This window comes from Pogona vitticeps, chromosome 4 (assembly GCF_051106095.1).
Source record: "Pogona vitticeps strain Pit_001003342236 chromosome 4, PviZW2.1, whole genome shotgun sequence".
NCBI lineage: Eukaryota > Metazoa > Chordata > Lepidosauria > Squamata > Agamidae > Pogona > Pogona vitticeps.
The window spans coordinates 28,883,176-29,171,533 of NC_135786.1; the positions used below are offsets into that span (position 1 = coordinate 28,883,176).

A 288,358-nucleotide genomic window follows, 5' to 3' on the forward strand; every position below is an offset into this window, starting at 1 on the left:
GCTGCTTAACATAAGCAAGAGCAAGTGAACAAGGAGTTCGTTCTCTTGCACATGCCGGGGGTCACTAAGCATTGAAGGTGGTTCAATTGGTAATCTAACACTATTGTAGGATGCCCTAAAATGAACCAAAGATTCTTTCCTCTCTTAGCTGCCACTTGCCTTAGCTTTCTACATTTTATGAATGTTTCATAAAGTCTGGTCATAGCAGAGACTTCCAGCTCTGACAGACATCTGTGTTAGAACAGAACTTGTGTAATTATAGATTGGATGGCGTCCCTTGGTGCCAAACAGGGAAAAGGTCTTCAATGAGTTATAAAAGAAAATTAGATAATAAGTTCTTAAGAGCAGAAATCTACCAATGCAAATACTCAACTAATAATAGTTTTCATTTTCCTTGGGGCAAAGGCGCCACCTTCTGGACTAACTGCTGCTGCAGTATTTGATGAAGTGGGTGTTGTCTACTAAAGCTTACACCACAACACACTTTCTCTAGACATTAGTGCTCTGATATGTTACGTAAAAATGTTTGACACTAGAAAGCATTAAAAAAACCTGAATTTATTTACATGGCTAGAAGATCTTGCCAGATTTTCTATTATAAAAACAACCTCAATGAGGCCAGTAAACATTTTCTCTGAAATATTCAATTTGCTGTTTTTTTTAAAACACCAAAAACAGAAGCAGAATCTATAATAAGTTCATGGCAACCATGAACATAGTACTCAAGACTTATCAATGTTCACTGCTCTTTGATAGGTTTACACACCTTGAGAAACCAAGTATGTCAAGGCTAAAAGGAAATGCTGAATTCCTTAAATTCACATCATGTTCTTTGAGTAGTAAATGTCTGTCATTTTGGAAAGCAATATTCTTCACACAGACTCTTCTCAACTTTCAATTACATATCCTTGCAGGCTGTATGTTACCCCTGTTCAGAGGCCTGGTTTGTGGCCGTTCCTGGTGCTTTAATGGATGCTGCTGCTTCAGTTGTCCGTGGAACCTGCTTTGGGAGGCGGATAGGTACATAGACATTGGACGTGCAGTGCTCTTTAAGGTACTCCCCACCTTTTTCTTCATAATCTTTCCTAGTTATCCAGCCTTCTTCACGGTTCATGTACTCTAGGGCCCATTCTCGAGCTCCATACCACGCATCTAAAACAGGATTGGAAGCAAGATGCACCTGCATGGCAGCAAGACAATAGCAGGGTCTGATTAGTGAAAGTACAAATCACAAAATAACAACAACACATGGAGAAAGTTGTATGCTACAGCTATTTGCTCCTGTGTGAAACAGTTTCTTGATATTGTATGATCAGGCCTTGCTTTCTGAGGGCAGGAAGAATGACAACTCCGTGGCACAGCCTCTGCTCACAACCTGACTTTGATCCCAATGTTTCAGGTAGCTGGCTCAAGGTTGACTCCATCTTCCATCCTTCCCAGGACAGTAAAATGTGTACCCAGCTCGCGGGGGAGGGGGGAAGCACTGACTGCATAATTATGTTGCAAACTGTGGGGTAGTATACAACCTAAAACAACAACCAGGAATAAGGAGTCTATTCTGATGCCTTATGGGTTGAAAGGTCTTCTTGACATATTTGCCTGGTACCAGTCCTAATCTTTTAGATGTCAAATGAAAATGGCTTGATTTTTCTATGCACTTAATGGATAATTGCTTTTATTGCTGCTTCTATCCATCACACCCCACTGGCTCTCATTCTACATGTCCTGGACTTTCTTTTTCTTTTTGTTCACATGCTTTTTGTTCATACTTGTTAGTGTTTTGGAGATGGGATGCCCAGTATTCTGTTGGATAGTTCCACCTGTGCAACAGGAATGACATCATTATCAGCAACAGACTGCTGATTACGGACTTCCTTTATTCTTTCCATTTCAAGGTGCACATAATTTCATCTCACACTATTTTAATTATGCAAACTGCAAATCAGAAAAAAGAAGTCTCCAATCAGCGGCGACCTGTGACCATGATAATGTCATTCACATCATGCAAGGGGAGCTATGCAATATTATGATGGCTGATATATTTAAAATAAATATATCTTCCATCCTACTGGTGCTCGGAATAGGAATCAAAAGAGAAAGGAAGATTCTCTGGGTAAATGACTGGCTACGAAGGTGGTGTCGACAAGAGGGATTTGGTTTTTGGGACCATGGGCTAAGCTTCCTAGAAGGACTGCTAGCATGAGATGGCTTGCATCTAACAAGGACTGGGAAAAATGTGTTTGCCCACAGCATGATGAACTTCATCAGGAGGGCTTTTAACTGAATTGGAAGGGGGAGAGAGATGCAAGCACAGTTAAGGGGAGATGAAGCCTTACACACAATAAGAATGGACCAAACTGATCAAAAGGGCAACAATAATAACATGAACAATAATAATCGCAGTAATAATCATAACAATAAACATAATAATAATCATCATAATATTAATAAAAATGTACAAAGACAAACAGGTTGCAGAACGCCATTAGTATACAAGTAAAAGACTCTAGATTCCTTCTCATGACTATGACAGGATATGGTGATGTGAACAAGCCTAAACAAATGTTAGGCTCATTCCCATAAACACTTGCAATGTGGCTTGCTATTACATCTGAATCACCTCAGTATCTGGCAGCACAAAGTCTAATTCAGTAATATTTCAGCCTAATTCAAATGCCTCATAACAGCTTTCCACCTCTTGATGTAAGCATGCAGAGTATTTAGGCCAGAATTCTGTTGGGAAAAGCAATAGATGCAAAAGAAATTACCCAAGCAGTTCCCCTGCTGTGACAGGGTATCTGCCACACATCCTGTGTGGCTGGTTGCATGACAGACAACTGAGTAAATGGGGGGAAACCACTTGCATCTTGGTAATTGTGCAAGTGGTTTTCCCCCATTTAGGTATCAGGTATCACAAGTGGCCAAAGTACTCCCAAAGCCAATACTATACCTGAAACGATGACTGAAATGGCCTCATTTCCAGAAGTTCCTTGTGGATTCTGGCTTTTATTCCAGGATACATCACATTCCCACCTGTAAGGAAGACATTCTGGACCAGCTTTTCTTGCTGCTCTTTAGGGTACCTAAATAAATAAAACTGTTGTGAGCTCCATCTGTTTATAGCAGATGAGAAAGGTGGGGTAAAAATATTCTAAATAAATAAGTAAATTAAAATAAGCAAAAGTTTAGCACACGCTCCTAAGAGCAAAATCCCGATATTAATAGGAGAAAGCTTTAACAATTTAAAGGGTTAAAAGAAGTAATTCTAATGTTACATTGTTGTTGTTTTGGATTATACAATCTTTCTAGAAGCAAAGAAGCTCCTCTTTTAGATGATCTTTAGACGGTTTGTTGGCTCCACTGACATAACATTAGATCTTGGCCTAGCAGCACGTATGAATGATCCACATAGACTCAGACTTACATATACACACCTTCCTCCTTTGCTGGAGACAAGCGGTGAAAAGAAAAGGCATAAGCTTGGGGTTCGATGCACTTTATTAACCTAGCTCTAAACCACTGTTTATATCTGGACATGGCCACTATGTGACATACAATTTAACATATGGTTTTGTATAGAGCCATGAGTAAGTGGTGTTGCTACTATTCTTTACATTCTTCTTGAACCTGATATGGAGAGACAGTTATTTTTCAGACTAAAACTCCAGGAATACCCCAGTCAGAATGGCCACTGGCACTGGCCATACTGGTTATATAGTACTGGGAATCCTAATCCAAACTAAGTAACTTTTCCCATATGTGCCCTATGGACCTGTTTCTTACCTTAGACACTACACCCAAGTAGATAATCACACAGTGATTTACTTATGAGTACCCCAGAATCTGTTTATAGCAGATGATAAAGGTGGGGTAGACGTGGTCTAGAGGGGCGGGGTATAAATTTGATAAATAAATAAATAAATAAATAAATAAATAAATAAATAAATAAAATCTTGAGCCCTTTTTTTTCCTTTTTTTCAAAGGAAAGGAAGACCAGTCCTTGGGGTTTTGCAGAAGAAAAAGGACATATAAAACTCAATGTCCTCCAAAAACTGACAGTCTGTTCCTAAACATATTAAATGAATTGGAAGTTAAACACTAACCTGTCGAGAACAAACTGCATGCATTCTGCTATGCCAGCCTGCTCTTCACCTATCAAGGATGGCTGGAACAGAATTTCAGGAACTCGGATTCTTTCTGTACCAATAAAAAGCTGGTGATACTCGGCCAGGTTAAATACAGGCTGTAAAAATAAGATACAGAACAGCATGATGTGAGGGCACAACTACACTTCCAAACATTTGCTCCACTTTTGATTTCATTGACAACATGTAAATGCAGATCAAAGTAGTCTACAACTACAGTGATGCCTCAACTTACAACCATAACCCATTCCGGAATGATGGTTGTAACTCGAAATGATCGTAGGTCGAAGCACCATTCCCCATAGGAATGCATTGAAATGCAATTAATCCGTTCTGGCCAAAGGAAAAAATCACACACACACAAAACATCACTGCAAAATTCATTGGAAAATGAGATTAATCCCTTCCGGCCGAAGGGGGGGGGGAAGCAAGGGAAGCATGCAGAACCCACTGCAAAAGCACAGAAAACAAACGGAGCAGATTGGAAATGCAGAAAGAACAAAGGGACCAGGTCGGAAATGCATAGAAATCAAAGGGAGCAGATCAGAAATGCAAACAGAACAAAGCAAAAAGCAATGGAAGCATGCAAGACACATTGAAAATGGGGAACCCCGCTCACAAAAGCAACCAAACCCCCCAAGACCATCGGAAATGGGGGAAACACTCTAAAAAGCAATAAAAAAACCCAAGACCCATCGGAAATGGGGGAAAAAAAGCAAACAAACCCCTCAAGACTCATCACAGCACAGAAACATAAACCACCCAGCCAAAAAGTACGCTGCAAAAATACCAAGAACAGTTTTTAAAAAGCATAAAGCAGCACCATACCTTAGCAGGCAGCCTCCTCGGATCGCATTCTCTCTAACTGCCGGAGTGAAAGAGCTACAAAGAAGCAGTCTCTTTCCCCACCTATTTAGCAATTTGAATTTCCTGCCTTTTCTGTTCATAAGTGGAAGCTCTGGTCGCAAGTAGAAGCAAAATTTTGTGACCGAAGCTGTTTGTAAGTCGAATTGGTCGTAAGTAGGGACAGTCGTATGTCAAGGCACCACTGTACAACCTTCATTCTGTGCCCTCTTATAAGGAGACACTTTGGCCCTGGTCACATGAGGGGAGTGTCCTTTATATAAACACCAAGGGGCTGAATTACCTCTTGAAGCAAAAGAAAAAATAAACTGATAGTGTACTGTACCCAGCCATAATGATTGGAATAGGAGGAAATAAATTGGTACTGCTAAAAATTCTTGGGATGTTTATCCAGAGATATAAAGCATGTGGCCATGATTCAGTATAACAAAGATATAGAAAATATCATAAGGACTATAAAACATTTCCCTCATGTGACCCGGGCCTTTGTCTTTTCAGCATGTGTCACTGGCAGCCATTTTGCACAGTTGCAACAGAGAGAGAAGTGAGACTGGAGACATCACACTTCATTGGTTCAACTCAGAGTAAATATCCCAAGATCTTTTCTATCCCTTTACTGTTTCTTTGAGGAGCCATTGCACCTGGCCATTATATATTTGTCTAACTTTATGAAACAACAGTGTGTGAACTTGCTACTTTTCCCAACCCCACTTCCTTCTGGATAACATTTCTTACTTACACTTAGCCAAAGGACAGGAAGTTTAAAAAAACAAAACCTTTTGTCCAGAACCTAGGACACTTTAATGTCCTATACACCATTCATTCATTCATTCATGTTAAGTCTACTACACAAAATTTAATTTGGACTATGCATCTTGAAGATGACACAGATATCTCTGGGAACATCTATCTCTTCCACTCTGAATTCCTGTCAGAACCAGCCCTTGACAGTTTGCTCTATTTCAATGGGTAAAAAGAAACACTAAGTACACAGAAGGAAATTTCTGACAAGGAACAGACAAGACTGAGTCAGCCCCTTCCCAAATTTATGCACAGCATAATTGACTGGAAGCAATGGCTGTCAGAAAGTCACTACATAGACATTTTTGGTGAACTGAAAGCATAGTGCATATAAGGACAAACCTGTACTGTAGTGACTGGCTTTTCCACTTCAGATTGCTCCTCAGGAAATAAAGACTCAAATTCATTCACACTTTCTAAATCTTCCATGGATTGCTCACTGCCCAATGGATCCAAGTCTGGAATCTTAGAAAAAAAACAGACCACAGATTATTATGGTAAACGGGGGGAAAACACTCAAGCTGGCATGAATATGCTGAGGTGTAAAAGCAACTGTGTCGAAGATGATTGATTCTTTCCTGCCAGCAGGATTCCATCCATATGGTATTGTGTTCTGAAAAGTGGCAATGTTCTTATAATCCCACAGAGTTTAATGAGATTTATGCCCTACTACATAGGCTTAGAGACGCAACCCCAACAAACATATTTTTACATATTTCCAGCAGCAAGAAAATAAATGACAATGTCAAAAAAGACAATAAACTACCAAAAATATATATTTTAAAATAAGTTTATGGGGGAAAAACACAAGATTGGAGCTATTTTCACAACCGATAAAAGTTTTCAAAAGAGCACAACAGCCCAGGTCTACCGTATTAGTTATACTCTGGCTTGTCAGATGGTTTGCTCTTGTTTGACTAGACTGTTATCTAGCCATGCTACACCATTAGACTATTCATTTATTTTCCAATTGGGGCCCCTTTGATTGCTTACTGGTAGTTTATATGGTTAAAGAGGATGTAAGGACAATCTGGATGTAATATCTACCACTCCACAGATTGCCAGGGTTGATTTGGCTGACTAAACAGGTGCCCCTTCCTCCCTTCAGCTCTCCGTTCCTCTCAAAGCTGCATGCTCAGTGGAAGACGACTGCCATCTCAGTTATATAGTTAAATATTTATGTTGCTACCTTTATGTTCTTGTAATCCCCAGTATCTAAACAGTCTTCTTTGCAGTTGCAATAATGGCTTTGCTTTTATCCTTTTATTACACATTTCCAGTAACTCTAACAACTGCTTAACGTCCTTGCTCGAAAAGTTCCTTCTTTGCTCAGAAAGTATGATCATTCCATATTTAAAAATGTGTTCAAAGTTAACACGGATTTTTCAAGATGTCTCAGACTTGGTAAATTTTCAGAATCAATAGCAGCTATGCAATATTTTATTCTGTACCCGGCTGATGTGAGCCTGGAAAATAAATATTTGCTGGCTAAATAAAAGGTATGTGAATTATGGAAAATTGCTACTTTCGGGCTGCAATATTTATGCAAGTAGCTGTTAAGTGCCAAAAGGGCTGCAGAAAACAGGTCACTAAAACAACGGACTAGGTATGACTAGAGAGCTCACTGTTAGCTAAAGGTATCATCATGTCCAAATATTATTTACTGAGTGAGGTTTCATACCTAACTTAGCCTGTTTTGCTTAGCGCCACAAGGCCAGGTAATGGGGGTTTGGGAACTTCATGCCAAGAATTTGATTTTGCCAACTGCAAACCAAATGTGCTATTTTTATATTTGACAAATATTTTTTTAAAAATTAGGCAACTTCAAAATAAAGGCTTATATAAGAATAAAGCTTAAACATTCATTTCCATGTAATTAAAAAAAAATGTCCTCAAAAAGCTCTTGCTTATGAAAAGGAACTACATTCCTATGTTGGAGAATCCACCACCCTTCAAAGCAGTCCATTCCACAGTCAAACAGTTCTCACTGAGAAGATGTCCTTCCTAAAGTTCAGCTAAAAACCTCCTTTTCTGTAATGGAAAGCCATTTCTTTGGGCCCTACTCTCTGAAGCTGTAGAAAAGAAGCTCAGCTCTTCCAACATCTGAGGATACCTATCATACGATGTCTAAATCTCTTTTCTAGACTAAACACGCTCGGCTCCCTCAACTGCTCCCCACAGGGCTCAGTTTCTAAACCTTTAGCATCCTGGTCATTCTCCTCAGGACACATTCCATCTTCTTTATATCCTTTTTAAACTATGGTGCCAGAAGTGGACACAGCATTTGAAGTGAGTTCTGACCAATGCACAGCAGAGACGCTCTGCTTCATTGTTTTGGATCCTCTCCTGCTGATGCAGCCAAATATTATGGCAGGTTTTCTTACTGTTAACCGTTTAGCTTGTGGTTACTAAGACTTCTAGAACCTTGTCACATATTCTACTGTCAAGCTGGTTGTCCTCTATCCTATATTTGTGCATCTGACATTTCCTATCTTTACATTCAGCGACTTCTGAATCCATCTCTCGAAGCATGAGCCAACCCTCCCAGTTTAATGAGTATCTGCAAGTTTAATGAGTTCATTCAAGACATTTATGAAAATGTTGAAGAGCCTTGGGCCTAGGATGGAACCCTGCGGCACTCATCTCATCATAGGTAAGGATGGGACTCCCCAGTCCCGTAATTTAGCAGGACCACACACACACCCCAAGCTGCATTATGGGACTGGGATCAGTCAAATGATATGGAGATAAGAGCAGCTCTTTTACCTCCATGCCATTCCCAGGCTGCTTCTTCACACCTTCTGAAAAGCACTGAGATGCACCTTTGTGAACTGTACACTTTTCAGAAGGGGCAAAAAAGCAATGCAGGAACAGCATGGAGGTAAGAAATCCACTCTACCTCCTGCTATTTGACAGCTGTCAGTCCCACATCTATGACTCTGCTACTAGGCAGAGACAAAAATAGACCAGACATGACCTCTTTTTGAAAAACCCATACTTGTAAATCACAGTGTTTCTTTCTTTTTTTTAAGTACTCAAAGTAACAATTATTCTAGGACTTTTCCTGGTATGAATATCAAACTGACTAGCTGATAGCTTCCTAGATTTTCCCGCTTTCTGAAGATTGGAATGACACTTGTTCTCTTCTAGTTTTGTGTGTCAAAGTTTATAGGCAAAGACTCCACCATCACATCCACCTTGGGTACCCTTGGATGCAGTTCATCTGGCCCTTGAGATCTGAACCTATTAAAGCAACTAGATGTTCCCAGACCACCTCTGCGCCTATTGTTGGCAGCAGCAGGCCTGCTTCCTGTTTTATTCTGCTTACTCCACCTTGGGCACTATCTTCCTTTTGGAAGAAGACAGAAGCAAACGAGGCATTCAACAGTTCTGCAGTCTCTCTGTCACCTGTCAGTATTTCCCCATCCTCTCCATGCAAAAGTCCTACTGTTTCCTTGTTGCTTCTTTTGCTTCGAGCATACACATGTGCACCATGCACATAGCTCTATTTTTGGCATCTCCAACAACTACCTCAAATTTTAGTCTGATGTGATGGTTCCTCCCCCCCCCCCACAATCCCACTTTTCTCAACCTTTTCTAAAACAGAAATTTGTGGTAAAGAGCAGTAACTGAAGCATGCCCGTGTTAGCTTCAACTCAGAAAGCTTCCTTTTTCCAATCCCTTACCTGAAATAAGATACATCTGAACTCCAAAGAGACTATCATTCCCATTCCACACCTGAAAACTACTTTTCTGCAAGGAAGTGTATTTCCTATATTTTTCTTACCCCTACTCAATATTTTGTGGTTCCCAAAAACTACCAAACATGCTCAGTTCTGATGGGGCTTTTTAAAGGGAAGTTCCCTCTTAGGACTTTTCTTAAAGTCCCTATTCCCCCACCCCCACATACTTCTTTTACTTCTGCAAACCATGGGATTTGCACGGACATGCTAATACTGCCCTTCTAGTTTTCCAATGGTCCCATTTTAGCTACAGGTTCTGTTGGTGCTCATCAGCTCTGTTTACAACTACAGGGAACAAGGATGAAGGACAGCAAAACAAACAGGAGGCATTCACAGGAGATACCTGCAGGGTATATAGTTGAAAGCTGTCAATGCAAGTAATTCTTGAAGTACAGTAGTTTGATGCACATTGGTCAATTTTAGAATGAACAGTGGGACATCAGCCTTTTTTTTCCTAACTAGTCGCCTCAAAGGGGGTTCCTATACATGAGGCTGTTGTTTTGTTGTTTGAATATTTTTTTTAATATTGAAAGACACCTTGGCTCCTCTAGGGAAAAAAGGTGAGGTATAAATATTTTAAATAAATAAAAACCACTATGATACCTCTGGCTTGCTATCCACAACATCCACTTCCACGCTAATTTCTGCCTGTAGGATCTTCTGCTTGGTTTGCTCAATAGCTAAGTTCAGCTTGTGAATATAAGACTGCAGTTCCTCAGCAGAGTCCATGTTCAGCTCAACCAACGCTTTGTGGAACTGATCCATTTGGCCATCTTCCAGCAATTCCTGCATTTTAAAAAAAGAAAATATCTTGTTGTTCTTACTATACTGGAATGAGTAATTTATAAGAGTCAGTTACAATTGGGTAACTATCCTTCTCTCCCTAAAGGGGTGTGTGTGTAATAAAATAAATAATAATAATAATAATAAAAAAAAGAAAATAAGCAGTAATCATCAGCATCTTAGAACTGCAGAGCTGGTAGGAACCCTATAGATCATTGAGTCTAGCTCCTATTAAGCAGACGCAATGGGGAATCAAACTCCCAGCCTCTGCCTCTGCAGCCAGACACCTAAATCACTGAGCTATCCAGCAGTTCTAAGCTTAATACACTGTCTATCCTATCACAATCAAGGGGAATACTACCAGAAATTCTATCTGTTGTACAATCAAGAGAATCAACAGATTTTCAAGTAGGTAAGAATGCTACCATAATTTTCTTGCATGCATGTGATTATCTGTCATTTCTTCAGATATCTGAGAGCTCCTATGACACTGGACATTTCCCTGAGAATGATATTTGCCCTTTGCACATGACTTTTGCCCTCTCAGCTTCTCCTTTTCAGCTTCCCCTGTATCAACACACCAGCTCACTGACTGTGCAGTTACCTGAACATAAAGCAGTCTGTCCAACCTCTCTTGATCAAGCTGCAACTTTTCCTCTCGCTGGCGAGCATTGAGCTCTTGGAGACGCCGAAGTTGCTGCTGTCTTCTCTCCTGCTTTTCTTCAGAGGTGAGGGTGCTCCCCAAAAGCTTATTTGAAAAAGGCAGCTGCATCTTGTGCACGTTGTTCTCATAATATTCAGGCGATCTCCACTTTTGCATCTCTGTTCATATGGGTGTGAAAGCACAATGAGATCTCTTCTTTCCTAAGTGTATTAAACACATTCCAGCACAGATCTCTTGGGAAAGTTTGTACTTCTGGAAATTAAGGGGAAGGAACCTTGGTGGAGATGCACCTAACACCCCTGGCCTGCTAACCAGCTATTGTAGAAAGGAGCATTTAACAGATAGATCCAGTTCAAGAAATGGGAAAAGTTTCCTGGCAATGGTAGCCAGAATATTTCAGGAGATTTTCTGATCTTTGACCAAGTTATAGGAGAGATGAAGGACAAGGAAAGGCACAGGGTGTTTATATCTATGATGTTTGTTCCAAGAAGAGTAACTATGCTATGAAGTGAGAAATAGCAAATGGAAACTCCAAAGTCCAATTTTGCTCCCTTAAAAAAATGCAACCCCAATGCAAAACTGTAAGCAAGCAAGGATGCAAGGGGACCCTTTAGATCAGTGGTTCATCACCTTTGGATCCCCAGGTGTTCTTGAACTAAAATTCCCAGAAGCCTTTCACCACTAGCTGTGCTGGCTGGGATTTCAGAGAATTGTAGTCTAAGAACACCTTGGGACCAGAGGTTAGGAACCGCTGCTTTAGATGGAACTTGTCGGTAGTGCAGAGTAGAATGAAGAACCTTCCAAAACATTTTTAATACTATAAGCTGCCTTGGATCCTTAGAAGAAAGGTGGCATATAAATATTTTAGACAGAGAGACAGAGAGCTAGATAAAACTGGATATGACTACTAGATCCCATGGTTCATTCAGTTCCTCCAACTGAACATAGGCCCCATGAAATCAATAGGAAAGAAATATGTTGTTTAATTTTCTTCCATTGTTTTCAGCAGACAACAAATTCAACCAACTTAGTTTGGAGTCAATCCATTGTGTTTTACTAATTTACATTTCTAAAGTACACCTGATGATTAAATGCATTTACTCATACTCATCACTGGATATTAGTTGCATTGACTTTGGAAGCATGATGGGGTGGTTCAGATGAATGTTCCAACATTTATGCAGAGTCTAAATGGATTGCTGCAGGAAATTTTATTTCTTAAGATACGTTGTTATAGTAAAATACAAAATTTTGCAATTAGAGGGATGCACTCACATACACGTATGTGCAATATTATGTATATATGTATGTTTTATAAAACGTAACAGGAAAAACAAGAAACAAAAGCTAGGATGATGTAGTGGACAGTGTTAGACTAAAACTCTGGAAACCTGTGTTTATATCCCCAGTCTGCCCTGGAAGACATGGCACTGGGACATGGCACTGAAAAATTGCTTCTTATCACATACTTCAAAAAGGCTGCTATAACACAAAAGGGATGTGGCAGCACATACCAACCACAAACAGAAAAAAAGACCCACTGAGCATTGCTTTGTCTGATTAGGACACACACACCCCTTTGGCCATGCAGGCCACGAGCTGTTGGTTAACTGGAAAAATTGCTCCAAGTTCACAAAAGCTGTCCTCTCCAGTTTATGCTCATGGTTATTTGTTTTTTTAAAATCTAATTTTAAAAATTGCTACTGTAGCTATTGTACATAGTGACAAATCAGTATCATGAATAAATAAGATAAGAACCATGAAATTTGAATTAAAACTGCATGGCAGCTTTTGATACCAATCCTCACCTTCTTTGTAATCCTCAGCAACATAGCTGTGTTCGTGGAGTATTTCCTCCACACGGCTAAGAGTGATGGCAGCAAAATGCCCAGGATATTTTAGCTGGAGAAGACGCTGGAGATACATGGCTGCCTGGCATCCTCCAAGATTTATGCGCTTACAGTTCCTAGCATCCAACCTAGAAAGAAAAGCAAGTCTGAATATGACTCAGGAAAAAGGCATTTGTTAAATTCATCCTATCACAGATCTCAGTAAGATCATCTTGACTTTTCTAATCCAAATTCTAAAGGCCTTTAAAAGAACTTCCTAGACTTTGTACACAGCCAATGTTGCTGTGTTATATACAGTACTGTACATATATAGACAACGTTTAAAGATAATCAGTCAGTATACTGTAGGGGGGAAATTATTTTAAAAAGACTAGACTATGTCAAGGATTTTCAGTGACCAATAGTTTCTTTGAACAAATCCCACAGAACAAATATATCGTCAAAATGATATTATTCAGAACAGGATATCTAGATTATTTTTATATCTGCAATGTTTTCACAAGTATGCATGCAGCCTGTAAAATACAAGATATATTACTGAACCATATCTTATTTGGAGCAGAAGTGCAATTGTGTTAACGTTCACCTGCTCCGGCAACCTCTCCTCCCCAGTCAATGTCACCAGTCACACAACTATCTTGCAACTAGTGAAAAACCAGCTGTGCAAGGAGGAGCCTACGGGAACAGGAGGAAACCCCATGTAATTGCCTTTCCACTATGTGCCATGAAGAGGATGCTGACCTCAATGTTTCCTTTTATCTGCGTGTTCAAATGAAATTGAACAAGTGTCTGCATCATATGGTGAGCATCTTTAATTAGCTTTCAGGAACTGGGAATCCATAAAGCAGAAATAAAAACTGCTATGCATGTCCATACGTAAAAGTTCTCCCCTCACTCTAGAAGACAGTCATAAACTGCTGAGGTGGAATGGAAAAAAAACAACAGCAAAGATTACAAAGGCAAGCTTTCCCTTAGTGACTGGCTGTTCAAGACAGGTTTTTAAATGGACTGATGTGCCTTGTTGCTTTAAATGTGCTTTTGATGTTGATTTTGTTTACTGTTTTAGGATGGTATTTGTTTCTTTTTAAAAAATATTTGCACACTTCTTTTTTTTTTGCTTTTAAATATTGTCTTTTACTGATATAAGCCACCTTGAATCCTTTTTAAGGAGGATGGCGAGGTAAAAATATTTTAAATAAAAATAGATAAAAAATAAAATTACTGCAAATTACTGGTCTTCCCAACATGTTTCAAAAAACACCATTTTTATCAAGGAAGAATAAGCATTCCCTTGATGAAGACATACTTCATTGTCTTTATCTGATCCTCAAAATTAGCCCTATGAAGTTCATTAATTCAGTAGCTTTTTAAGTGGGCACCTATTCTCCCAAAAGAGTTTCCAATATAATTGCACAACAAATTCAAATTATTATTATTATTAGAAGAACTGACAGTAAAAGGATGACAGTAACCACACAGGAGAGATACTGTAAAACAAAATAATTGACAGTCAGTGCAGTAGCTGGTCACAAGCAACGAAGAGGAATCAGCAAACAGAACTCTGATTAGCCAAGTGCTAATAGGATTTCTCCTGAGTTTCCAGAGAACCTTGAACTAGGCCATCCATGTGAATGCACATAGCCAATGAATTATCTTCCCTCAGGAGAAGATGGCTATCAGAGGCCACCTACCCTGCTAAGGTTGGATTCCCTTCCTCAATACTGACAATGGGGAAAAACATGTTGCATAAATTTATACCAGAATAAACCTGATCCAGCACTGGAAACAGTTTAAACAAATTAAATACTTCCTATCTCCCACGCCCTTAAGGGTCCGAGGCTCCCTAGGGCTCCCTTTTGCTCCAGGGAAGCCTTTGGAAGCCTCACAACACGAGGGAGGGGTTAGGAGTTAACAGTAAACAAAATTGCCTCCATCAAGACTACCTGCAGAGATTTGGTGGCAAATGCTGACTACTAAAGGCTTCCCCATAGTCCTGTGGCTCCCAAAGGCTTCCCAGGGAGGCCTAAGGAGCCTTGGAACCTGAAGGAATGGACAGGAAGCTTTTGATTTACAGTACTTAAATTAATTATTTCTGGCAACAAGTCTAGTTTATGCCAGTGTAACTTTACACCAACAGGATTTTGAAAGTCACTTTGAACTGCAGAAAGACTTTTCCCCCAAGACTTTAATGGACTATTCTCCTAAAGCCCAGGTTCTGGCAGTGTTGAGCTCAAAATTTTAATAACATCTCCCCTTCTTGCAGAACTAATTGGGAGTTTTTACATTCCCTGGATGCTCCTCATGAAGGAGCTAAAAGGGATAAGGAAATATATCCTTGAATGTCCTGATTTTTCTCCTGAAGATCCTTTCCCCACAAACTGTAGACTCTTCCTCTGATACCTGTTATTTTAACACTGTGAGATGCTTTGAGCCTTTTCAAGAAAAAAGGTCTAATAAACTGGAACAAAAAACAACACATGTTCTCTTCTACTGTGTGTGCTTATGTTTAGGGAAATATGGGTTCTATTTTTAAACAAGCTTATACTCAGAAACCCAACTAGTTAGAACAGCTTCTATCCTGCTATTCCAGCAAAACATAGTCAAACATGCACTGACATTTTTCCAATCTTCTGCTCTAATTCTGTTTTCTGCCCTGGACATTATGACAAGTTTGTGAAAGTCTGACACCAAACTAAGCACAAAACAACTTATTTAGAAGAGGACGAGAAACTTGGGTAAACTGCACCCAGCCTTGAAATTAGAATTAGCATTGGAATTCATTCCGATTTTCCTTTTGCCACTATGACTCTGCAGGGAGCTTAGCCTCCATGCTCCCTTCTGTTCTCCGATGACAGGAATCTTTTCTTTCTCTCTTTCTCTTTTTCCCCTACCTTACATCTTCCTTGCTCTCACATCCTGCCCCAAACCTCGGAAGGCTTGTTTTTAATAACTTCGTTCAGCGATACTGATTCCTTTAGAGTTGTGACCCTAGATATTGTCCCTCTGCATCCTTGTCTATATAATGCCAAGCCATGTCTTTTTCTCTGAAACAGAACACTTTCAGATCCTGGATTCTACTCTCGAAACAGGATGAAAGTAACTGAACATGGAATCATTCCATGCAAGGAAATTGTTAAACACGTGTATTAATGTTAAAGGAAGCTGGAGTGCACTTTGGGGGGAGGGGGAGAGGAAATAAATTATTAAACATAATCCCTTTTGAGTAGTGCTTTAAGCCACAAATCAATTTACTTTAAATAAAATCCATTCTGTTAGGGAAAAAAACCTAATTTGCTTATAATCTCCTATATTTATGCATTCCAGAATATGTGAGAATTCATTTGAATCTCGAGAACACACTCATTGACAGGAATTGTGATAAAAAAACAGGCCCTAACCCTAGTACTCCTTAACTTAAACTGGACCCAGAAACAGGCAGCCAGTACACATGGCACAGGTAGGTTAAATATGACCCAAACACTTAGCTCCAGTAATTGTTCTACCTGCCGTATTCCAGCAGCCATTTCAAGGGACAGTCTTAAAAATCTAGGCTGGATGTAATCAACATAGGCTATTGAAGCAAGGTATGACTTTCTTATGTAAGACTACAGTTAGCAAAATACACTTCTAGCCACCAACACCACCTGTGTCTCCACAGAGAGCATTGAGGTCAAGAAAACCCGAAACTGTATGTGTGCCTCTTCGGCAGATCAGCCCTATTGAGAAACAGTTGCACATCTCCATACAATTGGATTTTCCGACTCACAACACTTGTCTTGTCTGGATTTCAACTGGTCTGCTATTAATAAACCACAAACTATCCTCAAATATATATTCTATGCTTCCTCTTACTTAGTGGGATAACAAGATGGAAAAAAGATCAAGCTGATGTTTACATATAGGTAACATTTCAGGCAAAGCCTTTGAATGAATACACTCAGCGGTTTCACACAGGTATTGCTGAAATCCTGTTGTGCAGCTCCATCTATGTAACAGGGATGACATCACCACCAGTAGCAAACTGCTGCTGATTAAAGGCTTCATTTGTCCATTTCCATGTGCATGCCACTTCATCTAATTGTATACAAGTTGCTTGCAGTTCAAAACTACCTTTAATATGCAGAACTGATTAACAGAATTTCAGTTATTAGACACAAATGGAGAAGATGAAACTTTGATGAACTCCAAGTCACAAGAAATGTAAAAGTTCTCTAGCACTACTTTCTGGATTTTATTCTCAAAACAGGAACAGAACCAAAACCCTCCACGTAAAAACTGTTTGGAAGAATGCCAGAAGGATGCACTCAATCTATGTCCAAAAGCCAGCCTAAGCGCCTACAACAAAAAAGAAACCTGTTCACTAATACGTAAAATAGTGCATTCAGTTTCACAGCTTACACTTACCTGCCATCTAACACTGGCAATATGTGTGTACACTGATATCCAGAAGAAACAATGAGACCACTGCAAGGCCAGCCTTGCTTTTTGTTGTGATAGAAACTGTACAAACTGTCCACACCATAAGAAACCTTGGGTACTTGATAACATTCAAATAAGAGCTCTGACATCATTTGTCTTGAATAGAGAGGGTTGCAGACAGCTTCTGTGACCACAACTGGATGATCAACACAGCCCTATAAGGAAGGTGAGATAGGAGAAAAACGTCAGAGAAATTCCAGCACCTAGTAAAAAAGAAATCTACATTTTGATACAGATATGGACATGGTAGAGCCCTACAAAAACATGGAACCAAGACACAAAGTTCTAAAACTCTTGTCTTCGTACACAGAAATATAAAATACTTTTGCAACTTTGATACCTGCCATTTAACAATTTAACAATTCTCTGTTGCTATATGATATCAAGTTGCTTTTCTATGGCACCCAGTCTGCTTTCAAATAAGAGATTAAGAATAAGAACATATACAGTAAGACTGCCTATACCTGTGGGATTGGTATCCATAGTTTTAGTTATCCATTGTTTACTACAGGCCTATATACAGCATACAAAGAGCAGGCCTTTGAGCCTTTGTCCCACCTCCTTGTATGTTGTATATATAGGGTTCATCCATGGTTTCAGGCATCTGCAGTAGATCATGGAATGGATTCTCTGCAGATATGGGAGTCCTACTGTATAGCATAGGACAAGGGGGCTCCATTTATCCAGAAATATGCTTATATGCAATTGTAGGTATGTAGGAGCACTCTACAAGTCAGGTGTATATGCACATATGTGTGTGTGTGTGTGTGTGTGTGAATGAAAAAAGGGGTGAAGTTTATTGCCATCATAGTCCTGCTCTCCTCTCATATATCATCTAAAAATCGAAGTCCCTGCCCACTCCGAGCTAATTCACTGGTTCTACATTTTAATCCTGAAATTCTAATACAATTAGCAAAAAATAAACCCAATGAACGCTGTGAGACTTGGTACACATATATATTGTGTTTTGGTACACATATAGATTGCATCATGTCAGGTGGCCATTAAAAAACTGAGCTATGTCAGAAAACCTCATCTGTGCAATCCCCTATACTTAACTGGGCTTCAGGCAAATGATAAGTCATTTTGTAAGGTTGTTCTGAGCTCTGCATGAACTGCATTCTGCACCCCACAAAACTTCATAAACGCAAATAAAATAAAATAGACCTAAACACCAAATATTATACCCCCACCCAAAAAAGGATTAATCTTTTGCTCAGATCTCCCCGCTCCACCCCAACTGGAAGGGCAAGCATTATCAGGCAGGCTTTTAAGCAATATGTGGGGTCTCAGGAATGCTACTTCTATTTATAGATTTCCTGAGATTTGTAAATGTTTGTAATTTTGTTTCAATTTTACTACTGATAAACATTTTTAAATCTGCGATTAGTTTTAATTGCTGTGAGCCACCCTTGGTCTACTATGGGGAGAAAAGTGGCATATAAATTACATGCATGCATGCATATATACATACCACCCGCCCCCTCCTCCTCCCTACCTGCGAGGAGATGCCCAAGCGTTGGAAGCCGTGATCAAAGAGCAGCTCCTGCAGCTCCATTTGGACTGGCACGTTCCGATCGAAGGGCGAGCGGAGCAGCCACCGGAGGGGCTCCGGGCTGCCGAGGTCATTACCCACTTGCGTCTCCGGGCCAGCCCCGCCACGGGCTCCCCGGCTCCGGGCCACCAAGGCACGGAAACGGAGCAGCGGCTCGCCAGGCACCGCCGGATCTGGACTGGCCCAGCCCAACCGCAGCTGGAACGAGCCATTATCCAGCACCAAAGGAGCCGGGCTCGGAACGCGCACGGCCGGGTTCGCTTCCAACACGGGGTCTGGATCCCAACGGACGTCGCGGAAAGCGAAGACTCCGCCGCCCGCCTCCATTGCGCCGAGAACCGCACCACTCCTCGCGTCCCTTCTCTTTGGCTTCCGACTGGAAACAAGGCCTTGCCGATCGAGTTCCGTCATTCGGGACACCAACTTAAAAAAAAATAGCTGCGTGATTCTCACCGGCTACTTTGCCCTTTGACTTGAAGGTTTCACTTGACGTTTTATTCCGGACAGAAGGGCCATTTCCCCATGAAAATCAATATGAGTATGCTTGAGTTTACACTGAGTGACCATTTGTTTTAGATTCTGGAAAGTTAAAAACCTTTCTGCTTATAGCTGGAGGCGCGGACACGCTCCTGCCCTTGAGGCGCGTTCTCAAATCTGCGTTTTCATTATTGACTTGTTTCTTCCAACTCGGTGGGGGGGGGGGGAGAACAGGGGGGTATTCAAAAGCAATCAAGAAATCCCGGCGTTGCTTATAGTGCTTGCCAGTCTGTATCGCTCACAGAGAACAGCTGGCCTTTGTACAGCGAGAAGCTGGTGGACTAAATGAGACATAGGTGATCTGACGCAGATAATCAAGATTTTCCTGGAGTGCCTGCAACAAGCCTGCTGATAGTTCTGGCAGAAACTGGGGTCGTTGGATAGGCCGCTTGAAACATGCAGGGCTTTTCTCACCCAGACAGCTGTATAAAATGGCAGGACTGAAACTCTGAAATACGAGGTTATATTATACCAAATATCTGTTATATTTGGTTAAGAGTCTCCCTAAGAAGTTGTTGCTGCTAACTTTTAGATTGTGCCGAGAACTCTTAACTCAGGCACAGATTTCACAAATCTGTTTAATGCCTTTATCTCCAGTTTCCAAAAAGGTTTCACAGCAACCAATGCACACAACAAACAAAACAAATAAAATTAATAAAACCAGTGGCATACAAAATCAGTGCAGCAGGCGCCCAAATATCATGTTGATGAAAAATCAAACAAGGCTGTCATCTTCCTCCTGTCTAGAACACTAGATTACATTAGGTGCAAATCTCTAGTCACATCCATCCTGCAGCCTCCTAGCTGCCCACGAAAGTATTAAGCTGCTTCTTTACCCACTTCTGCTGGCACTAATTGACCTCTTCCTTTATCTTCTGTCTAAGTGGGTCTCAGAAGAGATAGTGGCTGTCTTTCAAGTACTGTAATCTCAAGAGAAGCAGTATGGAACTTGGCAAAGTGCCTTTTTAAAGGCACCCCTCCCTGTTCATCTGGTTAACACAAGACATGGAAAGTGTCAATGACATAAAAAAGAATGCTCTCCTGATTTCTCAGAGGAAAGGTTTGGGTTAGGGATGAACAAAACACATACCCCCATAGTCTGTATGAGACCTGACCCATTTTGTATCCCACAAAACCCTGCCCTCATTGCATCAATAGCATAGGAGCAGTATAATAAGCTATTTCTTAAAAAAAACTAAATGTGGGGGAAGTGCATGCTTTGTGCCAGAGGACTTTGCACATCCAGAAAAGACACATGCTCTCTGGCCTTTGACTTGGTTAGCAGGGATGGCCTTTTTAAAATACTTCTCAAGATTGGATGTCCACCTCGGCTCCTTAGCATCATCAGGTCCTTTCATGAGGGAATGAAGGGCACTATAGTTTTTGATGGCTCAACATCGAATCCCTTTGACATCTGAAGCGAAGTGAAACAGGGCTGTGTTCTCGCGTTGACCCTGTTTGGGATCTTTTTCGCTATCATGCTGAAGCACACCTTTCGAACTGCAACAGAAGGTGCCTAACTCCAGACTAGATCAGATGGAAAACTCTTTAATCTAAATTGAGAGCGAAGACCAAAGTCCAACTGAAATACATGCAGGACTTCGCTGATGATGCAGCCATTGTTGCCCACTCTGCTGAAGACCTCCAACAACTCATGAATTGTCTTAGCAAGGCCTGCCAAAACTTTGGACTAACAATCAGCCTGAAGAAAACACAAGTCATGGGCCAGGGCGTGGACTTACCTCTCTCTATTACCATTTCCACGCAAGAATTGAAGGTTGTTCATGACTTTGTGTACCTTGGCTCAACAATCTCTGACACTTTCTCCCTAGATGTCTAGCTGGATAAACGCACTGGCAAAGCAGCTACCATGTTCTCAAGACTCACAAAGAGAGTATGACTCAATAAGAAGCTGATGGCATACACCAAGATCCAGGTCTGTAGAGCCTGTGTCCTGAGCACACTCCTGTACTGCAGTGAATCCTGGACTCTGTGCACGGCAGGAGAGGAAGCTGAACACATTCCATATGCGTTGTCTCAGACACATTTTTGGTATCACCTGGCAGGACAACGTTCCAGAGTAGTCCTAGAACGAGCTGGAATTTTTAGCATGTATACATTATTGAAACAGCAATGTCTACATTGGCTTGGGCATGTTGTAAGAGTGACTGATGGCTGGATTCCAAAAGATCTCCTATATGGAGAATTAGTGCAGGGAAATTGTCCCAGAGGGAGACCACAGCTGCGATACAAGGATATCTGCAAGCGGGATCTGAAGGTCTTGGAAATGGACCTCAACAGATGGGAAACCCTGACATCTGAGCGTTTAGCCTGGAGGCAGGCAGTGCATCACGGCCTCTCCCAATTTGAAGAGACCCTTGTCCAGCAGGCTGAGGCAAGGAGGCAGTCACGAAAGCAGCAAAATCAGGGAGGTAGACGGGGTACAGACTGTATTTGTCTTCAGTGTGGAAGGTATTGTCACTCTCGAATTGGCCTTCTCAGCCACACTAGACGCTGTTCCAAGCCCTCCATACAGAGCACGATACCATAGTCTGTCGAGACTGAAGGATGCCTAATCTAATTTTCTCTCCAATATTTTATCTGATTATGAGTCAAAATGTTGGAGAGAAAAGGAAAAGAAATAAGGCTGAAAAGAGAAAAGGGGGAAAGAATAGGACACTAATTATAAATAAACCTACTAAATGACAGGAAAGCAAAAAAGACCATAATCCAACCAAAACTGCATTCCACAGTTTATATCTTGCAGTATATTCCCCAAATTATGAGCTATAATGCCTTTGCTCACAGAAAAGTTTTAAGAGATACTCTTTCCTCACTACAATTTACACAGTCCCACAAAATAAGGTCTACTGCCTCTCACACTTACATCTTTAAGATGTTCCCTATTCACACACTTTGTCTGAAAATAAAGGCCGTGCTTAAATATCTCAGTTTTGTTATTTAGTTGTTAAGTCATGTCTGACTCTTCGTGACCCCATGGACCAGAGCATGCCAAGCCCTCCTGTCTTCTACTGCCTCCTGGAGTTTGGCCAAATTCATATTGGTAGCTTCAATGACACTGCCTTACCATCTCGTCCTCTGTCGTCCCCTTCTCCTCTTGCCTTCACACTTTCCTAACATCAAGGTCTTTTCTATCTCATGAGATGGCCAAAGTATTGGAGCCTCAGCTTCAGGATCTGTCCTTCCACTGAGCACTCAGGGTTGATTTCCTTCAGAATGGATAGGTTTGTTCTCCTTGCAGTCCAGGGGACTCAAGAGTCTGCTCCAGCACCACAATTCAAAAGCATCAATTCTTCGGCAGTCAGCCTTCTTTATGGTCCAGCTCTCACTTCCATGCATCGCTACTGGAAAAACCATAGCTTTGACTATGCGGACCTTTGTTGGCAAAGTGATGTCTCTGTTTTTTAAGATACTGTCTAGGTTTGTCATTGCTTTCCTCTCAAAAAGCAGTCATCTTTTAATTTCGTAGCTGCTGTCACCATCTGCAGTGATCATGGAGCCCAAGAAAATAAAATCTGTCACTGCCTCCATATCTTTCCTTTATATTTGCTGGGAGATGATGGGACCAGTGGCCACAATCTTAGTTTATAATGTGATAAATAACAGGATTTCTATCAAGTGCTGTGAATAGGTATTCGGAAATTGAGCAGGTGAAACTGGCACCAACTGTGAGGTGGTTGGAATTTCTGCATGCCTTGATCTGACTTCTTTCTTTCATCCAAAAGTTAAAGGAACATGGGGCTCTGCTTCCCGTTGGGTTTCCTGTATATTTTCATGTTAAGACGACTATTTATTTTTTTAAAAAATGAAATATGACCCAGCCCAAGTATGTTTACTTGGAATTAAGTATAACTGAAGTTAAAACGAAGTTAAATTTCATTTTAAGTAAGGATGTCCAGAACTGCAGTATATTTGTAAGCTTGCTTGTTCAGAGGTAAGCAGAAATTAGTTGACTAAGATGCATATGTCTTCATAAAATGGGACACACTCCTATACTGGGTTATCTAGGAATAATCCCTGCTAACAAACCAGGAAACATTGATGGGATTGTGCTGTCATGTTCTGTAGTCATCCTAATCAGTTTTGCTTAGAAGTGTAACCTAATAGTTTTAAAGGGCTTATTTATATTTCTAAAATGCTTTTAGAACTGCATGGTTAATATCTGGCCATGAATGGCTTATAAAGGAATCTAAAAACCTCTATTATTTTTATATTATTGTGTTGCTTCTCATGAAAAGCACAGAAGGCAGTATTATAACAGGTGTATTGCAATTTCTCGAATTATCCCCCACCTAATCTGCTATGCTCCTCCCTTAACAAGATTGAAGCTTTCTTTTAAAGCAGCAATGTTAGACTAATAGCATAGCTGCTTTGTGATTCATGCCATGACGTAATAAAGAGTGTATATCAAAAGGTGTTTAGTGTAGCCCAGCAAGCATTAGTGAAGCATGTGCCAAGTCAGCTGAGCAGGATTTTGAAGTAGCCATGAAGTATCCCCTGGTCCCATTAATCAATGATCTAACATTTCCTGTCCTTTTCTTCTGGTTTTGTTTGCCTTTTGGGATACTATTGATCTTGCTCATTTTCTGGTTTCAGCATCTACTTAAAGAAGGTAAGTCTAGCTACAAGCTAGTTAAGATGTACTTGTGTATTAAGGTTTTAAGTACAGTATTAGCCTCCTTTTAAAAGCAATGGAATGCAAGACTATTTTTAGCATAATGCTGACTGCCTGAAAGAGAAATCAAGTGCTTTTAACAATGAAACCAATTCGAAAGGAATACTGTAAATATTTTTGTTGTAGTCGTAATAATCATCATATGCCATCAAGTGCATTCTGACTTATATCAACCCTTTTCAGGGTTTTCTAAGTAGAGAATACACAGAAGGGGTTTATCATTCTCTTCTTCTGGGGGTGTCCTGGGACTGTGCAGCTGGCCCAAGGCTGGCTCTTCTCTCTGTAGGCACAGTTGTGAGGCACTCCCAACTTCTGGCTCCTGCACCAGCTGAAATTAAAGTTTGTTATGTGACTTGTACAACACTGATTTGGCCTATATTTCTTTCATAATGTGTTTATGGCTGTGGCCAAAAAAAGTTGAGAATAGCTGCTCTAGAGACTATTTAACTACAGTGTCTGGAGGTGACAGATGGTTAAGAATTTTTTTTTTGTTATGTATCGATTTAATTTATTCTGCTATTTTATACCTTTTTCTCAAAAACACAACCAAAACTTCTCATGTGTCATTTTCTAAAGACATCCTTGAGACTAAAACACATATGTGGTTCTCTGGGTATTACTAATACAATGCCCATCATCTCTCATGATTGGCTATGTTGCTTAGGGCACATCGGAGCTGCCAGCCAACACCATCTAGACAGCTTGGTTTGGTTCTGTAAAGAGAAAGTTGTTAGATGCACAGGTTTCTGTATGAGGCACAGAATGAAGTACTTGCTTCCCAAATCTAAATGCATTTATTATTTCAACTTTGACAGACAAATGCACTGTGTTATAGTGTTATGTACTGTGTGCACGAGTATTTATTTGTGTATCTACACATACACACCACAATGACCTAAATTACATGTGTACTATAATCTGTACTAGATGTTTTTACCACAGGTTATGAGCAAATGGGTGAACCCACTTAAAACGCAATCCTTGGTTTTAATGTGGCTCTTTGCCTTTAAACAGAGAACATGTAAGTATGAGACCCCTCCACTGGAAGAGAGCCCCAGCCTTCAGATGGCAGCAGCAGGGCTTCCTCTGTGGTCAATCAGGCCAACAGAACCCTCCCTCCTTTGTTGAGCTTGCATGTCCAGCAGATGGCTGGATGGTATCAGCCACTGGGGAGCAGGTTGGCAGCAGCTGCAGTGGAAGGGAAGGGAAGCCTTCCTGGCCATTGAAGATGCTGCTGCACTCCCCACTCATTGCCATCTAGTCACCTGCCAGAGAAACAGGCCCTGCAGAAGGGGAAGGCCCCTCACACCCCAACTGACTGCAGAGGAAGCCCAATGCAGTTTAAAATACTAAAAGTTGGACGCCGTTTTAAGCTGCAGTATGGCTTGTGTCATGTGAAATGGCCAAAGCCACTTCAAATTCCACTTGCCATTAACTGGGTGTGTAGTTTTGTCCTGCAGAGCTTGGTCCTCATCTGAAGAATTCCTGCCAGCAGTTGCACAGGTCCTCTGCACTAGGTAGAATTAAGAAAGAAGACCAGGGTGCAGGGGCTGTTGCGCATTGAGTTTATACCTCCAAAGGCATCCTAATGGCTTCCTTTCTTTGTCAATGAAGGATTTACCAACTTATTGTCCTGTTGATACAGATTTCCTCAAGCAATACCCAAAGATTCTTGGGATCCCATGGCTAGATGCTCTGAGCCAAAGGCTACTAAGATGGTACTTTTTTAGTCATACTATATCAAGGGACAGCCCACTTGAATGCCAACTAGTTACTGACTCTGTAAGTAGAAATCCACGCTGTGTTTGCTCTGAAACTCACTGGCAGGTCTGGGCACTGGGAAAAGACATGGTAGCACATTGTAGCTTTAGGGTGAAACTGCTGCTAATACCTAATATGACGAGTGAAATGGTGCCATAATAAAAGAGGTCTAATAATTTTGCACATGTCAAAATTATTAGCAGTCCATGCAATGAAATGTACAAATTACTTGTTGTATGTAATTGAGGCTGCAATGCAATGCCCATTCATCTGGGAGTAAACCCTATTGAAGTGCATAGAATTTTACTTCACAGGAGACATGTTGTTCTTTAAAGCCTGCAATTTAAAGCATGCCTTATTGGAGGTAAATTTCTGTTAAGGCAATGAGGCTTGCTTTTGTGCATATCTGTACCTGCACAACTGAAATGATGAACAAGTGTTCTATCTAATCTGAGCATTTGGAAATGAAACAACCAAGCCATGGGACATCAGCAGCATTTTCACTTAAAAGAAGGCAAGCATGATTTGTTTGTTTGTTACAACCACGTACGTATAAACATGAAAATTTACTTAAAACACTGGGCTTATATCTGGTTCAGATCAGTGTGCCTGCAATATAGTCCTGGCTCAGTTGTGAAAAATGATTGTTAAATTGTTACTTGACTTTTCTAAAGTGCTGCATGATTCATTAGAAACAGCTTTCTGTTCCAGGTTGGATATTGTGAGTTTGTTGTCTTCTTGAAATAAGTATATGGATTCTTCACTTACTACTCTGAATACCACTGACAATATTATTGCTGATTTATCAACATTTGGTGCTTAGCATTGAAGCAAAACAAGAAACAAAAGCAAGTCTTAAGCCCTATTCAGTAGTTTTTTTCATTTGACATCATCAACATGGATGGGGGGGGCAATTAGCTCCACCTCCCTGTTTTTCTTCCATGAGCAGCAACACATTTGAAGAGGAAGGGTTCCTGCTTGCATGCAGTGTTGCATAGACTCTAGAGATGGGCATTAACTGCCAAACTGGTGGTTCATGCTAGTTCATAATTTGACCAAACAGGTGTTCAGCACTTCCCACCTCTGTCTCCTTTGCTGGGTGCCCATTTAGAGGCAGCACCCTGGCTTCCCTGCTCCTTTGGACATTGCTTCTGAATAGGCACACCGCAGGGGAGGCGAGGCTGGGAGGCACTAAACATCGGTTTGATCAAAGTATGAGCCAGCACGAACTGCCAGTTTGGTGGTTCATATCCACCTCTAATAGACTCTGTAGATGAACAGGAGCCTCTCCTCTCCAAACTTGCTGCTGCTTACAGAAGCAAAGTAAGGACAGGTGGGTGAGACTAATCATGCCTTTTTATCAGTATAAGTGGTGCCAGATAAGGTAATGGCTAAATACAGCTGTTACCTAGAGCAGTGGTCCCCAACCTTTTCTCAACCGCGGACCTGTTGAGGGGTGGGGTCTGTATGCGGGGCGACTGGGCACTCCACACCTGTGGGTGGGCAGGGTGCACGCTTGCACATGCTTGGGTGGATGGGGTGCACCTGCACGCATGTGCAGGTGGGTGGGCACACTCATGGGTGGGGCACCTGTGCGTGCGGGTGGGTATGTGTGCGGGGGGCGAGTGCATGCAGGAGGGCGGGAGATCTGTCTCCGTGGCCCAGTCTGGCCATGGACCAGCATCTGGCCACGGGCTGGGGATTAGGGACCCCTGGCCTAGAGACAAATATATGTTTGTGTTTGTATAAATAATGTGAAGATCAGGAATCTGACTTGACTTCCAAAATGGGTATCGAAAGAGGGCAAAGTCAGTGCATTTCATGAGAAATTTGCACTATATTTTTCATAGCAGAGCCAAGTGCAGCTGGTGTAGCAACCCGAACTCTTAGTCCATCTCCTTTCTGCCACATTATCCCTCCTTGTTGCTTTATTATAAAGTTATTCACTCTTCTTGCTTCTCAGCCCAAGTACCCATTACTAAAGAGATAAAAATGCCACCTTCTGACAATCCTGATGGGAACGCTGACCTGTCGTCTGAAAGTGAATCCAGGGGAGATGACAGCCACACCACACCATACAGAAGAGCTTCAAAAACTGACACAAGAATGACACCGCCTGTGAAAAATTTAGGCCCCAGACCCGCTCATCTGAGTTCAAAAATCACATTCAAGAGAAAAGGCTTATGTGCTGTTATTTCAGACAGATTGGACCAGTGCATAAAACAGTATTGCTCTGAGAATAACTCTGTGTATAATACACTGGTGGTAAGTGAAACAGGCCATACTAACACTATTATGCACATGAGAATTTCTTCTAATCCTTTTAGAAATAAAGGACAGAGATTTTCTTAAGTTAGTCTTCCCAGATCAAGGAATAATATATTTGGTGTTCTTAAGCCCTGTTGTAATTATGGGGTTTGTATACTGTATAATTCCCCTCAAGGCAATAACAACACCAACTCCCCCCCCCCCCCCAGAATTGCTGCCCATTGGCCATCTTTGGAGATGCTGGGAGCTGAAGTTGGACAACATCTGTACAGAGAACCACTCTAACTTTTAATGCAAAAAAACCCCACAGAGATTGAATATAGCTCAGCCTTGTCTGCAGCATGCTCTGTTGCTTTGGTTCTTTTGGCTCCAGCCTGGCTGACTTCTAAAACTGGAGCCTGTCTAGACCAGTTAGCAGAAATGTGTTGGAGGCAATGAGTATGGTGTAGAGAGTAGAGCAAGAGAAGGCTCATTTCCTATCATCTGTAATTCATTTCTCCTGTGTTCTTTTTTTAATCTGTATTCTCAGTCAATTCTGGCTGAAGAATTCTGCAGACATGGTTGTCAATAATGAATTATATAGTCCCTTCTGAAAACCCAAACCAGGTACTGGTTTCTTAAGTGGTGCCTGTACAGATTTTAGGTCTACTAGTTCTTTATACTGTGTTTATTCTCAGCATGATTTATGCCTGCAGACAATGAATCTAAGAATGTCCACAGAGTGTCCACACCCTCTTATGCATTCTGTTGATTTCCCAGATGTAGTTTACTTCAAGAATTGGAAAGCAACACAACTTTGTATATGTAGTATAAAAAGAACATTTAAAAAAAGACACAATGATCATGAAATCTCAATGTTGGTTGAATAGTCCTAATGTCATGGGAACTGGAAGAGGCAGGAAAGTATCTGCTGAGCCTGGACAAAGAGAGGAACACAGTTTCTTTAAGCAAACAGTCTATGGTGGTACGGGACCAAGGGATGAAAGGGGCCAAAGTAGAGCCTACCCTACCATTAGGCAGAATAAAACAATAATCTCAGATAGTGGAACCTGGGCAGAGGGACATTAAGAATCTTTTAGATGTTCTGACTGAGTCCCAGCTATTCCCTTCTGTTGCATTACTGGGTGGATGTAATTTGTTCTGCTCTCGTAAGGCGGCTACTGCCCTCCAGTATGGTAGATAAGATGCTATTCCATTACTAGCTTTCAGTTGGTGGTCTGTCCAGTCTATGAAACTGGAATGGAGAAGAGGAGGCATCTTGTCCTTTGCATCAGGCAGCAACATACTTTGGGTCACTCACTGACCTAGTGCTCAAAGATCTGACAATTACTGAATGGAGTATAAGTCAGCTGTAGGAACCTAAAATAGGAAAGAGTGATATAGAATAAAGTAGGGTATAGCAAGAACTGGAGAGACAAAGCAGGTTAAAAGTGACTTTGGTTAATACTACCACACCACTCTGAATATGCCTGATTTCATTTAAGAACACAAGAACAGTATTGCTGGATCAGGCCAAGGGCCCATCTTGTCCAGTTTCTCACAGTGGCCCTACCAGATGCGTCTGGGAGCACACGAGACAACTAGATAACTGTTTTCTGATACGCCTCCCCTGCTTCTGGCATTTGCAGGTACCTTCCTTTTAAGCCTGGAGATTATACATCTCCATCATAGCCATCTCCATGGACTCCGTCTCCATGGACTTTTCTTCCAGGAATCTGTCCAATCCCCTTTTAAAGGCATCTAGGCCAGATGCCATCATCCTATGGCAAGGAATCCCACAGACTAACAACACTCTGGGTAAATAAATATTTTCTTCTGTCTTTTCTCACTCTCCCAACACTCAATTTGACTGGATGTCCCCTGGTTCTAGTATTGCATGAGAAGGAAAAGAGCTTCCCTCTATCCACTTGATCCATCCACTGCATAATTTGATCTAGGAAGCTTAGTAGTGTTGATCAATACTTCAAGGAGGACCACCTAAGAATACTGAAGATCTCCAAGCAAGGCTAGGAAAAAATGTCTTAGATGCTGGAGAGCAGCTGCCAGTCAAAGTTGATAATACTAGGTTAGATGGATTAATGGTCTGGCTCAGCGTAAGGCAGCTTCATCTGTGGCCACATTTCTGACTGCTGCTACCAACTTCAGAGGTGTGATGATCCTAGTCTGGGTTTTCACAGGAGTCATCCAGAGCAGTGGTCCCCAACCTTGGACCTCCAGATATTCTTAGACTACAACTCCCAGAAGCCTTCACCACCACCTCTGCTGGCCAGGATTTCTGGGAGTTGAAATCCAAGAACATCTGGAGGCTCAAGGTTGGGGACCACTGATCCAAAGGACTCAATCTGTTTGAGAGGTAACCTGGTCTGGTTATGGGCTTTCTCTTTATTATAACTGTTTTTTTCTCTGTTTCAACGGAGAAAACTATGAAAACAGCTCCTTAGTTTTCTGGTGAACCTTAATTACTCCTTGACATCCTGCACACCTACTGATAATATAAAAGATTTATTAAATGGAGATGTACATAACTTTCTCAGAGGGCTTTTACTATAGTAGGCTTTCTTCTAATCCAAGGGAAGTGGTTGAACAGAGATTTTTATATTGTATTTAAATTTATACAAATACAGCAGTCTCGTGGATGATCACACAGAACGTGGTTCTCAAGTTTTGTGGCAAAAAGTTAGGTTGAGTGTGATGATCTTTAACTGTTTCATATGCCAGTGAAATAGTGGAAAAGAAGTAAACATCAGAACGTTTCTTACCGGAGATGTTGTTTTTCCTTAGCTGCTGTGCGTTTTGCTGACATCTCTCCTCTTCAGCCTTCTCTGCCAGTTGGTTGAGGTCTCCAGTCTTGTAAGAATTCAGCTCCTGCCTTCATCTCTGTTTGTCCGTCCATTTCGACTCCTTGCCTGGCTGGGCGAAAAGCCTGTGAAAATCATGATCTCTCTGAAGCAAGAAATATCTGCTCTGTCAGCTTCCATCATGAGGAAGAAAGAAAAAAATAACATCTGGAGCTAATGATATGGGCAGGGGAAGTTACAATACTGCTGCTCCACTAAACAAAGGAAAAATGGTACATACATAATAATCACATTTGTCAGAGGAGTTGTGGAATGTGTTTTTGCATCATCTTAGATGTATGTATATTTTTCTTTTTTAGAAATGGGTAAAGTTGCATGGTTTTTAAGATGTCAGATTTTCCATACTCCAAATGAGTACCGAAACCAAGATCTCAAAGCGGCTATCTAGCTCTTATTTGAAGCCAACCACTTCAAATGCCATTGTTCTATTAAGAAAAAAGAGGTTCCAGTATGTATATATGTAGCAGACTAAGAATTATCTTGGTTACTTCATGCAAACAGAATTCATACTCTCTCCCTTACAAAATCAAAACAGCAAACACCTGTTACTACTTACATGTCGATAAATCTTTCAAAGAGTTTTAACTGGAGGCAGGACACAGTTGAATATTTTATGCTCTGGCACACTTCCATTTAACACTCCTCCAGGGATTATGAGGTGCCCTCTCCCCCTGGCAATTTAGAATTCACAATTGATAGAAAGAAGGGCTAAGGAGCCTTACAGATGAAGGAGAGGCCCTGTTAATTCCAATCAGCCTGGTCAGTGGTTAGAGTCCAGAAACAACTGGGTATACCCAGATTGTTCAGCTTTGATTTCAAACATATGCAGTACTTGCCAACTTTCTTGAAACAGCTTTTCCTTTAAATATTCCTTTAATAGTCTACATGATAATACAGTGTAATTATTTATTTAAGGGTATCCATTTTTCTCACCATTGTGCACAGAAACCCAGGTGCTTTTCAGATGTTTAAAGCTATAGCTCACCTGCTTCCTGACCTTGGCTCATGCTGGAGGGGGCATATGGGAATTGTAGTCCAAATGCCTAGAGGACCCCAGGACGTGCATTCTGCATACACAGCATTACAGCATGTTTAACTATGTTTTAGACACAGAAATGAACCATGGGGGTTATGTGAACTTCCTCTTGCTTGTACCTTTTTGTCCCTTCTTTCCCCTTTTTGGAATTTATTGTAAGGTGTTGTTGTGTCTGCATTAGATGGCAGTGTGGTTAGCTTTAAATAAATTTTCAAACAGTCTATAAAGCAGGACTGCCAATACTAGTTTAAATATGTCAACAGTAATACTTCATGCAGAAAGCATATTGTTTACATATGTTGAAATTGTTGCACCTTTATAGTACTTCTAATGACAGATATTATTTCTACCAGCTATTTATTTCTTTCCCAATAGTTAGTAAGCAAAGGCTAGATAAATGTAGTAACCTAATATATTGTAACCAATGCCAGCTCAATTACTAACCAGAATTCCATGGGCTTTTTACTCAGGAGTAAGTGAAATAGCGTGTTGTAGCAGCAAGTTGCAGCTGGTTTACACCCAGAACAGGGCTTGGCATGCATTCAACACTTCATTAATTTGCTGCTGTGACTTAAACGATTTCAGTTATTCGGGAGTAAAATCCAAATTAAGATGGACTCATTAAAACTGTTTAGGTGAGTCCATAGTTACTTGCGTATATCTATGGCCTGTTTAAAAACTAGTTGATTTTGGAGAAAGATTTGAGCTAGATCATAAATAAAATCTATTTTCCTTCATTTCTTTTCATTCAGCAGTACTTGTGTATGGAGCTTTCCCTTCACTCTAAGCCTTTTCTCAGTTCCCCAGCAATTATTCTATATACATCAGAGCCTGAGTCACAATTAGTAAGTTGTGGGGCACTACCATACAGAGCATTTGTTCTCAGGAATATATCTCATTGTGTGCTGATGGCTTCAGAGTTTTTCAAGGCTCTGTTTGCCTTGACTCAGCGACTGTGAAAACACCTGTGACTTTGTGTCTTCCCTCATCTTCTTTCCAGTGCATGGTTTATTTGCTAGCTTGTTTTGTTCTAGGTAATCAAGTTTAGCGATATGGCACTTCCCCACAGTTTATTTCTGCAATTGGAGTTTCTCAGTTGGAAGCTTTCCATTAAAATTGTCACTTAAATGCAAACACAAAATTAAAGTTGCTCCAGATGGGAATTTGTTTTTCAATCAAATTTCAGAAGATGTTCTTTTATGTTCTTGGAAGCATGGTTGGAAGTTCATTTCTCCATCAAGTTGGAAGTTTTCAGTTAGGCAGAAAAACACACAATGGCACTGAATAGAGGCTATAGAGGCTTGGGTTTGTTTGTTTGTTTGTTTGTTTGTTTGTTTGTTTTTTGGTTTTATACATATTAGAAATATTTTAAAGGAGTAGTTTTTTTTCCTTGAGCATTCTCAAATATATGACTTTTAGAACTAAGGTTTGGATGCAAATCCCCATAGGCCTTATGCTCACAACCGTAAGGGCAAGAGCAGAGGGAACAACTCTGGCTTGTATGGAATGGCTGTAGGTCACATTAAAATTATAAGATAATAATCTCTTTTGCACTACAGCTGCAGCCATTTTACTTACTGTGGCAAGGTTTCTGGGTCTCATCTTTATTTATCTATAGATATTCTAGTCATGATTATCAGTGACTCCATCCTTTTGTTGTGCTATTACAGTGGGGTCTTGACTTGAGAACTTAATTCGTATTGGAAGGCGGTTCTCGAGTCAAAAAGTTCTCAGGTCAAATCTGCATTTCCCATAGGAATGCATTGAAAACCATTTGATCCGTATCTGCTCTTTTCCGTCCATAGAAACTAATGGGAAGCTGCTATTCTGCCTTCGACCACTAGAGGGGGATATTTTGTTTTTGTTTTTTTCTTAGGTCAAGAAAGGTTCAGGGAAGGCAGGGAAAATACAGTCCAGGCAGTACCAGGCAGTCTGAAGACTCCCAATCCACTCTCTAAACGCGGGGAGGAGGGAGGAAGCAGACAGGCACCCTTTTCACTGGCCAACAGTTAACTGAAAGTTCAAATTTTGCACTTTCCCTGCCTCCCACGTGGTTTTTTTTCAGTTCTTAACTCAAATCTAAGTACTTAAGTCAAGTCAATATTTTCCTATGAGAGTGGTTCTTAAGTCAAAATGTTCTTAACTCAAGTCGTTCTTAAGTCAAGACCCCACTGTAGCTCAGTGTCTGTTGTAGCTTTTTGAGTTTCAAGGAGGGTTTCCCTAAGGAGCAGAGAGTTTAGAGAGAGCCACAATGAGAACTAAGAATTTTGTTAGTTTTCATGTAGCATGAAAGTGGGCCATATAATAATCACTTAAGTTACCTGCTAAGGGTCCAGAAAATGTTGCTGTCACAGATTAAGAGCCAGACTACACAGGGGGAATATATGGGGAAAACTACAGTTTTGGGACTGGCAGATTTGCATTTTTCCCATGGATCACCTGATGCAACGAGAAATGTGAATCAACCCGGAGTCCCACACCTGCAGTCAGTAGTTTTTCCTCTCTCCCAGGACACAGGGTGGTTTTTCTTTTTTACATGTTCTCCCGAATAGGCAGATCTGTTTATTGATTTACAGTTTTAACAAGCTCTCTCCTGGGCAAGATCTTTATTCATATCCTTGCATTACACAATTCAAAATCATGGGCACACATGGAATATGGGCAACATCGAAAGCCAATTAAAATGTGAAGACTATTCTTGACTAGAAGTGGTCAGAGTTCCAGATGTGTGTGAAATATTTTCCCTCAACTTCAGCTGTTGAGGGGGGGGGCTGGGTGTCCACAAAGTGGGAGGTCTGGTGCTGCTCTAGTGCAACGCTTCTGGAAGTGAAGGATTTGTTGGATGTACGTTGTTGCCGGGGGTGGGGTGGGGGACACAAGAGTGTCTTCGCAACGCTTTGCCACTCTTTGGGGAGGCTCCTTGGATATGAGTATTGTACTTGAGGATGGAAATGCCTTCTTAAGGCAGTCCATTTGAACCGCGCCCCCTACAGGAGGTTCGGAAGTACTGCAATTAGAAGTCTTTTGCGCCTCTGGCTGGGGAAGAGAACCGAACGTCCCGGTGTGACTTCACAGGGAAAGAATGAGTTAATTCGCTTTTCCTTTCCCATGTAGTTACATTTATACAAAGTTTAGCCAGTACTTTGCTGTTGTGCTGTCATGTCAATTCCAATTTACTGCCCTAGAGATTCCTTAACTGAACTCCTGTGTGTTACTCAGAAACTTGCAGGCATCGCACTCTTTTCAAAAGTACGGTGCTAAGAAAAGATGAACGTACCTTGTTCCTTGGAGAAGGCTGAGCAGCAGGCCAAGCTCAGCTTCTCTAATGCTTGCTCCCTGATATTTCCAACTGTCTCTTTTAAAAACGGTTTCTGTATCAACCTGGGAAAAGACTAGCTGTGAGTGGGATCGGGTAGCAAGGAAAGATGCACCTTTCGCTTTGTTTCACAACAGTTCGTAACCCAAGGAGGGAAAAAAAAAGTTCTTGAACACAACTGGAAAACAAGAGGGGGGGTACCTTTGGTGGACCACTAAAACGTCTCACACAGGCAGGCTTTTGAGTCTTGGAGGACTCTTCGTCAGGAAGCATTTTACAGAGCTGAGAGTGGTCCGGAAAAAAAGCAGGAAAACTCCAGAATTCCTCATGGCCAGATGTTTGGGCCCGGGTCTCACATTAAAACAAGAAAACCTAGCCCTAATACGCCGTCACGACGGTTTTAGGGACTTCTCTATTTCTTCTGCGCGCGCGCAGTTCCGTAATGTCCCGCCTGATGAAGAGTTCTGCAAGATTCAAAAGCTTGCCCATTCGTGATTTCAAAAAGAAGTTCCTCCCAGCCTTGTTTAAGAATCACAAGGCAGCTCTTTTAACTGTGGGTGTAGGGGGGGCGGCGCGGCGCGTAGTTCAGCTAATTAAACTGCGAGTTTGCTCAGAAGCAAAGCCTGCACCCTCTTGCAGCTGAGCTGCAGCCTCTCCCTGAACCCGCGCGCCCAGCGGGGCAGATCCCCACAACCACAAGTCAAGGGCAGCCGGGAAGGACCGCTGCGTCCTCCTCCCTTTCACCGCTCGGCAGACTCCTCCTCCGGCTCCCCCCTCCCCTAATCCCGGAGCGCAGGACTGTACTCGATCTCCGCCCCCCCCCCCCTTTTTTTGTCTCCGGCGCGATTCAAACGCTTCCCACTCCGCGGCGCCCGTCGCGAATCCCGGCGCTTCCAACCGGCTCGGCGGCAGAAGCGAAGGGAAGCGCCGCGCGTTGTCGGCTCGCCTCGCCTCTCTCTGCGCGCCTTGGAGCCCAGCAGGTAAGGAGTGGCGGGGGGCCCTTCCTTTTGTTCCTCTCGGAGAAGGGCAGCCAAGGGCGGCAGCCGCAGAAAGAAGGGGGAGTGGGTGGGAAGGGAAGGAGGGATGCGTGAATGGCGACCCCGAGGGTGCTGCCCGAGCTTTTTTGCCCGGGAAGGAAACGTGGTGGTGGGTCGTGTTTTTGGGGTGCTAAACACAGCCGTCCGAGTTTTAGCCGCACCCCTGCCGGAGATGCCCTTCTTTCCGTCTTGGGTCCAGCGCAGAAGGCAAAGAGGACGGGATCCCTTTTTCCTGGGCGCTGCTGCAGCCTCAGTGGATGCGTCCGTCCTGTTGCATCTCGGCGTTGTCGGAAAGGGGAAGGCTGGCGGGCTTCCTCTTCGGGTTCTTGGAAGACGGGGGTTTTACGGGACACTTTCTGGAGGAACTGATCCTTAAACGGGGACTGCGATCAACGGGGTGGGTGTGCATTTTCCTGAACTGAAGCCCCTTGAACTTTGTATCCATGGGGCGTAGGGATCAATTGTGAGGATAGTTTGTAGCCGAGGGCCGGCTTAGGTGGCCTGGCGTCTCCCTTGTTCCAGGCGCTTTGCTTTTTAATCCAGAACCGACGCTTGGAATGGCTTCCGTCGCCCACATGGCCCCAAGTTGCCGTTCAGAGCTGCTGAACTCCCCGCGGAGTTCAAAAGCCCCACCACGATCGTGCAGCCTTGCACCTACTTTCTCGGGCGTAGACCTGCCGGGTTTCTCTCCCGGCTAAGATTTCAGGCGGACTTTTCTGCTGGTCTGTGCGAACAATTTCTAGTTGAACTTGCTGAGGTTGACCGCCGAGTAAACGTGCCTCGCGATGAGCCACAAAGGAAGTCGCCTTCTTGGGAGAGTTCCCGATGCTTTTAATTGGTTCGATCGTTTTGGATTGTTAAATGTTGCGCTCTGAGCGTGATTCATGGCAAAGGGTCAGGACGCGAATAGTTAAAGCTAGCAAATGCCCAAGTTTAAGATTTGATGTGCAAAGCAAAAATCTCCTGTGGGGCTTAATGTGGAAGGAGCCAGACGTTTTTGCAAGAAGGGGGTAACAATCCAATGTGAAAAGGGTGCAGTACTCTCTCCTCCTCCCTGGTAAACTGAGAAGTCCGCATTTTTATGGTGTCAGTCAGCTGACAACTGCATTGTAATTGGGTGTTTGCCTGCAAACGAGTGAACCGTTACTCGTTAGGGCTGCTGCATCTTTTCACATGCAGTTATTGTTTGAACCGAAGCCTCCAGAAGGATGGCGAGTTCAAGCCAGGAGCGAATTTGCTTCACTAGAGTGAGGGCTTCTTTCAGCCAGGAGCCAATTGGATTGAAAAGAGGAGTTACTTCATCCTTCTGCAGAGTTTGGTGAAGTTTAAAACGCCCTGTAAATCAAGAAGTGAGACCCGCTCCTGCTGTTGCATTGATTAGAGCAGAATGTCATTTATGTTTTTATGTGCTGTTCACCTAGCTGCCTAGATCTACACTAGTCCAAGGTCCGCAGCTGGACTGAGATGAAGGAGTTTGGCATGCGTAATTTTTGTTGTACTGTTTTTTTGTTTTGTTTTTTTTTTTACTATTGTGGCATCGTTCATTTTAACATATCACGCGCAAGTGCTCGGAGAGTTGATTTGCTAGTGTTTTGTGGCTGGTTCTATCAAGATCACACTTCCTTCGCTGTCAACAAAGCTCTTGTCTAGCATGTGGTGTTTTTTCTTTGGCAAGACGCCCGAAGTCCAGAAGGACTTCCTGCCATATCTTCATCCTGTGGTTTCCAATTTACAACAATCTCCTTGCTCTGGAACACCATGAAAGGAAAAAAAAATGGCCACACATGTAGCCGCCAGATGTGAGCCCTCTCATCCCCAAGTTAGAAGACTCCACATCCTGTATGGGAGGCGCTACAGATGGAAACCAGTCCTCAGGTTCCTCATGTGCCCAAACTCACAGAGACACACATAACTGTGGGTAGACTGTGCAGAAGAGGTGGTCTATGCAGGGAGAAGCTTATGGATTGCAGTCACTCTTAAGTGCAGTCTGTGATATGGTGCATTTATCTCAAGTTTAGCCTGCAGTGTGCTGTGTTGCTGCATGTAACAATTATCATTAAGTTCTGCCAAGTCAGTTCCAACTAACAGTGACCCTCCCACATATTTATTTATTTATTTATTTATTTATTTATTTATTTATTTATTTATTTATTTATTTATTTATTTATTTATTTATTTAACTTATATGCCGCCCACTCTGCCCAAAGGTCTCTGGGCGGCTTACAATTAAAATACAATTAAAATACAATAAAAGATAAAATGATTCTAGACATAAAATACAGTGGTGCCTTGCTAGACAGTTACCCCGCATGACAGTTTTTTCGCTAGACACTGGCTTTTTGCAATCGCTATAGCGATTCGTAAAACAGTGATTCCTATGGGGGAATTTCGCTGGACAATGTTTGGTCCCTGCTTCGCAAACTGATTTTTGCTAGATGACGATTTTGACAGCTCCCTCTGTGCTCACAAACAGGTGTTTTCAGGACCTAAGCTTCGCAAGACAGCGATTTAAACAGCTGATCGGCAGTTCGCAAAGCGGCTTTCCTATGGCCGATCTTCGCTAGACAACGCTGATTCTTCCCCATTGGAAAGCATTAAACAGGTTTCAATGCATTCCAATGGGGAAATGCTTTCCGCTAGACAATGATTTCGTTAAACAGCGATTTCAGTGGAACTGATTATCATCATCTAGCGAGGCACCACTGTATTCAGAAATGGTTTTGCCACTCTCTCTTTCTGAAGATGCTTTAGGACCGTGCAACTTGCCCAAGGCTATGCAAGTGGCAGAGCATCTCAGCCAAACATGCTACAGGTGATCTCTGCTGGCCCCTCTCCTGGATTCAGGCTCTGAGCCCTGCCTTTGCAGACAAGCACTCCAACCCACCAAATTCTACTTGCATTTGTGTGTGTGTTATGTGCTCTCAAGTTGCATCTGACTTACAGCAACCAGCCCTAATATGGTTTTCAAGATACACAAGATGTTCAGGTAGAGATGTACTTTTGCAACTTTCCAGTGAGTTTCCATGCCCAAGCAGGGATTTCAACCTGGGTCCCCTGAGTCCTAATCCACTATATAACATGGGCTCTCGTACTTCTGTTTACACTCGCTTATTTCATCTTATGTGTATGTCATTCTTCTTCATGTATCTCAGGAGGTGGGTGGGCAGAAAGTATGGATTATGTGTTGAAACCTCTATCACCCAGTTTTATACCTGAGTGGGGACTTGAACGTCAAACTCACAAGTTCCATTCTCACACTGAATCACTACATTGCACTACCGGCTGCCAGGAATACAGACTGCAACTCTTTTTTTGCAACCAGCAATTATTAACATTGACTTTGTCAGTGGGAAATGAACTCCAAAGCACCTTTCAGGGCTGCACACTGGCTGTTGTATCTGTGTATCATCTGTTTGTGTACACAAAACTGAACTCGTGGCTCCTCGGCTAATCTTGCGTTAGCCATGTCTCCTGTAAAGATCAAGGAATAGAGATGCAGCCTGTGCTGGATAGGGTTTCGCTCCCTCCAAAAATACAGGGGTACAGTTTAAGTTTATGGCTGCGCTTGGATTCATCCCTGAGCCTGGATACTCAGGTTATGGCAGTGGGCAGGAGTACATTTGCACAATTAAAACTAGTGTGCCAGCTGTGCCTATTTCTGAAGAGGTCAGATTGACACATGTTTTAGTTACATCCCCGATGGATTACTGTAACACACTCTACCTGTGGCTGCCAGTAGGAAGTTTCTGGAAACTTCAGCAGATCCAAAACACGGCAGCCGAATTGCTAACTGAGGCTGGTCACAGGGATCACATAACCCCATTGTCCAAAATGCTGTTTTTAACCTATAAAGCCCTAAACAGCTTGGTTCTGAGCTATTTCAAGGATGGTATCTCCCTTTACTAGCCTACTTGGACGTTAAGATCATCAGGGGAGGCCTTTCTGTTGATCCCATCACTTTCATAGGTACATTTGATTGGGGACCACAGAAGAGGGCCTTCTCTGTTGCTGCTTCTAGACTTCACAACTCCCTCCCACAGGAGGCCAGACTGGCCCCATCTTTGCTGTCCTCCCGCAAGCAGGCAAATGCCTTTTTATTTAAGCTGGCTTTCCCTTAGTGACTGGCTGCTTGAATGGGGTATTCAAATAGACTGTTGTGCCTTACGGCTTTGAATGTGTTTTGGTGTTGGTTTTGTTTACCATGTTTCAGTGTGTTGTTTCTTTGACCCTTTTTAGTATTTGTATACTTACTGATTTTAGCTTTAAGGGATGTCTTTTAACTATGTAAGTTGCCTTTTAAGGGAGAAAGGCAAGGTAAAAAAAATCTTTTAAATAAATAAATAATATTTGAAGGAGTGATGCTGGTTGTTGAGAAACCCATTGTGATGTATATCATGCTTGTCTATGCTCTTTTAGCAAAATACAATACCACTATACACTATTAAGGTAACTGGAAAGAAACAAATCTGGGAGACTGAGTGTATGGATGTATTAGGGGAGAAAGAATTTAGTTCATGCTATATAGCAGTGTTCCTCAACCTTGGGCCTCCAGATGTTCTTGGATTTCAACTCCCAGAAATCCTGGCCAGCAGAGGTGGTGGTGAAAGCTTCTGGGAGTTGTAGTCCAGGAACATCTGGAGGCCCAAGGTTGGGGAACACTGTTATATAGGATTATTCATAGCCAGTGTGTTGTAGTGCATGAAGTGATGGACTAGGACTCAGGTGACCTGGGTTAGAATCCCAGCTCTTCTATGGAAATTCATAGGGGTGTACTGTATGTAGAGCTGGTAAAACCATACCTTAAGTATCTCACCTACCTTGAAAGCTCTATCAGAATTGCTATAAGTCAGTTCTGACTTTATGATATATAACAACATACAGGACTTTAGCTGGCTGGATAGCCCAATGCTTCAGGTATCTGAGTGTGGAGCCAGAGGATGGGAGTTTGATTCTTCCCAGCCTCCTGGGAGAAGAGCCAGCCTGTGGAGGCTTGGGCAAGTTGCAGAATCCCAGAGCATTCCCAGAAGAAGGAAATGGTAAACCACTTCTAAATACTAATTCCTTAGGAAATCCTGGAATGGGTCACCATAAGTCAGAATTGACTTGATGACACACACTTATACAAGACTTTAATATAGTGCAACTGAAAACTGAGAAGCAATTGAGGGGAAAGTAGATATTTTGCAAGGGTACTGGTACTCTGGGGTACTCCTTAGATGTTTTTGTTCTCTATACAGATTCCCACCATATGAAGGTTTTATTATTAGCCATAGTGCATTGTCCACATGGCATTGTGCTTAACAATATTGTACATACTTCTTTTGTTATTCATACAGTGTAGTTGGAAGCTGGATTGATACCTTAGTGAGATAGGTGCTTTGGGAACTCAACTGCCCATTGTGCCTTCTGTGAGAAGAGTCAGCCTGTGTAGCCTTGGGCAAGCTGTACAGTCCTAGGGTGTCCACAGGAGAAGAGAATGCAAATCACTTCTGAGTACCCTTTATCTAGAGAACCCTAGAAAGGGCTATTGTAAATCAGAATGGACTTGATGGTGCTTTATTGTTGTTACTATTATTAAACTGCAGTTTTAAGAAAATTTCTGATCAGAAGTACTGATTGAACCAAAGGGCCTGGCCATTCAACTAGAGGAATGTTGTGCTTTGACCTAGTTTCATAGAAAACGTTTTAAGTTCTTTAAAGAAAATGTTGTCTAATATTTAAATAGAAGCCATTGTTTTGGGTGAGTAAATGCACTGTTATGGTATTTCATCTGCAGTCACTGTAAGAACACAGGATGTCCTGTGTCCTTCCTTCAGGAGGTCTGTTTTCTTTATACTATAAACAGCAACACGGATCATTTTTCTTGCTCTGGTTTTAGCATCTAATTATGTTAATCATTTTACCATCTTCTTCTTCTAAAGTAGCAAAGTAGGGGTCAGTAGACTAGAAGTAAGAGGATACCTGGAGCAGTTGCCTTGGAATAGGGCAGTACATAGCAGCTCCCAGTCCTTCCCCCCATTTTTATTTATTTTAAAGCCCTCTTGAGTCCTCCAGAAGACATGAGTAGGTTTGTCAGCTGAATAACATCTGGAGGACTGTAGCTTCCCTACCCTTGGGTCTCATCGACCAGGGCCATACTATATTCTTCACAAATTATTGCCTTTTGGATTATGACTCAGGCAGCGTGATCTGATTAAGAGTGCTCAGATCAAAACCCTGCAAATCAAAATGTTGCTTGTCACTTTTAAAACTGCTTATGTATAACAAATCTGTTTGTTGATGCTAAGTATGTTTTTCCCTTGAAATGAGGCAATTTCTTTAATGCGTAGATGGTTTTCCATATTCCTCCTATCTCAAGAGATGAAGGAATATTTGAACACATGCTTGCTCATTCAAGATGGTGTTGCAAGAATGCAGGAATAAGAATGTCTTCTTGATCTCCTGTCGATGATACTTAGGGTCCCTTCCAGCTGTGTGGTTCTAGGTTTATTATTAGTATGATGATAATGCCTGGAGTGTTATGTTCAATGTGTCTGTCAGTTTGGATTCTTCTCCTCCTCCTCCTTCTCCTTTTCCTCCTCCTCCTTTTTTCCTCCTCTTTCACCTTCTTTTCTTCCTCCTCCTTTCTTTGGTTCCATGAAGAGAGGAACATAGGAGTTTGCCTTAATGCTGAGTCAGATCATTGGTCCACCTATCCCACTACTGTATTATCAACTTGGATGGGCAGCTGCTCTCCAGGGTTCCAGGAAGGATCATTTCATAGCTCCACTTAGCAATCCTGGATAAAGGTCTCCCATCTAAGCACTAACCATATCTATTCTTGCTTAGTTTAAAAAAACCAAACCAAACACCATCATAGGCATCCTTCAGTTTCGCGAGACTATGGTAACATGCTCTGTATCGAGAAGTGTCCTCTCCAGAGCACGAAGCCTAGGTAAAGGAATATGGAGAATAGGCTGTTACCCAAGCAGCAAATCCCCCCTCTCCACGTTGCTGAAATGGTCCAATGGAAAGGCAAGAGCCAATACAACTGGTTCCAGCAACGTCGCAGGAATTGGCACAACGACACAAACTGCCTTCAGGACTCCAACTCCGGATTTTGCCTCGAGGTTAACTCCTGAAGCCTTTTCCATGGGTGGATATAGCCACAAGGCAGTGGTGGTTTGAAATTGGAGTTTTCCTTCTCCTAGATGGGCTGTCTTCCATGGCTGACAAGCCCCACCTACCCGGCCTGCTCTCTAATAGTGCAGAAGTATGATCTGACCCTTAAAACAAACAAAGAAACAAACAAACAAAAAAGACAAGATTGGTGTGTTCAAGATAGTATGGTGGAACAATGTATATGAAATCAAATTGGTTTTGGGAATTGAAGTACCAGGATATTGGGTGTAATTCTGTTTGTGCAACATGGCTTGTGATATCAGCAGGGCCATTTTTCACCTTCTTCTTTTTTGGGGGGGGGGAATTAAACACTTCCTACTTCTGTCCCATGGGTTCTGGATACAGTAGTTGTTTTCTTTCTTTGGAAGCTATGGGAGCCACGGGACAGGAGGAGAAAATCTTTAATTACCAAAGATCACCACCACTAGTAGTGTTATCCTGGTAACAGCAATTTTCAGTTATTAAAGACTTCTTGCTCCAAACAATGAAAGGGATTACATGGGGCCCAAGGGACAGAAGTAGAAAGTGTTCATTTAAAAAAATAGTCCCTCCTGATGTCTTAATCAGCCTTCCATAGTTGCACGAATAGTGTTTCAATCATTGTGAGCAATGAACAGAGGAAAAACTGGCAGCAGTAGAAGGTGAAACAGATTTCCCTGGACTATTGTGGGTCAGTTTTCCTTTTGCCGAAGGACAAGCTGAATCCTCATCTGAACACAGAACTGAATTTAGCATTAAGTGGGGTGAGGCGTCTGTTTTCTGGCAGATAATTATGGAATGCTTTTAAAAAGCTGCAGTTATCTTTCATTATGCTTTGATCAACCTAAAATGATATTTGGATTTTCAGCATCAGATAGAAAAATGTTTTGTGCTTGCTTATTTTGTTTGATTCCACAAGTGCTTTTTCACATCTTCAGTTCTTGAGCCATTTCCCTGTTTGTATGTAAGATTGAGTCTTATCACACTTTATAGGCTGACAGACTAGGGCTGTTTCTTGTTACATCTCCAAAGTCTTTCTCTGTGGATCTTGTAAGCTTATAGTACGTACTGCAAGACAACCACTCCCTCTGGTGGCTAGTTTTTGTTATGATATTTATATTCTGTAAGTGGAAAACCTTGAAGTTTAACAAACACTGAATTTTGAAAAGAAAATGAAATGAAATGTTTGCTTCTTCTGCAGTTGCCAGGACCAGCTGAATAGTTCTTCGTAGTCATTAAGCTTGAACAAGTAGCTGCTATGTGTATGGGGAGGGCAGGGGGGATGTTCCGTTACCATCCTTATCTGGTCCACTTTTGGTCTTCTAGCAGTGAATATAAAGTTTGAATGGGGGCTTGCATGTGTTTGGCGGAACAAGTGTTGATTCCTGCACAAACTGGGAGCCCTGTTTTATTTTGGGGTGAAGAAAGCCTACGCAGAAGCCCTGTCCTTTCCAGCTCAATGTGGGAGGGTAGAACTTTAAACAGTGACATTGTAGATAACAACACTCACAATTACCTTGCCAGTTTAGTCTGTCTTGGAGGTGGAACCAGCATATGAAGTCCTGAAGTTCTCTTTCCCCCTCCTCTCACTGTTCGTAATGCTGCTTAATAGAGATTTTTAGAGCTGTAATCCAGAAAAGTGACTTTTCTGAGTTCTGGTAATATACGTATCTGTTGACTGAACAAGCCATTGAATACAATGTAGTCTGCCAGTTATTTACGTTGCCGGCCACAGAGACTGGTGAAACGTTAGGAAAAACAACCTTCAAAACACGGCCAAAGAACCCGAAAAACCCACAACAACCTCATAAAGACTTTGACAAACATGAGGCTACTGTACCTACTTGGGAATGGATGCTGTTAAATAGGTGTATGGAATTATTTTGCTCTATATTTAAATGTCATCATTATATCATGCAGGTTTACTCTTAAATCTCTTGTTAACCATTTTGAGTTTTGGGAAGAGATAGGATTTAAAAGGGTGGGAAGGGGAATGATCACTGACAGGTTATATAAGATGAACATGCTGAATGTCCTGGGCTGCATATTTTATATTATTTCCAGGTGTTGTGACGCTGACATCTGTGCCATTTTACTGTCTCTATTCATTTGTGGCTGCCTGAATCTCCGAATACTTGTTATGAATCAACAATGGTGGCAGTGTGACACACTGCCTGGGTAATTTCAGTTAGTGGCTAATAAGTACCTGTACTTCTAGCTGTGGTTTTCTCATGACACTTTTAACTGTCTCATGACAGGTATTAATTGTCACCATCCTATTGAGTTGATTATTGTCTTGAGTAGTACTTGGTCATGTCATCTGAGTGCAGTGTGATTTCATGACAAACTCATCGCTTGAGAGCTGCCATGTTGTTGTATGGATTGAAACGGTGAGCATGTGCCAATGTGTTTTGGTGACAAAATGGTGGTTAAACCTCAAAATCCTTCACTAGGAGAAAGGTAGCATAAAAATGAAACAAATAGAAAATAAAATATATGACTAAATCTCATCCTGACTAGAATATTCACTGAAGGATGGAAGGAGATGAAAGGAAGGATATGTAGAATAAATGAGAGGTCCCAAGTCATATAGAATCATGGAAAAAGTCGAGAAAACTAAACTCCCTCATTTTTGTCTCACAGGGTATGCTCTGTTGTGAGGGCACTGACAGACATAGTAAAGAATTAAACTCATTTAAAAATTATTACTTCTCAACAGAATTGTTTACCAGAACACAAGTGGAGACAATGTAAACATTTCTCAGTAACTCTCTGTTTTCCACTAACCAGGGAGCTTATGTGTTCAAATCAGATGGAACCAGTTTTGAGTTTGTTGTGGGAGACTTGCTTCACTTAAGATGGGGGAACTTTCCCCAAAGATGTACGCCTCTACAAACTCTACAAACTTTCTCCAATTCCTGTATGCCTCTACAAGCTTCTTGTACAATTTCGGTTTGCCAAGATAACTGTCACCTCAAGACAGGCTTTGAAACTTCTTTTGTGCCAATATGACTATTGCGACTTCTGCTTTTCATCAGGAAACTCTAGTCATTTTATTTCGACAGCAAGGGGCATTGGCTCGATAGTTCTAACTAAGATTTCTCAGGATATTTCCTAAAGAATATTAGGTTTAACAGAAATTGATTGATTGATTGATTGATTGATTGATTGATTGATTGATTGATTTGATTTGATTTGATTTGATTTGATTTGATTTGATTTGATTTGATTTGTATCCCGCCCATCTGGTATATTATACCACCTATTATACCAAAGGAAATGCTCTGTTGTTTTTAATGTGTTTTAATATGCTTTTTTCAAACTGTTTTTAATATAATACAGTACTTGTTGAAATCTCTTTTATATATATATATATTTGTACACCTGCTGTTTTTAGGTTCTAAATATTGTCTTTAATGATGCAAGTCATTTTGACTTCTTTTTAAGGATAAAAGAGGGATAAAATATTTTAAATAAAATAAGATAAAATAAAATGGATTTTAAAAACCCCTCCAGATTTGGGACATATGACTGTAGTTAATATAGCGTTGAAATCAGAGCCTTGCCTGGAAGCATTCATACACTGCAGTAATTTCATCATGATTATTATGTCTTTCATGGGGGAAGTATATTTTTCCTTTCCAGGTATCTGGTTGTTTTTTAAACCAGCATAGCATTTTGTAAATGATGTCATGTGGCTATAACCTGTGAGGAAGTTGTATTATCAGGAAGAGGGTCTGTGCTTCCCCCTTTGGTTCACAACCACTTCTGCCTCTGAGGAAATCTGAGAGTTAGTTGTTCAGGATGGTGGGATGATGTGAGGGTGAGTCCTAAAAATTCTCCTCCCTAAGGCTTCTGTTTGCATTGCAAGGAACAATCCCATCAATTCTAAATAATGTGTAATTGTTGTTATCAAGTTGGATAGCAAAGTGGTTTAGGTATCTGGCTGTGGAGCCTGGGGTTGGGAGTTTGATTCCCCACTGCACCTCCTTGACAGTGGTTGGATCCCTTCCAGCTCTGCAGTTCTCAGATTATATGTTTTACCCAAGTGATACCAATTCATTTGACTGGTATCTGGGACAGCAGAACAGTTGAAATTGGGGCCATACATCAGATTTGGCCAACTTGCAAACTGTTTCAGACTAATCTGTTTCAGACTAATATATATGTAATCTGGATTGAAGCAGGATGAGTAGATTCAGTTCTGGAGGAAAATTCAGTTCTGGTTCATTTACAAATCGTTTTTTTTTTCAGATCAGATTTGATAGGACACAAATCACGTGGTGGCGCTGTGGGCTAAACCGCAGAAGCCTGTGCTGCAGGGTCAGAAGACCAAGCAGTCGTAAGATTGAATCCACGCGACGGAGTGAGCGCCCGTTGCTTGTCCCAGCTCCCGCCAACCTAGCGGTTCGAAAGCATGCAAATGCGAGTAGATAAATAGGTACCATCTCGGTGGGAAGGTAAACAGCGTTCCGTGTCTAAATCACACTGGCCATGTGACCACGGAAAGATTGTCTTCGGACAGACGCTGGCTCTATGGCTTGAAGAGCGGGATGAGCGCCGCCCCCTAGAGTCGGACACGACTGGACAAAAATTGTCAAGGGGAATCTTTACCTTTACTATGCTACTCCCTGAACTTAGCTAAAATCTGGCAGGTTTACTCCTCTGTTTAGGGGCCAATGATGTCTCCAGATGTTATGAACTGCAATGGAGAAATAAAGAAGTTATTACTGTTTTGGTTTTCCAGTGCAAGTCTCAACAACAGGCTTTACAAATCAGTTTGGATCAGGGATAGCACGTGCTCCAGACAGAACTGGAATCCATTTTGAAGTCCCTATCTGGTCTCTGAACTGAATCGGGAATCTTCTGTACAGCTGTAGTTAAAATCACAGTCTTTGGACAGTAGTCAGTTACATAAAGCACTGAATTTGAATATGTTGAGATAAAGCAACCTGGCTGTTCAATTCAATGGTCTTTTTTAAAAATAACATACATTATGCAGAATACATATACTAAAGATGTAGTGTACAGGAGCAGTGGGGAAAGGCACTATGTGGCCTTCCAGATGTTGTTGATTTCAACTTCCATAATTCCTTACCGTCACACCTGTGCTAGAAAGACTGGTGGGAGTTGTCGTCCAGCATAAGAAGGGCCAGATAATGCCTTTCCCTGATTTATATTAAGCCACATCGGGCAACCTAATTATGGCCCGACTGATACCAGGAAATAATTCTAAGTAACAGAGGTATACTTGGCTCTTCAAATGCTCTTTGCTATAATTGTCCTTTATATGCATTTCAGAGACAAGGTGGTTTTCTTTTAGCTCAGAAAATATTTTAGATTTAAAGAGGGGGAAGCCCCTGCTTTTATGGTAAATGGGAAAACATTATAGATTCATTCTTCCCGAAATTAAAACATTGCAGAATTGGTGCTGTTCAAAATCCATGGAAAAGAAAACCTGCCAAGTTTGGGTCCCACCCTCTGAGGTATTGGAAAACTGAAATCTTAGATATGCATTTGCTGAAAAACTTATATTTGAGCTAAAGTGCTGACGTCCAAGTTTAAACAGCTTGAAGATTTCATGTATCCCAACAGTTCTCCTCCCTTCTTCAAAAGTCCAAATATTTAAAGATTGGCATTGCAGTGACAGAGTGAGATAGAGAAAGGCAGGCAGAAGCCACAGCAAGGTTATTAATCACAATGAGGCCCTAGTTGTGATGTATTTAAGCAGTGGGCTGTTTCAAATGTGCAATGGACAGAGCATGCTGAATGAATCAGGTGATGATTTGCATATGTCACTGTGCTCCTGCATACTCAGCATAGATGGGAAAATAATTCCCTGTTGCTTGATGGCAATTCAGTACGAACCTCTTCCACTAGTTCACCCTTGTGTCTAAGAATGATTACGTGGTGTGTGTGAATCAGCTCATAAACTTCCTTTATTTAATCCCATCTCTGTCCTTTTCAGATGGCTGGATAACTCAGTAGTTTAGGTATCTGGCTGAGGAGCCAAAGGTAGGGGGTTCAACTCCCACTGTGCCTCCTGCCAGTAGAGCCAGCCTGTGTGGCCTTGGGCAAGCTGCGCAGTCCCAGGCAGACCCCAGAAGAAGGAAATGTTGAACCACTTCTATGTATTCTGTACCTTGAAAACCCTGGAAAAAGTCTCCATAACTCAGAATTGACTTGATGAGGCACATAGGTATTATCATTTTAAAGGTAAATTAAAAAGTGTCAGGAAATAAGAGCTTTACCTAGTGTTGAAGTGATATCAGACTAATAGTTTGAATTTAAAAATTTCTTTTTAGTAATACAGTTCCCAGAATCCCAGAGTTAGCATTATTCTAGAAGATACAATCTAAAAAATAAAAATAGTCATTTTTTTCAAACTTTGTTAGGAACCAATTCAGTGCTCCTGGGTGGGAGGTTCCACAACACTCATAGATGGATATTCTACAATATCTGGCCCTCTTAAACAACCTCCGGTTGAGATTACTGCTCCTCCAATCTCTTGGTATCAACTATACTAAAGTTTTGAAATCTGAAACAATGAGAAGGCCAAAGCTGGCCCACCCCTCTTCAGACAGGATACTCCTACCAAGAACATTTTCCCATCAGTGAATTCTCTGGGCACTTCCATTGGCATAAGCAGACAGACAAGACCCTCTGACGATTCTATGAACATGCATAGCTTGATGGGTATGCCATTCTATCCGTTTCTCTCTGTGTTATTGGCAGGGCAAGAAATTGAGTGTTGATGCTATGTGGAAGTCTCAACTAAAGTAGACCTATTGAATCAGTGAGGTACTTGTTGAATGAATTTTCAACAGCCGATTCAAGGAGCCTGCTTGACTTCATAAGGCTCATTTGATACCTGGAGGGTCCCTTAAGTACAGTAGTCAGAATCCTATTGCTGATTTATGTTTGCATGAAGGAAATAAAGTAAGTTTCGCCAGCAAACGTCTACCCATTATCAAGCGCTGATTATACATTAATGGGTTGTAATTTGCCCCTGTAACTCACATAATTTCCCTTGCACTAGTGTAAATCAGCAGTAGGATTCTGACTTGTATCTCTTCTGAGGGAGAACTAATTTTTGTTAGTGTTGATTATGTTATGTGCTCATTGCTTTTAGAAATGTCTTGCTGTATTTGTACCTTTGGCTTGGTATCTCATGGATTATAGTGTTTGCCATTCTAGAATTTTTTTCAAAGAAAAGGAGTCAGTGGTGGCGGGACGACTATTATTATTATTATTATTATTATTATTATTATTATTATTATTATTATTATTATTATTATTATTATCATCATCATCATCATCATCATCATCATCATCATCATCATCATCATCATCATCAGTAATTTTATTTATTTATTTATTTATTTATTTATTTATTTATTTATTTATTTATTGCATTTATATGCCGCCCATCTAGACATCTAATTTTCTTTAGAGCAAAACAAGATATTGCCCCTGCTTGGGTAAAACCACCAGAGTGAATAAGGAATGATGTATTTTAAGCCTGTTAGCTCAGTAGCAGATGGCCACTGTGTATCATGCAACTGGAAGGATATCCTTTTGGGGGAAGGGATGGATAAACAAAAAATTATTGAGTGACTTAAGCAGTGTTTTCCCAGCCAAGCTGATTCTTAGAGAGAGCTGGCATTTGCAAATAGCACTTTGAGTATAGTAGAAGGAAATCCTGTCTTTTGTATAGGAACTAGGGAATGGGGCTGACATCTATACATGTTTAGCAGCTGCTCTGCAAAGCAGCTGCTTGAACTTGAGAATGTGTTTGTGCATCTCCACTTTCCAGTGTGTTATATGAGATTACTGTATGTCTCTTTAGAATCTCGGTTTGACAGAGTTGGTTGAGGACTCCATGGTAGCAGCCTCTTTAGGCTGGGCCTGGTATCAGTTCTTGGAATAAATATGAAAAGCCATGTCTATAGTTTACACATACACAAACACTATTTGTTGTTCCTACCATTTGCTATCCTTGCTATCCTTCCTGGCTTTTTGGCTTGCACAGTTGTTAGTTATACTTAAAAGATAAAGGTTCCCCTTGACATTTTTAGTCCAGTCGTGTCCGACTCTAGGGGGCGGTGCTCATCCCGTTTTTCAAGCCGTAGAGCCAGCGCTTGTCCGAAGACAGTTTCCGTTGTCACGTGGCCAGCGTGACTAAGGAGCACCGTTTTACCTTCCCAGCAAGGTGGTACCTATTTATCTACTCGCATTTACATGCTTTCGAACTGCTAGGTTGGCAAGGAGCTGGGACAAAGTGACGGGAACTCACTCTGTCGTGTGGATTTGATCTTACGACTGCTGGTCTTCTGACCCTGCAGCACAGGCTTCTGCGGTTTAGCCCACAGCGCCACCACATACTTAGAACCCTCCAAATAATGTAAGGCAGTGTATAGGGCCAGCCTCCTCCTCACGTCATCCTCACAAAAGTCCTGTGTATCCTAAGGGCATGGGGCGGGGGGAGGCTGGTCCAAGGACAACTCAGTAGGTTCCATGACTAAATAGTGTTTAAATGTGAAACTCCCAGATCCCAGTCCAGTACTCTTAACTGCTGCACCACATTAGTTCTCTTAAGTGACTGCAATGAATATCCAAACAGGCTCAAGTATAGTGGCTATCTGTGCTTGGAATACCCTTGAACTGACGATCTGTAAAACCTGCCTTCCAATGAAATCCAGTGCACCTAGTTCCTGAACTTTAATTCAGTGGGGAGGCATTTGTTTCCAAAACAGATTTTTATAACAAAAGAACCACATAATGTCGTCTTCTTGTCTGTAGCTGTGTATGTTATGGGCAACAAGACTCTGCAAGCAGAGCAGATGGAGTGAGGTGCCTTGAACAACTCTCTAGCAATTGCAGGCTCTTTCTGTATGCACAGCAGTTGTTTAGTGTATAAAGTCGTACTGGATTTGTTTTGTGTATGGATGTCAGATGCAAATGATCCAACTTTGCCAGTGGTGTACATAAGCTGAGGCAAAGGCTACTGCATATGGCAAATATGGTGCTCCTGGAAACCCTACAGATACTTGTGAATCTATCACCAGCCTTTCTAAATGCTTGCAGTATCTTTCAACAAAGAGGCATATTTTTGATATGTGACTTCTGACTACACCAGAAAGCAATACATTCACCAGGTTTTTTTTATTATCCAGCAACTCTATTAGCAAAGTGTCTAATTTAAATGTAAAAAGATATTGTCAGACAAAAGAATGTCCTTTCACTTCTGTTTACTTGGAATACAAGGCAACTGGTGCATGACAAAAGGAAAAACAGAAAGGTAGAGGAAAAAGGAAATGTTCTGGGAATCAGGAAATGAAATTTGGCTTCAGGGTAAAGCAGCTGTGAATTTAGATAAACAAATCACTTAAGAGATTTAGTGTTAGCTAAACCTTAAATTAACAGTGACTTGCTGGCATTGCAGATATAAAAAAAAGCTGGTTGTATAGATCTTTGTGTGTATGTAGGGGAAGTTGCCTGGATGAAACATGCAAAAGTAGAGACAATGGCTGGCTTGGATCCAGAGATTATTCACACAAAAATAAGAATCCATCAACTGGATTGCAATTATGTATTGTAAATACTGTTATCATGATGGTTGCTTGCTGTAGTTCAGACATCAAGAGAACTCAGAGGGCTTTGATGATGATTTCAGAATACAGAGCAGCCATATGTATGAGAAACAGATGACCAGGTACCCCCATCCCAATCTGTGAAAGCCTGTAAAAATCAGGAATTTGAGCAGCAGGGAAATCCTTGAGATAATGGCATCAAGACGCTTGCGGCTCTGTGCAAGTCTCCTGACCTTTTCTAGTTATTCAGAACTTTCATTTGCTTTAGTTGGGGACATGCAGGGAGGGCTGTACTTTTGGGAGGTTATTACGCATCACCATGAAACTTGGTAATCACAAAGAGAGGATTCACCACACCAAATGGCAAGTAGGGAGCTTTCCAGATTGTGGGATAAACTGTCTACAAAACTTCCTTGTCTTCCCTTTTCCTTTTCTATGTGAGGTAAAGTTGAGGGAGGGGAGAGAGGTCTCTTCATGTAGCAACAGCAGCAGGACACCAACCATAGCAGGGTGAGTGGAAACTGGAAGAAGAAAACTCTGAAATTCATTGAGGGTGGGGAGGGTAGTTGTGCTAAAATTGACTGGAGCCTAATCACTCGAAGCCCAGAGAAGAAAACAAGTGCGCAGTCTCACACAGAGTCCTAAGTCAAAGTGAAACTACACAAGCAATGATATTATCCAGTATGATAGTCCCAGTTTACACCAGAACTGGGTCAGGATGTTTCTTCTAATCCGAGGTATACTCATGTCTACTCACATAGTCCCAGAATTTGGCATGTGACTGAACTTGGTGTTATAGCCCTAATGACAGTCAATCCCAGCTAACTTCTAACAGCTACATTGTTTATTTTTATTTATTTTCTTTCCCAATATGAATCCTCATAGAACCAAAAGTGGGCCGCCTGCATATATGAGGTGAGAATCAGCAGGCATCATCCCTGTTTCCAAGCCGTAGAGCCAGTGTTTGTCCATAGACAGTTTCCATGGTCATGTGGCCAGCGTGACTAGACACGGAATGCCGCTACCTTCCCACCGTGGTGATCTACTCCTGTTTTTACATGCTTCAAACTGCTAGGTTGGCAGGTGCTGGGACAAGCGATGGGAGCTCACTCTGTCATGTGGATTCGATCTTACAACTGCTGGTCTTCTGACCTTGCAGCACAGAGGTTTCTGCGGTTTAACCCGCCGTGCCACCACGTCCCCTTATCCACCAGTACTTGTATCCTAAAAACCAATAAGAAAAAAATCACAAGCTTATTTGCAAACTAGGGGAGATGTAAAAGACTCCTGCTTTAAGAACCAGGCATTCTCAGCACTTAACAAATTCCGTCTTCTAATAATATGACATTCATGACATAATTTTGCCTTGAGAATGCTAAAAAAATGTAGACAGGATCTTCTAATTAAAATTCTTGTAGTTAAAAATATATCAGTTGCTTGCTCTTCAGATATTTAAGCCACCAAATAAAGCTTCTCTGTTTCTTTATGGCTATATGCAAGTCTTTTTGCCCTGCTGCCCTGTTCCTACTTTTTTATGCCTCAAGCCCAGTGATATAACAGGAAATCTGGAAGTGCAGATGCTTATCTTGACGGTCCCTGTAGTCATCCTATGCCATTAGAAGCATCAAAACATGCAACCTACGGATGACACCAACTGAGGAAAAGGTTGTGTAGCTAGTCAGTCTTATAGATGCTACATTACTGTTTCCAGTTTCTCTTTTGCTACCAGCTGAGGAAAAGTTGTTTTGTAAACTGAATGGCTTTAAACTGCCCACTGGTTTCACTCTCTGGCTATGGAGACAAAGATTGGGAGTTCAATTCCCCACTGTGCCTCCTTGATAGGGGCTGGAGGGTCCCTTCCAGCTCTGCAATTCGAAGATTGCAATGGTGTAGTTTACAACCGTGTGTTATTCATGGCGAAATCCACTTCTCTCTCAGTTACCGTGAGGATTGTAGCTAAAGTCAAAGGGAAGAAGAAACTCTCAGAGGGTTGGCAGATGATGTCCTAGAACCCGCTACTCAGAAAGTCCTTGGGGCTTTGATCCTGAGACCCCTGGAGCAACTATGCTGTTGCTTACAAGACATGTCAGGAATAAAGCTAAGAATATGTAATTCTGTCTAATCCACTTTTCTTACCTCTACCTCCTTGCCAGTCAAAGAACAAAGTGGCCTGCAAATGGAGACCACTCCATTAGGGCAGAAATGGCACTGCCCTCTGCTCAGACTCAGGTCCCTATGTGCTGAACTGCCAACCTCACGCTTTGTGGGAGTGAGCAGGAGAGAAGGAGAAAATGAAAGAAGGAACGCGAGTGAACAATTTAATTGTATATCTTTGAAACCATGCAAGGAGAGAAGGAATAGCTGGTAGGAATTTTTCTAATTTTTTTTCTGCTTCTCAGTTGAATTATGGAGTTAATGATGGGATGAGGGAGGCAATGTATGAGTAAATGATTACCTCTGTCTCTCCCTTTGTGTGTGTGTATGTGTGTGTGTGTGTGTGTGTGTGTGTGTGTGTGTGTGTGTGTGAGAGAGAGAGAGAGAGAGAGAGGGAAAATGTTTATGTGCCTGTGCATGCACACATATATATGCACGTGTGTATATATGAATACCCACTTTCGCCCTTAGCTATGCCAGCCATTGGTAGCTGTGTACATCCTGTCTCACCAAGTACAGAGGGACTGGGATTACCAGTTCTCAGGACAGCTGCAGGAACCTCAGGGAATCATTATGCTTCTCTGGTTCTCCAGGTGAGGAGACAATCCTTGTGGTGCTGAAGGGGAAGAAAGAGTGAGTGAAACACAAGCCACAAGGTAAGGAGCCAGGAAAGTGAGAGGGAGACACAGTAAAAGAGTGCGCTCGCTTGGACCATCATATTATTTGGAATGATGAACAGAGTAGAATGCTTGCACCATATCTTTTGAACCTTCTTTTGTGCCGAAGTCTTGGCCCCAGCCTGAAAATAACTCTTTTACGTGCTGGAGGTAAGGTGATTCAGGATGCAAGTCCTAGCAGGAATTGTGGCCTGCACTGCAGCTATTAAATGCGTTCTGCCATCTGCTTGGCAACCCAAAATTGCCTTTCTTCCAACTCTTTGTGGTCATATGTTATGCTTAGCTGGATCTTGGGACCACTTACCCAGAGTCATCCTGTGGCAATTTCCTAAATCACATGGTCCAGAAACAGTTCTTACCCATCAATCCTTCCCTGCCCCACCTCAATGATGTCCCAAGGATACACACCCTGGTCTCAGGTTTTGGCCCTGAGAACTCAGGGTGTGCAGTATTGCAGACCTGGCATCCTTGGCATCAGCCAACAGTTGTGTGAATTTTTTTCTGGATTGGTTGAATTCTGTTTTAGAAGTAGAGTGGCCCAATCTGTTTTTGTAAAATTGTGTGTTGTGGGCTCTTGAATTGATTTAATGATCTATATAAATTATTTTGTTCCTGCTTATTGAAATTATTATTTGAAATTATAAACTGCTAAGTGGTGTTATAGGTATATCAGATAAATAAATGTCGCTTTTGCAGAGAAGGTCTTTTGCCAAGCAGGGGCATCTCTGTGACACAGTCATTCTTCTACAGACTGGATTGTTTATGCATTTTAACTTGTTGAAGATAGTGTAGATGTGTTTTAGATAAGTAAACCAAATTCCCTCCCTGTTCCAATTTATTTTCTTCAAGCAAAGCCCTCACTTGCATTTTACATGCCATATCATGGTGGATCATTTTTGTGAATGCATTTCAATCAAATTGCCTTTCGGCGTGTGGGAAGTTCAGCTTTTAAGAGTGCCAGCTAGTATTTTCAGACCAGTTCATCTGCTTTTGAAGAAGCACATCCTTCCCACGCCAAAGAAACTGGCTGCGGTCCAGCGGGCAAACCTGTAGGGTGGCATTTAACTCTCAGAGAAACCAATACTCTATTTTTTCTTAACCCACAAGACAGCTGGAGGTGAGATTGCTTTTGATAATATAGGCATATAGCAAATTGGCTTTCTCACAGATATGGAACAGAAATGTTATTTAGCGTGGAGCTAAGTTATTCTTAATGTTATTGCTTCTGTGGGTATAGAATGGCATACCCTTATCCCCTGCAGTGACTTCTAACTACAGTGATCTCCTTCTGCTTTGCATTCTTAATTGGGGCATGTGCATGTTCATAGTATCTTCAGAGGGTCTTGTCTGTCTGCTTATGTCAGTGGAAGTACCCGGAGAACTCACTAATAGGAAAATGTTCTTGGTAGGAGTATCCTGCCTGAAGAGGGGTGGGCCAGCTTTGGCCTTCTCATTGTTTCAGATTTCAGCTCCCCAAACCCTTAGTATAATTGATACCAAAGGATTGTAGAAGCAGTAATCTCAACCAGAGGTTGTTTAAGAGGGCCAGATGTAGAATATCCATCTATGCCTGTTGTGGAACCTCCCACCCAGGAGCACTGAACTGGTTCCTAAGAATGATTATTTTTATTTTTTAGATTGTATCTTCTAGAACAGTGGTCCCCAACCTTTTTGGCACCGTGGACCGGCTGAGCCTCTGAGGAAGGTGGGGCAACCCCCCCCATGCTCATGCGGGTGCACGCACGCTCTCGGGTGCATGTGCAAAGCGGTGGGGGAGTGTGCGCACGTGCCAGCGCCACCATTAGCACTCCCCCAGTCCTTCACACATGATCAGGAGTGCCTGCCCACATGCCCACCCCTTTGCTCGGGCACATGTGAGAAGGGGTGGGGGAGTGCTCACACCAGTGCTGCCATGCCCACGCATGCGCAAAGCAGCTGTGGGGAGGGGAATGTGTGCAGGAGGTCTGTCTTCACAGCCCGGTCTGTATAATGCTGTCTCTGGGATTCTGGAAGCTGTAGAACTAAAAAGAAACTTCCAAACTCAGACGATTAGTCTGATATCATGTCAACACTGGGTAAAGTTCTTATTACCTGATACCTTTTAAACTGTTACCTTTAAAATGATACCTGTGTGCCGTCAAGTCAATTCTGAGTTATGGAGACTCTTTTCAGGGTAGAGAATACACAGAAGTGCCTCACTATTTCCTTCTTCTGGGGTGCCCTGGGACTGTGCAGCTTACCCATGGCTACATGGACTGGCTCTTCTGCAAGGAAGCACAGTGGGCAATTGAACTCCGAACCTCTGGCTTCACAGCCAGATACCTAAACTCCTGAATTATCCAGCCTGTGGTGTGACCTTTTAGGCTTGGAAATTCATTTTATGATTATCTTGAATTTCTTTTATATTTGATGGGGTTGGATTAAATCTGTTTTTATGATATATGTATTATTATGAATAACATCAATTGTCTCTTGCATGCTTTTTGGGGATGTGGTATTCATTGCTGGAACGAATAGCATAATACAGCTGTCTTAAGACTCCTCGGATGTGGAGAGCAGGTGGTCTTTATGATGCTGAAGTTTTTTTTAATGTAACAAATAGAGACTAGTTGCTAGCCAGGTGTCATAAGGGTGTACAAGCCAACAAAATCTACTGTGAAAATATGAAAAACTTCTTATCTAACAATGTATGAGTGAATCTGGGAATAAAATAGAACACATTGCCACAACTTGGTTAAATTGGATAGAATCATTGAGGGATTAAATGGATATTATGAGTTGAATTTCATCATCTACTCATGAGAAGATGGCTTTCAGCTAAACCAGTGGTTCTTAACCTTAGGTTACTCAGGTGTTTTTGAACTGCAACTCCCAGAAACCCCAGCCAGCACAGCTGGTGGTGAAGGCTTCTGGGAGTTGCACTTCAAAAACAGCTGAGTAACCCAAGGTTAAGAACCACTGAACTAAACCATAAAATTGTGGTCAATATGGATGTGTTTGTATTTTTTGAACTTCATATCCCATGGTTGTCCTTTCTAAGAGACCTATCTGCAGGATCAAGGCCTTGCAGGCACTTAAATTGTGCTCACCTGCCAAGAAAGGCCAGCTGACAGGCTTTATGCCTTGGATAGGCCTAACTTCCTATTTTAAAAGGAAGCTGTCCCAATGGTTGCTGGGAAATTCTCTTTTCAAACAGGAAGTTAGGCTTATTCGAGACATGAAGACTGTTGGCTGAGCCTTCTCTCCAGGTGTGCATAATTTTTATGTCTGTAAGGTCTAGGTCCTGCAATTGGGAGAATTATGGGGCTTCTAGTCCAAAATGTTCATCCTTGGTGGTCAGAGTTATGCCTTTTATTAGACTCAGATGATAACTTGAGCCAATAAATGATGGGGACAATGTTGCTTGACTTCTCAATATGCCTTCCAAATTTCATGACTGTTCTCTTCTATTTGAGGACAGAGCTGTACATGTTTCAGATAAACTGAAACTGGGCTTTGGTATAGTGGTTTATGATGAAATCATATAATTAGTAGTGAAATAAGATTCAGCTAAATTTCTAGCCAGCCAGACTGAAGGAGGAATAGCTTGTCTGATGTCTCAGGCAGCAGAATATCTTGGGTTACCTTGTCTGTGTTCCCCAGTTGCATATGAATGGGCAGCAGCTATGTTGCTGTTTCCCCTTTCTACTTCACCTTTTCCCATCTGCTGGTGGTTTGCTTATAATCTAAACACAGCCTGTTGCTTTTGAAGAGTGGTATGATTCTTCCTCACGTAGAGGCCAAATCCTCTGTTTGTCACATAATATGTTGGTGCTTTTTGAAAGCAGCTTAGGAGCAGCTCCATATGGAGACCCATTATGCCCTCCGACATGGTTCCTTGGCCTGTGATCTGATTAGATTTTCTGTACTCAGGAAAACCAAACCTCTTTAGCAATTGGATTGAATGGACTAAGACCTAGAGGACTGTGAAACACACTGAGCATTTGCTCACCACGTGCTTCGCTCAGGTTGTTCGGAAAGAGCTGTGCTGTAGAATTTCTTGAAGCAGCCCTGATCTGGAAAAAAGGTAAATGTTCTAAAAGACTGGTAATATTTTTAGCAGCGAATGAAAATGTTTGCAGTCTGGATTTAGTACAGTATGTCCATGTTATGTTCTCAGATGGGTAAATAGGAAGAGAGAATGGGCATGGGAGTAAAATAGGAGAGATTGAAGAAGCTACGTGGATGAGGAGAGAAACATTTCAACCTAATAAGAAAGAAGTCCAGTTGCCATTATTCAGCTTCCAGAGCACAAATCAATGCGGCTGCCAAACTAATGGGATGTTGGTAATACAAGTAAGGCCTGCAACAAAATGTTCATATTCCAGGATACCAACCAGTTGTACCTTCTTCTAGGATAGCTCATGTCACAGTATCTTTCCAATAGTCTTTCTGCATTCTTTGGTCAGTGTACAAATTCTGTATTTATTAGTGTTATGAAAAGTCTCTTCCTTGGCGGTGCTTTTTAGATATTTTTCCTACCTATGCAAATCTGGGCTTCTATCCTCTTGAGTACTCATATCTATCTCTCTTTTTATGAGTGGTGTCATTTTTAGTTGCTTAAGAATCCACACAAGAGAATAAGCCTGCTATTAGTAAGTGGGATTTTGGGAGCATGTAGTAGCAAACATTTGAGCTTTCAGAAGACAGTTAAATATAGTAATGGAAAGTGTTGCGGATGTGAACTTGGGATAATTCTTCCACCTCATAAATGATTATGTGAATCTGCCCGTAAGGTGTTGCTTTGTTTTCACTATTGCTCAGTTTCTTTGTCATAAAAATAGAGTGTCTCACAGTAGGACAGGGCAGCCAGGAGTAGGAGAGAAAAATAATGACTCAGTAGGGAAATCATGTAAAAAATGTAATGTGAAGACAAGACCATTAGTTCAGTGGTTTAGATATCTGGCTGCAGAGCCAGAGGTTGAGAATTCGATTCCTCACTGTGCCTCCTTGAAATGAGCTGGACTTGATGATCCATAGCATCTGTCCCATCTCGGCAGTTCTGAGATTATTATTATTCTAAGATTATCATCAAACAATTGTGTGAAAGGACTTCATAACTCACTTTTTAAAATTTTGTATGTATCTATGTGTGTGTACATGCACATGTGCATGTTGCACACACACACAAGTCCTGTATAATTTATTCTTTAGCATGCTTCTGAGATATAATGTACTTTGTTCTACATGCTAACCACCTTATGATGGCTGTGCAATGTAGTGACATGTAGGGACAAATAGGAAACAGAAAAAGGGGTGTGCGTATGTGTGTTTAATTTATATATTTACAGTTGGACCTAACAGGAATGGGAAGGGAAATTGTTTGGGCAGAGTTGATATTGCTGATGCTGTGTCTCTGTGCTGTAACCAAAGGCTTGTGCTCTAATAATAAAACACAAGATCGCTGTATGTTGTAAGCTAGTTTTGAACCGTTACCTGCTTCAGAACCAGAAGATTACTTCTTCAGGAAATTTTATGATCTTGGCAACACAATAATCTCATGAGACTAATTTTTTTAACAAAAACATATAGTTTTGTTTTGAAGAAATTTGCGCATTATTCTTGTCTTTTCAGTAAGAAGCTAGAAAGCAAATTAATGGACATTGAACTGGATTATAATTGGAGAGTGTGAAAGATGTAGTTACGGTCTCATACTAGAAAAATGCACACACAGTTTTGCAGCGATTTTACAAGTGCAGTGCTTGACCTATTCTACTTAATTGTTAGGGAAACAAGCCCAAAGAGATTCTCATTTCAGATTGCTGTATGCCATCTAGGTGTCTCTCATTTTTAAACCTACCCAATGGAGTGCTTTTTATGAAGATGTAAGATTTTAATTTAATTTGCCCTAGTCTTAGGTATTTCTGGAGGATTAAAAAAAATGTGGAACATGTTTTTTGGGTTTTTTTAAAAAAAAAAAACAATGCATGCTGTTTGTGTTTCTAGATGGCCTAGGCCATGTTCAATAATCAGTAGCGTTCAAGGCTATTTAGAATTGGAATATAAATTATTTATCACCTTGGATCCCAGTGGGTGTATACTGTACGGTGGTAAGTGTGACAAACCCAGACCTACTGGGATATGCCACACGTTAACTAAGCTGCCACCAACCATTCCCTATAAGAAGTCACACAGACCAGGGATGGATTTTTAACAAATAAAAGAATAAGGTTTATTTAAATACAACACACAGGGAAAATAAAATGATCAGGTGAATAAGATAAAGTAACGTGGCTTATTCTCATTCATACATGCATACAGTTTGGTTCACACAGAACCCTTAACTTGAAGCACAGACCCTGAACCTATCAGTTCTGGCTAACCAACAGACACCTGAACCTATCAGGTTGGTACTCTGACACACAGTAGTACCCTGTCTGACACACAGACTCCCACACCAGCTTCTTCTTCCCAGCTGCTGCTTCGTCACATCCCAGCGTCTCCCAACTTCACCACACAGGCTTCACATATATATACAGCACAGCCCCTCCTCCTGATGTCCCGCCTTCCACTCTCCATAGGATGGAACTTTCCCTCCAAACCCATGACAGACAGGTAACATCAGTGCTGTATGTAACACCTCCCCTCTTTATAAGTTGTTTTGTAGGGGGAAAGCTAAGGTGCTTTTTCCCAAAAAACAACCTGGATAAAACATACAAAAACATTTATACATACCATATCATACTTACTTATACTTACATTCTAAGTTAACCATAGCAATTAGGCATTTAAACATTTACCATATACATTACATCAATTTACCTTTATTCATACAAACCAAGTTCAAAAAACAGGTACATTTAACTTTTTGTCATCAATATATATACATAGTCCATGTTTCTTTCGCCATCTTCATTCTTCAGGTCTTCTTGACAAGGCGTCAGCAACACAGTTCACTGACCCTCTGACCACCTTCACTTCAAAGTCATAGTCCTGTAGGTTTAAAGCCCACCTCATAAGTTTGCTATTGTGGGTTTTCATTGTCTTTAACCATTGCAATGGTGAATGGTCAGTGCACAGAATAAAATGTCTTCCCCAGATGTAAGGCTTGGCCTTCTGGATCGCGTAGACTATGGCCAAACACTCCTTCTCCACGGTTGCCAAATGTCTCTCACCTTTTTGAAGTTTCCTACTCAGGTAGGACACTGGATGCTGGTCACCATTCTTATCCTCCTGGCATAGAACTGCTCCTACCCCGCTGTTAGACGCATCGGTGTAGATGATGAACTCCCGGTCGAAGTCTGGAGCCCGCAGCACTGGATAGTTGATGAGCGCCTGCTTCAACCTCTGGAACGCCTCCTCCCAGTCGCTGGTCCACGGGATGCGGTCATCAGCCTTCTTCCTCGTCAGATCGGTCAGCGGAGCCGCAATCTCGCTAAACCTCGGGATGAACTTTCTGTAGTAGCCCACCAACCCAAGAAATGATTTGACTTTTTTCTTGGTGTTGGGTCTGGGCCAATCACGAACTGCTTCTATCTTGGCCTCCAGGGGTTTTATCACTCCTCCCCCTACCATGTGACCCAAATATTTTGTTTCTGGGATACCCAGCTGCAGTTTGTTCCCTTTGCAAGGCCTAGGCCAAAGCACTTCCTCCCCTGGGTCAAAGCGCCTCTCCCCGGCTCTCTGGTCATCCCTAGCTTTCTTTCTGACCTTTTGAGCTTGCAGGGTCTCTGCTGCTAGCTCTAGGTTTCTCTTTAGGTCATTCATCAGGGTGTCTATGTATGTCACAACGTCTTGTGGGTCATCCTGGGTGATCTGCTCCCAATTTTGTTTGATCAAATCAAGGGGCCCTTTCACCCTTCTCCCAAATAAAAGTTCAAATGGACTGAACCCGGTACTGGCTTGTGGCACTGATCGATAAGCAAACAAAAGGGATTGCAGCTTCTGGTCCCAATTGTTTGGATTCTCTGCCAAGTAAGCCCTAATCATGCGCATTAGAGTCCCATTGAACTTCTCAGTTAACCCATTACTTTCAGGATGATAAGCAGTGGTTTCCTTGTGCTTAATTCCACAGATTTGCCATAAGCGTTTCATGAGCTTTGATGTGAACGATGTGCCCAAATCTGTGATTATTTCTGAGGCAAATCCCATCCTGGACATATACCCCACCAAGGCATCTGCCACTGTGTTAGTTTCAATGTTAGTCAAGGGTATGGCTTCAGGGTACCTCGTGGCATGGCCCACAATGGTGAGAATGAACCTGTTCCCCCTCTTTGTGGCCTTGGGCAAAGGTCCCACAATATCCACCCCTATGCATTTGAACGGAGTGTCAATCACAGGCAAAGGGCACAACTTTGCTTTGGTCCTGTCGCGGCTATTCCCCTGCCTTTGACACACATCACATTGTTTACAGAACTCCCTGATCTGCTTCCCTATGTCAGGCCAGTAGAAATTCTGTGTGATTCTCTGCTGTGTTTTGTTCACCCCTAAGTGTGCAGCAAACATGTCAGAGTGCCCCCTTTGTAAGATCATGGGGCGATACTTTTCAGGTACCACCAGCTGACTTCTGATCCCCTCTCCCCCTTTTGAGATATTCCTCAGGGTCTCTCTATATAAAATCCCCTTTTTCTCCAGAAATCTCACTGGGGTTTCAGGTGTTAGCTGGGCGTCAGTCACCTGTTCAAAACACTTCTGGAGAGTGGCGTCTGCCTTTTGCTCTTGTCCAAATCTGCTGTCTGTGGTTAAGGTTTCCACCACAGCTTCTGAACTCCCCTCTGCTTCCGTCTCTGGCTCATCATTACCCCCCTGAACTGTCCCCGTGGTGGCTTGTGAGCGTGTAATCACTAGCACCCGTTTCACATGTTCAGCCAGGTCATTTCCCACGAGCACGGCTGCTGGCAGAGTCGATGAAATTGCTAGCCGCCAAACTCCCCTCCAGCCTTGAAAGTTGACAGGTACCTCCGGGACTGGGAGTGAGATTATCTGCCCCTCAATCCCTGCTACCTTTATGCTCTCATTCGGGATTATATATTCCCTAGGAATAATATCTGGATGGCACAGGGTCACCTGAAAACAAGTGTCCCGCAGCCCCCGATACTGACGGCCAAGTATTCCTACGTCCATCCCTGCTGTCTCAAACAACTGAGAATCTGTTCTCACGAGCAAGCATCGCTTGACCTCCACAAGAGGACCACCTTCCTCAGCCTGATCAGCAGATGCAGCCGTTCCAGACTGAGCAGCCATGGCAACAGGCTCCCTCAGTGACAATGAGCCTTGCTCTCTCTGGACACAGAACACAGCTTTTGGCTTGGTTCCACTAGAATCCTGAGGCACAATTCCTTTTAGCTGCTTTAATTTCTCACACTCTGAGATTAGATGGCCCTTTCCCTGACAGAAATAACATTTTCTGGTGTATTTTGAGTCTTTCTCATCTTGTTTTGGTTTTCCCTCCAAAACCTGAGGTCTTGGTTTCATGTCTGAGGGCTTCCCTTCACCATGGGCCCCTCCCCCTTGCTGGTTTTTCCCTGGTCCCTGAGAGTACTTGCTGTAGGTTTCTTTGGGTTTACCTACAGATTTCCCCTCACCCAAGGGCTTTCTTATTTGGGAAATAAAATCTGCAATCTCGGCGGCTTCTACCACAGATTTTGGTTTCCTTTCCCTCACCTGGAATTTCAGTTCCCCATGCAGGACTGAATAGAACTGTTCCAGTGCTATCAAATCTTTAAGCTGCTCGTAGGTCTCTGTCCCCTCCTGAGATAGCCATTTCTCAAGCAGCCTCACCAATTGGGCCCCCACTTGGGTAAAAGTCTGCTCTGGCTTTTTGGTGATTGACCTAAATCTTTGTCTCAACTGTTCCGCATTTATCCCATGTCTTGCAAACACCAGTTTTTTAAACTCTGCAAAATCTTTCATCAGTTCCTCAGGCATCTCGGCATAGACCTCAGCCAGGCTACCACTGATTAAAGATCGCATGATGGTCATCTTCTCAGTTTCCCTCACTGAGAAGTCCACAAACGCTCTTTCCACTAGGGAAAAGAACACCTCAGGACAATCTCCCTTGTGGTACACAGGGAATTTCTTCAGGTCAGCTTTAGACAATTGGCCTCCCTCAGAATCCCTATTGTTATTATTGTTCTGGTTCATCATTTCCAATTTTCTTAATTCAAACGCCATCCTTTCTTTTTCCAGAGCAATTTTCTCTCTCTCTAACCTTTCCTCCTTTTCCATTCTCTCTCTCTCTAATTCAAATTGCCTTTGTTTCTCTCTTTCCCTCTCCTCCACTTCAAATTGCCTCATCCTCAGTTTATGCTGTTGGGCTAGGAGTATTTTTCTGAGTTCTGGGTTTTGTTCTCCCGTGCTGTCACCTTGCACTGAGCCAAATTCATCCTCAGAACCTTGGTCAACCTGGGGGTCTTTCACTTCACCCATTTCTGCCATTTGGCTTCGAGTCAAGGGCATAATCTCCCCTCAGAACAGGTTGCTTTAAAAAGTCAAGCCTCAAAATAAAACGACCACTTTTTTTTTCCTTTTGCCTCAGAACCAGCTTTCCCTAGAGATTGCTGCTGTCCTTCAGCACTTAACTTGCAACTGTAGCAAGTTGGAGTCTACCCCCCTCTGCTGGGCCTCTCAGCAGGCAGGCTAGATCACTGTTACTACGCAGTTTTGCCTCAGCTTTTTTCCCGCCAAAACCAGGCTGCCTCAGAGCACTCTAATCTAGTCTCCCCAGTGGGCACGTTCTTCCACTAGCGCACCTCCCCGTGAGGTACACCTAGAAGATTACCTACGCGCCTCAGATTGTCCCTGACTAGACCCCCCTTGCTCTGGGCACACTTGCCAAGGCTTTGCTGGACCGCTGGACAACTGGACCAGTCGTATCCCACACGCTGGACACCAATCAATGTGACAAACCCAGACCTACTGGGATATGCCACACGTTAACTAAGCTGCCACCAACCATTCCCTATAAGAAGTCACACAGACCAGGGATGGATTTTTAACAAATAAAAGAATAAGGTTTATTTAAATACAACACACAGGGAAAATAAAATGATCAGGTGAATAAGATAAAGTAACGTGGCTTATTCTCATTCATACATGCATACAGTTTGGTTCACACAGAACCCTTAACTTGAAGCACAGACCCTGAACCTATCAGTTCTGGCTAACCAACAGACACCTGAACCTATCAGGTTGGTACTCTGACACACAGTAGTACCCTGTCTGACACACAGACTCCCACACCAGCTTCTTCTTCCCAGCTGCTGCTTCGTCACATCCCAGCGTCTCCCAACTTCACCACACAGGCTTCACATATATATACAGCACAGCCCCTCCTCCTGATGTCCCGCCTTCCACTCTCCATAGGATGGAACTTTCCCTCCAAACCCATGACAGACAGGTAACATCAGTGCTGTATGTAACATTGGAATATAAATTAGAATTTGAATATAAATTATTTATCACCTTGGATCCCAGTGGGTGTATACTGTACGGTGGTAAGTTCTCACAGGCTGTGTAGTTGTTGCTGTGTTTCCTTTCCCACTTGTGTGTGTGGTCCTTTACAGTTCTCACTATAGTGAATTCTTATTAAGATAAGATTATGTTGTTGTAACTCTTGTTCTCACATGTTTCTGGGTTGTTAAAAATTTGATTGTCATCTCCATCAGAGTATAACTTAAAAACCATTTCTGAATGCAAGAAAATAGAAATAAGAAATTGATTTGGTTTTGCCTACAAAAAAAAGGAAGAAAGAAAAGAGAGAGATAGTCTCTCTCCTCACTTCTCCTGTCCTCAATTTTTAAGCAATTTTTCATCTTGCCCTTTTTCTAAGAGTAACTGATAAATGAATGCTGAGTTCTGATGATACCTCAGTTGAAAGCTCCAGAGGTCTAGGTGAAATCCCAGATAACTACAGAAAGTTATATTTGCTTTTTTTTTTTTTTTTTTTGCCAAGGAATACTTTTCAATATTGGTGCTTAGGCTTTTGAAATAATGAATCCCCCCCATTCCCCCCCTTTCTTTAGATAATGCAAAATTAAGGAACCGGGAACTATTTCTACCAAATGGGAACCAAACTACATTTATACATTTGTCAGCTACATCAGGTGTGACTTAAAGATGCAGCAGTCTCTTACAGAGAGCAATTTCTAATGCCTCAGGTTTTGAAGACTTCAGTTCATGTGAGGGATGCAAATCTTATAGTGTTTGACTCTTGGAGGGGAAAAAACTAACAAACAAACAAAAATATCAGTTTCCCCCCTCTTTTCAGTGAGATTTTCTGCTGAAAACCTTGTGGGATTTCTTGGAAGTCTTGTGGTTCTTTTTAATGAAAGAAATGACAAACTGTGCAAAATTATTTTGATTCATGTACTAGATGATTCCAGGATTCACCTGGAAAGGAATACCAGCCTGTACATGATTGTCGCAAGTCCTGCACAGAATGCCTTTTTTCCTGTGCAAGATTTGCCAGAAAGGACATTAAACTGCACAAGATTTAGCAATCTACCAGGCAAAACAGTGCCCCTAAAATAAAATAAATATTCCATTTATCATCAATCTAACCTCTGTGCTGCTTTTGTCAATCTTAAGGGTGCCTTCGATTCTATTAACAGAAGTCTACTATGGGGGAAAAAACCTCTAAGTGGGGAATTGACCCTCGCTTTTGGTTTTTGGTCCGCCATCTTCATACCCTTAACATTACCCAAGTCCGTCTCCCCAGCTCTCAGGTCTTAACTGATAGGATCCCAGTTCAAAATGGTATTCTCCAGGGATGTATCGTTACCCCCTTGCTTTTAAATCTTTTTTAGCTGACTTCCCTTCTTTTCTCTCAAACTCTGATAACTCATCTCCTGCCCTTAATGGGATTCCTCTTCCTGTCCTCCTTATGGTGACGATACGGTCTTTCTCTCACTAAACCTGGTTTATGTTCTTTTCTTAACCATTTACAAAAATACTGTTCACTAAATTACCTCACCATCAACTCTGATAAGACAAAAATTATGGCCTTTTCTAAATGCTGGTCTCCTTCCCCTGGTCAATAGGTCCCCATTCTTACTATCAACTACAAACCTTCAAGTACAGTGGTGCCCCGTATAGCGAGGTTAATCCGTTCCGGATTAACCTTCGCTATACGAAAACATCGCTGTGCGGGGCAGGAAAACCTATTGGAACGCATTAAACTTAGTTTAATGCGTTCCAATAAGTGTCTAAACTTACCCCCTCCAGCGATGTTTTCGCTCTGGCGGCCATTTTGGAGCCGCCGATCAGCTGATCGGCGGCTCCAAAATGGCCGCCGGATGACCCGAAATGGCCCCTATCAGCATTTTCGCGCCCTCCCCTTGCTTAGGGAGGTCGCAAAAACGCTGATAGGGGCCATTTCGGGTCATCCGGCGGCCATTTTGGAGCCGCCGATCAGCTGTTCGGCGGCTCCAAAATGGCCGCCGGAGCCCCAATCGTCGCAAAGCGAGTGTGGCGATTGGGGCTGATCCGTATAGTGATCCCCAAAAAGGGATCGCTATACGGATTTTTCGTTAAACGGTGCACTCGTTAAGCGAGGCACCACTGTACTTAGGGATCATCTTTCATTACAAACTAAATTGGTCCCCTCATAAAAAAGCTGTCATTTCATCCACAGCTCATAATTTTAAGGCAATTGCCAAGTTTCACTTCTCTGCCGATAATCAATTCGTCCCAGCTGTGCTCCACATATTCCAAATCAAAATTATCTCGCAATTATTATATGGAATCTCTGTGTGGATCACATCAGTCCACTCTGGCCTTGACCGCTTAGCGACTTCTTTCTTTAGGAAGATCCTTACCCTTCCAAAATCCATTTGTCTTGCCTCTATCCTACTCGAATTACGGATCCATCTCCCCTCAACCCTGGCTTGGTCCCTCACTTTTAAATACTGGCTTCGCTTGTTTTTAACCAGTCCCCCAGATTCATTACTTTATGCTCTGCTAAGAGATTCTTACTCCCCCAAATTCCGGATAGGTCACGTACTATACAGAAAAGTTCCACCTGCTGATTGGGTGCTTTGCTATCCAAACAGTGCAGTAGGCTTTTCTGGCAGTCTCTACCTTAGCAAGGTAGAAGTTAGACTCGACCTTGGCAGTTCTTAAGTTATTTTCCATCGGGTTCCGCCTCCAGATGCTTTCTAGCTGTCTCCTATTCTGCTTCATAGCCTGCAGCTGCTGGTTAAACCAAGATGCTGGTCAGGCTCTGCGGTGGAGAGGGCATTTAGGAGCGATTGTGTCTACAGCCCTGGCAGTGGCAGCATACCAGCCATCCACCAGGGCCTCGACAGGAGTGCCAGCCAGGTCAGTTGGAATCCCACGCATGGCATCCTGGAATCCAATAGGATCCAGTAGCTTGCATGGGCAGACCATGAATATAGGTCTCTGCTCCCCACAGGGAGGGAGGGCCACTGTGAGATTGCACTTTTATCAGGTGGTAGTCTGACTACAAGAGGACCAACCGAAGGTCAGTCACCATCAGACCACACACTCTCTACTCAGTGGACAAAGCTGGGTCCAAAGTGTGGCCACCCACGTGTGTGGGGCTGTTAACATGTTGGGATCTGTCCAAGGAAGCCATGGTTTCAAAGAAGAGCCGGATCGGTAACCTCCACCTCTGCATGGATGTTGAAATCACCCAAGACAGTCTCAGGGATCCCAACAGAGATGCAGAGATGAAGTCGGTTAGCTCCAGTAGGGAGGTGGCTGGAAGAAGAAGAAGAAGAAGAAAAAAAAAAAAACTGGAAAATGAAGGGGACCCTGCATGCTTGCTTCTTGGAGGATGATTAGAGGAAATAAAAATGGGGCTGTTAATAAAACAACAGACGCAAACAAACAAACAAGAAGAGGGGACAAAGGCTTGCCACAAATGCCAGAGGCAGGAAGAGAATTTTAACACATTAGCAGCAAAGGATAAACATATTAGGCTGTCAAGCCTTCCTCTCACTGATACACAGTGTTAGTGCATGCAAGACGGCTATTCTTCCAACAGATTTTGGGCCAGTCATTTTCTTTCTCTGTGTAACCTCTCAGGCTGTTTAAAGACAAAGTGGAAGGCTTGTTGGGGGGCAGAATTACTGGTAATGGGCTAAATACAGCAATGTGTTGGCCATTGCATCAGACCATTACTGGTCTAGCCCAACGGGGGATTGGAGAACCGGTAAATATTTCTCTGTTAATACCACCCCTAGACAAAAATCAAGCATTTAATCTTTGCAGTGTAGGGGCAGTTGTTTTTTTTCTAAACTAAAACCTCATCTGGACAGGTTGGTAAAAATAGATCCTTTTAAAGATATTGGCAACCTGTTTTGTTTTTATGGATCAATGTGGCCCCCTTTTCATTCCTGTTTGTTTTATAGAATTGATTATGGGGTAGGAAAGTTTGAATGGGGTAGGACTGGGCACAAGTGCATATGTGAACCAGTAGGAAGTCAGAGGCAGCATTTTAGATTGAAAATGCCATCTACGCCTGCTAGTGCCAACAGCTTAACTCCATGGCTGAAGTCTTGCTTGGCATCGTAAACTGCATAGGCCCATTGAGTCAGTGAGGAGTTGATCAGTCAACTACTCCATGAGTTCCATTGATTCAAATGTGCCTACTGTAGTTTCAGCTTGCTATGTAAGCAACAGGCTTTCAGTCAATATATGCCAGCTCTGCATCGTATAAGAGACCACCTGAAATTCTGTGCTGTCACTTCGATTCCAGCTTAATATTGACTGTTCTTATGGTTTGGGGTGGGGTATAAGTACTCAGAAGTGGTTTATCAGTGTCTTCTTCCGGGAACCCTCTGGGACTGTGTTGCTTGCTCAAGGTCACAAAGACATTTTTTCCCTTTATTCTTACCGATTTCTTTGGAGCTTATTCCCTAGTTGCAGGGCGGGCAGTGTTCAGCCGTCTGCATATTGTTCAACTACATCTCAGATCAACTGGGGCCAGTGTAGGTGATGAGGGAGAATGCTTGGATTTTCAGCCTCTAGCAACATCTGGAAGGTCACTCTTTGAGTACTTCTGCTGAAATGAGTGAATTTAGGATTGCAGCCTTTCCCCACACATGCAACAGAGTACATTTGCAATAGGCTACCTTCATCAGTTTTTGGAAATGTCATATTAACATGCTGTAAGACTCAGCAGTTATTTCTACTACCTCAGCATTTTATGACTTCATTATGTGGGTGTATTTGGTCAAGCCTAGAATTAAGAAATCCTGTTATATGTGTGTGCATGCACATACAATATCTTTCTGTCTGTCTTACATAATATTTTATTTTAGATGTATGAGGAAAAATATATTCTCTTTCCATTTCTTCTAGTACAGTGTGGTATCAGGTATACACATCAGGTATACCCAGTATGACAAGTCAGATAAAGTATTATCATAATTTCTCTGTGTAACCTTTCAGGCTGTTTAAAGACAAAAAAGTGGAAGGCTTGTTGGGGGGCAGAGTATTAATAAGGTGGATAAAGTATTAATAAAAGAGAAGATTGCTATCTTCAGGCTGCTTCTACTGTGAAAGTCATTGTGATTAGTGTGTACATAGCCTGGGTCCTGTATTCAAGTGACTGAAACAGAAAACCTATGTCAGATCGGTGGTAATATTCTTTTCACAGAATGCAGCTCTCAAAGCAGTTTTCAGAAGTATTCTTTGATAGCCACCTGTTCCTGTGTTTGCATGTGTTCAGCCCTGTTCTTCTGGATCTTCTAATAATGCCATGATTCTTGGGAGGCATACTTGAGCTTTTTTAAAAAAGAAAAAGACCTGATTGCTCTGTCGACCCTCCCTTGAGTTGTCAAAAATAACTGTACCCTTGTGATGTTTGTACGGACCAAAAAAAGTGGTTATAGACTGGCCAGGTTTGGGCAGGTATTTCCTGTTTTGTGTCTGATCCGCCCATAAGAGATAAACCATCAGATGGAACCAGACAGAAACTCTGAATCCAAACTGCTTGGCCCGACACCAATACAGTCCTGTCTTTCCACCTTAAGCCTCCTGTACAAGCCGAGCCTTTTAGGCATTTCAAGCGCAAGACAATGACAATTCTTGGAATGAGTGCCTGGCTGCATGTTTAAAGTCATGAGTATGTTGACTAGATTTTATCTTTCTATTCTTGCTGGGTGTATATATGAGAGGGAGAGGAGGAGGAGATATTGCTGTCCAATTAGCAGCATTCCGGAGGCATGAGAGTGGGTGGTGTCACAGCAGAAGCAGCATTGTGTTCAGTGCCGTCAGCTGCTGTGAACAGTCCAACGTGTTCCAGGAGCTTCTCCTGCTGTGGGACTCTTTGAAAAGAAAAACGGATGAGTTTGCTGCTACGTCTCTCAACAGCGAGAAACCTGGAGAGGTGATGGATAAATTTGGAAAGCATGGGAGATCTGGATTTATTAAAACTCGGATTCCTAGACCCCAGATTGTATTGCAGCCAATCCAGCCTTCTGGACATGCTGGCATTTGCAGGTACTGTTTCATTGTTTTGAAATTGTGCTAGTCTGGGAGGGAATACTGTCCCTTGAGGTCGAAGGGAAAGTATTATATTCTGCTAAAATTCTAATTGTGTAGTTACAGGGGAAATAATTCCAGACTCAAGAGGATTGGCAAGTAACCATAACATGTAACAGAAAAACAGTGCAGAAGCTTTAAAAGACAATTCAATCCAAGAAGCAACTGAAAAATGGGACCCTATATATAACTGGATCCGTTCTTTAACCTGAAAGCCAAATGCAATAACTTTAATACAAAATACAGTGGCGCCTCGCTTAATGGGCGCCCCATTTAACGACGAAATTGCATAGCGATTAACTTTTTGCAGTGTTCCCTATGGGGAAAAATCACTTTGTGATGATCAGTACCCTGTTTCACTTACTGATCATCGCAAAGCGATGATTTTTAACAGCTGATTGGCGGTTCCAAAATGGCCACCGGGTAAAAAAAATGGCCACCCGCTGTTTTCTGGGATGGATTCCTCGCTTACCGGGTAGCAAAAATGGCCGGCGTATGGAGGATTTTCGCTTAAAGGTGAGTCTGAAGCCCACAGGAACGCATTGAAGGGGTTTCAGTGCATTCCTATGGGCTTTTTAATATCGCATAGTGACGAAATCGCTTTGCAGCGATTTTTGCTGCACCGATTATCATCGCTATGTGAGGCACCACTGTAGTCAAATCATTCTAGTTGGAAGTATATAAGCAACTGATACGAACGTTCTTAATGTAATGATATGTGTAAGTACAGATAATATGTAATATGGAATGGCATTATATATTCCCTGTTATCCCAGTTCATTTCGCCTTACCCTGGGGGGGGGGAACTTGTTTGCTTGTAAATTCATGCAAGACTTTCAGTGTAAAATGGGCTTATTAACTGTTTTCAAAGATGTTCCCAATAGGCTTTTTTCATAAACACCAAAGTGTTTCCATAGTAGAAACTGCTACAAAAACTGTTAAATTATTTGTTCAACCAACTATGTTTAGATATGAATATCTTAAAGTGGGTAGGAAACTCTGGATGGGTTGAGAGAAGGATATTGCTGTTTTTTGGCTAATGTACATATATTTATTTTTGTTTGCATCCCATCTTTCTCTCAGAACTGGGACCCATAATGGTGGATTATGTAAGGATCTGTATTTAATGGGAGGAAATAACTTTAAAATGTTGAAGTTAAAGGGTATTTAAAATTGGAAACAGTAGCTTAAAGGCTGAAAAGGTTTTCATTCATAGTTTAGAAATACACATATAAGCATTTGTGTTTAACTGAAATGAAATGCTAGAACGTAATAGCTAGTAGGTAAAATTAAGTATTGCCTATATTTTCGTATAATCTACATGTAGGCTGCCAGAGTTTCAGGTGTGCTTATTTGCATATTGATTACCATAAATACTTGAGTGTATCTGGGCTTATAGTGTTACTTTATTTCATACGGTATCTAATATTTAGTATGCAGGTTATGAATAATTTTCATATCTAATTTTTAACTGCAATATAAGGCAGAGGGACTTTTTTGTTTTGTTAAGCTACCGTTAGCATTGATAGCCGGTGCTTTGTTTTAAAGAGTATTTATTGCCACAGTGTTTCTGTTCGAATTTTTGGTCAATGAAAAAAACCCCGACTCTTTTTGAAAAGCTTTTTTTCCCTTGCCAAGCTTATGGGGAGTTGATGTGAGGTGGTGGCAAGTAAAACATATATTTTAAAAAGCACTCAAATAGTCCTTGTAAAAGTGCAGAGAGGTGCCATATCTCTATATGATCCCATGGGTGGGTAGTGGAGATTGCTGGTAACTTGTCCTGCTTTGAAAGTATTGGTGTGTTTTTGAATCTTTGAATGTTCTGTCTAAATGGCAGTGTATCTGTGGTTTGTTGGATTTTTATCCTTATATTCTCAGGCAAGTATCTGGGCTTTTGTCTATGGGAATACTGATTAATAGAGATGAATTTTAAGCTGAAATACACTACTTAAATTGAACCTATATCTGGCGCTAACCCTCGTGTAAGTAAGTCACTCAGTGTTTGCATAATGTCATCTATTTGTAGATGTGATTAATTAAGCTTGTGATTGCACAATGCTTGCAGAATGATACGCAAAAGTTCCTGATAGTTTAATTGCCTTTTAAAATCATCACTTGATCAATTAATGTCGTCATAACCACAACATGTGTATTGGACTGCCATTAAACAATCTAGTCTCTTGGAATTCAATTCAATGTCTTTGTACCATCCTTTCCAAGAACTAGTAAGAAAACATTGTTACTGATCACCATTAATTTTTTATCTGTTGAAATTCATGTTTGTAGTAGGGTTGTGCGTCACATTCAGACAAAGCCCAATTTCCAAGCTGAATTGGCCTGATTCAGGCTGCTTTTATGAGAGGTCTGAATTAAAATAGAATGGACAGGTTAGGTTCTAGTTCAAAGTGAAAGAATTACTAGTTGATTTGTATCCAGAGCACAAGTCAAGTTAGATGGGGGGGGCAATAATCACTTAGTTTGCATGTGCTGAGTATGGCACCCTTGAATCAGGGCACAGATGGTTCCAGACTACTTCAGGATACCTTGCAGAGCCCTGTGTTGGTCTTCAGATCAAGGGACTTGTTTAGAGCCTGAGTTTCTAGTGCTGTCAGGTTTTGTATTCTACAAGACAGGTGGCAAGAGTACTACATTTTCTCTGAGCTCAGAAACTGACTTAGTGACATTCCACAAGATGACCAGACTTAATGCAGAAACTATTCCTGCATTCTGAACTACTGTTATGAGGTTAACGCGTCTTCAGCAGTTTTGTTGAAAGAAACATACACCACGTTTTTCTGTGTCTGACGACCTCTGTTTAACCTCTTTCATGGATGCCACTTGAAAGAAGGATAATGCAGATATAAAGTTCACGGATCTCATGAAAGACAGTCTGTAAATAAAACAAATAAATAAAAATCAAGTGAGCATGATTTCTGTGTGCAAAACTGGCTGATTTTCTGTCTGGGACCTGGGAGAATAGGAAAGAGGAGACTGCAAGCAGCTTATGTATTTGTGCTTTGAATTGTCATTTCCTCTAAATCATGCAGCTTAAATTGATCTTTGAGTGGATTATTCTTAGGTTTTGTTGTGGTAGGATCAGTAGGTAATTTACAGTGGTGCCTTGCTTAACGACGTTAATTTGTTCCAGCGAAATCACTGTAGAGTGAAAACGTCGTAAAGCGAAATTTAAAAACCCATTGAAACGCATTAAAACCCGGTTAATGCTTTCCAATGGGCTAAAAACTCACCATCCAGCGAAGATCCTCCATATGGCGGCCATTTTCGATGCCTGTATAGCAAGGAATCCATCCCTAAGCACAGCAGGGAGCCATTTTGAGCACCCGGTGGCCATTTTGAAAACCCAATGATCAGCTGTTTTGATCATCGTATTGCGAAGAATCGGTTCCTGAAGCAGAGAACCGATCTTCGCAAAGTGAAAAGACTCCATTTAAACCATCGTTTTGCGATCGCAATTGTGATCGCAAAAACATCGTTGTGGAGTGAATTCGTCGTAATGCGGAGTAATCATTAAGTGGGGCACGACTGTATTCTTATATTATTGACATCACCAAGCTCAAGTGGCTTTCCAGTGTTCTTTAGAGCAGCCATTCTCAACAGGGGTAATATGACCCCAGGGGGGCCTGGCACATTTGAGGGTGGGCCACAGTTCTTCACACACCACCTTATAAGGTTTGCTGTGTCACTAATACAATCCTGATTCCGCTGATATTTCTTTCATATTGTGTTTATGCCTGTGGACAGAAAAGAGAAAAGAAGGTTGAGAATGGCTGCTTTAGAGCAATAAGTGATTCAATATCTTGTTTAAAAAGAAAGTAAAGAGACTGATTCTTTGTTGTTCATGACTGGAAATCCACATGTCTCTTAAAGGTGAAGTTATAACGGAAGCTCCCTAAATTGCATTAAATTATATTATCATTGGTGTATGGATAAAATAGTGGAGCAAAAGCAGTCTAAAAGGTATCATGGAAACTAAAACTATAAACAACAAGAACAGAGTATTTATATCATTTACATAATACCATCTGTAAGAAAAGCATGTTAAGCATGTATTAATATTGCTTCCAAATTGGAATGTAGACTACATATAATAATGCATTGCAAAGCTAAATTTACACTCCTGAATATGTGAAGTACTGGGGACAAGGAAGACCTCCTTTAGAAAGAGCTCCCGTTGTGATCTTCTTGAAGTTGTGGTGGTGGGTCAGAAACAATGAAGTTTCCTGTTCAAAACATTTCAGATTCTGAGATCCTGGATTCTTGGTTTTCTTTTGTGGTGCTTCATCATGATCTTGGCAGAAAAAGGAGAAACTGTGGAAAGTTGGCAGCAGATTGTGCTGGTTCCATGTTGGCCAATGATCAAATGTAGTGAAGTGCATCCATGGTGTCAAAACAGCATACTGCATTCACAAAACAAAGCTTGTACCCTCCCCCAGCCCACCAGCAGGCATAGGGTAAAAGGGGACTTTGGTGTAGAACAGTGGTTCCCAACCTTGGGACCCCAGATGTTTTTGGACTTCAGCTCTCAGAAACCTTCACCACTTTCTGTACTGGCCAGGGTTTCTGGGAGTTGTAATCCACAAACATCTGGGGACTCAAGGTTTAGAAGCATTGACATAGACACAGTGTCTCACCAAAATTCAGTGAAGCCATAGTTCCCGGTGCCATAGTTGAGTAATTTCAGTTCTCCAGTTAGAGCTGCCATGTTTCCAGACAAGTGCTAACATTTGTTTTCCTTTTTACAGAATTCTATAAAGTTGCCCTAAGACATTTTTCTAAATTAAGAATGAAAACCATTGATTAACCCAAAGCTTGACAGCTGTAGCAACAGGGAGGTTGATTCTGCTAACAAAACTTTGACTGAACAGCAGTCACTGTATATTACATTTTGCAGTTATGGGTGAGGGCACTTTCCAAAACATAGTAATATGTAAGGAACTTCAAGATTATACTTTTATTGTGTTATTACTCTGTCTCATTGACATAAGTTTTCCTCCAAATGACTCCTTCAATTTCTAATCCTCCTGTAGTTTCCCGTTGCTGTACCAACCTTCCCCCCCCCCCAAGTAATTTATTTTTTGCAGGGAAAGGTGCAATAGGCATACTATGGACAGAATCCTGTTGGCTGGGTATGCTGGCATAAGTAGTGGTATAAATGGCAGCAACAAATTGCTGTTAGTTAACATGTCACTACTTGTATGCCTTGCTTATACTCACTATGTAAGTTGGCATGTGACAATTCTTTAATTGGTGGTGGTTCATTAATGTACAGTATTGCACTTACATTAATATAATTAGGATTCTGGCCAGTAGTGTTTTGATTAAGACTACTGAGAACTGTCTGTCTGAAAGGACCCTAAGTAAAAGTTCCATTTGCTTCTGGGTAAAATGAGCTGATTTCCAGTGTGGTGTACTGCAGGGGTCCCCAGCCGTCAGTCTGCGGCTTGCTGACAGTCCGTGGCCTTCACAGGACTAGGCCACCAAGAGAGATCTCCTGCCCCCCCGCATGCACTCCCCCACACCCACATGCATTCATGGCCTGCCCGCCTGCATGAGTGCGCCACCTGCAAGCATGTCTCCACTTACCCACACATGCATGCACCACGCCTCCTCGTGAGCACGTCACACCCACCCACGAGTGGGCGGGTACCCCCGGAACGTGGACCCATCCCCCCAACCGGTCCACGGTCTGGAAAAGGTTGGGGATCACTGGTGTACTGGATAGAGTGACAGACTAGGATTCTAGATGACAGTATTTAAATCCCCCATTCAGCCATGGAAGCTCACTGGGGGTGTGGAACTTGTAAAACCACTTTTAAAATATTTCATTTACCTTGAAAGCCCTATTAGGGTCACTGTAAGTCGGTTCTAACTTGATGGCAGATAACACACACAAGTTGAGTCGGTGCACTTCCTATGTTTCTAATGATACTTCTCACAAACTCTGATTGTGAGTCATACTGCTTGTCCAGTGCTGGTGGATGTGTAACCTCTCTGGGAATCAGATTGTCTCTGCATTACCCCATCATAGTTAATTAATTAGTATTACAGTAAGTAAAGGATGAAGTTCAGTCACTATCCAATTCAGACATATTAAAGAAGACTGTAAAAGATCAGAAGTGACTTCTGGGGGAAGCTGTCAATACCTTAATCTGCAGTAAGAGTAGTCTAACTCTTTATTAGTAGAACAGCATTAAACAAGTCTGACAGTTAAATAACCTGTCAGGGCTATCTCTTACAGAGGTCTTTAGACTTAATGGCTTGGTCTGGAACTGCATAAACCTGTAGTGTTTGGGAATATGTAAGTTTTTTTCTTGTTACCATTTTGATTCCAGCTTGCTTTCCATACTCGGTAGCTGGGTGCCCTCTTGTTACCTAATTTATGGCAGTCACATATTGAGAAACAGTGTTTTCTGTACGTGTAGAGACAACAGCCACCCTGTTCTATGTAGGGAGAAGACATCTGGGAGTGGTGAGAACTACCCTATGGCATTATTACTCCATCTCCCCAGTTGTTGCCTAATTTTTACATGTCTTTATGCTAATAGTTTCCATTCACATTAACATTAATTGGCAATGGTAGAATACTGCTGAGATCTACATTGGCATGCTGGGTACGACCTGAGATTACATTATACAGAACCACTCTGGCATAGTGGACAGCACTGGACTTAAGACTGGAATTCAAATACTTATTCAACAATATATGTTGGATGTCCACCTTTCAAACACAGCTACCGTGCAAGGTTGTTGTGGGACTAAAATTCAGTATCAGAACGAACAAGAACTGCTGCACACAATGTGTGATTTGATGGAAGATTAGTATAAAAATAAATAGCGAAGGAGCCAGTCTTCACTGGCTTTTTGTAATAACACAAATGAAGGCAAAATGAGTGTCAATAATTTGCATGCAAGAGCATGAACAACAACAACAACAAAACCTAATAGGAAAGAGGAATATAAATCTTGTTCTTGCTGAGATTGAAAAATGTCAGAGGTTCCCGAAAACACCTTTTTCCGAGCACGGAAGGAGCTGTCAAAATCGTCATCTAGCGAAAATCGGTTTGCGAAGTAGGGACCAAACATTGTCCAGCGAAATTCTCCCATAGGAATCACTGTTTTGCGAATCGCTATAGCGATCGCAAAAAGCCAATGTCTAGCGAAAAAACTGTCATGTGGGGTAACTGTCTAGCGAGGCACCACTGTATACTGCAATATTTTATTTCAGAGGGGTACCCACTGTGGTGTTGTGGGTAGAATGATGGGCTACGACTCTGGAGACCAGGGTTCAAATCCCCCCTCAGCCATGGAATCTCATTGGGGCTGTGGAACTGGTAAAATCATTCCTTAAATATCTCCCTTACCCTGAAAGCCCCACCAGGGTTGCTGTAAGTCAGTCCTGACTTGAGAGTGCATAACTATTTTATTTCAGATCATACTTGGGTTCTGATATAATACTATGAAGAATGATTTAAAAAACTATTTATTCACTATATGATCCCAACCAGTCATATATCATTTATTGAATACGATGGCGTTGTGGTGCTATGTTGCTGATTAGTTTTTCCTAATGGAAAGAGTTGCATGTAAGGCAATCAAAGAAATAGCAATAGAGGAAGCATTCCAGCTGTTGTCTCAAAAGAGATTCAGCAATGTTTGGCATCTATGAAGGCAGTTCATCAGTACTTAAAATATCATTGTTTAAAGTGAGATGCTACTAAGATAAGGGTGTGCTGTTCTACTTAAAAATATTTTAAATGTTCAGGGTGAAGGAATGTAAAACAGGATGGTAAATTACTAACTGCATTTTCTTCCTTGTTATTGGCAGTTACTTAAACTTTGTTTGTACTTTTCGGTTCTAGGGCACAGGTATCCAATGTTATTTTCACAAAGAAGCATAGAAAGAGTTTGATGCTATGTTAAATACACATAGGCATAAGGAGTCTAGCTGTCCCCAACATCCGAGAATAGGTATGTGTCAGGCAGAGATCCAACCTGTCTGAGTCACTGTCCAGCTGTAGGCAATGGAAGAAGTACAGGGAGAATAGTGTCTGTTGCAAAGAAGACCTTCTGAAACCAATGGATTGGCATGATCGGATGATACTTCCTCAGCCCTACTACAGGCTTCTAAATCAATTTAGCTTCCCAGCTGAGGCAGCTGGACCTGCTCTTGCTAACTGTGGACTGCCTTGCCCCAACTTCACTCGGCTTTGGTCTGAGATGGGATCAGCTTGTTATCTGCACCATCTGTTAGGCCTCATGTGTGTGTGTGTGTGTTTAGTCGTGTCCGACTCTTCGTGACCCCATGGACCAGAGCACGCCAGGCCCTCCTGTCTTCTACTGCCTCCCAGAGTTGTGTCAAATTCATGTTGGTTGCTTCGCAGACACTGTCCAGCCATCTCATCCTCGGTCGTCCCCTTCTCCTCTTGCCGTCACACCTTCCTAACATCAAGGTTTTTTCCAAGGACTCTTTTCTTCTCATGAGATGGCCAAAGTACTGGAGCCTCAGCTTCAGAATCTGTCCTTCCAGTGAGCACTCAGGGTTGATTTCCTTTAGAACTGATAGGTGTGTTCTCCTTGCAGTCCAGGGGATTCTCAAGAGTCTCCTCCAGCACCACAATTCAAAGGCATCAATTCTTAGGCGGTCTGCTTTCTTTATGGTCCAGCTCTCACTTCCATACATCACGACAGGAAAAACCATAGCTTTGACTATGTGTACTTTAGTTGGCAAGGTGATGTCTCTGCTTTTCAAGATGCTGTCAAGATTTGTCATCGCTTTCCTCCCAAGAAGAAGGCGTCTTTTAATTTCAGGGCTGCTGTCTCCATCTGCAGTGATCATGGAGCCCAGGAAGATAAAATTTGACACTGACTCCATATCTTCCCCTTCTATTTCCCAGGAGGTGATGGGACCAGTGGCCATGATCTTAGTTTTTTTGATGTTGAGTTTCAGACCGTTTTTTGCACTCTCCTCTTTCACTCTCATTACAAGGTTCTTTAATTCCTCCTCGCTTTCTGCCATCAGAGTGGTATCATCTGCATATTGGAGGTTGTTGATATTTCTTCCGGCAATCTTAATTCCGGCTTGGGTTTCTTCCAGTCCAGCCTTCCGCATGATGTATTCTGCATATAAGTTAAATAAGCTGGGGGACAATATACAGCCTTGTCATACTCCTTTCCCAATTTTGAACCAATCAGTTGTTCCATGACCAGTTCTAACTGTTGCTTCCGGTCCCACATATAGATTTCTCAGGAGACAGATAAAGTGGTCAGGCACTCCCATTTCTTTAAGAACTTGCCATAGTTTGCTGTGGTCCACACAGTCAAAGGCTTTTGCATAGTCAATGAAGCAGAAGTAGATATTTTTCTGGAACTCTCTGGCTTTCTCCATAATCCAGCGCAAGTTAGCAATTTGGTCTCGAGTTCCTCTGCCTCTTCGGAATCCATCTTGTACTTCTGGGAGTTCTCAGTCCACATACTGCTGAAGCCTACCTTGCAGGATTTTGAGCATAACCTTGCTGGCGTGTGAGATGAGTGCAATTGTACAGTAGTTGGAGCATTCTTTGGCACTGCCTTTCTTTGGGACTGGGATGTAGACTGATCTTTTCCAATCCTCTGGCCACTGTTGAGTTTTCCAAACTTGCTGGCATATTGAATGTAGCACCTTAACAGCATCATCTTTCAAGATTTTAAATAGTTCAACTGGAATGCCATCACCTCCACTGGCCTTGTTGTTAGCCAGGCTTTCTAAGGCCCACTTGACTTTGGTCTCCAGGATGTCTGGCTCAAGGTCAGCAACTACATTGTCTGGGTTGTATGGAATATCCAAATCTTTCTGATATAATTCCTCTGTGTATTCTTGCCACCTCTTCTTGACGTCTTCAGCTTCTGTTAGGTCCCTCCCATTTTTGTCTTTTATCATGTTCATCTTTGCCAAAAATGTTCCTCTAATATCTCCAATTTTCCTAAACAGATCTCTGGTCTTTCCTTTTCTGTTATTTTCCTCTATTTCTTTGCATTGTTCATTTAAGAAGGCCCTCTTGTCTCTCCTTGCTATTCTTTGGAAGTCTGCATTCAATTTTCTGTAACTTTCCCTATCTCCCTTGCATTTTGTTTCCCTTCTCCTCTCTGCTATTTCTAAGGCCTCGTTGGACAGCCACTTTGCTTTCTTGCATTTCCTTTTCTTTGGGATGGTTTTCGTTGCTGCCTCCTGGACAATGTTACGAGCCTCTATCCAAAGTTCTTCCGCCCCATGATCAGAAACAAAAGGCTAAAAGATATGACGCTGGAAGATGGGCCCCTCAGGTCGGGAGGCGTCCAACATGCTACTGAGGAAGAGTGGAGGACAAGTACAAGTAGCTCCAGAGCTAATGAAGTGGTTGGGCCAAAGCCGAAAGGACGCTCAGCTGTGGACGTGCCTGGAAGTGAAAGGAAAGTCCAATGCTGTAAAGAAAAATACTGCATAGGAACCTGGAATGTAAGATCTATGAACCTTGGGAAGCTGGAGGTGGTCAAACAGGAGATGGCAAGAATAAACATTGACATCCTGGGCATCAGTGAACTAAAATGACCAGGAATGGGTGAATTCAACTCAGATGATTATCATATCTACTACTGTGGGCAAGAATCCTGTAGAAAGAATGGAGTAGCCCTCATAGTCAACAAAAGAGTGGGATAAGCTGTAATGGGATACAATCTCAAAAATGATAGAATGATGTCAATACGAATCCAAGGCAGACCATTCAACATCACAATAATCCACCTAATAAAATGTATCACCAAGATGGCTCTCCCCCCTCGCAGGGAGCAGGGACCTATTGTCATGGTCCGCCCTCGAAGGCTACTGGATCCGATTGGATTCCAGGATGCCATGAGAGGAGTTACGGCTGACCTGGCTGGCGCTCCTGTCGAGGCACTGGTTAACGGCTGGTTCACCGCCGCGGCTAGTGCCGTAGACACTATCGCGCCTAAACGCCCTCTCCGCCGCAGAGATCGCCCGGCGCCCTGGTTTAACCAGGATCTCCGGGCGTCGAAGCGGGTCAGGAGACAGCTAGAGCGCAAATGGAGAAAGGACCCAACGGGTTTCAATCGTATAGCTGTTAAGGTCGCTACCAACCTTTACCAGGCTAAGGTAAAGGCTGCCAGTCGAACTTACCTCGCTAACCGGATAAGCGAGGCGTCTAACCAGCAGGCGGAATTATTCCGTATAGTACGCGACCTATCCGGAATTGGCCCAGGTGATAGGCCTCCCCCTAGGTTTACACCGGACCAATTTGCAGCATTTTTAAAATCGAAAGTGGAGGCCATCCGCCGGGACCTCGCTCCTTTTTTGAATACAGTGAGTCGAGTTGAGATGTCCAGCGCTCCGTCTTGTCCGGTGATTTTTGATACCTTTCAGCCTGTTTCATCCGATACTGTCGCCAGGACGCTTGACCGCTGTCGTGCCACCACCTCCTCCTTGGATCCTTGCCCGGCCTGGCTAATCAAAGCAGCCAGGCCTTCAACAACGGAATGGGCTACTGTAATAATTAATCGGTCTTTCCTTGAGGGCAGATTTCCCTCTGCCCTCAAGGAAACACTCATTAGGCCCATTAGAAAGAAACCTAGTTAGGCGGCGGACGAAATTGGCAATTATAGGCCCGTCGCCAATGTTTCTTTCTTAAGCAAGGTAGTCGAGAGGGTGGTGGCCGATCAGCTTCAGGCGTTCCTGGATGAAACAGATGCCCTGGATCCATTCCAGTCGGGCTTCAGGCCGCGCCACGGAACAGAAACGGCATTGGTCGCCCTGTGTGATGACCTATTGAGGGAGGCCGACAGGGACAAAATGTCTCTGCTGGTCCTCCTCGATATCTCAGCAGCCTTTGATACCATTGACCACGGTATCCTCCTGGGGAGGCTCACCGAGTTGGGAATAGGTGGCCAGGCTTTCGCCTGGCTCCGTTCCTTCTTGGAGGACCGCCCCCAGAGAGTACAGCTTGGGGAGAATGTCTCGGCCCCATGGAGCCTCAATTGTGGGGTCCCACAGGGGTCGATCATCTCCCCAATGCTGTTTAACATCTATATGAGGCCGCTGGGGCGGGTCATCAGGGGGTGTGGAGCGATGTGCCATCAATATGCGGATGACACGCAGCTCTACATCTCCTTTTTTCCAACTGCAGGAGATGCCGTTCTGTCCCTTCAGCGTTGCCTGGGGACCGTATTGGAATGGATGCAGGAGAACGGGCTGAGGCTGAACCCGGACAAGACGGAGGTACTAAGGGTGGGCGCTCCCACAGTTGGGGACTTGGGAAACTCCCTCACTTTTGGGGCTGTGACTCTGCCCGCCAGGGATGGGGTCCGCAGCTTGGGGATCCATCTGGACCCGGCGCTCACTATGGAATCTCAGGTGGCGTCTGTGGTCCGTACCGCTTTTTTCCATCTTAGGCGGATAGCCCAGCTGCGACCCTACCTTGATGTGGGGGCGCTTACTACCTTGGTGCATGCGCTCGTAATCTCAAGATTAGACCACTGTAATGTGCTCTATGTGGGGCTACCTTTGAGGTTGCTGCGGAAACTACAGGTGGTGCAGAATGCTGCGGCCAGATTACTTAGTGGAGTGAGAAGATTCCAACATATCTCGCCTACCCTGGCCGCACTGCATTGGCTGCCCATCCGATTCCGCATCGACTTCAAAGTGTTGATGCTTACCTATAAAGCCCTAAACGGTTTAGGACCTCGATACTTGGTGGAACGCCTTCTCCCACCAAGATCTACCCGTGTCACTTGTGCGAGCCAGGAGGTGAGGCTGAGGAGCCTAACGCCGAGAGAGGCCCGGAAGGAGAAGACCAGAAATCGGGCCTTCTCGGCGGTGGCTCCTCGTCTCTGGAACAACTTACCTCCTGAGATTCGCGCGGCTCCCTCGCTGGACATTTTTAAGAAACAACTAAAAACATTGATGTATAGGCAGGCTTTCCCAACAGAAAACTCCTGACGATTTTTCCTTTCTTATATCTTTCTTTGATTTCTATCTTAGTCTAGGTGCAATGTTTTAAAATTATATTGTTTCTTTTATTGTAAGCCGCCTAGAGTGGGCTAATATGTCCAGATAGGCGGGATAGAAATAAAATAAATAAATAAATAAATAAAATAAGTTTATGCACCAACCAGCATTGCTGAGGAGACTGAAATTGAACAATTCTATGAAGATTTACAACACCTTCTAGAACTGACACCAAAGAAAGATGTTCTTCTCATTCTAGGGGACTGGAATGCTAAAGTAGGGAGCCAAGAGATACTCAGATTTATAGGACCATTCTGCTCCCATTCCAGTCATATTGTTATATCTGTTCATAGCAGCTTTGGGAGTTTCCAAACCTGACATCCATCTGGTTAGATTTTGTAGTGGTGGAGAGGGTGGAAATAACATTCACTAGTGGATGTGCCTTCAGTTTGTCCAAGCTCGGACTGACTTGAAATCTGGGGTTGTGAACTAAATCTGTGTCACTACATCTGTCTGAAGACATACTGGTTTAAATCAAATCACTAATCTCAACTAGAGTGGACTCACTGACTTAATTGCTGAAGGGTCAGGTGACTGGGACTTAGGTAAGTACTTCTGATTTAATGAATCTACTCAAGTTATGGAGAACATTTTGTTTTAGGTCTGTAAAGCCAGAGTTCCCTAGCTCCACTCCCCAATATACAGCACAAAACCATACACAAGTAAGATGTTAATGGAGGCCAGTTGAAGTTATTGCAAAGTAAATGTGTTTGAAGGTTGTAAATAGTAAATAGCTGATGTCTTTGGTGGGTTGTCAAGCCTTTTTGAGAACCACTGGATTAGAACTGATTGGAGGAAGTTGCTCTTGTGCCAGGCGAAGAAAGTTGAGGGAGTAGGGAAATCATACAATGTGTGTAATGTTCTGTGACAGAGATTTTTCTCCCCCTGCCCTTCCTCTTCAGAATGTTGATGGCTGTTTAGGGATGATGATTGTGCTCTTGGTCCGGCTAGTTCCCTTGATTCTGGAACAGTTTTCTGCTAGTCAGATCTGGCTGCTATCCCAACTCCTTTGTTTACTCAGGCCACACAAAGTTCCTGCACTGCAGGGGAGACCTTGTATCAGTTGATCAACTCCAGGTTTAAGTAATTGCCTAGTACAATCCATTATTGGAATGAAAATGCTTCGGGCAAAAACTTGGAAGCAAATTAAAGAGGGACTTAGTTCCTCATTGCATTAACTTCCCTTTGTTTGTTTTTCAAAAATCCCCTTCATTCATCTTCTCTCTGTTAGCTCATTATTTGGCCTTAAGAGAGCACTTGAAGGTTAGCAGAAGTGCTGCTACATTTCTTGAAGCTGCTTTCTAGTTTCCTTTGACATTCTTGCGAGCCAAGGCTTTTCCATCCAGCAGATTTTTAACTAGTTGTGGCATATACACTGAGTCTCTGATTCTTAGACCGGATTTGCAGGATTGGAAAAGCAATGCATTTTAACCTAGGCAGAAGAGGTTAATTCACTCAACTTAAATGACAAGTACTGGAAATCCATTGCAGCAGCCAACATTAATTTTCAGGGCTTATCAGTTAGTTGCAGGAATCACCCTAGATTGTGGTTTTATGATAAGCTTTCCTTTAAGAGATGAGTACATTTATTTATATTTCTTTACATTCTACCTTTCTTCTGTTTGAGGCAGAATGCATGATACTCCCATCTTTTTAAATCGCAACAACCATGTGAGATAGAGCAGTGTTTCCCAACCTTTTTCGGACTGCGGCCCGGTTGGGGGGTGCTGGCTCCCTGCGCGGACCGGTTGGGGGTGGGGGCACCCCCAGCGTTCACGGGTGGCCGTGTCGCACTTGCGGAGGGGCGTGCCGAGCTTGTGCACATGCGCGACATGCCCCTTGCACTCATGCGTGACACACCCACCTCTTGGGCGAGCCCGGCCTTGAGTGGAGGGGAGGCAGCTTCACCATGGCGGCCTGCTCGAGCCTGGAGGACCGCAAGCTGACAGGCAGAGTGCCTGATGCAGGCCTTCTGGGACGAGGGCTTCTGTGCCCTGTTGGCCGAGTATGCCATCGAGGTGGTGGCCCTGGAGCGCCAGTGGGTGCTGCAGACCAGCCAAGCTGGCCTCCACCGGGTGCACTCGAGCCACCCCACCCCGAGTGCTCCAGGCTGCAGCTGCTGGTCCCTGCCACACTGCATGGCCCCCAGCCGTGAGGAGCTGAGCCGCTGCTGGTTGCAGGGAAGGCGAGGAGTCCAGGCTCTTGACCGCCGCCACCAGATCTCTTTGATCAAGGTGGAAGGGGGTGCAGAGATTGAGGTAACAAGCTGAACACGCTCACCAGCAAGCCCGACATCCCCCCTATGTGGGCAGGTGGGGTTGGGGGTGATCCCTCTCCATGGCCCAGTTCAAGGCAGCCCACAGACTGGCACCAGGCCACGGACCGGGGGTTGGGGACCCCTGAGATAGAGTATGTTGAGAGCTGGTGACTGGCCCAAGGTCACCCACAGATGTTTGATGGGTATTTGAACCTTCTTGTTGTTGTTATGTACCATCAAATTCTTTCTGACTCACACTGACCCTATAAATCTTTGACTGAAATTCTGTTGCTTAGTGTAGTAAGTCACAGTAGAGTAGGCCCATTGAATCAGAGGAAATTTTCTGAATCAGCTCCTCCGTAAGTTCTTTGATGCAAATGGGCCTTTTCTAGTTGTGGCTTACTATGCTGAAGTAAGTTGCAGCTAGAATAGGCCCATTTAAATCAATTGAATTTATGGAAGTGTTAACTCTTCAAGTCTGTTCTCATTCAGTGGGCCTACTCTAGTGTCACTTACTGTGCTAAGCAACAGGATTGCAGCCAATTGGATCCCAAAGGTCCTGCAATTAAGAGCCCTGGTGAGGTCTTCCAAACTAAAGGTGATGATTTACTTTGCTGAATCAGTCCACTTCATGTTTAGTCTTCGTCTCTGGATTTGAATCTGGACCTCTACAATTGTACCCAGTGCACTGACCTTCACAGTACTCTGGATATAACTGCATTCAGATATGTTTTGACGAAACTATTAAGATCCTCCATCATTTCTTTTTTATTCTAAATAAACTCAAAATAAAATGGCTGACATTTTTCCTGGCTTCTACTTGTGGCAAGCCAGCCAGCTTTGTGAAGTAGTTAAGAACAATAGGAGGCAATACTCTTCATTAACGCAACTGCTGAATTGGAAGTCTATCAGAGTTCATCCGCCATGTGGAAAAAACATTGGAAAATGCCAAGCAGAAATACAGTCCTTTAGGGGTGTGGCTGATCCTTGTGTTGAGTACAGTGGAATCTCGACCTACAGACTTCATCCATATGGGAACGGTGGCAGCAGGTCAAAAAGTCCGCACGTCGAGGCTCCATTTCCCATAGGAGTGCATTGAAAACCGATTAATCCGTAACCATTCGAAGAAGAAAAATACTGCCCCTGAAATGAAAATACAGTACAGCAAGTCCCACGCTGGGGCTGCAAAAACAAACAAACAAAAAACAAAAACAAAAAAACAACCCTTTAAAAAAAGCACAAATATACCCCCCAGCCCAAACCTACCCTCCCAAACCCGACCAGACATTTTTAAAAAGAATAAAAAGCAGCACCGTACCGGTCCGAAGCCTCCCAGGGGTCTGCCGCTGCCACCACTGCTGCTCCTGGGAGCCGAGCTGCACTGGGCGATTCCGGCCATGCTCAGACTACTGGACTTCCCTAGCTGCTGCTGGGAGCCGATCCACTTGGACAGCGTTGGCGGCGGGGGAAGTCCAGGAGTCTGAGCCTAGCCAGGATCGCCCGGCGCAGCTTGGCTCCCAGGAGCAGCGGCGGGGGAAGTCCAGGAGTCTGAGCATAGCTAGGATTGCCCAGCGCTACTCGGCTCCCAGCAGCAGTGGTGGGGAAAGTCCAGGAGTCTGAGCCTACCTTTCCCTAACCATTGGGGTGAAAGAGCTAAGCAGCCTCTTCACCTACCAACGGTTAGCAATTTGAATTTCTCCCCTGCCTTTTTCTTTTAGTAAGTGAAAGCTCCGGCTGCAAGTCGAAGTGAAATTTTGTGGCCAGAGCAGTCTGCAAGTCGAAAAGTCCATAGGTGGGGACGTTCGTAGGTCGAGATTCCACTGTATGTTTGGCTTGGAACAACCAGTTCTGTATCAACCTTACTTATACAGAACAGCTGTTTGCAAAAGGCATATAAGATGTTTTTTCATTTGTATGTGACTGTGGGTTTCTTGTTTGTTTGGTTTGTTCCATGTGGTAAAGATTTAAACCACACACAGCACTGGATGGTTTCAAACTTCAGTTTTAAGTATGTGATGGAACTCTTTCAGCTGCAATCTTGTGCACAGTTACAGGAGAATAAACTTCATAAGTATAGTTGGAATTACCTCTGAATAAATAAATAAAGTGGTGCCTCGCTTAGCGATCGCTCTGTTGAGCGATGAAATCGCTTAGCGATGGGGTTTTGGCCATCGCCAGAGCGATCACTGCAAAGCCCCCATTTTTCGCCAGCTGATCGGTGGTTTCAAATTGGCCACCGGAAAACAAAATGGCCACCTGCTGTGTAGTCTCGCTTCAGAGGCACCGAAAATGGCCGCTGCAATGGAGGATCTTCGCATAAGGTTAGTTTTAAAGCCCATATGAATGCATTAAACAAGTTTTAATGCATTTCTATGGGCTTTTAAAAATCGCTTAGTGATGTTTTTTCCAGAACGGATTAATGTTGCTAAGCGAGGCACCACTGTATCGTGTTTTTCTGTGTATAAAATAACACTTTCCCCTAAAATTATTAGAGATAAAATTGAGGATCGTTTTATTCACAGAAGGAGGAGGGGAGGGATCAAAGCATTTTGATCCCTGCTTTCCCCTTCCACTTTCCTTGCAAGAAAGTGGAGGGGGAAAGCTATTCCTGCTTTCCTCCTCCATTTTCTTTGCAGAAAGCTGCTTTTCCCCTCCACTTTTTACAACAAAGGTGGAGGGGGAAAGCGATTCCTGTGATTTTTGTTGTTTTGAAAAGCTGCTTTCCCCTCCATTTTCTTGCAAAGAAAGAAATTTTGGGTTAGAAAGGAGGGGCATCTTATATATGAGGGGATCTTATACATGGAAAAATATGTTATGGAGAAGACTACATTGTTAGATGACTAGAGTGCCTCCAGCTTGCTACAGAGCAGGTTGAGCAAAATTGGGGCTTTGAAACACACAGAGAGAAAGAATTGGTTCAACTGAAGTACTGTAATAAAATCCAGGGCAGCTCTAGATGGTGCAGATGATATAGGAAGCACTATGGCCCAAGTTTCTAAATGTATATTTGACTTCTAGGGATATGAAGAATACAGGTCCATGTTTCATTTCTCAATTGAGGCATATTTTATTGACATGGATGAGACAGCTTTACAAGCATTACAGGAGTGCTTGTGACCAATGTGAGAGCAACACAACACTTGATGTGCTTTTGTGCAATTGAATAAAATGGCTACAGATCCTTAAGCTGGCTGGATAGCTCAGTGGTTTAGATGTATGTCTGAGGAGCCAGATGTTGGGAGTTCGATTCCCCACTCTGCCTCCTGGGAGTAGAGCCAGTTTGTGTGACCTAGGACAAGCAGCACAATCCCAGGGTACCCCCAGAAGAAGGGACTGGTAAACTACTTCTTGAGTATTCTCTACCTGGAAAACCCTGAAAAGGGTTATCATAACTCAGAAATGACAGTGCACGATTACTATTATACATCCCTGTTGACATCACACTTTTGTTATAGGAAAAATGCCTCTGTAATACTATCATTTTCGTGTGATTTGTGGAGAGAAATAAAAGAAGTGCGACCTGTTAATTTGTTGTAAGATTTGGTCCACTGTAAAATAGGCATTTCAGCTTTTTAACAGTTATGATGCTTCTGGAAAAAATATTCAGCTTCTCTTGAACCTTCTCCCTACTGTTCTATTACATCTTCCTTCATCTGCTGCAATCTGATATGCATCTGAATTGCTGCTATCCACAGGGGTCAGTCAGTGTTCCTTCCATACTGCCTTCAAAGGGAAAAAGTTTAAAACTCAGTAACGTAAGCTTTGAAGACTCCCAATACTTCCAGATGTTGCTTATTTTAAAGTACTTGTCAGATCTTGCCTCCAGAAAGTGTACTCAATTCTTATTTAAAGAAGAAACTGCTGCTATGACACATGTTCAATTTTTCTTTTGTTCAGGAGACCATTATTCATTTATACTGTTATTTCAACCCTACCTTTCAGCCCAGAAAGTTCTTGCAAAGTGATTTACAATTTAAAGTTTCAAAACATTTACAGTGGTGCCTCGCTAGACTGTTACATGACAGTTTTTTCACTAGACATTGACTTTTTGTGATTCGCAAAACAGCGATTCCTACGGGGGAATTTCGCTGGACAATGTTTGGTCCCTGCTTCGCAAAACGATTTTCGCTAGACGACGATTTTGACAGCTTCCTCCGCGCTCGCAAAACAGGTTTTTTCGGGACCTAAGCTTCGCAAGACAGTGATTTAAACAGCTGATCGGCGGTTTGCAAAGCAGTTTTCCTATGGCCGATCTTCGTTAGACAACGACGATTCTTCCCCATTGGAACGCATTAAACAGGTTTCAATGCACTCCAATGGGGAAATGCTTTTCGCTAGACAATGATTTCGCTAAACAGTGATTTCAGCGGAACAGATTATCATTGTCTAGCGAGGCACCACTGTACTTTAAACCGGAGGCCATTTTGGAACCACCGATCAGCAAAACAGCTTACCGATCATCGCAAAGCAATATTTCCCATTAAAAACATCGCAATGCAATCACAAAAACAATTGCAAAAAAATAGTCGCTATGCGGATTCGTCGTTAAACGGGGCGCCCATTAAGCGAGGCACCACTGTAAATACTTGTGTAACAGACAGGCTTGTTTTCATTGACATAGTTTTGAATTTTGTTAGCATTAGAAACATATGAGTTGTTTCAGGTAAGGGACCATAGTAGTACTCAGTAGTGCAAAAGATGTTTTTCATGAAGAAGGTCCCTGGTTCAATATTTGGCACCTCTGGTGGAATTGATAAGATAGCAGCTGTTGGCAAAGATGCAGGACACATCTGCCAGTCAATGTAGGGAATACTGATTTAGGTGAACCTGGAACAAGCTCAGAAGCTTTTACCAGGAGCAATTCATGGAGCAAGCGGTGTGTGCCTTTACCTAAAATGTTAAGAGGAGCACTCTGTTCCCATCACAAGCTGCCAATTGCTTCAGTTAAAACAAATACTCTCCTGAATGCTTTACAATGGTGTCTCAACTTACGACCATAATCTGTTCCAGAAGATGGACGTAACTCAAAATGGTAGTAAGTTGAAGCACCATTTCCCATAGGAATGCATCGAAATGCAATTAATCCCTTCCGGCTGAGGCGGGGGGGGGGGGGGGAGAAAAGAAATCAAGCATGCAAGACCTATTGGAAATGCACAGAAAACAAACAGAGCAGATCAGAAATGCACAGAGAACAAAGGGGGCAGGTCAGAAATGCAAAGGAAAAAGCAAGGGAAGCATGCAAGACCCATCAGAAATGAGGAACCCCCAAAGCAACCAAACCCCCAAGACCCATCGGAAACGGGGGAAAACACCAACAAACAAAACCCCCAAGACTCATCAGAAATGGGGAACCCCCCCCAAAGCAAATAAACCCCCCAAGACCCAACGGAAATGGAGGGAAAAAACCAAAAACCAAACAAACCCCCCAAGACCCATCAGAAATTAGGGGAACTCAAAAAACAAACAACCCCCCAAGACCCATCACAACACAGAAACATACCCCCCCAGCTGAAAACCACGCTGCAAAAACACCCAGAACAGTTTTTAAAAAGCAGTAAACAGCACCTTACCTTGCCAGGCAGCCCAAAGCCTCCCTGCAAACACAGGCTCACTCAGAAGCAGAAGGAGGCAATCCCAAGCTTCCTCCGACACACACACTCTAACTGCTGGGGCTAAAGAGCTACAAAGAAGCAGCCTCGTCGCCATCTACAGTTAGCAATTTAAATTTCCTGCCTTTCCCCCCTGCCTTTTTCTGTTCGCAAGTGGAAGTTCCAGTCACAAGTAGAAGCAAAAATTTTGCAACCAGAGCTGGTTGTAACTAGAAACGGTCGTAAGGAGGGACGTTTGTAAGTTGAGGTACCACTGTATATATCGTGTTCAGTGCTACCATGTTTAAAATGCCTGTTATTGGCCTTTAAACACTTTATGTGGCAAGTTGGACGAGTAACATTTAGGACATACTGTTTACTACTGTTTTCTCTCCCAAAGAATATGTTTACTTATTCTAAAATCAAGATGTCCTACATGACATGAAGGATGCCACGTCATATATCTTTTAAAAAGTTATTGTTTTTGGAATGGGGGTGAATACAAGCAGTCCACGTGTTGTCTCTACCCTGGATGTGGATATTCAGTTTCGTAAAGCACACAGAATGTGGTCCAGCAGTGGTGATGGGTTTACATTTGTATCCCACCCTTCATCCAATAAGCTTGAAGCAGTAATTGTGACTTTCCTTCCTCTTCATCCTCCCAGCGACCCTCTGAGGGTAGGTCAAGTTGGGAACAGAAATGACTGCCCATTATCACTCAATGAGTTTATGGCTTCTAGTTGTTTTTCAGAGCCACTTGAAAGACACTTTGCTGGATGTTTGTAATGCTGTCAACAAAGAGAAGCTCTCTTCATACAGTATTAGTGAAGTGAAAGCTTCCTCTGACACTTGCAAATAGTCCCATTTGTAAATGTGGTGTTAATTGTCTCTAGAAATGTGAAAGAGAGAAGAACATATTTGTCTTTTCGAAAGAACTGCACTGGCTACACTGCATTCTTGGTACCCTTTTCTCTCACACTTTTTTAAATTTTAAAGGACGAAGGTTTGATTGCCATGGTTTTCCTAATGCTGTGAAGATTGTCATAGGTTTCAGATCTTACTGTTGTGGGTTTGCCTTGATGGTTGGTTTCCCTGCTTTGAAGGGTGTTTCTTTTCAAGTTAGGTCATGGTGGAGTTAGTACATGTCAGCTTGGTATTGTTGGATACCTGAAGGACCGCCTCCTTCCGTATGAGCCTACCCAGCAGTTAAGATCTAGCCAGGGGGGCCTTTTGAAGGAGCTGTCCCTCAAGGAGGTAAGAGGGATGGCTTGTAGACAAAGGGCCTTTTCGGCAACTACCCCCAGACTATGGAATGCCCTCCCGACTGAGATTTGTCTGGCGCCGACGCTGATGACATTTCAGCGCCGGCTCAAAACCTTCCTGTTCCAGAAGGCTTTTAATTGAAATAATATCAACTATGGGTCCTGATGGCAATTTTTAGAGTATCTATTTTAATTGTATTTTAACTGTTTTATCTTTTTGTTGTATTTTAATTGTATTATAATTGTTGTAAGCTGCCCAGAGACCTTTGGGTAGAGTGGGTGGCACATAAGTTAAATAAATAAATAAATAAATAAATAAATAAATAAATAAATAAATAAATAAATAAATAAATAAATAAATAAATAAATAAATAAATAAATAAATAAACTTTGTCTCCTTTCCCTCTTTCTTGGCACCAGAAACTGCCTGTGCAAAATGAGCCACTATCCTCGGAAGAGCTCCTTGGAGTTCCCTCAGCGATCAGAGTGCTGCCATTCCAGGGCAAACTCCTCCAGCAATTTCTCAATGGATACTTTTTGGCTAGAAGTGGAGAGCATCAAGCAGAGTACTGAATCTGAGCCAGAGGAGTGCAACTTGATGGACACTAAACCCCCAGAAGGTAAAAATGTGTCTAAGAGCTCACTGGGGTTGGGAGGAACTAAGAATCATTTTTGCTGGTATTGGGTAATTAGGATTGTCTGAGGTGGTGCATTAGGGCAGATCCTGATCTTCTTATGTTTGCTACTTCTCCTGGGAGCAAAAATCCACTTAGTAACGTTTCTCCTGAGACAAGTAGCACAGGGCAGTGGTGAATTGAGTCAGCCTGAAAATATGGTGAGACAAAACATTAAGCCTTAAGGCATTCTCCCTCACATGGCACTCTCCCTATGCAGCCTCTCCTTAACTGTTGTGCATGTAATGTTGTGCGTCTTGGCATATGTTACTAATACTGTAAGATGTTTAACATCACACTGTGTACGTATGTTACACGTCATTAAGTTGGAACTGACTTCCAGTGACTATAATAAGGCTTCCAAGTTAAATGAAAAAGAATTGTTTTACCAGTTCCAGGCCCTCTTCAGTTTCCTTGGCTGAACAGGGAGTCAAACCTAAGTCTACCGACTCCTAGTCTGTCACTCTATCCACTATACCATATGAAAATTGGAGTGAAACAAGTAACATCTACAGAAATTGCTGAACATATGGCAGTTCATTTCCAAAAGGTACACACCTTTTCCTGATTGTGTGACATGATTTCAACCGTTATGTTCAAGCTCTGTTCTGTTCTGTCAAGCTGGCAGGGAATGTTCTGGTCATGCCACTATTGTCCATTACAAATACAGATACTTCAGCTAAGAGGGAAGAGACCACCTCAGGATAGACACTGGTTAAACAATTCCATGACATCTCAGGGTGTTACTCTACTGGACTACCCACTCGGTTGAATAAATAGGTTCCACCGGAGATTAACAAAGATATTATTATTATTATTATTATTATTATTATTATTATTATTATTATTATTATTATTATTATTATTATTATTATTATTATTATTATTATTATTGTTGTTGTTGTTGTTGTTGTTGTTGTTGTTGTTGATGTTGATGTTGATGTTGATGTTGATGTTGATGTTGATGTTGATGTTCTTGTTCTTGTTCTTGTTCTTGTTCTTGTTCTTGTTCTTGTTCTTGTTGTTACCACCAAAAACCTATTCTAGTTTTTTTACTCTATGAAATACCACTGATTAATGCCAGAAGAAAAAAAATCAGCAAACTTGTTGGCGGTTGGTGGTGTACAAGTACCTTGCCTGCATTTACCTGTGTCACAATGTAAAGCAGGGAGTATACAGCTTGTATAACTGTGTAAATGTTCTGTCCCCTCAAAATAACGCAACACACAGCCATTAATGTCTAAATAGCTGGCACCAAAAGTGAGTAACCCCTAAGTGACAATGTCCAAATTGGGCACAAAGTGTCAATATTTTGTGTGGTCACCATTATTTTCCAGCACTGCCTTAATCCTCTTGGGCATAGAGTTCACCAGAGCTTCACAGGTTGCCATTGGAGTCCTCTTCCGCTCATCCATCTTCTGTTTCAGGATGCCCCACAGATGCTCACTGGGTTTAGGTCTGGACACATTCTTGGCCAGTTCATCACCTTTACCCTCAGCTTCTTTGGCAAGGCAGTGGTTGTTTTGGAGGTGTGTTTGGGGCCATTATCTTGTTGGAATACTGCCCTGCAGCCCAGTCTCCAAAGGGAGGGGATCATGCTCTGCTTCAGTATGACACAGTACATGTTGGCATTCATGGTTCCCTCAATGAACTGTAGCTCCCTAGTGCCGGCAGCACTCATGCAGCTGCAGACTATGACATTCCCACCACCATGCTTGACTGTAGGCACAACACACTTGTCTTTGTACTCCTCACCTGTTTGCTGCCACACACACTTGACACCATCTGAACCAAATAATTTATCTTGGTCTCATCGGACCACAGGATATGGTTCCAGAAATCCATGTGCTTAGTCTGCTTGTCTGCAGCAAACTGTATACGGGCTTTCTTGTGCTTCATTCATTCATTCATTCATTCATTCATTCATTCATTCATTCATTCATTCATTCATTCATTCATTCATTCATTCCCCGCCTATCTAGACCGAAGTCTACTCTCTTATCTTTAAAAGAAGCTTCCTTCTGGGATGACAGACTAATTTGATGCAGTGTACGGCTTATGGTCTGAGCACTGACAGGCTGATCCCCCTTCCTCTTCAACTTCTGCAGCAATGCTGGCAGCACTCATACATCTATTTCCCAAAGCCAACCTCTGGATAGGACGCTGAGCACGGGCACTCAACTTCTTTGGTCAACCATGGCAAGGCCTGTTCTGAGTGGAACCTGTCCTATTCAACTGCTGTCTGGTCTTGGCCACCGTGCTGCTGCTCAGTTTCAGGGTTTTGGCAATCTTCTTACAGCCTAGGCCATCTTTATGTAGAGCAACAATTCATTTTTTCAGATCCTCATATAGTTCATTACCATGAGGTGCCATGTCGAACTTCTAGTGACTACTCTGAGAGAGTGAGAGCGATAACACCTGCTCCCCCTTCACACCTGAGACTTGTGACACTAGTGGGTCTCATGACACCAGGGAGGGAAAATGGCTAGGTAACGGTAAAGGTTTCCTTTGACAGTTTGTCCAGTTGTGTCCGACTCTAGGGGGTGGTGCTCATGTCCAACCCATAGAGCTAGTGTTTGTCTGAAGACCGTTTCCATGGTCACGTGGCCAGCGCGACTAGACACGGAATGGCCGGCCACCAGTGCCAGTGCTTGAGCGGGAGGTGGTGCCAAAGGAAAACCACACAGCTGGGTGCCGCTGCTGCCCGAAGGGCTCCTCCAGAATACCTGCAGCTACTCTCCTCCACCCCCGTCAGCCCCATTGAGGTCAGTATGGCGAGCCCTCGGAAGCCTCTGCTGCCGACGCCCCAGGGAGTGCTCAGGCGCCCCAGTGTTTCCCCAAGCTGGCCTTCCCTCTTGGCTGCTTTGCCGGACGGCTTCCTCCTGAGCTTCGCTCACCTTCCATGGCGCACTTGGGAGAGATGTCCCTGCCCGGAGCCTTTGCCTCCCTACATGGAGGAATCGGGTCCAGTCCCCTTGTCGCCCCGAGTTGCGGCGGTGGCAGTGTCCCAGCGCCAGGAGGCTGAGCCTGGTCGGGGCGCTCCAGCTGCTCGCCCCGGCCCCACCCTCCGGGCAACTGTCCCAGATGCCCTTAGCCTGCGGCCAGAGCTGGTCGTACATTGTAAGTAGGACAACCAGTAAGTCGAGGCAACACTGTACTAAAATATTTATGAAATGTGAGGAGGTGTACTCACTTCCGTGATATGCGGTATATGCTTCTGAATTTTATACCTATATGCAAATTATGCTTAGGTAGAGAAAGCATAGATTTCTAGTATAGTTTCTCTTGTTTCCAAAAATATGCTTTTATAAAGACATATTAAGCTGCTGTAGTCTCTAATTCAACAACTGTGCACCTTCCTACCCCTTCTTCAGTAGAAGTCATGTTTTGTGATTAGAGATGGGGACAAATTAAAAAAAATGGTGATCCATTTTGATCCATCAAGGTTAATGGATCAACGGATACAAATATATGAATATTTTTCTACGAATCGACAAGTCGATCCATCTTTACTTAAAATGGCTATAAAACTGGACCCCAACCATCTAGACACACCAAATTTGAAGGGACGTTTCATCAAATGGTTTTCTACAACTCTTGAAAGGTTGGTGAACATTGGATCACAGACACCTGAGTTATATACGCACAAAAGGACCCTCCAGAAAAGCTACCCAGGTACTTAGAGACTCCAGAATCACAATGGAGCTTCATATGTCTTTCTCCAACATGCCTGCCAACTTTGTTGAAGATTGGATATCGGACATCCAAGTTATTCACCCACAAATTGGGTCCCTCCCAGGAAAGTTTACCACATGGCCCAGAAGCCCTACCGGCCACTGATCACCTGATTGGAAGCCGATAGGCAGCCACCACCCAACCCCTTCCTTTCCCTGCATTAGACCCCACCCCACTCCCACCGACACCACCTTACCTTAAGAGCTGTTGCCGAGGTCTCCATCACGCTGGCTGTGGCTTCATTTAGGGTAGGGAAGCTGCAGCTGCCATCTTTGCAAAAGACAGCCTGGATTCCCTTAAGGCAGGCTAAGGGAATCTAGGATGTCTTTTGCAAAGCTGGCAGCTGCAGCTTCCCTATCCTAAATGAAGCCACAGCGGCCATCTTCGCAAAGGGCAGCCAGTCTCCCTTTTGACTTGCTGTCACTCAGACTAAGCCAAGAAACCTTGGCAGCTTCGATTAAGGCAAGGGGCTGTTGGTGGGGATGGGGGTGGGGTAGGGCTAAGGTAGAGAAAGGAAGGGGGTAGTGGGTAGGCTGTGGTATTGGGTGGCTATGTGGGGTGGTGGCTACCTTTCTGGCATTGATCAGCTGATCAGCGGCCAGCAGGCTTTTTTTTTGTTTTTGTTTTTTAATACAAAGCACGAATAAAAACAGTGTAAATATTCGTCCCTTCATATTCGTGGGGCACCTCTGGAACCCACAAATACGGATCGACGGATATTTAACGAATCGGCTATATTCGTCAGAAAAACCAATCCGTTTTTATATCTGCCCCCATCTCTATTTGTGATTCCTTCTTTCCTCTGTGGTATGTCAAGCTAGACATAAAGAGAGAGGAAATGAAAACTCTGAGGGGAGACGATTACTTTTCCTGTTCTAAGAGGAAAGGGGAAGTCATGTGCTTGCCTGGAATTTCTTTTAATATTTGTGGCTAATTCATATCAAAATAAAGCAACAGTGTAACAGGAAAAAAATTATATTGTTTTTCTGGCCTGTGTTTTGTGGGGTGAGGAAGGAGGAGGGTGAGAGAGCATAATGTAAGTTTGTCAGTATCACTGTTGTAGAAGATACTGTAGTATATACCTGATTGTTATTTGGATCATCAGATGGCACTGCAAATAGCCCAGTCCAGTTGCCTTTATCAATGTATCTTGTTACATATGGAAAAGTGTGGGTATGGTTTTCTCAGTACAGTAGTAAATAGGACTCGGTGTGAAGAGGCACCAGGAGATCTGAGGAAGATGACCGATTTGTGTAAAGAAAAAGAAATTAAACTAAAGGACTTTAACCTCACACCTTGTTTTTCTATCTCAATGGGATATAGTCATCCCATGATAATGGGTAGTTCTCTGTATATGCAGTTCTAAATCAGTAGCCTCCCACTTGAGGTGCTGAGGGCATTTGAGGAACTACGTCCAGGGCATGTTTGCAGGTCAACATCATTATCATCACCATCCATCACCATGGCTGGTAGATCAAGGTGAGTTTCTGATAAAGGTGCCGTTTGGATTGGCAATGGATTATTTACATATAATAGTTTTGCTGTAACAAACCAAGGGCTAGTCAAGGCCAACATTCTGTTGCTGTTGTCACTTGTGAACAAACATAAAATACACTTTCTTGCTTTTGCTTCCTAACAACCAGTATTCAAAGATATGACTTGAAACTGTTAAATGCCCTTAACTGTTCCATGTACGAGCTCGTGGTGACTAGTAGCTGTTGACTTCCATATCCTCCATGAACTTGCCATGTCCTGCTAGCCATTAGCACTTCTTGCGAATTCCACCCTTCAACAATATGCTGTGTGCTTTTTTTTTCTCATGTGAATCTTACTCAGCTTAAGAGGATAAATCTGAGTTCTAGTCTTAGGAGACAAGGGGTGGGCATGGGTGGGATTTCTTCATATCTACTTTCAGTTTATGTCATAGCCTCTTAAGTGCTATAATATGTGTTGTCTCTGCTCTCCTCCAGACTCTTTTGCAGTTAAATCCTCAGGCCAATATATTTTAAGGTTTATCCCAGAACTACAACATCTGGCACATTCCCCACCTGCTTTCCTATTATTTTGCTCTTCGTGTCTTGTTTCCTTACCCTAACTAGTGTTGTGACTACTTTTTGAGGGATTACAGTTTTCTTGCACAATGTGTTGTGTGTCTTCTGATCACTGGTTCCTAGAGAGAGAAAGCAGCTTCATATAATGTGCTCTGCAAAAGTGGTAACTTGGTAGTCTTTTAACTCTTGCTTTTCTTTTTCTTCCATTGTGGCCCCTCAGAAGGTGAAGCTGAAGCAGAGTGGCTGCAAGATGCCGGACTCTCTGACTTGATTGGGGACGGCGCCGAGGAGAATGGCAACATTGTCCTGCTTTCCACTTTGACAAAGACCCAGGCTGCAGCAGTGCAGCGGCGGCTGGACACGTACACCCGCTCTCGGAGGAAGAAGAACAAGCAGCCCGTCCGGGATGTCAGAGACATTTTTGGTGTGGTTAACTCCGGAGTATGTCCCTTCATTTTTATAGCAGCCTCCCCCCATGCTCCTTTCTGGATGTGATCCCTGAACTAAAAAAAGGGTGTGGAGATAAACTTTCTCTCTCACTCTCTGTCTGAAATTTTATGATCATGAATTGTGTGGAACAGTGGCTCTTAGTCCAGGGAGGCTGCTTTTGGTTTTAAAAACAATCACAGTAAATGTAATAGCACAGCCACCATGTTAATTGCAAGGGTCTGAGCCAAGCTGCTAGGCCTAATTAAGCTAGACAGGTGGTGGTGTGGCCCCAGAGAGGCTCAAATGTTGACAGTAGCACTCATCCACCCACACTCATACACAAACATTTAATTTTTGAAAACTTGGATTCAAGAAGCCGCCTCATATTCCTAAGGGCATGGGGACGAATAGGCCCCAACACCCCGGTCCCCTTCCCTTTTTTGCTACTTAAGGGTACAAGTGGGCTTTTTCAATTAAAAAATGGTCTGCTTTAGTTGGAATTAGCAGTTAGATTTAGGTTACTGGCTCATTTCATATTCCTCTTCTTTTATTCCATATTATACTGTACTGTTATTTGTTCTGTGCCATCAAGTTGCCTCTGACTTATGTCAAGCCTATGAACAAATGACCTCCAAAAATGTCCTGTCGCCAATAGCTCTCAGCTCTTGTAAACCTCCAGGCTGTGGGTTCCTTTATTGAGTCAATCCTTTCTGTTGTCACACATGAACTAATGTAGCCTGAGGTGTGAGGAATGGTATGACATTGCCTTGCAACTTTACTGGTTTTAGATCTCACAGTTACTCAACAATTGTTTAATCAACTCAGTTTTAAACCAATTAAAAGTTTACATCCTTAGTACTGAACATTCTTAAAAATACTGTGTGGAATAGAAGAAATGTTTTCACTTAATAGCTGTTTTCACAGAAACAAGCTTTTAGTTTTGCAGACGCGGTCTAGAACTCTACTTTCAAAACCAGTCAGATTGTCGCTCTTTTGCCTAAACACACAGAAAAGTTTCCTTGTTTGTGGCCTCAATTTACTTTTTGTGACTTGGCACCCCACCTTTCGTTCCTTCTCACCTGAACAATCTATTTTTAACCACCAAATAACCTGACAGTCCAGCTTAGCTCTTCCATGCCCTTTTACACACCCAGATTTTTCAGTGACTATATCAGGTCAGTGCTGGAAGACTGGTAACATCACAGCATCACACAGCATGCCTTCTGTTCACTGACCCATAGTTAATGCATTCCTGCAGGTCTGCTGGTCTCGTTCAAGCAAGATTTACACTAGCATCAGTTTGCTTTTTTATCTTTAATCTACCTCACTATGGTGAGTTGATTTAATTTAAGCCACAGTTTAGCCAAGAATTTTAATTTGTGTACCAAGCCATCAGTGCATATGCAGTAAACATGAGAATGCCCACTAATGTGCAGAATGCTTCTTCTTAGCATGGAAATTACAGGTCATGGTTTCCTGAAAACATTTAAGTGTGGTTGGTTGCAAGCCTTCCCCTTCCTTTAAAATTGTGACTAGATATTACTATGCCATAAAATCCAGTCAGCCTACCTTAGAAAGGATTAACCATTGTTTGATATCTATCGTAGTTGATAGCTAGAATGTCGGTGGCCATGTTGGCTAGACTCAGAGGATTCTAGGAGCTGTAATCCAAAAAAGTAATTTTTCAAGGTTGTGTCTCAAACTAATGCTGAGCATGGCAAAGAAAGAGTGCAAAATTGCAACTGTCTCCTCTGTATTTTGTATCAAAAGTCTCTTTGATTAGGGACATTTTTTTAAAAAAAAAATCTTGCTAGCCATTCCCAAATCTGTCTTCTTTGTAAATATATTTGAGAGAGAAGATTCATTCCCTATGTCTGCTGAACCTGAGACATTTTAAATTCTACCCTTTCTTGATTTCAATAAAAAGTGTTTTTTATACGCACATATACATATACTGTACGTATGCATCAACAGTAGGATATTTTACTAGGAATTTTCCACTGACCAAACAACTGATAACTTATAGCACCTCAAGACTTGACCGCCTAATTTGGACAATAAATTTGTTCTTGATCTCCCACCTTTTTCTTCTCGGTGAATGAGGCATCTTCTGCTTGTTTTGTTTTATGTTCATTATGTCTAAGATTTAGTTAGTACAGGATCCTCTTGACTCTCAGCAAGGAATTTCACTTGTGATCTGTGTCCTGTATTATAGGAGACCGAATCAGAGATGGAATCAGGAATGGATCAATCACATTGCAGGTCTACATCGTCCAACAACATACAGAAATGTAAGAAAGCTATGTTGTCATGAGTGAAGAGAGGGAATGAGTCATTTAAAAGCTGAGAGATTCATAGCTAAAGCTAAGTTCAAGAATGCACCAGTGCCTGATCGTTAGCCACGGGCATCTCCTTCACCCTGTGGCCAAAAGAAAAGAAAAAGAAAAAAATTAAGACGAGAAAAATGTTGTGACACCTTAAAGACAAACTGCTATATTTTAATATGGACTTTTGGGGAAGAAGTCCAGTTGCTCAAACCCTGTGGGTGTCTCTGCTACCTGAAAATTTCTTCCATCTGGTTTTACAGCCTCATGGAATAGGTTTTAATGGTGCACAGGAAGCAGAAGAGAAGGGGACAACTTCCCCTTCCATCAGGGAAAAGAACCTGTTGGATGTGAAGGAGCCTGGAATTTTTAAGGCTGTAGCCTTGTATCTTGGGGCGCCTAGCAAATCTGAGGTGGGCCACACACTGGAAACAATTTTTCACATACCACCTTATAGGGTTTATTATTCTACTTATAGAATCTACTTATTCAACCTATATTTCTTTGATACAGTATTGTGTTTATGGCTGGGGCCAAAAGAAAGTTGAGAATGGCTGTTCTAGAGAGCCCCACTGGATTGAATGTTGATTAATGCTGAATAGGCATGCATAGAAATGTGCTGAAAATTTCTTATATGAGAAAGTAAAGTTAAAGCAATATTGTTGACCTTTGATTTGCTTTCACTTTAGAAGAATCAGCTCTTACTTTATGTATCTTGAATTATTATAAAGGTTGCCTGTAAAAGCTGAAGTGTCATTTTTAATTGATATACTGAATACATTTTAATAAATGGCTAAACTTTCTATTGTATTCTCGGTGTCAGTGGGAAAGTGCAACTTTGACATTACACCCCATAATGTCTAAAGCATATTGCAAGGACAGTTTAAATAATTCTCACCTTAAAATTGTTCAGCTTGTTTAGAATCACAGTTCTCCATAGCCATTTTTGCCTAATATATTGAAATGAAAAACTGTCTGAAGCACTTAATGCAGATTTTATGTAAAACATGTCAGTTTACAAGAATTCGCAAGAAAAATTCACATAAAAAAATAAGAATCAAAAACAGATTTAAAAAATGCAATTTCAAAAGTTTTCTCTCAATTGGTCAAACAAAACTCATTGCACAGGAAAAAAACATCAGGTGGTACATGTTGTACATACTACTTCAACAGCACTTGGATTTGTAAATGTAAAAGGCTTGATTATTGCTTTTGTCAGTTGCAGAAACCTAGCTTAAAAGCACTTGATGCAGACTGGCAATCAATACTTAGGCTATAAAATCAGGTTGTTCAGGAGATTGGTTCCTAATATATTGGAGAACATGGGATATACATAGTGCCACAAGCAGAGTTGGCTCAAAGAAGTTGACACACCAAATACCCACTGATTCAGTGGGCCCACTCTGGTTGCAACTTATGAGCAGATGTCTGCCATTCAAAAATAACATCAAATAAAAATGTAGAATAATGGACTGCTCCTGTAATTAACATTGACTCTTAAATAGACTGGACTGCGGTGCATGAGCAGTTCAGTAAGTTGATTATAACAGTGTACATATATTTCAACTATTCTAATAAGTTCATCTTGCTTTGCAATTTTTATATATAAAGGGTGATTTTTTTTCTTCCTTCCAAAATCTTTTTTTTTCCTTAGCAGATACAGTGGGAATCCAGGACTTCCCATCGCCACTGAGGGGTTCTGTGAAGGAGGAGTTATTCTGTACAGAAATTGCTTATTCTGAACAAGCAGCTATCCTGCTCAAAGGATCATTTCCTAGGGAATCCAGGAGGTTCAAAGATGACTGTTATTTACCTGTAAGACTTGGCTATATCTTGGCAGACTCTTGTGTGTCCCTTAATCATGGGAGAAGTATTTGAGAACTATTAACTCTGATATGCCATTTTCATCCTTTTTGGTTTAGAAATTTAGGATCTCTAAGGGAAGGCTGGGAGTAACCAGGACAGGAGATCTATCATCCCAGGATATGAAGAAGATTCCCACACTAGCACTCATTGAGCTGACGGCCCTCTGTGACATCCTCAATGTAGAGCTGAAAAGAAACAAGGCTGTAAAACGGAAGGGTGCAGGTAGTTTTTCTCCCTACCTTTCTGAGTAAGGACAGTATCTTACTGAGCATCTGCTGAATTCCACAAGCCTGGTTTTTGGGGCAGTACAACTTGCTGTTATGCAAGTGGAAGACAGTTTTTCTTCATAGTTATCACTGCTTGCACAACATCAAGTGTTGATTTTCATCATATCTGGTCAGTGTGTCCTATGATTTTATGTTACCATTTTCTGACTTTCTGCTGGTTGATAGGTAGCCCCACCTCCTTGTTTTCTGATCATTTCAAAATTTATGACAGTCGACTTATGGCACCATATCCTGCATTGCAGAGCACAAGCTTTTTGGCGTTCCACTTGGCACCTTATTAGAAAATGACCAAAAGCTCCTCCCAAACACCCGAATTCCGTTGATTCTGCAAGCGGTAAGTTTCTTTCAAAGAGTTTTATATTGTTTTTTGGTCCTTGGCTTCTGCTGCAGACCCCATCTTTTGCTTTTCTAATGAAAACTTCTTTCCATTTTCCTGCACAGTTACTATCATGTTTGGAAAAGAAAGGGCTGGAAACAGAAGGTATTCTGAGAGTCTCAGGATCACAGTCCCGTATTAAGGTATAGTGCAATGGTTTTCAAACAATGTCTTTGTGGATCATGCGGTTCCTTGGAATCGTATCAGAAGTTCTTGAGAAGATTGGACTTTGATGCATAGGATTTCTGCAAAGACTGGCACCTTCAATTGTCGCTGCTGTCTGCAGAGATAGTAAACGGTCTTTTGTATCCTAGACAGAAAGGGGGAGCATAGTCCACCTGTGGTCTGCAGTCTAGTTGTAGTGAGCCATCCATCGCCTTTCTTTTGCTGGAGTTTGGGGCTGTAATTTCTGTAAACCCAGCAATATTTGGTTTACAGAAATACTTACACTTGTAGTGGAACCTAGATGAATAAAGAGCCACAGTCTCATTAAACAATTTAGTGGATTTGTCATATGAGGATGGTTGGGAGACATCTTGAATATCTACTGTTTTTCAACAGAGATAGGAAAAAGATTTATGATGAAAAGGGTCCTGGGTTAAAGAAGTCCTCTTGCTGTCAGTTACTCCCCTAGTTGAGCACCATCCCAATTGCTGGACTTGTTTAGGGTTTCCAAACCATCTGGATGAGTTTCTTTTTCTAGGGTTGCCAAATATCCCTGCCATAAATGTCAAGTCCTTGTCCCAAACAAATTGGCATTCTTGTCAGCAGATATAGCCAACTTAAAGCAGTGTCTCCATCAGACATAGTGGGGAAGGATAGGGAGCAGTAACTTTGTTCAGGTTTTATTTCAGAATAGTAAGCACACCTCTTAAGCAGGGACAGACCTGCACTAAGTAGCCCCACTTCTGCCATTCCATGTGCTGTATGGTGCCATCACTTAACAACTGTATGTAACACATGGGCATCTTTAGAGGGGGGCTTTTGTGCATTTAGCTGAATTGGAGTTTGGAAAGTCCATTTTAAAAATTATGTTATTCCCATTACTTCTTATAGTGATTGAGAAACATTCCTTATTGCCATTTATTGCAGTATTGAAAATAGTAATTTGCTGCATTTTCCTGTTAGTTCTCTCTCTCTTTCTCTCTCTCTCTCTGCAAGAAAACTGTAGGCTCAAGATGAAAAAGCACAGTACTTGAAAAATTCATATTTGAATACTTGTAAGATGCCCTTTAAAAGTAATTTTTAAAGCAATCAAGAAATACTCTTAACTTCAGTCAAGTTACCCCCAATAAATTAACTTCAATGCCAATGTCAGTTTTGAAATTTAACTTTGCAAACTCCCCCTTAACAAAAGAGGAGAAATCAGTCATTCTGAAATCCAGAATCATCAATATAGTTATGGGAGATAGGCTTGTCTTGCCCCCTCCCTCCTTTCTTTGCTTGTATTATGTTGCCCGATCAGAAGAGAAGAAGTTGCTTGTTTGTATGTTCTGTGTGTGAGCCAAAACACTAAAAATTCTGGATTCTTGCTTGCAAGTAGCACCTATACACAAGCAAGACTTCTGTTCAGACATGATGCCATGCATGTGAGCACAGTAACAAGGGTGGGAGACATGACCAGCCTCTTTGCTGTAAGCATTGATTACTCTTAATTTCAGAACAGCTTAATAGAGTTTTCTTGTGTTTGCTATTACTTGCAGATATTTTGATAGAAAGGTCTGCTTTATTCTTGTGATAGCCCATATTCCTGGCCTGGCCAGTAGGGGGCAACAGCAAGCAAAAATGAGCTCCAGGACTGTTGCAGATATTAAGGATCTTTCCAAACACCCACTGGTAGAGATGGAGATGAACCCCTCCCCCATCTCTGGCAGCCTGTGAGCCCAATGAAGGGACTAATAAAATGGGTAAATATTAATCACTTTGTATTCGGCAGGGCCTCCAGAACTGACGAATACAAAGTGAGGAATATTACATGAACAAGCGATTTCAGATGAATATCATGATTCATTTTTTAAAATTCATCCCCATGTCTATCCACTGGCAATAATTATACAGTGGTGCCTCGCATTACGACGTTAATTCGTTCCAGCGAAATCGCTGTAGAACAAAAATGCCGTAATGCGAAATAAAAAAGCCCATAAAAACTCGTTAAAACCCGATTAATGCATTCCTATGGGCTTGGAACTCACCGTCCAGCAAACATCCTCCTTAGCACGGCCATTTTCGCTGCCCGTGCAGCGAGGAATCCATCCCAGAAAAGAGCGGGGAGCCATTTTTTTTACCCGGTGGCCATTTTGAAACTGCCGATCTGGTGGCTGAAAATTGTCGTTTTGTGAGAATCGGTTCCCGAAGCAGGGAACCGATCATCGCAAAGCGAAAAAAAAACCAATTTAAAACATTGTAAAGTGATCGCTTTTGCAATCGCAAAAAGTTCGTCGTGATGCGATTTCGTTGTTAAACGGGGCGCTCGTCTTGCGAGGCACCACTGTAGTTAAATGTTATATAGAACTCCAGCTGGTATTTCTTAAAGTAGTGCCTTTCCCCACCCCATGGAACATTTTTAATTTCCCCAATTTTTGAAGTGCCGTACTGGGTTATTACTTTTCTAGTGCTCCTTAAAATCCCACACACCGTCAGAGAGACAGGAGCAATGATGGAAAGACATGAGGGCCTATAAATTTAAATAAATTTATGTCTGCATTTTTTTGTGTTTGGGCCAGGATGATTGAAATATGGAAGTCTTTTCTTCGGAGCATTATGCTTCAGTGATAATTTCTTTAAATGTTTTTCTGAGACGGGGTAAGAAAAGGAATAGCTAAAGATGTTCTGTGGAAACACTGATCTTAATTCCTCTTTCCTTTTTCTCCCATGCTCTGAGATCTACTTATCAGTCTGTCTCTCTTTCCTCCATCATTAGAGTCTGGAACAAAAGCTAGAAAATGAATTCTATACTGGCTTCTTCCACTGGGATGAGGTCCATCAGAATGATGTATCCGGCTTGCTGAAGAGGTTCATCCGGGAACTTCCTACTCCTCTGTTGACAGCAGAATACTTACCTGCCTTCTCAGCTGTACAAAGTGAGTCATTGACCCCAAAATAAGCAGCCATTGACCACCTTAAACCTTTGTTTCTCTGTGTTCTTCCTTGTCAGGCACATATTAGGGAGTTATTGTGGTATAGTAGATAGATGTTAATTTCCCCAGTAATATAATAGATGCATTATGCTATACTCAAGAAAGTTTATTGGGCATTTGTGTGTCTAATGCTGTCATTGTGAGGTGTGCGTTAGGCTGTGCTATTCAGATTTTGGAGTCTCATTTTACACAGCTACAGATACCTAAATATGTTTCATCTGGGAGAAAAACCTGCCTTCTTGTTAAGAATGGAAGCTGAAACTGATTTAAGTGTCTGTAGCTGTTTTCTCTGTCGGGTGAAACTTTCAGAATGGAGAATTCTGGGATTTGTAGTCAAAAACAAAAACAAAAGAATAGCCCACCCCTAGTGTGGGTTTAAAATAGTGCAATCCAGAGAAAGATGGAATCTTGTACAGGCTAGAATCCACTTGACTCTCAGCAAGTACGACATGCATTTTAATTACTGATGTTTCTACATGTTTCTGGCCAGAGGCTCCTAAGCCGCCTAGAGTTGTCCATTGGTCCAGATAGGCGGGGTATAAATCAAATCAAATCAAATCAAATCAAATCAAATCAAATAAATAAATAAATAAATAAATAAATAAATAAATAAATAAATAAATAAATAAATAAATAAATTAGAGATTTCATCTCCAAGGATGTGTCACCTTACATGTACTTTCTTTGCTACAGATATTCCGGATACTAAACAGAGGTTGCAGGCTCTCAATTTGCTTATACTAATTTTGCCAGAACCCAACCGGAACACCCTGAAGGTAACAGGATCAACTTCTATATTATTGGTTGTTGTGGAATTTTTTCTGTGTAGCAGTGTCACTCCTGAAGTCTAGAAAAGTTACTTTTTACAAGTGTTCCCACAGTGGCTCTCAGTCACAACCTAAAGATTTCCTGTAACTATAAATTGGTGAGACAGGCCAAATAATTTGATTTAAATATGTAAAGACACAGTTTCAAACACTGTCTTCCTCAGTTGCATATGGGGCTGGACTTGAAAGTTGGACCAGTGGCCTGGCATGTTGGACACTGGCCATTTTAATTCCTTCTGAGAAGCGGAATGCAGGAGGTCTGCGTCTCCTTTGCACCACTTAGAATTTTATGTCATCCTTTCCCCTTTACCAGTTCCATTTTCCCCTGTCCATCAGAACAGCAATTTGAGGATAGCTCATTTATATTGAAAAACAAAGACGGAAGAAATGTTTCCAGTCCTACCAGTACATGTTCCATCCTTTCCTTCTGTTTTCTTCTGGCTCCTCTTTGCTGGATCTGGAATTAGTGGTGCTGCAGCCCCTTCCTGCTGCAGCTGTGTTTGTGAGGGTACATGCAGGATGCTGAATGACTAAAGAAACAGATTTTTAAACAGTAAATGTTGGTGGTTTAATCAGCGATTTTGCAGCAGGAAGCATACATAGAAGGAAGGTTAATTTCTAAGGGAACAAGCATACACTCTTCTTCCCTTGGTGCCAACTCAGCATTTTCCCTGCTTATGTTTGTATCTTGTCTTTTTACTTTTAACACTTTTAATTCCACAAATGCTGGATTTAACATGAGGGACTTATGAGGATGCTCTTCTGCCCCATGTATCCTCTTTGATTTGCCCAATGGTGGTCCTGGAAACACCTAAATATCCATCCCATGTATATACATTTGTGTGAGGACAATGCTCGCCTCCAGTAATGTGGGATCTCACAGCTTATCCTTGCATGTGTGGGGATCACCCATATGAGTATCTGTGGCTGCTACTTTTACACAGAGGTAGTGGCTACCTCCTAGCGTGAATGATGGAAGGGTCAAACTGCTTATGCTGTAGAACATCACACCATCTGTTTGACTGAAGAACATGCTGTCTAAGATGCTGTGGACCTTAACTAACTTAAAGGGCAGTATTTGTAAGGAGCTGTTGGTATTCTTACCCTCCACATCCCTACTAAAATTGACAAGTCTTTTTGTGTGTGTATGTGTTTTTTGGTCGATTCCTGGCAATAATAATATTTCTTCCAAACTTTCAGGCCTTGCTGGAGTTTTTGAGGCTGGTTGTTTCTAGAGAAAGAAGAAACAAGATGAATCTTTGGAATGTTTCCACTGTCATTGCACCAAATCTCTTCATGCACAAGGGCTTGCCAAACAAAATCCCAGAAGGGAAGGAGAAACAGCTGGCAGAGGGGGCAGCTGACATTGTACAGATGATGATCCATTACCAGGATTTGCTCTGGACTGTAAGTGTATTTCCAAAGACATACTTTTGTTGACTAACTTAAGCCCTTTGGTCTAACTGGATCTCTTGCTGTGCATGACAGTGGATCCAAGCCAATGTTCAACATAAAAAAGAAGAGTGTGCCCACTTTAAAATCCTAAAAGATCCATTCTTGTGAAAGTCCTTCACTTGTTTTCCCACATGAATGGTATTTGAGTTGTTATACTGAGGCTGGGAAACACTCTTTGAATATGAATAGCCACAATCTGAAAATCTACAGCCTGCCTATCAAAATTGTTATTATGATAAACCGGAGATGTAGAGAATCAAGTGGAGCATCTGGAGCTCTATGGAAGAAAATACTGGTTATAAATAAAATGACATAATTGATATGTCACAATATGTCCCCACATCCTTTCAATGAAACTAGGATTTTTCTTACTCCTAGCCTACTCTTCCTCTCCCTCTTTCTTCTAGGTTCCATCCTTCTTGGTAACCCAAGTGAGAAAACTGAATGAGAGCAGCAGTAGGAAGCACCAGTTTTATGACAAGAGGATCAAGAACCTGTTAAGAAAGATTCATGCAGACAAGGAAAAGACTGAAAAGAACCATGGTGAAGTGAGTGAAATTCTCCTTACTCACCCCCAACTATCTTTCTGTCTCATCAGAGTGTGGAGCTAGACCATTTGAAATAATTTGGGGACATTTGGAAACAAGAGTTAACATTTGGGAATTTAGTGTGCGATTGATATAGAATGAGTTTGAGCAAAAGCAGAATTTCCAAGTACTTTGCCATCAGCTTCTTGTGTGCCATTTAGTTAGTTTAATGGTATGTGTCAGGATCTGGAGCTATGTGTATACACCTGCACATAAATGGAAAATAAAAAAGCAAGTTGAGTTTGCACCTTATCAGACTTTAGGTACTCCTGTTTCTGTGATATGTGGCTGAATTGCCATCTGCAATGGCCTCTTAAAATATTTTGAACTCAAATTCTCACTGCTAAACTCAATCATTCATTTCCTGGGTAGCCTTACTATCTACTAATTCTTTCTTCCAAGCATATAACACACATGTCTGTCTTCTGGGGTTATTGTAAAAGGATTTGTGAAACAACGCGGACTGTTTTAGCTACACAATATTTAACGTCTTGTGCTATTCCAAAATATTATTATCCTGTAAATGCAGAATCTTAATTTTGCACCCTATGAAACAAGCAGGCCACGACACATGTACTTTCAAAGAATGCCGTATTGCAGCATAGAGTAGAGGGCTCTCGACACCTAACCTGGCAAATGTGTTTGACTGCAGTTCCCAGAGCCCCTTTGGCCATGCTGAATGGCACTGATAATGCCGTAAACCAGCATTCCCTATTCCTCCATATTATGAATTAATTCAGTGTGGCCTATAAAACAAACCCATAGTGCTTAAAGTACTCTCTGGGTGCTTTACAATTTAATTATACAGACTACTCAATGCATGCACAGAAATCTTCTTTCAGTTCATCACTGTAAAATCCAAGGACCAAATTAGGTTTAGTTCCAAGGTTGAGGAGAACCTCTGCAGATCTTCTGGAGCAGAGGTCGTCAAGCCCCGGTCCACGGTTCGGTGCCAGTCCGTGGCCTGAGCCAGGCCGGGCCGCGGAGACAGACCTCCCCCCTGCACACACTCCCCTCCCCACAGCTGCTTTGTGTATGTGCATGCATGCCAGTGTCAGCGTGAGCGTTCCCCCACCCCTTCACGCATCCACGCGAAGGAATGGACGGACATGCGGGCAGGTGCTCCTATGCATGCACGAGGGGGTGGTGGTGCTCATGCCGGCAGGCAGGTGTGTTCCTCCACCACTTTGCGCATGCGCCGGACAGAGTGCAAGCGCGGGGAGGGGTGCCCCACCTTCCTCAGAGGCTCAATCGGTCCAGGGTCCCAAAAAGGTTGGGGACTGCTGTTCTGGAGGACCCCTTTCAGGGTGGCTGAGGGGTACACATCGAGATAGAAGTAAGCCCCATTACCCGTAAATTAGCTAGCAGTTGTAGCCAGCACTCATTGAGCACCAGGTAAAAACAGTTGGTGTACAGGACATTTCAGAATTAATCTATGCTGGGATGCTGAAGCCTTGGCAGCTCTTGGGGAAAAACTCTATCAGTAGCTGATAGAGGATGTGCCATTCCTTTTTGTTTGTTTTGGACTCCAAATCTCAGAATTCTCCAAGATTTCCCCAGGCAGGATTCTGGGAGTTCCAAGTCACTAACACATACCTGTAGACACCTTCGTTTCGCTCCTCTGGAAAGAACAAAGCATCCTTTTTTTTAATTTTATTTTTTAACATAAGGGGTGACAAAAAGGAAAAGGGGACTTAGGAATTTATGGGGAAGAGGAGAGACCATAACATGCTAACAACCATTCTGAACTTATTGCCATATCATAGTTTTAAATTGTCCTGTTTTCTCTTTTCTCTTAGAAAGAACAAAGCATCCTTGTTGGCTTTCTTCTAGGCCATCATTTCCTGCTGCAGTGCCTCCTAGCAGTGCTTGCTTCTTATGCTCTATTGACGACACCTCCTGAAGAACCACCACTCCCAGGAAGCATTGCAGTAGGGAATGAAGTCTTAGGAGGACTTTAAGGGGTATTGCTCATGCCCAGGGGACTGAAACGGTATTGGCAGGTATGCATTTGTGGGTGGAAACTCCCAGAATGTTGCCTGGCAAAATTTTGGACAATTCTGTGATTTGAGGTCTAAAAAAATAAATAATGGCACACCCGTAGTAGCGGATTCTGTATTGGAAAAGAAAATGGCAACAATAACTGAGCCTCGCCTGCTGCGATGTAGTCCTTATTAAAGAAGCAACTGTAGCAACTTTGTGATGGAGTCCATAGGCCGTGGCATAGCAAAGGACTGATGTCTCTTTCTTTCTAAAGTGTTAATTTCTGGTTGTGCGTGTGTTTTCACTTTTAAATTGATATGATAGCAAACGAAGAGAGAGAGATTGTTTCATTTTCCCCTGTTGTTTCTTAAATTCAGTACTTTCTGGGAGTCTTTGCTGTGTGAACCTTTTAGGTCTTAGAGGGAGACCTCTGGGACTGAATGTGAGCAATCAGCCTTTTCTGACATCTTGCTTTCTTAAAAATCAACGCTTGGTATTTTTTTTAAAAAAGGTTTTCTCTGATGTCAGAGGTGGTTCCTGCTTGAAACATTTGATGTTTCCCCGATTAAACACCAGGTGGAGCTCATGGCCATTTGATTTATATCGTTATGTGATAGATCATACTCTAATGTTCATTGCTTTGTACCAGTCCTTGCCATTCGCACCTAGTCTGGTGGAAGGCATGGATAACAGCGATTTGAAAAGCAAAATCTTTTTCAAATTGAATGTGTTATTACATCCACAAGTCTTCTTTTTGTACATATATGTTAAATTTTCTATCACTACCTGGATTTTCCTACATGTGTGTTGCTGTTTTCACCCCTGCATGTGGTCTCCTCTTTCAGCCATCCAAAATAGTGAAAGTTCAGGCTTCCCTATTCCTGAAGGACTCTCTGGAAGTTCACTTAACCAATGGAATCAAAGTGGCTGATGTCCTGAGGCAATTCCAGAAGAACCTGTGTCAGAATGGTTGGAACATCGTCAACACCGTCAGCCTTATCAAATGGTAATAGCTCGCTCACAGCTATAAGCAGATGTAGTTTGCCTTCACATGCTTCCTTCCTCCTTATTTAGGCAGGAGGAATGTGTAGTGAGATGAGCCTCTGTCAGGGATTGTTTGCACAATATCTAGAATTCAAACATTTATATTTTCCATGGTTGTGAAAATGAGGGGCCTAACTGCAATACGCAAAATGCTTCTGTTCATGGAGATGGAAGGGATGTTTATTAAAATGAATGGGCTGTTGTTTTCAGGAGGGCTCAAAGTGGGGAAAACTTTTTGAGTGGGTGTACCTGCTTTAAGCTGGCTGGATAGCTCAGTGGATCAGGTAAAGGTAAGGAGTTTGATTCTCCACTGTGCCTCATAGGGGAAGAGCCAGCCTGTGTAGCCTTGAGTAAGCTGCATAGTCCTAGGGTGCTGTCAGAAGAAAGAGATGGTAAAACACTTCTCTTTTCTACCTGGAAAACCCTGACAAGGTTCACCATAAGTCAGAATTTACTTGATGGCACATCATAATCATCATCAAGAATTCATCCACAAGTGGTAACAAACCCATAAAATTTCAGCATTGTAGAATATATCTGTCCTGAGCACATAGTCTTCAATTTAGCTTATTGATTTCACATATAAAATCATTGCCTTCTATAAGTTGAATGTGAATACAGTGGTGCCTCACACAACGATGTTAATTGGTTCCAAAAAAATCAACGTTGTGTGAAACATCATTCTGTGAAACACCATTTTCCATAGGAATGAATTGAAAACCGGTTAATACGTTCCAATTGGAACGGATTGCCATCGCTGAGTGAAAATCCCCATAGGAAACATCGCTGTGTGAAACAATGTTTCCTTCATTGGAATGTATTGAAGCCGACTCAATACATTTCAATGTCTTTGCGAAGTCCTTTTTTGCTCCTGTAAAAGTGTCTTACAATGTTTGGAAGCCGTTTTAAATGATTGCAATGGTTCGCCCACCTCTGAAACCTATGCAAACTGATTTTGGTGTTGTTCTGACACTTCGTTAATTTATGATGATTTTTTGAATTTTCTCCATTGGAAACCATTGGATGGTCTGTCTAATGGTTTCCAATGGAAAAAACAAAAAATCATCATAAATTAACGAAGTGCCAGAACAACACCAAAATCAGTTTGCATAGGTTTCAGGAGGTGGACTAACCATTGCAATCATTTAAAACGGCTTCCAAACATTGTAAGACGCTTTTACAGGAGCGAAAAGGGAGATCGTTGTGTGAAAATCCCCCATAGGAAACATCGCTGTGTGAGGCGGCAAATTTAACAGAAAAAGGCATCGTTGTGTGAATTCATCGTTGTGTGAGGCACCCGTTGTGCGAGGCACCACTGTACTGATGTTTTTGGCCTGGTGATACAATGTTAAGATATTCAGTATCTGCAGCAACCAGAAGGCTGGTCCAAGTTTGAGAGAAAAGGAAAAAACTAGTAAACTAAGACCATTGCTTTTGATTGGCATTCTAGAAAGAATTTTGCCCTAAATCCAGTTGCTAGTCCCAAGTGGAGTAGACCCATTTCATCAATGGGAACTTGGTAAGTTAACTCTAGTTTAAACTCCCATTGATTAAGTGGGTCCACTCTAGTTGGAACAAGCTGTTGGATGTAGGTTGTTACATTTTGGGTGTTTCCTTCAAAATGTTCTCCTGTGTCTCTATTTTCTTAAAAAAAATTTTTTTTTTTTGCAAAACTGAAGATTTAAAAAAAAATACCAGAATTAATTTAGTATGGAACAGAATTAATCTTTATTTCAATGTGCAGGTTTTAAAAATATGAATTGTACTAGCTGGTCAGAGAGGATAGGACCATTGCTGGCATGGAGAAAGAATTTGACCTGCAGGGAAGTCCTTCCTCTGAGAGTAATATTTGCATTGGATGGGAAATTCCTCTCAGCACTCAGGAATGATTTGCCCTTCTCCCAAAACAAATACCTTTTTCTGAAGATGGATTTTCCTCGGGGTTATAGCAGGGAAAGGATTATAGCCCTTCTCTCTTTGGATGTAATTTTTATTTTTTAAAACAGTTGAATGTATTTGTCAGATGTGGTTTGGCCCAAAGAGCAATAGCCTCCATCTGTGCAAAGATTGTCTGTTGGTCTGTATGCTCACTGTATATAGCTGTAACATGGGAGTGAATGAGAGCTATATCATCCTTTTGTGTCAAAGACATAGTCTGAATGTGGGCAATTGCTTGGTTGTTGAGGTTGAGTGGGCATGGCCCTGTCAACTACCCAAATGAGAGGTCACCAGTAACCATCTCCAGGCAGTTTTGAGCAATCTAAGTGGGAATGTGTATAATAAATAAAGACCAATTAAGTCCCAAACTGACTACATTTGTTAGCATTCTTCTTTAAGAGAATAATGTCATGCCATCAAGTAAATTCTGACTTGTGATCCTTTACAGGGTTTTGTAGCTGTAGAGTACTTAGAAATTGTTTATCATTCCATTATTTTAAGGGGGTGTCCTGGAACTGTGCAGTTTGCCCAAGGCTGCACAGGTTCATTCTTTTGCTGAGTTGCAAGGTGGGGAATTGAACTCCCAACTACTGGCTCCACAGGCAAATACTTAACTCACTGAGCTATTTAGCTACTGAAGTATATATTGAATAAGAGGAGGTTAATAATGGAGTGAGTCTCTTGGGCATGCTGGTGTGGATTTGAGGCATTAGTACTTAATGCTCTATTAACAGCAACTGTCTCCACCTGGGGCTACTGCAGCTTTTTCTTCACACATTCTAGCATTGTCCAATTTGGCTGTTGAAACAAGCTGAGTGCTGTTGATCGATATTGATTTTTAGCCTTTTTCTCTTCTTCTTGAGAAATGTGTCCTTTGCCAGGATTTGAGACCAGGGAACGTGTATTGATATCACTTACCTGAGTTCTTTTTTTTATCTCTTCCCAGGAGATCATGGGAATCATAATTCTCAGTGTGGAGATCTAGGGAATCTTGAGCATCCTTAGCAAATTACAGTTCCCATACGTCTATGAAAGAGGTTAGGGTGTTTAAATGAGCATAATATTGAATGGAGTTAGTAAACTCTCTTATCCTGCCAGCTCATAGATGCCTAACACAATGAAAAGAGACATTCCATTCGTAGATAGATAGATGGATGTATATACTGTATAATAGGTTGCCTTATTCTGCAGTTCGGTTATAACAGAGTTACATTTTCTTCTTGTTTTTCAGCAATGGTTCAGTGGATTCAACTAATTTGCTGTTGTATGAAGTTGGCGGCAACATATGTATGTGAATTTACAGTACTGCTGTTTCTTCGTTTTAATGTGCAGGTTTTATAAATATGCATTGTACTAGCTGGTCAAGACAATACAAGGGAAATACAGGTGTGGGTGGGAGAAGATGCACGTTTGGGCAACAGAAAGAAGGAACTGTTGCAGAAATGATTGAGATGATGAATTAACAGTTTAAGACCTTGATATTTCGTGGAATGTCTCTTCCTAAGAACAGCTACCCATCCCACATGTTCCTTGCATTTTTTTTAATGTTAAGAATTGTAACACCTAAGGAGGCCAAAAAAAAAGCCAACTTTCATCGGGAACAAGCTTCCTACAGAAGTTCATCAGGCACTGTTCCTGTTTTCAGGATGGTAATTAAGGTTACATTATACAAAACTGCCTTCTATGATTGTAAATTTGTCTGAGATGGACAAATGTATTTTAATTTGTATGTTTATTTAAAGTAGGTCTAGCTAGTGACAGGGTTTAATTATATTTAATTATATTTTTATATTACATTTTGATTTTATTGCATATGAAAATGGAAAAAGAAAGAAAGAAAGAAAGAAAGAAAGAAAGAGCAGTCCTCCAAAACAGCATGGTTAGGTTGCTTGAAGCATTGCAGTGGCATTTTTAAAAAGCTTCAATCCCATGTTAAGCTTGGATCTTTCATTCGTGTAATGGCACACTGTCCCAAACTATACCTAGTATGTGGGAAACTAGCTTGGTTCTAGGACAACAGATGTGCCCCATTTCTCCTGCTTTCCTCTTCCTTTTGGTGACCCATGTGTCTCACAGAGAAGGAAAGTGTGAGATCTCGAAAACTAAATAAAATTTGCATACATGTTTGTAGGCTTAAGTCCAGCGTCTTGGTAGCCAACATTTGCTAGAGTGGCAGGGTTTCCTTTACTCATCTCTGCAGCCATCCATGCCTCCTGAAAACCCACCTCAACCCTCTTAGGCAGGCTTTGAGAGTGCAGCGTGGGGTGAGGGTCTGCAGAAATAAGTGAAACTGCTCACTTTTCCAGTCCCACTGATGGAAGAACAATCTCCATTGTGTCCCATCTATATTTGTGTTTGTGTATGTGTTTAAAGTCAAAAAATACTGACAGGGATGAAGTGGTATTTTGTGTGAGCATGTGGGTACTTTTATACTATTCTGGCTTCAGCAATTGTGCCTGGTATATAGCTACACTCCGGTCCAACCAACCACTGTGGTAAATTAAAGTCTTCAACTTTATTCTGCAGCTAAGATAGTAATTAGCAAGGACTCACGCCAGAGATGTGCAGATTTGGGTCTTTGGAGTAGAACTTCTAGCACTCTGGAAATCACAGTCCAAAACCACAAAATCTGCAGATCTCTAAGGCAAGTACATAAAGGAAGAGGGGAAAAGATGGAAATCTGAATTAAAGGATGATAAGATGAGGTAAAAAGTGAATGGGGTCCCCTGAGAAATAAGTAGGAGAGCTGTACAGAATAAGGAGATGAAGTTGGGGACAGCCAGCTAAACATGAGAAAAGAGCCTGATCTATAGCTAACAGATCTGGCCAAGAACAGCCACTTAATTATAGTTAAAAACCTAGAACAATATGACATACAAGAGAATTCATAGTTAGGGCACAGTACATGCATTGCTGTATTTTTGTTCACTACATCATTTTTTTTTTTTTTGGCTAATGTTCACTTGTAGCTAGTGCTGTAGTTAGTGCTATGAGATGTGCTTCTCAGAGTCTTCATGTTGCTGGGGGAATTTTTTTAATTCACCTGAAATAAATACATGCATCACTAGATTTAGAATGGATTGATAGGACTACAACTTTGGGGGATATTTTTAAAATTCCATATTTGTCCCAACAGGTGAACATTGTCTGGATCCTGATACCTACCTCCTAGATCTGTACCATGTGAATCCTCATGCAGAATGGATTATAAGGCCAAACCCATCTTTTCCAAGAACACACTAGAAATAATCTTCAGGAGAGGGAAAAATCTAACCACGAATTCTGATAAGGCAATGATAAAAAGGAAAGAGGAATTCTCAAGTACAATTTATCCCTTTGTCTTTTTAAATTGACCAACAGACTGTGGGAAAAGAAACAATTGCATTTATATATGTTCATATGAACTTCTTGTAGCCAGTGGAAAAAGACACGGTATGTATGATATGAATGCTTGTAATAAAGAACCTCCAGCAAGAGCTTCCAGAAAAGGAAGAATTAAAGAAAACATTCTTGAAAGAACCGAGGGATCTTCTGACTTTGAAATTCATTTACTAGAAACACTTTAAAATCCTCCCAGTAGATGAGAGAGATTCCACAACCACAACATGCTATAGCTGATTGCCACCTGTTGATGTTTATAGTGAGAAGCTACATACTTGGGTTATGGCTTCTTATATAGATGTGTTTTGCTTTATTGCATTCTAAGTCATTTGTTTCATCTTGGAAATTTGAATTGATAACTAAAAAGGAAGTACCAAACCTGGAAGTCTACCTTCAGAAAACTGCTGAACAAGCCCAGCAATTATGAAATATTAGTTGTGCACAAGTGTGGGCATAGTATGTCTGGTGTGATGCATTCCCGCATTACAGTTCAGTACAGCAGTACTGTATGTGTGTGTGTGCGCGCACAGTTCAACTGTGATTATTTTTTGTTTTAATGATGTGTTCCAAGAACACTTTCCTTCTTGGCTATGCTAAACTCTGACAGTATTAAGGTTTAATTAATGTTCACTCATTTTAAAACTGGATCTCATGTCCCTTTCTGGTTGTAATACCTTTTTTACTTTAATAATCTCCAAGTAAAAATTCCATCTTCTGTATATTCTAAAGTCTGTTATGTCAAAGACAATCTGTAACACTTGAGCCATATAATGTTCTTTGGTTTAATATCTTTGTTGTTTATTTTGATAGGGCTTTTTTTAAAAAAAAAATGTTTTAAAGTGTTTTTACCAAAAGCATGTTAAATTTGTATGCACCATTTAGAAGAACATTACAAATCTGTACTTAAAATTTTATTTTGTTTCATCTTCACAGCTGTGAAGGTTTTCCCAGTAGCTATAATTTCAGATGTCTTTGTGTTTAAATGTCCAGCTTGGAGGGGAAAGGAGTAAGGTGGGGATAGTTATTTTTTGAGAGACTATAACGACCAGAGATATTTCTAAAAAGCTGTGTCTCATGGACCTGGGGAGTCTGCACAGTTTCTTTCGGCTAATAATCATAGCTGATGCTGCCAGAAAAGCATATGAACAGTTTATTTGGATAGGTGCTGCAGGAAGATTTTGGTCCTTTGGACCTAGAGGGATTTACAATTGGGCAAGCACCTTTGGCCACCTGGATGTTTTTGGTTGACCACTTCAAATTAACCTTAGTCATGATAACCAGTAGTAAGGGCTTATGAGAGCTGGAGTTCAAAAACCTTTGGTATGTGGACAGCCACTGTTGTCCACCCCGATTTAGAAGAGTATACTTTCGTTAGCAGAAATCCAAGCCCAAGAGGACAAACTGCCCTTTAAATGTCATTTCGTACAGTGATGGAACTTTTTTTCCTTCTTTTTGGTGGTGACATTGCCTGTCATTTTTAACTAAGTGGAATATTGGGAAGTAACATGTAGGCATTCCATGGGGAGTTTATCAGAGGATAGAGCAAGACATTGCAGAAGCTTGTGGTTGCTGCTGAAAATGGCAACTGCACATAAATTTCCCCTTCCTCAACCTTACTACCGTATGTCCAGTATAACTTACCTCCATATCATTGGCATCATTGTAAAGTTTCTTTCTTCTTGGGTAGTGATCAACAATGCAGGGGTGTTCTGGGGTTGGAGAGTAAAGAAGACAAAAGGTAAGTTTCATTTGAACTGAAGAATAAAGAGAGGAAGACAGTTCATATTGATGCTGTTTTCTGCTACTGCTGCTACACTGAGTTCTTTCCAGTGTATAATTTTCCAGTTTTGCATGTGCTGTCCTTTTCAGTGAAGAAAAGATAGATACAGGGGTTCTGCACAGTACTCAGATATTCTGGCAAGGTATTAACAAATATAAATGAATGGCACAGTCTGGATGAATCAGGTGTTTACACAGGTATTACAGGACTATATGAGACTAGAGGGAGAGATAGTCACAGGATTGAGTGGGTAACGCTGTGTCCCAGCTGGGTTATTTCTACAGGCACTGTTAGCTCGACTTGTGCCATACAAACTGAATTTAGGCTAAGGCAGCTAGTTTGATATCTGTCTAGAAGTTTCAAGTTGTGGAGTATATCAAGTTTTCCAAGCAGAGAAAGTACTTTGATCCAACGAGAACAAATAGGATAAAAGGTGTTAATTTTAATATTTATCTAAAGGTCAGGGTTTAATAGGGTTCAGTCCATACTAATGGACAAGGACAATCTTCTGCCAATAACTTTCAGTTTTGTATGTTGAGTAAATCATTATGGGTGGGAAATTGCTGAATTAGACTCTTAAAATGCTAGTAAAATGCTAGTAACAAAGTTAACAAGAAATGAAAAATAGTGTGGAAGGGACACACCTTAAGACAAACATAGTGTACTTGTAACATTTAATGAAAACACTCTGTAGCCCAACTCTGTCCACAATATTGATATTCCTTTGAATGCTTTTGTCTTGTCCCATGTTGACAGCAGTGAGACAGTAAATTAAGAGCCCATTTGTTTTTGTGTGTATTTTTAATGACAGTTTGTATTGATATTTTAATGCTGCATTTAAAACAGTTAATCAATAAAGAACTAGTCATGTTTTTAGAACTTTTTTCTTGTCTCACCACTTTCTAGACTGATTTTGCTCTCCCTCCATGCTGAGTTGAGTTGAACTATAAGGGAAAAACAATGGTTTAGAACTAACTAAAGCAAGAAGGAAACTTAGCCAAATTAGGAGGCTTGCACAAGAAGAGAGACTTGTAAAACCTATGCCCAAATTTTGCAATGACGTTGCTGTGTGAATCTCGTATTTTGAGGAATCTCGTATTTTGGGGAAAGCAACATAGCTGCATCACAGTGTGGGCTCTGTTGTCCCCTTGCTAAAGGCTTAGGCCTGCAAAAGGTCTGTATGTTCATGTGCTACATATAGAATTGTTGATTAAACTGGAAATCCATTTAGATGAAAGGAACTGCCACATTTCCAGGATAGGAGATGGGAATGAAAAAGTGGAAAAAGATGACCTTGCTGATCAAGATTATCAGATGAGACTCCATGAGAGTGGAAATTACAAGAGAATAGCTCCAATACATCCCTTTTAAAATGTGTTTCTAAACATTAATTCCCCAAGCAAAGAATCAGCTCGCAGAGATAGACATGATACCTATGGACAATACATATGGACAAAAGGATCACATTGTTATTGCCCATAACATTTCCTGGAGAGCAGTGAGCCTACAATGCTCAGTCCCTCCCTTGGGCAAAGTATGACCATTATATCCCTTTGAAAAGTCGGGGGTGGGGGCTTACCTGTTGTAGTGTCCTTTCATACTTTTCTGCCTGCCTCTTGACAGCATAGGACAATCTGCAAGGATTAGACACCAATGCAAGGCCACCAGTAGGCTGAAGCCCATAGAGTAAAAAACAGCATGAGGGTGTCAATTAGGACACAAACCAAACCAAACATTTCATTAAAAGAAGTACAAGGTGGCCATATTTTTTCTGGGCCTGAGGCTCGGTTCATCTGTTCATGAAGGCCTCCTGCTGAAGCATTGGCTGACTGCCAGGAGATAAGTGTGTTTAAAATTTTAAAAACTATTCTTAAATGCAGCCTTTGAAATATAGTTCTGTTCTGCCAGTGAAGAACCAGCTGTTACAAGAATTAATCATTTAGTAAAATGGGCAGTATTGCAAGATCTTCCCCCAGCATTTTTTTTTTTCAGTTCTGCATATTTCATCTTGCAGGAAACACTAGCTTTTTTGCATGACTACTGCATTCAGAAGAGACAGTGTGTTGTGTAAAGCAGCACAGTGTACAAATACTTGATATCTATTCAGAAACAAGCAGAAATGGATTATCTAATTGGAAATGAACAGAACTGAACCTTAACACAGATTGAAAGATTACTTTTAAGATGAATGAATATAAAGAAATCATGAAGCAATCAATAACTGAGCCAGAGGTAGTAGATGCCAATGTATTCTTCTTAAAAGTAATCTTCCCTGTTCAGCTCAGGGCTGTTTCTGAGATCATCCAAAGTGTACCTCCTTTCCATTTACAGTGGTACCTCGACTTACGAACTTAATCTGTATTGGAACGGCGTTCATACGTCAAAAAGTTCATAAGTTGAGGCAAACATTTCCATAGGAAAGCATTGAAAACCATTTAATCCCTTCAGGCTGTTTTTCGTTTGTATGTCGAGGCGCTGTTCGTAGGTAGAGGCATTAGTTCCCATAGGAACTAATGCAAAGCCAGTTAATCTGTACTCTTATCACTAGGTGAGATTTTCTTCTTTTGACCTGAGATGAATTTAGGTCAAAAAAAGGGCAGGAAATTTTTTTTTGTACTTTTTTTGATTCGTAAGTCGAGGCTCTGTTCGCAAGTCGAAGCAACTTTTTGCAAACGGAGCCACTCGTAACTTGAATTGTTCACAAGTGGAGACATTTGTAAGTCGAGGTACCGCTGTAGTGTTAGCAATGGCGGTGTTAGTAATCCATAGAACAACACAAAAACACTCTTTTTCAGGTGCATTTTCCTGTTCCATGCTCCCATTCTCAAGGAAAGGATTGAAATGCCTGGGATGGTTTGGGTACTAGGATCATAATTTGTACCCCAAAAAAGTTTGGAAACATTTTCTTTCAGCAATAATCCACATTTCACCAAAAAGGGAAGTCAATAAATTATTGAAATCATGAGTGCACCTGAGATCTATAACAGCAACTAAACAGCACCACAAGGCAAAATGAGCCAGTCACCTCGGGAGGTATGCTGCTTCTCACCACAAGTGATTTTCAAGGCATACCTATAGTGCCATCTTGGTGCCTGACACTGGTTGGTTCTATAGAGCCTGTTTCTGGTGTTGGACTGTACAGTATGTGACTTCTTTTCTTAAATATTTCCAGAAGGAATTCCCTTGAAATGCTGCTGTTTCTCTTTCTCATTATCACATTTTCCCTCTTCCTCAATTCCCAAGGATTTGAGCCATTATCATGCGATCAGTCAGCACGTCTGGAAAAAAAATATGTTCTGTGTACTCAGAGAATTAATGGCAATAATAAACAATGATATGAGAAGACAAGACATCTTCAGTGAAGCCTGATGTCCTGAAAATGTCTTCCATGAACTTTTCAACTGATCACATTCAATTTGATAGGAAAAAATCCTTTCAAACTGAATTTTGGAGGATAAAAAATGGAAACATTCTCATGGTTGGGGTTCAGGGTTCTTTCTCCTGAGGCGTCTGAAGAGTGGATGTACATGTCTTGTCTTTCATTCCACTGTCGTCTTTGTGGCAGATGGAAGCCTCCCCAGCTGCCCACACTTCAGTTACAGCACAGAGGCAGATGTCAATTTCTCATGCAAAGATGAGAGTGGGCAGCCAAGGGAGGCTGCAATGTGATGAAGAACTGTGCAAGGATAAAGCACTAACTTCCCTTATCAGAGACAAAGTATAACATTTTATAACTTAATATTTGGAAGACATGGGGGAGGCGTTGAACCGTGAACAACAAAGTGAATTGAGCAAAAAAAAAAAAAAAAAAAAAAAAAAAAAAAAAAAAAACCACAACAAAAAAAAAAACCCAAGAATCCTTTGTTGCAAGATTTTTTTCCTCTTTCGGAGAAATTCAGCACAATGCCCCCCTCCAATTTCTATTCCTACTAATAGTATATAGAATTTCAAAAGAACCATTGGAAACTTAGTCTCAGCATCCCTTCCAGACAATTGGGATCCTGAGGCTTATCTAATCTTACTTCTGTCAATGCAACAAATCCTAGGCAAAGCATCCCTGAAAGATGGCCATACAACCTCTATTCAAGAGTCACCAATAAAAGACAGTCCACCAGAAGGTTCTTAGGCAGTCTGATCCTTCTCTGAAAAGCTCTTATCATCAGGAGGTTCTTCCTAATGTTTATACATCAAGGTTTATTTGTGCACAGCTATTGTTTTCCTATAGCTTAATACCTGATTTAATAGTTTCATTTTGTGTAGAGATATAACATATAGCTCTTTAAAAGAGCACGCCTCGTAATTTTGTGAGAACACTGATATTTTGAATAAACAGTAGAAGTGATGGAGACTGAAAATATTTGCTTGAAGGGGTTACCGTTGCAATAAAGTGCCATCGGTGGTGGGCTGATACAAAGAGGGAAATGACCGCTCACTTTAACAGGTACCTTCTACATCCAGCTCTTTCATGCTAAGGTGCTTGTCTTCCTTCTGCCTCTGCTCACCCACATTTTTGGTCTTACAAGATACATGGGGAAAGGGTTTCAGTTTTACCTTTGGGAAATATTCAGGGAAATATTTGATTGATTTTTGTGGCTCGTTTCACTCTGTTTTTTGATTGGTTTGTCTCTCTCCCACACCTGGAGATTCAATTTGTGGTCAATATTTCATTCAGGACACAGCATGAGTTGGGTGTGAACAACCTGGTTTTTAGCCACCTTCATGCATGCTTACAGTTTCACCGTACAAATTGTTTATTGAGAACTAAGTTGTAATGAGAACTAAGGTAACTATAATGCATTCTGTTGTAAATCTATGATTTCCCAGCCACAAGAGTCAATTTAGAAGTGGCTTCACTTTCTCAGATTTCTAGTCAAGTGTGTAAACATCAGACACTAACAACATTGCAACTTTGTAACCTGATGTAAACACGGGACAAGATTTTTAAAAAATAAGAAAAATAGACTGGAGTGTTAAAATAAAAAATGTGGTGCAGTGAAACTTAATCAAACCAGTTGCCTTATTTCAGGAGCCCTTTAAAAAGTTTGTATACATGTTTTAATTGTGCCCATATTTTAATTTGGTGCACAACCTAGTAGTTTATTGGCTAAAAGATCATCCATCTACAAAGATATGTTTTTTTTCTGGCTTTTTGAAGCATAATGTTTTGGTTTAGTTTTTTCCTTAAACGTATAGTCACTAGTGCCAGCTAGGGCTGACTTCAGTGAATGCTGAATTCTGGATCAAATCACGGTTATTTGAACCAACCTGGATGCACTTCTGCTTGAAGCAAACAGACCTGTCTGGGTCTGGTGCATGTTCTGACCATCTCGGATTGCACCAGAAAAATGCAGCAAGTATTTGGAGTGTTAAAATGTTTGAGAGACACTGTAAAGCATGGAAAGGGAAACAGAAGTTATACTACCATGTAAGACGCCTACTGAAATAGAGTAAGATGATGAAAAAGGGACGAGAGCTGGGTTTTGCTGGCTGATAGCTTCACTCTCCAATAAAGACAAGGAGTCTCTCCTACATTCCAAGAACACTGATAGTGTGCCATACTATCTTGCATGCACTGTTTTTCCTCATTTTGCTTAGGTGCAAGGCAAACTAAGGTAAGAGTTGCAATGGCTGCTTAATATCATTTTGATTTAGGATTCAATTTGTGTTTCAGATTTTATTTATTTATTTATTTATTTATTTATTTATTTATTTATTTATTTATTTATTTATTTATTTATTTATTTATTTATTTATTTATATCCCGCCCATCTGGTAAATCTATACCACTCTGGATGAGGCTTCCATCCGTTTTAGCATAGAAGGATCAGTCTCCCCAGTCGCTGCAACTCCCACATTGTTTTCAAGTTTTACATCTTGCACTTGCCAGTTGCCTGGCTTGACCTGGGGTCTTGCTGCTGCTTGCTGCAGGAACAGAGATCTCCTTCTGAACTTGACCTAAACTACAATATTAAAAAAATCACCCTTTCAGAGCTGGCAGAACCAAGCAGCTGGGCAGAGAAAATCTTCACTTTCTGATCTGCCATCTTGCCACATTCCATGCTGATATGTGGCAACTCCCCAAAGTCAGAGCAGATTGTGTGTTCCTATATAAGTGAATGGGAAGTTTCAGGTAGCCAGAAGTCCAAATACTAGCCCAGGTTTGATGTGGGGGGGGGGCTAGGCCCAATTTGGTTATCAGAAAATGACAATATTCTGGATATCTAGATGTCCAGAGTGTTGCTATGTGCTGATCTGGCATTAAATTCCTACTCTCAATAGTGTTTCCCACTAGTTTTGGATAAGTAGTAAAGTATGTTTACAGCCATTTTATTGAGGCCTGCAAAACCTCTGGCTTTCCAAGTGTTCTTGGACTTTATTTTCCATAAGGGAAGTCATTCGTAGGAATTGTGACATATGATAGGAGTAGCAGTTCATTAACATTTGAAGCAGGGGTTCATCAGGATCTGGAAGACACAGGTTTCCCATTCTTGCTTTAGAGAATCTAGTTAATGTACAGGTTGTTTCGTAAACTCACTGGCTCACCACTGGCATCTACCCATCTCCCTTAGATCTGCTTTTACATTTTTTACACTTCTGGTGGTGTATGATCGCTTACAGAAAATTACTATACCTGTTTATGAAGAAGTTGTTCTTTCAGTGAAAGCATAACCCAGGAGTACTGGGCTAAATGTTCTCAAAATGTTCTGATATTAGTACAAAGCAGATCTTCATCTTTTGTCCTGAAATCCCAGAGTGTAATAATTCAAACATTGAGCCAGTGTTGTGTGGCTCTGAACAGCTGCATGGATGGCTGTTTCTGGAACAAGTCCCTTAAGGTTTAGAATCATTGTGTAATTGCATACAGTATACCATATACAAGATAAATGAGAAAATTTCCAGTGTGTGTTATTCTTCGGCTTGGATATGGTGGTGTGGATGTGGAACAAGAGGCTAAAATAGCTGTGTAAAACTAAGGGGAGTAAATTGGTTTCCGTCAGGTGCAGGTCTGTGAAAATACTATAATTAACCTAAGTGTGTGTCTCCTACTGCCTTCCATTACAGTCTTTTATGTATTGATGCAAATTGAGGTGGCAGTTCTTATCTGTGCTGATGACACTGGTAAGCTTCTCTGGACACAAGAGGCTGCCCCCAAAAAAGGGGGGAATAATTGAGTATTATTTACAACAAACCAACAGAGCTGGTTGATGAGCTAGATTCCAGTTTACAAGAGACAATTAAGGATATTGCATTGTTTTTCTTTCTCTTTCTCCCCCAAAAGGCAGAAAAGTCACAGGGGTTCCCTAATAGCCCTTCTGACTCTGCTTCGTGTCCTTAGAGTACATTTGTTGTGTGTTGCATTTATTATGATCCACTTGTTATTATCTGTAATTATTTCGCTTGGGGGAGGTCTCTCACTCAACAGTGAAATTTGTGGCTTGATTAGGAGCACTCAGCTGCCTGTATTTAAGGTAAAATTACTGCAATTAAGAAAGAGATCAATCCCAGTAACTGTTCAGCTGGCTTGGGACAAAACAGAAAGGACCAACATTGGGGCAGCTTTTAGGGGTATCAAGGAAGGGAAGCAGGACTGTAAATGTTAACAGTAAGAAAATTGGCCAGCATATAAAGAGTTTCTGGAGTAATTAGAGTAAAAAAGCTGTGCAATTTTCTCTAGTTGGACCCTTTTATCTTCAGTAGTAATAGATTTTACTTTCTTGGGCTCCATTATCACTGCAGATGGTGACAGCAGGCATGAAATTAAAAGACGCCTGCTTCTTGGGAGGAAAGCAATGACAAACCTAGACAGCATATTAAAAAGCAGAGACATCACCTTGCCAACAAAGGTCCGCATAGTCAAAGCTATGGTTTTTCCAGTAGCGATGTATGGAAGTGAGAGCTGGACCATAAAGAAGGCTGACTGCCAAAGAATTGATGCTTTTGAATTGTGGTGCTGGAGGAGACTCTTGAGAGTCCCCTGGACTGCAAGGAGAACAAACCTATCCATTCTTAAGGAAATCAACCCTGAGTGCTCACTGGAAGGACAGATCTTGAAGCAGAGGCTCCAATACTTTGGCCATCTCATAAGAAGAGAAGACTTCCTGGAAAAGACCCTGATGCTGGGAAAGAGTGAAGGCAAGAGGAGGAGGGGACGACAGAGGATGAGATGGTTGGACAGTGTCACTGAAGCCACCAACATGAATTTGATCCAACCTGAATCGAATGAAGTAGTTGCATGGACAAGCATAATCTAGTGGGAAATGTTTAGAAATGTGTTTCGTAATAGGTTTCTTTTGAGTTGGCTACTTATTTTAGAAGCTTACTGAACACAACTAGATCTGACTGAGGATCCAATTAAAAAACATTAGGAGCATGGGAAACTTTCAATCTTGGGGAGGTATCACAAGCTCTAGAATAGAGATGGGCACGAACCTCAGTTTTTAGGTTTGTGCCGGTTCATAAGTGCGGCGTCATAGGTGTTCCCTTCCCCCTTCTCCCCAGCTGGATCCCCTACTCACCAGCTGTTAACCTACTCAAACAAGTAAGACCATGCTTCCACCAGGACTGACCAAACAGTCAATGAGAAGGAAGAGAGGAGCACATGCCAGCTGGAGAGTGGGAGATCCAGCTAAGGAGGCGGGGAAAGGGAATTCATTTTTTATTTTCATTTTATTTTATTAGATTTATACCCTGCCCATCTAGACAGATAGTCTACTCTGGGTGGCATAACAAAATTTAAAAACAATAAAACCAATAATATGCAGAAATCCAAGATGTAAAAATATAGATATTAAAATATAGCAGGAGGGAAAGCCTGCCTAAATAGCCATGCCTTTAGTTTACTTCTAAAGACACCCAGAGAGGAGGCCAGGTGGATCTCTACAGGCAAGTTGTTCCAGAGGCAAGGGGCCACTGCCGAGATGGCCCGGTTCCTTGTTCTTTCCTTCCGGGCCTCCCTCAGCATTAAGCCCCTCAATCGCCTGGCCTGGCTGGAATGAGTGACTCTGGGAGAACTGGGTGGGAGGAGGTGCTCTGCCAGATATCAAGGTCCTAAACCATGCAGTAGTGTCCAACCTTGGCCCTCCAGATGTTCTTGGACTTCAACTCCCAGAAATCCTGGCCAGCAGAGGTGGTGGTGAAGGCTTCTGGGAGCTGTAGTCTAAGAACATCTGGAGGGCCAAGGTCGGACACCACTGGTAGGGCTTTATATATCATCGTTAAGACTTTGAAATCAGCACGGAAACGAATGGGCAACCAATGCAAGGCGGCCAGCGTGGGGGAAATATGTTGGTACCTCTTCACTCCAGTTAGAAGTCTGGCCGTGGCATTTTGTACCATCTGAAGTTTCCGCGTCGATCTCAAAGGCAGCCCCATGTAGAGCGTATTACAGTAGTCTAATCTTGAGACTACGAGCGCATGGACCAAAGTGGTGACTGCCCCCACATCAAGATAGGGACGCAGCTGGGCAATCCACTGAACGTGGAAATGTGTGGAACAGACTACTGACGACACCTGGCTCTCCATGGTGAGTGCCGGGTCCAGATGTACACCCAAGCTGCAAACCTCACTCTTGGTAGTAAGAGTCACCCACCTCCCAAAAGAGAGAGTTTCCCAGAGCACAGATGTCCAGGGTGCCCACCCGAAGGACCTCCATCTTGCCCGGATTCAGCCTCAGTCCGTTCTCCTGCATCCATTGCTGAACGGACTCCAGGCAGCACTTAAGGGACAAAACAGCATCCACTGTTGTTGGAAAAAAGGAGATGTAGAGCTGAGTATCATCGGCATACTGATGACACAAAGCCCCACATCCCCTGATGACGTCTCCCAGTGGCCTCATATAGATGTTAAACAGCATTGGAGAGACAATTAAGCCCTGAAGGACCACAGAATTGAGGCTCCACGGGGCTGAGACACTCTCCCCAAGCTGTACTCTCTGGGGACTGTCCTCCAAGAAGGAACGGAGCCAGGCTGAAGCCAGGCCTCCAATTCCCAACTTGGAAAGCCTCACCAGGAGGATACCATGGTCGACAGTATCAAAGGCGGCTGAGATATCGAGAAGGACTAGCAGAGATATTTTGCCCCTGTCGGCCTCCCTCAGCAGGTCATCAAACAGGGCGACCAGCATGAACCTCTGAACTGAGGTTTGTGCCCATCTTTACTCTAGAATATGTTCAGGGTCAGTAAAGTGGATTTAAAAAATTACAATTCACAATAATAGGTAGGAGAAATGCATTTTAAAATTTTAATCACAGAATTTTTGGAACACAGTGTATGGGGGACTTGCATTGTTACTGGCTTGGGACATTGCTGTGTGCTGTGTGTAATATAATACCTGCACACCTACCAGTGATTCATTTAGTCTGCAATAACTGTCCTGGGACTTGTAGCTGCAGGCCAGGAGTGCCAATTCAGCAGCATTGCATTCCTTGAAGTTACAGTGAGTGTTAATTCTGGTGATGGAGCGAAGGTGGAACGGCTTCCAAAGAAGTAGTTGTCTCCTTCAGTGTTTTGATAAAATTAAAGGGGAAAGAAAAGAAAAGGAGAGAGAGTGAGAGAGTGTGCTAAAACAAAGGACAACTTGTAGTGGCCCTTTAAAGACTAACAGATTTTTTTCCATATGAACTTTTGTAGGTCAAAATAGACTTAGAATAGGCAAGGACTCAGAGGGAAGCAAGGGCAACATATATTGCCCTGGAATCTGTCTCCTTACCCAAAGATTTGAGCAAGTATAGCAGTTCCCTGAGCCTTCAACTGGTGTGACCCCAACAATATCTGGAATCCTGTTCATGCAGCTCCATGTGCATAAGGCTGATGATGTCATCTGTTGTTTCCTTTTTCTTTAATTAAAAGTTCTCTGTTTCTCTCCTCTGATTCTGAGGTTCCTTAGGGATCCCATTTGACCTGGGGTATACTTTGGGGGCCTTGGGATAGGAGGGAGCCTTTAATATCCAAAAATCGCCATTGCCATGGCTGTAACTGGAACCAGAACTGGAGATGGTGCCTTTCGGATATTAAAAACTACCACTGCTACCACCCTGAGGCCCTCAAAGGATTCTCCAGATTGAAAGTGAATACCAGGCAACCTCAGAAACCAAAAGAGAGTTAGGGGAAGAGTAGGAATCTTTGATTTAAAGACAAAATTTCACATTTGATAACATAATCAGCCTTATACACATGGAGCGGCAACAATAGGATTCCAGCCATTATCAAGCTTAACTTTTTTCCTGATTCTTTTTCATCTCCAACTTCTTCTTTCCTTTCTCCCCCCTGCCTTTTTTGCAACACTAGTCCAGTGAAGCATTTGAAAGAGCTGCAAGTTCTACAGAAATTGAAGATACAATTTTGTGGCATTACCTAACATGTGTTTTTGTTCAACAAAAGTTACATATTTTCAGCAGACTAGATCTATTATAAAAACACTGTTAAGAAAATGTTTAATTGACACAAATGATTGTGCATCATCTTTATAATCCATTGATTATTAAAAAGTGTATAGACTTTCTAAGCTGTTGCTAAAAACAATATAATTTTATGAAATACATGCCTTTCCTTATCACTCAGTAAGATACACCACTATATCCTGTATCAATTGCTTAGTTCAATATATCAGATAACCAATTTACTTCCAGGAAAGGCATATAATGAATAAAACAGCAGAATGTGTATTAAATCCTGATGACTGTGTGCCATCCAAATTGATTAAATGCATTGCTGAAACCTGAGTTCTGTAAAAGTTTTATTTGGTTGTGGAAAAGTAATACAATATTCAGAAGGTTTTCTCAAAGGCTTCACAGCTGGGATCTGATGGTTGTTTTAGTTTTTTTGGGCTGTTTGACCATGTTCTGGAGGTTTTTCTTCTTAATATTTCAGCAGTCTCTGTGGCTGGCATCTTCAGAGGACAGGAGTCAGAACTCTTATCACAACAATGCACCCATAACAAAAAATACCCTGATTACCATAATCACCCAGTCTCCTGAAAAGGACAAAAAGCTGATCCCACAGCCACAAATACTCAACTATCCCATACACTACACCAGAACACAGACAGAATTCTAACTCCTGTCCTCTGAAGATGCCAGCCACAGAGACTGGCAAAACATTAGGAATAATAATAATAATAATAATAATAATAATAATAATAATAATAATAATAATAATAATAATAATAATAATAATAATAATAATAATAATAATAATAATAATAATAATAATAATAATAATAATAATAATCTAATTTATTGTCATTGTAAGTATATACACAGTATACCATACAACGAAATTCACAGACACCCAGAGACCAGACACATGCACACACATAACATTCCCCAAACACTCCCCACCCACTTGAAGTCCCCCACTAAAAATACAAACATGTACACCTCAGGCCAAGTAACACAGTCCAACTAATTATTCACTACTGGTGGTCTTTAAGCTCATTATTAATTGCAATTATAGCTCTAGGATAAAAACTATTTAGAAAACGTGTGGTCCGAGTCTTAATTGTTCTATATCTTCTGCCAGACGGTAACAGTTCAAAAAAGTTATAAGCAGGATGGGAAGAGTCTCTCAGGATGCTGTGTGACTTCCTCAGACAGCGGGATGTGAAGATATCATCCAGGGTTGGTAGCTGGAGCCCGATGATATTCTGGGCAATTTTAATGGTTCTCTGTAGAGCTTTTTTGTCCGCTACAGAGCTACTCCCAAACCATGCCAGAATGCCATAAGTTAGGACACTCTCAATGGTGCTACGGTAGTAGGACAGAAGTAAATGCTGTGATAAATTTAACTTCCCGAGCATTCTCAGGAAATACAGCCTCTTCTGTGCCTTCTTTATTAGCATGTTGGCATTTATAGTCCATAAAAACCTCCAGAACATGGCCAAACAGTCCGAAAAGCCTACAACAACCATTCAAAAAGTACTTTGCAGTGACTCTCAAATTTTGGGAGTGCTATGAATCTACTTTGGGTTTCACACTGCCTTTTACATGAGATACCCATTGGTGCTGAACCCTATGATCTATTTTGAGAATAAACTAAACTCCATAGTTGTTTCACAACACTTCAAAAAGTCATCAGTTACTCCTGGTACAGGAATCACCATCTGCTACTAAAACCATGAAACACATGGGTCTTTTCAAATGACTGTCAAGTGTCATGAAAGGCACACGGCAGAATACCAGAAGGACTTGGAGAAGTTACATTTTTGGAGTAAAATCTCTCTTATCTCCCAGCCAGCATGGATAGGAAATTCTAGCAAGTTTTTTAAAAAATGTAATTTTCCCAAGCTCTGGATTGGACACAGTGGATTTGTTATTGCTCTATAGTACTGTCATTAGTGTGCATATAAACACTTTTATTTATTATTTATTCATTTAAAATATTCAGAGCCCACTCTACATCACAGAATCTCACAGCATGTTACAGAGCCATATATAATAGTTAAAAAACTTAAGATCTTTAAAACAATTTAAAGTTAAACCATTTAAAAGACAAAATGGAAACATTAAAACACTGAAACTATTGCATTAAAACCTGTGCAGCTACAATTCCCAATTCCCAAAGGCTCCAATAAACAGATATGCTTTGACTTCATGCCAAAATAATGCCAGTGTCTGCACCAGTCAAGTTTCCAAGGGAAGGGTAGTCCACAATCAGGGTGCTTGGCCAAGAAAGCCCTTCCCCATATGCCCACATAGTGAACTTTTCTCAATAATGGGCCATAGAGGAGTGCATACCCAGCAGATCTTACTGATAGTAAGAAGCACTCCTTCATATCCAGGGCACAAGCTGTTTAGTGCTTTGTAAGAGTGTGACTGCATGGTCAAATACTGTGGGATTTGCTCCTCTTATAAAACAGGTGCATTCAAAGTATTCTCTCCTTCTCTGCCGATGGGCAGTTTCTACTTTTTCAAGCCAGATGAAACTGAATGGACTTTTCCCTGAGTGGTAGTTGTGATATGTACTTGTAAAGTTGGTGGCATGTCTGTAGATGGTGTTTTGAGTGACATAAGCAGTTGTGGGGTTTTGTTCAGGATAGGGGCAGACATGAAAAAGCAAACCATCATGATTATGGTTCACTGTCCGACTACTACATTTCTCAAAAATGTTTTTATAGAAAGACCAAACAAGCTCTGTGCACACACAGAAAACAGGGCTTTGACAAAGCACCTTCCCCCTTGCCTCTCAAGGGACAGCAAGTAGCTCTAGGGTGCACATGTACATGCATGTACATACACACAAGCAGTGCCAGCACTCAGCTCTCTTTACAAAGCCTCTCCTCCAAACCATTTATTTTTGTTTAAACAGCTTGCAACCTCTCCCTTGTAGGCAGTTCTGTTCTTGCTTACTTGTTTGCTTGTTTGAGAACCCTCCCTCCCCCCTGCTGGGATGAAGGAAAGCCTTCTTAAGACAGTTTCTTTGAACAACGCCACATACAGGCGCTTTCAATGGAATTGCAAATAGAAGGCTTTTTTCTCCTTTTAAATTGGAGTGAACTCAATGCCTTGCTGTGACGTTACAGCAAAAGAATGCAAGTTAATTCACATTTCCCTCCTTGTGCAGTTGCACCATAGTCATTGTTAACCACATGTACTCAGATCAGAAGTGCCTTGGCAGAGGTAAAAGGGCTGGTTCTATCAGCTCAGTAATATCTTACTTTGAAAGCTCTATTAGGATTATTATAAACTGGTTCTGACTTGACAGCACATAACAATAGAGAAATTATTTTGAAAGTTTTAATCTTCTTGTAATTTATTGTATTTATCTCATTATATATCTATCTGTTTCTATTCTCGCATTTTGAGACCTGGGCTCGATAAAATCTAAATAAAGTTTTGTGGCTGGATTGTTAGCTTTTTGCAGCTTGCTCATGGCTCATGCAAACTAAATGATAGTGATTCATAACAAGCTTCTCCTGTTCAGGAGGTATTGTGTTTTTTAATGTTTTTTGTGGGTGTTTTCTTTTTTTCTTTTTTGGTCTTTCCCCACATACACAAAGATAATTGATTTTGGTGATGATAATATTAGTGGCAATAGTAGCTAGAGAGTGCCATCAAGGGCTTTTTGCAGAGTTAAAATTCATAATCTGAGTTTGAATGATGGACAGATACAGAAGCAGATGTAGATTAGTATCCGTTTTAGAAAACAGTTGTGTTTCTCTGTGCTCTGGCACCAAAGCGTATGAATTCAATTCAGTCTTTGAAGGACCATTTCACTGTCTAGTAAAAATTAAACATGGGTAATTTTACAGTCCAATTGCCCAGTAAGTCTGCTTTAGTAGTTGTTTTGTATTTCTGCTTGTTCAGTGCTTTCTGTTCAGCCACTCTGTCTCTTCCCAGCTGCCCTCCATTTTGTAAGCGGAATATCTGTCAGACATTTTGCTGCTCGTACGCTATCTTGTCTGTCTGTCATTTTCTTTGGGCTTTTCCTGTTCAAGCTCGGCAGACGTTTATGTTTTGGAAAGCATGCTGCATGGCTGCTCGAACTGTCACATACATGCAGGGAGAACCTGTGTTGAACCGTCAAAGGCAAGCGCCAACAGCATTTGAAAGCTTCATTAGCTGGCCTTTGTTCTGACTCAGTGCAGTCAGGCGGGCAAATAATGCCTTGAGTGTTATCAGCCATGTGCAGGCCTCAGTTGCCTAGCAACCCAGATTGGTCTACATCTCCAGTTTTTGAGGAGGAAGGAGGAGGAGAAAGTACTTATAATTTCCTTCAATTTAGCTGCAATGCAAATAAGAATTTATTTCTAGTAATGTGCTTAATAGGCTTTACATTTTTAATATTATGCCAAGAACTCTGGGCTTCTTATTGTAACAGTCCAATCATATATTCTGAAATTCAACAAAGAACTTGCAGGTGTGTTTTGGACTGTTTGGTGCCATTTTTTAACCTGAGGGTTTAGATGCTTACCGATTAGTTTATCTTTCTAATGCTGGCTAGAAATGATGTTATTCTTCTTAGACATGCAGGGAAGGAAGGAGGGTTTAGGGATTTCTGTTGTGCAAATTCTATGTTTAAATCACAAACTATGACAAATGGGTAGCTTGTTTCTAAACCTTTTTGTGTTCTCACTATTGGCCAAGTTATTTTCAGAAGCCATGCCTCCCCTCCTCCATCACAATGATATCCAATTCTTTTTAAAAAACCCTCTGGTTTATGAATGCAGGATATTGTGGTTCTGTATCCATGATTCAAAAAGCCAGCAGGAAAAAGGATGCCAAGCAGTCTGAATCTTGACAACACCAATGACAGCAGGTAGGACAGTCTACAGGAAACCATCTTCTGCAAACTGCCATTCGCAAATTGAAACCAAGCAGGGGAAAATCACAAAGACTGACTCATTTCCCCATCAGTTAATCACTTTTCACCCAAACACAAAGCAACTGTCAGGGCTGATTTCTGACAAGTGTGAATGGTATTGAGCACAAGAGAGTATCCTGTAGACCAGGGGTCACCAACCTTTGGTCCGCGGCCCGGTACTGGGCTGTGGCCTTGGCAGGACCAGGTTGTGGAGACAGAGCTCTCACCCTACGAATGCATGCCTCCCCATGCATGCCCACCCACACACAGAAGTGCCACGCCCATCCCCCACATGCCCCACCCACCCACGAGTGTGCCCTACCCTTCTGTGTGAGTGTGCCCCACCCAGCCACATGTGCGCAGACCCTGCCCACCCATGAGCGCACCCCGCCTACCCACAAGTGGGGGTATCCCCTCACATGACCCCCCCAACTGGTCTGTGGTTTAGAAAAGGTTGGGGACCACTGCTGTAGACCATCGTCACTCCTGCTATTGCTGTTCTCAACATTCAGGTTGCACAATATCCCACTTTCATAACCAGAAGGGTGTTTTTTTTTTTTTTTTAAGAATTGAATTTTCTGGCTTTGTAAAACAGAAGTTTAAGAATACATATACACACTAATTTCAACAGAAACTTCCCTTATATTGAATTAACAGGTGTCAGAGGATTCCAGAAGATGAGCACTGTGATTGCCGGGAGCAGACAGAAGCAAGAACAGTTGGGATGTGGCTGTAGTCTCTCCGTGCCAAAATATTTTACATGACTGTTCTTGGCCTTAATGAAATGATGAAGCAAAGGCGTGAATAAGTGCAACACACACAATGGAGAATCATACAGACCTTTTAAACTTTCAGGTAAAATAATATTGCCATGTCACAGATATTCCACAGAATGCAGACTAGAAAGCTTATGTTTCAATTTCCAAAATTTTTTCTTGAGTTAGGCAAACTGAGGAAGAAAAGCTATATTGGACCAAGATGCTGTCTAGGTTTGTCGTTGCTTTCCTCCCAAGAAGCAGGTGTCTTTTAATTTCGTGGGTGCTGTAAGCATCTGCAGTGATCATGGAGCCCAAGAAAGTAAAATCTGTCTCTGCCTCCATATCTTCCCCTTCTATTTGCCAGGAGGTGATGGGGCCAGTGACCACGATCTTCGTTTTTTTTTTATGCTGAGCTTCAGACCATTTTTTGCGCTCTCCTCTTTCACCCTCATTAAGGGGTTCCTTAATTCCTGCTCATTTTCTTCCATCAGAGTGGTATCATCTGCATATCTGAGGTTATTGATATTTCTTCCGGCAATCTTAATTCCTGTTCGGGATTCCTCCAGTCCAGCCTTTTGCATGATGTATTCTGCATATAAGTTAAATAAGGAGGGGGACAATATGCAGCCTTGTCATACTCCTTTTCCAATTTTGAACCAATCGGTTGTTGCATATCCAGTTCTAACTGTTGCTTCCTGTCTCACATATAGATTTCTCAGGAGTTAGATAAGGTGGTCAGGCACTCCCATTTCTTTAAGAACTTGCCATAGTTTGCTGTGGTCCACACAGTCAAAGGCTTTTGCATAGTCAATGAAGCAGAAGTAAATTTTTTCTGGAACTCTCTGGCTTTCTCCATAACCCAGCGCATGTTAGCAATTTGGTCTCTAGTTCCTCTGCCCGTTCAAAATCCGGCTTGTACTTCTGGGAGTTCTCGGTCCACATACTGCTGAAGCCTACCTTGGAGGATTTTGAGCATAACATTGCTACCATGTGAAATGAGTGCAATTGTATGGTAGTTGGAACATTCTTTGGCACTGCCCTTCTTTGGGATTGGGATGTAGACTGATCTTTTCCAATCCTCTGGCCACTGCTGAATTTTCCAAACTTGCTAGCATATTGAGTGTAGCACCTTAACAGCATCATCTTTTAAGATTTTAAATAGTTCAACTGGAATGCCATCACCTCCACTGGCCTTGTTGTTAGTCATGCTTTCTAAGCCCCCCCCCCCAACTTCACTTTCCAGGATGTCTGTCTCAAGGTCAGAAACCACATTATCTCGGTTGTCCAGCATATCTCGATCTTTCTGGTATAATTCCTCTGTGTATTCTTGCCACCACTTCTTGATGTCTTCTGCTTCTGTGAGGTCCCTGCCATTTTTGTCCTTTATCATGTCCATCTTTGCACAAAATGTTCCTTTAATATCTCCAATTTTCTTGAACAGATCTCTGATTTTTCCCTATTATTTTCCTCTGTTTCTTTGCACTGTTCATTTAAGAAGGCCCTCTTGTCTCTCCTTGCTATTCTTTGGAAGTCTGCATTCAATTTTCTGTAACTTTCCCTATCTCCCTTGCATTTTGTTTCCCTTCCCTTCTCTGCTATTTGTATGGCCTCGTTGGACAGCCACTTCGCTTTCTTGCATTTCCTTTTCTTTGGGATGGTTTTTGTTGCTGCCTCCTGTACAATGTTACGAGCCTCCATCCATAGTCCTTCAGGCACTCTGTCCACCAAATCAAGTTCCTTAAATCTGTTCTTCATTTCCACTGTGTATTCATAAGGGGTCTGGTTTAGATTATACCTGAGTAGCCCAGTGATTTTTCCTACTTCCTTCAGTTTAAGCTTGGGTTTTGCTATAAGAAGCTGATGATCAGAGCCGCAGTCAGCTCCAGGTCTTGTTTTTGCTGACTGTATAGAGTTTCTCCATCTTTGGCTGCAGAAAATATAAACAATCTGATTTCAGTATAGCCCATCTGATGATGTCCATGTGCAGAGTCACCTCTTGTGTTGTTGGAAAAGAGTGTTTGTGATGACCAGCTTGTTCTCTTGACAAAACTCTATTAGCCTTTGCCCTGCTTTGTTTTGAAGTCCAAGGCCAAACTTATCTGTTGTTCCTTTCTGCTCCAGGTGGATTGCGTTTAGTCAGAACTCTCCACCATGACCTATCCATCTTGGGTGTCCCTGCACAACATAGCCCATAGCTTCTCTGAATTATTCAAGTCTCTTTGCCATGACAAGGCTGCAATCCGTGAAGCAGTAGATAGGTCTAGGAAACCTCAGCATCACTTTCAGTGATAATTCTTTTAGACTTGGGACTAAGGTAGCCACTGTTCCATTGCCACAAAAGATAAGAGACATGAGAAAATGGAGCAACAAAAAAAAAGTTGGAAAATAATTCATGAAATGATAGAGAAAATTTTAGGGGTTAAAATTGCCTTGACACCAGAAATCTTCTTGTTGAATATATTACCAGCTACATTAAAAAAGAGAGAGAGACATACTTGACCTTACACCTGATAACTGCAGCTAGAATTGTATATGCCAATACGTGGAAGATTACAAAAGTGCCAGCAAAGAAGGAATTTATTGAGAAGATTCTGGAACTACCAGAAATGGATATTTTGACAGATACACTAAATGACAGACTGGATAATAATAAATGGGAACCTCTTTATACCAGGGTGAAATCTACACCAACCCAAGTAGAATAGATTTGATTAATATTTTGTTAGAGAGTATAAGACAAGATTAAATGAATGGAACATATTGTAATAAATCACTCTGGTTGCAATGAATAGAAAAGTAGAAAAAATACAATAAAATATTTTTTAAAATACAAAAAAGGACATTCTTCAGGGCATTTTACATTAAATTGTGCCAATTTAAATTAATATATTCAAATATTGTCAAAATTAAACATTACTATAAGTGGAAGTACACTACTGCTCTCCATATTGCAGAATATTGTGACTAAATAATTATTTTGGGACATAGAGTTGAGAAAAATATGGGATATAAATCAAATAAATAAGGCTGCGTGTTTAATAATGCTTTGAATTTATCTTTTAACTTCTGCAACTTACTGAAACGGTCACTGTCATTTTGATAAAAGATCTAGCTAGGCGACAATCAGTTATTTCAGTGGAATACTCTGAACAGTGCCTTCAGAATGTCCACTCCTGGAACTGACCTTACACCTGCAGTTTGTATAGAACTGACACACCATTCCATTTCCTTCCTGTCGCACAGTAGTAGTTATATGAATGTATGTGATTTACATCTTTTCTTACCAAATGACTTTCCTCTCCCAAAAGTTTTTACTTGAAAAAATAAGAGATGACTGATTAGATACATTTACCACTCAAAACCTCTACTTCTCCTGTTTGGCCAGGGAAACTTGCTAGGGGTAGGGGTAGGATGGCCTCTTATATGTCAGCAGAAATGAGAACACGCAAAGGAGAACAGAGGACATATGTCTATCCTACTTGGGAATCTGATTTGAGCCCCATGTTTGTCAGAGACAGTGTTTGTAACACTAGGCTCACTAATAAATGTGGATGAAATATGTTTCTAAGCCTTTGCAACATTTTGTTATGCCTGTCTTTTCTGTCCCCTTTCATTACAGTTCTTCAGACTTTTATGACTCACTGTCTAGATTATTTTTGTGCTCCTGCAGCTGAAGCTCGCTGCTGGGTTTTATTTTGGTTACTCAGACTACGTCTTATAGTTAGGATTCAACAATTTTGCTCATTTTCCGTTTCATAGTTAGGAAGGAACCAGGCTTCACAACAAGTAAACTACTGTATATCCCAAAACATTAAACTGTTATTAATGTTAACTATGGTTTACTGAAGGGACGTGGTGGTGCTGTGGGCTAAACCGCAGAAGCCTGTGCTGCTGGGTCAGAAGACTAGCAGTCGTAAGATCGAATCCACGCGACGGAGTGAGCTCCCATCGCTTGTCCCAGCTCCCGCCAACCTAGCGGTTCGAAAGCATGCAAATGCAAGTAGATAAATAGGGACCACCTCGGTGGGAAGGTAACAGCGTTCCGTGTCTAAGTCGCACTGGCCATGTGACCACGGAAGATTGTCTTCGGACAAAATGCTGGCTCTATGGCTTGGAAACGGGGATGAGCACCGCCCCCTAGAGTCAAACACGACTGGACAAAAAAATTGTCAAGGGGAACCTTTACCTTTATCTATGGTTTACTGAAATAAGGCAGCTTTTAAATTTATTGTTTGAAGTTGGCTGCTAAAGATTAACCAGTTTGTTCAGGTCCAAACAACAAGGCAAGGTGGAAGGAAAAGCTTCCAAGCTCCTGAGGGGTAGAACAGAGTTTAGACATGTTGTATCTTGACTACAGTTCCCCAAACCAGTATCACCAGTCCTAGAATCCTCAATCAATATGCCCAAAACTTGCTTAATTCTGTTCTTACAATGCTAAATGAATGTTAAATGTAACATCCAGATTACCTCATTGTTATATAGGCTTATGGTAGCAGATATAAACTATTTCTGCTTCAACATTATAGTTCTTGTTAAATTAAGAAGGGAGAGCCATTATGTTAGTTCTCCATCTCTCCTGAATTCCTAGCATAGGAGTGAAGCCAGGCTAAAATAAATAGTTGCACCAAAATGTGTGCTTTCTTCTTCATTATCTATTCTAGTACCTATGTATCCAGAAATGATAGATTTTCCTGTCTCATTAGTGATTCAGTTTGTGGTTTCAAACACATTAACTATGATTCCATGTATAGCAGACATTTTAAAAAAACCTAGAAGAACACAGGATGTTTGTGAAAAGCAATTTCCTCAATGCCAAACAGTTTAATAATAACACCGGAATCAATGACATTCAGACTCATTTATTTTGAGCTATGTTTCCAAAATCTGACGGGTCAATAAAACATATATTTCTTGGATGGCATTTTTCTGTATGCGTTATTGAGCTTCAAGGGAAGGCTCCAAGTTGATTCTGTGTGCAACAATACTTTATTCATATGGGGTAACAGACATAGTACTTATGAATAAAGCAAATCAAGCTAAAGTATAATAATTTTAATTTGGGGAATGGAAACATATGGATATCAATGCCTCTGGTTTGGCTGGAAAATGTATTCTTCTAATAAATGTAATACATTTCAGTTTTTAGAAATGGAGGGGGGGAAGCCCAATGATAGATTCAAAATATTTTTTTAATATGAAATGTTCACCAGAGTACTTCAGAAAATGTGCTAGCTATTTAGAACTTAATAAATATTTAAAATGTTCACAAAGTGGCAAGACATTGCTGAGAGGACTATGTAGGCTTGCAATGGCAGTGGAAGTCATACTGGAATGTCCCTGTGCTAAAGTTGGGGCAGGGAGCACTTATCCATTAAACACATCTTTAAACTTATTTTAAAATGACAACAGCATATGAAAAGGTAACTAGCTTATCTATCAGTAGACAACGTCACATGTACCATCCAAGTTATGTATGGTACTCATTTAACCATAGAGTATTTCACACAGTATTCACAATAGCAAGGGGTAACTACAGAGAAGAATTGCATTCCCCCAACAATGAAACCTTAGAAACAAAGAGCTGGAAGAGACCCTATGGATCATCAAGTCCAGCCCCTGTCAAGGAGGCACGGTGGGGAATTGAACTCCCAACCTTTGACTCTGCAGCCATATACTGTACCTAACAGAAGCAGAACATGGAGTAAGGGGTATTGAAATAAATGAATACTAACAATGACATCTTTGTTATAGAAATACCTGAAGTTATTGATCTTAGGTATCTGAAGGAAATCTTCCATATTATCCTTCTTGAATTGCCTAAGAAGAGTGAAGAGGATTCCCTGTTCACAAATTTATAAATGAAGTTCTGATTTAAATAGGAAAAGTGGTTCATTCACAAGAAGTTTGGAGATGTCTCACTTTGTGATATTCGTTTGTTTGTTTGTTTTTCCATTTCTGTCTTTCTCTTGGTATTTTCCTATAGGATTCTTGTTCAAGAGAAGTAGAACTGAAGCACAGATTTATAAGCCACACAACACTTTTCACTTCAATATATAATCAGGAAGATCCTGGGGTTTAGAACAAAGGTGTGCTGCTGTCACTTTTTTACAGTTTGGATTTGATTTGTACCTAAAACCTCAGAGCTGGCAAGAAGCTGGGTGGGACAACATGTTTTTTTTCCCCTTCTCTACTGAATCATAATAATAATAACTTATTGTCATTGTAAGTATATACACATACAACGAAAATCATCAAACTCAGTTTATCGCAGAATAGTTTCTTAAATTTCTATATAACCCCATGCAGAACTCAAGCACTCCCCTTGAAAATAAAAGAAAAAACCCAGGCATTTTAATTCATGAATGTATATTTGAATAAGATTTGGCACAGAATTTCATTTTATCTCCCACCCTCCATACGTATGGGGATAAGCACCGCACCCTAGAGTCGGACATGACTGGACTAAATGTCTAGGGGAACCTTTACCTTTACCTATATTGAAGTTTGTCAAATAGGCCAGAAATCCATGACAAAATAGTTGGTGACATCAATTGGGAATGGTACTTGAAGATAATTTCCCAGTGGAGAATCCCATCTATAAAAATGAAGAGAAGATCCATTTTTGGGTGGCAGTAATCTTAAAATGCTTTCAATTTCAGATTCCATGGTTTAAATGTGATCTGGGCAACTTTAAGGGGTCTAGAGGCTACTCTTCTGAGGAGATCTGGCAGGGGTCACACAGACCATGAAAAATTGAAAAATGACACTCAGAATATAGCAAGATTCTCACTTCTATGAAAAATGAGTAAATGTTGCGGCAGCCTCCATGACTTGTTCAAAGGGAGAATGGCTACTCCTGGAGGCTCTCAAGAGTGACCATTCACACTTTTGGTTAGAAGAGAGAGGGGCTGGGGGCTGAAACAAAACAGTTTATGGGCCGGCATGTGGCTACAGGGTTTCCCATCAGTGGTTTAAGATAGCGTTTTTCAACACTAGAGCCCAAATTTTGTTGGATTTCAACTCCTGAAGGATATTCTTAGCATTGTTAATGGCCAGAGATTTGGAGAGTTATAGTTCAAGTCATCTAGAGCAGTGGTCCCCAACCTTGGGCCTCCAGATGTTCTTGGACTACAACTCCCAGAAGCCTTCACCACCACCTCTGCTGGCCAGGATTTCTGGGAGTTGAAGTCCAAGAACATCTGAAGGCCCAAGGTTGGGGACCACTGATCTAGAGGACAAAAGACTGAGGACTACTACCTTAGATATACCTTCCACAGTATGGTGTTCTCTGTGGCCTCCGGCTGGAGATAATGGAGGCTACTTTAGTCTTCCACACCTGGAGACAGCACGTTGCAGAAGTTTCATTTAGATCAACTCCTATAAAATCATGTTATGCCTTTAGGCACAGGAATATTTAAAAAATTAGGTAAATTAGAGAAGGTCCAACAAAAGTGAAGAATCTTTGTTTTTCATTTTCTGTTCCGGCCTTCCTTAACAGCTATGTTCTCCATGACTGAATGCATCATCATTTTTGTCACCTAACTGTGTCCATGTGAAAGGGCTGCAGCTGGAAAGGCTAATGAGAGGAGAGAAAAAGATAATTCAGCTTGCACTGAGCCTCTCCTGATTTATTCCATCACTGAGGCTTTAAATCTGTCTGTCTGTTTGCCTGCCTAGCACAAGCCTGGAGTTCTTATGCATATGGCACAAGGAGAACGTCTCTTTCAAAGCATCAGAGCTGTGAACAGGACTTTATTCCATAGGTTCTTCTTGTAGGCAACCTGCTGGCCCAAATGTAGCTGAACATACCATTTTAGGCCAGTTGTGGTGGACTAAATGGGAAAACAGATTATCCTTTCAGTCATCAGCCTTCCCTTCTGCCCGGTCTCTTGTCAGGCAAGGATATCTCTGCATTCAGTGATGCGTCTGAGTCATCCCTGCATTAGCTGGGCTGCAGGGACAATGACTATATTTAAAAACGCTGGAACGTGGAACATCAGGGAGGAATGCCCTCCAACTGATACATCAGAGGGGACAGGAAAAATCACTGCTGACTGCTTTTTAAAAAGCTACTTACAATTTAAAGGGACCGTATTGTGATGCCTGTATATGGAAGCTCTGATTTCTTGTAGGTTATACTTGGCATTTATATAAAGAATTAGAAATTTAATCCTTTTTGACACCAAGCTCTACATAGTAGACAGTTTGCATAGCGTGTTTATGCTATAAATTCACAGGAAATTATTATTCCTTCCTCAACCCAACTATTGCAGCTTTTTTGATTTGCGAAAGAGCGCAGCACCTATGAGCAGCATGTAACGCATGAGACAGAATACAGAAGCGGCATTATCCTACTATTCATTTGACAGAAGAGGGAATTCTTTATGGTCTGAAAGCATCTGACAGTGGGAGAAATATTCAGAAATGGGGGGACACCACTACAAAGTCCAGACTAAAATGTACTGTACCAATCAATGTAAGTGACCATGAAAGCAGACTATCAATCAAAGTCTTTACAACCAACCAGGAGGGCCTAGTAGGTTCATATAAGTGAAAGTTGTCTAGTGTTGTGGTTTTGTTGACCTGACAGTAAGAAGGAGACAATACTAAGGTTAATGAGGAGTGGGGTAGAGTGTGTTGTGTTAATATGTACAGTAGCTTTCAAAGTGTTCAAGTCTTTGTTGTTTTTGATTAAACAGATTAGGGGGGTGACTACATTGACAAATAATACAAGAATTGCCCCAGGATTTGGATGGTCAGATTCATATTATTTTCCATTGACTGCATGATGTACAAGTCACAGTCCAGAGTTCCCCCACACCCAAAAGAGTAGCTTTTCCTTCTACAACTGGGGTTTCTACCTTTTTGACAGCATTCACAAGTGTGGTCACTTGTGCTGATGAGAAATAGGGGAGGAAACTGACCATCAAGAAGCCTCGTGATGCAGTGGTTAAACTACAGTACTGCAGCCCCAACTCTGCTCACAACCGGACTTCAATCCCAGGTAGCCAGTTTGGGGTTCACTCTGAGGCCAGTAAATTGAGTGCCCAGTTTGCCCAGAGAGTGCTTTAAGTGCTATGGTGTGGTATATAAGCAGTTTGCTTTGCTTTGCCAGAGGGAGGACTCCCAGTGGACTGAAACTGACAAACAGAAGATCTCTCCAAATTTCTCAGATCACACATGAACCCAAGAAACAAAGTAGTCTACTCACTCACTCACCCACCCAGTGTGTTGGTTTTCAAGTTGACTTACTGTAGAGATGCAGCTGGCAAATCAACAACTAATTCTATCAAAAGATGGCTTAGAAATAATCTCTCTGTCTAGGCACCATTAGAAGAAATCATTTGCCAGTTGCTCTGCTTGGCATCTTTTAGGTAGGCTGGATTACAATTCCCACCATTCCAGTCTTCATAATCCTTAGTTGAGAATGATGGGAGTTTATGTCCAACACGTATGTAGGCATATCCTTCAGCTAATGGTAACAATCATCTTTAGAGGTTCAGGTCTAGTGGGGTCAGGGAAGTCAGATTTTGAGCTGATTAGGACCAACACACATGCACATCCCAACAGCTACTATCTGGGACACAAGCAGGTAGGCAAGCTTAGGAGTTATCTTCACAGTTTTATGAACAGTGAGCAAAATCACTCCCTCCCCTCAAACAATGACATAATTGCCTTTATCTGACCCATTGGTAAGCCCTTCAATTCATAATTAAGCTCCTCTAGATAAATTTCATTGCAGGAGACAGAGGAGGCAAAAAGGTAGCAAAATACCATGCTGTGGAGGAGCAGCTTTATTTTAAAGGAGAGAATTTATGCCCATGTCACTCCTCCCTGGCTTCCTTTTTTAAAAGGGGAGGGCACTTGATACATGTTTTGCCATGTCTTTCATTTCCTACTTGAAATCTAAAGAAAGTTTAATTCAGTTTATTATGCAAAAGTAGAGAAATGAAATTGGCGAGGCTGCTGTGCAGTCGATAAAACTTAGGCTGTCTTAACAAGCTGCAAGCAAGTGCTGATTGGCAATTTCCCCTTCTTTGCTGACCCTTGTTCAGACAGCTAAGGTTTGGAAGAAGGAAACTCAACTTTATGGGTACCATTTCACAGTGAACCAGCAGTGTAGTTGCACCCTAACATGATTTCTGTATGGAAACTTCACTTGCTAATAATTTGAACTAATTAACCACTTGCTTGGCTAATTCTGAGTTCTGTCTGTTCAATTGAAAAAGGAGAAGAGTGTCATATGGAATGGCGCAGATCAGTAGCAACTTCGTAAAAGGAGTTTCCTCTTTTTTCCCTTCTCTCCTATTATCTTGCTTCTGAGTGTGTTTTTTTTCCAATCAGAGAAAGAAAAGAAAAAGGTCAGTTTTACATCCTCTTAAAATATTAATATGCCAGGGAAATTGCATGAAAATTAGGTTGGCAGTGTGAAAAAAATGAAGGCTCCATCCTCTGTTTATTAAACAATCCTCTAGATACAGCACACTAGATATGAACAAAGTCTAGACTTAAATCTTATAATCTGTGTGCTTTCAACATTGACGTACATAGTTAATTCAGACTAAATAGCTGAATTCCCTCAGGCTAATAGTAATAACCATGATCATAATATCAGGAGAAAATATTGGAATGATTGAATATAGGATATAAAGGACAACTCTGATGAATGAAATGTTCTGTGGATGTGTATCTTGGTAGCTGAGATGATCTCATGAAATCCAATCAGTCATCAGACCAAAGAAGAGAAAGCAGTTTGAAGCATTACAATCCCATTGTTTAAAGACTCACAGGCAACATGTTTATAGTACACCAAATGCAAACAATCAATCAAAAGCCATAAGCAAGTGGAAATGGAATAGAACTTCAGTGATCAAAAACTGAAACCAATGCTTGAGAGCAATGATCTTAAACTCTCTACTTAATATTTTGTGCGTCTCTCCAAAGACAGTGGATGTGCTTCATCCTGACCATTAGGAGATTAGTTTAAATGGGAGTAGTCTTCAAAACACAATCAGAACCAACATTTAGTTCAACAGATATATTTACACCTGTAACGGGCAGCCAAAACATCACCTGTCTGTCACAGCTGGGCAGTGAGTCATCAGCCAGTGGTGTGACGGAGGGTGGAACTTAAGGGGAGGAGCCGGTATAAAAAGGGGGGGGGGTGAAGCGTGTGTGAAGAGAGTTTTAGAGATGAGAGTTGGAGCTGAGAGTTTAAAGTGATTAGTGGTTAGAGTGAGTGAGTGAGCCTGTCAGTGGAGAAATAGTCTGTGTGAACCAGTGTTTATTAACAGTGATTGATTAATTGATTCTTTACCAGTGATTCACCATTTTTATTTTTGTAATCAATAAACCCGTTTTTGTTTTTCAAAGACACCCTTTTAAATACTGAGAGCTCAAAGCTTTGTTCCTTGATCAGCAAATCTGTCTATTTTGCTTTCTTGTACATTTTTTGTTTTGTTTAATTTCAAAATCTTTATACCAGCATACAGAAAAATTGTGATTCTGAGTTATGACCAAAATTGAATTGAAATTGAATTTTCAACCATTCTTTATTTCAAGGATCCACCAGCTACAGCCAGGTACAGTATACTAGCTTAGAGGTTAGCAATGGTAGACGTACTTCTAGAAGAGGGCTTGGTCATTTCAGCAGGTGTACATTAAAGAGTCCACAAAGGCTATCACAAAATATGGGATGGGCGGGCGGGTGGTAACACATTTGGGAAATGAAGCCAGAAATGGCCAATATGGTTTGATTTTGAACATCATGGGATGATACTTACTAAAATATGTGTTGCTGCCACTTTGGGGGGCTTTTTCACCCAGGAAAGCCATTCATTGGTGGGGTAGGGGAGTCTGATTGAGTGAGGGTGTGCAAAATCAGCCCTGGGAGTTGCATGTGATTCCCTTGGCTATCCTTTGCCCACCTGTGATCTAGGACGAAGGAACAGAACATCTCTGAGCACTTGGCTCAGAAGAGTAATTCATTTTCAGAAATTCTCAGAATGAGAAATTTACTTCTGGCTCAGCTTTCTACATTTCAGCAGTACATTTTGGGAAAGTGAAAGAAAAGAAATTGTTTAAGTTATTCCTACTTTTAAATGGCCAATAGTCAGAAGGAACCGTTTCCGTTTATTGGAAAGGACTCAGAAATCTAACCTTGATCTACTTCCTGCGCACCACATACTAACAAAGTGTGAGTATCAAAATATTTGGGAGACAGAAGCTTCCCATCTTACCCAAAATCATCAACTTCTGACTGGAAATCAGGAGCAGGGAATATTAATGTATGCCTAAAGCTGGCCACTGCAAGTCCACAATATTTTTAAAGTTGAGAGGGAATGAGACTTACTTCAAAAAATGGCTCTGTTAATGAGTAGGACAGGCCACTGATGGAAAGGAGAAGGCTGAAGGTTTCACATGCTGCATCTCTGTGTGGGAGGAAAAAATATGTTAACAAATAGTTGCAAATTATTATAATCATTTTCTGGAGACTGCATCTGAAAGAGAACAAAGAAAGCTAGCAGACCTCTGATTGTGTCCTTGTGCAGTTTAATGCTCTTGTTAAGAGCCCCAGGTTTTTTTCTCTTCATTACCAGCCAGGGGCTCCCATGTAATGATGGGCAAAAAAATATTTTCCCCCTTTTTGAAAAAAGGACAAACCTTTTTGAATGTCCTGGCAAGATCAATGCTGAAAAGAGCTGGAGAAAATTGTTTATTGCAAGGAAAATTACAGCATTGTGAATAATGGGGAAGGAAATACAGCTGAGGGCTCAAATGGACCCACCATTATTCTTGTGATTAAAGATAATGGTTGAGCAAAAGAGAATTGCAAAGAGGCAACTCATAGACCAGGGAAGGGGGAATTTAAAAAAAAAATCTAAAGATTCTCTTTTGGTGGTCAGTTCCGGTTTTATGGCTGCATCTTGTGATTTTATAGAGCTGATAAATGATACTAGATTCAGAATTCAGCATTTTATTTATTTATTTAACAATCCCCTGCTTTTATTTGATGCCTTTTTCCTACTCTGTAAAGTAGGGTAGTGCAATGGCAACTTTGTCTCAGGGCACCAAAATTTAGAGGTCACCAAAATTTGAAGCTAAATCTTCTCACAAATGTTAGGGAAATGAACAGCAACAGCTCCTGTTCCTACTCACCCCCCCCCCTTTTAATGCATGAACTATTTAGGGGAAGGGAAGAACAACATTCTCTTCCTCCTTTTTCTTAGAAGGGGTACTCCTTCCCTTCCATTGGGTGGAATGAGTGGAAGACAGTGTCTATTCTTGCAGGTACCTGGACTGCTAGTAACATGTCTAATACACTGTAAACACACCTGTTGCGGCACCCCTTGCCTGGCCCACCTGAGGAGAGCTTTGGGCTTGGTAAAGGAGAAGGGGCTCCACTCTTCCTCACAGAAACTACCCATTTCTTCTTGGTTGACCCTGATGGCCCTTAAAGTTTCTGTTGCCCTCAATAAAGAGCCTAGGTCTACAGCAAATCAAGAGTGTCATTATGGAGAGGGACTAGGGGCCTTTTACACAATCTATGAAAACCATAGCACTGATTAAAGAGTTTTTAAAATTTTTTTAGTGATCAGTAAAAGTACTTAAAAATGCAGCAGCCAGATTATGTCATTTAAAAAGCACTTTCCCTTTTCTTTCACAAAAAGAGGAAATGCCTCTCCTCTTTTAATGTCAAGGTATGGAAGGTTTTCTCATATCTCAAAATAGTTTCTTAAATTTCTATATAACCCCATGCACATTTAACCCATTGAGCACTCACTCCCCTTGAAAATAAAGGGAAAAAATAACCAGGCATTTTAATTCATGAATGTATATTTGAATAAGATTTCTGGAACAGGAAAGTATGCATATATGTTTTACTTTGAGTTATTAATGCAGAATACAGAATTCATACATCTTGTTGGAGGGTGAACATTTGGCACAGAATTTTGTTTTATCCCCCACCCTCCGTACCTATTCACCTGCACATAACTGTTATGTTAAAAGATTACAAATGCCTAGGCTCTCTGAGGTTGCACACAATCTGAAAACCTCTTCTGTGGCTATCTCCACTCAGTGCCCAGAGATAAGAGGCCACTTAAACCATCAATCTGTACAGAACTGCACTGTGGCTTGTCGGCATGACTTACTGCATGGATCTGTGCTATGCTTTATGGGCATGAAGTGATCATTACTTAGAAGTGATCTATGCTTTGCAGGAATGAAAGCCATTGAACTGGAGAAATATGTTTGGGTCCTTTTAAGATGAAAGGTGGGGTAAAAATATTCTGAATAAGTAAACAGAACTGAACAATGCATTGTATGCTTCATATGAGTGTCTTAATTAGTAAGAATTAAATTTGCCTTAGTCTAGTTTGCTTTGGTCCCATTCTGTCCTTTTTATTACAGGAATGTTGAGAAACTGGCCCGTTACCCTTCCCAAATTGGAATTTACTCCTACTCAAAAAAAGAGCCTTCCACCTCTGTTTATCCTATCTCAGATGTGTTTTTTATGTTTCCCTTTTTCATAAAAGGAGTGATCTTGATTGTTTCGCCTTCCTATATGCTTTGTGTCCTGTTCTGGTAATTGCTGTTATCAGCAGCCAGCAGAAGCAATGATTCTGGCTTATCTTCTAGTGGCAAAGAAAGCTCATTGCCAATTGTTAATCAGTTAAGTATCTGCTGGCTGTTTGAGAAAAATTAACAATGGTTGTGTCCCTGTTATTATGCTGTTTTTAACACTCCTTTGTAAAGATCTTAGTATCTTTGACAATGATGCTAATATTGGTTTTAGTATTAATTACTTTTTTAAAAGCTACAACTGGCATTCTACAATGATTACATCTAATACAGAAAGTTGAAGGGGGAAAGGTACGGTAGTCCTTTAAAAAAATCCACAAGTCTCACAGCAATGTAAAAACACTGTGAACATTGACCTCAAAACACTTGGAAGAAGCAAAGCACCAGAGGTTGATGGGACAACAGCAGAGCTATTTCAAGCCGCATAGACTAAATCTATCAAAATCTTATTAACAATATGTTAGCCAGTGCATAAGATAAAACAATAGTCCCCCCCCCCACATACTGGAACTATCCAATATATATTCCACTTCCAAAAAAAGGAGATGCCGTAAGATTGCAGTAACTATAGAGTCATTGTGTTAATATGTTTACTATTTTATAACCAACATTTCTACCATATATAAAAGAAGAAATGCTGGACACAGAAAAAGAAAAGGCATCCAACATGGTTGCCAGAAAGTTCCAGATAATTTCAGAATAAAATCATTGTTTATACATTAAAGTTAAGACTTTGGTGTATGGATCATAAAAAGCAGTGGATTTTTCGAAATGAAATGGGTGTGCCACGACATTTGATTGTGTAGTGAGTACTCTGGAGAAAAAACTACTTTTAGGAAAGAATATGGAGAAACAGAATGGTTTATTCTACCACTCTGGGCGGCTTACAGAATATCAAAAACAATTTAAAAAACATAAAAACATTAGCATACAACAATAACAAATAGTGCAGGAATAAATAAATAATAAATAGCAAAGCAAAGAAATCAGTAGTTGACAGGAGGGAAGGCCTGGATGTACATCCATGTCTTCAGTTGGCATTTGAAAGTACCCAGCGTACTAGAAAATGTTCCTAAGTATAAAGATATTCCACTGGAGACCAAGGCCAAGATAATCCATATGATGGTATTTCCGCTTGTTATATATGGGTATGAAGGCTGGACAGTGAAAAAGCTGACAGGAAATGTGGTGTTGCAACAGAGCTTTATTAGAACCATAAATTGTCAGAAAGACAAATGAGTATTAGATCAAACCAAGGTCTTACTTTTCTTATGATATGTCCGAAGTGAAATCATAAGAAAAGAAAATTCACTGGAAAAGAGTATGATGTTTGGAAAAGTTGAAGAGGATAGAAAAAAGAGATGCAAACATGAGCTGCACTGATTCAATAAAGAAAGCCCTGGGCTCCAGTTTGTATGACATGAGCCAGGATGTTAATGATAGAACTTCTTAGAGGTCATGAATTCACAGAGTCACCATAAGTTGGAAGTTGATGTCATATAACAACGATCAATAGTGATGGTTAAGACCAACCCAAAGCTTACAAAAGTTACTTCTTTGGACCATAGCTCCCAACATTCCACAATCAGCATATTGATTGTGAGTTTCTGTGAGTAAAAAAATCCAAAAAAGCAACATTCCCAAACTCTGCATCAATTGACATGCCACAAAAAAGTGTGCAAATGTTTTATTTCCCCTGAAACTGCTCATCAGCTAGGTGGTAGGACAGACAGGGTTGGGAAAGAAACAGATGCATCTTGATGGAACTCTGAGGAATAATGTGGTGGCGCTGTGGGCTAAACCGCAGAAGCCTGTGCTGCAGGGTCAGAAGATCCGGTAGTCGTAAGATCGAATCCACGCAATGGAATGAGCACCCATCGCTTGTCCCAGCTCCCGCCAACCTAGTGGTTCGAAAGCATGCAAATGCGAGTAGATAAATAGGGACCACCTCGGTGGGAAGGTAAACAGTGTTCTGTGTCTAAATCACACTGGCCATGTGACCACGGAAAGATTGTCTTCGGACAAACGCTGGCTCTATGGCTTGAAGAGCGGGATGAGCGCCGCCCCCTAGAGTCGGACACGACTGGACAAAAATTGTCAAGGGAACCTTTACCTTTACCTTTACCTGGAACTATGAATCAGAGTTTAAAAATTCCAAGTTCTGAACACTACCCAGTCATTTCTTAGTTTTGCATTTACCGTCAGATAGTTTTCAAAGAAACTTTACTTATTTTAATCTTATGGTTTAATCATCTTAAGGGAAACTGTTTTTTTTAAATAGTAGAGTAATAAGAGTATAATCTGCCTTCTGTGTCAGGTAAATATCGTTGTATAGTGGACCTGTAGTCTTTATTTAATGAGGTCCTAATCTGAAAAGGGATACAAGTTGTGATATGGTCAGAGTGAGCATTGTATGGCTTTTGCTTGTTTGATCCAGCATCATTGCCCACTCGTTCTTTTCTTCTGTCCTGTTGGGATCCTTTCCTGGTCTTTTCCTTCAGTTGCTCTTTCTGTCTCTGAACCAATCATGTGTAAAATCAGACAGAGTTGATTCATACGGTGAACTACCTTGCGGGAGAGAGAGAGAGAGAGAGAGAGAAATATGTATCTGTTGATTAGCCTGAGGGTAGAATATCTGACTTGGATCTCTTAGATTGCACATTAGATCCCCCTGGGTTTTTATCTGCAGAAGGACATTACCACATTTGCTCCTATCAAGGGTCAAAACACTTAAATCAATCAGTGTGGATGTAGCGTAATATTCTGTCAGTTCTATGTGATGTAACCAATACCTGGCACATAACAGCTGGATTCAATTGAGGCTACATCTAGCCCAGAGCTTAGAAAAGTTACTGGCTATATTGCTTGGGATTTTCTAGTTGTTGTTCAAAAATATAACTATCTCACTCTAGCATCCTGTTTCCACACGGGTAACTGTGAAGATGTTGGCAACGGTGCCTCCGGTGGGCTGTCTGGCCTCGTCCTAGGGCCCCAGGACAGCAATGTGCCTGCCCTGAGAGAAATTGTGTGCAGCAGGTCACAGATCGCACAAGCCTTGCAAGAGACACTCCAAAAGGGGGTTTCCAAAGACTTACATGCAGTTCTCAAGATAGAGTAGCAAAAGCTGACCCCACCACAGAATTGGCAAGAAAAGATTCAGTGATGGCACCCAGCACTCTTCCAGGAGACTGCCCTCTAGAAGGGGAGAGAGGTCAGGGGAAGCTGGGTGTTAGAGGACATCAAGGAGGCCTTGAGAAGTGTAGAGAGGCAAACTGAAAAGGGAGAATCTGTTGGAGAAGTAGCAGATGTAATAGAGGAGGAAGAGGAAGGATCGTGAGGTTTTGCCCCCTCCCGAAAATTGAAAGAAGCCCTACAAGCTGAAGGCCTGGAGGGATCTCAACCAGACTCGTAGGAATAAGACACTGCAGTTAAAGATGTCCTCTGGAACAGCAAGTGGGTAGAACTAAGTTGTCTCTAAAGGCAAAGAGGTCAAGCACCAGTATCCTAGACCCTTTCCATGACCCTTGTTCTTCATATAATATTCCTGGAAGCCTTCACCACTAGCTGTGCTGGCCAGGAGTTCTAAGAGTTGTAGACCAAGAACATCTGGGGATCCAAGGCTAGGAAGCACTGCCTTAAATGGAAAGAAAAATACTGTATATATCCCCTTCTCTCTTTGCCTCGTCTCCTTCTCCTGTGATGAGGAAGCTTTCAGTTTTTCAAAATGTTTTTTAAAAGGTAATATGAGCTGCCTTACTAGCTTTATATATCCTCTTTTAATGATGTAAGCTGCCTTGGGTCCTTTTTGAGGAGAAAAGTCAGGTAAAAATATTTTAAATAAAACATTCTAAAGGAATCAAACTACTCCAGGGATGGTTGGTTGGAAAGAACTAGTGACATCTCATGACAATTCTTCCCCCTTTTTAATTGTACTTAGTGGCCTCAAGAACTATGAATTATTTGCACAAGAAAAGTCATGTTGGATATGGCCCAAAGCTGTCACACAGCTACAAACCAGGTGCCCAAGGGAAGCCTGTGCAAAGGCATGAATAAAAATGCATTTTGCCTCTCATGTTTCCCACAACTAATACTGAGAGGTATAATTGGATAATATAATGCCATTCCTACATCTTGGGTACCACAGCTTAGGTATGTCCTGTGTGAAGAAGCACTTTTGGGGGGGGGTTGTTTGGTCTGAATCTCCAAGCATTCATCTTCAGTAGAATTAATTTAGTTCAATTAATGTTGTTCTTGCAACATACCTTTGGGGAATTTGTGGGCTAAAATCTATAGTCTATGACTATGCCTAATAATTGGAATAGGCTCATTGAATCATGGGAACCTATGGAGAAGATGTCTCACCAAATCCCCAGAGATTCAATGGGCCTACTTCAGTCACAACTTATGCTAAGCAACAGGATTTTAGCCATTGAGTAATGCAAGTGGGAAAAACCATTAAGTGCAATGATGTAAACAATTCCTACTGTCTGATCACTGTGCATAGTAGTTTTTTTTTGCCAATCCACATTATTGGTGAACTAGCAGGACCACAGACCCCCATACAGTAACTCACCTCTAATTCCTCAGTTCTACCTTTCTTGCACCTAATACATCCAGGTGTGGTTTTTCAATACGTATTGTGACCCTCCTAATAACCTGGTTAAATTTGTTTAATATTTCTCACCCCTCATGATCTCAGAGATATTACTGACATATAACCCAACGCCCCAGAAGAGCCAGTAATTTAATTAGGAAGGGGAATCGGGGACAGTAAACAAATAGCAGGCTCTTAAATGCACTCAGTCTTCCAGAGTAAGTATTTGCACAGTTTATCCCTCCTCACTATTCCCATCAGTTCTAACCTTCTGCTGATGTAGAATCTGTAGCCAGTTGCTGGAGGAGAAATGGCAGCCATGATGAAGCCTTGCTTTTCCCTGACTCAGCAATGAACCAGTGGAAGCCTATGAAGTATATAGTGGCAGCTGTTGACTCCAGTTCCTCCGCCAGTGCTCTTTTCTCCTTCCTGTATCCCAGGTCCATCTATTCTTATTTCTCTGCATTGACACATGCCCGTGATGTGTCCTGCCAGTATGAATTCCAATAGGCTAATGCCAAGATGGAAAGTCTGATGTGCATATTTCAGTATATTGAAATCAAGCCAATCCTTATAAATATAGGGTAGCTGCCAAATTTTATGGTTGTTCACATGAATTGGGGGAATGCTTCTGGCAAAACAACATAACAGCCTTTTGGACTAAACATTGGAGGAACTCCCTGTTACATACAGCACTGATGTTACCTGTCTGTCATGGGTTTGGAGGGAAAGTTCCATCCTATGGGGAGTGGAAGGCGGGACATCAGGAGGAGGGGCTGTACTGTATATATATGTGATGCGTGTGTGGAGAAGAGAAGACGCTGGGATGTGACGAAGCAGCAGCTGGGAAGAAGAAGCTGGTGTGGGAGTCTGTGTGTCAGACAGGGTACTACTGTGTGTCAGAGTACCAACCTGATAGGTTCAGGTGTCTGTTGGTTAGCCAGAACTGATAGGTTCAGGGTCTGTGCTTCAAGTTAAGTGTTCTGTGTGAACCAAACTGTATGCATGTATGAATGAGACTAAGCCACGTTACTAAATCTTATTCACCTGATCATTTTATTTTCCCTGTGTGTTGTTTTAAATAAACCTTATTCTTTTATTGGTTAAAAATCCATCCCTGGTCTGTGTGACTTCTTACAGGGAATGGTTGGTGGCAGCTTAGTTAACGTGTGGCAGATCCCAGTAGGTCTGGGTTTGTCACACTCCCTATGACTGCTGAGGTAATTTCATGGTATTATAGCCTCTCAGATCTTTACTGCCTGAGAGGTAAAATCCAGGGATGTTGGCAAGTCTTCGAGTCTGTCTCCAAGGCTTTGGTCCCAAGCCCCAGAACAATATACTTTGCTTCCATATTTGGAGAGCCCAGGTCTGTATTAAAAATAAGCCTTTTTTCTCTAGAGAAAAGGAAGGGGGTGAGTAGGTTCTGCGTCATGAACTGAGTCCAAGTCATTGGAAAAACAAAACAAAACCCCAAATCGAGTCCTAATTAAGTCACTGATGTGACTTTAGTGCAACTTCACAATGAATACCACAACTTGAGTCCCTACCCTGGTAAAATTTGTGAGATGGTGTAACTGGTCATGGCCCTGTTACAAGGATAGTTTTCCTGACCAATGATAATTTATGTTGTTACTTTGTGCTAAACAGTTTATTTGTTTGTTTGTTTAATTTGTATACACTTGTATGCTGCCCGGTTAGGCACTACTCTGGGTGGTTTGCAAACAGAGGGAATTCAAACAATGTAATATAACAAAACACAAATAAATCAAATCATCAAAGAAACTAAAGAAATGTCAATCTAGTAATCAAATCACTGTCACCTGCAACTATGTAGGTTAAAACTATGGCTCAGAAGCAAGAAGCATGCTTATTTTGTCCTTATATCATTTAGCCATATGCCAAAGCATCTTAGAAAAGTATCTCTTAGGGATGAAAAAAAGTGGAAATGCATCTTTTTAGGAGGAACTTTCCAACATTCACCAAAAGTATGTATGCATCCATATGCATACACCCTGTTACTATCTCCTGTTAACAGCATGCTTAGAACTAAATGTAGTTGTTTTTTATGGATTTATTTTTCTGCCACTCCCCTAACTCCACCCTGTCTGTAGATGATGGAACCTGTAGCCCAATGTACCTGTAATGGATGAGGTCAGGGAAGGCTGGCTTTGAGATAACTAGATTTTTGGAGTGCTATATGAAATAACTATGTTAAAGTTTCCCTGTAACAATGGATCTACGAAGTATTTAAAAATAGCTGTAGTTCAAAAATGGAAGGACAGTGAGAGGTACCTTCATCCCCTTGGTATAATGTACTCTGTATGTTTCTAGAGGAGCCTTTAAAATGGCATGTAGATTAAATCCATATTTAGCAATCAAGCCCCCTTTCCCTTTTTTATAGGAAAGGTTTATATTTGTCGGCACTCCAGCTTGGTCTGTTTACTTTGCTGCTCTCTGTGCAACATATGCCAGTGAAATATGAAAACAGACTTTGCTTCCATATTTGGAGAGCCAGGCAAACAGAAGTGCCAAGAACTATCTTGGGAGGACACAGGCTGTAATTGAGGTTATTAGCTATGCTCCCCCCCCTGCCCCCGACACTGCCATTTTCCTCACAGACTGGCAGCACAGGCTTTCAATAAGCTGTCTCCCTTTACAGCCAAGCACTCTAAAATCACTGCGTGTAATTGCCTTCCATCTCAAACCCAGCCTCCGACTCTGCTTCTTTTTCTTCTGTGGGAGTTACCAATCCCTGCTCTCACCAGGGAGCATTTCAAATGGCAGCATGTCTGTTTAAAAATAAAATGAAAATTTAATGACTACAAAATACCTCTCTATTCATCAGACAGGAGTGTTTTGTGAGAGTGAGAGGCACAAAGGGGCCTGAGGGAGTATCAGAAATACTGGAAAGGAAACAAGGAGGCCGCTGGCTCTGTTTTAGTTCATAGTTTGGAGTTTGTAACTTTTCCTGCATGAGCTTCATGCAGTATAGATATCAATATACTGTACTAAATTTGTGTTTTGCTTTAATGACTTACAGATAAATACTGTAGCACACTCTGGTTTTCTCCTTGCATTCACTACAGCAGATTAATTCTCATATTCTATAATTCCCATGGCTGCTTTGATGAAATATTGCCTGTTTGAAAACAATGGTAACACATCACTTATCCTGGCTTCAGTTTTTGCTAGCTTTAGCAAGGTAAATGTCTGCATTTCAAGGATGTTATTGTTCTCAGGGCTTCTCAATATAGCCATCCAAAATAAATAAATAAATAAAAAATTAAAAAAAAAAATAAAGATGAATGAACTGTGGTTATGTATCCCATGACATTTTAAAAGACCAAGTGCACTTGTCAGGTTTTCTGGTTTGGATTGGTGTGCAGTGATAGGGGAACCTTTAACACACTCTCCATCCACCTGCCTTCAACAGGGCTTGAAAATAACAAAAGGTCTGCAGTGTTCTTTGTCCTTAAATGCATAAGAAAAACCATGCTGAATCAGATCTGGAGCACTTCTATTTTGTCCCACGCTGACCAACAAATTGACTATAGGGAATCCATAAGGAAGTACAGGGACACCTTTCTACAAGTTCTGTTACGGTGTTTGACAGTGGAGGGAATGCACAGGAATCAATAATAGAAGACATTATCCTGTAGTGTAGACTTTTGGGGTGGACTGAAAGAGAAAACAGAAATTCATTTTGCCAGCTACTGCACAATTACAGTTGAATACCACCAAATATTTAATTGTGTTATAATTTTTTTCTTATATTTGTGTTGTACTGTATGTTGTAAGCCACTTAGAGTGGTCACATAGGTGGGGTATAAACAAACAAACAAACAAACAAACAAATAAACAAATAATTAAATAAATAAATAAATATTGTTCACTTTTAAAATCTATATATCATGTATGCTGGTCCTATTTGTTTATTTGGCCTCATCTTTCAGTACAGAATGACATAATGCACATAATTAGACACTTCAGATGTATTCCATTGGAGAATCTACATACAAAGGTACAATGGACCTTTTAAAACAGAGCAAGGAGAGTTTTCATTTGAGCTATGTGCTATGGTATAGGAACATGTGAATCTGTAAGCCTGACAGCCCTTCTGTAAATTATGCAGACTGAACTAGTAGACACAAGTGGTTGTGTTTGGGATCATACCATTTAAGGTTGCTGATATGTTGTGATGTTTTTGAACGTATGTAAAGAAGATGTTGATGTGTAATGAACTGGTGCATCATAGTGAAAACACTGCTGAAGCTTTCTAGTGTCCTGCATGCACGAACACATGCAAGGAGATTTATGGAGCAGTATTCAGAATATTGATGCCTTTGAATTGTGGTGCTGGAGGAGGCTCTTGAGAATCCCCTGGACTGCAAGGAGAACAAACCTATCAATTCTAAAGGAAATCAACCCTGAGTGCTCACTGGAAGGACAGATCCTGAAGCTGAGGCTCCAGTACTTTGGCCATCTCATGAGAAGAGAAGACTCCTTGGAAAAAACCTTGATGTTAGGAAAGTGTGATGGCAAGAGGAGAAGGGGACGACCGAAGATGAGATGGCTGGACAGTGTCTGCGAAGCAACCAACATGAATTTGACACAACTCCGGGAGGCAGTGGAAAACAGGAGGGCCTGGCGTGCTCTGGTCCATGGGGTCACAAAGAGTCAGACACGACTAAACGACTAAACAACGACGATTCAGAATATACAGTATTCACCTGGAGATGGTAATAGATGGTATTGTATTCTGTGTACTGAATAAAAAAGTTCTGAACTGTTCCTGAAATGGGTGTGAGAGATCCTGAATGCAGCACTGTGATCCAGTAAGAAAAAGAAAAGAACAGTCAGACTATTTCTGGAAATGTAACATGGAGGTAGCAGCTGCAGCTACATTTATTTTGATAAATGAGATTTTCTTTCTGGATTAATCTTCTTATTGCAAGCGAATTGTTCCTCAATGCCATCATGATTTTAGATGAACAAATTAAAATGCCTGTTGAATCATTTATATTGGTCATTTTGTTTGAATGTGCAATAAAACCCTGTGCTGCCTAATGTCAATTAATTGTTTTATTATAGATGCATATCCTACAATATCCCATAAGGCCCAAGTCTGGTAACAGCACATTCTTATTCCCTATCACCTCTGAAAGACAGAGCACTATTAGTCTCATTTCACACCTGGAAAACTGAGGTTGCCATATAAAAGAATATACTGTACATCCAATGTGTAAACGTTTACTCAAGCTTACCTGCTCACTCTTTGGGACTCAGAAAAAGATGAAACCAGAACTATCAGAGGAACATATTAATGAATTTCCTCTCTAGTCATTAGGTACATCTTTGCTATTTGAAGGGACTCTCATTTCTTTGAGAGATGGTGTATGATTTTTTTGTAATGCCATATTAATATGGCAAATTATTTTGCAGGCAATTTGAATTTTATGTGTATGTTTTTCAGGATTTCATAATTATAGAATGATAGAAAAGTGAAGTTGGAAGGGGCCTACAAGGGCATCAAGTCCAACCCCCTGCTCAATGAAGGAATATAATCAAAGCATATCTGCCAGGTGATTATCTAGGTTTTTCTTAAATGCTCCAGTGCTGGAGCACTCATCAACTCCCAAGGTAACTGGTTCCATTGTCATACTGTTCTAACAGTTAGGAAGATTTTCCTGATATTCAACTGAAATCTGGCTTCCTTTAACTTGAGCCCATTGTTGCATGTCCTGCACTCTGGGATGATCGAGATTCTGCCCCTCCTCTGTATTGCCTTTTAAATATTTGAAAAGTGCTATTATATCACCCCTCAGCCTTCTTTTCTCAACTCTAAACATACCCAATTCTTTCAGCCTTTCCTCATAAGGCTTGGTTTCCAGCCCCCGCCCTGATCATCCTTGTCGCCTTCCTCTGAACTTGTTCCAATTTGTTAGCATCCTTCTTGAAGTGTGGTGTCCAGAACTGCATACAATACTCAAGGTGAGGCCTAACCAGTGCTGAATAGAGAGGGGGACTAGCATCTCACAGGATTTAGCAACTATACTTCAATTAATGCAGCCTAAAATAGTATTTGACTTTTTTGTAGCCACATCACACCGTTGGCTCATATTTAGCTTGTGATCTAACACAATTTCAAGATCCTTCTCGCTCGTATTTTTGCTGAGCCAGGTATCCCCCATCTTGTAACTGTGCAATTGGTTTCTTTCTCTGAGGTGCAGTACTTTGCACTTCTCCCTGTTGAATTTCATTCTGTTACTTTCTGCCCAGTGCTCCATCCTATCAAGGTCATTTTGCTTCTGTCTTAGGGTATTAGCTATTCTGCCCAATTTGGTATCATCTGCAAATCTGACAAATATTTCCTGCACTCCCTCATCCAGGTTGTTAATAAAAAATATTGAAGAACACTGGGCCCTGGACTGAGCCTTGGGTGTACCCCATTAGTTACCTCCTCCTAGTTAGAGAAGGACCCATTAATCATCATCCTCTGAGTATGATTCTGTAGCCAATTGTGTATCCACCTGACACTTACTCTATCCAGCCCACATCTAGTTAGCTTGCTAATCAGGATATCATGGGGCACTTTGTCAAAAGCAGGTAGCACTGGCCAGTTCTGGGTTCATATCTCTGCTAACTCTTTCACTATGGCACTTTGGGCTAATCATAATCTCTCAGCCTAACCTAGGTCAGATGGTTGCTGTTCTAGAACAACTATTAAGAGTAGGTGAACAGCAAGAACTTTATATACTGTCCTGAGTACCCTGAGAGATGGCAAGACCAAAAAAAAGTAGAATAATATAACTGAACCATTTTTGACTTGATGATACACAACAACAACAACAGTCTGATCTTTAGGACACAGTTTAGCTACATAAGCATTGTGAAAGAATTTGGCATATCCAAAACCATACGGAAGAAAGTTGTGCAGATACTTATCATATTGTTGTATGGCCTAGTGTAGGGAAATGTTTGTGTCTTGCACATGGCTATGACTAGAAGGAGAGAGCCGTGCAGACTGAGGATGGCAGCCTAGGATATTTTTTTTCCTGGTGTTCTTTTTTTCCTCTCCCTGTGGTCTTTTTCATCCACATTTGATAAACAGTTAAAAGGCAATCAGAATGTTAATTTGTCCTATTAATGTACAACAGTGGATGCAAAGGCAGGCCACATGGAGTAATGTGGTGAGCAAGTCAGTTTGAATTAACAGTTCGGGGTACCTGGGGAGTTCTCTGGGCCATTAGTATAAGGAGAGAGAGAGAGAAAGAAAGAGGCACAATCAGCATGTTATCCAGGCTGACACAGAAAAGGATACAGTCACGGTCAAGTGTCCCTGAAGGACCAAAGATAAAAGCCACACTCAACTCGCTCTTTTATCACTTCGATCATTGAGAAAAGAGATGTATTGATAGCCACAGTGTAAAACTCACTCTGGGGTCTTCTGTTTCTGGTTTGCAGATGCTGTTTGCTTTGCTTGAGTGCATTTTCCTCTGGGTTATGTAATGAGGTTGGGTGAACGTGCCTTCGGGATACAAATGTTTTTTTTCCCTTGCTGCCACAGCAGAGCAATCCCCTTAAAGCAGCAAGCATGAATTGTAAGAACATGTTGCAAGATGTAGTGCCTTTTTCATGTACTTAATGTACTTTTTAATGTGCCTTTTAATGTGTTGCTCTACATGAGACCCAGTTCTTTTCCTGCTCCTGACTGGTTTCCTCCCTCTTGCCCCAAATGATCAAATACTGTTCTATGGCCTCTGACCATGTATGCTTCTCACTGAGCTGTAATACTGTTGTTGCCCAGTTTAGGTAGGAAAAAATAAACAGGAATGGCTTTTATTGAACTGTTAATTCAAACTGACTGGCTCACCCCATTAATCCATGTGGCTTGCCTTTGCATCCACTGTTGTCCATTAATAGGACAAATTAACATTCTGATTGCCTTTTAACTGTTTATCAAATGTGGATGAAAAAGACCACAGGGAGCAAAAAAATAATTAAAAAAATCAAAGCGGTCACGGACTGCATGGGGAAACTTTTGTAAAAAACACAACCTACAAACAGTATTCAAGCCCACGACAAAAATACAACAAAAGTTATGGTCAGCAAAGGCCAGAAGGGACCTCCTTGCCACTGCAGGAGTATACTGGATACCTTGCAGTTGCGGCCAGGTATAGATTGGAACCACAAAACGAAGCATTCACACCAGAATCAAAGAACATACAGACTAAAACAACCAGAAAAATCAGCAGTAGCTGAACATGCCCTAAAACAAGCTGGACATGAAATTCTATTTCAAAATACTGAAATACTGGACAATACCAGCAATCATTACGTTAGACTGCACAGGGAAGCCACTGAAATCCACAAACATCAGCAGAACTTCAACAAAAAAGAAGTTGGAAACTCAGCAAAATTTGGCTCCCAGCACTGAAAAATACGGTGTGCAAAAGGTCAACGAACTTTACAAGGACCTGCGATCACTGCACACAAAAGACTAGCTAACGACACCCATCAATCACAGCAACAGATAATCTCTCCTCCTTATCACACAATACACCCACAACAAAAACACACAGATCACCATAATCACCCATCTCCTGAAAAGGACGAAAGCTGATTTCACCGCCATAAATACTCAACTCCCAAACAAACTGCACCAGAGCACAGAGTTGTACTCCTGTCCTCTGAAGATGCTGGTGACAGAGATTGGTGAAACGTTAGGAAGAACCTTCAGAACACGGCCAAAGGGCCCAAAAAACCCACAACCACCAGCAATGGCTTTATTTTTCTGCAAGACTTAGAGCTTCCCCAGACCTGCTCTGTGGATTGTACCATTTTGGCTACATTACAATCGACCCTCACCTTTGAATTTGTAAAAAGAGGACAAAATGGCATTGAAATATAACAAGTGTCCTAATCATTCTGTGCCATGTATAAATATGGTCTCAAACCCACTGTCACATACAGCACTGATGGTACCTGTCTGTCATGGGTTTGGAGGGAAAGTTCCATCCTATGGGGAGTGGAAGGCGGGACATCAGGGGGGAGGAGCTGTACTGTATATATATTTGGAACTTGTGTGGAGAAGTAGGAGTGGGAGTCTGTGTGTCAGACTGGGTACAACTGTTTGTCAGTTAGTACATACCTGATAGGTTCAGGTTTCTTTCTAGGTAGCCAGAACTGATAGGTTCAGGGTCTGTGCGTTACCTTAAAGTGTTCTGTGGGAACCAAGCTGTTGTATGTGTGTGATTGGGGCTATGCCACGTTACAGTTTCCTATCTACCTGATTCTTTTATTTACCCTGTTTGTTGTTTCAATAAACCTTGTTCTTTTATTTATTAAAATCCATTCCTGGTCTGTGTGACTCCTTACAGGGAATGGTTGGTGGCAGCATAACTACAGGGTGGGATACTCCAGTAGGTCTGGGGTTGCCACATTGATTGGTGTCCAGCGTGTGGGATACGACTGGTCCAGTTGTCCAGTGGTCCAGCAAAGCCTTGGCAAGTGTGCCCAGAGCAAGGGGGGTCTAGTCAGGGAAAATCTGAGGGCGCGTAGGTAATCTTCTAGGCTTACCTCACGGGGAGGTAGGCTAGTGGAAGAACGTGCAAACTCAGATTGGGGGACTAGATTAGGGAGCTCTGAGGCAACCTGTTTTGGCGGGAAAGGGCTGAGGCAAAGCTGCGTGAAGTAACAGTGATCTAGCCTGTCTGCTGAGAGGCCTAGCAGAGGGGGTGGATTCTGCCTGGCAACAGTTGCAAGTTGGTGCTGGAGGGACAGCAGCAGTCTATAGAAGGCTGTTTCTGAGGCAAAAGGAAAAAAATCGTCGTTTTATTTTGAGGCGTGACTTTTGAAGGCAGCCTGTTCTGGGGGGGTTATGCCCTTGACTCGAAGCCAGATGGCAGAAATGGGGGAAGTGAGAGAACCACAGGGAGACCAAGGTTCTGAGGAGGAATTTGGCTCAGTGCAGGATGAGAGCACGGGAGAACTGACCTCAGAACTCAGAAAAATGCTCCTAGCCCAACAGCATGAGCTGAGGGTGAGGGAAATGGAGGAAAGGGAAAGAGAGAAACAAAGACAATTTGAAATAGAGAGAGAGAGAATGGAAAAAGAAGAAAGATTAGAGAGAGAGAGAATGGAAAGAGAAGAAAGATTGGAGAGAGAGAGGATGGCGTTTGAGTTAAGAAAATTGGAAATGATGAATCAGAACAATAATAACAATAGAGATTCTGAGGTGGGCCAATTGTCTAAAACTGACCTGAAGAAATTCCCTGTGTACCACAAGGGAGATTGCCCTGAGGTGTTCTTTTCCCTCGTGGAAAGAGCGTTTGTGGACTTCTCAGTAAGGGAAACTGAGAAGATGACTATTATGCGATCTTTAATCAGTGGCAGCCTGGCAGAAGTCTATGCAGAGATGCCAGAGGAACTGCTGAAGGACTTCGCTGAGTTTAAAAAACTGGTGTTTGCCCGGCATGGGATAAATGCTGAACAGCTGAGGCAAAGATTCAGGTCACTCACAAAAAAACCAGAGCAGACTTTTACCCAAGTGGGGGCCCAACTGGTGAGGTTGCTAGAGAAATGGCTGTCTCAGGAGGGGACAGAGACCTTCCAGCAGCTCAAAGACCTGATAGCGCTGGAACAATTTTATTCAGTCCTGCATGGGGAACTAAAGTTCCATGTGAGGGAGAGGAAACCTAAATCTGTGACAGAAGCGGCAGAGATCGCAGATTTTATTTCCCAAATAAGGAAGCCCTTAGGTGCTGAGGGGGAAACTGTGGGTAAGCCCAAAGAAACCTACAGCAGGTACTCTCAGGGACCAGGGAAAAACCAGCAAGGGGGAGGGGCCCATGTTGAAGGGAAGCCCTCAGACATGAAACCACCAAGACCTCAGATTTTGGAGGGAAAACCAAAACCAGATGAGAAAGACTCCAAGTACAGTAGAAAATGTTATTTCTGTCAAGGAAAGGGCCATCTAATCTCAGAGTGTGAGAAATTAAAGCAGCTAAAGGGAAATTTGCCTTATGATTTGAGTGGAACCAAACCAAAAGCTGTGTTCTGTGTCCAGACAGAGCAAAGCTCCTTGCCACTGAGGGAGCCTGTTGCCATGGCGACTCAATCTGGACCAGTTACATCTGCTGATCAGGCTGGGGAAAATGGTCCTCTTGTGGAGGTCAAGCGCTGCTTACTAGTGAGGACAGATTCGCAATTGTTTGAGACCGCAGGGGTGGACGTAGGAATACTTGACCATCAGTATAGGGGGCTAAGGGATACTTGTTCCCAGGTGACCCTGTGCCATCCAGACATTATTCCTAGGAAGTATGTAATCCCAAATGAGAGCCTGAAAGTGGCAGGGATTGAGGGGCAGGTGATCTCACTGCCAGTAGCTGAGGTACCTGTGAGCTTTCAAGGCTGGAGGGGAGTTTGGCGGCTAGCGATTTCATCGACTCTGCCAGCAGCCGTGCTCGTGGGAAATGACCTGGCTGAACATGTGAAACGGGTGCTAGTGATTACACGCTCACAAGCTACCACGGGGACAGTTCAGGGGGGTACTGAAGAGCCCGAGGTTGAAGCAGGTGAGGGTAGTCCCGAAGCCGTGGAAGAAACCTTAACCACAGACAGCAAATTTGGCCAAGAGCAAAAGGCAGACGCCACTCTCCGAAAGTGTTTTGAAAAGGTGACAGACACCCAGCTAACACCTGAAACCCCAGCGAGATTTCGTGAGAAAAAGGGAATTTTATATAGAGAGACCCTGATGAATATCTCAAAAGGGGGAGATGGGATCAGAAGTCAGCTAGTGGTACCTGAAAAGTATCGCCCCATGATCTTACAAAGGGGACACTCTGACATGTTTGCTGCGCACTTAGGGGTGAACAAAACACAGCAGAGAATCACACAAAATTTTTACTGGCCTGAAATAGGGAAGCAGATCAAGGAGTTCTGTAAACAATGTGATGTGTGTCAGAGGCAGGGGAATAACCGTGACAGGACCAAAGCGAAGTTGTGCCCTTTGCCTGTGATTGACACCCCGTTCAAATGTATAGGAGTGGATATTGTGGGACCTTTGCCCAAGGCCACAAAGAGGGGGAACCGGTTCATTCTCACCATTGTGGACCATGCCACGAGGTACCCCGAAGCCATTCCCTTGACTAACATCGAAACTAACACAGTGGCAGATGCCTTGGTGGGGTATATGTCCAGGATGGGATTTGCCTCAGAAATAATCACAGATTTGGGCACATCGTTTACATCAAAGCTCATGAAACGGTTATGGCAAATCTGTGGAATTAAACACAAGGAAACCACTGCCTATCACCCCGAAAGTAATGGGTTAACGGAGAAGTTCAATGGGACTCTGATGCGCATGATTAGGGCTTACTTGGCAGAGAATCCAAACAATTGGGACCAGAAGCTGCAATCCCTTTTGTTTGCTTACCGATCAGTGCCCCAAGCCAGTACCGGGTTCAGTCCGTTTGAACTTTTGTTTGGGAGAAAAGTAAAAGGTCCACTTGATTTAATCAAACAAAATTGGGAGCAGATCACCCAGGATGACCCACAAGATGTTGTTACGTACATAGACACTTTAATGAATGACCTGAAGAGAAACCTAGAGATAGCAGCAGAAAACCTGCAAGCTCAGAAGGTCAGACAGAAAACCTGGTATGACCAGAAAGCCAGGGAGAGGCACTTTAACCCAGGGGAGGAAGTGCTTTGGCTTAGGCCCTGCAAAGAGAACAAACTGCAGCTCAAATGGGCAGGACCATACAGGGTCATTTCCAAGATGTCAGATCTGAACTACCTTATAGAACAGGAGGAACACCAAGCACAGAGGGTGGTACATGTGAATGCCCTGAAACCCTACTACAGAGGGGAACAGAGGGTTTTATTTGCGATAAAAGCAGCTGAGAGTGAGGAAGCTGAATTACCCTTCTGGGAGGGTAGAGGGGAAGTGAAATACAACCCAGATGAGGTGAAGATCAGTCCTGCACTCACCCAAGACCAGCAGCAAGAACTAAAAGTGCTGCTCACGAAATATCATAAGGTTTTTTCGAATAAGCCGGGGATAGTGAAGGGAGTGATGCATCGGATCCACACAGGGGATGCAACCCCGCAAGCAGTATCCCCATACCGAGTGACGGGACCCTATAGGGACAAGGTGCGGAAGGAGCTGGACGAGATGCTTAGGGAGAACATAATCGTCCCCTCTTCTAGTCCTTGGTCCTCTCCGATAGTCCTGGTGGACAAGCCTGATGGGAGCATTAGATTTTGTGTAGATTACCGGAAATTAAACCGCGTAACCACTCCTGATGCCTACCCAATGCCCAGGCTAGACAACCTAATTGAAACCATAGGGGGTTGTCGGTTCATTTCATCGTTGGACCTAGTAAAGGGTTACGGGCAATTAAGGATTGATCCCAGGGATCAGGAAAAAACCGCATTTTGCAGCCCTTTCGGTCTATATGAGTTTAGAGTCCTTAGTTTTGGTCTCAGAAATGCACCAGCCACATTCCAAAGGCTGATGGACCAGACCTTAGCAGGGCTCAGTGACTTTACTGTGGCCTACATTGACGATATAGGGATCTTCAGCAATACCTGGGAAGATCACCTGAAACACCTGGAGATAGTGCTGCAGAGGTTAAGTGCAGCAGGGCTAACAGTAAAGGCAAGCAAGTGTCAGCTGGGTAGCCCAGAAATAAAATACTTGGGTCACATAGTAGGGGGAGGAGTGATCAAACCCCTAGAGCCAAGATAGAAGCCGTTCGTGATTGGCCCAGACCCAACACCAAGAAAAAGTCAAATCATTTCTTGGGTTGGTGGGCTACTACAGAAAGTTCATCCCGAGGTTTAGCGAGATAGCGACTCCGCTGACCGATCTGACGCGGAAGAAGACTGATGACCGCATCCCGTGGACCAGCGACTGTGAGGAGGCGTTCCAGAGGTTGAAGGAGGCGCTCGTCCATTATCCAGTGCGGCGTGCTCCCAACTTCGACCGGGAGTTCATCATCTACACCGATGCGTCTAACAGCGGGGTAGGAGCAGTTCTTTGCCAGGAGGATGAAAATGGTGACCAGCATCCAGTATCCTACCTGAGTAGGAAACTCCAGAAAGGTGAGAGACATTTGGCAACCGTGGAAAAGGAGTGCCTGGCCATAGTATACGCGATTCAGAAGGCCAAACCTTACATCTGGGGAAGACATTTTGTTCTGTGCACTGACCACTCACCACTGCAGTGGTTAAAGACAATGAAAACCCATAATAGTAAACTTATGAGGTGGGCTTTAAACCTGCAAGATTTTGACTTTGAAGTGAAGGTGGTCAGAGGGTCAATGAACGGTGTTGCTGACGCCTTGTCAAGAAGACCCGACGAGTGAAGACGGCGAAGAAACCATGGACTGTGTATATTTTGGTGACCAAAAGTTAAATGTACCTGTTTATTGAACAGGCTTGGTTTGTATTAATAAAGGTAACTTAATGTATTGCAAATATTGATGGTTAAAGGCATAATTGATATGTTTGACCTAGAGTGAGTAAGTATGGGATTGTGTATGATAATGTATAACTGTTTTGTGTTTTGATCCTGGTTGTTTTTTTGGAGAAAAGCACTTTAGCTTTTCCCCCGCAAAACAACTTATAAAGAGGGGAGGTGTCACATACAGCACTGATGGTACCTGTCTGTCATGGGTTTGGAGGGAAAGTTCCATCCTATGGGGAGTGGAAGGCGGGACATCAGGGGGGAGGAGCTGTACTGTATATATATTTGGAGCTTGTGTGGAGAAGTAGGAGTGGGAGTCTGTGTGTCAGACTGGGTACAACTGTTTGTCAGTTAGTACATACCTGATAGGTTCAGGTTTCTTTCTAGGTAGCCAGAACTGATAGGTTCAGGGTCTGTGCGTTACCTTAAAGTGTTCTGTGGGAACCAAGCTGTTGTATGTGTGTGATTGGGGCTATGCCACGTTACAGTTTCCTATCTACCTGATTCTTTTATTTACCCTGTTTGTTGTTTCAATAAACCTTGTTCTTTTATTTATTAAAATCCATTCCTGGTCTGTGTGACTCCTTACAGGGAATGGTTGGTGGCAGCATAACTACAGGGTGGGATACTCCAGTAGGTCTGGGGTTGCCACACCCACAAAAGATAGAAACATATAAGTCCCATTAAAAGAGAGAGAAGTCTGTGTTCTATTAATTTCAGTTGGACTACCAGCATTTGCTTAATTGTCCCACTGAAATCAGTGGAACATCTAAGTACTGAACATTAGTCTGTTTCCTTTTAAGTCCAATAATACCATGCTGCCTATATAATCTGCATTTATGCCACTAGTATTGATATGCATTTTGTCTTCTTCCTTGCATGTGACAAAAAAAATTGAAAGCAATGGAAGTGTGGAGGGGCTATGCGACCACTTGCTAAAAATGCAACATTATTAATTCTACCAAGATGTTTCAAACTTCTTTAACAGTAGAACTTCAATGAGTCGTACTAAGCGATCCTAATCTGAGTTTACTTTCTTCTACTGGATGCATGTAGAAGCTCAGTAGGAAGTCATTTACACCCAAGCTAACAATGTGCATTGTTTCAGCCATCATATATCTGATGAAACTAGGTTTCCCACAAAAATGTTAATAGGGAATCATGGAAAGTCCTTCAGAGTGCCATAGGCCTGTCTTAATGACAAGCCTATGGCAGAGTTTGTGAAACTAGGAGCTGTGTTCTAGCCAGGACCAGCCTGTGACATTGTGCAGCCTGAGGCAAAGCACAAGATGCAGCCTTCTCCTCCTTCCGCATGCAGAAGCTGACTAGACTGCCAGCTAAACGCTGGCAGTGAAGTCACATCTACTATGCCTGGGGGGTGCAGAACAGTCTGTCCTAGTCCCATAAACTGTGCAGCATGCACAATTCTCTTCTCCCAAATCTGGGAGTAGAAGAAATATTATGTTCAATTAGCTGTTTTATATACAGATAAGTGAGAAAGAGAGAATGTAAGCCATATGCCAAATGTGTTGTCAGTGCAGAAAAAAATAAGCATGGTGGGCTTTCAGAACAGCAGTGGTAAAAAAAAAAATCCTAGCACTGATTTCATTAATATTTGTAGAAAGGCAATTCTGCGAATGAAAGGTTTCTTGTTTGCTAAACTCCATGGTTTGATTGGAACAACTAGCTCTGAATCCTATCACTATTTTCTTGAAACAATAGGTGATGATGATAATAATAATAATAATAATGGTTTATTTCAAAGTATATTAAAAGCACAAAAAGGGAGAAGCAGAATGACCTTTTAATGAGTTGTCTCCTCATCTTTATAGGACAAATATTTGACTTTAGCCTTGATAAATTTCTTCACCTTGTGCTGTGTGACAAAAGCTAGTGCTAGCATGGTATAGCCAGAGCTGAGTGTGACCCATCGGATCCAGTGTGTCTCAACAGATTCTTCTACATCAGTGGTTCTTAACCTTTGTTACTCGGATGCTTTTGAACTGCAACTCCCAGAAACCCCAGTCAGCACAGTTGATGGTGAAGGCTTCTGGGAGTTGCAGTCCAAAACTCCTGAGTAACCCAAGGTTAAGAACCAGTGTTCTACATTACCACCTGTAGGGGAAGAAATAATGACTCCATTTCTACAACATTAGTACTATGTTGTGATTTCAGTTATCTAATATGGTCATGTACTAGAAATCTACATAGAAGCTGGTATTGGGCGTTGTCTTGTTGCCAGAGATATCCCAAAAAAACCATGTAACTTTGTACAAAGAATGTAGATTTCTGTGTCCTCTATGTTCTGGGGATCTTATATTAGTACCCATCATTATGACTTTGGAAAACAGCACCAAATTGCTAAAAACTTGACTTTTGATCTACAGTGATTTTTAGATTTCTTTGCTCTGCTTTCACTTTAAATATGGATCACTGCATAACAATACTAAGCATGCCATGTTAACTATGTTTAAAAATATAACAATGCATTTTAGAAGTAAAACTGAATAATATTTCCCCCCCAGGAGCATTTTTACTATAGTAATATGAAAAAGCAATTCTGTAGATCTATCCTTCTATATAAGCCAAATTGACCAGATTTATCCAGAAGGATTGTTGATGAAGGCTTTTATTAACCAAGTCTGGGGTTTTTAAGCCTAATGTAAAAGCTTTTAAACCTCAATTTATAAGCAATTTACAAAGTCTCTTGAGTCTATTTATCATCACTTAGGAACACAGCCTGGTGAATATGTGTTAAATATCTTTAGGTTTTAAAGCTTCTTTGTCATCCCTATGTGTTTTGAAGAAGGGTCATAAATGGACTTTTATTGTTTTAAAAACCAGAAAAATGCTTTAGAGGGAACTAGTGTTTTAAAAATGTTATCTCATTCATTCTGGTGTTGTGAGCTGTCTATGGTGCTGAATACTAATAATAACGTGCAGCATGAGAAAATTAAATTTTGCTAATGTTGCTGACAGAACAGCCTTTTCTAATTAACGTAATGATTAATAAAACACCCCAAATAGTAATAAATATAGATCTGGAGAATGCTTCCCCAAATCTGGACACTTTGCACTAATCAGTTTCATTTAATCCACTGAGTGACTCTTAAAGACAGAAGAAAAATGCAATATTTCCTTGTGCAAATCTGTAAACATACATGTGCACATAGTAGGTTGAAAAAGCTGTGTTGAGGAAACACTTTCTGTTAAAAAAAGAAAAAAGAAAAAAGAAGTGATGTTGCGTTCACTGGGCAATTATTTCTAGCTCTCCTCACAATTCTAAGCATAGATCAGGCAGTAGGTCCCATTAAACATGTTGGATATAATATAATCCATATTAGAAACATGCAACTGGGAAGGCAAAAACAGCCTTCCTCACCTTTGCACAACAATTCCCAGACCCTTGAACATGTTGCAAAGAGTTTCAGAGGGCCCTGCAAAGAGTTCCAGAGGGCCCCGCAGAGTGGATGTGAACCATGGTGCTGGGAGAGGGGAATATTGGATGGACACACCCAAACTAGATGAATGAACCTTCTGCAGTCAGAGCCAGATAATAATAAATAATGATAATAATAAAATGTGATGTATATCTATTCTGATTTATGATGACTAACCTCAAATTTTTTAGGTATAAAGTATTTAGAAGTGCTTTAGTCCCTCCTTCTGGTGACTGTCAAGGGCCATGGAACTTGCTAAAGGTCATGTAACTCCATCAGGCACACATGTTTCAGGTGGTCTCAATTGCCCCATTTTTTGATATCCATTGCTCCAATGCACTGAACTACCAGCTCACTAAATGTAAACAGAGCAAAGCAAAGCAAAGCAAAGCAAAGCAAAGCGTGCTGCTTATATACTGCCTCATAGTGCTTCAAGCATTCTCTGGGCACTTTACAAGTTAATTATGCAGGCTACATATTGCCCCCCCCCAAGCGAGCTGCGTACTCATTTTACCAACCTTGGAAGGATAGAAGGCTGAGTCAACCTTGAGTCAGCTACCTGGGATTGAACTCCATGTCCTGAGCACAGTTTTGGCTGCAGTACAGCAGTTCAACCACTGCACCACAAGGCTCTTGTCTCTTAGAGGATATAAATGATTTGAGCATTAATGTATTCTCAAAGGCCCACACACTATAACACAGACAGAGTTCTAACTCCCATTCTCTGAAGGTGTTGGCCACAGAGACTGGCAAAATGTTAGGAATAAAAACCTCCAGAACACCCCAAACAGCCTGAGAAACCTACAACAACCATTGATTTGAATGTTCTCCAAGACAAGAAAGGGTAAGTAAGAGCAAGGGATATGTTCTTTGGAGAATGTCTCCTTGCCTTGGTGAATACTTCCTTATATCAGTGGTCCCCAACCTTGGGCCTCCAGATGTTCTTGGACTTCAACTCCCAGAAATCCTGGCCAGCAGAGGTGGTGGTGAAGGCTTCTGGGAGGTGTAGTCCAAGAACATCTGGAGCCCCAAGGTTGGGGACCACTGCCTTATATTGCATACTTAAAGCTGGCAATAAAAATCATGGGGGAGGGGTGCAAAACCTTACTGAATCCATCTGTACTGGACAACTATTAGCCATTCAGCAACATTCTGTTTCAATACAAGAGAGCATGATGGTTTCTCTGGTTCAATGATTCCTGGATGAAACAGATTGTTAAATCCATTTCTATACAGTTTCAGGCTTAGCTATAAGACAGAGACAGCTTTGGTTGCCTTAGTGAAGGACTATGAAGAACTGAAAAGGCAGATTATATCTACCGAACCTCTCAGTGGTTTTGTTACCATTAGTCATAGTATCCTTATGCGCATCAGGTGATACCAAAATGGTTTTGGTACCATTAAAAATTGTATCCTTATGCACCATCTTTCTGGGATGGGACTTTGAGGTACTATTTTACAGTGGGTGTAGCCATTTCTGAACAGGAGATCTCAGAGGTTGGTGCTGGGGGACCCCTATTCAACGCCTTAACCATTGGCTGTGGCATCCCTCAGGGTTCGGTTTTGTCCCCCACACTATTTAATATCTGCTGTATATGAAACCACGAGAAGTCATCCACAGCTTTGGAGTCCAATACAATCCCTATGCTGATACTATCTCTCCTTTCTATCTAATTTCAAGGAACCTGGCTCAGTTCTAAACTGGTGCCTTGTGTTAGTAATGGGCTGGATCTTCAGCTGTTCAAAATGCAGATGTTGGAATGCTGACTAGGGACAGTTACAGGGAGCATATAGCTCCCCAGCTACAGCAGCTACACTGGCAACCAGTTGATTCCTGGACTTAATTCAAAGTGTTGGTTGTGACCTATAAAGCCTTATATGGGTTTGGGTTCAAGCTATTAGAGGGACCAGATCTCACCTTATGAGTCTTCCCTGATGGTAAGATCTTTGGAGGAGGTCATTCTCTTGGTCCCACTGCAATCACAGGCACATTTGATGAGGACACAAGAGAGGGCCTTCTCTGTGGCTGCTCCCAGTTTGTGGAATGCTTTCCCTTGGGAGGTTAGATAGCCCCCCCCCTTCATTTTGTCCTTTTGCAGACAGTTAAATACTTGTCTTTTCAGGCAGGTTTTTAATAACTATTATGCTGAATTTTAATTTTTCTAAGTGTACTTTTAAAGTATGAAAATGCTTTTTGGTAGTTATTAATAAATAAATAAATAAATAAATAAATAAATAAATAAATAAATAAATAAATAAATAAATAAATAAATAAATAAATAAATAAATAAATAAATAAATAAATAATATTAATTTAAATTTAAATTTAAATTTAAATTTAAATTACATGTTATTGTACGTTTAATTCTTTTTTAATCTAGCAATTTATAATGTTTTAGAGTGTTATGTTTTAACGTTGTGAGTCTCCTCACCAAGAGAAAATGGGCTTACAAATGCAATAAGTAAGTATCATTATAGTTCCTCCCCCCCCCCCATTTTATAGAATGAGATGGTAAACAAAGATGGAATATTTTGGGCTCTGTCTCTGTGTGCTATATGCTGTTAAGTCACTCCTGGTTTATAATGATCTAACACGGTTTTCCAGGTATGTGATTTAAGGAGCAATTTTATCACTGCCACTCCCCAGTGAATGTCCTTGGCCGAGCAGAGATTTGAATCCAAATCTCCTAGTTTGACACTATCCACTATATTACATACATCACTCCTATGCGTGGAATCATGTCATTCCTAACATTTATAAGTGATTTGTTTTAAACCGCCATGGCTGCCAGATGGGTGGTAAACAAACAAACAAAAAACCAAACAAACAAATAAATAGATTTGTGAAATATGACAAGTACTTTATATTTGTTTTTACATACATGAGTGCAAAACATAAGGTAAAAGTTAGATTACATGTCTGTGATGAAATTTCACATTGGGATGTATGTACTTTTGACAACATTCATGACCTTTTAGATATCATTGACTCTATATCTGATAAAAGTGATTTGTAGTTATTTCAAAAGATATTGCTGCACTTACCCACATCTACAGCATACTACTTATTTCTGTATTATTTTTAAAAATCCCATTCAGTGAGATGTTAGGTATATTGTTTTTCTTTAAATCAGAATTAAAAGACTGGTAGACATTTTTTTTAATTTTAGATTTTTAATGTTGCAAAAGTGGAGATGCATGTACTTGGTATGCATTACAGTACTTTGTATGGCTTGTAATTTCCAGTTCTGCATAAATGTAAACATCTGATCAGAACCTATCTCTGGGGAGAGGGAGAGTTAATTTTCTGTGTTCTGCTGGGATCTGGTATGGTTTTTAGAGCCCTTAACTCTGCTGTGTTATGTGCATTTTCTGCTTCACTAGCTAGTCAGATAGGCAGCAAATGGTGTCGGTTCTAGGTCAGAGAACATGAAAAGCTGTCTCCTGCTGTCATCCAATAAAGCAGAATTGTTGCATTGATCTTCATATAACTGAAGACATTGGTAGGATACAAAATAAGAAGGGTGGGAAACAAACAAACAAACAAACAAACAAACAAACAAACAAACAAATAAATAAATAAATAAATGTTGTGTTGGAAAATCAAAACAAGGGAAGAGCTGGGCCTTGTCTAGATACCTCATAAAAATTACAGGAGATAAGAGAGCTGGCGGGGGGTGGTGGTGGTGAACTGTGAAACAACAAAATTGAACACAAAATTGAAAATATTCTATATATTGGGTTCAATATCTTTTCTTACACATAGGGACGTGGTGGCTCTGTGGGCTAAACTGCAGAAGCCTGTGCTGCAGGGTCAGAAGACCAGCAGTCATAAGACCGAATCCACACAACGGAGTGAACTCCTGTTGCTTTGTCCCAGCTCCTCGCCAACCTAGCAGTTCGAAAGCCTGTAAATGCGAGTAGATAAATAGGTACCATCTTGGTGGGAAGGTAAAATGCTGGCCACGTGACAATTGAAACTGTCTTCGGACAGGTGCTGGTTCTATGGCTTAAAAAGCGAGATGAGCACCACCCCCTAGAGTCGGACACGACTAGACTAAAAATGTCAGGGGGAACCTTTACCTTTATCTTTTCTTACATCTTTAGCAGAGACATTGGATTTAACAATATACTTTGAAATAAGTTGCATTGACTAGATGTAATAAAAATTCAAAGGAAGTTGGAAGGAATTTCTTCCATGATACACTAATATATTGGTGGCTACTGGTCATTACGGTTACATATTATCTCTAGGGTCAGAATCAAAATCTCTCTCAATAGGATTTCCTGAGGAACAGAAGTGTGTGCACCCTGTGTCCTGCATCCCATAAACACATGATTGGCTATTGTGACAGTAGAGTGATGCACCTGATGGATCATCAGTCTGGTTCAACCGGACTCTTCATACGTATGTTTGTATGATTACCTCAGTAGGAATATTTGAACTCATTATTCTGTTTTGTACCACCATGTTTACCTGAAAGAAGAGACTTTTATACATATTTTACACACATATACACACATATATATATTTGTTTTGCTATTATTCCTCCTAGAATACCTCAACTCATGTGGTCAGTAAAATACCATGGGAGCTGCAAGAAGCTGCAATCCCACTATTTCGGGAAATGCAATCCAGAATAAACATAAAAATAACATTTTCCATCTCTTGTATTTATGTTCAAATATCGTTGTTACAGCTGCAGATGGGAAAAGCAACTGCACAGAGGGACTGATCTGATGACGCCTCTTATCTCAGAAATGATACTGACAGCATTTGTTCCTTCCGGGAGCTTCCAGAGCGGGATAAACAGAAACGATGGCCTGTACTGCATAAAGCAAGGAGATATAGCAAGAAATAATTCCCTCAGCCCCTCGTGGATCACAATCGACATCATCACAGCCCCTTTGCTTCTGTACATTTGGCAGTTAGTGACAATAAAAGCCACACATCATATTAAAATAAAATGTGTCATTTGAGTTACATGGGGGACACACTATGCCAGTCATTTCTTTTTGGGAATGAAGAAATAAGAGGCAGTTGTTGCTACAAAACTCTTTCATCCCCATCTCCCCCATACCTACACAACATTTTTTTAGATTAGAATCAAGAGTCCAGAAAGTAGAGGACAAAAATGTACATGTATTACAGAAGCATGGTAGCCTTGAGGGGAATCACGCTATCTACTTAACTGCAGGGGGTAGGAGCTGAATAAATGAATACCATCAAATAAAACTGCAAGCTTTTGTTGGTTTATTTGATTTAAAAAACTACCAAATTTTTACATTGATGAATGGTGAAAAACAATGAATCAGTGATGACAATGTTTAATTGTCTCTGTAATTTTAAGAAATTTCATAGAATAATTGAGTTGGAAGGGGCCTGTAAGGCCATCCAATCCAACCCCTTTGGGTTGTTTGAATCCATGGCAGAAATGTGGAACTGATTAAGAAGGGGAATAAATTGGGGGATGGGGGAGCTTTCCTTTCTTTCTGACAATAAGTGACAGTTTTATTAAGCCATAAGTAGCCTAGTTCATGATTCACTATCTCAAAAAAGTACCTGAAATCTGAACCAGGTATTAATGTATCCAAAATTAATCAATTCATAAATCAGTTAATACTCATTTTAAACATTATTCATTGAGAAAATATAAGGGCAAATGAATGCTGAGCTAAAATATGCAATCTATTGACAGAAAAAAAGGGTCAACTGAAAAATAAGCTGTCAAGAAGTACTTGCCAAAGTGTGGCTGGTGGAACAAATTGCAATTCCAAAATAATATTATCCTAAAATAATGTTGCCATAAATGGAGAACTGGAATATATTTACCCTCTTTAGAAAGCAAGATTTGCAACCCTTTCCAGAAGAACAAGTCTGCAGGAACAACAGCCTACACAAATTTAATGTGTAATGGCTTCCAGTTCTGGATACATACAGTGGGATTTCTCTGCTTTTCAGGAACAGTGTTGTAGTGGTATATTTTGACATATTTTAGAAGTTTCTCATGATAGTCACTAAAGATGAGCATGGACCACAAAAACGGTGGTTCTTAGTGTGTAGTTAGCCGTGAACACACAAAAAAATTAAATTGCGTAGTGGTTAATGTTTTTTGGGTTTTCCCTGGGGAGGACCTACCTGCTTCTGCCCACTGCCTCCTCTGTTGCCCACCCACCTGTCCCCTTTTCACTGCCCCCTTTGCTACCTACCTTGTCCTATCAGCTGGGCAGTAGGCACATGTGCAGAGGCAGCAGGCCCAGCTCCTGGAAGGGAAGCAAGGCCCACTATCTTTGAGGATGTCAGTGGTAGTGGCAGCGGTGACAGTGCCAGTGGAGGCAGGATGTGGTAGGGAGACATGTGGGCCAGTAGGAAGCGGGTGGGTGGATGGGCATCCATTTTGCCCAAGCAAAACAAAGCGCCAAGGGGGAAAAGGTTCAGTACTTTCTTTTGCTTAAGCAAAATGGGATCCCTGAGCTGGGGCACAAACTGAACTCTGAAGCAGCCCAGTTTGTTGAATATAGTTACCTTTAGCTGTAACATCCAGAAGAGTTCATGGGCATACTTGCTGGGGAATTCTGAAAACTGTAGGCCACAAAAATAGCATTTCTAAGCTCTGCCTCAGACTGAGCCGAAAGTTGTGCCAGCAGCTGACTGCTAAGGCAGTAGGGTGCTGCTCCACTTCCTGGAGCACTCCATGCTGCCTCAAAAACTGAGCCCAATGCTGAGTCCTATGGATGAGGCAGCTTGCAGATGTTTAACACTTTCTCAGTTCTGCAGTGGAAGCTGTTCTATCTGTGAAAACAAATCCATTCATTCCTGGTTTCTCAACTGAAGACAAAATCTGTGGAACTGTCAAAAGTGCTATGTGGGGCATGTGTCATTCTGAGATAGAGGCCAAAACCTCACTATAGAAAACAGAAAGCATAGATAGGCAGCCTTTCTACCACTAGAGCAATTGAGCTTAATGTGAGTAAGATTCTGGCCAAAATTCTAAAAAGTGGACAGTAATGGACAGTCATGAAGCAGTCTAATTGAAACAAGCAAGCAATATTTTTTTTTGGTTCAACAATTCCAAAATGCTACAAGGCTGCAGCATGAATCATAGCATCTCACTCTCAAACAGACTTGACTGTCTTCCTAAAAATAGCAGGCAATTTCTGGAGATGGAGAGCCACCACTTAAAGAAGAAAGGCAAAAGGAAAGGACTGAGAAAAATGAGGGCAGTTTGAAGAGATTATGTCTTCACTCCCTTCCTATAGGCACTGAGAGCAGAAACTGATCATAATTCAGAGGGGAAAGCATTAAATTTCATATTTTGGGAGCAACACAAAGAGACCCTCCACAGGTGTTGGTATTCCCAAGGGGGCCGCTTCTTAAAATCACAGTATCCAGATAGATTCCTAATAAAATAGGAGGTACCTTAGATAGTCAGGGCCTACGCTGTTTAAGATTTTAAGTTCAACACCATGATTTGGGCCCAGAGAAAAATTGCAACCAGCACAGATTTTTTTATATTGGGGAAACATGATCTCAATGGCATAATTCGTTAGTAGCCTAAGCACTGCATTTTGTAATATGTAGCATTAGCCTGCATAAACAATGGGCAAACTCCACAGTCCAGGAGTTGCTTCCCCAAAAAAGGAAATGGTAAACTACTTCTGAGTATTCTCTACCTAGAAAACATGCTTCTTTTATTAACTGATAGAAATTAAAATGGCGGCCCTTCTTTAGGTTAGTGAACTACCATTTAACTTTCCCATGGTGCCCTGTAACAATACCACAATCAAGTTTTTCGGAAGTGAGCAGCAGAGCACTAATTCTTGCTCTGCTAGTCAGTCTCTGCAGGAAGCACAACATTCAACATTGCTGATAGCACTGCATGGTGAACTTTGGATAATGCTTCTGGGTGCCAGCCAATGTTTGAGCAAGTTATCACAGTTACATGCAGATCCCATTATTAATAGCAAAGCTTTGACAATGACATGCAGTTAGACAAAGAGGGAAAGGGTCGAACAGTAACAAGACTATTCCCTTCCCTTTCCCCATCTTCATCCCTTTGTGAAATAAAACTTTAATTCTTATAAAGCCCAGAAACACACACACAGGAGGAGCAAATATTTATTCTGCTGTTGACCTTATCCAGCAAATGGTGTACTGCGCTGTTATGGGGTTTGCTGTTTTGCACTTCGGAGAAGTGAGAAATCATTTTTTTTTGAATTGTGAGAAAGGGTTGAATAGGAACAACAGATTGCTCCAGGGGACCATAATGAACTCTACAAATAGCAGTGCTCCAAAAAAAAGCTATTATCATCATGAATATGGCTAAATAAAATGCTTGGATTTTTACAGTAACATCTGTCCAAACAAATGACAAGTTTTCCACTACTGGGACGCCAATGTTTTTGTCAAGTCTCCGGAGTAGACGAAATTACAAATGCCTGCTTTGAGCATCATGTGCAAAGCTGCATGTGAAATTCTGGACATGAAATTCTTGTTGCCGGTTCAGGACTGTACATGTAGCATGAGAAATTTGGCTAGTTGGTGCAGCATGGAGCACCTTTTGAGGTGGGATAGGACCAGAGGCAGAATCCTGCCTCCAGTATTACTGAGGTGTCTGTCAACAGAACACATGGTTCTTGTGCTCAACACGGAGGTCCTTTGACAGAGTCTTTCAAGTTTAAAAATTCCATTCAACCCCTCAAAACCTTTCTCTTCACTCTATTAGCAGCTGCTGTTGCAATGGGATTGTGGAACATCTTGGAGAATTAGAGTAACAGAGGTGATTGTAGCGTAACAGGAGGGAGCAAGAAAGGTGAGCAAAAAAGAAGAAAGAAAATTAAGCACGCAGATGTTTCATTTCAGTTTGTGTACACTGAGGTTCAAACTTGCATAGCTTGAGGGTAAACTAAGCTGTTGATTGTAAGAAAAATAGAATGATGTCCCCCTCACTGATGTTTGAGAACTGCCATTCAAATTCCCCACAGGGCCCTTTAGCGACCTTACATTAAGGACATTAAAAAGACCCACTGGAGCACTGCTTCTGCCTACCCTTATTACAGTGGTGCTCCGCTTGACGATGATAATCTGTTCCATCAAAATCGCTGTAGAATGAAATCATTGTCAAGCAAAAGTAAAAAGCCCATTGAAATGCATTAAAAACTAGTTAATGTGTTCCAATGGGCAAAATACCTCACCGTCCAGTGAAGATCCTTCATAGGGCAGACATTTTCCAGTGCCTGTAATGCGAGCAATCCATCCTGAACTCAGCAGGGAGCCATTTTGCACAGCAGGCGGCCATTTTTAAAACCCGATTGTCAGCTGTTTTGGATTGTTGTAAAGTGAAAAATTGGTTCCCAAAGCAGGGAATCGATCATTGTCAAACAAAAAACTCCCATTGAAACATTGTTTTGCAATAGCGATCACAAAAAACTAACCGTACAGCGGATTTGTCGTACAACGAGGTAATAGTCAAGCGGGGCACCACTGTATTAGATAAATCTACTGTGTCCTCCTGACACAGACATATCAGAAAATCCTTTGCTGAGAGCCCTCAGACTTGGAGTTTATAGCAGTGTCTAGAGCTAGGAAAGATTCTTTACAATAATACAAATACAAGAGCAAGTAATACCTTTATTAGACCACCTGCTTTTTCCGTTTGTATTGTTTTTAGGAACCACATGGACTTTTTCCCCCCAATTGTTACTTTAAAACAGTTAGGTATATTACAAAGCTCAAAATTAGTTAGTTACATTGTGGTTATACTTTTAAAAATACCTCTTCCCTTTATTTTTCATCAAAAGTAATTAAAATAGGTACTTTTAGTTCCTTTTTAAAAAGTAAGAATGTTATAAGTGATGAGTCACTACTAAACCATATACCATATGTCCCAAAATACACCTCTATGTATGTTGTGCAGCTTGCCCAGAGCTACATAGGCTTGGTCTTCTTAAGGGAACCATAGTGGAGACTCAAATGACCAACCTCTGGCCCCTCAACCTGGTACCCAACTCACTGAGCTATCCAGCCAGTGATATCTCACTCACACAGAGGTAGAGAGAGAGAGAGAGGCCTAAATCCAATTGCTAGCCCCAAATAGTGTAGATTTATTGACTCAAATAATGGTATAACAGCACTTCATCTGCTTTCTAGGAGTAGATAGCCATTGATTTATTGATTTATACAGTATATGCCAGTCTTCTGATTGAGGACACCCACCATGTGACATGGTTAAAACAGTAAAATATATTAAAATATACAACAGATACAGCTATCTAAAAAGTAGAAAGCACACCAACATGAAATGGTGGAGACCCAGATAAAATCCACAGCACTCCAAGGACCACCGAAACAGTTCTGGCTTGCATCCCCTCCTGAATCTCTGCAAATAAATCATATTTGGTCATATTTCAGGAATGGGGTTCCAGGGCATTGAGGTAACAATATGAGAAGATATTTTCTTAACATATCCAAATCAGACCACTTTGATAGTTGGAACTGTTAAAAGGGCAGTGTGGAGCTACCTTTGCTGGTGCAGGGGTTCTTATGGTTAGAGCTGGTCCAGTAGGTCTGTGGTTCCCAAGTTGTGTAGAGCTATATAGATTAGAACTATATAGATTGAATTGAACTCAGAAAACCACTGGAGGCAATGTAGCTGGTTCAGAATAAGTGTCATGTGACTGTGGTGGGAGGCACCTGTCATTAGCCTAACAGTCTCATGGTATACCAATTGAGGCTTCTGAGGTATCTTCAAGAATAGCTCCATGGCATGGCATGACAGTGTTTCTTGACCAAAGACAGGTGATAAAATGCTGACTTGTCCACAGTTTTCATGTGTATCTCCAGGAGAAGCATTCTTTCTAATAAGCCACCCATGCTCCTGATATGATTCACAAGAGGAATCTTTACTCCATCAATTACCAGACTGACAACTGTATCAGCCAGTTGCCAAGTGATCAGTATCACCTCTGTCTCATCCTGGTTCAGCTTTAGTTTGTTGACCTTCAGCCACTTGACCATGGCCTTCAGACAGTGACTTAGGACTGTTACAGCTGCCTCCATTTGCTTTGATAATGAAAGATACAGCTAGGTTATTGATGGCACCTAGATCCAGCTCTAAAGATACAGATAATCTACTAAAACTGCACCTCTAGGAGGTCTTCAAAACAATTCCTGGGGGACTGAAAAACAGTCTTCCATCATAAAAGTCCAATGTGGCTTCACAAAAATCTCAGAGAGGACATGAAAACAAAAAAGGATATGGATAGGAAGTGGAAAGAAGGCCAAGGCACGAAGGAAGAGAACAGAGAAGTAGCAAGAAATTGCAGGGACGGCATTAGGAGGGCAAAAGCTGAGAATGAGCTGAGGTTAGCTAGAGCCACTGAAAGCAACCACAAAAAAAAAAAAAAAAAACACACATTGTTCAGGTATGTGCATAGTAAAACATAAAGAAAAGAAACAGTGGTTCAGCTGCTCAGTGGAGATGGAAAAATGATAGCAGACACAAAGAAAGGGCAGAAGTGCTCAATTCCTATTTTAGCTTAGTGTTTTCCCAAAGCAGAGAATATGACTCTCCAGAGAAATGTGAAGTGCAAGTGGAGGGAATAGGATTGCAGCTGGAGATTAATAAATAAATAGTCAAATAATACCTTATTACCTTGAATGAGTTCAAATCACGGGCTGGATGAACTTCATCCAAGAGTATTCTAAGAAATGGCTGGAGTATTCTAAGAAATGGCTGAACCACTGTCCATTATTTTCTTGAAATCATGGGAAATGGGTGTGGTGCCCGATGATTGGAGGAGGACTAATATTGTCCCTATCTTCAAAAAGGGCAAAAAGGAGGAATCTGGGAACTACAGACCAGTTAGCCTGACATCAATCCCTGGGAAAATTCTGGAACAGATTATAAAGCATTCATTATGAAAGCACCTAAAGAACAATGCAGTAACAACTAGACATCAACACAGATTTATCAAGAACAAATCCTACCAGACTAATCTGATCTCATTTTTTTTTTGATTGGGTAACCTCTCTGATAGACAGAGGTAATGCTGTAAATATAGTGCAACTTCAGCAAAGCTTTTGACATAGTGCCCCATGATATTCTGATTAACAAGCTAATTAATTGTGGGTTGGATAGAACAACTGTCAAGTGGATACACAGTTGGCTAAAGAATCATACTTGGAGAGTGATGATTAATGGCACCTTCCCAAACTGGGAGGAGGTGACAAGGTAGGTACCCCAAGGCTCAGTCCTGGCCCCAGTGTTTTTTAACATTTTTTATTAATGACCTTGATCAGGGGATGCAGGGAATGCTAATCAAATTTGTGGATCACATGAAATTGGATGGAATAGCTAATACCCTGGAAAATAGAAACAAAGTTCAAAATGATCTAGATAGGAAATGATCTAGGAGCTTCGTTGCACAGTGGTTAAACTGCTGTACTGAAGCCAAAACTGTGCTCATGTGCCCAGGGTTCTATGCCAGGTAGCCAGCTCAAGGTTGACTCAGCCTTCCATCCTTCTGAGGTCAGTAAAATGAGTACCCAGCTCATTGGGCAGGGCGATGTGTAGCCCGCATAATTACCTTGTAAGCCACCCAGAGAGTTCTTTAAGTGCTATGGGGCAGTATATAAACAACATGCTTTGCTTTTTTGCTTTAGATAGGCTTGAGCACTGGGCTGAAAACAACAGAATAAAATTCCACAGGGATAAGTGCAAAAGTACTGTACTTAGGAAAAAGAAACCAAACACACAGTTACGAGATTGGAGATACTTGGCTCAGAAATGCTACAAGTGAGAAGGATTTTGAAATCATTGTAGATCACAAGCTGAATATGAGCCAACAGTGTGATGTGGCTACAAAAAAGGAAAATGGTATTTTAGGCTGCATTAACAGAAGTATAGTCTCCAAATCCCACAAGGTACTAGTTTCCCTCTATTCGGCACTGGTTAGGCCTCATCTTGAGTACTGTGTCCAGTTCAGGACACCACACTTTAAGAAAGATGGAAATGAATTGGAACAAGTTCAGTAGAGAGCAGCAAGGATGATCAGGGGGCTGGAAACCAAGCCTTATGAGGAAAGGCTGAAAGAACTGGGCACATTTAGCCTTGCAAAAATAAGATTAAGGGGAGTTATAATAGCATTTTTCAAATGCTTGAAAGACTCTCATTCAGAGGAGGGGCAAGATATGTTTTCGATCATCCCCGAGTGCAGGACACGCTACAATGGGCTCAAATTAAAGAAAGCCAGAAATTAATTGAATACCAGGAAAAACTTCCTAACTGTTAGAGCTAACTACTTTAGTCTTGGCTTACTACTTTTGGATGTGTGTTCTAAAGTTGTCAGCAGGTACTAGAATAGGACAGATACCAAAGGGTGACCAGTTCACATAGTGGTCCAGTACCTCAAGGGAGCATATTTTGGGGTGCTGCTGTTAAGTTCCTGGTTTAGGGATCTCTGATCACATAAGCATGCTCTTGACAAGCTCAGTGCTGGGTCTGGTCCCTCAGTTATCATGTTCTGCTGGCCATTTTGACCAAACTCCTGTGCTCCTGAGTTCCGCTACATTCTGGTTATAAGGAAATTAATTCAAGGAATAAAAATTGGGAATGTTTGAACTGTGGGGAGGTAATCCTGAAAACTGGGGCAATTCTGGCATCCAGAGACTTCCACATGGCAAACATCTTACATAAAAGGCCTTGCAAGATTCTTGATGATATCAGTTTGATGATGTCAATGTCAGATATTTAGTCATTCTAAAAATACAGAGAAATGTTGAGTTTTCTTTTCTTTTGCTATTAAATTCTGGACAGCTTACAAATATTCATATATGTGTGCATATATGTGAGCATATAGCTGTACAGCCAACTAGTATTTCTCACAAGATTCAGATGAGGCAATGAAGGTGAGGTGGAAAGAGAAGGTAGTGATGCATGGTACCTGCATGGCAGTTTGAAGGTATCCACGTGAGTGGTTTATAAACCTCCTTTCTAGTGGTCTCTCTGAGACCGCCTGATGTCAATATCACAGTTGTTGCAATGGGCAGATGATCATCTCCATAATGATGCCATTCATGGCTAATTTTCCAGGATTGAAAATGAACTGTAGCCGCTGCGGCTTCAACCTTTGCCGCATAGCAACGAGAGCAGAAAGTCAATTAATTACCTTCTTGCTGGAATCCAGGGGCCCTTTCATCCTCAGCTCAGTCAAGTGTGAAATGGAAAAAGGGAGAGAAACAGACTGCATCTGGCCAACAGGGACTTGAATGACAAAATGAAAGATGAGCACTGGGGAAAAGAAACGGGAAGGATGCGGGAGTATGTGTGAGAATGAAAAAAAAAAACCCTGGGTCTATAAGTTTATTTTGGGTCTGGGAGAAGGAAACAGCTACTGATGACATGATAGCCTCATTTCTTCCATTTATTCTAGCATCTTATCATGGCCATTTATGCTGTTTCCCCTTTGTTTATTATGAAATCCCTGAAGTCTCTCCCTTCTGGGTTTTCTGTGTAACACTTGACTGGACATACTGGTAAGCTGTGCCTTACAAGACCATGTGTTTGACATCCTCCAAGTATCCTGCTTATCTCTGTGGCTTATTCGGCCTCTTCCATGTTTCTTGACAAACCCAATCTGTTGAAGAACTGCTAAGTTTTCATCCACTCACACTCTACTTCCATGTTTAGGCCAAAGCTTGAACAGAGTTACTTTTTACACTTCTGAAGCTCCTAGATAGCACCACTCATAGCCCGTTCTTTCCTTGACCATAGTGTTCTGTTTCTTTTTTTCTTTATGCTTGTGTCACATATTTAAACCATCCATGTAAAACTTTTTATGCATCTGAAATGGTAAGAAGGGCTAAGCAAGAGAAGCATGGTTGTCTTGGATTTAGAAAATAGGATTAAAACACTTTTTGTAAGTGCAGTAAACACATTCTTTTTGGCCTGGTAATGGAATTCTAGTTTTTGCTCATGCAATATGAATAACGTGCTCCTTTCCTTTGCAGCTTAAGAGAGTTTATAAACAACACAAATCTATGTCCTTTCTCTTCACTATAATCTTGTGAACTTTATGCCTTCCATGTTACTCAACAAAAGCAGAGGAAAATGTAGATGCAAATCAAGGCCACCAGGCAAGGCATCTGGAAAATGGCAGTCAATCCTTTAGCAATCCAATTGGATTTCCTCAGCTACTGCAATTGTCAAAGATTGGTCTCATCACATTGGCCATAAGTATTATTATAAAAATCAATGCATACCATAGGATTGTTAGGACTGTTTGCGTTCAGTGCTAGAATTAATGAGTAAAAATATATAAATAAATAAAATCCAAAGGATTGTTATTCTGTGTTATCATATTGTTTTCTGACATAGAAATGTAATAGCATTTTTAAGATATGCTACTAGTAGTCTCAATGTTCAACTTGGTTTATTCTCTCTGAAATCCAGTAACATACTGTACAGTTACACAGTGGAAGTCTGATGATGTCATCAGCTATAGATGTATTTTGATAGTTAAAAGTTTTGTCTCCTCCTCCCAAAGTTGATAGATCCCTTAGGATTCCTTTAATCCTGGGGAAGCCTTGTGGTGTGGGCATTGGGACAGGAGCAGGAAGTCTTAAATGTCTGCAAATCACCACTTTTAAGACTCCCCAACCTCCGTCCCACTGTCCTTCTGATAATACTGTATAACAATTCCATGTAATATCTTGTTCCATGTAGCAGCTGCCAAAGTTGCAAACCAGAGGCAAGTTCAGTGCAACAATTTCCTAATCAGCAAACTAGAATTTTCCATGCAACACATTCCCAGTCTTTAAAAAGGATTCTTCTCTCTGATCACTGATTGCTAGTCAGAGAAGGAATGGGAACCACAGGGTCTTTATATAGCCGACTTTCTCCCCGGAGGTTCCCCTTCTTTCCTCTAATGTATGCATAGCAAATACACTCTAGCAAGTCAAAATTGCAGGAGGAAATAATCCTTATAGAAAACTATTTTAAATAGCTGCTATGATCAGTCAGTCTCGAGGCTCTTTGATGTGGATGAGAATTCACCAAACATCTGGAGTAACTTATAACAAAAAACTACAGGCTTTCACACAGAATCAAAGATTGTCTAATTCTTTAAGGATTCTTTTCCCCTTGGAACTTTATGTGAATAAACCTTGTCTGAGTGGGGACATAGTTTATCCATTTAATATACTTAGCCTCTTATAACTGATGATGACAACAGCGGTGGGTGAGATGGAGAAAGGGGAAAGCAGAATGAGCGTGTTTGAAATAGGATATCTATTCTTTCATACATGAATCATAAATAAAGTCAGCAATTGCTCCTGAAAAAGTACCAGCTGCTTGCACAGATTCCTGCTGCCTGCAGAAGATGATCAAAAGTGACCAGCAGCAAATGTCCATGGCCAGATCAGCCTCACAGCCAGACATGCTATTTTTCTAACCAGGTCACACATAAGAATCCTTCTAAATCTTCAAAGCACTTCTCATTGACTAATTAATTTTAAATACATCACTGAGTCATGGAAACTGGTATTACAATCTCCAAATTTGCAGATGGCTTAAATACTTCTGCTTAAAAACTGATGGAGATTAAGTGAAAGAAGGGGAGAGCTGAACTCTTGTGTTTCATAAAATTCTCATTCCTTCTTAAAGCCAACTTTCAGAAGGCACTGGATTCTGAGGGCTTAAAACCTTGGCCAAGTTCCTATTCAGTGCTAGTGGAAAAGCCCTCTTGCCATGTTTACACAGGATCATCCTCTGCAGAAATGACTACTTTCACATCAGGAGCCCTATTAAGGTTCTACACTTAGAGGGGAGTACTTAGCCCACCCCTCTTCACCATGAACCTCGTCATAGTTACAATGCTGGGTCTGAAAAAGAAAGGTTCTCCACACGTAAGCAAGAAATTGGAAAATTTGGGTTCTTGCTTACATGTAAGAGCCTACACACATTCAGGACTATACTCTTCTTCAGACCCAGTGCTTTTATTATGAAATTCCAAAAGAGATAGGGCTGGGTGCTCCCCTATGAGGGGTTTCACAGTGCCAGGCTCCATTATGTTTTAATAGGGCTATGATCATGGATGCATTCCTTCTTAAAGCCAACTTAAAGCCACATCTGAGAACCAGACATGTTGTATTGCGCTCCATTTCATTTTGTGGGTGCTTTGACACCAACTAGATCCAGGTCCACCTTTTAAAAAAAGAATCTCTTGATTGTTCAATTAATTAATATATGCTCCCTTTTCTAAGAAGACCCTATCCAAGCAGCAAACAAGGGATTCCAGAATATATTATGAAACAACAAATAAGCAAGCAAACAAACAAAACTAATAAATAAATAAATAATACAAAACCAAGAACTATATATTAGAACCACACTTCAGCAGCATGAATATTTTTCTTTAGAAAATAAACAAACAAGCCCACTGTTACTGATTCCTTATATTTCTGTGACTCAGACTTTCAGTATAGGCTGGCATGGGGGAATGACTAAACTTGACTAAGGCATGTTGAATGCCCTGTACTACTCAGATGTGTTTCCATGGGAATGAAAATTTGTCAAGAAGATGAGGTGATAGTGACAAATGTCCCTGGGACTTATTGGCACACAGATAAATGGGCCAAATTTCACAATATTTATTATAAATCCATAATATCAAAGGATTAAATGAAAGTTAGGACCGTGTATTGGCTTCATCTGAAGCTCAAATTATACTGTATTTGCTCCAATTCAGGCAGATTTATATGATGTCCAGATTGATGCAGACTAGCTAGATACAGTTCTATACAGAAGCAAAGTGAATTTAGAAACTAATTCAGCATCTGAACACAAGTTAGACTGGATGAAACACAGTCCTTTACCACTATGATTTTGCAAACTTTCAAGTACATACACTTCTCAAGCTAGCTGTTTGAAATTTCTCAGACAAAGCTGTAGGTCTGATGTCTTCAAATTTCATTACCACACTGTGAAATGGATGTTTTCTCATAGAAAGCAATGGGATATTGGCAATCAGAATTTACACATTGATTTACATCTGAGACCCAAACTGAATTGGATGTGGCACCAACAGTTATAAACCAAATCAGGAACTGGTCTCCAAACTGAATTGGGGGATCTGTGCAGAGCCCTAACAAAGACTTAGTCAAATATAATCATCTGGCAGTTTGCAAGAATGAGTTAATCCCTATCTAACTACAGTACAGGAAGTGCAGTAGTTTGCACTACTAGCGGGGGGGGGGGGGCTTTGCCATACAAATTGCCCTGTTTCTTCTATTCCTACTAGATTTCTAATGATGGCACAAAGCTGAGCAAAGACTCTGTGTAAGGAACATGAATTACATAAAGTGGCTTTTCCCACCCCTGGTACTCTCTAAGTAAGCTGGACTACAACTTTTATCACCCCAGCCATCTTTGCTGATTTGGAGTGATGAGTGTTCTACATATGATATCAGGTCATAAGGAAAGAGCTGATTCTTAAAGCAATACAATCTCAAACTGCTTAGGAATGGTCAAGTTTAATATCTGGCCTTTTGAAATGACCACAGATATTTCTGCAGATAGTGGCACAAACTTGGATATACAGAGAGAATCACTGGGACATTGAGAGTTTGCTTTGCCTCTTAGCACATGAAATGCAGATTAAAAACTACAGCTAAACAGAATTAATTTGAAACCCATGTTTGCAGAGTGTGTGGGTTCTTTTTAAAAAATGTGCTGAAACATTATGGGACAATCCCCAAGGGCTGGTAAAATGTGGTGTGTAGCATTTGCCTCTTGACCTCATCATACAGCTACATGCAAACTCTATCACTTCCGTAGATTGCTTCTGCTTTGCTCAGAAATGGCTTCCCTGAGGAAACAGTGTAGTGGCACATTTCTCTTGTCAGGTTTTTCCTTTACACATTGCACATATGATCTTTAGGGAGAGGATTTCTATGACATTTCACACATTCTCTACAACCTATACTTGAACCCACAAGCAAGTTTAAATATGTTTATGAGTAATCTGGCCTTTCTCCACCAGGTTACTCATAAACATGTCCAAATCTATTTATAAGTTCAAACACAGGCTTCAGGAAAAAAGAAGAAGACATGTCATAGAAATCCTCCCCCTACTTGGAGACTTTCTGAAGTAAAACCTGACCCAAACCCAGAGTTTTGCAACAGCCATATCTGGTAATAAAATACTGACTTTTTAATCCTAGACACATTTCTTAGGAAGCGAGTCCCATTAAATTGGAACATAAACCCCTGTAAACATGCCAGTTGCAAGGCTGAACTGATTCTGCCTCATTTTATGAAAAAATTGAATCTGGCAGATATAAATACTATCATCATTCATATGCTGAAAGGAAAGAAGGGAGGTTGCCTCAGAAATAGTATATGCTACTGAAAGCAGGCATATGTTTATCTGGACATTTGTTATTTACTTTTCAAATAAAAAAACACTAACATAAACAAGGAGACGAAGCAAGACAATACAAAAACATGTGGCACCTTGGACCATTGTATTTTATTTGAATTTCCATTGGAAAAATCAGTTTTGTCAGACATATGGGATACCACACCCAAGATGCAACTGCACATGAAAGACTCTTAAAGCCAATGAATATTTAGAATATTTTACTTGTGAAATTAGTATTTCATCCAGTATTTCATTCCCCCTCCCATCTATCTGGCAAAGTAGACTTGTTTGTGAAAGCTCACATTAAAATATGGTGCCAAGTGATTTTGTCTTGTTTGTTTGTTTGTTTGTTGTTTGAATTTTGCCTGGTATGCTTGCACAGACTAACACGGCTGCCTCTTCTAAAACATAAACAAGGAGGTCATTAAAAGAAGTAGGAACACACAAGGCAAACCCACATTTTATTTCTTTAAGATTGGTTTGGCAGAATTTAAAAAGAAATTTTGCAAAATGGACATTTAGCTGGCGTTGAAGTAACAAAAATAATCTTGATTTTAGATCTACTCCTATGGATTTTTCCATCCTGGTAACAGAGGTAGTTCACAATGAGTAACACACTGAAGTGACCAAGATGTCATTATCATGCCATCACCAATGTATTGTGTCTATTGTGCGTAATATTCCTGGTAGTGAGTGAGACACAGCAGAAGCATTCTCTGACTCCTATGATTTCAATCCTGGGCCAACCACATGTATCTCTTGGTCTTACTTATATGCTATAATGGGCATAGATAAATAATATTATTTGCCTTAGGTATGTTAATCTTCTTATTTATGCATGAATATACTTGCCACCTATCAATGACATTTGAATTGACTCTTAATGGCCACCATTAAGGTCCTTACTTTGTCACCTTACACAAGAACTGCTAAGGGCCTTTAATCACCAACTTTTACCATGCACTTCTGTTGCATTTCATATTCTCTCTGTCTCTATAAATGTCTGTCTAGTGAGTCTGTATTTCATGTGTCTGAACAAGTATGCCACAGTCTACCAAAACTTATGCAGACCAAACTTATTAACCTCCAATGCGCTACAAAAACCCATTATTGATGCAACAGATGGCAAACTAACATGACCACTCCTCCAGAAATTTCATGATAGCCAAGAAAATTGTTGTTCTATTATAATTGCATTTTACTGTCAACAACCAAAAGTGACCTTTTCTGCCTCACATAATAAATAATGTGAATGGATTGGGGCAATACAGTGGTGCCTCAACTTACAAACACCCCTACCTACTAACATTTCGATTTGCGACCAGTTCCGGTCACAAAATTTTGCTTCGACTTGCGACCGGAGCTTCCACTTACGAACAGAAAAAGGCAGGGGAAAAAGGCAGGAAATTCAAATAGCTAACTGTAGGTAGCGATGAGGCTGCTTCTTTGTAGCTCTTTTGCCCCGAGAGTTAGAGAGTGTGTGATCTGATGAGGCTGCCTGCTAAGGTAAGGTGCTGCGTTATACTTTTAAAAAACTGTTCTGGGTATTTTTGTGGTGTGGTTTTAGGCTGGGGGGGTTATGTTTCTGTGCTGTGATGGGTCTTGGGGGGTTTGTTTTTGTTTTTCCCCATTTTTGATATGTCTTGCATGCTTCCCTTGCTTTTTGCTTTGTTCTCTGTGCATTTCTGATCTGCTGCATGCAGCTTGGGTTTGGGCTAGCTGGGGGCATTATGTTTATGTGCTCTGATGGGTCTTGCAGACCTTTTCTGCAAGGGTCTGTGCTGGCTGGTGGGCTCTAAAATGGACTTTAGTCATTTGGTTTAAATGTTAAAAAAATTCTCCCCCTAGTGGTAGAGGACAGATTAACCAGTTTTGCATTCGTTCTTATGGGAACGAATGCTGCTACTTACAACAGGCGCCTCTACATACAAACGAAAAACAGCTGGAACGGATTAATCGGGTCTCAGTGCATTTCAATGGGAAATGTTGATTCAACTTATGAACATCTGGGACAGATTAAGTTTGTAAATCGAGGCACCACTGTATATAAATGTGGGGTGGGAGCACCATTTGATGTTCTGTTTCAGGTAGGAAAATGTCATGGGCCGACACTAGGTGAGGGAACAGAAGAGTCTAAAATTAAAACAAGAAAGTTTAGGGATATAAGAGGAGACAGGAAGCCAGTGAAAGATATATGTTGTATGTTCAGAGAAGCAAGGAAGATGAATAATTCTGGCATCAATCTTCTGGCTAGATCTGATTAGATTAAACAATTTTTAAAAGACAGAATTAAATTCTACCCCAGTAAAACAGCACAATGTAACATCCCATGCAAGCTATTTCTCTGTGTTACTCTGTCGTAAGAAAAAAATAGTAACGAGCTATTTAAAGATGTACATGTTTAATCTGGTCTCAGTTTTTGCAAACTCTTCACTTTTTCATCAAGTACCTCTCCATGAAAGCTTGTGCCAGTTAAATCTTTGCTAAGTTGCCATAAGATTCTTGGTTGCCTTTTCATCAATGAAATATTCTTCAATGTGCATAGATGATACCATTTTCATGACTTCCTGCCTCACGTACAAACCTCCATTCCCAAACACAAAAACGAGTTGTTTTCATTGTATAGGCTCTTGAAATCCCCAGGTCTCTTCACAGTTATTAACAAGGTCACAAGCTTCTCCCAACCCAGCGGTTTACCTAATTGCCTTTTTATAGTGTTTCATACAAGACTTCATTATTCTGTCAGAATTCTGCTCCAAGGCTCAGTCAAAGGGAAGGGAACTAGGGACAAGCCAGAATTAATTTCCCACAAAGTACACACACATTAGAAAGAGATGTGATGTTAAGAACAGGAGAGCCTTGCTAACAGGAGAGGCTTTCCAACTAATGAATTAGAAAAGTCTTCCCTCACTTGGTACCCTCCAGATGTGTTGGACTACGCATCCCATGACCCAGCTATGTTGACTGAGAGATTATGAGAGCTGTAGTCTAAGACATTTCAGCACACTGAGAAGTAATCATCATATAGATTGACAAATTTGGACTAGAATTATACCTCATCATACCAGAATCAAAGACTCCTTCCTCCTCTATAGGCTGCTTCCACCTTGTCTTATTTCTCCCCCCCCCACTTCACCAGACATCTGGTATGACTTGCACTTTGGCCAAAGCTAACAGTTTCCTCTGAGTAAGCTCCACTAGGGCATACCTTTGACCAAAGGGGGGCATACCACAATAAGTTTCACTAGAGTAAATTCATTGAATCAGTAGGGATCTGGTGCCTCAACCTCCTCCATATACTACAAGGATTCAAATTGGCCTAATCTAGTGTGATTTCTTAGAAGTGGGTAGACTGAACCGTTACCAGAGCCATTTAAGACACTTTGTGCATATTACCCCAAAGGGAGAGGGTTCTCTCACACACTGAAGTGCAGCAGTGTCCAAGAGCCCAAAAAACTGTGGGGTGGATAGGATTCTGCAAGAATCCTAAAGGGCACAGAAACTACTCATCTCAGTAATCCCTTGTAGCTCCCATGGAGCTTTTGCTACTCCTAGCCATTTCCTGCTTCTTCAGGGTTGAATGGTCATTCTGGATGCTCATAGAAGCCCATATGTGAATAACGAAAACTGCTCTGTGGACTTTGACTTTTTGGCTGCAGCTCCCAAAATTCTATCTGTGTGATTTCCTAGTGAATTCTGGGAGTTATAGTCCAAAATTAATTAAAGTCCCAAGCTCACAGCAACCTTGGCACCTTCTCAATTTGGCCTCAGCGCTGGGGTGGTCCAGCCTCTGCTACTACCTTAATGATCCTAGAAGATGATGTGCCAATGCCAACAGCATGCCCGGAGGGAGAGGTGATGAAGTGCAGACTTCAAGCCAAGAGTTATCCCTTCAAGGTTTTCTATTTGGTGGGAAGAATGAATCAGTTCTATGATAGAAGAACAAGTATTTTCAGTTCTTCAGCCATCCTTGAGGCCACGGTACAGTAGATACTGTACCTGCCAGTCCCCTGACCAGGGAGGATCCTGATATTTCTCTCATGGAAATATTCACTTCTCTTTTAAGTAGGAAGTCTGGAAGGAACAGCCCTCATTGACTGAAGGAATCATGTAGCTGCTGGAAGAGGCTGAGCCACCGCAGTGCTGGGGCCAGATCCAGAAGGTGCCAAGTTTGTTGTGGATTTGGAGGCCTCAGATTCAGAAGTGTCAGGCCTTCCCTTTAGTGATAGATACTGAACAGCACTGTGCATTGATGCTAATCAGCAGACACTCATCCAACTCTGCAAAGGGTTGCAGGTGTAGGAGGTGATATTATTTCCAAAAACAAATGTCTCTCTTTTTCTCAAAGTTTGAGATTCCTAATGAAAACAGTGAAATTAACTGACAATGACCATTGTTTCCTAAGGCAGGAACACCTGCTATTCTCCAGTTACTGAATTGCCAGCCAGAGAAGACTGCTATATATTTTTCCAGTTCCAAAGTTCTGTGCCAGTCTACTGTACAACATGATACCTGCATATTTCAATTATGCCCTTAAAAGAGATGGACATCATGGAGTCCTCCAGACATTGGCTGAAATCCTGCTTTTAGAATAAGCTCATTGAATCAGTAGGGATGTGGTGCCTCAACTTCCTCCATATATTGCACAGAGGAGACTCTTGAGAGTACCCTGGACTGCAAGGGGAACAAACCTATCAATTCTAAAGGAAATCAATCCTCAGGGCTCACTAGAAGGACAGATCCTGAAGCTGAGGCTCCAATACTTTGGCCATCTCATGAGAAGAGAAGACTCCCTGGAAAAGATGCTGATGTTGAGAAAGTGTGAAGGAAAGAGGAGAAGGGGACGACAGAGGATGACCGAACTCCGGGAGGCAGTGGAAGACAGGAGGGCCTGGCGTGCTCTGGTCCATGGGGTCACGAAGAGTCGGACATGACTAAACGACTTAACAACAACAAAGTTGTGATTTATTTTAGTGCAGTAAATCACAACTAGAGTAGGCCCACCTGAGTCAATAGAATATATGGAGGAGTTGACTCACAAAATCCCCATTAATTCAGTGAGCTTATTCTACTGCAATTTACTATGCTATGCAACATAATTTCAGCCATTGTTATACTACAGCTCCCATTAACCCCATAACCAGCTATAATGACTGCAGATTATGGACATTGTAATCCTACTACTTCTAGACAGCCACCAGTTTCCCATCCTACTCTTTAGGAAGATATTACCAGATGTTTTTGCTTCTTCTTGGAATCAGACAAATACTTACATTTGGACAATAATTTATTTAAATTGATTCACTTCCTTGTAGACAAGTAGGTATTAATTGAGAGCAACTGGGCACTGTCAAACAGGTATAGCAAAGGTGAATCTCTTCACACACTCACTGTGTGCATGTTAATTAAAATATGATGATGAAAATAAAGCTTGACACACCATTAAATGTTGTGGAAATTCAGCCTCACATATGCCAGGAGACTGCTGTGTCTCACTTCTAAAATGGTATACCTGAAAAGGCAATGCATGGACTTTAAGCCAAGAACTGCTTAGTAGGATTCAGAACTGAGATGATATAGGATAGAGGTGAACATCTTGCACACTTCCAGATGTTACTGATTTGAGGTAGCAAAAAAGCATTAGCTAACATATTCAATGGTGAAGAAGGTTGGGAGTTGCAGACCAACAACAACTAGAGGGCCAGAAGTTGAGCATCCCTGTAGGGCAGTGATTCCTAACCTTGGTTCCTAAGTGTCCTTGGACTCCAACTCCCAGAAATCTTGGCCAGTACAACTAGCCATGAAAGCTTCTGGGAGTTTTCATCCAAGAACATCTGGGGACCCAAGGTTGGGAACCATTGCTGTTGGGGACAATAATGTGTAAGGTGGATTTAAGCATCCAAATTAGCCACTGAGGAAAATAAATGAATTGTTTCAATACATTTAGTGAATGAACATACACCAACCTTTGGGGGTTAGACCAGCCATTCTCAAACCTTTTTTTTTTTTTTTTTTTTTTTGGCCACTACCATAAGCACAATATGAAAGAAATTTAAGCAGAATCAGGATTGTATAAGTTGCATAACAAACCTTATAAGGTGGTGTGTGAAGAATTGTTTCCGTCTGTAGCCCACTTCAAATGTCCCAGGGCTTGCCAGGGGTCCATATGCCCCCGCTTGAGAATGACTGCTTTAGACTACAATCCATTTACTTGAGGGTATGCCCCATAGAACCCAATAGGACTCACATTTTTAAGATTTATTAAATCTGGGTAATTAAAGCTGGGTAATGAACAAACTTAACACTTCAACATGAAACACAAAACAAAACAAAAGAGTGCACGCACACAGAAAGACACACAGACACACACACAAAGGACATTGTGGCACCTTAAAGACTAACTACTATACAGTATTTTAATGTAAGCTTTTGCAGAACATGTCCATGGAACATGAAGTGGACATGTTCTGTGAAAGCTTCAGTTAAAATATAATAGTCCTTGAGGTGCCTCAATATATTTTCTTGGATATTCTTTGTCAATTATAAGCAAGTGCCTTTGGGGTGAACACATATCAGTGAAGAACTGGGGGAGCCAAAAGGAGAACTAATCTTTCTTCACTAGTATAAAAGTCCAGTATTTCTGCCTAACTATCTGTAAAGATTCTCAGTCATCCAGGTGAGGTTATCCGGAAGTTGAGCCATGGCAACTGGATTTCTTCCTTATTAGGATGGAACGTTTCACTACTCATCCAATTAGCTTCTTCAGTCTAAGGAGAGTTGTTGGATCTCCTGCCAACTCTCCTCAGACTGAAGAAGCTACTTGGATGAGTAGTGAAACGTTTCAGCCTAATAGGGAAGAAGTCCCTTTGCCATGCCTCAGCTTCCGGATTTTGCCTACCTACTTTTCCTTGCTACCATCTCCGAGTTCATCACCACGCCGTGAGCTGCAACCCTTCTCTGGCTTTATTTTGCAGGGTTATTAATTCAGGATCTACAGAAGGGCTGCCTGTTTGAAGGAGATAAGAGTAAAGCCGTTTAACCCTTTGGATGCCTGCGCAACCCACGTTATCACCATGCCCTTTCCAACATGATGGTTGGCTGGATGGCTCCAGTGGGATTCACCTCCGGGTTAGGGTGTTTGTTTTCCTCCAGGAATAGTGTTCTTGGTTTGTGAAACGTGACTTACATAAAATATGGGGAAAGTGAAATAGTAAGACGGGAAAATATACATTTTTTCCTTGATCTGCTAATGGCCACTCCGCACTCAACCCCCTCCAAAAAGCCCCAAGCTATATGGTGTCTAGGGCTGTTCAGTCTCTCTCTCTCTCTCTCTCTCTCTCTCACACACACACACACACACACACACAAACACACACACACACACAGAGAGAGAGAGAGAGAGAGAGAGAGAGAGAGAGAAACACACACGTGTCTTGGCTCTTTCGGAAAGCCAACGTGCCTGTGAACGCATTTGTGTTTGTCTTCCGCTGGCAGCTCCATCCCGAAATTATTTGCTGTTCAGAACCACCCTCGAGAGACCTGCTAACCTTTGAACAATATTGGCATGTAACCTCCTGTCTGGGAATAATTATTGGTTAGTGGGGAGAGTGAGTGACGCGGGCCAGTTCATTCATTCATTCCCCTCTCCTACGCCTCTCTCTGCTGTCTCCAAACCCCGATCGTTCGTTCTCCTCTCGCTAATGGAATAATATACTGCAGGTGAAGATGAAGCAGAGGTAAAAAGACCTCACCGCCTCTCCGTTCCGGTCTGTCTTTCCGTCTCCCCTCTCCATTTTCTTTCTTTCTTTCTTTCTTTCTTTCTTTCTTTCTTTCTTTCTTTCTTTCTTTCTTTCTTTCTTTCTTTCTTTCTTTCTTTCTTTCTTTCTTTCTTTCTTTCTTTCTTTCTTTCTTTCTGTGGGCACATTTGCAGTTTCTGCAAAGCCGTCTTTGAGACTGTGAGTCTCTGCTCGAGCGTTAAGTGTGTTACTCAAATCCACCGACATATGCTCTCCATTCTGGTCGCGGAAAACCTGGACGTTCCGCAATTTGGGCGCTCGCGCAGGTACAGTATGAAAAGCGGCGATGGGATGGTGGTGGTGGTGGCGCGGGAGGCGGAACGAATCCTCCTTCTCTTCTTCAGTTTTGCAGTCAAAGCCTTTTGCTTTCCACCCACGAATCGGCTTTGTTTCCTCAGACTGTTTCTCGCTCTCGCTTCCCACCCTTCTCTCTGGAGTTTGAAGGGTGTGTCTTCCCCACCTTCACGCTTACCTGAAAGTTAAGCGCTCTCGACCCGAGAAGGCTTATTGGTCTGTAACCAAACGTGAGGATGCACAGAACAGGCTATAAAGGGATGGGGCTTCTTATGCAGCAACCGGCGAGGGAAAGGAGATGGATTTACGGCGATGGGGTGGGGACGCGCTCCTTTCCCGGAGCCGGGCTGGTGGATTCAGACGGCAGTTTGCAAAATCGTAGTGACATGGGAAAAGGGCTCCCTCTCGGGGGCCGGGGATAACTGGGTGGGCGTGTAGCAAAGAGCCAGCGTGCGCGGCATTGTTCGCTTCGGCAAAGTCGTGGCGCTTTAGTCATGCCGAGGGGAAGCGCTGCAGCGCATGGACTGTCCGCCTGCCACGGCGCTCCTCTCCTGCGATTTCTTTTCTCCACAGCGACTCAGCCTCGTTGGCCGTGGACCAGGATGCTCTCCTTTGAGACGGAGCTTGCTCGGGTCCTCAAAGGGTCTTTCCCGGTAAAGTCTTTTCCTAGCTTAAACACCCCCCCCCCCCAAATACACAGCCAAACAAAACGAAGAAGAGAAGCGTTCTTATCCCTAGTTCTTGAGTCTGCGGGGACAGGGCACAAACCAACGCCCCTGTCAGTAATTCCCAGGGTGAATCCAGACGGGTCTCCTTGGAAGCAAGTTCCCCTGAAGGCCTTTCGGCTTACTCTTTGGTAAGTGTTTAGTGTCTGGAGGATCGGGGTCCCAGATTCGGAAGGGAGAATGGCTTGTGGGGCAGGAAGGGCGAAGAATAGAGGAGTAAGTAATCGCACCGAAGGGTCCCCCGGTGTCCTTGCTTTAGACCCCCGCGTTCAACTCCTGAGCTACTGGAGGTGGAGCGACAGACAGCTGCGAAGGAACTGCTGCCGCCACGGCAAATACGTTTGGCTGAGACCGATGTGATGCAGTGGATGAACTGCCACATCCGGACGCAGGAGACCTCGTTCAAAGCCCCTCTTTGGCAGTGGAAACTCACTTGGGGAAAGGGGCGCCGTGATCCGTGTAAAGCATTCCCTTTAACATCTCACACACCGCGAAAGCCCACTTAGGGCCGCCATAACTCCGAAGCGACTTGGCTACACGTATTCACAATACAACCCGCCTCCCGGTCAAGCAGCCGGTCCATGGAGTGCCTCCAGGGTGACGCGTCCTGTTCGACGGACGTGCAACTTTTTGCCCTGCGCCAACCACGTGCGGGCCTTTTCTCCAAACAACACCCAGAAAGAGACACCCCCCTGCGGCCACTTCCCCCTCCCACCAGACCTTGAGTTCTACAACAACTGACTATCGGATTGTGAATGGAAGAGAATGCACGTGTGAGCGTGCCTTTAGTTTCGAACAAGGTTTAGGAAATGGGCTGGAGTTACCTAAACGTGAAAGGGTAGGCTTAGACACTCTGGAAATTGGATGACCCAAAGCAAAATACAGAGTAACAAAACAGTGCTACTCTGGCACTAGCAGTCTGGGTTGTTAAGACGGAACGGTTGTCAGGACGGTATTCCTAACTGTAAACACGTGTCTTTGGGTGGAGTGGGAAGCTGAGGAAAGCATCAAAAAGAGGTAGGGTTACTGAATAGGTCCATTCGGGATGGAAGATAAAGATGGAACTTAAAGGCTAATGAACTCTCTAATAAGATCGATCAGTTTAATCTGTACTAAGATGGCTCTACTGGTGTCCTTTTTTTCGAAGTATATTCTCCAGTCAACGCCGTTGGTCCATGATCGCTGCTATTTTTAGATCCCCTGCGTTTAAGGACAGAGAGGGGTTAAAGGTGGACAGAGATGCATGTGTTCAGAGCGTCCTGTGTGAACGACTGCACCAAATCAGAACTTATTTTAGTGGGAGTTTGCTTCCTTGTTTTGGGGGGTCAGTAATTCATAGGGCAGCCAGGTAACTCCGATAAGGGGAACAGAAGGATTCTGAAAACTGGGAGAAGAGGAGAGACAACTGTCTGTCTGGGTAGCTGACAGGTTCAGATTTAATACCCTGAATGCAAACTAGTCCCGGAATCCGTAAGCGACACATTCCATACCGATGCAGGTCTTTAATACCCAAATGCTTGGGTTTTTCCTTTTGGAACGGAAGCCTATAAGTCTATTGCAGGGATAAATGTAAGAAAAACTCGGATCTACAGGTAGATCTTTGGGGAATTATGTAATAGGCCGGCAGAGAGTTCTGATAAGAGTTTTCCTTCCACTTCCTAAATTGTACTGCCGATGGGGACTTCTTAGCTTGGGGTAACTAAGAGAGCCAATTTTTTTTGCGTGGAATTCCGTTACCTACTCTTAGTTATCCCATTCTTTCTTTGCTCCAATCGCCGCTGTCACGTCCGCTATACATCAAAATGCATTTTTGCAGCGGTAGTTGGTGGATTTCGGAGTTTTAATTTTTTAAAAAAATAAATAAAAGCAAAGTCGTCTCTCCATCCACTCCTGCTTTACTGAATGAGCCTAAGTAGCTTTAGAAAATTCCGGAGTCAAACCCGAAGCGACTGGGACGGATAAGGCAAAAAGAGTGGAAAGCGGGTTGGTTTCCCTGGTTCTGTATTGGGGGCGAGAGGCACGGCGCGGTGGAGGCAGGAAGGTGGAATAGCAGGAAACGCGGGCGGACGGGCGGGGGCTCTTGGGGCGGAGGAAGCTTTGACGTCACCGAAGAAAAGAAAGCTTAATGAAGACAATGGGGCTTCCCTCATTCAGAATCCGCAAACAGGGATTTCCGAGATGACTGCCCGTGACCCTTTCCAGCCGGCAAAACAAACGGGGATAAGGCGGCGCGTTCTTTAGGCTGTTGCCCTCCCTTTGCTCTTCGTTTAGCAGATCCCTGTGGGCTCCCCTCCCCCGAAAGATTTTGAGAGGAAGAATAGGACTCAGGTGTGGGTGAAGACGCCTGTCATTCATTGTATGCCTTCTAACTTCAGGCATAACCGCCCGTAGGTCCTGCTTATTCAATTCTAGCCCGATAGGGTTTTCCAATTATTTTGCGGCGGGTGCAGTCAGAATGTTATTTTGCTGCGATGCGCAGAGTAAGTGGGAGGAGGTATTAAAAGAAAGCGTCAAATATTATTTTGAAATTGTTCGGATTTGCTGAACGCCTTAAGGAATGGAGACGCTCAAGCTGTCCAGTTCAGTATTCATCAGGGACGACTTCACGGTTTCAAGTTGCCCTGTAGGTATTTGCCTCCCACACCCCCTTTAATTCTGTAGTTGAGGTTCCTCTAGAAGAATCAGTATTCTGGTAGAAAATTCATTTTTAGTCCCCACCCCACCCCTTCTCTTAAAAGCCCTGGGTCGCCAAAGCTACGCTGGTTTGGGAACCGAGCGGTCCAAATCAATAAAGCTGAATCAAGGGAACGTAATGATAAAGAAGAAGCACGCGCTCTTTAATAGCCGGAAGTCCTTTATTTATTCTTAACCACAAAAGCCATGGCATAACTAAGAATGTGTCAACACAGCCGTGTCGCCAGAAACGGAGGCCCTAGAGGGATGATTGCGAGCTGGACCCCCTTTACACTGTCGTTTTGCAAGGAAATCTTTTCCTTCCACAATGTACGCTGGATTTTTCTAAACACGGAGAGCGGGAGAGGAGCACGGGGTTTTGTCTTTCTCGACCTATTTGTGCATTCATATGTGATAATCAGGATGGAGGCTTCTTCTGCCAATCTGTAGCAGCGACTCTTTCCGGGTGTGTGCTTGTATGCGGGCGTGATTGGTGTGTTCTTTTTGACCTTCTCCACTCATTCACCTAAACGCACTCGTTCCAAGCTGCCGTTTAACTCATCGCCCAATTTACTTCGAGTCTTCTGAAAAGCCGAGGGGCTCGTTTCTGCCTTAACATGATCTTGGACCAAGGACCGCTTCTTCTGAGCTTCCCTTCTTTCAAAATTCAAATTTAGGCTACGAAATCCTTCCAGTTATAAACAGCTTGGTGCGAAAATCGCAAGGTTTTCTTCCTTCCTTTCCCGACTTTTCTTCCTCTTCACGTAATATAATGTTGTCACCTCTCATTCAAGTCTGATCCCTCCCATTTATATAAAGATTTAAAAAAACATTCTGCACAATTCCAATCTCATTCTCCCCCATACACACACACAAGCGCAAAAAAAAAAAAAAAAAAAAAAAAAAATCCAATAAAACTAGGCAGGACAAAAATACATTCTGTCGGTACTTCAGACAGGATTCTATTTTAAGACCATTTAATTGTCGTATTAATAGAAGAAGAGAGCGGCGGGGTGGAGGGAGCCGCCAGGCACATGAGAAACAATTTGCTGAACCAAGCTACTGTGCAGGTGTTTAAAGCTCCACCCTGAACCTATTTACCTGGGAGTAAGCCTCACTAAATTCAGCCTGACTTCTTTCTGAGTAGACATGTAGAAGATTGCGTAGATAAAATGGGTTAGATTTCCCTCTCTAACCCATCTCCTTCGCCTTTGCAGCTGTAAGGTTATATTAGTGCTGCAGTATTTAAAACGGCTGGGGGCGGTCTAGAATTAATTGGCTAAAATTAAATAGTTGCTAAGTTATTAATAAGAAACCGGATAGCGTTATTAAGTATCTCGATCTCCTACCCATAAATAGGTATCTGATGGGAAAGGGGTCATTCGAGGATGCGCGTGCAATACCAATAGGCAATTTTGTGAACAAATCCGTTTTATACTGACACAAATTGTCGGGGCTGTAAGGCGTCTACAAACCAAATATATATGGAATTCGTTAGGTTCGTTCTCTGCCAAGTACCAAGGTTTCTGGCGGTATAGAACAAATTCGCCATCTTGGTAGGCCTTTTTTTTTTCCTGAGGTCATTATTTCGCTTTCTCTTCTAACACTTTCACTCAAAATCTTGCCCGAAAAACGATTATAAATTCAATCGAGGAAGAAGGGGGAAAGAGGTGTTGGGTTTTTTAAAAACGAAATAGATCGGATAAGAGAAAAGGACAGGCAGGACAAAACGAAAAGGACAAACAAAAAACCGTCTTCCTAACACCATCAGGGAAAGGATGATTTCCTTTGGGTTTCTGTTTTAGGAATGGGAGTGGAGAAGGTTCCTATTTAAAGGCTCGGAGTAGGTTTCGCGTGGCAAACCGAGCTTGGAAAAGAGCGAAAACAGGGCGTCGATTGTCCATCTTCTCCTCGCCCCCATCTGCAGCATTTCTGAGGCGTGGGTGTTGCTGTTGGAGGGGAGAGGTAGATTTTGGAGGGGACCGGCAGGACCTCCCCCAGAAATGCAGCAAACCTTTCCCCCTCCCCCCTCCGCTCCCCCCCTCCGCTCCCCCCCTTTCCCCTCCCTTTTGACAGAGGAACGCGTGGGGAGGATGGAGACGCGCTGCGCGCTGCAAAAGGCTTGCGTTGGCAATCTGGTGATCATCGCACGTCCCTTTCCCTCTCTCTCCCTCTCTCTTTCTCTCGTTTTCTCCTTCTCTCCCTCCTCCCCTCCCCTCCCTCATCTCTTCTCCCCCCCCCCCCCCGCTGCCTCACACCCGCTCCTCTGCATTGCATTGGCACGACTGACGCCGGCGAGACAACCCACCCGCCTCTCTGCTCTTGAGGAGGAGGAAGAGGAAGGACGTCAGGGGAGAGCAAGACCAGGCGGCTCGGGCATCGCGAGCTGGGCGTCCCAAGTACCTCTGGCCGCTGCCACTGACAACCCTCTCCGTTCATCCCCATCCTCTCGGGAGCCTATGCCCCAAGCAGAAGCCCAGAGGATCCCATGGAGGTGCCAGCCTGGAGGAGCCTCTAAGCGGTGTCATGGTCCAAGGGGCACTGCGGAGGCGAAGGTCCAGTTCCAAGCGAGAGTGGAGATAGCGCCCTGGTAATAAGCGCATCACCTGCCGCCGTCGGTGTGGGCGGCAGCCAAGCAGCCAAGGAGAAGAGCCCACCTCGCCCTGGGCGCAGAAGCCCATCTCCCTCCCCTCTTGCTTTCCGTGCTGCTCATCTTATTTTTGTTCCCCTCCCCAACCCCTCCTCGTTTTTTCCAGGCGTGTGGTAGGTCTTGGCAAGCCCTTCCTTACCCCTCACTCACCCTCACCTCCCCCACCCACCCACCCACCGGCACCCGCGTCCCTAGCCGAGCCAGGCAGCCGACGGCGCGGGCATCATGGCGACGCTCATCCGCAGCAAGATCTCCAACGTGGCCACCTCGGTTTCCAACAAGTCCTCGGCCAAAGTCAGCGGCATGTTCGCCCGCATGGGCTTCCAGGCGGCGACGGACGAAGAAGCGGTGGGCTTCGCGCACTGCGATGACCTGGACTACGAGCACCGGCAAGGGCTGCAGATGGACATCTTGAAATCCGAAGGGAGCGAGGAAGGGGGAGAGCCGCCCCTGGAAGGGGACATCCACTACCAGAGAGACGGCACCGGGCCCCTGCCTCCCTCCGCCTCCAAGGAACAAGACGTCTGCTCCGAGGTCTCCGGCCACGGGAAGCCCAGGATCACAGCCTGGGAAGCCGGCTGGAATGTCACCAACGCCATCCAGGTAAACCGTCCTAGCCGCCCAGCCACCCACCCATTCCCCTTTCTCCGCGATGGGATCCTGGCTCTTCGGAAGCCAAAGGCGGAGCTCTTGTTGCCGTCGACTTCCATAGTGCCAAGGTGCCCTCCTTGGCCATGGCTTGGGGGCCCATCCTGCTCAGCTACTTTCCAGCCCTATACAATCACATGGGGGGGGGGACGGATCCCACAACACCGATCCCTATACATGAAGAATAGGTGATAAATGTGTGTGGGCGATGGTGCATTCTTGGTGAGTTGCAGGCTTAAGAAACAGGCTGTGCTGTAATTGTATTTGCGCTCCACACTGAAGATTACTTTATCCAATTAACATCATTATTTCGTCCTTCCAGAGAGGATAGTTAAAGGAAATCAGCCAAAGCCTGGATTTCCCTTTCCTTCTCCCCTGATTCCCTCTCTGGCTCTCCCAAACCTCAAATCAGTTCAAGCTCGCATCTGAAGTGATGATCTTAATCCCTGTCATTCCTGTAGTCTGTCTCAAATCTGAATCGAGTCGAAAATATTTTTTTTTAAAAACAATTCCAGACGATCTCTCGTTCGTCTTAAGGCAAAGCCAAGAAGGGTCTTGTGACTCTTTAAAGACGAACACATTTGATTGGGCATTAGCTTCATGGACTGTATCCCACAAAACCATGTACAGTATCTTAAAATGTGTTAGTCTTCAAGGTGCCACTGGATTCTTTACCTATTTTGTCTCAACATTCCAACCTCTGTTATTGATGATAAGAAATTCGAAGTCCAGACATTATTCTGGATCATAAAAGGCTGTGGTCTTATATATGCTGCCTCCGAATTACACAACCACGCCACATCATCCCCCCTCCTTGATGAATTTGTTTTGATGGTACATAGCACCACGTCTGACGGGGTTCTGGAGATCAGTATGAACGAGGCAACAGATGGTCCAAACGGGAGACCCTGTTCCTTCCCCTAGGCGCTTGCCACTCTTTTTTCGTCATGTTCTGTTCATTCAGCTAGAGACACTGGATGGAGAAAAAAACAAACCACAGACAGCCCTCACCCACTTTCTTTTTCTCTTTCTCCTTTCTTTTCACTGACTTGGTAAACAAAATAACCTATAGGATTCAGCCCTCTGTACCTTTACCTGGGAGAAAAGCCCCACTAAACTCAATGGAATTTACTTCTTAGCAGACATGTATAGGATTGCAGTGTTAATGAGTGTAACTGGCAAAATCTGACTCTCCAATGAGCATCCTGGAGTTTAGAATATAATTATTCGAGAAAGTGCAGGTGGATAAAGAGAATTCCTTTTGCGAGATCCTAAACACATAACATCATGAAAATACATCCAGAAATACCTCTGCGTTTTTCTCTATGAATCAAACCTACTTTAGATCCGACAAGAAGGCAGTGATATTGATTTGCTCCTAATAAGCAAAGCACACTGCTTATATACCTCCCCATAGCTCTTAAAACACTCTCTGGGTGATTTGCAATTAGTTGTGCAGGTTATGCATTACTAATCTAAACTGTATTTCTGCATTTGTGATCAAAGTTTTTCGTTCATTGTTTAAGGTGGGGGGAATAGGAAACTCCCCGAGGGACTTCTTTACATTTGAGAACATGACCTTCAGATTTTTGCCAGTTAAGATAAAATGAAAAATGTGTTCTTATCTATAGTTCATCCCCACCCCAAGGGGTGGTGGTTCAGATATTTTCAGCAGTCTTTATTGGATTTCATACTCAGCTAAGCTTATACAAAAATATTATCTGCAAAGGTTCTGTTCTACTGAACATCAGTAACCATTTACAACAGAGTAGGCCCATTGAGAATGCCATGGGGCACATTTTGGAGAAGGTAGGCTTTTTACTGCACATGATCTTGTAATGAGACAATCCAGCTAGTGTACTGAGTTCACATCCCTTGAATTGGTTTGATATTTAAATTAAGTAGTCCAATTAGGTACATTTGCTTCCCCAACTCTCAAAAGATCACATTTACAATATAATCTTAAAAGCCAGCAAACCCCCACCATCACCTCTTTTGGCAGAATTGCAGGCTTGGGGGGGGTAGGTAATTATCCTTCAAATGATGATTTCTAGCAATTTGGAGAATCGAAACATTAGCAGCCTCTCCATAGTGTCCCAAGTACTGTAAAAATTAAAAGCATAGTGGGTCAGAAGATGAGATGCAAAAGAAACAGGAAATGAGACAGGATGGAAATAAAGATATTTGTCAGCTAACACAGATAAAAAAATCCCTACCATTTCATTAAAACATGCAGAATAATTTTGAGATATGCTGATTTTCCCATTTCCCTCTTAAGAAAACCAAACAAAATGGAGTCACATTTCAGTTAAAATATGGTGTTTTTTTCCATACCTAGCATGCATACTTTGATGTGAGTTCCATTGCATTTAATACTGCTTTATAATTGCATATCTTCAAGTGAATTCTGATTTATGGTGGCTCTTTCCAGGGTTTTCTACATAGAGAATCCTCAGAAGTGGATTAATATTTCCTTCTTCTGGGGGTGCCTTGAGACTGTGTAACTTGCCCAAGGCTATCCAGGCTGGCTCTTTCCCCAGGGGCACAATGGGGAATTGAACCACCAGCCTTTGACTCCACAGCAGATACGTAAACCACTGAGCTTTTAAATGTATTTAATACATTCAATGCAATGTATTTAATACATTTAATACACTGTCCATTAAATGTATTTATGACTATAGCAGCAAAGATTTGAAATGAGATGTTTATATTTTCTGAAAGCATTTAGTCTTTAAAAATAATTATATCCTTTCAATCACATATTTATTATATGATATACTATATTACACTAATTTTTATGCCAATTTAAAGTAGATTCTGTAGCTCTATTTTAGTTGCATAAGGATTTTACAGATGTATTAACTGCCTGTTTTTCAAGAGATTTTATATGCAGGAAAGTGAAGCATAAGCTTTCTCCTTGAGATTTGTATCTTAAAGCCTGGATTCCCCCACCCCCACCCCCAAATACATTGAATAGCAAAAACTAGATTCCTGCTGTCTGCTTTGGTGCATGTACTGGGAAAATCAGCTGTCGCTTGCTAAATAAAATGAGCAACCCGGTCTCCATTTTGTCTCTCTCTAGGGGATGTTTGTTCTTGGTCTGCCCTATGCTATACTTCATGGTGGATACCTAGGACTCTTTTTAATTATTTTTGCAGCAGTGGTTTGCTGCTATACTGGGAAAATCCTCATTGCCTGTCTCTATGAAGAGAATGAAGATGGGGAGATAGTCAGGGTGAGAGACTCCTATGTGGACATTGCAAATGCTTGCTGCGCTCCCAGGTTTCCCTCCCTTGGGGGCAGGATTGTGAATGTGGCTCAGATCATAGAGCTGGTCATGACCTGCATCCTCTATGTTGTGGTCAGTGGCAACCTAATGTACAACAGCTTCCCAAACTTGCCGGTCTCCCAGAAATCTTGGTCCATCATTGCAACAGCAGTGCTCCTGCCTTGTGCTTTCTTGAAGAACCTCAAGGCTGTCTCCAAGTTCAGCTTACTCTGCACCTTGGCTCATTTTGTGATCAACATTTTAGTAATTGCCTACTGCCTCTCCAGAGCCCGTGACTGGGCATGGGAAAAAGTCAAGTTTTACATTGATGTGAAGAAGTTCCCCATCTCCATTGGTATCATTGTCTTCAGCTACACCTCCCAGATCTTTCTGCCTTCCTTGGAAGGGAACATGCAGAACCCCAAGGAATTCCACTGCATGATGAACTGGACTCATATAGCTGCTTGCATCCTGAAGGGACTTTTTGCATTGGTAGCCTACCTGACGTGGGCTGATGACACCAAGGAAGTCATCACAGACAACTTGCCCTCCACTATTAGGGCTGTTGTTAACATTTTTTTGGTGGCCAAAGCCTTGCTCTCCTACCCATTGCCCTTCTTTGCAGCTGTGGAAGTCCTGGAGAGATCCCTCTTCCAAGATGGAAACAGGGCCTTCTTCCCCAATTGTTATGGTGGTGATGGGAGGCTCAAATCTTGGGGGCTCACTCTTAGATGTGCCCTAGTAGTTTTCACCTTGCTGATGGCCATTTATGTCCCCCATTTTGCCCTCTTGATGGGCCTCACAGGCAGCCTCACAGGGGCAGGCCTCTGTTTCCTCCTCCCTAGCCTCTTCCACCTCAAGCTGTTGTGGAGGAAGCTTTTGTGGCACCATGTTTTCTTTGATGTGGCTATTTTTGTAATAGGTGGTATATGCAGTGTGTCTGGGTTCATTCACTCTTTAGAAGGTCTCATCGAAGCTTTTAGAACCAATACAGAAGATTAAAGGATGGACTGAACTGGTTGCATTAGAGGGTGGGGGAGAGAAAGAAAGAGAATCACACAGAACATCTACATAGCTATGTGATGATGCATTCCACCCCCCCCCAAAAAAAGAGAAATGATATTATTTTAGTTAAGTTTAGTCCCCAACAAATTTTATCACAAAGTTTCCAAATCAAATGCTTATTGTGCAAATTTTTAAAATAAGTTAAATATATATTTTGTATTATTTAGATATTAATAGAGAGAAGATATTTAAAATATTTCTTTTTCATTCAGTAGTCTGAACTCTAATCTTTCTATGGGAAGTAAATTGCTCTATTTGGTAATTGTAAGAGGTTTCATGGTAATATTTTTGCAAACTGTATGCAATTCAGTCTCTCTATAACTCCCTATATACAGTATGTCAGTCCAACTGCTCAGTGTTACAGCGCTGGAGCATACAACCTGGTGAACCTTAAGTGGCCTAGATTGTATGAGCAACAAGCTAAAATGACTGTGAAGGCCAATGATGAGTCTAGCAAGCAGTAGTGTTTACACTGTATACTAAAACAACCACTAAAAACGGCTTAATACTTCCATACTAACTACACATCCAATATCAGAGCTTCCCACTTTAATTAAAAATCACTTGGTCTACAGATGAGACTAAGTTCCGTTCCAGATCAGGATGTTTTTTTTTAGTTCTAAATTACAACATCAGTGAGTAAATAGTTGGATTTGAAAAACATTATGGAGCAAAACACACACAAGAAAATCATTCTGTGCAACCACCAGATCTGTGGAGCTGTTTCAAATGTATGTGTGGTGTAATTGTGGTAAATAAGATGACAAATGTATATCAGAAAATTTATCTTTAACATATAATGTGGTACATAAATATATCAAACAATAAAGAGAAACCATAACAACTGTGGCTGGTATGGTTTGTTCCGGGGAAACACAATGCTAACACTTAAATAGCTCTCTGGTGTGTTCAAAACATTGCACACAGTCTCATTGCAACAATGCCCTAAGCCTATGCACGTATCTGGGAATACCTCTGAAAGAATGCAGTTTTATTGGAGTTTTATTCTGGGTAGACAGATATGGAATGACACAGGAAGGAAGGTCGGTGTTATTGCAAATACAAGGTAGAGGCTGAGAAGCCAGTTGTTGAAGTCATACCTGTTGTGAGTTCACAGAAATGCTGGTGACTTATTAGTTTACACACAGCAAAGCCCAATAAATAATTAACTGCATTTATAATTCTTCCTTTCTCCAGCAAGCCTGGAGTGATGTATAAGGCTTCCCCCCCTCATCCCCACAACAGCCCTGTGAGAAAGGCCAGGGTTGGGAGACTTTGGCTGGCTCAAGGCCATCCAGTATGTTTTATGCCTGAGTAGGCATTTGAATCCATGTCTCCTGGGCCACAGCCCAACACTTAAGCACTACATCACATTCAGAGGTGCACCCCATTGATTTCAGTCAGACCTACTCCTTTATATCTGTGAAGATTCTCAGTCATCCAGGTGAGTTTATCTGGAAGTTGAGTCAGGGCAACTAGAATCCTTTCTTATTAAGTTGAAATGTTTTGCTACTTATCCAAGTAGCTTCTTCAGTACCTACTCCTTTGTGTGTGGGCACAAGATTATAGCCCCAGTCTCTTATCTAGTCCTTAACAGTAGTACCTGTCTAAGAAACCTTCTGGCCCTTCAGATCTTTTGGACTTCAACTCTCCAGTGCATGAGGAAAAGCATTTATCCAAGCTTTGGCTTGGCCATCTTCTAGCTGTTCGTCACCGATGTCTACGTTTTCAACCCCACAAGTCATTCTTCGATTTTTACACTCACTTAATTTATTTATTTTTTTACTATTTCTACTGTGTATATCTTTTTCACAGCCTTGCCTCATCACAGCAGTGTGAAGGAGGTATCTAGTATTCTCATTTTACAGATGAGAAGCCAAAGCTGAAAGGGAATGTGCTATTTTGGGAATCCAAACTCATGTCTGCCAGGTCTAAGAAACGAAAAGACGCATAAGAACCATCCTGTTGAAGAGCTATTTCTGGACTGTATCACTGCGGATGACAGGTAAGGGAAACACAGGATTGACTTTTCCTCTCAGTAACTACGCTCTGTCTTCAGGGTAAGCTAACGTGTTCAGAGAAAAAGTGAAAAATCTGGTGTTCTTTCTGAAATGTTAGGCTGTATATTTTTAAAAGACGTGGCTGGTTTTGTTTTGGCTTGGCTTCCCTTTCCCCACAGTTAAGTCTTGCAAGTACACCTGCTAGTTCGGAATACTCTTAATAAAATTCTCTTTTGTTGTATAATAAAGACCTAAAATGAGATGCCAAAAGACATAGTCATTCAGATGTTTTCATGTTTGCATTTTCTTACTGACTTTCTTATCCAGTTTCTCTGACATCAGATGTGCATATAAATATAGGAAAAATCAAAGGAATTCATTTTGAGGCCTGAATTTTCATGGGGCTGGAGTCCAACTCAATTTTCAGTTTGGTGTTTGAGTTGGCCAATTTATGGATTGTAAGATTAATTATAGCTGTTGGTGATAAGATGATGTTTAACAAAGAGATTCGTTTTCATGAATTCAAATATGAACATTTTCCTGAAATACTGATGTAATACTGGCTTCATGTAAATTTCAAACTCTTCCATCTGTTGAGAAATGGGGGGTGGTGATTAGTCATTTTTTTCAGGTTGATTTATAAAGTGAAGGGATCTCAAAACATAAATGCCATGATAAAATAGAAACAAAATTGTCAGGGGCATCTACTAAAGATGACATGCATGTTTGATAGGTCCTGGGTATTGTAGCCTACCTACAGGACCTTGAAGGTGGGATTTTAAAAAAAAATACAACAAATTGCAAGTCCAACTCAATGCCATCCAAGTATGATGGAAAGACTGCATTGCAATGACATGTACAAAAAAATAAAAAGAAATTTGTTTTCAGATGTAGCATAATGGAGTTATAACTGAAGTGCAGTCTTGCTGAAAACAATTAAGAGAAGGAAAGGCTGCTCCTATTCCTTCAGTCATCTTGTCAGTTTGCAATCCTACACACCAGCCTTCTCCAAGTCAGTGCCTTGGGAGGGGGAGATGACCTGGTGGGGGCTGAAGTATGGCTCAGCTAGAGTAACCCTGGTTGGAGAATGCTGCTATTGGTCCCTACCTTTGTTTTGTGAGTAAGTACCATTGAACACAATGGAGTTTATTTCACAGGATGGATACATAGGGGTGCCCTATTGTGATCTTCCACTAATTTTACAAGCCACTTGAATAAGTGGTTTTAACTTTAATTTGCATTTAACAGAATTTCAAACAGCAACCCCTAGTGGGCAACTAGATGCTGCCCACTGCTGCAAAATAGACATAAGAGTTCCAGCGTATTGAATGTTTGTGCAATCATGGTTTAATAGATTATATGGCCATGGCAGACCATTGGCCAAATGGTAGCCACTTCACTTCCCCAAAATTTTAGAAAGATTGCTCTTAGCCTGGTTCCAGCTGGCTAAGCATTGTGCACTGTAAGAGGCTTGGCATGTGATGATGACAACAATGTATGTGTTCACTTTTACTTGGGTAATTTGGTGGAGCTTAGTGGTTACAACTTTGGGTCCCCAGATGTTCTTGGACTGCAACTCCCGGAAATCCTAGCCAGCACAGCTAGTGGTGAAGGCTTCAGGGAGTTATCCTCCATGAACATTTGGGGACACCAGGTTGGGAACCACTGGGTAAGAGGGATGGATAGGACTCAGTTGGCTTAGATTCGAACCCTTGCTCAGCCATGGAAACTCAGTGGGAGGGTATGAGGGTAGCACCTGTAAAGCCACTCCTTAAACACCTGACTTACCTTGAAAGTCCTGTTAAATCGCTTTTGACTTGACAAGCACATAATAACATTAACCACAGAATTTTTAAAACTTCTTATTTTACTTTCCATGCCTCTCCTACCAAAAGAACCTACCTCAAATACTGCTATCTAATTATGTACTACAGTAGCTTCCCGCAGTACTAAAAGTTAACTCTTACAAACAAGGTAAGAATGTGCAGTAGTTTGGAGGCTCCAGGCAATTATTTTCTCCGGTCTGGAAGAAGATTAGAAATACTGCCTGCTAGTCTGTTTAAAATAAAATAACGCTGCAGTTCTGTATCTACTTATCTGGGACGAAGTCTCACCAGGACCTGCTCCTCAGTAGGTAAGTAAGAATTGCCTGTTAAATAGTGATGCAATAGGGTCCGCATGTTACTGATACCTGAAGATAATGATGTGTATGGATGGATCTATACAACCGTATACCATACTCTATAATATACTGGAGTGTGTGAATAGGGTGTTACGATGTATTATCTTGGGAATGACGAACATACTTTATGCGTGCAAGGAAGGGGGTTCTTTCCTATGAACACCGACACCGCAATGACGTCCTTGAAATAACCACCCACCGAAGACAATAAGACTTACTTCCAAGTAAACAACCAGTGGATCGTGTACCAGGTGATCCCTCGTTGACTGAAATTCCGTGGAGTGTTTCCTGCCTGTTTTGGGATGTGTGCATGTTTTTTTAACTTCCCCATGTTTTATTTCATTCACGTAGCTTTTACAGTCCCATTAAATGGTCGATCTTCTGTCTGCCTCTGACGTCACACGATGTGACCCGCGCAATTACACTCAATTAAACTGTTCACCGGGCCTCCGCCCATGACTATCATCACCGCAGTCGTTCGCAACACCTTTTCTTCCGGAACGTGACGACTCCAAAAAGCAAACTAATGTGAGCGTTGACCTTGTTCTGGTTCCTGAAAAGGACAGCCAACTTTTTACTTCCTAACAGGCAGACATCTTGCAAATAAACCTGATATGAAACAGTGCAGTATTTAGGAGCAGATAGTGGCAGGGCATTTTAAAAGAGGTTAAGCACAGTCGAAACTGCCTTCAGGGCGAAATAGGAAACATTAGGCTGCCCTCTCATGACATCCAAAGCCTAAGGTTTTGCATGTCATGAAAGGGCAGCCTATTGTTACTTATTCACTTTGCCGTTCTTGTACTTTTACTGGCTGGGAAGGGGGATGTAAGGTGCCCAAAATAACTATCTTGCCTTTAGTAGGATCCAGCTGTCCAGGGCCGGACTGGGACCAAAAATCGGCCCTGGCATTTAGAGCACACAGGCCCACCGGCTGTGGGGACACAGGCCCACCTGGCTTTGGGCCAGGATTGGCCCTATGGACCCCTGAAATGCATCGGGGGGATTTTGAGCGAGGTGCTCTCGCCATCAGCCTGGCCTACCTCACAGGGCTGTAGGGAGGAGGATAAAACTTGGGAGGGAGCCGAGGATATGAACGAAACGAATAAACAGAACCTCCCTGTGCAAGAGGAGTGTATCTTTTCTGCCGCAGCGCATCCTAAGGAGCAGGATAAGAAGGCAACTCGTATCTAAAGCGGGGTTGTGACATTCTCAGGGGACGGTGAAACAAAGACAGCGTAGCCCAGCTCTGATGAGGAAATTTTCACTTAAAAAAAAAAACTGGCCAGGAAAGTTGATCTTCCCGGGACCGGGTCAGGATCCCTCCGGTCGAGGCTGGGCTTGCCGACAAAACTTCAGCCCGGCCTCGTCAGAGGGGCTTTCCTGGGAGGCAGCATGGCCACCCCTGCCGGGGAGGAGAGGCTTTCTCGGCTTCCAGTTTCCGATCAGCCCTCCTCACCTCTTCCAGTCTCCCCCTCCGCTCTCTTCCCCGTCCTCGCCCCTTTCCTCCTCCTCCTCCCCTCTCCAGGCCCCCCCGGCTTTCCCTCCTCACCCGCCCGCCCGCCCGGGGAAGGCCGGCCGAGGCGCCCGCTCCCTTTCCCATCCCCCAGCGGCCCACTTCCCTTTGGAGAGGCCAAGGGCGCCCGGCGAAGGCGACGCGCCCGGGCACCGTGCGCTCTCGGCCACCTGGGCGCCCAGGCAGCGGGCCTGGCCGGGCCAGGGCGGGTGGGCGGTGGGGGAGGATCTGAGGCGAGGCTGCCTCCTCCTCCTCCTCCTGTCGCCGCTCCCGCTCCGCCCTCCGGCCCTCCCCGGCCCCGGCACGCCAGGGCGAGGAAGCGAGCGAGCGAGCGGGGCAGGGGATGCGCCGGCCAGACCCTCCGCCCGGCCACCAGTACCAGCCGCGGCCCGAGAGCAGCCGGCGGGCAGGCAGGGCCGGGAAGCTGCGGCGTCTCGGCTGCCCGCGCTAGCCTCGAACAAAGCGCGCCGCCGCCGCCAGCTCCGCAGGCGCGGGAGGGAGGCGGAGCGGCCGCGTCCCCATGGCCACTGCCTCCACCACCCGGAGCCTGCCTTCGCCGCCACGCTGGGAGCCGGGCCTCAGCATTGCCCCCCCCTCGGGCGCGGGTGCGCTCTTGGGCCGGGCAGGGAGGTTGGGGGGACGCCCCAGCTGGAGGGGGCGGGAGGAGGAGGAAGGAGGAGGAAGCGGAGGAGGCAAGGCAAGGCAAGGCAAGGGGGCGGGGAGGGAAGGCTCCCTTTCGCTCTCTCGCTCGTTTGCTCTCTTTTGGGGAGGGGGGCTCAGCCTGGCCCTGCACTGAGGCAGGAACCGGCCCTTCTGACCATCGGCCGTTCTGGCATTTGCCAGAATTGCCAGATGGCCAGTCCGGCCCTGCAGCTGTCTCTGAGTGACTTGTGCAAGGTGATGGTTACGGCTGTGCCTCGGGCGGCGATTTCTCTTGGGCCGACACTGACTGCCATCGGGTCCCCGAAGTTAGGCTTGCCTTCTGAACCTGTCCTCGGGACCATCCGTGGGGAGAAAATTACTTGCAAATGTGGTCAAGTTGCATCCTCAGCATTAGAGGAACGAAATTTGTCCTGATTTATCCCGAGAGTAATTTCTGAAGCGCAGAGATTTGTTTTGAACTAACCAAAGCCAAGGGCGCGCGTGCGCGTGCGTGCGTGCGTGTGTGTGTGTGTGTGTGTCTTTAACAGTGTCGTTAACACGGAATAATCTTCCTATTGATCTTCCGGACAGATTTAATTCCGAGCTCTCTTTGAATTAAGCGGGGATGTTGCTTCTTTGAGATCTTCTTCAGAGGAAGGCTAGCCAGCGTGTGTTGTGCTGGGCGGGGGTACGTCCTGGGCACAATTCAAATCCTACCAAGCAGCAGTGAACGACCGATAAAGGCTTTTTAAAATCTCAGACGATGGCGTTCCAGGTCAGTTTGACACGGACACGAGGCGACAGTTATTAGAGAAAGGCTTTTTTAAAATAGAAAAACAATTCGAATAATCTAAAATTAAAACCGCCGCTTAGGCGAATAATTTATGGTATGCGAAGCCATCCCTCCTCGATTCGAATCTCCCCCTTTTCCGGGTGTACTCGTGCGTGCATTCGAAAAATCGTCAAAATCGGTTGCTCTAATTACAGGTTATTTTATTATTTTTTTTCCCTCGCCGATAACTCTGCAATGCAGAAGAGGACGGAGAGAGACGGAGGAGGAGACGCCGTTGAATTCGCCAATAGGAAACGGTGGTTCGCGGCACAGGGCGCCGGAGGGAGGGGGACAGACGTGTTAAAAAAAAGAGAGAGTGAAAACTGCAGAACCGGAGGCATGGAAATTCACGGGCTAAATAAAAAGGGCATCAGCACCACTTTCCGTCCTCAAAGTACACCCTCCATGTCTAAGCCGAAACGATAGCCAAGGTGGTTGCTTTCACAGGACAAAGTCATAGGGCTTTAATCTTAATGTGCACGTGGGTGGTCCGAAGCCGGTGGACTAAACATAAGAACCTGCGGGCGAGAGGATATTTTCGGAAAATTACTGATTTTTTGCCAATTCTGGAAGCAAATTAGCAGCCACTAGTAATTGTACTTTGGAAAGGAATGACTCAAGTCGCTGGAATAAGTATGGGAAGGCGGAGGACCTAATCTGGCTTCCAATTCTTTGAACATGATTACATGGTGCTATTATATAATGATATTTATTATACGGTGCGTGATTCGTTCATATAACACCACCACTAACTTATTATTTTTTAGCGTGCGATGAGTGGGTGGACCAAAGGGTCAAACCTCATGTTTAGGAGTCAAGCCCTGAGAATTTGCGGATGACACGAGGCCTTTGCAAAATTACTGATATTTGAATTTCGGAAAGAAAAAAAAATAAGAATAATTACCACGGCTAGTACATTCCACTTCCTGTATCTGAATTTCAAAGCTAACTAATCCTCCCCGCTTCCCCACCACCTAAGATCCAGACCTAGGAAGGCATAAAGCAACCTTGACAAACGTCCCACTGCCTTGTTATTTTGCATTTGTTCCTTCTTTATCCGGCGCAGCAGGGCAGCCGTGCGGTCTCCTTCCTCTTACACGCAGAGAGAAACGTGAACGCGTTTCTAGGCCAGAGGTTTTCTCTTGCCTCTCTCTACCTTCCGACTAGCCCTCGGGGGGCTCAGAGACTGATGTAAGGAAGAGCGACCTTTTTAAGCCATTCCAAGGGCAAAAGGGCAGAACCCGAAAACATGACCCGATTTTTTAGCTTAAAGCTCTTCCGATCTGTAACTAAGCCTTCGGAGAGCGTGTCAACCTGTCAGAATGAGCCTGATGGATGGGGTCCTTTCTGGCGAACTTAAGCAGGACTCTCTTGGCAAACCTGTTTGGACCCCTGTCTTAAAGCCTCTTTATAGTCTCATCTATAGATTTTTTTTTGACGCTCGGAGCGAGTCCGTAAGAGATTTTTGGGAACACTGATTAGAAGGAGGACCTGCAACGCGAGAATTGTGTATACATTGGGTAGGAATCCAAATGTAATCAGGTTTAAAGAAGATCTTGTGCAATGAATGGGGTAGGTTAGTTTTGAATAACGTTCAATGGAAGATTAAATCTGTCTGGGATCTAGAAATAACCATTGAGGTTTGTAGAGCAGGGAAAACGCCCCATCAAATACAGAACCCCCTGGCATCTGGTACCTACAGAACGTACTCTTCAGAACAATACAAAGAACCCCGTTGGTGTTCCGCCACCTTACTTACCGAGTGGAATTTGTTAGATGCTACCTCAGGGGAAAGACCCGAGGCCGCATTTTTATATCCCCAGATCTAGAATCCTGGAATAAATGTAAGCAGGCAGGCTTTGACCGGAAGTAATTCGTTTTCGCTCTCAACAGAAACTTACTATGATTCTTACAACAGCAGCCTTGCAAGGTCGGTTGTTATTCTTTTCTCCACACTGCAAGGGAAAGGCGCCTTAAGGACACCCGATCAATTCCGAGCAACGGCGTGAGTAAATTCAGGGTAGGAAGAAACCTTTTGAATGGCACAGAGTTCTGTTTCCCGCCTGTTCAGCGGTGCTTGGTGTAACTCAAAAGCTTGCTATCTTACCAGTGCAGGGTCTTCAGAGAAATTCTAGACCTCGAAAGATCAACGTTATGCAATGAACCATAGAATTCAATGGAGACAAATCCTATTGAAACCGGTGGGTCATTTCTAAGAGAACAAAGGTAGGCATGCATTGATAACTCTCTGTATTCCTAATTCAGCTTTTTTGTTGGGGGAGTGTTTCAAGGAAGGACATCGAAAGGTCATTTCCCCAGGATATCAGGACTAGGGAAGAAAACCGGGCCAAGGAAAGGGTGGAAGTTTACGATAGTTGTGCATAGGGTGTGTGTGTATACGTTAATTTTAAACCCTCCTGTTTAATTTCCCAGTAACTTCTGCATCTTTGGAAGCCTCTCTGCCGGGAGACCTTCAACGGCGGAGTCGGCGCATGCGCAGTGAAGGCGCAGGCGTCCCGATCCTCCCGTCGCATCCGAGGCAGCATCGCGAAACTGGCCTGATGGAAAATCACCAGCTGTCCTGCTGCGGCACCAACAGTTAATACTGGAAACCCCTGCAATAACCATTTTGACGCTTAGGTGGAGCTGCTGAGCAATCGGAGTCGAAAACTCTTTCCGTGGCCTTGCTTTGCGGCCTCTGTGGGTCGTTTTTTCCTTTCAGGCGAGCCCCTGCCCGTTGCCATCTCCCCCTTCATTTTCTTGGAAGTAAAAAATAAAGCCCAGAATGCCTAAATCTTAGAGTTTGTCGGGCATGGAGAAGAATCAAACACAACACCACGTATATTTGGACTATAATTTTCTGAATTCTGTCATCTACTATTGCTACTACAAGCTCTGTTTTGCATACATTTTACATACATCTCCACACGTAGCCTTAACCCTACAGAGAATCCATCATCCAGACATCTGTGGCAATTCACATCAACAAAATGGTTTAGCATTCTTCCGAACGGCTGGATAGCTTAGTGGCTCAGGTATCTGGCTGGAAGTTGGGAGGTCATTGCTCCCACTGTGCCTCCTTGCCAGGGACTGGACGCGCCATGATCCGGAGGGTCCCTAACAGCTCTGCGGTTCTAAAATAGTGATAATGATAATTATTTTCCCACCAGGACTTTTGTAAGGCCAATGGGTCTGAATTGCACTTGAGGACTAAGCCATAACAGAATACTTTGCATTATAATAGGGACATCTTACAACAATATGTAATTCCTGGGAAAATTATTCTCCCAGTTCCCACCATGCTAGCTAGTGTGAAGATTTCAGCGGAGCCCAATTCCTTCATAAGGTTTTGGTTCCTCAGAGCAACAGAGTCAAGAGAGGAGCTTTGACCCACAGATAGTTCTTAGGCTTTCAGACCTCCAGATTTTTCTTGTGGCCCCAAGCGGAAGAAGAGCTGGGACAGATGCTGCACACTATGCAGTGGAGGCTGGTCCATTAGAACAAATGGGGCGTGGGCCCACCCTGGACTCAGGATACCCCTCAGTTAACCCATTCCTGCCTTCTCCCTTACAGAGGGTCAGAGGCCTGATGAACTCCCAGCTCTACCATTCTACCATTCTACCATTCTCTCTCTCTCTCTCTCTCTCTCTCTGTGTGTGTGTGTGTGTGTGTGCGTGCGTGTGAGTGTGTGTGTGAGAGAGAATGCGAAAGAGAGGGAGAGAGAAGAGAGAATGCAAGCAGGAGAGTGAGTATGAGTTAACTGTTCAATTGCTCAGCATTAAAACCAGACACCCAGGGAAGCAGCAAAAGGCATGAGCATTTGTGATTTGAGAGCAAGGTGGACTCATTTTGTTAGCTTCCCAGCTGACCTGTGGAGTGAATTGCGAATGCCTCCCTTCCTCTGTGTATCTCTGAATACTTCTCTACCTGCTTCTCTTTCTTTCACTTTCTGAATAATATCCACATTATGGATGATGATGATGCCATATTTCTCCCAACAAGGGACCCAAAGCAGCTCACAACATGAAAATTCACACAATTTGAAAACACAATAAATTAAATATTAAAAGATGAATTAAAGAATATACAATTTAAAATACAATTGGAAGATTAAAACATGAAAATATGCAAAAGATTAAAATTATCTGCTAAAATGGGGTTCAGGAATTCAATTATAATGGTTAAAAGCCTGCCTGAAGATATGGGTGTTTAGCATTTTTTTCGGAAGGATAAAAGGCAAGGGGCCATCCTGATCTCCCAAGGGAAAGTGTTCCATAGCCTGGGAGCTGCCACAGAGAAGGCCCTCTCCCTCCCGTGTCCCCACCAGCTGTGCTTGTGCTGGCAATGGGACCGAAAGAAGGGCCTCCTCTGCTGATCTTAATCGACGAGAAGGCGCATATGGGGAGATACAGTCCTTTTACCCTTTACTTTGCTCTCTATCCACCACTGGCTACTGTGTCTTCTGCTCCACCAACCACCATGGGCACCAGCCGCCATTGTTGTGGGGTGTGTGTGTGTATGCATGCTGATCCCTCATATAATTCTTTCAAGTTTATCTTGTCCTTGAGTGAGTATGTGACTCATCCATGTCATGCCACTGGATGGCACCCGTCTCAGATCAAAAGGAGAGGTGTAATGAGAGCTGATGTGTGACAAGAGTGTGTTGCTGTACCTGAAGAAACCTCCCATGATGCCAAGTGGGGGCAGGAAAATTCTTCACTCATGTAGATCATAGATGGGCAACTGTGGCATTCCAGATGTTTTTGTCTCCTAAGAGCCAGCAAAGCCAATGTTGAAGAATGATGGGAGTTGTGCTTCAGTGTTAAAAGGAAGAATTTTTTGTACTAGTAACTGTGGTATGGACAAACCCATGTATTCCTCTGTGGAGAATGCCAGCATTATGTATTGAGTCTTTGATGCATCATCTCAGGCATCCAAAAGAAAATGACTAGATATAATCTCTTCTCTCTCTGAAGATGCTGGCCACAGAGACTGGCGAAACGTTAGGAAGAACAACCTTCAGAACACAGCCAAAGAGCCCAGAATTACTGCACCTTGTTTTGACAAAGCAAGCATTTCAGCTCCACACTCTAGAATCACATCTGTTGCAAGGGCTGAAATTTATAAGGCAGAATTGCAGGCATCACTGCTGATGAAAAGCAACAACAACATGAGGGTCACCCTCCTTTTGGCTCTGTGAACAATGAGTGATGGTCTTTAGAGTAGAGGTAGGAATCTCTTACAGCTGTGAAGGACACATTTTTGGCCTCTGAGTCCCTCTGAAGGTCACATGGACTGCCAACATTGGGGGGGGGGATACACAGGATTAAACCATAAGTGACTTGAAGTTTATGTCCAGTCTAAAAAATATTCGTTAAAAATAAATAGTACTGGGGGTTCTGGAAACTTATTTAAAAGGGGTCCGGAGGCTTCCAAATGGTGCAATTCTCTCTCTCTCTCTGTGTACAATTGATTGGACTGGCTCTGTTCTTCAGTAGGTTGAGACAACCAGCGCAGGCTGTAGTAGGTACAGGGGCAAGCTGTCTCCCAGCTGTTCCTCTAAGTCCCTGTCCATGCCCTTGTTTTAGAGGGCAGACCTATATGCACCACAAGGCTTGTCTCACAAACTAATCCATTGTCCTCAGGTGATGTGTTTGGATACCAGAGCCAGTGAATTAGAATGGAGAGAATGTCAGACTAAGACTCAGGAGATCAGAGTTCAAACCTTTGCTTGGCCTTAGAAACCCACTGGAGGGGTGCTGATGGCAAACTGCTGCCTGAGCATCTCACATACCTTCAAATCCTGACTAGGGTTGCCATAAATTGGAAGCCACTTGATGGCAGGGATCAGGACTTGAGTCACAGGACTTGCTGTCAAGTTGGACTTGAGCCACACCGGTGACTTGATTCAGAATTAACTCAAGACTTGGAATCTACCCACCCTTCCCTTTTTTTTTTCTGGGGCAAACCCCTTGTTTTTAATAGGAACTCTGACTTGGGGCTTGGGACTCAGGACTTGGTAGCAAAGACTCAGACTTGGGACTCAGACCCAAAGAGTTGCCGACATTCCTGCTTGATGCAAGTAATGAGAACAACACTAATTCAAGCTCACGAGACAAAACTGACAGGCGCAAGTCGAAGAAGAGCAACTGGCATTGCCTTCCAGGGAGTTATGTGACTGCCTTCAGAAGATTACAAAGACAGCAGGTTGTGTCATGCCATATGACCCCTGGTTTGCTCACGTGAGCCTGTTGCCTATTCTGCACCCTACCGAACAGGAACAGCTCAACATTAACTTAAAACAGGAAGTTTCCATGTTCTTGGCATGTCTTTTTCTACAGTGCCATCTTATGGTCATATCAAAGAGTGCAAGCTTTAAGCATCTGAATACAGTATTACAATTGTTTCATTTTATCAGGGATGCGAATTATCTTAAATCTCCATGTAAATTTTCATCAAAATAGCCTTGTAAGAGGAGTGCACTACATTCCAACATGTTGCAACAGGTGCAATTTTAAAATATATATATTTAATTTGTTTGGTAATGGAGCTAACTCAGCAAATGTCACTTTGTGGAATGTTGCTCCGTCAGTCGTCAGTGGCCATGCTGGTTGGAGAACGTTGGAAGTTGTAACAATATGGGGGGGGGAATCTGTCCAGTTTCTGTGTACTAAAATACTACTTTCTTCTTACATGTTTTGTACAATAATTTGTTCAAACACATGGGGCTCAGGAATATTTTGGAAAGGGATATCTAATCATACCCCAGGTTGGATTACATCCACTAGGTAACACTATTAATTTAGCTTTCATGTGATTTTAATTGACTTCTTCTAGTAGGTAAACTGATTACTTGTTTGTTTGTTTGTTTGTTTGTTTGTTTGTTTGTTTGTTTGTTTATTTATTTATTTATTTATTTATTTATTTATTTATTTATTTATTTATTTATTTATTTATTTATTTGCCACACCATTACCAGTGGCTTCTGGGTGGCGTACAACATTAAACATTTTAAAAGACAATATAAAATATCATATATTAAAATAATTCTTAAAACATTTAAATTAATAAGTCATGTGGCCAGCTAGGGAATACTGTTTAATTAAAATGCTGGCTAAACAGAAAGGTCTTTGCCTAGCGCCAAAAAGCCAAGAGTGTTGGAGCTAGGCGGATCTCTATAGGAAGGGCATTCCAAAGTTGGGGGGCAACAGCCGAGAAGGCCCTATTTCGACATGCCATCCCCCTCACCTATTTCAGGGATGGCACCTTCAGAAGAGCTTCCTGGCCTGATCTTACAGGATGGGCAGGCTCATATGGAAGAAGAGGTAACCAGGTACTTTAGGTAACCAGGTCCTAAGCCGTTTAGGGCTTTATATGTCAAAGTAAGCACTTTGAATTGGGTCCGAGCAGCAACCGGCAGCCAGTGCAAATTTTTCAGAACCGGCATGATATGAGTCCGTGTGGCGGCACCACTTACCAGCCGCGCAGCGCAGTTCTGTGCCAGTTACAGTCGTCGGACCATCTTCAAAGGCTGCTCCACGTATAGCGCATTGCAGTAGTCCAGTCTGGTTGTTACCAGTGCATGAGTGACTGCTGCCAGGCTCCGCTCATCCAGGTAAGGGCAAAGTTGATATATTCTCCACAGCTGTAAGAAGGCACCCCTGGACATCGAGTCTACCTGGGCTTCCAAGGTCAGATTGGGGTCAAGGAGCACCCCTAAGCTGCAGACCCTGTCCTTTAGGGGGAGTGCAATCCCGTCTAAGGCAGGGAAATGGCCCTTTAACCTATCTGGTGGGGCACCTACCAGCAGCACTTCAGACTTGTCTGGATTGAGCCTCAGTTTATTGACCCTCATCCAGACCATTATCAAGTCCAGGCACGAGTTCAGAATGGTGACTGCCACACCTGGATTGGTAGAGAATGAGAGGTAGAGCTGGGTGTCGTCAGCATATTGCTGACTCCTCAGCCCAAACCTCCTAACGACCTCCCCCAGTGGTTTCATGTAGATATTGAACAGCATGGGGGACAGTATAGAGCCCTGAGGAACCCCATGATGCAACCGCCATGGATCAGAGCTACTGTCCCCCAGCACCACCTTCTGGACTCTTTCAGCCAGGTAGGAGCGGAACCACTGTAAAACAGTGCCTCCGATTCCCATCCCAGCCAGTCTGTCCAGAAGGACACCATGGTTGATGGTGTCGAAAGCTGCTGAGAGGTCCAGGAGACTCAACAGGGATGCATTGCCCCTGTCTTTCTCCCAGCAAAGGTCGTCAAACAGGGTGACCAAGGCAGTTTCCGTCCCATAACCCGGCCCGATTGAAATGGATCTAGATAATCTGTTTCATCCAGGAGAGTTTGGAGCTGCTCAGCCACCACACGTTCCAACACCTTGCCCAGAAAAGGGAGGTTTGCTATTGGTTGATAGTTGATCACTAGACCTGGGTTTTTTTAGGAGTGGGCGGATCACTGCCTCCTTTAATGGGGCAGAGACCACTCCCTCTCTTAACGAGGAGTTGATGACCTCCAGGACCCAGGTGCAAACTCCCCTGGCAGATTTTTTTATTAGCCATGATGGGCAAGGGTTAAGTTGTGTAGTGGTGGCACGAACTGATCCAAGCACCCTGTCCACATCCTCAGGTCGCAACAACTGGAACTCATCCAATAAATTATGACATAAGTCCGGAGCACTGGACACAACCATAAAGCTCTGCATCAACAGTGGAGTCCAAATCTTTGCGAATCTGAGCAATTTCCCCCTCAAAGTGTGTAACAAATTTGTTACAGCGAGCCACTGAGGAGTCCCAGTGAAGGTCCCAGACCACTTAAAATAGCTCTGCTGGACGACACACTGAGGAAGCGATATGGCTGGAGAAATACTGCTGTTTCGCCAGCCGTATTGCCACAGAGTAGGCCCGATAATGGGCTCTAAGCTGTGTTTGGTGATAGTCACAGCGATATTTCCTCCATCTGCGCTCAAGCCGTCTCCCCAACTGTTTCATGGCCAAAAGCTCCTCTGTGTACCATGGACCCATACAGGCTCTGCGGGCAGGGAGAGGGCGCCTAGGTGTGATTGTGTCAACCGCCCAGGCCATCTCCTTGTACCACAAGGCGACCTGGGCTTCGACAGGAACGCTGACCATATCAGCTGGAAACTCCCCTAGAGCATTCAGGAATCCTTCATTATCCATAAGTCTCCAGGGGTGGATCATTTTAATTGATCCCCCACCCCTGCAGAGGGTAGTAGTGGCAGAGAGTCTAAATTTTACCAGGAAATGGTCCGACCATGAGAACTGAGTCAAAGATAAATCCACCACATCCGGACCACCATTCCCCCATCCCATTGAGAATACTAGGTCAAGTGTATGGCCTTTCTCATGAGTCGGGCCGATGACATGTTGAGACAGCCCCATGGTTGTCATGGCGGCCATGAAGTCCTGAGCTACCCCTGATAAAGTGATCTCGGCATGGAGGTTGAGGTCTCTCAGTACCAAAAGTCTGGGGGTCCTCACCACCAGATCCGAGATCACCTCCGTCAGCTCAGGTAGGGAGACTGTTGGTAAGCAGCAGGGTGGGCGGTACACCAACAGAATCCCTAATCTGTCTCGCAAGCCCAACACACTACAGGCCCTCTAGACCATTTCCCAAGGGGACAGGGAGTCTGGAAAAGTGGAAGGAATCCTTGTAGACTATTGCCACACCTCCTCCCTGCCCCTCCGGGCAACCCTGGTGTTGGATCAAGTACCCAGGGGGATATAACTGAGATAGAGGAACTCCTCCTCCTTCTCCCACCCAGGTCTCAGTAATGCATGCCAGGTCAGCCCCCTCATTCAAAATTAAGTCATGGATGAGGGCAGTCTTATTTTTTGCCGACTTGGCATTTACCAACAGTACCATGTGGCCCGGGGGGTGGCTGATATGGTCACCTGGTACCATTTGGCTGGGAGTAGAGCTAGAGAGGGGGATAGGTATAAGGTATCTAACCTCCTATGTCCCACGCGGGCATGCTCTATTCCCACCGCCATATCTTCCCCTGCTGTATATTGTCTCTATTGGTTGCCCCAGAGACCCCTCAAACCCCCCTGTTTCCCAGCTTGTTCCCCAGCCAGTTCTCTCAGGGAATCTGGCAGCCAGCGGGAGCCATAGTCCCACCATCTCTCACTCAGTGAGCTGTAGAAGGCAGATGTTGTTCGGCTCCCCTAAGCACAGGAATGCTGGTCTGGTGGGGCCCTTGAAGCAGTTCCGACTAAAAAGCCTTCTTTTCCCCTTGAGCCAGGTAGCTGATGTTGGGAAGGGGGAGGCAGCCAGAGGCAACAGGGCCCAGTCCTGCAGAGCAGAGGGAGATCTAGCCAGCTCCCTTGGCAAAAGGCTGGCAGCTGCCCAACCACAAACCCACCGTCTCTCACTCAGTGAGCTGTAGAAGACAGATGCTGTTCAGCTCCCCTGAGCACAGGAATGCTGGTTGAAGAGTTGGGAGGAGAAATTAAGTCAACTGCTAGCTGGGGTGGAGTTTGAAACTGTGTCCCAATGCCATCTGCAGCTTACATTTGAAATCCTTTTAAGAAGCAGATCTGGCACAATTATCTAACATTAAATTTTGAACTCACAAATAGATCTTTTTCTGCACTATCCACCAAATCTTGGTGCACAGCCTGAGCCAGATGGATTAGCAGCAAAAGCTAGCTCTCTGATATATTGGTGTGCTAATATAGGTAATCATCTGCTCTTGCATTTGTATTATCCACAGTGTTGTGGATAATGTTATACTGTTGCTAGCATTATAGAATTCATTTACCAATCTGGTCGGCTTCATTAGGTAGAATGAGATAATGGGCCCATCTTGTCTGTCATTTCTGATAAAACATTGTCTATGGGCATTCCTGGCATACTTTTTGTGCTGGATTCAGATTGGCTCTTCTATGAAGAAACGTCTGGAAGAAGGAGATAAAGAACAATCTCTGCAGATTGCTGCCACCACTTGTGTTACCTCTCATGTGGCTCTGGGTTATTTCCCCCCCCCAGCCATTTAACATATGTTTAAGGAGTGCCTGGCTGAGGCAGCAGGGGCTGGGATTTTGAACCCCTACTGGGATCACCCTGAACATGTATGTTGAATGGTGTTGTTGTGCTTTGTTACCTGTGCAGCTTTGGGCAAGCTACAGGGTTCCAGAGCACCATCAAAAGGAGAAACTGGTACAGTAAATCACTTCTGGGTACTTTATACCTACAATCTCCAAGAGCATCATCATAAGTCAGAACTGACATGATGGCCTATAATAATTAATTTCTTAAAGTGCCCTGCAATGAGAAGGTGAGTTCACAAAGAGTTCTTCTATGTCCTACTAGGAGAGGTCTCTTAGGTGCTGCTCTGGATGCAAGTCCAAGGCTGTAAGTGACCTTCCAAATGGTCCATGAACCAGCAGACCCAAAGTGCTATGCTTTACCATTGACAGGTTGGTATCTATTTGTATGTTTTCTTTTAATTTTCTTTTAATTTTTTATTTTCTATAACTATAACATAAACAAAAACATATACACATAACATATAAACTCAAATACAATAACTGTGTTCCCCACCACCATGTATGGGACCTCTTGCCATATTCTTCTTCTTCTTCTTCTTCTTCTTCTTCTTCTTCTTCTTCTTCTTCTTCTTCTTCTTCTTCTTCTTCTTCTTCTTCTTCTTCTTCTTCTTCTCCTTCTCCTCCTTCTCCTTCTCCTTCTCCTCCTCCTCCTCCTCCTCCTCCTCCTCCTCCTCCTCCTCCTCCTCCTCCTCCTCCTTCTCCAAAACTGCATCGATTCTTGATTTGGAGCTTTCCCTTTCCCCCTTATTAGCACATATTATGTTTTCTTATAGTACTTAATACCATCATGCTGTATCCCAAACCATATACAATATTGATGGTATTCAGTACTATGTTTTCTTATAGTACTGAATACCATCAGTATTGTATATGGTTTGGGATACAGCGTGAATCCAGATGGTACATTTAACATTCATTCTATCAGATGGCGAAAGATGTTTGTCATGATTTCTCCCCTGTATGTATCTTGTGTTTAATGTACTTGGTTTTGTGATTTGTCACTGGAAGGTAAATACAGGCTTAATTTGCAAATGTGACTGCTGATACCTGTATCTCTAAGAAAATTATTTTGTTGAAGGGAAGGCTAGGAAATCGTAGGGAATAAATATTTCCCTTAATGTCTAGTTTGACCCAGATTCACTGCTTCCAAGTTTGGCTTTCAGTTCAATTTGAAATGTTCTTTTTGACCTATAAAGCCCTAAATGATCTATAAGAGTGTGTTCCTGACTATCTTATGGAGTACCTTTTCTTATGCAACCAATAGGGTCTTGTTAAGAATATAGTCTTTTTTAGATTACTGTTCACCCAATGAATAAATTCCCAAAAGTGCCCTTTCTGGAAACAGAATGCTAAGCATCTGGAACATGTTTATTTCACTGCTTCCTTTCATTATGCCTAAAGAGCATGGATTGTGAAATTGGTCGTGAATAGCACTTATACTGCATCGCAGTTTTCCAAACAAATTCCGTAGTTTTTCACTGCAGACATATAGCTGCATGACAGAATTTCAGCCAATGAATTCAATAACATTGTTTCTCTTGTCATATTCTTCATGCAGACACCCCCACTCCAAAACGGGCTTCGGATTGTTATTGTTTTTCTTTATACAACATGTATCCTTTGAGTTATATTCTACCCTTCCTCTGGGGGCAGCTAATCTCCTAAATAAAAAAACACAGTAACAATATAAAATAAAATTATGTAAATTACATATTACACATATCTAAAACTATAGCAATTGAAAGTCACAAAATAGAAATATCTGTTAAAATATGCACACATATAAACAAGCAACAGTCAAAGACAAATTAAAGGCTTGCTTGATGTGCTAGTACTGAATTTCTCAAGCTGTAATCAAAGTTTTACAGATGAGAAAATGTCATTCTGTTCACTATTGGACATTTATTACTGTTATAATTCACTGTGGTATGAAAAGGGATTGCATGAATGACATGGCTCTCTATTTACTATAGTTTTGTCAAATGATGAATGGATAACCACACCACTCCCCACACCTGAATGCCTACATTACTTTGCAAACTTTTTTTTTAAATTTAAGTGCCTCATTACCATTCATCTGGAGAAGAGTTGTGATTGTTAAACTTGCTACATAACTCTTGCCATCTGCAGTGACAATACCCAGCAGGATTCTGGAGATTTATTCCTGTGTTTATGAGGAATTTTGTATGGAAAGCAGAAGCCAAGAAATTGCTTTCCTTACAAAATAAATCTGAAATAAAAACAAAATAAAACCTGTATTTACGATGGCAAGTCACATCACAGCAGGGCTGGGTCTTTTTTGTTTTGTTTTGTTTTATTTCCTTCTCTTTTAATTATAATTGCAAGCCTGAAATGCTGGATCGCCAGCCCCACTGTTACTGAGTGCTAAATTCCTGCACAGACGCTAGACTTCAGTAAGGATATAATGGATGCATATAGAGACAACACATGGAAAGCAAAGCGATGGGATGCAGAGCCTCCCAAGTCAACCTTGTCTACAACACCCATATCATCACTTGGTCTACCTGGGTCTCTACACCTTAATATGGAACAGGGCTGGTTCTGTGATGAGGCAAAGGGAGGCATCTGCCTTAGAGAGCATATGGTGGGGAGCCCAGAATGGATAGACCCCAGGTGCAGTGGAAGATACGATCTGGTCATCACTGTTGAAATAAGTTGAAAAAAGGCTGCCTGTATGTATAGCTTTCATTCATCCCATTTTATACTCCCCACAACTGCGAAGTAGATCAGGCTGAGAGAGAGGTTACGGGAGAGGAAGAGAGGGAACTCAGGAGCCACTCAGGGAGTTTCATGTCTCCCTGTAGATTTGAACACGGATTGAGTCCCAACTTCTAATCCTTTGGTGTCACACCTACACCAAAGCAGTGTGATTTTTGAAAAACATTGTATGCTCTAAACATGGGAACCTGCCTCATATTAAGCCAGACCAATGAACAATTGAACTCATTACTGCCTGAACTGAGTGGCATCAATATTCAGGAGAACATTTCATAGCCCTACCTGTGAAATATTTCAGTTATGGAGTGAACCTGCCAGCTTATGCATGAAAAGCATATGCTCTGTTACTGAGTTATAGCCCTTCCCCACCGGCAGCTCGTGACAACAGCAAAGGGCAGGTCTCCTAACATTTGGGGGTAATGCACACCCACACCCCAGCCTGTGAGTTGCCCCTGCCTTGCCCTGGATCACTTGTCATGCCTCTTACTAAGACCACTTAAATTACTGCGGGTTGGTTCATCCAAGGATAATGACAGTGTGAGCTCTTCAATGATGTTTATGTTTGTGGTGTCCCTGATAGGCACTTTTTGTCTGTGCTGCTGCTGTCATTTCTGAGATGTTTCACAAGGTGGCAATGTTGCATAAGGTTAACTTACTGCCACCGAAAGAGACTGAAAGAAAGCATAGCTTCTATAGCAGATGAGGAAAGTATGCCTAGACACCTGCCGCAATTGGCCAAAGCTTAACTCTTCATGTGCTAGGAAGTTGGGAAACCATAGTAAAGTAACAACACATGCAGAGTGCTTCTCTTTTAACAACCATCATAAGAAACCTCAGCACATTGAAGCTGCAATCCTAACTATAACCCTAACTTCACACTTTGTAGGAAAAGATAATTAGGATTAACTTCTGAGTAAAGATGAATAGGGCAGTAAGCATTGTTGGAAGAACAGAAGCAAAGGTACCATGACATCTTTAAGGCCAACACCTTCATTCCAGTGTGATCTTCCATGGACAACAATTCTGTTCTTCAGATATGCTGTTGGAAGAGCTTGTCAATACAAGACCTAGTTTTTTAGTAGAATTTAATCTAATAGTCTCATATTTTGCCACCTGGAAAATGGGTGAGAACACAAATAGATCATGACTGACCTTCTGGTAGTTTCTTAGAAAAGATTGTGAGAAGAGTTGATTCTTTTTATAGTAGCCTCTGTCCTTATTACACCTTTAGCTAAATTAGAGTGAGCAAAGTTCAGCCCTCCAGATGTCTCCTGACTGGAACTCCCAGTGCTTCTCACCATTGGCTAAGATGGACAAGAGATGCATTAAATGAACTTCAGGAGGGCCACAATTTCCTCACTGATGAGCTGGATTGAATTGTTACTCTCAACTAGAGTGGATCTATTGAACCAAGGTAATTTTATATGGGTCTTGACTTACTAAAGTCCTATTGATTCAAAGGGTCTATTCTATTTGGGATCAACTGGATTTAGCTCTTTGTAGTGAAATATGCTTTGGATTCCTTGTTGAAGTCATCCTTTCTATAAAGTGATGACTTCACCTATGTGGGAGAATGGGTAATAAAATTGTTCCTGTCAAGTGAAAATTGGGCATTTTGTAGCCAGTCATTCTCAGTGTGAGAAGGGAAAGTTTAGGCCTTTCTGCTTCCCTCAGTTTATTTTCTTTTGAAAATATTCAACACCAAACCAAGGCAGACAACACAGACTTTTTTTGATGGCTCTCTGGATTTTGAAATAAAGATTTGCCTATGCTACAACAGCGACATCCCTGAATGCTAAATTTCTGAGGTAAACCTGGAAGCAGAAATTGGACATCCCAAGGGAGCAGGTAGAGCTTGTTTATTCGGTTGGCAATCTTTAATTTATCTCTCTGTTTGTGCACCATCAGCATCTTCATCAGCACCAACACTGGAGATTAGCAGAAGGGATTGGAAGGGTTTTGTTTTCTCATGATGCAAACAGAATTTATGCAGAGGATTAGATGCATTTAATACACACAAAGGGCTTTCTCTTCCTTCTCATCACAATGAAAGTAACACCTCTTCTGATATAGTGTATTTCCATGGAATCTTTCGGCATGACATTTTGCAATGAGTATTTCCATGTGTTGAGTTGCTTTATATGTGGGGAGCAAGCCAGTCAGAATGATGTCTTCTGGACTTACCCCATGTAGAAAACCTTCAATCAATCAAGGATCCTTCTAATCAATCAAGGAGTTTGAATATAGTTGCCATCTTTGGTGTTCAAAAAGTATGGCCAGAGCACAGAGTGCTGTCCTCTGAAGATGCCGGCCACAGAGACTGGCGAAACGTTAGGAAGAACAACCTTCAGAACACGGCCAAAGAGCCCGAAAAACCCACAACAACCATGATGGCCATGTTCACACTAGCAAAATGTCCCCCTGTTTTCTCATGTCTTTTAAGTGCTGAGTAGTTGTGCATTGCAGTCACATGACATATGTGCTGGGATGTTTGTTCTGACATGTTTTTAAAGTACCATGACAGTTAAAATTAGATGTGCAGCTACACCTCGGCAATGAAACATATCCTTTCCTGTTTTGTTTTGTTTTGCATTTTTTTTTAAAAATCCAGATACATTGATGTGTCAACAATGTGCAGAGAGCTTCTTGCACCCCAGTGCTGGCCACATCCTCTTACACACTGCTGAATGAATCTTGGTTTTCCGGGGAAGGGACATTTTCAGCACCTTGTCCAGGCTGCTGGGGTTTGGCACGCTGCTACTGCTGCTGCTGTTGCTGATCCTGCCACCGGAGGCGTGTGTGGGAGGAGGAAGCCAAAGGCCAGCTTAAGGAGGTGGCAGCCATCTATGGGTGCTCACTCTCATGCAGATGCAGCTGGGCAGTGGTGGTGGCAGTGGCTGGTACTGCGGATCTTGCTTTGACTTCGTCTTCCCCCTCCCCCTTCCTCCTGGACTGCAGGACAGGCTGCTGAGCCCCCGGCTCTTGATTTGGCCTCGGTTCTTAGCTGTGGAGCCTAGAGCAGTGGCAGCAAAGGGGAGAGAAGGGCAGCGGGAGCTTATGGAGGGTGAAAGGGGGAAATCATGCAGAGGAAAGGAGCGGCAGTGGAGGGTCTGGTCCTGGGGCTGCAATGTGAATGGAGAGCTTGGGGGTGAGGCAAAAGGCTGGCGGAGGTTGCCAGGATTCTCAGGACACATGGCAGGGACTGTCTTTGAAGAGAGCATTTGATAGAAGTACATTTACGCATCAACACAAACCCTACAGGAAAATAAAATAAAACCAAACAAAATTTAACAGGGCATCTGCATGGCAGTAATACTATTCCTTTTGCAGAAACTGATCATTGACACATGCCATCACACAACTTTTTAAAGAAATAACTTCAGCCAAAAAAAGTAGAAGCCCGTGGCCAAGTGAGAAATGATCCTCAGTTAGCATGCTTGGTGGGCAAATGTTTCACTTATGGATGTGTGTCGTGTGAATGCAAATTTATGTTACGAACTCAATGGGGGATAGGAAGGCAACATTAGGCTGATGTGACTGTGACCTATGTTAATCGGTGTGTGTGTGTGTGTGTGTGTGTGTGTGTGTGTGTGAGAGAGAGAGAGAGAGAGAGAGAGAGAGAGAGAGAGAGAAGGTGGGTTCTGAATCCTCAGTCGCATGGGTCTGTCTGAGTAGGGGATGTAGAAAGCTGAGTCTCCGTTTGCATTTTAGATCCAAAATGGAAGTGACAATAGTGTGAATACAATTAGAATGTGTGTTCGTTTGTGTAAACAATAGAAAAGTGTGAATGGGGTGAAGAAGGAAAGTCTAGGGCCTTTTTGTGGGATGACCTTTGCTGATATGAAGTGTGTGAACCTGCTGGTTCTTTCGATTTTCTTGGAGCTCTCAGGGGATTTGGGCCATGGTATCCTTCTGCAGAAGTGGTTTTGGTCAGGAGTTGAAAGTGCTGCATTGCAGTACTATTGCTTGTATTTGAATGGGATATTCTAGAAGCTTATGTTGGAGTATCATTGCTCTACTATGTGGTATTAAGTTATGAGACTGTTTAATATCTACAGTGGGGTCTTGACTTGAGAACTTAATCCGTATTGGAAGACGGTTCTCAAGTCAAAAAGTCTGTAAGTCAAGTCTCCATTGACCTACAGTGCATTGAAAACTGATTAATCCCATAACAGGCCGTTTTTGTTCCATTTTGGTTTTTTTCTGGTCTGTAAGTCAATTCTCAGGCTGCAAGTCAAACCTAAATTTTGCGGCCAGAGAAGTCTGTAACTCAAAAAGTCTGTAAGTCAAGCCGTCTGTAAGTCAAGGGTCCACTGTATATGAAACCATTATAAGATGATGTAACATCTAATACTTCCATGAAACTGCTGGCCACAGTGCCTGGAAATGGTGTAAGTGAAGTCCAGATAGCCAAAGGCCACTGGGCTGTGGTATCCTGTGTTAATGGCTAATTCACCAGTCCAACTGACTGGTATTGGACCTGTTTTGGAGAGCACTGACAGTTTTATGGGGTGGGGAAGCTCTTGAATTCAGCTCTGTTATTGGAGAGTGTGATTGATCATTGTATGCTGATATAGCATCTGCTACTTATCAGTCTGTCTATTTATTTGTTTTGTTTATAGGCCACCTTTCTCCCTTAGGGGACTTAAGGCTGCTCCCAGGATTAAAAAGAACAGAATTAAAAATACAGTGAGATATATAGTACATTAAAGACAATTAAACTCTAAAACTGATTAAAATGCAACTGACTAATTAAAAACAGATAAAACATTAAAAATGTTAACATATAAAATGACATTCAGGGAATCAGTCATGGTTGTTAAAACCTGCCTATGGGTCTTCAGCTGTCGGCAGAAGGATAAAAGGGAGGGAGCAACCTGACCCTCCTACCTAGGACCCTTTCTGTATAGGCTAGCTTCAACTATCTACCTTTTGGGTAACCCTTTGCGTGGACTTCTGTGCATGTTATGAATTATGGGTACCTTTAAAGATCTTTCAGAAACCTCAGCTGGTCTCAAATAGGTCACCAAGGTTTTTAACAGCCTTCTTCAAGTCCTAGACTTCTTCGGGTCAGATTACCTACAGGATCATTTAGTCCCACATATACCTAGCAGCCCCTGAAATTATCTTCTGAATCTCTTTTGAGTGCCACTGTTTCAGTACCTATTTCAGGTAGTTACTAGAGATAGGTTTGGTACCTTTAGTTCCTGAACACCTGCCCGACTGTATGCTTCTGACTATCCTCTTGACTTTACAATAGCTAGTGAAGAGATGTCAATCAATCAATCAATAGTTTATTTACAGTCCTTAGACCAGTCACATAAGTATAAAACCTTATAAAACCTTAAAATTTCTAACTTTCAGTATTCCATTAGAACATGTTGGCATACATACAACTGGGAACGGCAATCTAATTGGTATTTAACTTCCGCAATCGAAGAATTGCTACACAGAACCTCGCAACCCGACAGGTGATCTGGACATCAACATCTGAGAGAAGGAACTCTAGCCTATTTCCCTCTGAACGTCCTGGCAATCTATCTATTAAGGGGGTTATAGTCTCTTTTCGCACTGCTTCATACAATGGGCAGGTGAAGAACATGTGCTGTATGGTCTCGATCTCCCTCAGGTGGCAGGAGCATAACCTTTCAGCAAAAGGGGTATTTTTATACTTCCCTTCTAGTACAGCAGAGGGGAGGGCCAAACACCTTGCCAGAGTAAAGGCTCTTCTAATTCCTTTAATTTCCAAAGATGTTAAGTATTTGGCCGGTACCATACAATTTTTGATGTAAGTCCGTGCTGCCATATTTTGGATGCTAGAAAGGTCTGTTTGGTATTCATTGTCCTCTATTCTTTGTTTAACTATTTGTTTTGCCTGCTCTATTCCAGAGGATATAAGTGCCTGAGGTGAGAGGCCAATTTTCCCCAAGTAGCCCTGGACCGATTTAACCCACTTAGATTGATAGTTATCTTTAAATAATAAGGAAAATAGGCCTTCTGGATTTAACTGTCCCTTTAGCCACATATATATAGATTGAATTCTAATCCAGGCTTCTACTTTAAGGCATCCTGTTTCTAGCCTTATCCTTGCATTTGACACGCATCTTGGGACCTGGAGTATAGTTCTTAAGAATTTGGATTGGACTATTTCTTGTGGTGCGAAGTGAGAACTGGGTGGCCCCATGAATGAGCCGTACAGCAGCTGGGCTAATGCCTTTGCTCTATACAATTTGAGGGCTGCCGGTATGAAGGACCCTCCTTGGGAGAGATGGAATTTTACTATACTATTTGCCGATCTTTCTCCCTGATCAGCCACAAATTTACTATGCTGAAGCCTAGATCCTGAGGCCTGTAATACTACCCCCAGATATTTGAAGCTGTTCACCTGCTCGATACTGTGTCCATTTATTTGCCATGACCTACTCTTGGGTCTCTGTCCAAAGGCGACTATCTTGGTCTTCTGATAGTTAATCGTTAATGATTTATATTCACAGTATGAGGCAAGCTTCTTAAGTGCCCTCCTCAGCCCTATGGGGGTTCTGGATAGAATTACTGTATCATCAGCATAGAGTAAGGCTGGCACTGTTCTATCTGTAAGTTTAGGTGAATGGAGATCGGCGGTGTTAAGCCAGCTTGATAAGTCGTTTATGTAAAATATGAATAATGCTGGTGCCAGCAGGCAGCCTTGCCTAACACCTCTGTGCGTTTGCACAGATTCCGTGAGGTGTCCCTGTCTGCTGCACCTGACTCTCAGGTATGTTTCTTCATGTAGGGCCCTGATTAGATATAGAAGTCTTTTGTCTATAGATGAGTTTGATAGATTGTCCCAGAGGTGTGTTCTCGATATAGAATCGAATGCTGATTTAAAGTCCACAAAGGCAGCATAGAGTGATGTTACTCCTTTGGCTGAGTATTTCTCTATAAGATGCTGTATAATTAGGCATTGTTCTATTGTGGATCTCCCTGGCTGAAAGCCTGCTTGTTCTGCCCCAATGATATTTTCTACTTCGAGCCACTCCAGGAGTTTGTCTAGGAGGTGCCTTGCATATAGTTTGCTTATAATATTCAGCAAACTTATTGGCCTGTAGTTGGCTGGATCCTCCCTTTTCCCTTTCTTATAAAATGGGACCACTGTGGCCGTTTTCCATGATATCGGGATTTGGCCTGTGTCATTAATATGGGTGAAGAGAGGTGCTAGAAAAGAGCCCCACCATGTCTTGTTTTCTTTTAGGAGTTCTGGTGGGATGCCATCAAGGCCTGGGGCTTTTCCATTTTTTAACTGATCTATATGAGCTATTATTTTGCCTGGGGTCACCGGGGGCCATTTGGGAGTGCTTCCAAGCATTACTGGAGAAGGGGGTACAATAACATCCTCATACATACTTGTAAAGTGGGATACCCATTTATCTGGTGGAATACAAGAGGATAATGGGTGTTTGGGCTCTGATAGTCTGCCTGAGATTAGTTTCCAGAAAAGGGATGGATTTTTGGCTTTTGCTGCTTCAATCACCTTCCTCCATAGTTCTCTCGTGTGTTCTCTTTTACTGTGATGTATCTGCTGTTTGTATTCTTTCTTATGTACCAGTAGTTTTAGGAGGACCTCTTTTTTGACATGGTCTTCTGCTCTCAGGTATTCCTGGTATGTCTGATTAACTAATTGTTTTGCTGCCTTACAGCTTTGGTTGAACCAAGGTTTGGATCGGTTATATGAATTCTGAAGGTTTCTGCTATATGAGTGGACGAGATGTGGCTGTAATTGTTGTAGGAGAGTTTCATATTTATCTATGGGATTCCAGTGGACTGTCTGGCTTCCTACTGGATTAAGGGCATCAATCAAATTTTTCGAAGTTAAAAGTTGTTTTAAATTTTGTGCCAGTTTAGGTGACCATCTTACTCGGCAACCCACTCTTTCTAGTGCTGTAATTTCAGTATGATATCTTGGTTCTGTGTCTAAATCTCTGACGTTTAGGTGGAAACTTAGATGTAGGGGGAAATGATCCCCCTCCATGTAAGGAAGTACTTGGAGAGTTTTGACCATGGAAAGGAGCCCCCTGCACACCAGGATGTAGTCAATTGTACTAGCTTTAGTTGCTGCCATAAATGTATATTTTCCTGGAGTATCACCTGTGATTGTGCCATTTAAAACTGAGAGGCCCAGTCTGTAGGCAAATTTGTACAGACAGGCCCCGGCATAATTTGCATGTTGGTCCTTAGATGCCCTCTCCTGATTCAGGATCCCCACATTATCATTTCTTATGTTGGCTATCATCTTAAATTTGGTTCCCAGATAGTCATCATCTGGTCCCATACGGGCGTTTAGATCCCCACCAGTCAGGACCAGAGCATCCGGATGTTCCATGATAAGCTCTCTTACATAGTTTTCAAGGTCTGTCCAGTTTCCTTCTGTTTCAGCTTTTCTGGATGTGGGAGGTAAGTATATGTTAATAATCAATAGGGTTTTCATACTTCCTGTAAGTACTACTGCCATGGCCAGCTGTCTCAGGGGGGGTTTCATCGTAGATTTCACTTTCAGAGCCGTTGATACCAGGATGCTCAGTCCCCCCTTCAGTCTCCCCGGTCCGCGCCCTGGGATTGCCTTTACCATGAAAGAGTTGAAACCATCTAGAATTATATCTTTGTCAGACCAAGTTTCTTGCAAAAGAATGATGTCATATTTGCTACGATAGAAAGGAGTATCATGGGTTTGGGAGATACATCTGGTCCAACCTGCCACATTCCATGATAAAAGTTCAATTTTAGATGCAGATGTTTGGTTGCTTTCTGGGGCACACCGTGATTCTTGAGTGTCTGGTGCCTCATTTCGCTCCTGAATGTTCAGTTGTTCTGCCTTTGGGGTCATTTCCCCTCTTGTGGCAGAGAGCATTTTAATGGGGTTCCCTTCCTTGTATAATGTTAGCTTCTCTAGAGTAGGCAGGGATACATCTGATGACTGACATCCTCTGTAGGTGAGGGGAGCAACTGGTGTGGGAAAAGGATAATCTTTACGGGCCCAGTCTTTGTTGTTTTGATTTCTTTGTGTCTCTCTGCTAAAGGGATATCTTTCAGCTCTACCCAGGTAGGTAGTCGTTGTTGTGTTTGGAACTGTGGTATCTTTGTGGAGTTGGACTTTTTGTTTGTTTTCCCCCCATGCAATATTCCTGGACAAAGGCTTCTTAAGATGTTTATATTTTTTGCCTTCCAGTAGTCAGTTCTGGGGATAAGCTACTAAAGGGGCATATCTATTGCCCATATGCCACTCAGAGGTGGAGTCAGAAATAGTTCCCATTGAGCAGGCTGGATGTAACTTCTCTTTGTATGGATGGTATATTCTATTTTTTCTGGAGGATGTAATACCTTTTGAAAGATGCCTTGGCCTTGAGAGCATTTTCACCTGATTACTCTGGTTTTTGATTTTGCTTGTAAGATCACGAGGCTTGTTAATTGGGATATTGTTTGGGAAGGTTGCAACATTGATCTGCGTTTCCTTTCCTCTGCCATCTGATTTGGTTTTGGAAGGTGATCTGTTGTAAATGGTGGAAGCTTCAGCCCTATCTCTGTACAGGTCATAGCTAGGTTTTTCGGCTGTTATCTTCCTTATGGAAGCGGCTGTGGGGCCATCTCTTTGTTCTGGAACCTGAATTTCTCTGGATGTATTTGTTAGTTTGTAGGTGTCCAATTTTGTGATCGGTCTTAGGTTGATATTTGAGTAAGTTGTATGTATTCCCCATTTGAAAGATACTGCTATTTTTTCAAACTTGTACAACAGGCTCCAAAAATGATGGGCCTGTTCACTATTGGCGAAGATCAAGTGCACCCTGCCTCTTAGTTGCCCGGGCTTGCTGGGATAGATGCAGTAACATTTTGTGTTCATTTGAGCATCCCAATCCTTGCCCAGAATTTCTGTTATTGTCCGCAATACTTCTGAGTTGGAGGCCCAGGTGCCATTTGGTTTTCTTAGTGGCCAGTTGTAGATGGTGATGTGGTTCACAGGCTTGAGTGATGGGCTTTCAGCAGGGGTGGACCCTTCACTGTCTGAGGTTGCTGACCATTGGGGTTTTTTAATCTGTATATTTTCCTTGCATGTTGTCACAGCAAGTGGATGCTGGGGATAGGGTTCTTCTGGGGTGTTTCCCCACCATTCGTCTATGGTTATTAGCTCTAGATTAGAGGATGTTAGGTCAGGTCCCTCTGTGTCCTCTGTGTCCTCATTTCGCTCATATGGATCATCCCAGGCCTTTGGGGTCTTCCCAGAGATGGGCATTCGGTCCTGAGTTGCTTTTTCTGATAACTGTGGGTAACTCTGACCTTTAAAGGCTAGGGAGTTATCTTTGTGTGTTTGATCTTTTGTACCCAGCTCCTTTTTTGCCTGAAGTCCTCTCTGTTCAGTATTCTGAGGGTTTGAGGGGGGTGCTGCTTTTAAAATCCCCAACTTTATCATGTCAGCAATGCATTGTAGTATTGCTTTAGTATCAGCGATTTCTTTCTTTAGATCATGCAGATTATTGAAAATTGTCTGGTTGGATTTAGCTGAGAGGAGACACTGATCACGTAGTTGGGTGTAAATAATCCTAGTTTGTTCACTCTCGGGCCCTTGAGCATCTTGGGGGCCTACTGTTCCTTCCATATGGTTCTCCTTAGGCCCAGGTGTTGATAGATTTAAGTATTTATAGAATGATTCCATAGAGGCAGAGAGAGCCTTCTCTAGGAGTTCTGGGTCCAGAGACCAATTGCCAATTTCTCCTCCGGAGTGCGGAGTTCCGACTGCAGCCCCCTGGTATGTCTCTCCATTACTTATGCCTACATTGTCCGTAGTAAGTGGGGTACTTGATGTAAATTCCCTCAGCGGCCTTTGATTATAGGAGGGTACATGTTCACGTTGATCTGAGACCACACAGAAGTCTGCTATAGATTTCTGATTTCGCTTTTTGGGAGACTTTTTTAACTTGCCATAGGTTTTTTTGGTCCTAGTGGTGACCATAGTTATACTCCACAAATTTAGCTTATTTAGTGTCCCCTTCTACTTCTGCAGGTGCAAACTACCACTCAAAGGGAGAAGAATGTGGGTTTCACAGTTACGGTCAGTAGTAGCTGTATAAAAACACTTCTTAGCTCCGGTAAACACTCAAACATAAACCATTAAAGGGGCAGGTTGTTCCACCCGTTCCTTGGAGGACTTTTACTCACTGTGAGTCAATTGTAGATTGACGGAGTCAGCGGATCCGCCCCTGCTGTATGCCAAACAACCCCCGAAGGCAGATGGCTTTTCTTAAACAAAGTAAATGTTTTTCTTGCAGACTTGATTCAAGCAGGTGCTTACTGTCCGCAGTAGCGGTGTTATTTTCTTCTGTTTTCTTCCCAAGGCTGCAGTTGTGTAATTCTGTCGTACAGAGGTATTTCTAATATCTCTCGGCAGCTCCAGTGGTCATTATCTCTGTGTTTACTTTTACCAAGGTTAAAATCATGCCTTCAGCCAAGAAGTAGAATAGGAACTTCAACTAAACAAAAGCTATAAAAACCATATAAAATTACATAAAATAAAGATAAAATCACCGCTGTGTAGCCATGAGCGTCTTGCCTGGCTGAGCCGGAACCGGAAGCCCTGAAGAGATGTCTATTTTTTTTTTTACAGCTTTCAGTCTTAAATACTGTTCAGTTCTTTTTATATCTGTTCTACTGAAACTACTCCTTACTGCTCTTCTTTATTTCCTTTTGCATTTTTATTCTGTTTTAGGTTTTACTTTCATGCTTATATTTTATTCTCTAAGTTTTTTTTTATATCCCAGTTACTTAGAGAGCCATTGTATTGGGTGTTATTGAAATATTGAAAATAAATAACACTTTTCCCTTTGATTCAGAGGCCATAAAAATCACACACCAGAAGAAAACCTCTATTGATTCCCATAGAATAATCGTCTGGTTAATTTATTTTTGCTGTTTCTTTTGTTTTACTAGCTAGCAAATGCCTGGTCCTTCCCTTTCATATCTCACAGTAAATTGCAGGGACAGGGCTATGCCTTCAAGTGACTCCTCTCATGAAAATCTAAAGCTTGCACATTGCTATGTTCTGCATTCTCCATTGCTGATCTTTTAACCAGATGAGGCAATAACACCTATTCTAAGTTTTTTTCCCCTGCAGGAATGATTATTGTCATATTTTTATAGAATGACTTATAGCACATGCATAATTAATTCCCCCCCCCCCCAAAAAGGAGAACATATTTAAAAGGTCTTAAATATTCACTTTGTTTCAGTAAGGATTGTAGGAGTTTCTCTCTTTTTCTTTTTCAAAAAGAGGAGGAAAAAGAACCCAAAAATTGAGTACATAAGGGAAGCATTGAAGACAAGCATGACCTGCTTGTGAACAACTTAAATCCGAGGCAGAGAAGGAAGAGTCAGTTACCACTGGATTGATTGATTGACAGTCACTCCAGCCGAGAAAGATCCCACCCAACCTACTAAAAGCAGCATGCAAGGCTGAAATAACGGCAACCTAAATCACCTCTAAGTGTGGAGAAAAGGAGAAAGGAGGAAAATCTGTTCTGTCCTCCACCTTGCCTCTTTGCATTTCATTTTTTTTAATTAAGTAACTTTCCCTAGTCTGACTCACTCCTGAGGCTGTGAAACAGATCCCCTTTTAGTTTCTGAATGCTGCCAATATATGGCTAATTGCTTCATTGTATATACATCGAAATCAGATTGACTATATTCTCTGCAGCCAAAGATGGAGAAGCTCTATACAGTCAGCAAAAAAAAAAGACCTGGAGCTGATTGTGGCTCTGATCATCAGCTTCTCATAGCAAAATTCAAGCTTAAACTGAAGAGAGTAGGAAAAACCACTGGGCCATTCAGGTATAATCTAAACCAAATCCCTTACGAATACACAGTAGAAGTGAAGAACAGATTTAAGGAACTAGATTTGGTGGACAGAGTGCTTGAAGAACTTTGGATAGAGGCTCGTAACATTGTACAGGAGGCAGCAACAAAAGCCATCCCAAAGAAAAGGAAATGCAAGAAAGCAAAGTGGCTGTCCAACGAGGCCTTACAAATAGCAGAAAAGAGAAGGGAAACAAAATGCAGGGGAGATAGGGAAAGTTACAGAAAATTGAATGCAGACTTCCAAAGAATAGCAAGGAGAGACAAGAGAGCCTTCTTAAATGAACAATGCAAAGAAATAGAGGAAGATAACAGAAAAGGAAAGACCAGAGATCTGTTCAGGAAAATTGGAGATATTAGAGGAATATTTCGCGCAAAGACGGACATGATAAAAGACAAAAATGGAAGGGACCTCACAGAAGCAGAAGACATCAAGAAGAGGTGGCAAGAATACACAGAGGATTTATATCATAAAGTTTTGGATATCCCGGACAACCCAAACAATATAGTTGCTGACCTACTGTAGAGCCAGACATCCTGGAGAGTGAGGTCAAGTGGGCCTTAGAAAGCCTGGCTAACAACAAGGCCAGTGGAGGTGATGGCATTCCAGTTGAACTATTTAAAATCTTGAAAGATGATGCTGTTAAGGTGCTACATTCAATATGCCAACAAGTTTGGAAAACTCAACAGTGGCCAGAGGACTGGAAAAGATCAGTCTACATCCCAATACCAAAGAAGGGCAGTGCCAAAGAATGCTCCAACTACCGGACAATCGCACTCATCTCACACGCCAGCAAGGTTATGCTCAAAATCATACAAGGTAGGCTTCAGCAGTATGTGGACTGAGAACTCCCAGAAGTACAAGCGGGATTCCGAAGGGGCAGAGGAACTCGAGACCAAATTGCCAACATGCGCTGGATTATGGAGAAAGCCAGAGAGTTCCAGAAAAACATCTACTTCTGCTTCATTGACTATGCAAAAGCCTTTGACTGTGTGGACCACAGCAAACTATGGCAAGTCCTAAAAGAAATGGGCGTGCCTGACCACCTTATCCATCTCCTGAGAAACCTATATGTGGGACAGGAAGCAACAGTTAGAACTGGATATGGAACAACGGATTGGTCCAAAATTGGGAAAGGAGTACGACAAGGCTGTATACTGTCACCCTGCTTATTTAACTTATATGCAGAATACATCATGCAGAAGGCTGGACTGGAGGAATCCCAAGCTGGAATTAAGATTGCAGGAAGAAATATCAACAACCTCCGATATGCAGATGATGCCACTCTGATGGCAGAAAGTGAGGAGGAACTAAAGAACCTTGTAATGAGGGTGAAAGACGAGAGTGCAAAAAACGGTCTGAAACTCAACATCAAAAAAACTAAGATCATGGCCACTGGTCCCATCACCTCCTGGGAAATAGAAGGGGAAGATATGGAGGCAGTGACAGATTTTACTTTCCTGGGCTCCATGATCACTGCAGATGGAGACAGCAGCCCCGAAATTAAAAGACGCCTGCTTCTTGGGAGGAAAGCAATGACAAACCTTGACAGCACCTTAAAAAGCAGAGACATCACCTTGCCAACAAAATTCCGAATAGTCAAAGCTATGGTTTTTCCTGTAGTGTTGTATGGAAGTGAGAGCTGGACCATAAAGAAAGCTGACCGCCGACGAATTGATGCCTTTGAATTGTGGTGCTGGAGGAGACTCTTGAGAGTTCCCTGGACTGTAAAGAGAACAAACCTATCAATTCTAAAGGAAATCAACCCCGGGTGCTCATTGGAAGGACAGATCCTGAAGCTGAGGCTCCAGTACTTTGGCCATCTCATGAGAAGAGAAGACTCCTTGGAAAAGACTTTGATGTTGGGAAAGTGTGAAGGCAAGAGGGGAAGGGGACGACTGAGGATGAGATGGTTGGACAGTGTCATCGAAGCAACCAACATGAATTTGACATAACTCCGGGAGGTGGTGGAAGATAGGAGGGCCTGGCGTGTTCTGGTCCATGGGGTCACAAAGAGTCGGACACGAATAAACGACTGAACAAAAATATACTGACTGCTCCCTCGGCCATTACAGGGGGGGTGCATTGCAACCCCTTTCATGCCTGGAAGACTTTAGAGTGTTCTACTTTCACTGCACGTCAGTTCCGTGAGAAATCCCTGTGATTCCAGTCTCAAAGGATGTTGTCTAAATAATCTCTGCCCCCTTTGTTCTCCCCAGGTAATTAGTATAATGAAAACTGGTCCTGGCCTTGTGACAAGTGTTCAACCTCATTTTGGAAAGTCTGCCTTTGGCATGCTATGACAGCCCGTGAAAAGGCAATCTAGTGAGTCAATCTGAATCAGTGTTTGGAAAAGTTATTTGTTGTTGGGTTATTTTATTTCTTTCTTTCTTTATTTAATTTATGATATGGCAGGACAAAGTCTCAAATAGAGTAGTCCTAGATCGAGCTGGAATTTTTAGCATGTATACATTACTGAAACAGCGATGTCTACGTTGGCTTTGGCATGTTGTAAGAATGGCTGATGGTCGGATTCCAAAAGATCTCCTATATGGAGAATTAGTGAAGGGAAATCACCCCAGAGGGAGACCGCAGCTGCAATACAAGGATATCTGCAAGTGGGATCTGAAGGCCTTAGGAATGGATCTCAACAGATGGGAAACCCTGACATGAGGTGCATTCAGCCTGGAGGCAGTCGGTACATCATGGCCTCTCCCAATTTGAAGAGACCCTTGTCCAGCAGGCCGAGGCAAAGAGGCAGTCATGAAAGCAGCAAAATCAGGGAGCTAGATGGGGTACAGATTGTATTTGTCCTCAGTGTGGAAGGGATTGTCTCTCTTGAATTGGCCTTCTCAGCCACACTAGATGCTGTTCCAAGTCCTCCATGCAGAGCATGATACCATAGTCTCTCGAGACTGAAGGATGCCTAACCATAAGCCAGAAGAACCTATCAGTTGTATGATATGAATTAATACTTTTATCTGTATTCAGGTTTTGAGATTAGTGGAATTGTTTTTCATTTACAGCAGCGGTTCCTACCTTTGGGTCCCCAAAGGTTCTTGGACTAAAATTTCCAGAAGCCTTCACTGCTAGTTGTGCTGGCTAGGAATTCTGGAATTTATCATCCAAGAACATCTGGGTCTCAAGGTTGGGAACCATTATTTACAGCTATTTTCCAAGTCTCAGCCAAGTCTCACTCCTTGGTGAGTGGCCCTCCCTATCCCACTGAGATTTCGTGGCTCCCTGTGAAAATGAGCCCTTCTCCTATTCTTCTGGCAGCCCTTGGTCTCCCCCACTGCCCCAATTTGGCTTTCCCTCCCTGTTTTTCAACTATTCTTTTTTGTGAGAACCTACCAAATTCCTCACAGCACAATGCTCTTTCCAGGGAATCTTGTGTAGGAAAGATGATTTTGCAGTAATTAAGCACAGATTGGTGTTTGTCCATGAATCATCCAAGAAATCCCTCGAGATTTCTGAGGGGGAAACAACAACACTTAACACAGAGCTCTATCACAGCAAGGAGAAAAGGGAGATTCTCCACATCTTGGTTTCTTGCCAAGAGTGAGAGGATGTGAGATTTACATCTCTAAATTACATGCAGGATTGATTTTCAGTCCCAGAACCAACACACCTCAGATTCTGAGTTTAGAAAAGTTACCTTTTTAGACTGACACTCCCTTTCTATGGCAGTATTGAGACTATTAGTCCGCAAAAGTAACTTTTCTATGCTCAAAATCTGATGTTGCTTCAGTAACTGAAAGTCACAGAGTTATTCAGGTGAAAATAATTACTTCTAGCCTTACAGCTGATGAAATTGTGTGTTTCTTATACACCTTAAAGCTGCCACAAAGGAAAAGCAATGCCAGAATTAGCTGAGGAAGAAATTCAAATATTTGCACAAATGATTTTATCTAGACTGGACCTTACTTTTTAAAATCAGTGACCACTAATTGCAAGGATCTTTTTAAAAAATTAGATTTGAAAACTATATGGTAGAAGCAATGTAGATGTTATTGTTGCTGACATTCTCTTCCAGTGGATTCATTTTTCTGTTTATCAGGCTTTAATCTCTATCCCACATGAAACACCTGACAATGAATGTCACCTTTGCGTTGACACAAAATGCAGCATTGGGGAAAAAAACATGTCAGAGAAAAAACTAGGCAGGTGATTGCTTTATCAGGTGGAAGTCTGGTGCAAGGACAAATGTTCTCTTAAGGGGAGGGGTGAATACTCTTTATTGTTAGAGGTTAAACGTTCACATGTACACAAGGCTTACACATGGCACAAATTAATAGGAATGTTTAGGAAAGGTTCGTTCTGCCCATCACTAGCTATCAACTTCATTTTTTTTTAAAAAAAGAGCAAGTCTTGGTCGTCTTTCAGATTTATTTTAGCATATGTTCTAGAAAGTTGCACTCCACTGACTCATCCAGGTTAGTATTGTCAATACTGAGCAGCTCTCGAGGTGCTCAGGGAGGAATAATCATCTTAGCAGAGATGGAAGGAACCCTACGGGCCATCAAGTCCAGCCCTTGTCAAGGACGCACAGTGGGGAATCAAACCTGCTGGCTTCACAGCCAGATTCCTAAACAACTGAGGTGTCCAGCGGTTGTTCCTAGCAGAGGCATAACTAACAATTTTGGTGCCTGAGGTTTCTCTGAATTATTGGTTAAGGTTCTTGACAGACAAGGGGAAAGAAGGGGAAATGGGGAGGAATACACAGATCTGGGCATGTAATAGCTATATTGGTTCAATACTGAGCCACCTCTTTGGTGTTTTGCTTCTGCTGGGAAGGAGCAGCTGGAGATAGTATAGCATGAGATATGCATGTTTCATCAGCAAATACCAACAGGCAGGTTTGCACCCAAATGTTTGTGCCCTCCAAGTTTCAGTACCCTGGGTCAAAGCCACAATGACTCCATTCCAGGAAGAACTTTGTTTCCACACCTTAACTAGAGACATTGAATTGAATATGGAACCTTTGGCATTGAAGGTAGATATTCTCACAATAAATAGAGCAGAACAGAGCAAACCCTGCTGTATCACATCATATGATCTACAGCACTCCATTTCCAACTGTGGATAATCCCATGCCTTGTGGGAATATGGGTCACAAAATAAAATAAAGTGTTCTTCCACACCTTCATTTTGCCCCTACATATAGCAATTAAAGGTATGCTGTTCTTAAGAGTGAAAGTTCTACACGATTATTATAGTAAATAGGTGCCGTGAACATGACTTAATTGTATCATGGACAGCAGGTGTGGTCAATTATGTTTCATCACATTTTAGTTGTATAGTGATTTCATGTAGGAGAAGGAAAAGTAGGATGGCTCAACTGCTTAGTTTATCCATAGCTTTGTTGCTGGTTGAGTCAACTAAGTCAGCTGTGGAACCTTTTTTTTAATGCGTAAATATGGCTTAAAGCAGTATCAGACTGATAGAATTGCAATGTGAACAGAGCATGACTCCATCCTATGGAATTCTGTGACTATAGTTTGGTGAGGTGCAGAATCATAGAATAGTGAAGTTGGAAGTGGCCTATAAGGCCATCAAGGTAGTTAGAATCCTGAAGCTGAGGCTCCAGTACTTTGGCCATCTAATGAGAAGAAAAGACTCCCTGGAAAAGACCCTGATGTTGGGAAAGTGTGATGGCAAGAGGAGAAGGGGACGACCGAGGATGAGATGGCTGGACAGTGTCTGCGAAGCAACCAACATGAACCTGACACAACTCCGGGAGGCAGTAGAACACAGGAGGGCCTGGCGTGCTCTGGTCCATGGGGTCACGAAGAGTCGGACACGACTAAACGACTAAACACACACACACCTGGGAGAGGATTGTTATTCTAAGTGCCTCAATGCACTATTGTTATTCAAAGTGCCTCATTAAACAACAAATCCAAGGATTCCTTAAGATGGATCCATGACAGTAAAAGTGGTATCAAACTAGTATAAATATGTATTACTCTGAAGTCCCAATAGCAAAGTTTCTTGGGCCCTTGCACATACACTGTTGTCTGCTAGAGAGGGGCACAAACCTCAGTTTGTAGGTCCAGTCCAATTTGTCATTGCACTCATACAGCTCTCTCACAGTCACTCGCTCAAAGGCAGTGCTGCAGGAATCCATGCCCCACCTCCTCATCTGAGTGGGTGGCTGATGGAGGAGGCAGAAGAGGGAAGAGCATGGTGCAAGAGGTGAGTGGGTAGTTGCACTGGGGTGGCAGGGAGGGAAGCACGCATTGCCCAAGAAATGGGCTATGAGCATGCAGGGCAGGGTACCCTGCACAAGCTTGGTGACAAATTGGGCCAGACCTGCAAACCGAGGTTCATGCCCATCTGTATTGTCTGCTCTCTCCTCTAATCATATTCTGCTTCCTCTTTGTCTTTCTAGTCCCTGGAATTTTCCTTTATGGAGCTCAGCCATATGGAACTCAGATATTGCAAACCTAGTTTTCAAGTTATTCATACCTGTGGTTTGTATATCCATGAGGTGTTTTGACCCTATAGAAGATTTCACACCTGTTGATGGACGAAGAAGCTACAATCCTTACGGCTGAGAGAAGCTAAAATCCTATTGTGCAAATATGCAACCTATTAAACTTTTAGACATGCATTGTTGTAAGTTAAGAAATCTCCATAGATGTTATCTGTTACACACCCAGTTGCACAACTCAATATGCAGCAGATAAAGTCCATGGGGTTTTCTTAACTTTGACAATTCATATTTAGAAGTTATCCTGTTTGCATAATTACACAACAGGATGTCAACCAATATGTCCTATGCCACCAGTACCTGCCAGGCTGGGCTTCCATAAGGGTGAGAGAAGACCACTAGCTAAGACCAGTTCTTGTTCCAAATCAATTTATCTTCCATAATCTTTCCAGACTTGATTTCTTCCAGCTCTTATTCCTAGGATTTGAACAAACAACCGTGAAGGGGTGAGGAAGTACAACATCACTGTTTTTAAATCCTACTTCTAGATATTGTAGCATCTCAAAAGACCCATTCCCCCTCTCTTAAACAAATAATGCTTCTTTCAGCCTGAGGGGAAAAAAAGCCATAGTCACCCTTAGAACTCTCATGGATTCTTGTGGGACACCCTTATTATTATTGTTTTCTGTCCTGCTGTTTCATTCACTTCAGTGAATAATACATACAAGTATGTTGACTGTCAAGCTCATCAAATTCTATGGAGATCTTAGATCCAGATTAGCTCTATTCAAATAACCTAAACTTAATTAAAAGCAACAAAATGTCCTGTGGCATCTCAAATTCTAACACATTTATTGTGGCATATGCTTCTAAGTAAGCCTGTTCCTATTTTGTCAGGTGCCTGCCGTTGATATGTTTCATTTTGAACATTCATTCCAGCTGTTAAAGAAAAATAAATCTACCCTTTCCTAAACTTCATGCTAGATATCATAGGTACTTAAGAATGATGTTTTACTGCTTGAAGCTAAGATAGCAAAGGCTAGAATAAAACACCACCACAATTAGACACTGATTCCATTGCACAGCTCTTAGGACATATTCTTGCATGCATAGCATCCATGATTTTGAATCCAATTAAAGTCAACTAGAGTTTATTAAAACCTACAAGCCAGATAAAATAGAATAAATTATACAAGGATTAAAATGTAATCTATCAATCCTTCTGTCTATTCACATGTATATAGGTATATATGTGCATACACATCTATGAAATTCATATATTTCTATGCTCCACACTATCTCTGCTGAGAGGGAGGGAGCTGGGAAGGGTCTCCTCCATCATGGGCTCCACAAACTCCACAGGCTCAGGCAGAGTCCAACTAGACTTTATTGGGGCAGGAAGATGGAATACATCCACAGTCTGAGTGTCTTGGTCCCCACACATCCATCTACCTACACAAGGGCTCCGTTTCTGCCACTAGCCCCCCTCCCAACGACCCAACATCCATAGCTGGGGCTGGGTTCTCAGTGCTAGCCCCAATTGTCCAATGTCTGTATCTGGGGCTAGTTCTTGGCACTAGCTGCAGCAACCCAGCACCACTCAACAAGGGCCTATAGTATCTGGCCAGTGCAGATCCTCTCTGTGGAGCTGCTTCTCTTGCTCCTGGGCCAGTTGGATGAGGTGCTGGTGTTGCTGGAACAATACCTTCCAGATTGGTATTGGTTTCCCCAGATAAGGTTCCAGACGATGGTCCAATCATCCAGGTTGGGGTATATATGTGCATACACATAGGTGATCATCAACAGTGGCTCCTCTTTGGGGCAAAACTGACACACTCTTCCATCCTGGGTTCTTGGAGAAGCACTTGCCAGTTCTCCCCCAGGGTGCAGAAGACCAGGAACTGCTCTTTTCATGCTTCCAACCACTTTTCAGATGTGGATGCTAATGAGCTCATTCCTTCCCTTCCTCTTTTATCCCTTTCCCCCCATCATCCAGCTCCAACAATGTCCTCTCTCTGAAGCAGGAGTTCTTCCTCCTTTTCTCTCCTGCTCAGGTGCCCCATCCTGTCATTTGCATATTTGGGCTGCCCTATCATAGGGGGCTCAGAATACTCCTCTGGGAGATATAGAGATGAGGTGAACAGCTGACCAAGGATGATAGAGGCATTCCCCCTTTGTGCACTCCACCAGCCCTTTCTCACCAGCAGAGCCAGGGCTCCCTATCAATAGCTCCATTGGCTCCAGCTCAGCTTCCTGATTCATATCCATTTCTATCAGACTTAGAGCAGCAGTCCTCTCTGCTTTGCCACCCCAATTCCAGTTTCTAAAGTACTTGTCAGCTTTGGGACCCATTAGTTTCACTGGAGTCCAGGTTCTGGAAGGCAGGAAGGAGGAGAGAACGTAGATCCAGGATACACTCCTTTTAGAGAAGGGTCATATAAATGAGCACAAGAATTTAGTCTGTGCAGCTTCCCTCTCCCACTCACTTTCCCATGTCGGTGTCAAGACTAACATATCCTTGTCTATGCACACGAGTCTCCAGTGCCTGGTTTCTGTCACCAGTCAATAAACTTGGTGAGGGTAGACAGCTTCTGGCATCCTACCACACATCCTGGGAGAGATGGGAGCTTTGTATTTGTATATGAAGCCCACTGACGCAGGTGGCCAGCTTAATGAACACCCATCTCTACTGGACCACTTACCACATGTGGATGGTGTCGTCTTCTGTGCCTCCATTGCAGCAGTAGCTGGGCTGCTGCAGCCCCTTCTCCCTGCTTGCCCAGCCATTCCACCAAGGGGGCAGGAGGACAGAATGACTGGGAGGTGGGGCTGTGGCAGCCAAGCTACTGCCATGATTAGGGTTCAGAAGATGATGCTGGCCACGCACACCATGCAGTAAGTGGTCCAGTAGGGTCTGGGGGTGCTCATCAAGCAAGTCACCTGTGCCAGTAGGCTTCACATTTACCATGTATACAAATACAACATTCCCATCTCTAGTGACAATGCTTTGCCCCTCCCCCCATTCTCAAGTGTTCTTTTATTCCCTTGGACTTTGACTCCTCCAGCTGTCGCTCATCAGGATGCTGCATCTCCAGTAGCTGCAGGGAATCTCTCCAGCCAGCCTGATCCTGAAGCAACTCACCCTCCTCCAGGCTGCCTGCTAACTGTGTACTGTGGCCAAATGGCTCAGTAGGGTGAGTCCCTGCACCCCCTCACCCCCTTATCATTTCCTCTAATGCATACAAAATAATAATGAAATAATACAATACATATCAGAATAATTTTATGAATTACATTTAAACTCTTTAATTGCGCAATATTAACAATACTACCCAGTTTTTATGACAGAGTACTCTCTATCCTTAAAAATCAAAGTTGTTAGCCATTGAAATAATTGAGGTAAATTATAGGTAAATTAGTTAAATTATAATTTAGGTAAATTAAGAAAGAGAAGATCTAACGACGCAATCCGAACTGGCCAAGATAGCTCAGGGTGTTACTGTCCTACCCACTGGGGTAAAAAATATATCATTTTCAAGGGCTGTGTGAAGGTGAATCCAATACCCTTCCAGACTAAGGATCTTGGAAATTACTGGTGACTACCTTCACCATGGCTGAATCATATGTTGACATAGGGCACCTCATCTTGAAATCAGCAAGAAACCAGGACAACGTTTTGGTTCTACTTGTGCTTGAATAACAGAAACAACTATGAAAAGGAATTTGCTTATTACAACTTTCCAGAACTGCTGAGAATGTTATGTGAAGTGACATTAAATAGTTTGAAGAAACCTCAGTGACTAGAAAAAGAATTATTTTGATGAGAGGTGTGAAGAAGGATCATTTAAATAAATTAAACGTGAAAGTGAGCCACCCCCTCCTTCTCTTCAGGCAGAAGAGATCAACAGAGAACCAAGTGTTTTACATTCAGGAATTCAGAATGTGAATTTGGCACCGGTTCAAACCACAGAAGGAGAAAGAATAAGAGCGGGAGAAGAACAACCAGTAACAGAAAAATGGGAGGAAAAAGCAGGAATAGGAAAGAGTTGGGGGTCATTAATGAGTTTAGCCACAGTAGAGGAGGAAGGGAAAGGAAAGCAGAAGGAGAACTGAGTGAGTGTAAGGTTGAGCAAAGGCATGATCTGAAGAGTGGATCAAACCTTACATATTTGAATTACCCCAAAGTGAGGGGAAAGGTTTTGGGAGAGGAGGGAAATCTATTTTAGGACCAGTCCCAATGGGAATAGAGGTTCAATTGGGAGAACTGGATCCTTTAGAATAGACAATATATGTCTTCCCACAGGGGAAGGGTCCCTGGAAGATGGCGATACGCCTGGAACCTATTCCCACTGAAGCGACCCCACACAAAAGGGATCACTGGTGCTGTGGGACCATCTGCGTGGTTCGGAGTACATCTATGTCAAGACCAACAGACTGGGAGAGCTTTGGGATGGTGCCGTGTTGAGAAAGACCATTGTAAATAATGACTCTGATAGTATGTGGAACATTTTACCTTTGTTTGATAGTCCTGTTGGATCTAACGAAGTCATAATTCACTCCCCCCCCAATACAAAAGGTTTGGTTAAAGAAATTCCGTTTCCTGTCTTCTCTCATGTAGAAAGAAGGTAACTGCTAGTCTCAAAAAATGAACCTGATCACAAGGGGCAAGACATAAGTCCCTCTCAGGCTTTTTAAAAGTATGAGTTTTATACTCACAGTGAGCAAATACACCAGTCCTGCTCCTCCACCATCACTTTGAAGACACAAAAGTGATGGCTTGAAGAAGAGGCCACTGGTATATCTGTGTAGGCTTTCCATGTGAGCCAAAAAATGAAGATAAAACTAGAGTTTTGGCTTACATTACATGGACAGGTAGCTTCTCCCTCTTCATATTGTGACTTTTCCATGTTGAAAGCAATAGTTGAAAAGAACCAACTAGTGATTGCCCCTCACTGTGTGTGGGGAATACATGTTTTAATAATGCCCACTGTATGCATTTTGAAGGAAGTCTAATGAATATTCAAGAACAGGGCTATTCTAGTCTGAAGATTTTGAAAAATTATGTCTGCACTGCAGTCATCATTTAAACAACATTTCAACATCCTGTAAATTACCTGAAGGAATACTGTGGACCGGTAAACCAATAAAAATTCACTTTTCCTTACATCCTTTCCCCTGAAACTTTGAAATAAATCCACAAAAATGTAGGACATGAACTGATCTTGCATTGCAGAATGTTGACCCGAATTTGCAAAATCGATGTCACGGCCCTGGCATTGACCAAATAAAATCCACTTCTGAATAGAAGAAGTATAATGTCACCAGCGAAAGTAATATTGCTCTTGGGTTTGTATTAACCCATTTTTCAGGCCTACATGCTGAGGGTGTTCTATAAAACCATTGCAATAACAATGCAGGAAAGTAGTGATAGAATATTCACACAAGCCCTGCTCTCTCTCACACACAGTGCTGATCATGTTAGGCTTAAATGATTGATGAGGAATTCCACTACTTTAGATTTCTACAGGCATACAGATCAAGAACTTGTACACATGTGCTTTGTGGGTTCAGATCCACCTATGTCACATACTCTTTGTGCAAACTGATACCTATTTTATTCTTTAAAAACTTCTTATTTATGAGTGTAGGATGTTGTAGTTCTGTGTCTATGATTTAAAATGCCAGGAAATTGCCCGATATTGCTGCACAATAACGTGCCCAGGACAACAGCAGGAAAAAGGATGGCAAGTTTTACATAGGAAACAGAAGCCTGAATGTTGAGAAAAGCAATTGAAGCAGTCAAGATGGTCTACAGCAGTGGTCCCCAACCTTCGGCCTTCAGATGTTTTTTGACTTCAATTCCCAGAAATCCTGGCCTGCAGAGGTGGTGGTGTAGGCTTTTGGGAGTTGTAGTTTCAAGAACATTTGGATGCCCAAGGTTGGGGAACCACTGGTCTACAGGATACCCTCTTGTGCTAATTACCATTTATGAAGTGATACCTAGCAATGAAAAGTCCAGAAGCTGACTCCTTTTTTCATTTGTTAGCCATTTCTCACCCAAACACAAAGCAATGTCATGACTATTTTTCAACATGTGTGAACTGTCACTGTTTTTCCCTTTTGAAAGGGTTTCCTCCTTTTTGGAAGATCAGTGTTTCAGCCCCTGCAGTCTGGTTCTTTCAAAAAAAAAGGGGGGGAGGAACAACTGGATATGGGCACGAATTTTAAAAAAAAACAAACCACCAAATTTATTCAAAAATTGCTTATTTGTTGATTCATTTTCATACAAATCAATGTCCCCAACAAATATGAATAAATGAATTTTTAGTGATGTTTGATTTGTCAATTTGTTTGGCTATAAAATGCTCCCCAAGGCGCTTAGAGAAACCAACATTGCAGGGAATCTTCCGCTGACTCTCCTCTACAATTCCTCCAAGTTTAGTGAAGATTGGATTTCAGATGTTCAGCAGATTTCAGATGTTCGAGTTGTACACTCACAAAGAACCCCCTCCCCCAGTAAAGTTCTCCCGGTACGTAGAGATACCAATAGACAGAGAAGCTTCCCGTGACTCTCATCTACAATCCCTCTAGGTTTGGTGAAGATTGGGTTTCCCTAAGCTAGCTGCTAAAGGGCATTTTCCTATGAGGACTCAATTTATGGGTGTATAACATGGATGTCTGAAACCCAATCTTCACCAAACTTGGAGGGACTGTAGAGGAGAGTCATGGGAACCTTCACTGTGATATTGGTGGCTGGAGAAAACTTTCCTGGGGGATATCTTTGTGGGTGTATAACTCAGATGTCCGAAACCCAAACTTCACCAAACTTACAGTGCTTGTAGAGGAGTCAGGAAAAGCTTTCCTACCAATTTGGTGCCTCTAGGTACTTGGTGGACCATTTTATAGGTTTTTAAATAAAAAAATGAATTGGCAAATCGATTCATCAATTTGTCAGAAAAAATTGTAAATTCATAATTTTTTATTCATCAACCTCAATGAATCACAAATCAAAAAGAATCACCATTTTCCTGATTTGTGCCCATCTCTAGGGACAACCATTCTCTTTCAAGATAAGCAAGATTGGCCTTTTCAGTTTATATGAACTTGTTTAAATCTGGGGACATTTGTGGCTTCCTGTTTCTGCACATGGGAGAGGTAAAATAGTTTTTCAATTAAAAAAAATCGTAATTCAAAATCCTTTTGTTCTAATTTCCCCAAATGTGACATAGAGCAAGACCAAACTATGTGCTGCATTTGTGCTGAATCTAGTGCTAATCCAAACTTCAGTGTCAAAGTTAAAAAAATTTGCTTGCCCCCATTTTTAGAAGTGCCTTGTAGAATGGGAATTTGTTCTGCTAAACAACAATATTTGTATAGTATTGTACAAAATATTTTGGAAATGGATACAATTGCTCTAAGAGAAACATGTGGTATTAACACTATGTGTATACTAGGTTGGTGATGTGTAGGGAGGACAGCCCTCCATGGGAAGCCTGCCTTCCTTTTTGGTGATACATGTTCCTTGACCATCATGTCCTTCTTTTTGGCAATGGAGCAGGGGCCACTCTCATGATCAAGTGTGGTGTTGAAAGGGTTGTTACAAAGGAAATTCTCTGGGTGGAAAGTTTAGCTTGCATTCTAGGTGAACTGTGTACTTTTTTAGGAAATGAACCCAAATTGCTAAGCATTCTGAGACTTGAACATCACTGCTAGCCAAAAATTACTTTTCACTTTAAACAAAATATCAATAATGATGGGTTGCTGTTTCAGAGTCAATTCTGGTTCAGTTAAAACATGACCTTAGAATGTCCTAGAATTGCTGAGGACATTTAAGGTCTCTCAGTCCTTCGAAAATACACTGAATTCTGTCTTCAGCCCAGTATCCTACCTTCCTCCCATCTGTCCTTTCTTCACAACTATCATCTTCATTTCTCTTCTTCTCCCTCCCTGCACCCCCAAGGAAGGGGGCAATATGCTTTAACAATGTTGAAATTGTCATGAAATGGGAGTAATAAGCGATATATTTGCTAGGCTTAAATGGAACATTTTGACAAGCTCTCCTACTGCTTTTTTCACCAGTTACTTATGTATTAAGTGACAACCACTTATCCTTTTAGAATTGAAACACAGACACCTACGGTTAGGGCTTACAGGGCTTTAGCAATCTCCAAGGATTGCATTTGAAGAGAAGAAATTAGAAATTGTAGAGCCATAGCTCTATTGTGCTATTTTAGATTGCACTAAAAAAAAGGGGGGGGGAGGGTTGATCTTTCATCTCAACCTTTATAGCAAAGCCGTTAAAATTTTTCTATGGTTTCCGGCTGGACAGAGCAGAACCTCCAATGCTAGACAGTGACTCTCTTTTATGCCTGAAAATAAGATAAAGGCAGCATCTGAAGGTCAAGTTACTGATTATAATAGCCTGCAAAGGTCAAATGGGATTTTGGAATATGACCCCAAATGAGACTTAATTTTGAACCATTTGTTTTCTTTTAAAGAAAGAAAGATACTTATGGTCCTTTAATTTTGATGGGATTTAGCCTTATAATCAGGCCACTGCAGGAACAATTTGAAAAAGAATGAGGACTTTTACTTCAGCTGAATTTTTGAACACGTAGCTAGGAATAGCTTTAGAATGGTGTACTTACCCACACAGAAAATTCCTTGGCATTCTTTTCCTGTGGGTTGTTGCTTCATTTGATTATCTTTTTTGCCATGTAAAGTGCAGAAAGTGTAGAGGATATATTTAATGGTGCAAGGTTTATATCAGCACTCCCATGGCAAAAAGTTTACCAACTGAGCAACATTTGCTATTTTTGGGGATCTGCATGACATGCCACCCCTAGGTTTTTGACACCAATGTCTTCACACTTATGAGCCTAAGAAATATTAATACTATTAAAATCAAATTAAAAATTTTAAAGAAATTTGAAGAGACCCTTGTCCAGCAGGCTGAGGCAAAGAGGAAGTCACAAAAGCAGCAAAACCAGGGAGCTGGACAGGGGACAGATTGGATTTGTCTTCAGTGTGGAAGAAATTGTCACTCTCGAATTGGCCTCTTCAGCGACACTAGACGCTGTTCCAAGTCCTCCATACCATAGTCTTTCGAGACTGAAGGATGCCTAACGAAAATTTCTAAAAAATTTAATTAAAAATTAAAATTAATACTATTAAAGCCTTTGACTGTGTGGACCACAGCAAACTATGGCAATGGGAGTGCCTGACCACCTTATCTATCTCCTGAGAAATCTATATGTGGGATAGGAAGTAACAGTTAGAACTGGATATAGAACAACTGATTGGTTCAAAATTGGGAAAGGATTACAACAAGGCTGTATATTGTCCCCCAGCTTATTTAACTTATATGCAGAATACATCATGCGAAAGGCTGGACTGGATGAATCCCAAACCGGAATTAAGATTGCCGGAAGAAATATCAACAGCCTCAGATATGCAGATGATATCACTCTGATGGCAGAAAGTGAGGAGGAATTAAAGAACCTCTTAATGAGGGTGAAAGAGGAGAGTGCAAAAAATGGTCTGAAGCGCAACCTCAAAAAACAAAACAAAAGAAAAAACCTAAAATCATGGCCACTGGTCCCATCACCTCCTGGGAAATAGAAGGGGAAGATATGGAAGCAGTGACAGATTTTACTTTCTTGGGCTCCATGATCACTGCAGATGGAGACAGCAGCCACAAAATTAAATTAGAAGATGCCTGATTCTTGGGAGGAAAGCGATGACAATCCTAGACAGCATCTTAAAAGCAGAGACATCACCTTGCCAACAAAGGTCCGCATAGTCAAAGCTATGGTTTTTCCAGTAGCGATGTATGGAAGTGAAAGCTGGACCATAAGGAAGGCTGACCGCCGAAGAATTGATGCTTTTGAATTATGGTTCTGGAGGTGACTCTTGAGAGTCCCCTGGACTGCAAGGAGATCAAACCTATCTGTTCTGAAGGAAATCAACCCTGAGTGCTCACTGGAAGGACAGATCCTGAAGCTGAGGCTTCAATATTTTGGCCATCTCATGAGATGGAAAAGGCTCTGATATTGGTAAAGTGTGAAGGCAAGAAGAGAAGGGGAAGACAGAGGACGAGATGGTTGCACAGTGTCATCGAAGCTACCAACATGAATTTGACCAAACTCCGGGAGTCAGTGGATGATAGGAGGACCTGGTGTGCTCTGGTCCATGGGGTCACGAAGAGTTGGACATGACCTAATGACTAAACAACAACAATAGCAGCAACAATTAAAAGCAAAAGTTTGGTTTTCAGAGAGAGAGAGAGAGAGAAAGAGAGAGAGAGAGAGGATGAGTAGGTAAAGGTGGTTATAAATGGCGATGGAATCACATCTAGTGGAATCAAATGGAAGTGCTGCAAATTTCACTGCGAAACATTGGTCTGAATCTACACAAGTGCAAGAAAAATGCACATATGCATTGTGGCAGTGTGTACTATGAATGTGCATGATCCTCCCACATAACTGTGTGATTAAACCCCTCTCTGAAAAATTATTGTTGACACCTTTGTGTCTCAGTCTTATAATTTCTAGCTCCATTACACCCCCTGTCCTTTCCCAGTGACAGTTGCACAGTTTCAGAAAGCATTTTCCTGGGCACACACACACCCTGCCTTTTCCATCAGCGGAGCAAATACATGTCCCATCCAAAAGAACCATCCATGAAGTCTAGCTGCCAATGGAGAAGCACTGGCCTACTTCGTTAACATTCATAACAGTTGTCTGCATGGTGTGGGTGGAACGTGGATTAAAGAATATATTAATGAGAGAGTTTATTTCATGAGCTCAGTTAATGGCCTAGTTATATCCTGCTTCTTTTCAGTCTTTGGAAGCTGCAAGACTGAAGATATTAAAGGAGAAAATACTCTCTCTGCTAGTCCTTTGGAATCTGTAATCCTGGGTTGTGAAGAGGTCTGGTTTTAGAAGGCAATGTGAAAAAAATCCTCTACTGAGTGAACTGCTCTTTTATGCTTGTCATTTTTGAAAATTATTGTAGAGGGTTTTTTTTTTCCTGGTGAGCAAATTATTAATGTTGCATGGGATTGGAAAGCAAATGTTATAGTTGCTAATATAATTGCCAGCACAGAATTTTTATTCCCAATAAAAATTCCTTGCATGTGATAATGAGTTCGCATTATGATACAATCACAAACTACCTGCATCCAATTTGCATGTGACTTTAGCTTAGTTCACAACAATCGTTTACCTACTTGTCTTGTACCCATACTGTTTTAAAATCGTTTACCTACTTGTCTTGTACCCATACTGTTTTAAAATCAGTGAAGCTTCACTAAGGCTTTGTGCAGTATTAAGTATTTTTTTTACCTTTCCTAGGTCTCTCTCTTGCTCTCTCTGTATACATGGTCTTTATCTAAGAATTATGCAATTTGTGCAACCATGCAACAGCATTTCAGCCAATGATTTCTACTATCTGCATATATACTATAGTATATTAATGCACTTTTCACCTGTTCTTGGTCTGCACCTCTCAGAAATGCTAGGCAGTACAGCAAGTGGGGAAGTCTTCTGAGAGTTGTAGCTGTACCTCATGGTAGACTAACATTGTTTTCCTGTGTCAGCAAATACTCAGGCCAGAACCCTATCATCTTTTCAAATCTCAGGAGGGAAATTACAGAAGCATTTTGCTTGCTGCAGAAGGCTGTCCTTTTAATTGTCAGTTACACACTGATTATAACATTTGTTGTGTGACAAGTCACCCAGAGCATAACTCATGTGAGGGGAAAAACAGTTGCACAATATATTTCTTGTCAACAGCATTTTGCTATCAGCAACATTAGTAGATCGGATTGGGGGGAAATTCTGAAAGACAGAACAAGTAGAGAGGTCAACATGACCAGGAAACTTGTAGTAATCTCATACTGACTTGAAAGGAGGTGACAAATATATGGAAAGTTTAAGTCTTTTCTACAGTGCACCATAAATAATAGTTACTACTTCAATTCACTACAGCAACACAACATGTACAGGGGATGTGGGGGGGGGTCTCCTTAAAATCTTTTCTAAAAATCCATTATTTAAATATTGTGCTTTGCTTGTGCAAGTATTCTCTTCCAAAGTACCATCACACTACTCTTCAACCTCTGCTATTGTAGGCCTTTGAAACTGCATGTATATTAACAGCTGTAAAGAATGCATCAGGCATTTGAGGACAAGCCCTTAATTTTTTCTTCATACAGGAGAGCAGTGCATCTTTACTGTATACCCCTTGTACAGTTTTCCACCTCTTTCTATGTTCAGCATCTGGCAACTGAACAAAATTGCTGTTGGGCTGCTCTCTATAAATACTGCCATTTCATTAAAAAAAAAAAAAGCTACTATGACACAGATATAAAAAGAAAGGGATTGGAATTTTAATCAGCCTAAATGTTTCCTTGAAAAATTAGCAGGTCTGTACACTGTCAAATCTTTGCTAAGAAAGAAGCTATGCATAAAAATGGAACATCCTGCTAGGATGATCTGTGCCAGCCTAGTCAAAGCTGATTTTTGGGCTACCTTTTCCAGTATCTCCAATGACTAGTCAAGGGTGGAGGACAATTTTAATCTATATCATCTGGAAAATGTCACTTTTAGAAAGGTTGCTCTCTGCCATTGTGCATAATTAGCAGACAACATAAACTTTTATTCATGCAGGTGAGTCGAAAGAAAGTGCACTGCATAAACCTTGGGGTATTTTCTAATCCAATGGAAATTACAATCTGTGCTATTTTGGGAGATCAAACAGTGGTGATAAGGATAGAGGGAGGAAGAGGAATATGGTTAAATCCAGACATCTTCCAGAACTCTCTGAGAATTCCAATGTCCCTCCAATGGGACCATCCTACTGGAAACCAGAATATGCCATTTTTGCTTCTCAGCTTCGCAGTTCACTGAAAAACGACTCTTATTTCCTCCTCTTTTGGTCCCATTGGCTGAGTTGAAAAATATAAATCATAAGCCAAAACGCAATAGGTTTGTTGGGACAATATGTCTTTCAATCACTTCATGTCAGGAAAAAAAAAATCAAAACAAACTATACGTGGGAGGTATCTGAAACCTGACAGCATTGCTGATCACTTTCCAAACAATAATGTTTTAAAATTCCTATCTTGGCCAGCTAGTTATGTGTGAATGCTGCAACAAAACCTGATTCTGAGGGACTAAAATTAAGGTTAATTTTCATTACCACCAGAAAAGTCTATAGTTAAGGTTGATATCTGAAGGTTCTTTCAGCTAAAAGTGAACAGACATTAGCTTTTCCCATCTCCTAGTTCAATATTAGAAGATACAGTTGAAGGCCTTTTCTTTGAGATTTGGCAGTCTCTGCTCATAGGCATCTAGCTCCCTGTCCTGCAGTATAAGCCCAAGTCCTCTGTGATATCAAGATTAGTTAAGTGTTGGTGGATAATAGTCGGCCTCTGGCTATTTCTGGCCTGAACAATCCATCAAATGTACTGTATGTAGCCAGTGGTGAAGAGGGAATTGAAATCCACAAAAACTTCACTACTTTTGGACCCAACAAAATTTGAACTCAGTTGTCCTGTCTTGAGCTAAATCAAGGATAGCAAGCAGCTATGAATGAATGAATGAAAACATGGGAGAAAGAGACAAGAATCAAAGGGAAACCAGGTATCTTGGCATGACCGGCCTTGAAAATTTTCTGAGACCAAGAAATTCTTCAAGTACTTATCACAGTCCTACTATGACCCTCCATATGTTCTTGGGCAGCAACTCCTGTGACTTGTCATCACTGGCTAAGTTGATGAGAGTTAATGGGAGCCGAAGTCTTATGAGTCATCTGGAAGGCTACATGTTCCTCATCCCTGCCTAACCTTATCTAAATCAACTTTAGTGAAATGGATTCTGTAAAGATTTAATTGTTCAATTCAGGGGCAAAGGAACCACTTAAGGTTTCATTGATCCACTTCCAGACCAACAGCCTTGCTTGCTAAAAAGTACAGTAGATGAGAGAAGAGGGAAGAAGGCTAATTATGGTTGTCCATGATAGCGTCCCAAGAGCCACTTGACAGTTAGCAATTGATGGATGATCTAATGTTTCTGCAATGCTCTCTTTTTTTCTCCCTAAACATCTTGTATTTGGGAGCTGGAAAACATAGTAATTACTCTCAGAAGGTTGCAAAACCAGCTAGAAAAAAGAGGAGCACACAATCTGGGAGATAAGAATGGCTATTTTCAAGAATATATTGAGTTATTGTAAACAATTATGACACATTTATATTTATGTAGCCTTCAGCCCCAGCTTAACTCTCCTCCATCAATGCCTAGTTGCTAGCTATGTATTAAAAATTCTATCAAGGATAATGTTCATTCAGTGTGAAATCTCACTCAGAAATAGATCCTCGGGTGATGCATCTGTGATGAGCTGTTTTAAAGAGAGAACGATATGTCTCTCAAAGATGGGGTGGGGAGTGATAGAAATACTTTGAGATAATGCCCTGCTAAATCAATAGCCAGATATCACAACCATAATCTCATATAACAGTTTTGCTATGCAAGCAGAATGCTCTGGATAAAGATTTTATAAAATGCAAACATTTTGGGCGATATGACAAAAAGGTCTCATTGAAAGGAGTTATGACTGAGTCAAGCTGATATGAAGGGAATGGAAAATTTTTGGCAACTCTTTTTGACTTTGCTGATGCATGTAACCTTTGGGCCCTTTTTGGTGTACATTTGAGTTATTGATTCCATAGACCTGTGTTTTGAGATTGGATTCAACAAGATGCTACCAAAGTTTGAAAATAAAATAAAAAACAAACAAACTGAAAAGCTTGAAAATAGAAATTTGGAAAGCCCTGTAAGGCTGATGGGGAAATGACATGAGATGATGAAAAAAGGGGAGGAGTGGGCTTTGCTGGCTGACAGTTTCATTTCCCCATGAGGACAAACACTATGCTTCCCAATCACTAAAAGTATGGGAAAGATCCTTGAGTGAAATCACTTGGGCCTCGTATTATCTTGTATACCATGCTTTCACTTAGTTCATTTAGAGCTTAGTGCAGCTACTTCACTGGCTTATTCTGTGTCATTTTGAGAATTGTGTGTGTGTGATTGCTTTTAGGTGCCTGCTTTCTTGTCTGGGTTTTGAGTGATTAGATTTCTGTCTGTATTAGCACAGTACCATCTGATGTTCTTGCCCCTTTCCCTTAAAAAAACAACTGTATGCAATTCCTTCTTCAGATTGACACTTCCCCTCTCAAGACCTGAGTCTTCTACTTGGCTTTAGCCAAAGCAAACTTGCTGCATGAACTGAAGTCTGTGCCCTCAACTTGACTACGTTTCCTAAACTGAGCCGCCACCACCACAGCTTTTAAAAACTGAAGAAGATAGTCATGGTTGTGCTAGAGGAGTCCCCCAGTGGGGATGGGTTGCAACCTCTTGAAGCTGAAGTTCACAAGGAGCTCATAGTCCCTATCAGAACCTGGACACTTGGGGAATCTAGGAGGCTAAACCCTCAGAAAAAAAGCTGCTATGTACCGGAGCTGGAAGAGGAGGCTGGACTCTTTCACAGCGGATGAGAAAAGTGAATAGCCCACAAAACTTTGCTAGAGGCTCCCAGAGTAAGTGCTTGGCTACAGGGGAAGACTTCTCATGAGAACAGGTATCCTCAGGAACAGAGGAAAGTGTTTCTTCCCATTCAGACTTCCCAGCAGTCGAAATCCTGCAATGACCCCCTCTTCCCTGGGAAGCCAGCTATCTAATGCCTGTGGCTGAGCTGCAGATGGAGCTTCAGTAGCTCAGAAATATACACCTCAGCCTTTGGACTGTGGGTTTGTTGGGGATTCTGTGTGGTGCATTTTTGTGTTGAGACTCTGCTTGAGAGTCCCTTGTTTTGTGTGACTTTGAAATGGGTTAACTATGCTTGTTGGAATTTTCATGACTGCTTGTTCTTACCACTATGAATTTCTACAGGAATTTAGCTTCGGATTGCCTCACCTGATTTTCTCTGGTAGGACTCTTTTGGCTGACCTCTGTTTGGCCTCTTATACTATTTCTGGACCTGACCTAGACTGTCTTATTTATTCTCCATGCCATGCCCAGTTGATACTTTAGGTTGTTCAGACCTTACTACTGGGACTAACCTGAAGGACAAAAACAAGCAATATTTTGAGATGACTTCTCATATCTGAAAAGCCAATTTTTTGCTCCCAGACTTTGGAACTCCCTCTCACAGGAGACCAGTCTGGTCCCATCTTTGCTGTCCTTCCACGTACAGGTGAAGACCTTTCTCTTCAGGCAGGCTTTCCTTAGTGACTGACTATCTAAGAGGGGTTTTGAAATCAGGATGGTTAATATCTTGTTGCTTTTAAACTGTTTAAATTATACTTCATTCAACATTTTTAATAAAGTGTCGATTTAGTTCTGTTTTAACATGTAAAATGTTTTGTTTTTAGCTATCCTTTTAAAATGATGTAAATCGCCTTGGGTCTTTTTATGGAGTAAGGTGGGGTAATAATATTTTAATAATAGGCACAGCTAATGCACTCTTTGCTATCTTGCATATTCCTTACTGCTAAATCACATTAAATGGGCGACAACCCCACAAAAGCTGCAGCCATTTGTGTGTCCCCATTCAAGTGATCGGGAGTTCCAGATACTTGGAGATCTGAATATCATAGCTCTGGAGCTATGCTCATTACAACCTGAACTCTGGTGGAAAAACTGTGATGTTTCCTACATTTTGATTCCTGTTGTTGTGACATAAAGTAGAACCAGAATATGAAGCAGAGCTGTTTTTTTAAAATTGTGTGTGTCTCTGTTCTCATACACATTTCAAACATGGTGAGATTCAGTTCCCAGAACAGTGACGGCAAGAGATAGAAACATGTGAGCTTCCCCCGCACATCTCCACTCACATATTTTAATTCTGACTTGCAAATGTATGCCTTCTGCTATTCTAATACTAGCCTTGAAAACAAAGCAAAACAAAAATTAATCAGACATGAAGGCAGTTTTCCTGTTTAGAGCGAGTTTTCACAGGGGATTCTGCTAAGATCATTCAATTCATCTGATTTGTGTCCAACACCTGAAACTTGAGTTAAAGTCTTTTAAAAGCAATCATTTCTCTTTGTATTTGCTTGTAGGAAACAATTACCAGAAAAACCAATGAATGTACTGCTAATTACATCATCACCCTCTTATCACACTCTGCTCATGGAAAGCTTTAATAATATTAGAGTTATTAGAGAAATAATTGTTCCACTCTAGCGTGAATGGGTAAATAAAAGTTGTCCAGTGCAGGCCTTGTGTTCTGAATAATTTCGCAGCTGAAATGTAACTATTAGAACTTCATGGGAAATATTGCAAAGGAGAGACCAGTCTGTGTAGTATATGGCTGAAAGCATTGGATGACATGGGTTAAAATTCTAATAAGGTACTCAGTGGGTAGCCCCCAGAAAAGTTCATAATGTTGCCAGCTTTTCAACATAGCCTCTATGGGATTTGTGATCTGCAGAACAAAGAAAGAAATGATAGGCTTCTTCTGCTAATTCAAGTATATGCATGGGGCGGCAGAACTATATAAATAAGTTCCATACTACACATTTTCATAAATTGTATATATACCATGATTAATTGCATGTACATATGTATGATTTAATAAACAAGAAGGCAAATTTGGTGCCTCCAGAAGATGCTGGATTGCAATTCCTTTCTATTTTAGATAACGTAACCAGAGGTACAGGAAGATGGGAATTGTAATCCAGGAAAACCACACTTTGCTCATTCCCGCTTTAATATATATAGATGGAAACTTTGCAAAAAGCTCCCCATACATGTCTGGAATGGTCCAAGCTTTATCTCCAGTGCTGTATAATGTTCCATCTTGTCATTTTGGGAGGTTACAATAACATTAAAGGCATGGGGGAATATGAGGCCATATTTCATGCTGACCTGGTAATCCTAAAAGCCACCTCCACCACTTTTAAAGCCTGTATTATGCATGAAGTTTGGCTAGTAGTACAACACTTCTTGTAGCCCAGTCCAAGAGATAGTTTTGGCGTATAACTCTGCAACCCGTCAGCCAGCACAGGTCATAGTTTCAGGTACCTTTGGAACACAGGTCTTGTAGTTCATGTCTGGGACTGACCAAAGGGGGAGAGAGTGCCTACCGTTAATTGAAAGGCAGACTCTGCACCTTATCTCTGAGAATGAAAGGTCCAAGACTGGAGCTCACTCCTTGGTCTCAGAAGCTTATAAAGAGGTCCAGAAAGGGGACACTACCCTGACAGAATGTTGGGTTATGGCAGACAAAGGTCTCCCTAGCTTGTCTAAAACAGCCATTTTCAATGGGAGCCATAGACTGACTGTGCAATTTTTCTGGCACGATGGCCGGCTTTACTTGAGGAGGACTGGGAGGGCAAAATTGCCAAGAGACCTACAGTATTCCTGTTGCCAGGTTTGTGAATCAGCTGAAACAAAGGTTGAGAGACATCATCCCTGAAAGGTTGGAAGTCGTGCAGGGCAAACAAAAAGTGTATAATGATACCAAAGCAAAGCACCGGGATTTCCTAGGGCTTTGCTAGTACAAATAGTTTGGGGTTGGGCTATATCCTGGATTTGGATCATTCTCACCTTCTGAACCAGATTGGTCTGATTAATATGAACACTGGATGGGAACATAGGGGCAAAATTTGGTTTGAGGATGAAGCAAAGTGAATTTAGAGATCAGTTTGTATCTAGGGTACAAATGGAATTGGATAGGGTACATTTTGCTTCTTTCTTTCTTTCTTTCTTTCTTTCTTTCTTTCTTTCTTTCTTTCTTTCTTTCTTTCTTTCTTTCTTTCTTTCTTTCTTTCTTTCTTTCTTTCTTTCTTTCTTTCTTTCTTTCTTTCATAAAAGCAAACCATGCAGGTGTCATAAGGTAGTGAGCTCAGACCGAAACTTCCTGTGGACCAAAAGGCCAAAAACTATTATCTTAATTGTCAGTATCAATAGGGATTGTGAAAGTGGAAACTTATGATCCTTCTGAATTTGGGGGTTTAAAGTGTATGCGTGGGTCACGCTCCTGCTGTTTGCCTACACATCACTGAACTTCTTTACTTTGATGAGACTGAAGTGTTTAGGCATTTGAATACTATGGATTTGAAGCACACACATCTTGGTAACAGTCTTCTAGTTGCATACCACTAGATGGTACTGCTGTCTTATGCTGATTGTGCTGGTCCTCCAACATGTTGCTCTAAATCTAATACCGATACAGAATAAAGTTAGTCAACTTTGTATTTACCAAAACTTTATCAATTGGCATAAATATGTATGTATGTAATTTATAACCTTCGGGAAGATTAACGGTGGGGATGTCTGGTTCATGGAGCAGATATTATACATATCTTGGGGATTGTCTGTTTTTTGCATCCCTGGTGGAAAGAAACTTGAAAAATAATAAACAATCAATTACTGGGGATGATATACCACCCACCTCTAAAGCTGCTTAACATGGTTATTTGTAAGATGTGGTTTTGGAAGAAGATTTCTAAGTAATTTCTAAATCTATTAGTTTAAGCTAGAAATCAGTGCTGTTCACTGGAGGTTCAAAAAGCAAATCTTCCTATTTTGGATTGATAATGACTGAGAGCTTTAAAAAAAACTAAAAAGCTTATGTAAACAGAACAGATGAATAAACTTTATTCATCTGCCTCTAGACTAACATTTTATGGTAATATCGATTAACAGACTTATTTTCCCCTGAAATAATGTATCTCTAATTAAAAGTAAATCCCACTTTTAGTGGTATACTCCATGTTTTATGTTTATATGCAGACATGCAGGTACATGTAGTTTCTGAAAAATGTAATCTTTTTTTAAAGATCCCAATTTTCCCAGTTTTGTTTCTTTGTTTCTTCTGTTGTGTTTGTGCTTGCATTCTTATCTTGGTATTCATCAATGATAATTTGTAGCAATTGGTTTTCAAGGGTACTTCAAGGGTATGTATTTTAATTAATAGATAGAGGCGGGTATGCCTGTTTGTCTCTATACACTTATTTGTTATATTTGTGTCATGCTTTTCTGTTGTGTAATGGGTTACATAGAGCTAACAGTGTATAGTATTACAGCTTGTTCAACCCAAAGCTTTGGAAGTCCACTTGTTAGATAATTTCCTTCTGTTTTGGCATTCACCTTAATTTGTGAAAGTGAATGAAAAAGTATAGAAGAAATGGCATGCTGTTTTTGATTATTGAGCAAAACACCATTCATCTCTTTTGTATGGCCAAAAAAGAGCAAATAAACCATTAATCTCCTAGTAAATATTATGTTTCATCAGCGAAGTGCTACAATAGTAGTGTGTAAAAGTTTTCTTCCCCCTAGTACCTTAAGGCTGGGCCATAAGTAACAGACATATAGCAATATTATGTCACCCTTAAACCTTAGACTGAAGGACAGCCTAAATACAGATTAAATGTCACCCTTAAACCTTAGATTGAAGGACAGCCCAAATACAGATTAAATGTCACCCTTAAACCTTAGATTGAAGGACAGCCTAAATACACATTTGCCATCCCGTACCTGCATCCCTTAAAGCAAAGGACACTGATCAGATATATTTGGGATTTCACTGGTATTTAATAATAGCACATGCAATTTTCTTGTTTGTTAATCTATTTACTTACAGTATTGAACTTTTACCTGCCTTAACATATAAGAAAAGTGGTATCAAGGAATCTGCCAATAAGCTGTCTTTGTTTACCAAGAAACTCTGACCTTTGACCCAGAAGCATAATTGCTTGAATCTGCATTCAATTATTCAGTTATGCTTAGTTAGCATTCAATTATGTTGCAACTGAAACACAATTAAATGGTGAGATATTTACATATGCTTCCATAGTTTACTTCCCCACCCAATCAGAAGGCCATGTTTCATGTGTCAAAGATGAAAAACCAACTACTTTTCCAGGGAAATTTGTTGGAGAAAATAACAATATTGCATGCAACACGTCACTGGGTTTCAGTGGGAAAGGGGCTTCACAGCCTAACATAATTATGCTCTGCCAGCAACCTATTATCAAAATCCTTTTTCCAGGACTGGAGGAAAAAAAACCAACTTCCTCTTCCTGTTTGTTTGCTCTTTCTTCTTCTTCTCTCCTTATCAACCTGAACAGACATGTGAAACTCTTCTTTCTGATAGCATTGCCATTAGTCAGAGATCCATCCCCTTTTTATCCTTTCATTCTTCTGATTGTAACTGAAGTTCCAAAAAAGTAAGTATAGATGTTTTCTTGTCTACTTAAGCTACTTGTAGAAAATTTTTTATATTCAGAGGACTAGACACTGTGAGAATAAAACGGGCTAGGTAGAAGCTGGGAGTTCCCACTTCCTCTGTGTTATAGATGGTTTTTTTAATTTTATGCTCTGCTAACTAAAACGAATTAACCAAAAATTCCTCCAATAAATTCTTCCTTCAATAAATTGCTGGTCATGGTCACTAAATCTTTACCATCATTTCATTTCCCAGCCATGCACCTGATCATTTCTGCATCAGAGTAACTTAATAGACATTTCACCAGCGGAAGTTGGAATTTATGAGTGTGTTTCACTTCGTTATTTCATAAAAAGACACTGCACCTTTCAATCAGGAATTAAAAGCCTGAGGCAATAAATATCTTTGCCCAGTGCTTCTACTTTCAGGTGGTTACAGTGCTTTGCAACAGTATGTCTAAGCATTTTGGGATAGAGACTGGCATCATGCGATGGAGATCTTGTGGAGCATGGTTCCACTGGAAAGCTATTTAGAGTAGACATGAGTCTGCTTTTTAATTTTTATTTTGGTGAGGACAGTCCTTTGTTTGAAGGCTGCCAGAGAGACTGGGTTGTATCTTGGGATGAGCAACTGGAGCTTTGTCTCTTGGCACCAAAATGTACACACCACTGAAATCTAGAGGTGAATCTAATGACAAGTGTTAGAAAAAAAAAATAGCAACACTTTCCAGCCCTATTTATTTTTACCCTTTGTCTCAACTTCTTTTTATCTTGGGTGAATATTGCCTTCTTTTCCATGGGTGGGTGGGTGCCATATCCCTGTCTCTTGGTAGGGTGGGTAGAAGTCAGTGCCATTTGCCTTGGATAATAAAATAACTAGTTCTGGCTTTTCAGAGGATAATCCTCCTTATGATACTATCTTACCTTTGAACAACTGTCCAGTTCAAGTCAAATTTAAAGCCGCAAGATGCCATAGAGCAGTGGTCCCCAACTTTGGGCCTCCAGATGTTCTTGGACTTCAAATCCCAGAAATCCTGGCCAGCAGAGGTGGTGGTGAAGGCTTCTGGGAGTTGTAGTTCAAGAACATCTGGAGGCCCAAGGTTGGGGACCACTGCCATAGAGAGCACATGTATGGCAGATTTAGCAGACACGGAGGTCACGTGGCCACTTTCTCCTACACTCACATGGGATGTATCATAATCCTATTTGATATATGATGCAGTCATACATGTAAACTAGCATATTCATGCAAATCAATGTCTTCCTTTCTCCTCCTTTTTGGTGTTATGTAAATAACCTCCACCCACTTCTGCTGCTAAGGCATTTTAAAAAAAATCAGTCAGGTGTTTCCTGTTCTCGCCTGTTTTCTGCTGCTGTGTTTCCACCAGCCTTCCTCTAGAAGGAGAGTTTCTTGGAACCTGGAAACTCTGCTTTGTAGTCTCATTTGACTCACCATCCCTTGAACTGGCCACTGGTAGTCACAAATATATATTTTTCATGAGCTTGGTTGTGCCACAGTTCCTTCATGGGCATGACATTATTTTTGGCTAAAGTATTCTCAGTAGGAGAGCCAATGTGATACAATGAACAGAAATATCCAGCTAGGATTTAGGAGATCTGGGTTCAAATCTCCACCCAGCCAAAGAAACTCACTTGGGGGTGGCAATGGCAAACCACTCCTTGAAAATTTCACTTACCTCCATTGCAGTTGCCATATGTCATAAGCAGCTGGGCAATATATAACAAGAAAGTTTGCAGTGCAGTCCAACATTGAAAGGCTGAGAATCCATGGATGGGAGGAACTGCTTAGTTTATTTATTTTGCTTTTATACCACCTATCTAGACTAATCTACTCTGGTTGGAACTGGTTTGGGAAAGCCTAACTTCTGGGACCTGCTAAAGTATGCATACATTCTTACGTTCGTTGGCCACTTGCTTCCTGTCTCTCCCCCCCCCCCGCCTTTGTTTATTTGTGACATTTATCAAGTTTTTCCTCACCACATACAGCTGGTCTCTTGTCTAGGCAACACCCACAGCTAGACCTGCTGACTTTCTCAATAATGATTATTCCTCTCTCCAATGATAAACACAACATGAAGCCACCACACTCTGCAACTGAAAAGACTGAACAACACTAACAGAACCAAGTTGGTTTGGCTTTTGTACACAATGGGCTACGTACTTCATTAGGTAATTTATAGAATTATTCTCTGAAGTGGTGGACATCTTCCCAAAGTCCTTATCGTATGGGTTGCAGCAAGAACCTAATAGGACTGGGCCACATGAATGCTCTCCCTCCTAAGGAACAAAGCAAGGCATTTAAAAAAAATGCCTTGGCGGCAGATGAAGTTCCTAGTCCTTTAATCTCAGGTTTGAAAAAGACTTTATACAATAGTATATCTCAACTAATGCCCAAATGACCCAGGCATGAAGGGCATTCATTAAATCAAGATGTTGGCACTTGGAATCAATCTGTACATTCTGTAGTAATAATCATAATAAAAACCTTGCAGGCTAAAAATAACTTCTATGGAGAATGTCATAGGTAAGCAACCCCAGTGCCTTTGTAATGCAGCCAGCTCCCTGGACATTTCAATGATTAAGGGAAAGAATATCTAAAATGAAACTTTCGCACTTTTCCTCACACTAATTCAATTTCAGTCTATAACATTTACTGACATTAAGAGAGATTGTATAATTACATTCCTTTTTCTGTCCTGTTTTTTTTCTCCGACTCTATTTTAACACCCATTGTATGGTCTCATTTTATAGGCGTTGGGAATAAATCTTTTGTTAAGTCATACATTATTATTCCAAATATACAAAGAGCATCAGAAGAAAAGAGTCCAAGAGAAACTAAATGGAATTTCTGAATTTCCCTGTGCTACCCAGTTAAAAACAAAGAGGGCACATCAGAGTTTGCTAACATGGCCTCTTTTGTGGAGAAATATTCTTATCTCCTGCCACTGCTATATGTGACTATAAAATGCTTGCCGGAGGGAGATGTTACTTATTGAGAGAAGGAAAACATGATCTCTGGAGAACTGATCATGGTGCAAAGTGAAATAATTAGACAACTTCCATTATATTACTTTGCATTTTGACTATAGCATGGAAGCATTATTGATTTGAAGCACAACTTGCAGAACTCTTCCTTTGTATGACCCTCCCAAAAATATAGTGACCAGAAATAGAAAGACAGCTATACTGTACATTCACAATAACAACATTGTGCTTATCCTCTCCTTCGTCCATTCTCTCTCCTTGTGATTTTCCACAACTTGGGGGAAATTTTAAAAAAGAACATGGAAAACCAAGACAAAAAAGTGAGTCCTCAATCAAATTAAGCCTGAACTATCTCTGGAGGCAAAAATGTTGAAACCGAGTCTGTCCTACTTTGGGCACATCACAAGAAGGCAGAATTCTCTGGAAAAACAATGATGCTGTGAAAGTTTGAAGGCAGCAGGAGAAGAGGAAGACCAAATATGAGATACATTAACTCCCTAAAGGAGCCACAGAGCTGGACAGGGCTGCAGAGGATAGGATATTTTGGAGATAGTTTCTCCAAATCTATGCCATTCATGGCATTTTCAGATGATGTGGTCTAGAGGGGCGGGGTAAAAATCAAATCAAATCAAATCAAATCAAATCAAATCAAATCAAATCAAATCAAATCAAATAAATAAATAAATAAATAAATAAATAAATAAATAAATAAATGTGAACCGTTTCATTTGATTGGTTGGTCCAAGACTCCAAGCCCACCTTTGTTTCTTTCCAGCTCTCCGTGTTCTGGGATTTGCAGTCTCTCAAAAAGTAAATTTTCCAATGGAGATCGTAGAGAAATCATCGCTTTCCATTACTTCAAGGCAGCAGTTACAAGAGCTAAGAAACAGCTGTTGATTATTAGCCTGTAGCTCCAGTTCCCTTTATACTTCTGAGAACCATAAAGTCCCAGTTTTATTGACACCACAGTGTGAGGACAGGTCAATCAGAGAGCGCTGGACTTTTTTCTGGATGTCACTACGTAGGTGACATGCTTTGAACAGTAGTGATTGCTTGATCACATAAGGTTCTAAAGGCTGAATCCAATTAGGAAAAGCAGACCAAAGTCTCAGGATGCATAAAATAATATAGTTTTATTACAATTAATAATCTAGTGGAGCTTTGTAACAGTCAAAAAAAGTGGAGGGAAGAGATTCAATACATACCACAAATTAATCTCTCTGAAGAAGGCCATAAATTGTTTGGGCTGGAATGTGCTGGGCAGTTTTCAAATTGTAAAAAAAGCTATTTAATTTTTATATATCCTGAGACTTTTGTCTTTCTTTCATAATTGGATCTATTGGATGTTGCCTGTTCCTTTTGATTTTTGTCCTAAAGGCTGAATGGCAGGACACTATGCTTGGGATGATTGTTTAAAAGGCAAATCATAGGAAGAGGTGGTGGCACATCACAAACTGCTTGATGCCTCTTTGTTTCCAGCGGAGGCTTGTTAATATAGCCAGACTGAAACATCATCCTGCCAATTCAGTAGCAAAATGGAATTAAGCAACTTTATTAGACAGTGGAGAGCACAGAAAAAGGTTTAAGTGAGAGTGAGAGGATTTGGCATGCCTTCTACAAAATGACAAGACACCATTGGTAAAAAACTGGAGACAGCTGCTGAAATATAGCTGGAGTAGGCTTTCTGTGGCAAAACATTGCAGTCATTCAGTCAATTAGTTTATCTACCATAGTAAGTATGTTCTTGACATCTAAAACTATTTAACTCTCTGGATATAAGATAGCAAAGTGGTAGCACAGAGGGATTGGCCATGAGTTAAAATGAAGCAAAGGGGCTCAGATTGAATGTATGACATTACTTGGCCATTTTCAAGGATTTCAGAGTCAATGTTCTTTAGGGACATTCCTATACTTCGGTGGTGCTCAACTAGTGGTAAATGTATTTCCAATGGGACACAGAAGCAGTAGAGTCACAGGGTTATCATAACAGTTACTAAGAATTCACTCCTCAGTCTTGCACGTGTGGTGTGTCCTCTCCTATAGTACCTGCCTGCCAGAAGCTATTCATTTGTAACTTATTGGTGTTTTAGTCCTTGATCTTAAGAATCGACCTCAACAAACCCTGACATCTGAGCGTTCAGCCTGGAGGCAGGAGTTGCATCATGGCCTCTCCCAATTTGAAGAGACCCTTATCCAGCAGGCTGAGGCAAAGAGGCAGTGCCCAAACTAGCTGGACAAGGGACAGATTGTATTTGTCTTCAGTGTTGAAGGGATTGTCACTCTCGAATTGGCCTTCTCAGCCACACTAGATGCTTTCCAAGTCCTCCATACAGAGCACGTTACCATAGTCTTTCGAGACTGAAGGATGCCTAACATGGTATGTTAGTAGTAACTCTGCATACTTTGTGTTTTTGTAGATGTTTCTCCTGTCTGCTGAGTTATTCTAAGTGATAGCTATAATAACACAATGCCTATAAATATAAATTTTTTCATAAACAGTTTGGTTTTTATCATGATCTCTGTCAAAAGACTCTTTGAAAGAATGACTGGTGAATATACGAACGACTAAGAACCATTGGCTTTTGTTACTGGAGGTGCACGTCTGAGTGCCTTATGTTGAATGTCACCTAGGGGAATGTTTTCTCTAGGCCTTATAGGTAGGACCCTGATTTGCACCCTGCTTGTGGTTGGGGACTTATGAACCACCACTTATACTTGGCGTTAGAGAAAAGCTGATGTTGTAGCTGCATGTTATGCTCTCAGAAATTAGTGTACCATTCTTAAGAGCAAGACATACATAGGAAAAAAAAGTGGTGCCAGCAACAACATTGTGTAGTTGTGGGGGTTTGATTTTTTGAAACTGGGTCTCCACAAAAACATCCTTAGGCTTAGATAACTTTGCAACAGGGGAAAGGTTTATTGGAGTACTGTATTTAACAACAATTCTTTGTAAGCAAAATTGTCCCATAACATTTCTCCTGTCGCCAATGAATCCAAAAAGGGTCCTTTTGCTTCAATCAAAAAGGGGTTTGTTTCTTCTGGATTCCAGGGCCCAGGCCAACCATGGATGGGATCATCCTTTAGATTCTCAATGTCCTCTACTTCCAGTAAGGGAACTGTCTCATCCTAATCGGATCTGTCCCACTCAACATCTCGGGTGGCAGGAAACAGGGTCCATGGTCTCGTTGGGCATCCCTCCTTCACACCTCCTCCATTCTCCATCTCAATTATTCTTGCTTTTCCCTTTCTACCTTTTCTTTCTTCTCTCTTAGTCGTCTCCACCACTCATGAGCCTTGGCTTCCCCCCAGTAAGATGGACGCGGGGGAATCTCCCATCTCCAATGTTAGTCCGCCTCTTCCTGGGCACCCAGAGTCTTTCCCACTCTCCGGTCCAGGGATCTTGTGTCCAGATCCATTCCTAACCTGGAGGTAATCTTTTCTCCTCCCTTTTTATCTCTGCTGTCCCTGCCTCAATCTCCACCCTCTTGTTCCTACCTGTTTCCATCAAATATTCTTCCGTTTGAATGGCTACCGTTAACTCACACATTTTTACTTCTAGATCCTGGGTATCGGTACTCCTCTGTTCTTACGTGAGAGGGGATGGAGTGGGGAACGTCTGCCACCTCCCTTTCCGTAGTTGGTGGAAGGGACGGCAGTCCGGCGAGGGGCTTCTTTCCCTCACCTCCCTTCTCACAGTAGTAGCAAATGTAATTCTGACCAACTCTTCAATGGGCTCTTTGCCCATTGAACATGCTTTTATTTATTTATTTATTTATTTATTTATTTATTTATTTATGTATGTATGTATGTATGTATGTATGTATGTATGTATGTATGTATGTATGTATGTATGTATGTATGTATGTATGTATGTATGTATTTATTTATTTATTTATTTATTTATTTATTTATTAGTCTTCACTCGGTTGTTTTGAGAACTTTGTCTTGCCTCACCTTGCCTCATCTCACCATCCTTCTGTCGTTCCTTCCTTTACTGTTGTTACTATTGCAATTTTTTGTTTTCACCACACCTGCTGATTTCTTTTATGTAGGGAGGATGTTGTTTTGACTACCTATGTATCAGCAGTGCTGATATCTGCCAGAGAACTTAAATACACAAAGTCTCAGAAGTCGTTCATTAAGGTCTTCGTGTTATATAGTTTGAATACCATGTCATAGACATATTATTTATCATTGTAAAAGAACATATTCCACACTCCATTTTTGTTTTTGTTTTTCTGGAAAAAAAAAAGAAACAGCTTTTGGAAAAAAAAACAGAAAAAAAAACACCTGTTTCTCCCCCCACCAATATTTTTGTTTTTCTCCCATCTGTAAACAGAACTCAAAGAATTAGTTCTTTATTACTGCATAAGAATTATGACAGGGCCTGAATGAGTATTTGGATTCTTCTTTCCCTTTTAAAATATTAAAAATCTGCATATTCAAATATAGGTGAATTTCATCTAAAGGCATCTGTTTCTAAAGCATCTTTGTCAACAGAGTGACACCAGTTACAATAAAGAGCAATTGATTGCCCTTCTGGATACATATGATATGGAATATCTGAGGTCTAAAACCATCACGGTGAGAATTTCCAGGTCAGCAGCCTCTCATTCCCTGAGATTGCAGGGCCAAAATCTGGGACCATAGAAAGGGTCCTTGTGATATCAGGGAACTTGGTCCCTTTGTGGCAATGACTCAGTAACATGTGAGTTTGTACATTCATGCTCATGAGACTGAGAAAGCTAATGTGGATTTCTTCCACTATCTCTTCAACTAATATTATGAGCACAACATAAATTCTTACATAAATGCATCCTGATGCTGAGCACTTGACCTGTCATCGTTTGGGAGTGCAGGCTTGAAATGGACAGCAAGGCATTAAATCCACCAAATAGAATAAAATGAAACCTTTGCCTCCTCTCCCAAAATCTCTTGCCCTGAGATTTAATGGCCAAGGCATCCCCAAATAATAAAATCTGGCCAGGAAAATCAACTTGAATCACTGAGTGTCATCAGACAGATAGAGTGGGATTTGCCCAGTCTTTTGCAAAGCAAAGGGCAGTCTCTCTCCTGTCCTTTCTGTATCACTTTGCTTCCCAGTGCTCCATTCCATCAACCTGGATCCTTGTAGAACAGCAGTGGCAGAAGGCCTGTTAAGACATATGGTGATAGCTTTCCAAATTTTCAGGCACAATTCTTTCCTAGACGCACATGGGGACTGAACCTGCGCCCTTCTGTATTCAAAGGATGTGTTCTATCAGTGAACAATGACTCATCCTCAACATAGCATTTAGTATTCTCTGGTGGTTTTGCCATCCAGATGCTATCTAGGTCTGACCCTGCTTAGTTTCTGAAATGATATGTGTCTGGGTAGTATGGTGGAATCTGGTGGCATATGATAATGGGGAATGACTATTATATGGCTTAGGAACGAATAAAATAGTTGCTCTGTTTCCAGTGTTTCTTCCTATTTTAACCATGGAAACAGTATGGTTCTGTGTTTAGAATACATTTATAAAAACCCCAAACAGTTGGACTGACTGTTCACCAATGCAAAATAAGCCAAATAACAGATTGTTTGGTGTACTACTTTTTGTGATGCTCCCAAGTCAACAAGGCTGGTGTTTTCAGTAGTTGAAGTACAGGAAAAACATGGATAAGAGACAAGATTGATGGTTGAATTATTAATTCCTTAAGTGCCAATATTTTTCATTTGCTTACTAGTACTACCCAAGGGTATATACTAATGTTCTGAGAACCTAGGGAGTGGGAATCCTTAATGGAGCAAATAATGAGTAACGGAGGTAAAAATGGGGCTATATTATTCTGACATAGTGTAAAGCTGATTGGTGGTATACAGGGAAGAAAGATTATAATTGCTACCAGTGCTTAAACTGGTATAATGTGGCTTCTCATTGGAATGTGAACTATGCACCAGAAGGTCACTGGCTCAGTCTCAACTTAGCTTGTAGACACTGCACTTCTGTGAGCATCTGTTTGCAATAAGAGATAACAATACTTCTCGAATGCATAAACCTCCTCTCCCCACACCCTTTCCCCAAATTCTGGATGGTAATCTCCTTATGTCAAAGACCTGTTTGGTCCTGCATAAATTGCATACTCATTATTTCTATTATATAAATGACATACTCATGCATATTTTTACATTATGCTTTAGAAGGTTAGGGACGTGGTGGCGCTGTGGGTTAAACCACAGAAAAGCCTCTGTGCTGTAAGGTCTGTAGATCTTCAGCTGTAAGATAGAATCCACGTGACGGAGTGAGCTCCCATCGCTTGTCCCAGCTCCCGCCAACCTAGCGGTTCGAAAGCATGTAAATGCGAGTAGATAAATAGGGACCACCTCAGTGGGAAGGTAACAGTGTTCCGTGTCTAAGTCGCACTGGCCATGTGACCACTGAAGATTATCTTCGGACAAACGCTGGCTCTATGGCTTGGAAATGGGGATGAGCACCGCACCCCTAGAGTCGGACACGACTGGACAAAAATTGTCAAGGGGAACCTTTACTTTTACCTTAGAAGGTTAGTTTAATGAGCTTTGGAGGATCTCACTCCTACAAATCTGGTTATCTGTGTTGTGAAATGAAACAATTAGGATGGGTCAAACCCAATGGGCAAGCTTAGCAGATTCCCTGATGTCATAGAGCGTATAGAGGAAAAATAACCAAGATATTTCCCAGATTTTTGTACTTTTTCAACTTGGAAGAGCATGGAATTTCACACCATCTTTGCATCACTAAAAAAATAGTGGTTCTAATAAAAGGTATACACCAACTCTTCTTTTTGAAAGAATGTGACCTGCCTATTTCTGATTTGTTGGTGCAGGTTAGAGGCAGGATATCAAGATATGCACTGTATACCAGATATTCTTATACTGCTCTGCCATGATGGTTTGAATGGCACAGATCTTTGTCAACTTGGAAGAGGATGATCAACAGTATTGGCAGTTATCAAATGCTCATCAAAAACCTCCCTTCTAAAGTGTCAGAGCCTCGTGGTGTAGTGGTTAAACTGCTGTACTGCAGACAAAACTGTGTTCATGACCTGGGGCTCAATCCCAGGTAGCCGGCTCAAGGTTGACTCAGCCTTCTATCTTTCTGAGGTTGGTAAAATGAGTACCCAGCTTGCTGCGGGGGGGGGGGGGATGCTTTAATCACTATGGGGCGGTATATAAGCAGCATACTTTTTTTTTTTTTGCTTTAGAGCAGTGGTTCCCAACCTTGGGTCTCCATATGTTCTTGGACTACAACTTCTAGAAATCCTGGTCACCACAGCTAGTGGCGAAGGCTTCTGGAAGTTTTAGTCCAAGAACATCTGGGAACCTAAGGTTGGGAATCAGGCCAGAACAAACATCACTAGAAACTTGATGGTTTTTCCTGCTTCTGAAGAGTGACATGGCATCACCTGGGTGACAGAACAGCTGCATGGTGAAACTGTAGTTGGAAACATAGTATTAGAGACGGGGGACAAACCACCATTTTGGTTCATGGTCTTGGTTTGTAGTTTGTCAAGACTGATGAACCATGAACCATGAATTTATGAATGTTTTAACAATGAACCACAAATTGGTTTGTATGTTGGTGCTTGTTTTTTTTAAAAAAAACAGCTGTTGGCTGTCTAAAAAAC

At 41.9% G+C, this 288,358-nt stretch overlaps 4 protein-coding genes and 1 long non-coding RNA gene across 8 annotated transcripts; 4 read left to right on the forward strand and 1 right to left on the reverse strand.

Annotated features, from left to right (window-relative positions):
- Nucleotides 1-536: 536 nt before the first annotated feature.
- ACTR5 (actin related protein 5) lies at nt 537-20,066 on the reverse strand. The gene is made up of 9 exons (XM_020798453.3): nt 18,828-20,066; nt 17,255-17,484; nt 12,809-12,978; nt 10,941-11,158; nt 10,157-10,339; nt 6,153-6,275; nt 4,104-4,243; nt 2,951-3,083; nt 537-1,180 (listed from the first exon to the last, which is right to left on the reverse strand). The coding sequence occupies exons 1-9, from the start codon at nt 19,293-19,295 to the stop codon at nt 923-925; spliced, it is 1,923 nt and encodes a 640-aa protein (XP_020654112.3). The 5' UTR covers nt 19,296-20,066; the 3' UTR covers nt 537-922.
- Nucleotides 20,067-23,794: 3,728 nt separating this feature from the next.
- ADIG (adipogenin) lies at nt 23,795-32,777 on the forward strand. Its single transcript, XM_078393144.1, has 3 exons — nt 23,795-24,054; nt 27,842-28,143; nt 30,928-32,777. Exons 1-3 carry the CDS (start codon nt 23,928-23,930, stop codon nt 31,159-31,161), a joined length of 663 nt encoding a protein of 220 aa, XP_078249270.1. The 5' UTR covers nt 23,795-23,927; the 3' UTR covers nt 31,162-32,777.
- A 3,434-nt stretch (nt 32,778-36,211) lies between these two features.
- On the forward strand, nt 36,212-124,365 carry ARHGAP40 (Rho GTPase activating protein 40). Of its 4 annotated transcripts, none has more exons than XM_072996964.2 (15): nt 36,212-36,336; nt 96,029-96,228; nt 102,289-102,509; nt 104,713-104,788; nt 106,476-106,636; nt 106,744-106,909; nt 107,217-107,308; nt 107,416-107,493; nt 110,271-110,430; nt 111,181-111,263; nt 112,515-112,721; nt 113,177-113,317; nt 116,185-116,345; nt 119,553-119,608; nt 121,458-124,365. In XM_072996964.2, exons 2-15 carry the CDS (start codon nt 96,045-96,047, stop codon nt 121,562-121,564), a joined length of 1,893 nt encoding a protein of 630 aa, XP_072853065.1. In that variant the 5' UTR covers nt 36,212-36,336; nt 96,029-96,044; the 3' UTR covers nt 121,565-124,365. The 4 variants fall into 4 exon arrangements, with proteins under 4 accessions (XP_072853065.1, XP_072853066.1, XP_020654110.3 ...); XM_072996965.2 differs by lacking the exon at nt 36,212-36,336 and adding an exon at nt 59,129-59,205; XM_020798451.3 differs by lacking the exon at nt 36,212-36,336 and adding an exon at nt 72,302-73,405.
- An 86,841-nt stretch (nt 124,366-211,206) lies between these two features.
- Nucleotides 211,207-217,017, forward strand: SLC32A1 (solute carrier family 32 member 1). The gene is made up of 2 exons (XM_020798432.3): nt 211,207-211,792; nt 214,923-217,017. Exons 1-2 carry the CDS (start codon nt 211,415-211,417, stop codon nt 216,108-216,110), a joined length of 1,566 nt encoding a protein of 521 aa, XP_020654091.3. The 5' UTR covers nt 211,207-211,414; the 3' UTR covers nt 216,111-217,017.
- Nucleotides 217,018-222,897: 5,880 nt separating this feature from the next.
- On the forward strand, nt 222,898-227,998 carry LOC144589138 (uncharacterized). The gene is made up of 2 exons (XR_013545043.1): nt 222,898-225,362; nt 225,453-227,998. It is a non-coding gene; the product is annotated as an uncharacterized LOC144589138 (long non-coding RNA).
- The last annotated feature ends 60,360 nt before the right edge of the window (nt 227,999-288,358 follow it).

Coding starts and splice junctions, on each gene's coding strand:
- ACTR5 (XM_020798453.3), bottom strand. CDS start 19,295: ATGACGGAACTCGATCGGCAAGGCCTTGTTTCCAGTCGGAAGCCAAAG. Junction 6,276..10,156: donor TTGTGGATAGCAAGCCAGAG/GTATCATAGTGG, acceptor TTTTTTTCTAAG/ATTCCAGACTTGGATCCATT. Junction 3,084..4,103: donor ATGCAGTTTGTTCTCGACAG/GTTAGTGTTTAA, acceptor TTATTTATTTAG/GTACCCTAAAGAGCAGCAAG.
- ADIG (XM_078393144.1), top strand. CDS start 23,928: ATGAAGTATCCCCTGGTCCCATTAATCAATGATCTAACATTTCCTGTC. Junction 24,055..27,841: donor TCAGCATCTACTTAAAGAAG/GTAAGTCTAGCT, acceptor CTTGCTTCTCAG/CCCAAGTACCCATTACTAAA. Junction 28,144..30,927: donor CTGTGTATAATACACTGGTG/GTAAGTGAAACA, acceptor GTTTTTCCTTAG/CTGCTGTGCGTTTTGCTGAC.
- ARHGAP40 (XM_020798451.3), top strand. CDS start 73,074: ATGAGAGGGAGAGGAGGAGGAGATATTGCTGTCCAATTAGCAGCATTC. Junction 102,510..104,712: donor TTGGTGTGGTTAACTCCGGA/GTATGTCCCTTC, acceptor CCTGTATTATAG/GAGACCGAATCAGAGATGGA. Junction 110,431..111,180: donor TGCCTTCTCAGCTGTACAAA/GTGAGTCATTGA, acceptor TCTTTGCTACAG/ATATTCCGGATACTAAACAG.
- SLC32A1 (XM_020798432.3), top strand. CDS start 211,415: ATGGCGACGCTCATCCGCAGCAAGATCTCCAACGTGGCCACCTCGGTT. Junction 211,793..214,922: donor ATGTCACCAACGCCATCCAG/GTAAACCGTCCT, acceptor GTCTCTCTCTAG/GGGATGTTTGTTCTTGGTCT.